This window comes from Acomys russatus, chromosome 8, assembly GCF_903995435.1.
Source record: "Acomys russatus chromosome 8, mAcoRus1.1, whole genome shotgun sequence".
Lineage (NCBI taxonomy): Eukaryota > Metazoa > Chordata > Mammalia > Rodentia > Muridae > Acomys > Acomys russatus.
In genome coordinates this window covers 31,322,540-31,610,897 of record NC_067144.1, presented here as the reverse complement: position 1 = coordinate 31,610,897, position 288,358 = coordinate 31,322,540, and the positions used below count along the sequence as shown (strand labels likewise).

General features: G+C 40.8%; 2 protein-coding genes and 1 pseudogene across 2 annotated transcripts; 1 reads left to right on the top strand and 2 right to left on the bottom strand.

Annotated features, from left to right (window-relative positions):
* The first annotated feature begins 12,477 nt into the window (after positions 1–12,477).
* On the top strand, positions 12,478–47,187 carry LOC127192725 (T-cell receptor-associated transmembrane adapter 1). Its single transcript, XM_051150014.1, has 6 exons — positions 12,478–12,801; positions 23,840–23,950; positions 31,011–31,047; positions 40,649–40,710; positions 42,648–42,736; positions 46,823–47,187. Exons 1-6 carry the CDS (start codon positions 12,795–12,797, stop codon positions 47,078–47,080), a joined length of 564 nt encoding a protein of 187 aa, XP_051005971.1. The 5' UTR covers positions 12,478–12,794; the 3' UTR covers positions 47,081–47,187.
* Positions 47,188–49,173: 1,986 nt separating this feature from the next.
* LOC127192973 (60S ribosomal protein L9-like) lies at positions 49,174–49,702 on the bottom strand (annotated as a pseudogene).
* Positions 49,703–129,524: 79,822 nt separating this feature from the next.
* Positions 129,525–284,607, bottom strand: Morc1 (MORC family CW-type zinc finger 1). Its single transcript, XM_051150013.1, has 27 exons — positions 284,546–284,607; positions 278,594–278,647; positions 273,488–273,522; positions 269,595–269,663; positions 265,371–265,461; positions 264,553–264,661; positions 261,093–261,252; positions 257,113–257,218; positions 242,831–242,956; positions 234,515–234,594; positions 233,163–233,233; positions 230,581–230,645; positions 222,137–222,280; positions 214,012–214,166; positions 189,403–189,531; positions 187,402–187,507; positions 183,829–183,967; positions 168,691–168,759; positions 164,634–164,879; positions 160,355–160,459; positions 144,467–144,536; positions 142,277–142,343; positions 139,197–139,346; positions 136,768–136,852; positions 134,336–134,389; positions 131,969–132,163; positions 129,525–129,742 (listed from the first exon to the last, which is right to left on the bottom strand). Exons 1-27 carry the CDS (start codon positions 284,605–284,607, stop codon positions 129,614–129,616), a joined length of 2,871 nt encoding a protein of 956 aa, XP_051005970.1. The 3' UTR covers positions 129,525–129,613.
* Positions 284,608–288,358: the final 3,751 nt, after the last annotated feature.

Genomic DNA, 288,358 nt, shown 5'->3' with positions numbered 1-288,358 from the left:
GAGGAAACCTCAATTGAGAAAATGGTTTCATAAGATCTGGCTGTAAGGCATTTTCTGAATTAGTGATTAATGAGGGAAGGTCCAGCACACTGTGGGTGGTGCCACCCTTGGGCTGGTGGTCCTGGATTCTATAGGAAAGCAGGCTGATCAAGACATCATGAGCAAGCCTGTAAGCAGCACCCCTCGGTGTTCTCTGCAACAGCTCCTGCCTCCCAGTTCCTGCCTTGTTTGACTTCCTGTCTCGATTTCCTTCAATAGTGAACAGTGATAAGGAAGTGCAAGCCAAATAAACCCTCCCCCAACCTTTGTTGCTTTGGTCCTGGTGTTTCCTCACAGCAACAGTAACCCTCATGAGGACGGTGTGTAAAAGTTGTGATACTGAAGATGGAATTATGAGGGAGAGATGTTAAGGGAGGTAGGAAACAGAGATTGATGGAATATGTAGAAAGCAGAAAGGGTGGATAAGCAGAGGAAGAAAGGAACACCACCTGGAGTAAGGGAACAAATGGAAAGAATGTATAACGGTGCCCGTGCATGAAGGAGTCGCAGCAAGACAAAATAAGTTTTGTATGCTAACTTAACAATATGAAGCAAAATAAAAAAAGTCCCCCAAATTTAAATGTAGCCAAATGCACGCCTGCAATCTCAGTAGCAGGAAAATAGGAATTCTCCATGCTAGGCTACATTGTGAGATTCTCTCCCCAACCCCCCAGCCCCAGCCCCCCTTCAATCTCTCTGTCTCTGTCTCTCTCTGTCTCTGTCTCTCTGTCTCTGTCTCTCTCTGTCTCTCTCTGTCTCTCTTTCTCTCTCTCTCTCTCTCTCTCTCTCTCTCTCTCTCTCTCTCTCTCTCTCTCTCACACACACACACACACACACACACACACACTCCAGAATGTACTTTATAAAATTATGCCTTGCCAGTGAAATTCTGTTATTTCAACATTGGCAGTGTAAAAAAAAAACATTTGCCATCTGCACCAACTGTTTTTGTCCTAAATTGAATAAACATTTGATTTTATTTATAAAGATTTATTTCTTCTGAAATAGTTTTTAATTCAAAGTTAATTACTATTCACAGTAAAAATTCAAACCAAGTAAAAGTTTAAATAAGAAAAATAAATCACATGTTCTCTAAATACATGCCTGTTAGCCTTTGAGTGATGTCTGTCCAGACTGAGAGTTAACATCTGTTTCTTTAGACTTTTGTTTAGCCTCAGAAGAGCCTAAGAATTGCACCATGTTCTATACGTAGTTTTTTGGAATTTAACAGTATAACACATATTGAAAGCGAATTAAAAGGAAGGGGATAGGACCAACCCCCATACCTCCTTGTGTAGACTCTTCATGAGTGAATAGCTACCATTAGTGATATGAAACTGGGCCTCCACACTACTGGACTGAGTCTACGCTCATGCTCCTGCAAGAAACAGTGGGGCTGAAAAGAATGGATGTGTCAGGAAGCCCAGAGCTGATGGTTTCCTGAGTTGAGACACTGGGGAGGTTTTTCAGCTTCATTTCTCAGCTTGAGTGTGGGTGGGATAAGATCACACCTATGGTGCTACTGTGCACAGTTGTTTCTTGCAAGCTTTCTTTTTTTTTTTTAATTAAGCATTTTTATTTTTTACATATACATTTATATTATTACACATATATACAATTGATTACCTATAGCAAGAAGAACCATGACACAATCAGGAATTATATAAATGTTACATTCTTAGTGTTTTGGCTATTTGTATTTGTCAGCTTAGAAGAAGACATCTTTCCTATCTTGGTGCGAATCTCCATCACATATTGTCATTATCAATTTAAAACACTTATCTAGACCTAAAAATATCTTAACCCCTAAACAGCTAAGCTTCATTGTAAAACTATGCTACCTGGTCTTCAACCCAATCAGAGACCTGAGAAGGAATAAAATTGATTGCCTGAGTATACCTTGAGTGCAGGTTAGTAACTTTTCAAATGAGAAGAAGACAGAGACAGTTTGCTACCTGAATAGTCACCCAAAACTCTCTATAATGTTGGAGTGTCATCTTCAGCCTTCTGGCCCAATATATCTGACAGACATATTTGTGAGGCAGGAACTCAAGCTTTCTTAAAATCAAGTGAGTGCAGTGGGTGAAGACGAGTGTGCCCCCTACACTCTTTTACTGAACTGAGAACTACAGACATTGTTGAATTTAAAACTATGTTTTTGTTACCACAAGTAATTCAGTACTGTATGTTGGTAGAAGCAGATTTAGATAATATGGAATTCTATACTATTCCCTAGAAGTCTCATTCTTCCTTATTCATGATTTTTACTTAATTTTCATACTTAAAAAAAATAAATCTAGCAAGATTTTCTCTTCTAATTAAGTTTTGGTAATTTGCACCATTTAAAATTTTTCATTTGTCTAAGTATTAGCACTGTATGTATCAGGTTGGTTTTGTCAATATTTATTTCCTATAAAATATGTATTTAATATCTATCAGTTTTGTTGATAATTACAAAGAAAGCACAGCTTTTTACTCCTTTGATTTTTCTTTCCTTTCCTCTTTCCTCTGTTTTCTTCCCTGGCCTTTAATTTGTCTAAGTATTTAGCATTGCATGCACCAGGCTGCTCATGTTTCCTTATCAATATTTATTCCCTATGTATTTAATTTCTATCAGTTTTGTTAATCATTCCAAAGGAAGCTAAGCTTTTCACGCCATTGATTTTTCTCTCTCTCTCTCTCTCTTTTTTTTTTTTTTTTCTGTTTTCTTCTCTGGCCTTTATTATCTACTCTTTTATTGTTAAGTTTTACTTCTTTTTTAATTGCATATGTATGTGTGTGTGTCGCCTGCATGTATGTATTTGCGCCATATACCTGCCTGATGCTCATGGAAGCCAAAACAGGGCACTGGATCTCCTAAGATTGGAATTAAAGATGATGGTGAGCCACTTTGTGGGTACTGGGAATCAAACCCCAGGTGCACTGAAAGAACAGCCAGTGCTTTCAACCTCTGGCTCATCTCTTCAGCACCATGAGTTTTGCTTTTTTCATTGCTGATCAGATAGAAGACAAGATTTAGACTTTTCTTCCTTTATTGTGTAAGTATTTTATACTATATAACTTAGTGTATTTACTTATCTAGAAGCAGAATCTTGCTACACTGTCTAGTCAGTCCTTACCTCCTGGAGTGTTGTACTTCTCCTCCTTCAGTCCCTCTAGAGGTGGAATGAACTATGGAAAGGCACCACCACATCCAGTTATTTTATTTCTCACTGAGCATTGGTAATAGGTGCCCTCCATAAATTTTGAAAGTTTTATTTTATTTTATTTTATTTTTTTCATTTATACTGTGCCTTGTAGTCTGGAAATCTCTGACACTTAATTGACTGCAATTTTCACAAGAATACCAGAAAAGGTACTTTTCTGTGCCTTACTTTAAGAGATAAATGATTCCGGCTTATTTCATTGTTTGTGATAGTGATTATTAGTTATCGCTGTGTTGGAGATATTGGATTCTTGGTTGTGGTTATATCCACCCATTCTCTCCACCATGTACCTAGCAGACTTTCCTTTCAATATTATATGTACTTTTGAGAAGGGACTTTGAGATTAAGTACCTCTGTGCACCCCTCGTTCTTCACTTACTACTCTAGTCTACTAACAGAATTCCTTTGCATCCGTTATTAGTGTATAGTTGTAATATGGTCAGCTTTCTAACGCCATAATTTCTTCCACAACTATTAGCTGACATTCTGCTCTTAAAAAAAATAGCATTTTCCTTTTCAATTATTCCTTCATTTATCAACATGAACTCATTGAGAAGAATCAGAAATATGAAAAGACAAAAAGAATCTGAAAATTTATATTGATAAATTAATGTATAATTTTCTTCCCTCCTTTCTTCCTACCTTTCCCCCTCCTTCTTCCTCTACCTTTCCTTCCTTCCTTTCTTCATTTTTTATTTCCCTAGTGCTAGGCAACGAAACTAGTGTTTTGTGCTTGATAAGCAAGTAACCCACGACTAAACTATCCCCTCATTTCTCATTTCTCTCTTAGAATTTTTAAGGTGAGATTTATTGATATACACTATAAAATCAGTTTTAAAATACTATATGCAGTGAAATATTATTCATCTGTTTAAAATGATGACATTCAGAGGTAAATGGGTGGACCTAAAAAAAAAATCATCTTGAGTGAGGTCACTCAGATTCCAAAAGAAAAATGTGATGTGTATTGACTTATATGTGGGTGTTAGCTTTTAAGGTTTCCATAGGCATGCTACAATCTGTATAGCCACAGAAGTTAGGTATAGAGTAAGGGCCTATGGGGATGAGAGGATATTCCAAGGATGGGGAAATAGAATACACCATTGTGGGGAGACTGGAATGGGAGGATTAATTGGGGAGGGAGAGGGAAGTGATAGATAAGGGAAGGAATACAGAAAGACACAAGTAACACCAAAGGCCATTTGAGGAGTCATATGGAAACCTACTACTGTAGAAGCTTCCTAACACACACACACACACACACACACACACACACACACACACACACACGTGAAAGAAATCTAACTGGAATCACCAAATAATGGAGGAGACTACACTCCAACTAGACATCTCTCAACACCAACTGACATTTTCTGTGCCAGGAATAGCTTACATCTAAATGAGTTGTTGGCCAAAGGATCCCATAAAGAACCCCAAACAGCTCTGGCTATTGCCAAGGCATTTGGTTGCTCTCCCAAGCAGGTGGTAAAGCCCTAGTGCTGAAGATGACATTTACACATCTATTGAACCTGGACAAGTCAAGTGGGTGCCTAAGTAGAGCCATCACCCTTACTGACTAGTGTACCACCATAAAGGTGAGCACAGGCTTTCAGTTTGTTCATCTAGCAAATTACAAATTCAAGTTGATTTTGAAATATTAAATTTTCTTTGCATTTTGGTAATAAACCTCATTTGTTCACAATTATCCTTTTAATATGCTTCATGCTTACCATTGCTAAAACTTTACTAAGAGTTTCTATTTGTCCAGATGAGGAACAATTTATGTATAGTTTTATTTTCTTACAATGTTCTTTAGAATTTATCAGGGTACTGCTAACAGCATCAATGTCTCATGCTAACCGTTTCATGGTTACCAGATGTTGTCCTAAGTAGTTTATGCATTGTGTTCAAACTTATATTTTGATATAATTTTGGACTTTAGAAAACTACTGTGAGAATAATATTAGATATTCTCATATACGTTTATCGATTCCATGCATTCTAACTATCTACAACATAGATATTATTTTCTCACTCATTCTCTGATGATTTCATTTTTATGACTCATATTTAAAACTGGGAAAATCCCTTGTATATTTTCCTTATGTCACTTTTTGTCATTTTTATAGGGGACTGGGTACTGTTCTTACTTTTTTTTGGTTTTCTATGCAGAACCAGGTTCATTATTTAAGACATCTCAGATATTATTTGAGAATCAATAAAACTGATCTGATGAATTTAGCTGAAAACCTCAGGATGAATTGGTGTTGTTTACTCTGCAGTGCTCTTGACGATAGTTCTATTTATAGCACTGTGAAGTCCATACCTGATAGGACGCATAACGTCCATCTAAAACTAACTTTCTCATCGAACTCCCATTTTTAATCTCTTTACAGCCATTGTCTCTTCCTTCTTGTCTCTCTTAGAGACATTGTAGGCTGAATTCTAAAGGGCTACAACCTCATGACTGCCATCTCCTGACCAGGAGTCTGTCTAATGAAGAAAGTGAGAGAAAGATTGAAAGCAAAGGCATGCAGCTCTCTTTTTACCTGGTCCTAGCATGGCATTGAGTGTTTGTTACTAAAACCCATACCTCTAGCTAGGCAGCTAGGAGTCTCACGGGGCTTTTTTCACAGACATTCCCCTGATACTTTCAAGCACAGAGACGGCATGTTCATTTGCTAACTCAGAAGTCTTTCACTCTCCCTTGTCCTTTTCTGTGTGATGATTAGTCTGGACCCCTTGACTGGATTGGACAACCCCTTGGGGATTGCTACGGCACCGCCTCTAGGTGTCCTTGTAACAATATTTCTATTGCCAAGTGTATCACAAGTGCTCTGATCTCATGAATGGATTATTCCACCAATATGTTTAAAGAAATAGGCTAGAATATTGGAAAACAATAGATTATGTGTAGTAGGCCTGGTTAGAGGAAGTAGGCTGCAGGGGGTTATGTCCTTGAGAGCTATAACAATCCTGTCCTTACTATTAGTGCTTTGTATGCCCCAGGAGAGGCAGGCTGTGAATTCCTCCATCACTTCCTTCTCTCCATGATGGACTGAAACTATGAGCAAAACATCTTTCCTTCCTTAAGTTGTCACCATCGCATAATGATAATAAAACTGACTAATGCACCCTACCTACACTTCAGTGTCCTATGTAGCTCTTTTGACTCTCCTTTGACTTAGCATCATTCCCAGCAGGTCTCTGGTGTGTGCATCAATTCTCTCCCTCCTGCTTTTATTCTCTTGTTCCTCTAGACCCAATCAAAATTTAATCTACTACATGTCTTATTTGGTGAAAGATCAACCAAAAGAAGATTTGCTGTGTCAGCCTCTCTGAAGTTGCTATCTGTAATGCAAATGTCCTAAGGCATTTGGAGTTTGGGGGCTTACTCCTTTAATCTCAAGAAAACCATTTTTTTAAATGAGGAAGCTTCATGTTCAGATGAACAAAACGAATATTATCATACTGTCTTTCAAGTAAGCCAAGTCCTGCATGTGCAAGCATTTCAGGGGAGAAAACATGTTAAATCTAGTATTTCCTAAAATACATTCTTCAGAACAATAGCCTTGCAAAATGGTTAAGAATAAAAGGCTCATTACTTTAATATTCCACGTTTTGTTCTATGGTTTTTAACTTGGTCTTGCTTTCCTGCCCGAATGAGTAAATTTGCCAGAGGATCTCAGTCTAAATCCAATGGTGTTCAATACAGATACATTTGTAGCTCTGTAATGAGTTTTGAATAATTTAACATTTTAAAGTGGTATGATTGCAGGTAGAGGGCACTCTCCTTTCCTGTCTCTCATAAAGCTGTGTGGGCACTTTGCACCAGCTTCAGTGGCTGAGTGATTTGCACTAAGAAAGAAAATTCCACAGTGCTATATTTTATTTCCATAAAAAAAGGTATGCTAAAGAGATTTTTTAAAAGTACATTACATGGTGCAGTTTATTTTGAACACTTTAAATGAGGAATACAACTCTACATATACTATAATGCCTGCTTTTAAATGTTTAGTCTCTTGGGGTAGATAGATAGATAGAGAGATAGATAGATAGACAGACAGACAGATAGATATGATAAATAGGCAATAGATAAATGATAGTTAAACAAATATAGAAATATGGAAATATGTGTATATGTTCAATATCGATATCAATATACTATACTAATAAGGGGTAGTTAACTATAGACCTTATAGATAACCATAAAAATAATCTAGAAAAACCTATTTTTTTTTTTACCTTGTGACCTATTTTTCTAATTTTCTCTGTATGGAACTTGAGTGGCACCTGTCAGTGCATGTTTTTCACTTTGGACAACAAAACTTCAATTTTCTTGGTCTTGAAATTCTCATTTCTTAACAGGTACTCATCGAAACCTTACTTCAAATATCCTACATTTATAGCAGGCTTGGAGTGCATCAGGACGTCAGGACATTTCTGCTTAGGCAAGCTATCTTTCAAACTTTTTAAACTTTGTTTTGATAACCCACCTCATTAAAATGTAGTGCAGCATCCTCGTGTTTGTTTATTATTTGAACAGAGCTCATGAAGCTGTTATTCACGTATGACTATACTCACCAACATATTTCATAACAGACATATATCCATGCATCTTTTAATTAAAACCTATTTATTTCCTACAATTTTTTTTCAAGTGGAGTTCTCTGCTGCACACTCGCATGCCTTTCCTGTGATTTTTGCCTGATTTTGTTATATTTTCCTAGTGCATAAACTTAAGGAATAGGGTGCATTGTAATACAGATCACATTTCAAAGACATTGCAGTCATTAGAAACCATGAAGCAGAAATTTTAGCCTAACTTTTTTCTATTTCTAAGCCCGCAGTCTTGTATTTAGGATATTTATTCTTTTACGCTATGACATGATTCTCTTACTGAGCTAGAGTACATCTACTTGGGTCTGGTGCTCCTGGTTTTCAGTCCCATTTAGACTTGCAAATGCAATGTCATAAGCGTGAGCCTGGGAAGCCTTGGGGCAGCCACAGTCATGGTGGGTTTGGTGGGAGTGTCCTCTAGTTGTTTTGTGTTTCTAGGGCCAGCAAGGGAATTCTTGCATTTTTTCCCACAATATTCATGCTGTTCGCCTGTGGACTCAAAGCCTGAACAATGCTGTTGTTTCTGGAATTGCGCTCTCTCTCTCTCTCTCTCTCTCTCTCTCTCTCTCTCTCTCTCTCTCTCTCTCTCTCCCTTTCTTTCTCCAGTTTTTTTTTTTGTTTGTTTGTTTTTTGTTTTTTGTTTTGTTTTGTTTTTTTTTGAATGTTCATTCTGGTAAAGAGATGTTTACACTCAAATTCCCAGCTCTGAGACCTTTTCCAACGTCACTTGTATGAATCACGTTGCAAATTCTTGTTTGGTTAACTTGTGTAGTTCTTACTTGAACCCATAGCTTCAATTCTTCTAGCCAGTGATGTTTCTTAAGGACCAGCTCCTCCATGCCATCCTGCAATGGCATCCTCTCCTTTTGAACTGAAGTTTCAAGATTCCATCTCTGTGTAGATGTCTGGGATCCAGCCCTTCAGCTGTCTCATCTACATCTCAATGTCCCCTCTAATCCTAGGATGAACCCTCTAATTCTCCATTGCTTTCTGGGCTCTACATGAACCAAATACTATTATTTTCCTGAAGTGTTGGTCTGTGGGCATCTAGGTCTGCTCCACAGAACCTGTCATCCTGTTAGTGGATGATGAAGAAATAGTTTTCTATCCAAATGCATTTGGAAGAGGCGCTGATGAAAAGATTAGTCAGTTTTCCTTTTTGCAGAACTTGTCTAATGTACAGCATACTAATATGCATCCATAAAGATTTTTGCAGATACATTTTTCAGGATTATTGTTTTCTGACTGTTGGCACCCCCCCACTCCCCACCCCTGCCCAAGCCCACCTTCAGTAACCCAGTGACATTGGCTACATCATCAGCCACCAAAATGTGACACATTTCACTGTTAACACAAGTAGCAGGTTCTCCCAATGTGAGTTTTCTATACCCCTTTATTAAGAGCTTAAGAGCCATTCCACATTCCCTGGGTAAATCTCTTGCATTGTGTGACCTCGTGTCATTCTTTGTCTCTAATCAGGCAAGGTACTCTTTCTTCTACCTTGAAACCCTAACACTGAGAGCTACTTAAAGCTGAGTGTTCTGTAAAACATTGTTTAAATTATTATTGTTATTGTTATTATTGTTATACGAGTGCATGGGCACACTGTGGCATGTGTGTGGGGGTCAGGTACAAATATTGAGAGTCACTTTTCCTTTGATTTTTGAGCTCTAAGTTCACAATTCAGATAAGAAGGCTTGTGAGACTAGCACTTTTACACACTGAGCCATCTTGTTGGCCCTGGAACATATTTTAAGGATTAGATGAGAATCTTTTAGTTTTGGTTTGTTTTGTTGTTTGTTTGTTTTTTATTTTTGTTTTCACTTTTACAGACTGGTTCAACATATTCCCAGTAAGTATTCTGGAGGAAAGGAAATAAAGTGGAGGAGAAAAGTTCCTAGTATTTATAACCTCCATCCAAAGAAGCAAGAGGCACAGCATGGTACCTTGGTTCCTATGGAGTTATGATCTATAGAGGAGCAAAGATGACTCAGAAGACTCCATACCTTTGTTTATGTTTTTCAATAGTGTGATACTATTTATTGAAACCAAAAATGGTAAAGCATAATTCTAGGTTGTGAAGTTGTAGTGATTAATTCGGTTAACTCTATCTCATATGTATGCATTTGTCAAGACATCATCTGGAGAACCTGGAAACAAATTATCAAGGATATGGGGTCCACCAATAAGTCCACAAACAAATGAGCACATATGGGAATTTGGTATATACTAAACTGAATGTTATCTCAGCAAGTAAGAAAGAATGAGCATGCGGTGTGTGGACAAAACAGTGTTACTTTATAAAAGTGTATGGAATATCATCTTTTATGGCAACACAAATAGGATTGGAAGATATCACACTAATTTAAATAATTCAACCACAGAAAGATAAATATACATATTTCTCCCTCATTCTTAGCAGATAGAAATAGAGTTGACAGAAGTAGAGGTCAGTGGTCACTGAGGCCAGGGTGGGGATGGGGAGGGGACAGAGCATGGCTAGGCAATAAGAGTAAGATGCAGTTAGACAGGAGACATTAATGTGTATTCTATGTCACAGCAGCATGATGACACTCTAACAATTTATGATGTATTTAAAAGTATCTGGACCAGTGAACATTCCAACATGTGGAAATAATAGATGTTGGGAGAGATGAAAGCTAATTCTCTTTCTGCTTCTGCATTGACTCACTCATTATGATCATTTCTAGTTCAGTCCATTTGTCCACAAATTTCAAGAATTCCTTGTTTTTAATAGCTGAGTAGTATTCCACAGTGTAAATGTACCACAGTTTCTTTATCCATTCTTCGACTGAGGGACACTTAGGCTGTTTCCCTGATCTGGCTATTATGAATAAAGATGCTATGAACATGGTTGAAAAATGTTATTGTAGTATGCTGGAGCATTTTCTGGGTATATTGCAAGGAGTGGAATAGCTGGGTCCTGAGGGAGCCTTATTCCCAATTTTCTGATACTCACTTATATCTACACACTAGTGCAAGGGGCATGCCCCATGAAAGTCTTCACTTACCAGGAAAGTGGGACAGAGGGGAGGACATCCAATTGGAACTCTAGGTGAGAGAAGCATGGGAGAATAGGGAAATAGAAGGATCCAGAGGGTCCTAGAAACCTACAAGAAGAACATTATAGTGGGCAGATCTGGGCCCAGGGTTCCTGCTCAAACTATGACACCAGCCAAGGATAATACATGCAGTACACTTCAAACCCCTACCCAGATCTAGCCAATGAACAGGACATTCTCCACAGTTAAGTGGAGAGTGGGGTCCGACTTTCACACGAACTCTGGTGCCCCATATTTGATAACGTGCCCTGGATAGGAAGGCCTGGTGGCACTCAGAGGAAGGATAGCAGGCTACCAAGAAGAGACTTGATACCCTATGAGCATATGGAGGGGGAGGAGGTCCCCCTCAGTCACAGTCATAGGGGAGGGGAGTAACGGGAAAATGGGAGGGAGAGAGGAATGGGAGGATACAAGGGATGGGATAACAATTGAGATGTAATATGAATAAATTAATAAAAAATATTTTTAAAAAAGAAAACTAATTCTCTGGATTTTATCATTACGCATTGCGTACATGTGCTGAATTACACCATATCCCATAAACATGTGAATCTACTATGACAATTCCATTGCTTTTTTGAAACTGAGGAAACCATGTTAGTAAATAAAAATATTAAGAAGGAAACACACAAATAATTTTTTTACACATAGACATCCAGTTAGACCAGCACCATTTGTTGAAGATGCTTTCCTTTTTCCATTGAATGGATTTGGCTTCTTTGTCAAAAATCAAGTGGCACTCAGAGGAAGGATAACAGGCTACCAAGAAGAGACTTGATACCCTATGAGCATATACAGGGGGAGGAAATCCCCCCTCAGGAGGGAGGGAGGAAAGAATGGGGGGGGATACAAGGGATGGGATAATCATTGAGATGTAACAAGACTAATTTAATAAAAAATTAAAAAATAAAATAAATAAATAGGTCAGCAAAAAAAAAAAAAAAAAAAAAAAAAAAAAAAAGAAACACACTTAAAACAAATCTTTCCATTTTTCTACCTACAATCTCATATAAAAAAGATAACACATTAGCTAGTGCTGGTCCACCCCCAACGTTCTGATTCCGTGGGGATCAGGATTACACAGTAGTGCATTAACTACTGCTGCACAGCACACTCACACACTGATGTGTAAAAAATTCTCATAGTGCGGTCAGGATGGCAGTAAAGTTTGTTTTTCTGGTGACTCTGGCTTACACAGAGTGAGTCATGCTGGCTAGGGTCGTGGCTGGTGGGACTAAGGCAGGCACCTGGTCTCCTGGTGTGACGGTACCCATTTCACAGGCATCTGTTACTCAGTAAACACTGAGAATTTGCTAATTCTTTTCTATTCTTCAGATCTCAAAGCACAGATTGGGCAGCAGAACACACATCACGACTTGCTCACTATTGGCTCGTCAGTTTGGTCGATTTCATTTCATTCTCATGTGAGCTCAGACAGGAGGAAACCCCTGAAGTTTCTCAAGAGGCATTCATTCACACCTCTGCTTTAATTCTTCCTTCTTAAATCAGACTTGGGTAGTGACAAAAAGTCACCTATTGGCATACAGAAGCACAGGGGATTTTTCTTCCCAAGTTTCAGAACTATTTAAAGTCTACTTGTTTCAGACCTAAACTCTAGAAGCCTCTATCACCACATTTCCTGTTTATAACTGAACAAAGTACACACAAAAGAGTCAAAGAAACAGAGGAGGAAAAAAAACCCTGAGTTCTGGTAAAGATATATGTTGGTGCTATGCTGTTTCTAACATAACAGAGCAACAGTGCTTAGCGGGGAAAGCTGGTGGGAGAACTCTTAGCCTGCGCATGTGCTTCATGGCTACACACGGGCTCTTCTGAAAATACAAGGATGTCAGGTGAGTGGTGTTCTCAATTTCTTTTCCATCCCTATGCCAAACAGTTCATCTAGTAATTTCTAAGTCTTAACACTGAGGTTTCTTTGCCCAAATTTACTGGTAGAAAATTAAATTGGTAAACATGGTAATTTTTAAATAGTATACAATGGTGTTTAGTATGATTAGAAAGTGATTCAAACTGCATTAATAGGTATATTGATTATTTGCTCTTGAAAGAAAGAAAAATAGGCAGTGTCTCTAAAAATAAACTATTACAGCTATTGATGACTGTTCTTCAGTCATTGTGCCATGTGGGGATTTGTTGTTTTTACAGAATTTTTTGTTGACCATGTGTATTTCTCATCACTTGGTTTAGACAGAAAATAAGATAGGAGTGATCAATTGCAGTTGTCCAGCAACTAGAATTATAGTCACCCCCCTCCCTGTCCCGCCAGGAATTGGTAGAATTGCCAATAGTCAGGGAAGTGAAAAGGGTTGAAAAAGCCAGTGGAAATCTCACTGTGATGGGAGCTACTATAAATCCAAGTCTGTCATCTGCTCTTCCTCTATTCTTGATGCATTCTTCATTTCTCTAACAAGCAGTTTTTTTTTTTAGCAACAGAAAAAAATGCATATTATATAAAGAAAAGGCACTGTGAAAATAAAAGTTATCTTACAACCAGACATTTAATTACTTTAAAATGCAAAATACTAAGTTGAATTTTCTTAGTTTTTTATGCATTCCACACAGTTTACCTTTTATAACTGGAATAAGAGCATGCATTAAATCATATATCCAGCTTTGTGGTCAGCTCTGCAACATAACCATTTCCTTCTTCATTATAGCATCTGCCTCGCCCATTAAACAGATGCACAGAATGACATTTATTGCACTAATTAGAATTTGCCCATTGATTCATTTATTGCTAGATACTTCTGTTGTAGGCAGTTTTTAAAAAATATTTTTAATAGCAGAAAAATGAATAACTCTAAGGCTTTTGTGTATTGAGGGCTATTTTCCAAAAATTATATCTAGAATTAAAATTACTGGGTAAGACATTATGGATATTTTGAGTCTTACTGTTGCTAAATTGCTCCTCCAAAGCTGATGTCAATCCCTTCCCTACTAGGGTGCTTCTTTTTAATGGATGCTCTCATTTAGCAATCTTCATGCGCTCAACATACTAGTTCACTGCTTAATACATATCACTTTGGTTTCAATTCACTTGAACATTGAACATTTTGCATAGGCACTTAAACTATTTCTAATTCGTTGGTTTGCACCTTGTTGGCCCATATCTTATGCCTAAATGTTAAGCTGTTGTCATGTTTAATAGCAATACATATTGGCCAAGAGTAGAGCAAGGGTATCACACACTGTAGTTTCTGAGGGTTTACTTTTCAGAATTTTGTCTGAAGGATTTTTTAAAAAAATCCTTTGTTTGAGGAAAGCACCAGAGAGGAAGCTAACACACGATGGTCACACATGCCTTCTCTTCTCCAGTTCATAGGAGAGCAAAAATGAAGAGAAGAGTTCGAATTTTGCTAAGATCATGTAAGAAATGGACACAGCAGAACTCCTCCCATGCTGCTGATGGGAGCTTGGGAAGGGGAGGTTCAAAGGTGATGAATGTGGTGTTTTAACTATCCCTGGAAGTTGCTAGCTCTAAATTAGAAGAGATGTGATACATCCATTTCACAGCTCAGCACTAGACACATGGCAGGAGTGTTCTCCTTGCCAATGAGGCCTTTCCCCACACAGAGATTACAGTGTTTGCCATGAAAGCCAAAATGATCTCCACCACACAAAATGTGATATAAACAAAGTGAATCCAGTGATAACATTTTCCATGTTTAAATAGATGAAATAAACACGTTGACATAATAACGATGCTTCCTCGTTCACATAAAATGAGTATTAACTGGATTAAATGGAGAAACATGTTCCTTTGGCCCTTTCTTTAATCAACACTCACCATTTCTTTAACACTTTGCTGTGTTTCATTATTTGTTTTATAGCGTTCTCATTGCCTTTGCCCACTGGAGCTTCAAGTACACTTCTGAGCAGAGTGTGACTCTTTTAGAAACTAGGGTTGGCTAGTTATGAATGGCCTCTTAAGCTCAGGCACGCTTTTAAAGATCTAGAATCCATTTTTAACCACACATTTAAGTCATGTCCACCAGTAAATTTAAGACAAGCTAATAAAACAAAACAAAACAAAACATCATCACTTAAAGGTAACAGTTATGAAAACCAGACACACGCAAATTAATTGTTAATAACATGTCATTGTTGCACAATTTCCTACACATTTTAAATTTTACTTAATAGTCACAGCACTCCTTAACTTAAAGAAAATAGAGCAGGCCTTTACAGACCTTTTAACTCTGGTGTTTTGTGGGTTAAGAGGTTCCACATGACCACCCTTGTCTCCACAGCCCTCTCAGGTTGCTTCTCTAGCAAGAGATACAGTGTGTGCACAAGGCGAAGTAACTAAGCAAGGGTGAGCAGCAGCTTGTTTGCAGCACTTCCACCCCGACAGCGTCTGTGGGGTTTCCCAGTCTCAAATTATGATGAACTGCAAAAGCAACCGGAGAATCCAAAAGCATTGGAGAACTCTGTAGCACGAGCTCTTAAAATCTGCCATCTACACCACAGGCCATTTTCTTCAGTTAACTTAAATATCAGCTAAGAGGAATCCAGATGCTTTAGAAAGAGGTGGGCCTGATGTAACAGGGATGAAGTTGGCCACTCCAGTTTGACAGCTGGCTTACTGAGGATCAGTGATTTGCACGGGGGTGGGGCAGGGGTTGCACAACTTCCGGGGGGCCTAGTCTTGTTCTCACTCGCATGCTGTGCAAAAGAGACTTATCAAAGGTTGCATCGCTATCCCGCATCACTCTGTGATCTATACAGTTCATATCTCAGATACCCTCTACATTTATTTTGAGATTGGTGAGTTTCAAATTTTGTCTTAAAAACAAGTTATTTACTTGGAAGGCTGGAACTAATGTGAGAGCTTCCCTGATGCTAATATCTATGATTATTGTGTCTTTTGTTGGAGATGCTGGGCCTAGGTGCTGGCAGTTTGAAATATGGACATGGTGATAGCGTGCTGTTACCCTCAAATAAAAATATGTTGTGTTCAACACAACTATTCGTACACTAAAAAAATAATTTCATGAGTAGTCACATGGAGATTATAATATCAATTCATTTTTCTTTCAAAACATTTGGATGCTTCAAATACATATGCACATTGTGGAATGCGAAAGGATGACATTGTTTTAATAGAGTTTATAAGCTAAAGGAAGGCACCGTGAGGTGATGGCTATGTATGGTAGATCCACACACTTGTCCTAGTTAAAGATAGGCTGAAGTCTGAACTATGTAAAGCATTTTGTTTGCTTCTTTCTATTGTTGATTGTTTAAGTAAGGGTTGCCACATTAATAAAGTCTGCTAATACAAAAGAGTTACATTTGTTTAGCAAGATCTTCTTCCAGAAGATGTGCAATTATGAACTCCAGATACAATGTATGTCAATACCTGCTGGCTTTAAGGGAGTCAGAGATCTTACAACTAAATACACCATTATTAACTCTTGGTGATTGAAAACTAAATAAAAATTCACATGATTTTCTATTTCTCATTGCTTCACATACGATTTTTCTTGAGCCCTTTGACATCTTAATGATGTAAGTAGCTAAATTTAGATTGTGTACAAGTTCTAAGTCAATAAAACCTATATAAATGAGAGTACAATTAATTAATAATGCCATTAAAATATGCTCTTGTTGAACAAATGTAGTTGGGTATGAGAGGGTACACCCTTTAAAAAAGATTTATGTATTTATTATATGTATATGAGCCCTTTACTTGCATGTACACCTACATTCCAGAAGAGGGCATCAGATCACATAATAGATGGCTGTGAGCCACCATGTAGTTGCCAGGAATTGAACTCATGACCTCTGGAAGAGCAGACAGTGCTCTTAACCTCTGAGCCATCTCTCCAGCTCCTACCCTCTTCACTCACAGAAACTCAAAGAGGTGAGATATTTGCACTGCACATATAATAAAGGAGAATTACTAGAGTTAGAAAAGGCTTAGTGTGTGTGTGTGTGTGTGTGTGTGTGTGTGTGTGTGTGTGTGTACATGTATGGATCTGTTGAAATGTTCTACTTAGTTACTCAATCTCTTCTCTTTTCATGTGTGTGTGTTTTATTTTTCAAAATGAGGGTAGTCAAGAAAATGCAAAAACTGTTAAGAATGCTGTGAAATACAAGCTTTCCAAAAGAAACATCTTTCTCTTTAATACTCAGATCATATTACTAAGGCGGAAAGTTTCTGGGAACTAGAAACAGAAAGTTCTGAAGTCAGGGGGAAACTGGAGCCCATGTTAAACATGCATAAGCCTCTCCCAGTATATTACAGTTTAGGCTGTGTTGTCAAAGTCTAGAATTGCTCATGTAGAACAAACTTACTGTTTTGTTAACAATGAAGCACAGCCCCAAGGGAATGTAAGTCAATACAGCTGATGTAGCTCATGAGCACTGTCGGGATTAGCCTTGAAGCTTTTAGTATGAAATGGTATTGGTGGTTTTGCTGCTTTTCTGTAACTGAGATCAAAATTATCTTCCTGCAGCAATAAATGGATTAATATAACTATTTCACTATTCCTTTTAGTTGAAAGGAGAAAGTGCAGTATCTTCAGTAGCCTGTTCTGCAATGTTTTATAATTAATAAATTTTGTGATAAGTTTTATAGGACTGTTTCTTTTTCTTTATACCTGTTTCCTTTTGTAACAAGGGCAGAGACTATGGAAAACAGACCAACATACAAAGAGCAATGGAGAATTCTATACTTTATTTACCGACTACAACGTAAACTCCAACTCTCTGTTTGCAGTTTAGGACGTGTTGTACCCTCTAATTCTTAGTCAGATGATGACACTTTCACATTCTCTTAAAAATTGGAACCTATTGTGGAGTGGAAAGCTATATGAACCCGTTTTTCTTTTTCTCTCTATGAACAAATACAGCTAGTCTCATCTAGGAAACATCAAATATGATTTCCAAGATCAGTTTTACATCCCTTGAGATGAACGCATGATCAAGATCCCAAATCCCCTTAGTGATCTGGCACGTGACTTCTAGGTTTTATTATTTCTAAAGCAAAGAACGAGTTCAGGTGTATCAAAGGTAAACTATCAACATTTCTATTAAGTGTTTACTTTTAGACAGTACAACATTTGGGCCAAGTTTACAGAAACTTAGTTGAAAAATGTGTGCTTAAGGGAATACATGGTAAATTATAGTATACTACAGAACAGTTGTTATTCTATGTAATTGTGAAACATAAAGTTTTTTAAATGGCAGGTATTTGTCGAAAGTAATTTGGATTGTAATGATTACTCCTTGTCTGTGTAGCTACTTGGTGGGGGTGCGTTAAGGAAGACCCTGAAAGAAGAATTATGTTGTGAACACATAAAGAAACATCCATTTTTATTCCATAGGATAGTGCGAACTTTAACAAAACAAACACTTTAGGTTTTTAGGTTCTTTACCTAAAAGAGATAGAAAATCCCATGACAGGGCTTCTGACTAGTACTGCCTTGTTCACCAGGAGGCCATTTCCACTCACAGTGAACTCTTTACGACTTTCCATCCTGCCCTTATGCAAGTAGACCTTTCCTCGCCTGCAGCTGGCCTCATAGCCTAGCTCCACTTGTCAGTTTTCAAATCCCCTTGTCCACACATTTTCTCACATCAATCAAATTTCTGAAAAGAAACAGATTTTATATTTACATTGGCCATGCCTATCAGTTTGATCAGACAGCTAGCTGTCAAAACTGTTTGTTTCAAGTTTTCTGAGAAACAAATGAATAACCAGCACCTTTCTTGGTAATTCTAGACTGAGAGCAGACAGATGTCCTTAGCTCTGTGTCCTTTTGATGAACACTTTTACCAAAGCTACAGAGGCCTGCTTCATCACACACAGGTCTGGTTCCCAGCTGCTGGGAGGATGGGCCTTATCCTCAGCAGAGTTAGAGACATGTGGAATAGAATTTGAGGCATCTCCTCCTGGGCTGTGGGTGTACCTAGACCTCATACTTGGTCAGAACCTTTCTTTTGGTTCTGGGCAATTATATTAGTTACCCTTTCACTTTCCAGTTACTGAGTGAGTTGAGGGTGCTTAGTGAGAAATGACATTCTGAATTTGTTGGAGAAATAATGGCAAAATTACCAGCAGCAAGATGATAATGTAACAAAGATAATATTGATATCAACAGCTAGCATTTATTGAACATTTTAATAGTAGCATTGTTCTGAGAACCTCCTCACATGTTTTAGCCCAAATCCCATAATAATAAATGTTATTATTACTTTTCTTTTACAAATGGGGTGATTGAGGAATGAAGACAAAGATGAATAAGGCAGTGTCTGGCCCTTAGAATGTTCAAAGTTTAGATGGGTAGTGAAATTATTACACAAATGATAACAGAATATTTGTTAAAGTGTAAAGAGATGAATGAAACCTTCAGAGTAAAGGATGTCTCTTTGGTATTCAGTTACGTCTAGGAGACAGGCATTTCAGGGAAAGGAAGTATACAGAGACATACGGACATAGCAAGGTATAGTATCCATTGAAAACTCTAAGTACTTCACACTGATTGGATCATGGTATATGAACGAGAGGTCACAGCAGCTAAGCTCCAGAAGGTAAGCAGGAAACCTGAAGTAGCGTTTTGTGCAAACTGTTTGTGTCCTCTGTGTTTGGGTGGAGATAGGGACAGATGTTACCCTGTGTCATAGGCTGTGGAGAGCATTCAAGAAGAAACGTCTGGCACTGGGAGAGTGTTCAGAAGGCAAAATGCTTGTTCCTCACAGGTAAGGATCTGAGTTAGGATTCCCCAGAACCCATGAAAAACCTGAGTGTGGTGGCGTATCCCTGTAACCCCAGTTCCATGGGGTGGAGAGAGGCAGACCCAAGTGTTTGCTGACCAACCAGTTTAGCTAAAACAGTGAAATCCAGGTTCACTGAGAGACTCTGTCTATAATAATAATAGTAATAGTAATAATAATAATAATAATAATAATAATAATAATAATAATAATAATAATGACAAGCAAGAGAAAGGTATCTAAAGTCAACCTCTGGCCATCACATCCTTCACATGGGCAAGTATACCAGCATATACATCTATGCACATATCTACAACATGCATACACACACATGAAAAGACAATCCTCAACAACTTTATCCAGAACTCAGCAGGGAGAAGGACATATGGGGCTAGATGGTAAGATGGTGTTTCTGCCAATAGTGTTGGGTAATGTGGTGGTATCCACTGAAACAATACAAAGCACTGTCAACTAAGCACACAGAAACATAGCCATGCTGCTCTGAGGAGATGATGCATTGAGGTTTTTTCCTTTTCTTTTTCTTTTTTCTTTTCTTTGCTTTTTTTTTTTTTTTTCCTGTATTGCTTCTATTTCCATTTTCAGGTCTTTTTAAAAAATTTTATTTTATTAACTTATTAATATTACATCTCAATGGTTATCCCATCCCTTGTATCCTCCCATTCCTCCCTCCCTCCCATTTTAAAACCTTGGAAATTAAGATATAAAAGCCCTTTTCATTATTTATACATATGTTAAAAACTTTTTTAAACTTATGTTTATTTATTTTTGTATGGAAGTCAGGAGACAACTTGGAGGATGCAGTTCCCTCCAGAGATTTGTCTCAAGGTAATGAGGCTTGGTAGCATGGACCTTTACCCACCGAGCCATCTCTATAATCTCAATATTCAATATACCTTCATCTGGCCATTCATCTTCATAATTTTAAAACTGAAAACACTAAAGTCATTTTAGCAGCCAGTACTTTGCCAATATCTCCAGACTCCTTGTGTTTTTATTTTTCAAACAGTCACCTATATAAAAACCAATAAACGCCAATCATGGTAGCATATTTATGTAATCCCAGCACCAACAAATTACTCTTTCAGACAAGCAAAAGCAAGTAGGTAATTAAATAAACAGTCTGATGCATATATACACGATGTCATGTGACATGCAGAATTTCTCAGTACATTGATATAGTTAGTCATTGGTATATTACACAATGTTTATAAATTCTTGGTGGAGTGTTGTTCTCTTAGTAAAAAAGTGTTTTTAATAAAATGGTTGCACAGGGAAAACATTATTAAGACTTCTAATGTTTTTACACACAAATACTCCTTTAAAGGAAAAAACCCACACATTTTACTATTATTACCAGCTATTTTTCTATTATTAATTGACCCTTGAAAATTATTCTGTAAAGAACACATTAGATGTTGTCACAAAGGGAAGTCATAAGTAGCCCTGTTCTCAATTGTTTATGGTGTCCTAAGATAAAGCAAGAATAACGGCATTAAATTAAATAACAAATAATAAATAACCAAATATTTCTGGCTTTAAATGAAGTTCAAACTAGCTTAAGTTAAAACAATATATGTGAATGAATGTGCAATAATCAGGGCTCGAGGTACAGCTCAATGGCTAAGAGTATAAACAGGAAGACCTGAGCTCTGATGCTAGCACCCACATTTAAGAAACAGGGACAACTGAGCCATTGAGTATGTCCTCGTGTGCATAAAGCAAGCATGGCTGAGACAGGAGGACCACTGGAGCTTGCTGGCTGCCAGTCTAGCTCAGAGTTGAATGAGAAACTCTTCCCAAAAGAAACAAGCCAGACAGAGTTGGCCATCAACTCCACCTGCATCCAAGCCTGCCCATTTCGGTGAGAATTCTGTCTGTGGCAGAAAACAAGGACATTTTTGCCCAGTGGTTGGTTTGCCACATCTGAAGCCATCTCCATAAGGAGGATCCTCGATGCTCATTATCTTCTTTGAGGCAGTCTGGGTGTTGCCTAGAGTCAACCTGTTTTATTTTCAAAGAATCCTCAAAACAATAAAAAAATTCTTTAAATTCCATATTCTGTAGGTCTCTGAGGTTTTTGAAGACCTTACCTAAATATTTTACCTTATCTATCTATTGAACCTAGAATGTATATTCTTGTGATAAAATTGAACAGTATAATGAATTAAAAATAAACTTATTTTACATCAATATATATATATATAAAGAAACAAACAGAGAGAGAAAGAGAGTGAGTGAGATACCCAGCATCCACTCTGGTCTCCATGTGCCCACCTACACACATTCGTGCACATACACCACACTCACACACATACACACAAATGACATTTAATTACATGTGCACATGAACGTGTACATCTATATCATAAAACCACATATGTAATACACCTAATTATTCATATACCTGAACACGTCTATTTAAAAATCAATGATGCCCACATGAACACGGGAACATCTAAAGGCAACTAAACAGCTCTTGAAGTGTCAATAAGAAGTCAAAGAAATAAGTACAATCTAAACGTCATGTCTGAGAAACAGAAAGCAGCAGAGAAGCAAATATGTTTTCAATGACACTCTAAATTCTCATTAAGTGCTTAAAGACAGACAAGGGAAACAAAACTTACTTCTCCTCTGGGTTAGCTAGGTGTTTTTGTTAAATTCTTATCAGGGGCAGTGGGGCTGTCTCTGATGCTTTATTCTGCTCCTGGGACCTTTTTCCTTCCATTGGGTTGCCTTGTCCAGCCTTATTCTGTCTTTTTATGCCATATTTGGTGGATGTCCCTGGGAGGCCTGCTCTTTTCTGAATAGAAACGTAGGAGTGGAGAGTGGTGAGAAGTGGAAGGAGGGGAGGTTAGGATGTACTGAAAACAATAAATAAATAAAATAAAAGATAGAGAATAAACTAATTTTAAAAAAGTTTTAACACTGTTTATTGTGTTTAGTTAAGTGGTATTTTAATTTCCTGGAAGGGTCTAAAATGATCTCTGACTTGGTCTCATGTGAGAGAGTAGGGACTCTGAAGGACTACGATCTCTCATTGCTACTTTCACTTGCAAGCTATTTACTACCTATTGTTCTAATTATATGCATAACATTTATATTCCCCACAAAAGAGTTTCTTGAAGCAATGCCTCTGTTGTGTGGTTTTGTTCTGTTTTAGACCTTTGATTCTTCTGTATCAGGTATAAACTCTGAAGTAGGGAAGATACCCAACTGTTACTGGTTATAATCAGAGACTTACAAGTTAATCTTTCGGGATCAGCATATGACATGGGTCATGTTGGCATGACTACCAAGATGTACCAAGATATATCAAAATATGTATGTTGTCTTCACGGTTCTCACAAATATGTGGAGGTAACTGTAAATCAGCTGGAGTAACTGACTGGCAGTAACCAACCTAACTCCTTTCATCATTTAGAAATAAAGTGAGTAGAGACTTTCAGAGCAGTGAGCCCTCCCCTGTCCGTTAACAGGACACCCAGTAGGATGAAGAAAGGTCCTTATGTCCCATTCTAATAAAGCTGCTACAGTGACTCCAGAATTTCTATTTCATCCCAATATCTAGTGTGTTACAGTCTCAGGGCTGATGAAAAGGACCAAGTACTTTTCTGCAAAGAAAAAAAAAAGCACAAAGAATTTTAGCCTGAAGTGTGAAATCTGGGGATAGTCTATAAAATGAAGATCTGTGATGATTATAAGAATCCTGATTTTAAACTGAGTTCTTATAACGAGTCACCACTTGTCACCTGTTAGTAGCTGAATATTAATACTAAAAATATGGAAAGCTTGCTATAACATCTCTGAATATAAAAACCTATCATCACTTTGAAATCTGCAAATATCCAGTTGTCAATGTTTAATAATCTCCTGGCAGGTTTGTCATTCATTACAAGTAAAGGAAATTAACTAATCAATATCTTTCTATATTTTGAGACAAAGCCTTACTATATAGCCCAGGCTTACCCAGGCTCCTAGCAATTCTAGTATCTTAGCCTCTCAAGTGCCTCACTCACTGGTGTGATCTGCCACACTCAGCTAAAGGCAATGGTTTGAATGATAACATTAGCTGAAGTAAAACAGATTTGTACCAAGGCGTGCTATCACAGACATATCTACTTTTATTTCCAGGAAACTCTGAATGCCCCTATTACCTCTGGGGACTTCTATTCTTCTTTGGCTTGGCTCTGGTAATATCATTGATCTTCAATATTTCCCACTATGTAGAGAAACAGCGACGAGGTAAGACTTTCTGGCAAATCATTGTATGGTACTTGCTTGAATGCAGACCCTGGCAAACCTCTGGTGTTGGAATGTTATGAAATGTAATTAACACATGCTGTAACCATGGGAAATTTGGTATTGTTTTCACCCCCGAGTGCTTTCTTGGTTTAATAAATAAATCACTTTAGAGATGTGAGGGAAAGGCTCTCAGTCTTAGCTTTATCTCTGCCTCAGGATTGACAGTTCGCTGGAATTATGCTGGTAAAGGGGCTTTTCTAAATGAGCAAATCAGGAAATGATGATCTTTTGAGATAGTGACAAAAATGAAGAGTTGCTCCTGAGAAGCTAGGAAGTGAGAAATTGCTCCTGCTGAAGTTATTCAGTCCTTCTGGGCTCTGGTCACGGGACTCAGCACTAACTGGAAAAGGCACAGACTGATCTTGGGCCTGTCCCTACACATCAGGTCTAGAACAGGTCAGAGTAGTCTGCCACTACCACTGTCAGTTTTGCCTTTTTTAAAAATCCAGGTGCCTTTGACCTACACATGCCATAATTAAATTGCTATAATGTGCACAACCTGTACACACTGGGCTTCTTGTATATGCATATTGAATAAGTGGATCAGCGCACAAAAAAATCTAATGCTCAACTTTTTCTGGGGGGTGCCTTAATATTCAAAGGACAGGGAAACTGCAGCCGAAGCTATAAGTAGTCAGGAAAGATTTTAAGAAATGATGAAAGTACTTTCACCAAACTGATGGAAAGACCTAAAATTCAGTTAGCACGCTAAGGTTAAACAGAACGCATAAGCCTAAGAAAATCTGCATGAAGCTAACATAAGTGCTGACCGGGTTGTAGAGAGTGTCCTTGATCCACTTCGGAGAAGCTTCCTAAGTGTTGATAATGCACATCAAGTTTAGGGAAGGAGTCATTGTCGTGCAGATTTAAAAAACTGGGAGACACTTGAGAATGAAAGGCATAGCTGAGGTCACATAACCGTTCGATATCAAAATCCTGCCTGAATACCCAGGTGGACATACACTAGCTGTCCATATCTCAATGTGAACAGGTTTTATGATTTTCACTTTTGGTGCTTTTGGGCATCAGATTTTATTTGTTTGTATGGAGATCGTTTTCCATCATTCAAAAAGAAACAGACTCTTTCCATTTAGTGTTGCATGAAAGATTTGATTTTTAAATTATCCATGCCATTATTGTCTAAGCCTTACCATAAGTGGCTCTATTGTTTAAAAGTAGTATGGTGGAGGAAAAAAATTGAAAATAGGAAGTAATCAATTGACCATATGACGTCTTTCTTTTGATTGATGCCAGCCATTCGATTTTTTTTTTTTAATAGCATAGCTTTAAAAGCAAAGCAAATCCAATGTGAGTGAAAATCCACTCTGACTTTGGGTTTCCACTGTCAGAGCTCATATGATCCCCGTGTTCGCAGAGTCTGTTTCCTTTTTACAGCAAATGGGGAACACCAAGCAGACCGTGAGGATCTTGTGAGAAAAAGGAATTGTCTATATGCCTTAGCACAGTGCTGAGTGCTGGGGGCTTAGCAGGTCGCTTGGGTACCTGGTACAGTCAAAATCACCATACCTCACGGACCTGGTGCTTCCTTCCTTCTCTCCACAGTAATTATTTCATCCCTTTTCCCCATAGTAACCACCAAGGGCCTTCTGTGGCCCCACATCACGCCACTTAACTTCAGTACGTTAGTTCTTCAGCCTCTTTGCTGTTCCGACCGTGTCCGTGCCCTGTGGATTCTCTGTAGCTCCTGGTTCACTCTTTCCCCATCTTTGTATTATTTAACAGGTTAACAACACGCAGGGCTTTTGCAGTCACTTCTGTGTCCCTGCTGATCACATTCAACTCCATTTCAGTAGGTTTTCTGAGGCTTCTGTGAGACAGGTTCCAAACATCAGCGGCTCATGGGTCATTTTACTTGATACACACTTGGTAGGTGGAGCACACGGTGTCGACTGCCGTGCAAACTCAAGGTGATTAGCCTTGGAGCAGCGTCACCAGTGCTCTATGAATGCCAGTTGCTCTCATACCACCTTCCCAACTGCCCAACCCCTCCTGACAGCTTTCTCCTACTGAATATCTACCCTGCTGCCTTTTCCCAACTCACAGGAGAGCAGGCTGTTTGAGTGTTCTCTGCAAATGCTCGGTTCCTTCCTAAGCTTGTCACGTCGGGCAGCTTTCTCCCACGTGGTCTGTATTTGTAGTGCTGCTGCAATTGGCCTCCTGTCACTTTTATGTTAGCATCCTTGTGCTACTTTCTGTGGCTAAGAAAATTTCAAGATATGACTCCTCCTTGGCCAACAGTCAGTGAAGGACCCTTGGGGGCGTGGTAAACAGCCTGCCAAAGGAACAGTCCTTCCAGGAACTGCACAATAGCTTCACATTTAATCAGAGACAAACTTTCTCTGGTTGTTTTCTGTAGCAGCTAGGTAGAAGCTTTGAAAATGAGTCCTCACTCTGATTTACAAACTAAGTATTTTTCTTAATTCAATGAGTTGTCTAAATCTGTTCTTTAGGAGGACTCTATTCATTTCTTTTCCTAGTTGGAATGTATTTACTTTTTTCTTCCACTAAATCCAAAGAACATTACTTGTTCAATTCTACCTCTTTGGTTTGAGAAGAATAAAGAAGTGTGTGATTTGTATGTGCATCTCTCTTATTAGTGAACCTTCTTTTCACTAGACAGCGGCATGTTTTTGACTGAGAATGGATCAGAAGGATTCAGCATTCGAGTTTCACCCATGTCCTGCTTGCTACTTCTTGCTGTAACAGATCATGCTGAGAGGGGTGGACATGCTACAGGGGAAACACAAACACAGCCGGCTTTGCATCGCACCCTCTTAGGCACACACCAACCACCAGCCTTGCATCTGCATCACAGGGGAGGATGGGGGAAGCTCACCCAGCTCTTCTGGCTCATGATCTTGCAGCCTTTGCTGCTCTGTGGCAGAGCACAGTTTTCAATTTGGCCGTGTAGCACGGAGATGACTAGGCAGCGTTTAAATCATGCCATTTATTTTTAAATAAAACTTCTGAGCCTTTGGGACAGAGAAGGTCTTCTCAGGAGCTGAGCTTGCTCACCTTCACGCTTAGCAAGAGATCATTGTCTATTAACCTGCTTAGGAAGGAGTGTAAAACTAAAATTACCCAAGCAGTGAAGGGATAGCAACCATCCAAATACACATTTAGTTTCTAAGGCTCATCTAGTAGGGGGTGTCCTTGGGTTTTCAAAGTCTTCTTTCACAATGTTTCTTTGCAGCTTCTCTGATGTATAGTGTCCCTTATTCATTTATTTTCCTTTTTTTTTTTTTTTGTATTGTTTTAGTCCCCTTCCATTTCATCTAAGAACCACCTGCTATTATATACGATCTTATTCATAGTTGCTTTTATTCAACTTTTCTCACAAGCTTTATGGTCTTCTTTCTTTTTTTATTCTGAGGATAAAACATTAGCTTTATTTCCCTGCCTTATAGGTTTTCTTTCAAACACTACATGAGTATGTTTCCTAGGCACCAACATTCATATACCAGTATTACACTTTTACTTAAAAAGTCCTTATAAAAATATTTGTCAGTTTGAAAAAAATATTTTATGGAACATCTAATTGTCTTTATTCTTATAACCAAATGCATTCTTTTTTGTTTTAGGTCAGTACTGAGATCAGTTTTCATGTACCTCAGGCTGGCCTCAACTCACTATATAGTAGAGGATGGCCTTGTACTTCTGTTTCTTTTATTTCAGCCTTCAAAATTGTGGAATTACAGGCATGCACCACTATGACCAGTTTATATGATGCGGAGCATTGAACTAAGGCCTTTGTGTGTACCAGGAGAGCACTCCACCAGTGGAGCTACATCCCAGGCCAAAATTTTGTATTTTTTATTCTCAAATTCTTTATCATAAGCAAAAATATTCTACTGGTAGCAGTCCCCTTTGTAAAAGTGAACTTTCATTGATTTCCTTTCAAGTCAAACTTTACTTATATTGTATATTTCACTTTGCTAACTGAATAATCTATAGTCTATTTCCAGCTAACTTGTTTATGAGGAAATTTCCTAGTCAATGAGCACAAACTGTGGCTTATATGACATGGATTTAGATCACATGACATTGATAAGTAGCTTTGTCATTTTATAAAATATTTTGACATTGTTTTATTTATTGTCCATAGCCACTCCTGAGGCTTGGGTTTGTTATTGTGTTCTGTAGATGAACTGATAAGCATAGCTTTAGGATAATTTTCATACTGTCACATAGATGGTACCAAGTCCAACAGCAACTGACTCCTAACCAGGAATATGTTCCATGATACATTATCCTAGAGCTCCCTTTCTTATACATGAACTTAAATTCCAAGTGCCCTAGTTACTTTTCTGCTGCTGCGTAAGACATCAGTACCAACACAACTTTTAAAAGAAAGAGTTAGGTTGGAGGAATTCAAGTCTGTCATGGTGGGGAGGCATGGCAGCAAGGGGATTCCATACCCAAGCAAGAAGCTCACATCTTTAAAGGCAACCACAAGCAGAGAGAGCTAGCAGGAACTAGGTGAGGGTTTTTTCTCTGAAAGCCTATCTCCAATGACGTATCCCTCTAGCGATGCTGCACCTGCCAGTCCTCTTCAAAGGGCATGGCAGCTGGAGACCGTGTTCAAATGCCCAAGGCTTTGGAGAATATTTCTCATTTAAACCATGACACCAAACAAATCTTAAAAGTACCTAATGATCTGAGTCTCAGTAGTTCCTTTTATCAGATACAGACATAAATGTGTTGCATCACACTTTGTTTTTCCAACTTTCAATTAGATGACCTTGTTTTCTTCTGTGTTTATTGATATTAGCTATGTTTCTGATTTTTTTTTTGTTTTGTTACACGTTCATTAATTTGTGACTACTGTGATGTGTCTTTTCTGACCTCTCCAGGCTCCCTCTAGCATTCATCAGCATCATGCTCAAAAGACTAATCAGAAAGTAACTCCATATTTTAGATGCAGTCATGGTAAAGCATTTCCTGAAGGCAAGGACAACTCTATTTCTGACATCCCACGTGGAGTATTTCCATCATCCTGAGTTCTGCCGCAGCAAGAACATCCTTCATTTAGTTATCCTCAGAATTCCTCCCCCAAAACTGACCCAGAACATGTCCATTCCTTTCACTGATGTGATCACTTTCATGAAGGCTTCAGCAAATGTTTCTGTAATAGTTACAAGCTTCTCTAGATACAAAGTCCACACCAGGACATACATCCACCTAAAAGTAACGTTTTCAGTTGTTTGGTGGTCGACTCAATTATTTTAAATGGTTCCTTCTGGTTCTTTCTCAAACCACAGTGTTTTCCATATATTAAAATTGTAAGACCATTTAGCTTCTGATGTCAGAGACTGCTATGGCACCAATATTTATTTTTATAGAATAACCTCAGCGAAAGTTCATTTTTATTCCATGACACATTAAATAATAAGAAATTCAAATATGAGAAATGTGATTTTACATATAGTCCCCAAGTTTAGTACATAAATCTTGATGAGCACACAATAAAATTTCCAAAATAAAGTTGATATTAAGCATCAAAATTGTATATTGAATATTTTAAATCCATTAACTTTAACAATTTATTATGAACCTATTACTTTCACAGAACAGTCCTCAAAGTCTCCACTTTCCCATCACTTTTAAATACACAGATGCATTTATCGAGTTACTGGCCTTTGAGATGCCACCTTCAAGGTTCATTGTGAGCTATTTCCTGAGAATCAGAACATCTTATTCTTATGGTTTTATCATCTTACGTTAATTACATCTCTGGTCAATCTAGACGCCAGTATATTATTTCAAATAAATTTGGGGACTAAGTTGCAAGTTTTTCTCAGTGTCTTCACTCTAGGATTGTTACCATATGGATAAAATGGAATTATCACAATGCTTCTGCATTACATCACCCCTATGTGGGATCAGATGCCAAGACATTTTAGAGCAGGGCAGATAGATACATGATAAACAGAAACCACACTCATAGACAGACAGAAAATGTAGACAGGTAGAATTTTTGTTGTTGGTTGGTTGGTTGTTGTTGTTATTATTGTTATAAAGGTCTATTAGAACCAACATAAGAAAAAAACAGAATAGAAAACCTCAGAAGTATTGGTAGAGCTCAAAGGCAGAAACATGTCCATGTTTCACAATAGTCAGGAGCAGGAGTGACAGGAACAGAAGTTCCAGACTTTTCTCATTGTTCTCTGTGCATAAAGTCCTCATGCACCTGGCTCGATCTTATGCCCATGGTGTCTTGTTTTCATCTCAAATTACCAAGACAGAGTTAGGCTCAGAAAGGAAGATGTCTTTATCCATTGTATTACTACAGCAAAATATCAAAGGTAGTTAACCTTAAAGAAAAGGGTTTTATTTAGTTTATTGTTCCAGAAGTTCAAACTCTGGACAGTTATAGCACATGCTCCTCCTGTCTTTTCTTGACTATGTTACCTCATAGCAGAGAGCAATGCAGAGGCACATGTTGGAGTAACTGATTGCCGCTCCAGCCAGGAGACAGAGGGGGCAGTCAGGTTTGTTCCTATTCATGACTATCTTCCAAGGACTACCCAGCAGTCACATGAGAAATTGCCTAATCCCTTCTGGCAGCAGCATTCTCAGGGAGTAAAGCATTTCCGTTAGATTCCACTCTAAAAGTTCCAGTGCACCCCCTGATATGGCCATCCTAAGGAGTAAACTTTCGCACAGGGATCCCTGGGATACTCTCAAATCATCTGCAAATCATATCTTCTGCAGTTCAGTTAGTAGTAGCCTTTGTGGCTTGATCAATTTTGTGAATTTATACCAAGGCTTAGCTCCTCTCAGAACACTTCATGAAATATTTTAAAATGTGTAAACATTTTTTTTTTTTATAATTGAAAGATTATTTTATTTTCTTTTTTTTTTTTTAAATTATTATTTTTTTATTATTTTATTCTTGTTACATCTCAATGTTTATCCCATCCCTTGTATCCTCCTGTGTAAACATTTTTAAAATTTGTATATTTTGAATATTTTTCAGATAAAATGTACAGATACTCTGAAGACTACATTCCAAGGTATGTTAAAATTGAATAATGTATTATGATTTCCAACTAATAAGGAAAGGAACAAATGCTATATGGTTATAGATTTGTCTTGCAGAAGTTACCACTTGGGCTAAAAGAAGATGAAAAATAAATCATGATTGCTTTTACTTGCATCTGAAGATTGAAAATGATAACATTATCATCCATCCAAGTTATTAATACACAAAGTCAATCAAAGAGCCGAGTGAACAATAAGAAGACTGTCTAACCTGACATTATAAAACTCTCATTGGCATCTAATATAGGGATCTATATTATAATGAAGGTGAAACATTAAGAGTACAGTCTAATTTTATATAGGATTATATGCATTTCAGAATATAGAGTAGACAGAAGTCTATAAAACCTCATAAGACTTAAGATAAGTTGGCAGACCTGATGGTTCACGCTAGTAATCCCAGCAGTGGAGAGGATGAGACAGACAAAAACGCAAGTTTATGGCAAGCCTGGGCTACATAGTTTTGGGGCCAACCTGGGTATATAGAGACATTGTTCAAAAAATAAACAAGTAAAAAACACACACACTGAGTGGCATGGTATTTGTAAGGATGATTTCAATCAACAGTGAAATGTGAAGAATTTATACTCTGAAATAATATTTAATTACAGAATGTCTTTAAAACTTCTTGGCTTAGTTATAGAGAAAGTGTAATATATTTTTTTCAGTTTTTTAGTTTTAATTTTGAGCCATAGCCCTGGCTGTCCTGGAGCTCATGATGTAGACCAGGCTAGCCTCAGATTTGCAGAAATTCACCTGCCTTTGCCTCTTGAGTTCTGAGATTAAAGACATGCACTACCATGTGCAGATTTTACACAATACTGTTAAAAGAAAATCTAGAGACATTTCATGTTTTCTGGATGATATATGTATGATATGATATGATATGATATGGTATGGTATGGTATGATATGATATGGTATGATATGATATGGTATGGTATGGTATGATATGATATGATATGATATGATATGATATGATATGGTATGGTATGATATGATATGGTATGGTATGGTATGATATGATATGATATGATATGATATGATATGGTATGATATGATATGATATGGTATGATATGATATGATATGGTATGGTATGATATGATATGGTATGATATGATATGATATGATATGGTATGATATGATATGATATGGTATGATATGATATGATATGATATGATATGATATGGTATGATATGATATGATATGGTATGGTATGATATGATATGGTATGATATGATATGATATGATATGGTATGATAGGATAGGATAGGATAGGATATGATATGATATGACCCAAAAGTTTCATTATATTAGACATTCCATTTAGGAATTAAAATTCAAAAGAGGATCTCCAGAATGGTGACCTTAGAAACCTTTGAACAAGCTATCTAACTGGACAGGACAGGACAGCACAGGACAAGACAGGGCAGGACAGGACAGGATTTAAAGCCCCTTTGACTCTAGGGGTATTTTTATCATAGTTTCTGCTCTGTGTAAAAATGTCTCTTACAGATCTAGGATATGTTTGCAGGTAGATTCTCTGCAAACAAATTTTTGCGACTATCCCTCCTGCTAGGATCTTTAACTGGTGATAATTTCAGGCTATCAAGGATGTTTTGCTGACAACAAACGAGAACGCTCATCTCTTTTCCGATAAACTTGATTCTTGACATTTGAAGAGCAATTAAGACACAACGTGCCAGGTGTGGTGGTGGTGGCCCTAATCTGTATTCCCAGCACTAGGGAGGCAAGGCAGGAAGGTCTATTCTGAGTTTCTGGCTAGCCTGGCTTGCATAAATCAAGCCTACCTCAAAATACAAAAGATAAGAAACAAAATAAAAAAGATACAGTGCCATAAAAGGTCTTGTGATTTGATCAGTTAGCTAAAGACTACATTGATATAGGCATGAGAAAAGATGGAAAGTAAAACTGGTACAATACATATTTCGATGTAAATAGGCTTTTAACTCTACTATAGATGTGGGAAATGAGGCTCATTTTTGTGTAATATTCATTCATTTAACAAATAATTACTTAAGAATAAGCACTATGTAGGAAATGGTAAACTAAGTTCACTGATTCCCAAAGTGTATGCTCCCCACTGCCCCACAAGGAAGAAAGCAAAGATCATCACCATGCCAACCATCAGGTACAGGAGTTTCAATGCTTCAAGCCACAGCATCTTGAGTTCCACTTTCCTACCTGCTGTGAGCAGTGAGGAAGGCAATGATACGCACAACATGTTGCATGAAATAGGGACAAAGAGAGCTCAAGTTCCTCCTGAGTGGTCCCCAGGGGCTAGAACAGAAGCCTGGGGCAAAGAATCTCATCAGCATGTGTAGATGAACAAAAATCAGAAACCAGCCAGCATTCGCTTTTACACTCCAGAGGCAAAATGACAGCTAAAGCTGTGAAGGTGCCTGTCTCTATAGAGACTGCAGCCAAGCCCAGACTTTTGTAGCCAATGCTTCTACATCCTCTTCATCCTATGGTGTTTCACCTTCTGTTGCATCCTCTGGTTATTCTTGAGAATTACAAATGAGACAGGTATGTTCCAAAGCCACCTGGAGAACAGTCTTCTAAAAATAAAACTGCAAAATGGAAAGAGATAGATGATTTCCTCAAAGACTTAATCATCTATTGCCAGGGGCCCTGACCCAATAGCTTCTGAGAATACATGGACAGAAGCTTCTATTCTTTTTTTCCTTTTATTGAAAATGGATTTTTCCCTCATAAAATATATCCTGATTATGGTTTCCAGCCTCTCTCTCTCTCTCTCTCTCTCTCTCTCTCTCTCTCTCTCTCTCTCTCTCTCTCTCTCCTCTCTCTCTCTCCCTCTCTCTCTCTCTTTTCCTCCCAGTTCCTCCATACCTTGCCTCCCATCCTGATCCACTCCCTTTCTGTCTCTCATTCTAAAAGACTCTTCTCTCAATAGGAGAAGGTGCACCTATCCCTACTGCATCTTGATATGTCATGGCAGGTTAATATACATGCAAGGCCTCCTCTTCTCTGAGGGAGGGAAGAGTGATGAAGGTAGGGCAGGTGAGAGAGAAGGACTGGGAGGAGGGGGAGGATAAGATGCGATCAGGATGTAAATCAATAAATAAATTAATTAATGAAAAAAGCATTTTTGATCTTAGCCATTCTGACAGGTATAAGATGGAATCTCAGAGTCGTTTTGATTTGCATTTCACTGATGACTAGGGACTTTGAGCATTTCTTTAAGTGTTTCTTGGCCATTCGATATTCCTCTGTTGAAAATTCTCTGTTTAGTTCGGTACGCCATTTGATTATTTGGAGTGGTCGTGTTTCATTTCTTGAGTTCTTTATGTATTTTGAATATTAGCCACATAATAGAGGACAACCATACTACAGTACAGAGACTGATGCACCAACCAAGGACTAAGCTTAATGTGAACCTAGACCTCTGCTCAGATGTAGTAGGGAGGCAGCACATTGACTCTGATTCCTCCACGTTGATCACTTGCCCCTGATGGGATGGCCTTGCCAGGACACAGAGAGGATACAGGCAATAAACATGAGATTTGATAGGCCGAGATCAGATGCTAGGAGAGGAGTTCTCCCCTTTCTGAGGACTAGAGGAAAAGGGAGAGTGGGAAGTGACAAAGGAGGTGGCTACAATCAGGATGTAAAGTGAACAAATTAATAAAAGAAAAAATTAAAAAAAAGAAAAATGACACATAGATGGTATTATGCTTTATTTATTAAAATGTGTCTACCATGGAGGAAATGATTATTTGAGAATTAAATTTTTCTTGCATTGATAAAATAAATAATAAATAGAACAAAAATTAACACATCACAATAGGACAAAAGAAACAGATGGAAAAGAGCCCAAAAGAAGGCACAAAAATCATATATAGATGAAGAGACACACTCAGGAATCCTATAAAAACATTTCAGAAAACCCATAATGGATTATGATGGAAACAGATGCAGAGACCCACAGCTAATCAATAGGCCAACCTGGGGAGTTTTGTGGAAGAGTAGAAGGAAGGTTAGAGGGATCCAGAGGGGTCAAGGACACTACAGGAAAGCCTACAGAGTCAACTAACCTGGAACCATGGTGCTCACAGAAACTGAACTTCTAACAGAAGAGCATACATGGGCTGGACCTAGGCCCCCTACACATATATGGTAGCTATGCAGCTTGGTCAACAATGGGAGTAGGAGCTGAGCTGTCTGGTCTGGCCTCAGTTGGAGAGGATGCATTTATTCCTGCTGTGACTTGAGGTGACAGGGTGAGTTGGGACCCCTTGGAGGCCTCCCTTTCTTTGAGAAGGAGAAGGGGGAATAAGGAGAGGGAGATATGAGAGCAGGACTGGGAGGGGAAGAGGGAGGGGACTGGGATCGTGTTGTAAAGTGATTAAATAAATGAGATAAAAACACTAAACTGGAAGCTATAATATATATGTAGAGGACTTGTAATAGAGGGAATATATATATATATATATATATATATATATATATTATATATATATATATATATATATATATATATATATATATATATATATAATTTTTTAAAAAGAAAAAAGAAAATGCCCTGACAAGGAACCTCCAATTGAAGCTTCAGAGTTCATTTCCTGTTGGCCACAGACTACTGGGCAAGCCTCCTACTCTCTCTCTCTCTCTCTCTCTCTCTCTCTCTCTCTCTCTCTCTCTCTCTCTCTCTTTTAAGCCTCCTACTCTTAAAAGGAGTTTCTTTTCCCAGTGAGATTCTCTTGTATAAAACTAAATTTTCACTTGTAAGTGGCTATTAATTGGAAATAGATTCTGGGTTGGGGTGGGGGCATGTGTCCACTAGTCTTTTCAGCTCTAGGACCCCATCTGGCACAGGCCCATACAGGACCTGTGCGTGCTGCCCCAGTCTCTGTGTGTTCGTCTGTGTGTTGATCATGTTGGTTTAGAGGTCCTTGTTTCCTTGTTGTTCTCCATCCTCTTTGGCTCTTACACTTTTCCTGCTTCCTCTTCCCCATGATTCCCTGATCCCTGAGGGAAGGGATTTGACTGGCGTATTCTCCTTTAAGGCTGAGTGGTGTAAAGACTCTCGCTCTCTGCCTATTGTTTGGCTGAGGGGCTCTGTGTTGGTTCCCGTCTGCTGCAGGAGGACGCTTCTCTCATGGCTGAACAAGGGATTGATCTGTGAGTTTAACAACATGTCACAAGGAATTATTTTTATTTCTATGCTATTTTAGTATAACAAAAGAATTTAGTTTTATTCTAGATCACTGTGCTATCTATTTTCAGGTTCTTGGTCACTCAAGCAGTGTAGGGTTTGGGTTCTGTCTTGCGGCGTAGGTCTTAAGTTGAATCAGATAGTGGTTGGTTACTCCCACAGCTTTGTGCCACCATTGGAGTAGCATATCTTGAAGGCAGGGCACCACTGTAGATCAAAGGGTTTGGAGCCGTGTTGGTGTTTATGTCTCTCCTTTGGTAGCATGCAGAATCCATTCCTGTACCAAAGACGCTAGCATGTGGGGGTGAAGGCTCTCTGTAGGCACAAGCTCAACTTCTCCACGTCCAATGAGTTGTCTGTGTGCCGTCTTCAGCAAAGAGGCCTTGATGCCAGTGTGTGGAGGGTGAGGACCGTCTATGCTCATGTCTCACAGAAACTCAGAAGCATCTCTGAAATGTACAACCTCCTGTTATAGCTGTGATACAAGGACTTGTCTCACGGTCCTTCATAAGGAAAGCAACAATTAAGCATATTCAAGAATAACCATGTAGCATCCTGCCCTTTCCCTCCTGCTTCAATATTCTTCCTGTTTCTCTTGTATCTTTACCTTAATACATAAGTAGACTGTATTGTTCGTGATTTTAAAAAAATAAGAAGTCAGAAAATATGAGCTTGATGGTACAGTACTACACAGCTGCCTGTCTACTATATACCTTCTACAGCCAAACATAATTATATAGCTACATTCTGGTCATATTTACTGGCTTCTTCTTTCTATTTTAACTCTTGAATCTATGTTGTGCAGTCTTTGGGCTTCCAATTCACTACCTCAACTCTTGCCAAGGTGACCCAAGAATTCCATAGGGTCAAATCTTAATTTTATTTTGCTGGCCCCATCTGTGTCACTGGAGACCCCGACACTTTCTACTTGAAATGCTCTCTTCTCTAGCTCTGAGCCACCAGCAGACCCCTCTAATTTTGTTCCCCTTTCTAGTTGCTTCTCCTTCCCCTGAACCTCAAGACACCAGAGTGCAATGCTCTTCTAGAAAACTACATTTCTACCAGTATTCATTCATTCATCCATTGTGGTTTTAGGTAACACGCATGCCAATAGAACCTGAACGTAAATCACTACGTAGCCAAAGAAACATCTTTTAAGTAAAGTAAGCTGACATTTGCTGACATCAACTTCTGACAGACCCCAAAGCCTGCGCTTATCCAGTCTGATAACTTCAGAACCCCATAAAAACTTTATTACTTTTGCAACAATATCTTACCTTTTTATTTGAATATTGAAACCCAATATGAAATCTGGAGGCTGAGAAGAATTAAGTTGTTTAATATCATTGATTTATACATAATACAGTTATAACTTATAGAATTGACATATGAGGGGATCCAGGTAGAAGTAATGTGTTTTTTGAAGAGTAATCTTTAAAAATATTCTTAGATAATAAAACATTTCAAGTAAATAAAATAAACACATTTTAAAGACGGCGACTAGATAAGGACTAATTGAAAGTTCAAATATTTGGACCATAGAAGAAGCCACAATAATATATTTTACAAATTCAAAGTGTCGATAAATACACCTAATAGCTAGAGTCCCTCTTCAGACATCTCAGAGTGAGTGTCTGACTTGACTCAAAACTCAGGGTAGATTATTCTCTAAGTTACATGCTAACTTACTAACTTTTTTCAAAAGGCAAGCACTGTACGAGCTGGGTATGTAACTCAGAGGAAGAACAGCTACTTAGCATGCACAAGATCAGACATTTGATTCTCAGCCTTGCAAAGGAAAAAAAAAAAACCTCCAGCAATTATTGTAATCTTCCACATAAAACATTACCAAACATTTGTTGTTGAAGTTTATTACATGTCTGCAGTAAGCTGCAGCTATTTGGCATTGCTAAGTAAAGACACGTTTTTTAATTTGTTCATTAAAGCAGATGCTCCTGAATAATAGTTTATTTGAAGTGATTAATCACTTGAGACCTGCCTGCAGACATGGGACACTGCATTATAAATCACATCTTATTTTCATTCATAGGGAATAGAGTGATATTCATTTTTTGGACATGATTTATCATTTGCAGGTTGTGGCTGCTATCTCTGTGGGCTGGGAAAATGGATGGCTTGTCTTATTAAAAAGTCTTCACCTTTTGCTACAATATTTTATGCATGCCCAGAGAAAAACCATACTCAAGACTTTGGTTCCAGCATTAAGTTGTACTGGATGGAAAGATGATTGCAAATGAGTTCGTTACCATCGCTAAGTGAAATGCGGGCCAGAATCTGGACTTTTCAAACCATTTGTGCAGGAACCTTCTGAACTGTTATTTGTTTAAGGAGACCTACCTAGCATTTATATATACTCTGTCTTCTTTAAAGTATGGGAAGCACTTTGGTGTCAGGCCTTTGAATGAGTTCCTTTTTCTTTAGATATAATTCCTTCCAGTTCTCTGTGACACGTAATCTCAAAGTGAAAGCAGTTGGTCCTGTTTCATAAAATGTCACTTACCAAGTACATGTTCCTCTGTCCCTATTATACCAATGTAAAATTTAGACATTAAGGCCATTGTCATAAGCATGATGCCAGCAGGAAAATCTGGAGACTATGGTAAGGTATTTACTTGTATAATAGCATTATTCACATAAAGCAAGAAGGAAATTTAACCAAAAGCAAGAACCAATGCTCCTGTATCCCTGTTAGTTATCTAGACTAAAAGGGAAGGAAATTATGTTCTTTATATGACTACCTAAACTATTTCCCTAAAGCCACTGGATTGTGTATCTTTCTGCATGACTTGCTTAGAATATAGGTAGAGCAGAGGACTTTCCAGTCAAATTAACATTGTGACCATAGCTCTCGTTTACAATTACTGCCTGTGTGTCTGGATGTTTAACTCCTATGCATTGGAGATTCCTACTGAATCTAGTGCAGGAATCAGACCCTTCTAAAGGACTGGCCCAAAGGTGGAGTGAGCCCTGGCAGAGTGGGAAATTCTCATAACTGGTAATTGTTTCTGATGTTGTTGATAAAACAACATTAATAACTTAATCTCTCTGTATCTCAGGCTTTTCAGATTGTAATGGCATAGGAAGTGTAGTAAGTTGCCAATCATTATATTTCATTTACCAGTCTGATTCTAAGGTATATATTTAACAAACGTAGTTTTAAAGGACCTTTCAGAGCTGTACTGGGAGCAAGCAGATAGGCAGTACAGCCAGGAGCACAGACAACTTGCATTCTATTCTCAACTTTGCTTTTTTCTACTCTTGTGATCTGGAGGAAGTCCTTGGGAAGACCTTGTGACCCTGAAGTTGAGAAGTCACATAATGTCTGTATATTTCATCTCTCTTGTCTATAAAATCAGGGTGATAGTGCTGGCTGTTGAAATTGCTTTGAGAATTAAACAACAACAAATATATATATAATGTGCTTCAAAAAGTCCCCCACACATAAGAGCTCTCAGTAAACATTTGCTATCCTTATTTATTCCTGAAAGAAGTTTCCAATCTCAACTTTTTAAAAATTTAATTTCTATTTATATATTCACTCCAATCTCAACTTTTAACTTGCACAGACATGTGGCGCCTGGGAGCAGTAGAGCCTGGGGAGCTGGGTTGAGGCGTGTTTAAAACCTAGAAATTTCATGCTGGGATTGGCAAGAGTAGAATCGATACCCATCATGCCCTGGGCCTGCATGTCCTTGTGCACGTAGCCTGGTGCCCCACCCCCACAGGCCCGAAGGTCACTTAGCTTAGTAACCAGGTTAAACTTCCTCTCCCTTCATAAGGTCATGCGGGTCCTTAAGCTAATGAGGCATCCTCGGCACACTGGCTTAGGCCAATGATGTACACTCACACCAAAAGTTCCTACTCATCCTAAGTAGCCTTTGTTTCCCCACCCCCCACCCCCAATTAAAGGAGCTGCCTCACTGAAGCTGCCTCCTGAGAGTCTGTTCTCATCGTGTTTACCATCCCCTGAGGTTTCCTCAGCTCCTGGCTCTCCACTTTGCTTCCTTCCTCAGGATCTGCAGGTTGCCAGTGATCGAAGGCCAGTTGTGCCGCTATGGGTAGGGAGGCAGAGCCTGAATGGCTTAAACACACACACACACACACACACACACACACACACACACACACACGCATGATTTCCACTTTCACTCATTCACATATGATCACTTCTACCAACGACATCTGAGGCTGAACAAGAACATATGACAATTTACTACATATTGAAGTGAGCTGAGATATTAGTTATTAATTTTTATGTATTAGTTAACCAGTTATTACTTAGTAGTTATATTTTACTAATCAAAAAGTGGATTTTTATCTAATGAAGAAAATAATTTCCCCTGTTATAGAACTGATGAATATTATGTTGAAGATACTCCAATATATGGTAACTTAGAAAATATAATCCCAGGTAAGTTTTATTTTTCTATAATTACATATGTCAAAAAACCTAATATATTCTACAAACAATTTGAGGTGTCTCTTTTTAGAAACCATCGCAGTTAGGTCTCTTAGAAGCTATAAGTTATATCTAATATGTTATAAAGGATATGTTTGCAAGGGCCACACTGTAAGTTGCACTGTGATATTCAGTGCAAGACAGCAGCTCCTATTTTTCTATGAGCTTTTTAATTTACTCTTGGAGTAGTAACAACACATTACTATCAGGATAGCAACAGGAGATTTAAATTTCCATGAGTTCTGACAGGCAGAGAGTTCTATGAAATAAATCTGTTTCTAGAACAGAATATGATCCACAGAAAGAGTATTTTGTGATCTGTATATATAAAAGCATGTCTATGGTTAATGGCCAAGCCAGTGAACACTTTCTCTAGTTTCCAGTGTTTTAACCTGTTCTATTTAACTGGAGAACCTGGGGCTGGATTGATAGCAGGTGTGGAGAAAGCAGAACCAAGTCGTCATTAAGTGGTTTGTGCTTTTATTTTTCTACAAGTGCTCTCCACTTGAGCCTTCTCTCAAAACAAAATGCTGTAAAGTTCTCAAAGTGAGCAGCTGGGATCCAACCCCATGGCTGATGAGAGAAGTTGCCGCCCTTTTAAGGGCCTTCACTCTGTTCATGAGCGGAGTCTCTGGGCTTATTCTACTTGTAGATCTCTCTCTCTCTCTCTCTCTCTCTCTCTCTCTCTCTCTCTCTAATGCGAAGGTTTTCTGTGATTTAAAAATACCATAATATTTATAATCCAAAAAATATGGAATTGATATAGTCAGAGATATGGGAACTTTACAAGATTAAAAGATTTATTAATCCAGCAACATAGCTGCTCTGGCAAAGGATCACATCCAAAGACCTTCTAGGTCTATGTGACCTGGCTGGAATGCAGCAGACACTCTCTGGATTACAGTATGATCTGGCTGGAATACAGACACACTCTTAGTACACACCTTTAATCACAAACAATGAAAGTCAGAGAGAATATGCCCAGCTCTCAAGAAAACAGCACAGGAAGGAGAGGCTGTTATAGAACAGTGTAGGGAGAGAAAAAGTGTGTTGGGGGGACAGTTTCAGGGGTACAGTTTTACAAAGACAGGTGGCAAAGAGAACAAGCTAAACACAGGTAAAGACAGAATGAGCCAGATAATGAGAAGGAGCCAGAAGATTATAGCATATTGCCAGTTAGTATGAGGCCAAGCAAAGCAATTCAGCCAGAAGGCAAGAGAAGCCAGATTGAATCAGTCAGCTTGGGAGGTTAGACTATACAGGAGCTAGAAGCCTGTAGGCCTAGGTCTAGGGATAGTTAGAACAGGGAAAGAAATGCTCTAGGCTCAGCCCAAGCCGTGTATGTGCACATCGTAGATAGAGCTCTCATCTCACCCCTCTATCTGAAAAAATAAAAGTGACATTTACAAGAATCTAAGCCATTTTATTCAAAATTAGAACGAGGTACCCTAAATACCTCTCAATCAAGCATCTCATTCATAGAATGAGTTACAAACTTGTCATCACTGATGGACTTTGCAAGCACCGTGCCTCATGTGAAGCACAGTGAAGCATGTGCTGGCACAGTGTGTACCCGATTACACAGGCAACCCTTTAACTCCATCATAGCTCTAGATCATCGCAAATAGTTGTTTCAATGAGACTTCCACACACTGCTGTGGAACGGAAAATCCCTATGGTGCAGTCTACATCTCGAGCATCTTTCTGTCCATCATGAATATTGTGGCAAAAGACCTCTCTGTCTGATCTGCAGGTAGCAGTTTGTGCACTGACAACCTCTTTGCATGGCCATCTAAAAAGTTGCTTAAATGTTGTTTGGATCGTGCATTTTCTTTATGCCAGCCCTCTTTAATTTTTCCATGGCAATCTCGATCACTTTTCCTCCCAAGAAGAAATGGATGAGGGCTGCTATGAGCAAATGAAAGCTCAACCACAAAGACCTGCAAGTGAGTTTCAAGAAGCCGCTGCATCTGCAACTGCACAGGTGAGTTTTCTGTGCATATATACATGTACATACATATAGATGCACACACATATATGTTCATAAAACACAGATCTTCAAAGTATACTTGTATTTTTCAAAGTAAAAAAAAAATACATGACTCTTTGATCTTAGCCAATTGGATAGGTGTAAGATGGAATCTCAGGGACTTTTTGGAAGAGAGATTTGGTGACTATGCAGGCATCAAACTGTCTCTGTCATTTTCTCACTGTGGAAGCTGCTTACCTGCACTTCCTGTCTACTCAGATAATTAATTATATTCCTTCTCAAGTCTCTGATGGGGTTGAAGACAAGGCAGTTTATTTTTACGATTAAGCTTAGTTGTTTTGGAGTTAAGATGTTTTTAGGTCTAGATAGATGTTTTCAGTTATAATGATGGGATATGATAGATATTGATTTACATTCAGAATTTTAGACTCACCAAGATAAGAAAGATGTTCTTTTCAAGGCTGCCAAATACAAATAGCCAAAACACTGTGAATGTAACATTTATATCATTCCTGATTGTTTCATGGTTCTTCTTGCTCTAAGTAGTTTATTATATATATGTGTGTAATAATATAAATGTGTATGTTAAAAAGTTTTTTTAATTTTAAAAAGAAAAAGCAGAAAAAACCATCATGATATAATATGTTCTGTTAAACACATGATAATGAGTTAATGAGATTAAGGTGTAATTGCACCATCTAGAAATGTACAGATCCATCCACACAGTTTTAGTTATAAATATACCGAGAATTCTGAATAGGAATTATGACTGAATACATGTAAAATGCACTGAGTAGCTTTGATCTGCATCTGATTTTTACTCAAGTGGGAATGATGCAAAACCATGTAACATTTTGAGCTTGATCTTCTATGAATTGTGTATTTAAAGATACTATTCAGAATAAACTGGTGCTTATTCTATTACATTCTTATAAGCTTAGTTTCACATATTAGAATCGTCTCTTCCTGATTGCTCGATTTCGCTTTGTCAGCATACTCATGACCAATTTGCTACTCTACTACGCTGTTGCACTGACTGGTCACAGAAGTGTAGGTAATCTACAATGGCATGCATAAGCTGAAGGGAAAAGGTGTTTCCTGGCAACCATGTGGGTCATTTCCCTGTCCCCTGAAAATGGTGTGTGTGTGCTTCAGAGACTAATTGGAATATTTTGGTCTATGTACACGTACTCCTAGGAGTTCACCAGAAAACCTAGGAATAAGTCCCAAAGTGTTCCCATATCCAATAAACTTGAAGTATATATGTATGTGATGTTCCTTTTATTTATTGATTGATCTTGGATCAATGCTCTGCCTCCTTACTCCATAGCAAGCATCATCTCCCTCCCCAAACCTATACTGACTGTGATCTTCACTGTTTCTCCTGAGTCTTTCAGGATCTTACAACTTTGATTAATTTTCCTCTATTTTCTTTTTCTTCCTAGAAACAAACCATTGTTATTTGCCTAGCATGTGTACAAATGATCTCGATATTAAAAAAAAATAAACTTCCTTTCATCTGTTTTTCGCTATAGGTTCTAAACTAGATGGAAATTAGATTTTTTTTTCATCAGTTGTAGCTTCTGTTTCTTTCTAGAGACTCACATTCCTCCAGGTCCTCCCACTCCCAATTCACTCAACGAAGCCAGCACAGAAGTACATCCATGATACTTTCTTGGAACTCTCAGTTTGTTTTTGTTTGTTTGTTTGTTTGTTTGTTTGTTTTACCCCGGCACTGTCTGATAAAATACAGTAGTTATTGGCCAGCCACATATTATTTGGGGTGATTTCTTATAAATGCTGAAACCAAATCCCAAACACTTTGGGATAAAAGGGAGATTATTGCCTCATAGGATAGACAGAGCTTCAAATGGTATATACTCACTTATATCTGCATACTAGCCCAAGGGGCATGTCCCACGAAAGCCTTCACTTACCAGGAAACTGGGACAGAGAGGAAGGCATCCTATTGGGACTCTAAATGAGAGATGCATGGGAGAATAGCAAAATAAAAGGATACAGAGGGTCCTAGAAATCTACAAGTAGAACAATATGATAGGCAGATTTGGGCCCAGGGGTCCTGCTCAAAGTAAGGCACCAGCCAAGGACAATACATGAGGTAAACTTTAAACCCCTTCCCAGATCTAGCCAATGGTCAGAATATTCTCCACAGTTGAGTGGAGAGTGTGATATGACTTTCTCACGTACTATGGTGCCTCACATTTGACCATGTCCCCTGGAGGGGGAGACCTGGTGGCACTCAGAGGAAGGGCAGCAGGTAGCCAAGGAGAGACTTGATACCCTATGAGAATATATAGGGGGAGGTAATCCCCCTCAGGAACAGTCATAGGGGAGGGGAATAATGGGAAAATGGGGGGGAGGGGAGAGGAATGGGAGGATACAAGGGATGAGATAAACATTGAGATGTAACAAGAATAAATTAATAAAAAAACGGAAAAAAAAGAATATATTTTGCTTTTGAGGCTGTTGAATGGAGAAGCTTTCCTCATTCTCCTCATGAGCTTAATATCTCTTTCTATTCTGTCATCAGCAGACTCCTCCAATGATTCTGGGCAAACCACTGAAAGCCTTTGTATTCTTCCTTTTGACTCAAGTGAAAAATATGTTTTCTAGCCTTAAGAATAAACATCAACTTTAGGATGCCATCAAATATGCTCATTCCTGGCCCGTTTTCTTGGGCCCTGTTGCCAGAGCAATGGGAGATGTTGAGAGAATATCTTACGTCTGTATGGAAACTTTACCTGTCAGTAATAAATCTGATGGCCTATAGCTCAGGTAGGAAATAGGAGATGGGACATCTGGCAAGTAGATAGGATCTGGAGCTAGAGCCAGGCACGAGAGAGCCACCCAGCAAGATATGAGGATGGATGGATGCATGGTACCTGAGCGGAGGTAACCAGCAACATGGCCGAATGTATATTAACATACATGGGTTCTTTTACGGTATAAACTACTCTAAGAAGAGCCTTGCTATATGGCCTAGGTATCTGTAAAATATATTTTGCTCCCGTGAGTTTTTATTTCAGGAGCTTGTGGCCAGGAGGAAACCCTAGGCAAGGAAGGCAATGGTGCTTGGTCCAGCATAGGTCAATTGCTTGTAGTACTTTCTCTGTTTGCCAATCATAGCAATACTATGAGATCAATATTACTGCTTCCATTTTAAAAACAAGAATACTGAGACTGACTGTGGCTTTAAAGAAGCTGCCCAAGGCCCTGTACATACTACAACTGAGACTTAATATGGAGCTTTCCCACAACACATTCAAGGTCTGGGTTTCAACCTGCCAACCTGCTGTTTCACCACGTTATCTTAGTCTGACCCAGCTCTAGCACAAAAAGGAAGGCTAACGTGTTCCATCGTCTCCTAGATGCCAGTTGTGTAAAGACATCTGTTGGCTTTAGCATTTGTTGTTTGGTTTTGGTTTTTATTGTTTTATGTTTTAGTTTTTTTGAGATAAAGTTTCTCTGTATAGTCCTGGCTGCCCTGGAACTTACTCTGCAGATCTATCGACCAGGATGGTCTCTAACCCAGAGATTTTCCTGCCTCTGCCTCCTGAGTGCGGGACTCTGTTTGCTTTATTCTTATGAATCTTTAAAAAATCATAAAATAAAAGCATACCTTAAGATTTATTAAGTTACTCCCTATTACTCTTTCCCTCTCATAAACAAATTAAGGTATAATTACTTGGTAGGAGTGATGTAACTCAGAGACTACTTGAGGTGAAGGTAAAGCTGGAAAACAGTAAAAAAGAGTCAAAAATGTTCATGTAGATTTTGACAATGGGAAACAAAATCCGTGAAGCTTCATCTAAATACTTGGCTTTTTTAGCTCAAAAGTCTTGAATTGACTATTGACTTGTTGCTGGTGATGTTGATCTTCATTGTCAACCTTGGCAAAATAAAGTAACTAAGGCCAGAAAACAAATTATTTGTTTTTCATAGGCCATGGAAATTTGTAGAACTCTTGGAAATTTAAAAAAAAAAAAAAAAAAAAAAAAAATAGACTAACAGTGGAAAGCTGACATACCTTTTTTTTTTTTTTTTTTTTTTCAGGTACTTGCTGAAGCTCAGCTGTGCTATGCCTCACTGGATCACAGCGTCAAGGGGAAACGCAGAAGGCCCAGGAAACAGAATGCTGATTTGTCAGACAGGGGAAAGGATGAACAAGTTAATACAATGAATGCCAATGTTTCTCAGGTCGATTTGGTAGAAAGTTTCCCACCAGATAACCAGGCAGTAGAGGAAAGTATTCATGATGATCCTGCTAGACTGTTTGGATTGATTCGTGCCAAAAAAGAGCCTGTAGTCTAGCTGGACCATGATCCGGCTCAATATTAATGCCCTATCAGGGATGGTTAGGACAAGATCCTCATGTGACACACTGTGACTGGCAAACAGTCTGCTCACTTGTTGTTGGAATGGTAGCCTCCTTTTTATTCAGATAGTGCATCCCCACACACTAAATCTAATGCCATTAAAATTAGCTATATGAATTCAGTTAAAAATATACAAAAAGGAAAAGTAAAATAATAGAATGCAGTTTGTAAATTAAGGTACATGGCAACAAAATCAAAATGTACAGTGATACCTAATAAGGACAATTTTTAAAATCTAAAGAACATAAGTGCTCTAGGACATGAATGAAATATAAAAGCCAATGTTTTAAAAAAATTAATCAATCATTTACTTTTTCATCAGTGTAAATAAATAATTAGAAGAAAGTTCTGATTGAAAGTACATTGCCAAGAAATGTAGAATAATCTTGAAGAGTATTTTTCCAAAATGTAAATAGCATCATTGGTTAAAATTACTATAGAAATAAATTCATGTTCTTTATAACAATTTAAAAAATAAGAAATTATATACTCTACTAGCCAGAGATAATATTCTTTCTGAGTTTGTGGATATTCTACTGGACATAACCACATACATATATCAGTTGTTCCTTTTTTTGTTTTAACTTAAAAGTAGATGATTATACATGTTATTTAAATTTTCTTCATGTATCAAGAGACTGCGGCTTTATTTCTACTATATTTAACTATATAAAAAGTTATCATAACTTGTCTTTGGTAATGCTGGGAAGCAAACACAGGGTCTTTCACATGAAAGACAAGTGCTCTACTGTTGAGCTTCATCCCAAATCTGTCTCATAATTTTAATGTTTGCATTGTATTTCATTTATGATTAAATCAGAATTCATTTCAATAATTTTGAAGACAGCTCAAATTAATTCATGCTTCTATTTATGTGTTCAAAAATGATATTTTAATGAGAGTGCTTCAAGACACTTCTGGAAACTTATCTAGTTTCTTCTAAAGATATGGGTTCATATTGTTAATCTCTATAGGACAGAGCTCTGAAAGGTCAGAAATTGGGCCAAAAAGTATGCATACAATTTAGATTTTAAAGGAGTGGCCCATAATGGCTCCTAAACAGTTAACTCAATAAACTTCAGAATGACAAGGAAGTAGATGACTGTAATCCCAGCATGTAGGAGGCTGAGGCAGGAAGAGAGAGCATTGTTAATTCCAGACCGTCTGGGCCAGCATAGTTAATCCCTAGTCACTTTGGGCTAAAAGTGAAATGTGTTTCAAAACAAACAATCAGAAACAAAATGACTTCTCTTCCTCTCCATGGAGAAAGGAGGCTTCATGGTAGTCTATAATAAACATCATTAACTTATCATAATCTACCTTTTAAAATGCTACTTTGGCAGAGAAGATTTGATACAACACACTTGTATTTCTTCCTGTCTGACTGTGTGCTATGGATTTCATGTACATCACACTTTTATAATATATTAAAATTTTTAAAGTTTTGATATAACTATATAGTTTCTCACTTCCCTTTCCTTCCTCCAGAACCTCCCCATGCCTTCTCTCTTGCATTCTGTCAATGACTTCTGTTTTCTTTAATTGTTACATATATGTAGGCATGCAATTGGAGAGCTCCACCCGGAGAAGACTGTTTCTTCAACTCTCAACCTTGGTGGGTTACCAAGGTCTTTGTCCAGAGCCGAAGTTCTGTAAGCTTTCTCCCCTCCATGTTGGCATGTCCATTGGCATCACCATTGTTCAGATCTTGTTTTGTCAGTCATGTTGATGAGACTTTAAATTAACAATTACTTTTGAAAATATTAAAATAATAAAAGTACTTTCCCAGTGTTTTCCATACAATTAGAATATCTTGACATCCTGAGTTCTTTGCGTCCATGCAGGATTCTATCTTGTGTCCCACATTTCAGCCTGAAGAATTTCTTTAACTATTTATACAGCTCAGGTCCATGAGTAATAGAACTCCCTAGGCATGCTGTGCATCTGAAAAAGCCATTGTTTTAATTTTTAGGGATATTGTCACTGGGTATAAAATCCCTAAGGTTGAGCTATGTTTCTTTGAATAATCTAAATTGTTCCAGTTTGGATGCCATCTGAAAACTTCCTGCTACCATCGCTTTCAACTGTTGTGGCTTGCTGAATCGGTGCTGCTGGATTTGAAACAAGTTGACTACCATTCCCTTCAAAGATTAAGTCATCCTTCTAGATTTGAGAAACAGAACGAGCAACCCCTGTCCCCATTGACTATTGCAGATGTATTTTGAATTTCAACCAGTGACTCATTCTCCTAAATAAGAATGTTGATGGGGAAGTGTGCATTCACCTCATCTATCATCGGAGCCCGTCGTCACAGCCCTGATCATGTTGTGAACAGGTATACAGACAGATTGGGCCATAGCCAGTTCCTTTCTGCTCCCCCACCATTTGTCAGCCTGCAGCCTCTTCTTCTATTAGAAGAAACTCAGCTCTACAGTGATGTGTCTAGAGTCCCTGCAGAGGACTTCTCCGAGGCCCTTCATGATACCTGTGTGCCCCTCAGAGTAATGCTGACATTTTCTGGAATACCAGCAGTCTGATTGGTGAGAATGGACTTCATTCTCACAGTAAGTGTGGCAAAAAAATGCTTTCTGCTTCTTTAAAAGATAATTTTTAAAATTTTTTTTTATTAATTTATTCTTGTTACATCTCAATGGTTCTCCCATCCCTTGTATCCTCCCATTCTTCCCTAATATTTTTTAATTTTATTTTTTTCTTTTATTGAATGTCTGTGTTTTATATTTCGTGCACTAAAATTCCTCTCCTCCCTCCAGTAAAATAAAACAGGCAAACAAAATTCTTGTCACAGAAGCTAATAGTGTATCACATATGTTTACTTTCAAATGTTCCTTGCTCCGAGTCATAGGTCTGGTTTGAGGCCTACACTGTCATTACCAGATCCTCACTGGGACTGCTGTTGGATATTCTGTTGTTGCCTTGTGTCAAGGAGCATCTTAATCTTTGAATCTACAAGTCCGGCCCCTTCATGTGTTCCAGCAGGTCATACATGGGATAGATGTTGGGGTGAGGTTCACTCAGAGTCCTGGATCAGGGCCTGCTCTCTTGTCCTCAGGGCATGGCCTGCTCTCCCACTCCTTGTCATCACGGCAGGGTTGGTTCACCCACTCCTTGTCCTCAGGCCAGGGACCACTCTCCTGCTCCAGCGTCATCAGGGCAGGGCCTACTCTCCCACTCCCATGTCATCAGGGCAGGGCCTGCTGTTATCATGGTAGGACCAGTTCTCCTGATCCCATATCCTCAGGGTAGGCCTGGCTCATCCGTTCCCAAGTCATCAGGGTCAGCTCTCCTGCTTCCATGTCCTCAGGGCCAGCTCTCCTGCTCCTGTTCAATTCGCCAGATTGTTGCTAGCCCTCAAGGCCTGTATGGCCTCCCGCTCCTATGGTTATTGGATCTTATGGGCCATCAAGCAGGTGGCAAGTGGAGGCCCCTCTAAGTCTTCATTGAGTAGCTTGCAGAAACTGTTGATGTTGGCCCAGCTCAGCTTCTTGTCCCAGCGAACTTATGGCTCTGTTGATTCGTGCCTTCTGAGTCTCTGGTTCCATCATGTGCTCCATCCACCATGAGCCCTCCCATGGTCCCCCCAACCTCTGCCTCGGTGCTGGCCCTAGTATCCACCTCTGCATGATCCAGCTCTCAGCACTGAGCAGGGCCCTGGCCCTTGAGAGGAGGTACTTGAGGCCTGTGGTGTGGGTAGTGCAGTCCCTGCTCAGGCTCAACTCAAACAATGCCCCTTCCTTGAACACCATCTCCTTGGCCTGCACTGCGCTGGGCCGCAACCCAAAAAGCAGCAGTGGCGGTAGTGGTGGCCGTGGCCTGGGGTCCCTGGGAGCTCACCTGAGCATTGTCCCATGGTCCTGTGGTGGGAGGGCATGGATGATCCAAATGACAGGATTTCCTTCTTTCTGGGAAACACCAGCACTGTGTTTTGGAGCTCTCAGTATGGTCCTTTGGTGGCTATGCAGCCACTGCTGTTCCTTGGAACAGACACAGTGTGTGATTGATGTCATCCTGCATGATCTCGGCTTGGGTATTTCTAATATATTGCACTAAGTGTTTCCTCCCAATCAGGCCGCACTTGGGGGGTGAAAATTTTTGTGTAGCTCTGGAACACAACCATCCTCCTAGGGATGTATTGAGGACCCCATCTTTCAAACTCAGCAGATCTGCACCCACCGCGAGCAAAAGATAATATTTTATTGGGTAAAAGATACTGTGCATTGTACCTTATTTAATGATGGATATTTTAGAACTATTTTGGACATGTTTTGTAAAGTGTCAAGCTATTTGGACTAAATTTGATACTTTGTATATTTATTTTTATATTAATTTTTTAGTTAGCATCCAAAATAGTGAGTTTTACTTGGCATGTGCATGTGTGCATGTATGCATGTGTGTGTGTGTGATTATACTTTGTGATTATTCATTTCCTCCCTTCACTACCTTACTCCATATCACCTACCCACTGTGGATTCTCTTCCTTGCCCCAAGGGTCACCTCTTCTGCTTACATACTGCATGTGTGCCATTGCTGTCTTTCCCCACCTTCCTTAGGACTCCTTCCTCTTCTCTCATGATTCCCTTTCTTAACCTTCACAATACACAAGAAGTGCATTCACACACACACACACATACACACACACACACACGTGAAAGGGAGTCACATTCATATATAATTATAAATCTAGATTCTGAGTGATACAGAAAACATGCAGAATTTTTCTGAGTCTAGCTTATCTTGTTTCATATAATGATTTCCAGTTACATCCATTTTCTTGTAAATGTCATTTTTATAAGAAATTCATGACACAAGGTTCCATTTGTATATGTACCACATTTTCTTTGCCCATCATTTTCATTTGTTGACGGACACGCAGGCTGGTTCCAGCATTAAACTTGGATATACAGGTATATTTGTGGTATGATGATGTAGCATTCTCTGGGTATATCCCTCAGAGGGGAAAATAGCTGTTTCTTATGGTAGTTCTAATTTTAAAACATCTGTACTGATTTCCATATGGCTACACAAGTTTTTAGGCCAACCAGCATGAATATCCTCTCTAGCATTTGATGTCATTTGTTTTCTTGATGATAGCTACTCTAATCAGAATGAAATGGATTCTTAAAGCAGTTCTCATTTGCCTTTTTCTCACAGGGAAGGTGAGTATTTATTGGCCATTTGTCCTTTTGAGGACTGTCTACTCAACTCACTACTCCGTTTCTTAACTGGGTTATCTCAGTTTTTTATTTAACTTTTTTGCAGCTCTTCATATAGCCTGAATATTAATCTTTTCTCTAATACATAGTTGGCAAAGTCCTTTTTTCACTGAGATGACTATTTCTTTACCATGCAGAAAGTTAACTCCATACACTGCCATCACCTCACTCTTGGCATTATTCCGTGGGCTGTTAAAATCCTTCCCAAAGTGCTCTTGCCTCTACCTGCATCTTCAGGTGTTTTGATTATTTCAAAGTTTCAGGTCTTAGATTAGGTTCTTTGAGCCATGTTGAATTTATTTTTGTTATTAAACATTTTTAATTTTATTTTATTAATTTATTCAGATTACAACTCAATTGTTAACCCATCACTTGTATCCTCCTGTTCTTCCCTCCCTCCTGCTTTCACTCTATTCCCCTACCCTAGGTCTGAGATCAAGAGGGACCTCCTCCCCCACTATATGGTCATAGGCTATCAAGTCTCATCTTGGTAGCCTGCTTATTCTTTCCTTGAGTGCCATCAGGCCTCCCCACCAAGGGGAGGTGGTCAAATATGGAGCACCAGAGCTCATGTCACAGTCAGTTCCCGCTCTCCACATAACTGTGGAGAATGTCCTGTCCATTGGGTAGATCAGAGTAGGGGTTCGATGTTTACTACTTGTATTGTCCTTGGTTAGTGCAATAGTTTAAGCAGAGCCCCCTGGTCCTTGATCCACCCATCACAATGTTCTTCTTGTAGGTTTCTAGGACCCTCTGGGTCGTTCTATTTCCCCATCTCCTATATTTCTCTTACCTAGAGTCTCAGTAGGATGTCCTCACATCTATCCCAATCTCCTCCTAAGTGAAGACTTTCGTGACACATGCCTTTTGGGCTAGTGCCCAATTATAAGTGAGTCTATACCACGTGAGTCTTTCTGCTTCTGGGTTAACTCATTCTGTGATTATTTCTAGTTCCATCCATTTGTCCACAGTTTTTGGGATTTCTTTGTTTTTAATAGCTGAGTAGTATTCCATAGTGTAAATGTACCACAGTTTCTTTATCCATTCTTCTACCGAGGGACATTTAGGCTGTTTAAAGGTTCTGGCTATTATGAATAAAGTTGCTATGAACATGGTTGAGCATATGTCCTTGTTGTGTGCTGGAGCATCTTCAGAGTATATTCCAAGGAGTGGAATAGTTGGGTCTTGAGGAAGCCCTATTCCCAGTTTTCTGAGAAAGTGCCAAATAGATTTCCAAAACGGTTGTACAAGTTTGCATTCCCACCAGCAATGAAGGAATGTTCCTCTTTCTCCACATCCTCGCCAGCATGTGGTGTCACTTGAATTTTTGATCTTAGCCATTCCGATGGGTGTAAGATGGAATCTCAGAGTTGTTTTCATTTGCATATCTCTGATGACTAAAGATGTTGAGCATTTCTTTAAGTGTTTTTCAGCCACTAGATATTCCTCTGTTGAGAATTCTCTATTTAGTTCAGAGCCCCATTTCTCAATTGGGTTATTTGGTTTGGTGGTGTTTAATTTCTGAGTTCTTTATATATTTTGAATGTATTTTTATATGGTGTGAGAGATATAGATCTGTTTGTGTAAACTCTGTTTTCCAAGTTAAAGAGTCCCACTTCAATGTTATACCTTTAACCTCTGCCCCAAATGATGCACCTATATCTGCGAGGGCTTAGTTCTGGGTCCTCTGTTCTGTCCTGTTATTTATATGTGAGCTTCTGTGCCAGGACCATACTGTTTGCCTACTTTGGCTCTGTAATACAGTCTGAGATCAGCTATTGTGATGTCGCTCATACACTCTTCCTGCTAAGGGTGTCTTTGCATATTTGGGTTTTATGCTTCCTCATTATATCAGGATTCTCTCTCTCTCTCTCTCTCTCTCTCTCTCTCTCTCTCTCTCTCTCTCTCTCTCTCTCTCTCTCTCTCTCATATGAAGAATGTCATTGGAGATTTTGTTTGATCTGTAAAACAGCTTTTGGTTATATAACCATTTTCACAATATTAATTCTATAAATTCATAATCAAGAGCAGTCTTTCCATCTCCTGCTGTCTTTTTCAATTTCTTTCTCTGATGTCTTAAAGTTTTTATTGTAGAGGTCTTTTACATGGTTACTACAGGTAATCAGAATGATAGCAGTAACCTGTATTGTTTTGGAGTCTTCTGGAACCTCCCTGATTCATAATTTGTAGGAAGACGCTTTTCTCATTTGCATTTTGTGGTCAGTTATTGAGTATTTGACGAGTATCCTTTACATATCTCTAGAACATACTCTATCACTCAAACAGTCTCTTCTGCAACATTTTTTTTTCTTCTTGACGTATTTCCTCAGTTGTACCTAAGCTTCTTCCACCTATGACAGTATCTAAAAACATCCTCTAGAGCAGTGATTTTCAACCTCTGGGTCATAACCCTTTTTGGGGGTTGACCTACCTTTCCACAGGGATTGCCTAAGACCACCAGAAAACACAGATATTTACTTTACAATTCATAACAGTAACAAAATTACAGTCATGAAGTAGCCATGAAAATAACTTTATGGTTGGGGGCCACTACCACATGAGGGGCTGCATTAAAGGGTCACAGTGAGAGCTGCTGCTCTAGACAATGGTACAGAGAAATAGAGAGTTCATTCAACTCCTTTGTTTTCCATACTCATGGACCATGGTCCTTCATTGCTTAGTGTTCAATGTCTTAAGTTCCACTGATTTATCTACTTTGTCTGGAGTTTGGCTCTTCAGCCAAAATGACATGGCAAGTCTATATGTTTTTCATCTGGACAGCATGCCAAGGCACTAACATCATGTTATTATAATTCTGCAATATACATATATCTTAGTCTAGTTCTTGGATGTGATAATAAGCTATGAGCCTTTAGCTATCAGGCAATAATTAGGGGACTACTTCACCTGTGGAACCTTGAAGAGTTTATGTTACAAAAGGAATATCATTATAAAATCTTCTAATTCTACTGAAATGCACAGAAAAAAAAAACAAAGAAAAAAAATCACCAGAAGAAAACATGAATTTTTAAGCACTTGAGTTCTTCACTGATGTTGCCGCAGAGGCTTTTCCTGGGAAGACTCAACACACATATCTATTCACTCCAAATCATGAACCAATAACAGACCAAAGTGACCATTCTATGAAAGTTCAAATTGCTGAGCCAGTGAGGTTTTGTTAGGTCACAGCTGAAGCTGAAATACTAAGCTCTGCATTACTTGGAGGCAGCTAGATGGCTTCAAGCTCCTCTCAGCCACTTAGCTGTTCTTTCCTGCTTCTCTAAGTCTGGGAGGTTCTCTCCTGGATCTTGCAAGTTTCAGCTTTCCTAGACTTATAAAATCAGTTTACTTCCTGAGTCTTAGGAGTATACTCCCTCCTACCTGGAGGGGATGTTTCAGTTCAGAGGAAACGGCTGTACAATAATTGATGCTACCTTAAAGTTAAAACAACAAAGAGTCCAACTCAAGTCTCAAGGAGAGAAATAATTGTATATTTCTTTTTGGTATTAAATAGCTTATTTCTAGTAGAATAAAGGCAAAGAGATTAGTGCAGGCACATAGTCTCTTTCTCTCTCTGAAGTTTTCTCTTCATTTGATTAATAAAATAGCCAATTTATATTAAGACATAAAATGGATAGAATATGAAAATTTAGAGACGGCATAGCTAGAATATAAATGCAGTTCGCCTACACTGTTTATCGTTGTTTTATTCTCTTCGGTGATTTAAATGGAAACTGTCCCCTGTGGACTCAGATATTTGAACACTTGGTTCCAGTTGGTGCCCCTGTTTGGGGTTGAGGAATAATGGAAACTTCAGGAGGCGGAGCCATCATGAGGGGGGGCCGGGGAGGATATTCCTGAGGACAATTTCACTTGCTGAATATTTAATTGCCGTGTTGCTATTGATCGTCCCTAATTCACTGAACTCTAGTAGGCAGTAGAAGACAAGATGTCAGCAGAAATGCTAATATGGGGGCTAACCTCTGGATGTAGGATGGAGAACATCAGGGGCTAGCTCACTCTGTAAACTGATTGGCTGGCAAGCTTGAGGACCTACCTGCGCTTACCTGAGCATGCTAGTGAGCACTTGTAATCTCAGTGACTGGGAGGTAGAGAGAGATGGGTCTGTGGAGCTGCTGGTCAGCCAGAATAGCCTAATCAGCCAGCCCTAGCCAGGTGAAGAAGTCCTGTCTCAAAAACAAAGCAAACAAAACAAAACAAAACAAAGAAAATGCTGGGTGTGGTGGAGGCAGAGGCAGGTGGATCGCTGTGAGTTCAAGGCCAGCCTGGTCTACAAAGTGGGTCTAGGACAGCCAAGGCTACACAGAGAAACCCTGTCTCGAAAAACCAAAAAAAAAAAAAAAAAACAAAAAAAACACCACCACCACCAACAACCAAACAAAAAAACAAGTTTGGAAACATAGAAGAACAGCAACAAAGGTTGAGCTCTTGTCTCCACACATGCATGTATGCATGTCAATGTACAAGCATGCATGTGTACACTACAAACCAAAAGCTGGGGGTGGGTACATAGGTTTTAGCTGGGAGGCAGGCGCTAAGGCCTCCTGTAGGGTTTGGAGGGGAGAAGCTTGCCACTTGATAGGTAAGAGCATCTTTCCTGCTAAGGTTCTGTCCACCAGTCAGTTTCCGAACTTTTTTTTTTTTTACCTTAGGAAAGAAATAATCTTACCTGTGCTTGTTGACAGCTCTCTCTTTTGGACAATTTTACCATTCTGTGATAATGACATATTCTTCATTGACATAATCAGAAGATTAATGCCACACAGGCCTCCTTTCACTATTAATAAGTAAAACCTTATCCACACTTTATTCTATTCCCTCAAAAATGAAGCTGTGGACCTGTTTTCTTCACCTTTTCATGCTTTGTAACAGAATCCCTGAGCCTTTTCTTATTTAAAAAAAAAAAAACAAAAAACAGAAAAGAAAAGAAAGCCTTCACAATTAACAAAAGGAGTCTAGGAAAATGAGAAGAGGTCCCCACTCTCCTTAACTTAGAAGATAAGGCTTTGTGCATCATAAAACAAATTCAGATAGCCCGATTTGCTAAGGTTTTAAATTGGGAAGGTTCACAAGCATATCAATCTTGTTTCCTGCGCAACAAGGAGATCTGTGTGAATATTCATAACCACTGCCAGCTCCTTCTTGTCTCCCTGCTAATATAAATGTGTCCTTGGAAGTATCATTGAGAGGGAAGACTTGCAAGACTGAAGATTGTTGCCATTTCCTCTGATAAAGCCCAGGGAAATGTGCCGTCCTCTGCTTATCTTACTAGACCTGAGGTTATTATTATAATTGACCCAACGGTGCTCTTAGAAAATATAAATACTTGCAGTATTACCAAGTTGTACCAGAAAAGACTCCCAAGCACTTTTTTTTTCTTCTTTTATAGCCATGAGGGGAAAAGTTAAAGTCTACAACTGCAGCTTCTCTTGTTTTAACAAGGAAATTGAGGGGCTAATTTACCCAGAAAAAAATACCTGTTTAAATCTAAGGCAATTAAGGAGGCCAGATGAGGCAGTAAATGAAGAAGTAAGCACTCTACAAAAGGCAGGATGCTGAGATCTGTGAAATGACCTCATAAGGTATTTTTTTCTAGCAAATGCTTCTAGAAGCCTACTCTGTGCTAATCGTTACTCTACTGTTCTTGCCAGCCCAAGACCCATTTTTATCCTTCTTACTTTCTCTCAATAATGCACCACCCCCATTTTGTTTATGCTTCTACACCGGCCCCACTTTTTATCTTTCAAGCTATGATCTCACTGGCTCTTTTTTCTTGACCCTCATCTTTTGGGCAACATAAAAGACAACCTAAGGTGTTGGAATGATCTCCTAAAATGCGCTCATAATTGCGTGTCATTCAAACTTGACGGGTGAGAGCATGAAACAGAACTAATTTGATTTGCACAAATAAAGCCGTGTAGAATTCCTTAGACCAAAGTGTCATAGAAAGACTCACGCCTGGTACCTTACAATAGTAAATTAACATTTTTAATAACTGCTTGTTTTACCCTCTTCTCATTTGAAGGCCAGCCTTACTTTGGACTGTACCTATTAGAAACCTGAGTGTAAGAGAGGTTAGCATCTGATTCCAGAACATGTATAATAACTGCTTCTCATTGCTTCCTGCAGAGGTTGGTACATAGACTATCTTATACGCATCCTGCTGAATAAGCAGGGTCTTCCGGCTGGGAAATGTGGTTTGGCAACCCTGCTTGGCTTTCCAGCCTCCTGTTTTATACAGAAGCACTTGTGTAAACCTTTATTGATGTAAGAAAGGTATCAGAAAGGCATACTGAGTAAATACACAGAGTGGAATAAGAAAGGTCATTTATTCCATATCCATGTGTTTAGGGAATTTACCCAAATGTAATTGTTTACCTATATATTGCCAAGCATGGTCCTAGACCCTGAGTTTTAGAGAAGGAAAGAGGCACAGCCGGTGCCCTGAGAGAACTCTGGATTCCTTACAGACTTTGAGTCACTTCATGATGTCAGTGAACCTCCTGGCCCCTCTTTAGCAGGTTTTAACAAAGCTCTGTTTCTGTGATGTGTCCACTGGGCAACTTGGCTATTTCATTTCTCAGGAATTTGGAGGCCTGAGGTGAATTAGAATTACAATTGGGAAGGAAGTCAAAGCTCCCATCAAGCCTTTGGACTAATACCTGTCCAGGGTGCTCATGTGGCTAGGGCAGTAAGTGTACTAAATATTAACAAAGCATGCTTCCAAACTGACTTTGTAGATGCTGACATTGTATTCTGATTGCTTTATTGGCTGCTGTTTGCTTATATTAGCTCCACTAAAATGATGCACATTTCTGTCTTGAAATTTTTATTGGCTCCATTTTCTAACTAGGATAATCAAACAAATAAAGATAATTGGGCAAATTAAGATTTTTTTTAAAAAGGCATGCTAATCACTTGTCATTGTGTTCTCATCAACAGATAAATTCATCTAGTCCTGATGCTACTATTTAATCTGCTTCCTTTCAATTTGGGTAATGTCCTACTCTAATCAGGGGAATTAAACGCCTACTCAATTATAAAGGAAGTTTCTGTAAGATAGAAGAACACGCGAACCTCAGCTATTTGTATCTGCATTTTGCTCAGCAGCACCTGCGCATGTGTAAGCACAAGGGCCCACTCTTCGACTCAACTTTCAAGGGGGCAATGAAAGCAAAGCAAACTTTGTGTAATGATCAATGCTCTATGTTCTGTACAGAAAGAGGACCTATGCTGAAAAAAAGTGCAAACAAAGGCTAGGCTAAAGTTCAAAATTCATTCCATTTCTCCAAAATTAAATGAGCTTCCAAGAAATCATTCCACTGGGTCTCTGGGCTTTATTAACTCAACCATGATTTACTTATTATAGCTTTTTTCCTTTCATCTGTAGATTTGGGGGTCAGGGAGGGAGCCCACCAAACAACATAATGACAAGCAGCTGTTGGATAAACCAGAACTTTCCTAAGGAGCAAAATACAAGTACTGTTATTTGTCTCATTATTTGTGTGTTTTGTTTTGAATGCTTCTTGTCACTGAACAGTCTTTTCATGATGTATTTGCCATGTTATATTTTAAAAAGCAAGATTACATAATGAGCTTAATCGTGTTCAGCATGTTGGAAATAGTTTTTCCTTGAGTATGACCGGGTAGAGAATTCCTATCAAAATCCCTGTCCTCATCCATCCTGAGTGCTGCTGTCCTTCGCTGGCATGCTGGACAGCGGCAGCTGCTCTGACATTTCCCCCTTGTTCTCTGACACTTCCAAAACAGCTCAGAAAAGCACCATGGTGAAGCTGGAGGAGCTGAGACACAAAGCCTGCCCCCCCAAGAATTCTCTAGAGCCTTGTGGGGTCCCTCCAGAATGGGCTTCAAAGCAAGGGGCTCTGTCACTTTTCTGACAAGACATCAAACCCTAGAGGAAAGCCCTTCCACTTGCTCTATATTAAAAATTCAGTTTCTTTTTAAAAATAAAAGTTGAGTTAAATCAAACTGTTTGCCTTTTACTTATATAAGATGCAAAATAATATCATATTGATTTGTGACCTTTCCAGGGAGCTACACCCTTCTCTGGTCAGAATGTTTAAAAGACCAGGGACACTTTTTGTTGTGTTGGACCCTGAGTCTATTTTCTAAGGTGCATGCTTATTAGCATCTACACAGATATAACAGTTAAAGGAAGGATTTGTTGATTTTATTTTTAATTTTATAAACCTTTTTCTCCGTCTATACACCTGTACAGCATATTAAAGGTGACTCCCATCCTATGTAACCCATCACACTGTCTATTTGCTTCTAAGAGTAGCCATGCTTGGTCTAAGGGAAGGATCCACCATGACTGCCTATGGGCTTGTGATGGAACCTGTCAAACCAAAGTTTGGTGATAATTTACTGGACACAGTTAGAGTCATTATTCAAAGTGTTTTTAAAAGTTCATTATTTATCTGTCTGGTTTGTGAAGCTATGTGAAGAAGGCTTTATAATGATTCTTATTTTGCAAATGAAGAAATTGGAATTAGATACTCTTAAAAGGTATTAGTTCATTAAGCTCCCCAAATCAGGAAACAAATACATGCTTTGCATCCATCCTCCTATAGGCACAATCACAACACATGTAGTCACCCATTATACAAAGAGATGGATGCATGCTTATACTTAGCGTGCTTTTTCCACTCTTACATAGCTCCTAATACCCTGCCTAGGGATGAGACCACCAATAGTGGATGTGTTTCCCCATTTTAATTAATGTAATCAAGATAACCCTATACACACACACACACTCCCAAACCAACGTAATCCAAGCAATCCAACATTAACACTTCCTTCCTACATGATTTTATATTGTGCCAAACTGACAACTAAAACTATCATAACCCTGATCCTTGTCCACTTATCGGATAAACATCACCTTTAAGCCATAAAATTATATGCTTTGTCCTCTAAGTCTCATGTTTATCTCATAATATAAAACACAGTCCAACTCTAAAAGTCCTCATAATCTTTAAAATTCTAAACCTTTAAAGGTCTAAAATTCCTTACCTGTGAGGGACTACACACTTTCAACATAGAACAGCACAGATTAAACATTCCCATGGCAACAATGGAAAGCTCAGTTATGAGTGATCAAACTAGGAAACCAAAACCCATCAGGGAAAATGGCAAATCTTGCAGTTCCATGGCCAGCCATACAAAAATATTTCTTATAATTAATAAACTCCAACAACCACCAGTTTCTATTACTATAGAGTTTAGGCTTTCCCCCAACCCAGTCTAGTGTCTCAGTTGGCTGAAGGCAGTAGCATCTGACTACTTGTATGATCCCTCCCTCTTTCACAGCCACCATGAGGTGAGTGTCCACAACTTGCTTCCATTACTATGACTCCCTGCCTCACAGTAGACTCCTTAGCATAACAGTCAGCCACCCAGTAATGAGTCACTGAAACCCTGAGACAAAATGAACATTGGTCCTTTTAAACTGCTTTCCTTCAGTGCTTTGCCACGGTAACAGAAAACCAATAGCAAAATCAACACTGAAAAGGAGAAACCTTGTTGTGACAAACCCTGACCATGTGGTTCTTAAATCTTTGGAGATGGTAGGCTGGGAGACTTTGAAAGTGTTTGGAGATGTAAGCTATGAAAGCCTTGGAATTCTGCGAGAAGCATTTGCTAGGAAACTTAGTAACACCAATGTGAAGAGTAAAAACTACTCATTAAATTTTAGAAGGGAGCGCATACCCTACTGACAATTGTACTTGAGGCCAGGTATGTTACTTCCTGGCAAAGAACTAAGCTGCCTTTTGTATCTTCTCTGGGAATTTGTGTAAGGCTGAGTTGAAAGGCTATGGACCAGTTGATAGGTGGTATTTCAAGGGGCTCAGCATTCAGTCTGAGTATTGCTGCCTGCCTTTAATACAATTTGCATTGAAAATTGTAAAAAAAGGAGCAAAAAGTCGAGGTCAAGGATTAGAAGAAGCTTAAAGATTGGCCAGAGATGGAGCAAGTTGAACATTCAGCACAAAAAGGGGCTTGCAAAAGAGATTAGTATCATTAAAAGGAAGCCAGGCACTTTGCCTTAGCATAATAGGAAAGATGCTTCCAGGGCATATGGAGTCATTAAGAGTCACAAAGCCAAGGGTATAAGGGTGTAAATTCACATTAAAAACTTTCCCTTGAGGAGAGAAGGCCACTAGGACACACTCTTCAGGAAGAGCTGCCTAAGGGGACATTTCCTGGGGTTCACCCATGTGGGCATGTAGAGGACACCACAGTTGTGATCCAAGGTAGCACAGCTATTTCTGGAGCCCTACAGACCTTGCTGCTATTCACTTGCTACTAGTTTCCTAGGCATAGTCAATGTGATAGTTACAGGCATCAAGGTTTTCATCAAGATTTCAGTGTCCTGGAGCATCTTCTGGGTATATTCCAAGGAGTGGAATAGCTGGGTCTTGAGGAAGCCCTATTCCCATTTTTCTGAGATAGCACCAGATAGATTTTCAAAGTGGCTGTACTAGTTTGCATTCCCACCAGCAATGAAGGAGTGTTCCTCTCTCTCCACATCCTCACCAGCATGTGGTGTCACTTGAGTTTTTGATCTTAGCCATTCTGATAGGTGTAAGATGGACTCTCAGAGTTGTTTTGATGTGCATTTCCCTGATGACTAAGGAGGTTGAGCATTTCTTTAAGTGTTTCTCAGCCATTTGATATTCCTCTGTTGAGAATTCTCTGTTTAGTTTCAAGCCCCATTTCTCAATTGGGTTATTTGGTTTGGTGGTGTTTAATTTCTTGAGTTCTTTATATATTTTGGATATTAGACCTTTGTCAGATGTAGGGTTGGTGAAGAGCTTTTCCTAGTCTGTAGGCTGTCGCTTTGTTCTCTTGACAGAGTCTCCAGCCTTACAGAAGCTTCTCAGCCTCATGAGGTCCCATTTATTAATTGTTGACATTAAGGCCTGGGCCGTTGGTGTTCTGTTCAGGAAGTTGTCTCCTGTGCCAATATGTTCCAGGCTCTTCCCCACTTTTTCTTCTAAGTGACATAGTGTCTCTGGTTTTATGTTGAGGTCTTTAATCCACTTGGATTTGAGTTTTGTGCAAGGTGACAAATATGGGTCCAGTTGCATTTTTTTACACATAGACCTCCAGTTAGACCAGCACCATTTGTTGAAGATGCTATCCTTTTTCCATTGAATGGATTTGGCTTCTTTGTCGAAAATCAAGTGACCATATGTATGTGGATTCATATCTGGGTCTTCGATTCGATTCCACTGATCAACCAGCCTATTGCTGTACCAGTACCAACCTGTTTTAATTACTATTGCTTTATAGTACAGTTTGAGATCAGGTATGGAGAAGATGCTCCAGCACACAACAAGAAAATTTGCTCAACCATGTTCATAGCAGCCTTATTCATAATAGCCAGATCATGGAAACAGCCTAAGTGTCCCTCAGTAGAAGAATGGATAAAGAAACTGTGGTACATATACACTATGGAATACTACTCAGCTATTAAAAACAAGGAATTCTCGAAATTTGTGGATAAATGGATTGAGCTAGAAATTACCATAATGAGTGAGTTAACCCAGAAGCAGAAAGACTCAAATGGTATATACTCACTTATATCTGCATACTAGCCCAAGGGGCATGTTCCACCAAGCCTTCACTTACCAGGAAACTGGGACAGAGGGGAGGACATCCTATTGGGACTCTAAATGAGAGAAGCAAGGGAGAATAGCAAAATAGAAGGATCCAGAGGGTCCTAGAAACCTACAAGTAGAACATTATGATAGGCAGATTTGGGCCCAGAATGATTAGTGAGCAAAGGGTTTAGACAGCTCCAGTTTTACTTAACATTCAAGATAAAATGGGCTTAAAGACATTGGGTCTGGATACTGCTGTACAGAAGAATTCTTGCATGCCTACTCAGTAGGCAACCTACAAATTTCTTGCATCTCTAGCCAGTAGACAACCTACAGAATTCTTGCATCACTTGTCATCAACCGCCAACCCTTTCTAGATCTGCTTCAGTTTCAAAGGGCTGCTTTGCATAGGCCACACAAGTGTAGAGGCCAGTGACCCTCATTTGATAACTGATCAATAGCCAAGTGCAAGACCCTAGACATTTTCCTTCGCAGGTATTAGTAAAGAACTCCTGTGATGAGAATCCTACACTGAAACTTCCGTCTCTGAATTTGTTTCCCACAAAACCTGGTTGATGACATTGATCCCTCTATTATAGTGATGCCACTTCTGAAAAGCTATTTGCTCTACAAAATTGCACAATAAAATCAACCATGCTGTGGTAAACAACACACACACATACACACACACACACACACACACACACACACACACACACACACACACACACACACACATACATGCTGTGCACGTGGTTAGGGCAAATTTTAAAACCCCATACAAGAGGGTAAGATACAGCCAACATAAAATTGTAGTAAATTTAACAACTAGATATGCATAGCCTTAAACCCTGACACCTACTTCCCCCTTCAAAACACAAATCTTCAGGGAAGATTTGGTGGTACCAAGAGGGACCAGCCTCATCATAATTAACAGGAACAAGTTGCTTTCTTCGTCAATCATTTTTGTTACACCCCACGGGTCAGTGTCAAGCATCTTCCTCTGTCTGTATCCTTTTCCTCCTTACCTTTTGAGACCAGTTCTTTTATTGAATCTGGAGTTCACTAGTTGGCTAGACTGGCTGGCCTGTGATTCCTTAGAATCTGACAGTGGACCCGAGTCCTTACAGAGGTGTGCCTGGTGTTTACCCGGGAGCTGGAAATCTGAGTTCGTGATCTTAGGCTCACGCGGCATGCTCGCGTGGCAAGCACTTCAACCGCTGGAGCCATCTCCTCAACCTCAAATTATTTCTTTCACAGTTTCTTGTTTTGGATTCCCAACTTCATCAGATGGCCTGAAACAGTGGAGGCTAAAGCAGTTCCCCCCCTTCTTGCCCTGAAGCACTCCTGCAGGATTTCCTTGTTTCCTCACTAAGCCCTTCCTATGTCACTGAGACGGTCTCTTTAATGTGGTAAAACATACCCTGACCACTTCAAAACACTAATAGGGTGGGGAAAGGCTCACATAGGAGCGAAAGCAGCATCAGTGCTGGAGGACATACATCCAGATCCTCATTATAAATGCAAACAGGAAAGAAAGGATCATGCCAGGCTTTCCTACAAGAGCCCTCCATGTGTTGTTGTTACCTCATCTAAGGTTTGAAATGCGTATGTTTGGGTGATGAATAAATTTTAAAGAAAGGAAAACCACATAAAAATGTTATTTTGGTACAAGCTTGGACTAACAGGCATAGCTCAATTTCAAGTTCTTGAGTGTCTTGGACACCAATCTCAGGTCAGAATTATCCTTATCTGTGCATTTATTCTTATTAGCAGGCTCATTGATCTGCCATAAATTAAATTAGTTTTCACTACTGCAATAGTTTGAATGGATGCCCTCCAAAATTCAGGTCTTGTTAATGTGACTTGGAACTAGGAGTTTTAAAGGGAGCTTAGTCCATAAAGACTGCTTTGTTGGGGATGAAGGAGTCCTATAGGCTTCTACTACCTTTTTCCTCTGCTTCCCACAAAAGAATGAGGTAAGAAGACTCTCACCAGGTTAAATGCCACTTCCCAGACCTTGGACTTCTTAGACTTCAGAACTGTGACAAACTAAACTTTTGTTGCCTAATCTATACAAACCTGTGACTGATGTGCCAAACAGACCAAGACTCCAACTCTTTTGTTGTTGTTGTTGTTGTTGTTTTGTTTTGTTTCTTTGTGGCTGCATTTCTCTGTATAGCCTTGGCTGCCCTGAACTGGCTTTGTAGACCAGGCTAGCCTTGAACTCACAGAGATCTGCCTTCTTCTGCTTCCCTGAGTGTTGGAATTACAGGCATGCGCTCCGTGCCCAGTGACACCAACTCTTGTATTTTCCATTTATTGTGAATAAATGCTTTTTTTTTTTTTTTTTTACTTTTAGCTTTTTTTCTTTTTTTTTCTTTTTTTTATTAATTTATTCTTGTTACATCTCAATGTTTATCCCATCCCTTGTATCCTCCCATTCCTCCCCCCCCCCATTTTCCCATTATTCCCCTCCCCTATGACTGTTCCTGAGGGGGATTATGTCCCCCTATATATTCTCATAGGGTATCAAGTCTCTTCTTGGCTACTTGCTGTCCTTCCTCTGAGTGCCACCAGGTGCATGAGGAAGAGGAAGGACTCCATTCTTTTGTGCTTTCCAAAATAGATCACTGCCTCCCGTATTTTAAAATACAGTTAAAAGCAATAATTTGGTACAGTAGAAAACCTTGAAGTCAACAGTCATTTCTTAGTTCTGCAGCCTTGTGGGTGAAAGTAAATAAAGAAATCAATAACTAGCAAGCTCAGTCGATGCCACTTTCTGTCACACGGTAATGGTCACCTTTCCATACTCCTGAAAATGCCCATGTCTCATCAAGCATTTGCATCTCTACAGGTTTTTCCCATCCTTCTTCCAAAAGTACTTAACTGCAAGACAACAAATATCACAAACTGGAAATATGCACAGGGGGCAACCAGATGCCGATGAAGACATGCATGTATCTGCTTTGCTGATGTGTTTAAGGTGAAGGAGTTCTGACAGCCAGGCTCAGAGGCAGGGGGCAGCTTGCCAATGTTCTCTGACTTGGAGTGACTGGAGTCACTTTCAAAGGGGAGCTCCTTTATGCTCTTCTCCTGTGATGAGCAGTTAGTTCATTAGATTTGAGATGCCTGGGAGAATTAGGCCATGACTTTGGTGGAAATTTTGTGTAAGATAAATAACATCCTCACCCCATCCTGATGCGCAGATGACACACACCAGGAGAATTCTTAAGTTGATTCGTCCCTGGGTTTTCACTTCTGGAAATTTATACTTTAAATTTATTGCTCTCAGATCAGTAATTTTTCCCATCCTTAAGGGAATATATCATTGTGTTTAGATGGCATGATGATTAATCTTGATTTTCAACTTGACAGGATTTAGAATTGCCTAGGAGACAGACCTCTGGGCATGTCAGTGACTGTATCTTTGCAAAGGTTTAGCTGAAATGGTAAGAGCCCTGGATGTTGGTGGCAGCATTCCATGAGCTGGGACCCCCAAAAAGAATAAAAAGGAAAAGGAAAAGTGAGCAACATCGCTCATCTTCCTCTACTCTCTGACTGTGCATACAGTGTGGCCAGCCCCACCCTGCTCCTGTATGCATCTCTCCCATGACAGAATGTGGCCCCTGGGACTGTAAACCAGCTAAGCCCTTCCTACTTTATGTTGTGTTTGTCAAGCATTTTGTCACAGGAAATGAAAAAAAAAATCGCTAATACAGATGGTAAAAACAAGTTCTGGGTTAACACCACTGCCCTTAAAAAGTTAATGAACATGAAAAGCTATCACAGAGATGTTGGTACTCAAGAGCCACAACTTTATCGTATTGTCCCAACCAAGGAACCAAAACTCCTTAGGCTTCTGTGCCTTACCCGGGCAATTCTCAGATGCATTGATCACATATGCATCCCCTGCCCCATTTCTGTCTATAGAAATGGTCTTCTACTCAACTGCCCCTGAGGACACAGACAAGGTCATAGCTCTCCCGTCTTCCTGGGTTCAACCCAAGAGGCTATGCTGGAGCCACTGGGGGCTGGGCTATTTATTGATTCTGAAATTGCCCATTTATATCAGGCATCCATTGGTTTTTAAAGCAAATTAGAGGGACTAGGGACAAGAACATGGTTAGAGTGCACATACTTTTCAGATATAGATCTGTTCATAGCTCATCTCCCCTTCTCCAGCCTAAAGAATCCCTTTAGCATGGGTGCTGTGACTTAGGTTTTACTATAGCTTCTCAGACCTGTAGTTTACTGGAAATGCTTTATGAACTGAATTGCTCGAGTCTTTCTGAATTTGGCTTTTGACAATCAAGAGCAACTTCCCAGTTGTTTTGTTGTTTGATACCTCCTGGGGCTGCAAAGCCTACTGACAGAACAAGAGAGAGTGTTTACTAGATAATAAATAATGCTAAGAATAAAATCTGTATTGATGACTGTGCCCTTCAGCATTCAAATGCTCTACCTGCTTGGGTACCCAAGCCCATCTGTCTGGGTTCTGCACACACAGCTCAAACACAAGAGCAAGCTTCCTCTTGGCAGCCCACCTATCTTTTGGGGTATTCCATTAGGAGCTAGTTTTAATGATTGGAAATGTGTCACTACAGAACTTCCCTGGGTGCAAACCAACTTCATAAGACTATTAAGCCAAAGAGAAAAGAAAGGATCCAGTAACTCTATAGTGTCACTATCCCCAGGTCTTGCTTAGATAGTTTGCTCTGCTCACCACACTAACTGCCCAAAGGCAGAGCTCTATACCATGGTGTCTAATGGAAACTTGTAACCACTGTGGTTTCCGTACCTCTGGTGCTATCCTGGGTAGGTAACCGACTTTTGGTCAGTAAGCCCCCATCTCTCTCTCTCTCTCAGTGAAGAGGCTTGAGCACTACAGCACACTGAAGGGCAGTACATTCGTCTGTGCAATTCAGAACCTTGCATGGGTTATTAGTGCTCAGTTCCACAGGTTCCATGTAGCTGCCTGACCTGTGTCCAGCCTCGACCTCCATACGTCTTTATCCTGGAAACTTTGCCCACCTTTCACTTCACCTTTGCTATGCTTCCGCTGGCTCTATTTCTCAGGCTTTGGTTTCTGTCTCTGCTTTCTCTACTGCTCCTACCCTTTAAATAACATGTCCCTAGGAAATTTCCCAAAGTTCCCTCGCAGGCTCCCATTTCTGTTTTTGTTGTTGTTGTTGTTGTTGTTTTTTTTTTTAAGCCATTGACTTATACTTTGTAAGATTTGTTTATGCTCCCTGAGGCAATCAGTTAGTACACAGAGACAGCTGCTAAGGGAATTAATAGGCATATCACGCCAGTTGTGAAGCAAGACCCAAGCCTGTTGTTTCACGGTGACCTTCTCCACCTTCGTTTCCATTTTATCTTCATGTTTCTTTTTCCGCTTTAATGGCAACGCCTGATTCCAGCAAACACTAGACTCCAATAATATACCTGTGTGTGTGTGTGTGTGTGTGTGTGTGTGTGTGTGTGTGTGTGTGTGTGTGTGTGTTTCTCCCTTGGGACCAATTACAGGTCATGGTGATGATTTTCCTGTAGGGTCACCCAGACATTGGTTAATGAGTGACATGAATTTGCCAGGCAAAACCGTGTCTCAGGATTGAGGTCAGAGCCTGCAAAATGAGCTGAAAAACAAAACAAACAGACAAAAAAAGTTCTGGCAAAACCCAGTGACAGTTTTTTTTTTTTTCTCCATCAAATGTCATGCATTCTGCTTTGTGATATTTGCAGTATATCTTGCTAACATAATACCATACCAATTAAGGGGGACATAGCAAATCATTTTCTTATGAAATAATAGAGTTTTCAAGTTGGCTGGATGTTCTCAAAAGTTTATAATCACAGACTCTGCTCTTGTTCTCGTTCTTCATCTAAAATGTAGGGTATCTGCAGCTCAGACACCATTCTAGATCCATTGCCCTGCAGCTTTTTCCAGTTTTATCTTTTGTGGTGTGATAGTTACTTTACACATTGTTGTCACAAAATACCTGATGGAAAATAATGTGTGGAAGGAAGGGTTTTCCTGGCTTGCATTTCTTGGTCAGTATTCCTTCACTATAGGGAAAATATGGTAGCAAGCAGGCAGGGTCTGGCAGCAGGAGCATAGGACCTGCTGGCTGCAATGCACCAGCAGTCAGAAAGTGCAGAGATGGGTGCTTGCGTTCCATAAGGTCTCTTTGAGACCTCAGTGCACAGATGGTGCTGCAGACATTGAGGATGGCTCTTGCCATCTCTGTTAACCTAATCTATGCAATCCTTTACACGCATGCTCAGAGGCTTGTGTTGCAGCCTGTCAAGTGATATCAGCTCCTGCCATGTTGACAGCCAATAGCAGCCACCACACTAGATACCATAAAATATTACTAAATCAGAACTTTAGAGTTCATGGACATGAGGCAATTATATCTAAGCCAGACTTAAAGTTTCCATGAAACGTTCATGACTGATGACTTTCAGTATAATATTTTCAACAACATATTTAGAAATCCCATCAAGACTAATATTTAGGGAATATTATTTGTTCTGCCCAGAACAAATACTATCAGAAAAAAACATCGTTAGACATTCTGGAAGCACAACTTTATATTATGAAATTATTATTTTGACCACAAAAGAAGTGAGATTAAGACATTTAGGATGTTAACAGTTAGGCCATGGAAAGTTTACTATTTAACCAGGATTTCTTACAGCTATAATCAAAGCTGATAACGCCAAGAAACAGCCTCCAGCTAAAATCATTGCAGTTTATCTGAAATTGAAAAAAACAAATAAATGAGGCAGATATTTTATTTATAGACATTTTATTTAGAACATAATCAGCATTACCAAGAATCCACAGACAAGTATGGATGCTGCACATTCCCCTGCAAATAGCTCAGTTACAGCTGAAAAGGCATAAAATCGACATTAAAGATTGGCCGCTTTATTCTTTTTCCAATACAGCATTCAGAAGAAAGTGCTCTCCTGGTGATTTATACTTGTTTAATAAGAAGCTATAGGACTTATTATAAGATATGACAATTTGTTCAGTAATAATTTTTAAAAGATACCATTGCAAACAAAATAATTTAACTCTAAAACCATTTAGATTTTTTTTTTAATGTTAGATTTTCTTCAAACCATGATTGTTGAGGGCCTGGATCTTGAATATTCTCTTGGAAACCTGTTCTTCAGTTTAACATGGGGCCAGCTGGAACACAAAGTAGGCCGGGGCCTCAGAGGGAAGTGAGCTGCTGGCAGTTGGGCAGAAAGGGAAGACTCGGAGGACATTTGAGAAAGCAGCTGCATACAAAGTAGAATTGTTGTGTGTGGGAACTCTACACTGCTCCTCCTTGCTGTTTGTTCCCAAATTCTTTCTTGAAAAAATTATGAAATTTGCACATTGTCAGTGACTTCCAACCACTGAAATTAGTGTCTATACACATGGGAACAGCTTTCTACACTGACCTCAGTGCTACTTGAAGCTAAGAAAATGATTTTCCCCCTCAGTAAGATGAGGCGGTCCATTAAAAACATTCTATTTAATTTTTGCTTTAAATAAAAAGTTAGAACATTTGTCTACGTTGTTTTAGAAACAAACGAGTCATTCCAGCTTATCCTCATTTGTATGTTGATGGAAGAGCAACTTCAAATGCTAATGTCATACCAAGTGAGAAGAATAAATGTACAATATATTTGATTTATGAAATGTACAAACACAGGTATGATCATCAGTGTTTCTCATGCTTCTTACATTGTCATTTTGACTATAGGGGTCATAAAGGACAGTTCTGTGACTAGAAGCATGTGTCACCATGTAACGGGCTCGTTGTTGTTGTTTCTGGTTTTGTAATCCTTATTCTTGTTTTCATTTTATTTTTTTAAAGAAACTACTCTTTTGGTCGTTCACAGTCCCACTGCATTGTAGCTACAAGGGACCCAGTTTCTCCACAGAGCTGGTGTGGTCCTTCTGTAACCTTTCAGCTGTTTCCACAGACGCTTAACTTCTTTGTGTGGTCTTGAATCTTTATTTCCTGCTCTCTGGTGATACTGACTGCCTTTGCCTGTGCCTATCCTGCTTAGTAATGTGGCTGGTTCATGTTCGTTCTTTTTATAAGGTTGCTCTTTGGAAATGTGCTGAGATTGAGTTTTAGTGTTTTTATGTTTTTAGTGTTTACAGAATATAATACTAAAGAAGCAAATTAAACTAGCCACAGAAAGACAAATATTGCGTGGCTTCATTAAGTATGAAATGCAAAAATGTCAAGATCATGAAAGAACAATTACATTCTGGTTGCTGGGAGCTTTATGGCAGGGGTGAGTTGGACAGATAGTGGTTAAAGGGTAGGAACTTTAAGTTATAAGGATGAGTGTAGTTAATAATACAGTATTATGTGCTGAAAATGGCTACGAGAAGATCTTATGACCATGCAAGATGGTGGATATGTGAATTAATTTGATTGTGATTATCACTTAATAATGCATACGTATATCAAATCATCATAATATATCTCAATATTTATAAATTTTATTTGTGTATGTACAAATATTAGGGTCAATACCTAATAACCTCTACAGTATTTTATGCCACATATTTGGAAATATTTTCAGATGTTTAACATGGACATAGATTCTACAAGGTTTTTCCTTCTGTGCTTAGTGAAAGGCACATTGCTTCCATCCATCATTGCCTTCGCTCTCTAGAGGGCAGACAGTGAACACTATCACAGGTGTGAAACAAGGCCTGGATGCTGTAACTTCAGTGATACACGCTATTCCTGTCTGACCGGCTCCCCCTGCCCTGTTCAGGAAAGAGAACACATCTCATCTGTAACGTTTCCATTGTTAGGACGTAAGCAAGGCCAATGCTGGTTCTCAGTGGCCTGCCCCCAACCTCAGAATACACACAAAATCAGGTAGGGCGTGTGGGTGAAGCTCACCACGGCCTCTGTTCTGCTGACCACGGTGCCCATGGCAGCCCAGGCCCAGCAGGACAAGCAGTTCTCACTCAGCTTCAGCACAGGTGAGCTGGAAAGCCGAGAGGGGAGTCTCTTCTTTTTCAATAGAAAATTGACTGTGTTAGATCCATTTGTACCTCAGGGAAGACTTGGAGGAAAAATATGGTCACTATACAGGGAGACAAATAGCGGCCAGAGACCCAGAGAGGAGCAAAATCAACATCACAAGTATGAGTGCTATGTCCAGCTTCCACACAGCTACCTAGTGAGCAGAGTGTTTTCATTTCTACTTAGAGCTGCTTTGAACTACATGCGGTCAAAGCACTCCACCGAGATGCGTTCCAGGCCTTGCGTTATGAGCGGTAGATGTTCAGCCACCACTGCATTACAAACCAGGACACACACGTCTGCTACAATGGGACTTAATCTAGAAGACAGTTTCTGAGTTTCATTGTTGCAGTAGGTTAACACATTATTGTAACTGCACGTGTGTCCGACTAGATTGTAAGTCTGGGGGATCCCAGCTGCGCTCACTCTGCACTCATTAGTGCTGATGAGGCAGGCAGTGCCTGCGCAGAGTTAACACTAGGCAGGGCACGCAGTGCTTTGTTGCCACAGTGGTACTCAGCTTTCATTGTCAGTTCTCTCATTCTCTCTCTCTCTCTCTCTCTCTCTCTCTCTCTCTCTCTCTCTCTCTCTCTCTCTCCCTCTCCCTCTCTCTCTCCCTCTCCCTCCCTCTCCTCTCCCTCCTCCTCCCTCCCTCCCTCCCTCCCTCTCTCTCTCTCTCTCTCTCTCTCTCTCTCTCTCTCTCTCTCTCTCTCTGTCTCTGATTTTTGAGACAGAGTCTCTCTGTGTTAGCCTTGGCTGTCCTGGACTTGCTTTGTAGACCAGGTTGGCCGGAACTCACAGCAATCCAGCTGCCTCTGCCTCCCGAGTGCTGGGATTAAAGGCATGCCAAGCCCACCTACAATCCAGTGTAGTTCTAGTAGAAAACCCAGGAAGTAATTTTGTGAAAATGGACAAGTTGATTTTACATTGTCTGCAGGAAGACTAAGGATCAAGACTAACTAAGACAGCCGTGATGTAGCTGCTAGTTGCCAAGACTAATGATGGCAACGTTAGTAATTATGTGCGCAGTGTTGACCTGGAGTGAGCTGAGCAGAGCAGAGCAGAGCAGAGCGGTGAAAACTCAGCAAAGCATTCGCTCTTCTAATTAACATTTAAAACTAATTTTAGACTTATAGTAGGTTGAACAACTGATATGAAGAATTTTTATATCTGCTTTCCCACTTCCTCTGATGTCACAGTCTTTTTGTTTTTATTTAGATGTTAAGTTTGACGTGTGAAATTATTTTTATGTTTTAGTTTGTATTTTTTTTCTAAAATATCCGTGGCTCTGAAGATGAATTTTTATTTTCTCCTTTGTAAATATTCTGCTCTTTTGATCTTTGAAGTCTTAGGATTTCTCTTAGAAATCTGCCTAAGCCTTTATATTTAACTGTTACTCTTCTTCATATTTGCAAAAGTTCAATTTAATTGTGCTATAACATTTTCCTCAAAACAAGTTTTATACGTGAATTTAGTTAAATAATTTATATAAAAGACATCCGCAAAATACTTAAATAAAATAGAGCAATTATATAGTACCTGACAGAGAAGTATTTAAGTTTGTGACAGATTAAAACACACACATACACACACACACACACACACACACACACACACACACACACACACCTGGGTGTGGTGGCACAGCAGTTGGGGAAGCAGAGGCAGGTGGATCTGGTCTACAAATTGAGTCCAGGACATCCAGTGCTATACAGAGAAACCTTGTCTTAAAACCAAACCAAAACGAAAGCCCACACACACTTATACAAGTCCATGATTCTCCTTTGTGTTAATGAGTGGGTTTCCTATTTTTATTATTCACTCAACAGTGGCATGCCACTCTATTTAAGTTTTATTTTTATATATTTATTTATGTGTATGTGTACACAGGTGCCCACAGAAGACTAAAGATGGAGTTGGATGATTTGGAAGTGGAATTAGAGGCAGTTGTAAGCCTCCTGGTGTGACTATGGATTCTGGGAACCAAATTCAGGTCTTCTGCGAGTTCAGCAAGCACTCTTAGCCCCTGTTTTTAAGAATAGATCGTGATTTTTTTTTAAGTAGCCATAGACCATTTGTAGTCAACGACAAGATAAACAAATTACATTTTGGTGAAATAATGCATAATCAAAACAAAAAAAGAACATCTTGGATGATATTATAACATTACGACTTTCTTATGTGATCAAGAAACTAGTTAAAAGCCAAGTTAGGAAGTATTTTAAATAGCAGCATTAGTTGGATTGTATAGGGCTCTCTGGAAATTAATTTGAAGGATAACAGAAAAAAAAAATATCTCCCTACTCTGACTTGTGTGACATAATGAGGGGACAGATGGCATGAAATTAGAATTCTGCAGAAGAGAAGCTTTGTTTGGCTTTGTCATTGTTTTTAAACTTGTAATAATCAGCAAGTTTTATTTTTTATTCATATATCTGGTCAACGCCAATTGCGTGGCAGGTGGGAAGTGCTGGGAGGTCCTTGATAAAGTGAAATGTAGGAGTCTATAGAGGTGGGTCCTACCTCAGCGAAGATGCATAGTAAGGAGCAAGCACGTGGAACTGTGTAAGGATGGCACACAAAGAGCCCAGAGTCAAGGCCGTGTTCTTATTTTACATGTTCTTTCTTAAGTTAAATTAAACTTATTGGGTACGTAAATATGGCACCATGTTGTGTTGAGATGTGTTTTAAGTCGTGTAATGCTTAAGTAGAATTAAATGTTATCTATATCTTCAAACATTTATCATTCTGTGTTGGGGGAACTTTAAAGTATTTTCTGGTAGCCTTTTGAAATACACAACACATCACTGTAATCTGTCACTGCCCTACTGTGCACTAGTGCACAGAGCTGCAGTTTAGCACACAGAGCTAACCTGGCCTCATCCCTGCCTCCCTTTCACTCTGCAGCCTCACCCAGCTCTGCACGTGTATGCAATCAGTATTTTATCTTATATAATCAATGCTTTATATGGGAACGGCATCATGAAATACTAGTTTCTCTGACTGTCAAATTTTGTGTGGGAATCTCCATGTTCATCCATTTCATAAGTAAGAGGATGGCACTAGTTTTAATGGGTGAAGAGTATTTGATTGTGTGTGTGCACCTGGTTGTCTTCATTCATTCACCTGTTAATGGACATTTAGATTTGTTTCCTTTTTTCAGCTATGATAAATAGGGTTGCAAGGAGCATAAGAATGCAGATTCTTCTTCAAAGAAGGAATTTTGTTTACATTGGTCATATACACTATAATGAAATTGCTGGCCTATATGGTCTTTGTATTTTAAATTTCTGAGGAACCTTCACATTGATTCCTTAATAGCCCTTCCTTCTGATAGTATTCAAGATTGCTTTTCTCCCGACAGCCTCACCAGCTGTAATCCGATGTCTTTTTAATGAGAGCTCTCTTTTCTCTGAGCCCTCAGTTTCCTACTATGCCCTTTGCTCCAGGATTCACCTTCCTACTTTGTTCTACTGTTGTCTCCACCTCATACTTTATCCGGTCTAATTTCCAGACCCATGGCTTCTTTCTAGCATTCTGAGTGTTATCCACAATTATGCCCACACTGGCACACATATTAACAGTTAGAAACTATGATCTGTGTTTGAGAGAGAGAGAGAACACATGGTGTTTGTCTTTCCAAGCTAGACTTGCCCTACTTAATAAAATATTTTCCAATTATATGAAGTTTCCTGAAGTTTGCACAATTTCATTTTTCTTTGTGTCTGAATAGAATTCCATTGTGTATATGTTTTGCATTTTCCTATTCTATTCACAAGTCGATGGATATTTAGGGTGATTCTGCTTCCTTACTGTTGTGAGACACAGCATTAACTATTCATGTGCAAGTACTTCTGTGACAGGATGCTGAGGCCTTTGGGTATACACTCATGAGTGGCATAGCTGGGGCATAGAGTAATACATACTTTTACCTCTTTAAATGAATGTATTAACTCTCATTTTTTGCACATTTAGTATAATATTGGTTATAAGTTTGCCCTGCCTAACCTTTGTTATGTTGAGGTACATTCCTTCTATTGCTAATTTCTTTGGGACTTTTCTCATGAACATGCCTTGAACTTTGCCAAATGTCTATTCTGCATCTATGGAGGTGACTAAGTGATTTTTTTTATTTAAGTCTATTCATCTGGTTTATTTCATTTCTTAATTTATGAGCATTGTATTAGCCTTGCATTCCAGGGATAAAAGCAACTTATTCAGGTGTATGAGCTTTTAAATTTGATTTTGAATTTGTCTTGCAAGTTTTTATTGGTGACTTATGTCCATGCAAGAGATGGTATGCTGTTTTCTTTTTTCATTGTGTCTTTATGCAGTTTGGATATCAAGTTTACATTGGGTTTGTAGAATGAGTTTGGTAGTGTTCCTTCTCTTTCCATTTGTTGATGTTAGATCTTCCTTTAAAGTTTGGTAGAATTCTGCAGTGTATCTATCAAGCCTGGGCTTTTTCTTCATGGAAGACTTAATTATTGCTTCAATCCCATTATAGCTCTGTTTTTACCACTTTTATTCTCTAGATTTCTATCTTCAGAAAGTCATATGCATTTAAGAATTTATCACTTTTTTTCCAGATCTTCTAACTTGTTGGTGTTATGAAATATAAATGATGCAGTGAGGGGGTACCATGGCTGACCCATACCAAGGTTACACCCTGAGAAATTATGCCACGCAACAGATAAGGAGGTTTATTGGGGGAAGGGAGAGGAAGGCATGGACAGGGGTAGAGGCAGTGGGTGAGTCATGAGGGTAGAGAGGGAGGGTAGAGAGGGAGAGAAAAGGGGCACTGAGAACAGAGAGAGAGAGATTGAGATTGAGGAAACAGAGAGGAGGGGGAGCTGGGGTGGAGAGGTGTCCTTTTATCTGGCAACTACCTGGTGGCAACAGTGTTGACCACCAGCCTGTGGCAGGTGATAACATAAGACATTGCTAGGTCCCTGAGGGCAGGCCAGCAAAGTGCCATGCACACTAATGGTTGGAATATAAAGTTTCAAAGTACTCCCTGCTAACCTTCTGAATGTCATTGGAATCTGATGTAACAGTCCCTTTTAATCTCTAATTTTATGTATTTGGGTATTCTGGTTTTTAAAAAAAATTTTATTATGTTTTTTTTAATCTTGTTACTTTTTACAATTAATACTCTCAGTACTTCATACCTATTTGCAGCATTCCCCCCTCCATCTCTCTTTTTTCCCCTTTTGTTTATTTTGGCTAGGGAGTTCAATTTTGTTAATCTTTTCAAAGAACCCAAGGTTATTATGTTTTAATGAGTATGGCTTTGTCATGCATTAATATTAGGCATAATTTTTTTAGTTTCTCTCTCTTCTTTCTTTCTGTTTTGAGACTGAGCATCAATCTCTATCCCAGGTTGGTTTAAAACTTAAGGAACCATTCAGCCTCAACCTCTCAGGTGCTTTAATTTTTAGTATGTGCCAATACCCTTATCACTCAGGTTTTGCTCTTTTGTGTTAAGATATCATTAGCTGTTTGTACCTTGTATGAGGGTGGAGGGGAAATGTCCAAGAAAACTTTAAGATTACTTTTCCTGGTTCTATAATGAATGTCTTTGGTACATTGAGAGAGATTGCATTGAATCTGTAAGTTTCTTTGAATAATGCTGACATTTTACCATTATCAAGTCTATGAACCTATTAACCTTTGTATTCCCTCTATCTTTTTTCTCTTTAGTTTCTTCCATCAGTGTTTTATAACATCTTACAATCTTTTACCTCTCTGGTTAAACTCTTCCTAGGTATTCTCTCTCTTTGTAGCTTTATAAGTGGGATGGCTTTCTTGCTTCCTATTCCCTACAACTCACTAGTTTACTATGGCAACACTACTGGTTTTGTGTGTTGGTTTTCTATCTGTCAATGTTGGTGCATTTATTAGTTCTACTAGGTGTTGCCTGAAATATTGAGGTTTTCTGAATAGAGATCACGTCACCTGCAGTGACAGTTTGACAACCACCTTTTCAACTTAAATGTGTTGTTGTTTTTTTTTTTTTTTTTCTCTTACTTGATTGTTCTAGCTCCAACTTCTGGAATTGTGTTGAGTGAAGTAGGAAAACCCAGCAACTTTGCTGTGTTCTATATCCTAGAGAACCTTCAGTTTTCCTCATTCATAATAGCTTATTACAGAGAGGCTCCGTCTGGAGGCATATTCCTTCTATACCAGAATTCTCAAGATTATAAAACATTTGTTTTCTTTTATTCATATTAGTGTGTATGAGAGACCAGATCTACACACATACCACATAGGCAAAGTTCAAAGAACAACTTCCAGGAGTCACTTTTCCCTCTTGCCTCTGTGGGTCCTGGGGCTCAAACTCAGATCATCAGCCTTACACAGCTGTTGTACATAGGCTGAACCATCCCACAGCCCAAGAATTGTAAACATTTTGTCATGAAGGATGTACACTCTACATACCCACAGAATGAAGAACAAAAACCACACAATCATCTGGAAAGATACACACAAACTAGTTGATTAAAAGCATACTTTTAAATGTGTGGCTAGGAAAAGCCTTAGTAACAACCTGACAGTTGACCAAAAGCTTGAAGAAGATGAGAGAAAAAAAGCCATGCTCCCATCTGGAGAAACACATCCTGTGGAGACATAAACAAAAGACAAATCTCTGGGCAGGGCTTTTGTCTCCAGTGTTGTAGCAAGAGAGAAGTAGACCATGTGGTTGTTATACAAGAGTCCCAGGATCTGCAGTGAATTTGTGAAGAAAGAAGAGAGGGGCAGGTTATAGAAATCCTTGTGTCCCATCCAAGAACTTTCAATGCTCTCTTGAGAGTGAATGGAGACTGGAGTGTTCCGAATGCTGAGATCTGCTTTGTGCTTTGAGTCACTGGCTGCTCACTGGAAACAGACAGTAGAGGGAACAAGGTTACAAACACTGTAATAACCCAGACAGAAGATAATGCATCTCAGAGCAGCTTTGGAATAGATGAGGTAGGCTCATAAAAAAACACAACTTCTGAGTACCTAACTTTTTCACATACACCAATTTAAGTAGCATATTAATGACAGACATAAATTTTCCATATACGCCAAACTTAATGAATAGCTACTAGCTTCAATATTATGTATTTTAAAACTCTCCTTTATAAAAGCACAAAATAGGTTCAGGGAAGATGACTAGCGAGGTGAAAGGCTTGCGGCCTGAGCATGAGCACCTGAGGTCTAATGTCTAGATTCCATGCAAAGGTCAGGCAGCCATGGCAGCCTGCCTGTAACTCTAGCACACAGAAAACTGAGACAGGGGACCCCCAGAACAAGTTGAGTAACCAAACTAACCAAGTCAGTAAAGTCTATATGTCAGTGAAAGATCCATCCTCAATACAATGTAGAGATCAGTTGAGGAAAACACTTGACATCAACCTTTGGGACACACACATACACACACACATAGAGGGGGGGCAAGGTGGGAAGGGTGCATGATATTAATAAGAATTATTCATGAAATCATGTGATAATGGTAAGAATTAATGATCTGGGCACCCATGTTGTAATAGAAGCCATTTAAAATATTTTTATTTCTGAAAGTGGGTGAGGGCTCATTACCATTTGAAGAGCTCAAAACACAACTTAAGCATGTGGACAAGTGATAATTCGGGAGCTGTTGACGTTTGTCTATAGGATAATAACAGTTATCGGACTGTTGTTTGCTCAGACCTCACTACAGGCCAGTTGAGAATAAACCGTCCAGGACATGTCTGCAAGTGGCCTCCTGCCCAGATGAGGAAATATTCCCAGGAAGCACTCATAACTTCATCTATCTGAGCTCTAAAAGATTCCCACATTTTTAGATATGATGTTCTCTAAGCACCCAGCAGTGATAGCCTGCTAAGCCCCTACTAATGGAGACATATGCTATCTCATGTCATCCTTACAGCAATTCCATAAGCATTTTAATTTGCTTTCATCAACATAGAAACTTTATTTTTTGGCAATAATAGCTTAGCCAGAGTTATACATGCAATGATAAGCAACAAATGTATCTGCTTTTTTTTTTTAATTTTACAAAAGAAATATTCAAGACTTCATGGTCTCAATGTACTTTAAAGGTCAATGCCATGAGATAGAATGTGCAAGTACTCTGGTCATTTCCATGGCAACCAATGGATGGTGCTCTCACGGAGAATGTATAGTGGCCAAGCATTAACATAGCACTGCATATTGGCATGATACATTTTCTTTTTATTTCCAGATGAATTCTGTATAGGCAGCCTGTTACACAGAGGTGGAGGAATTCCACGGACTGATCACATCACTTTAGAACCGAGAAGACCAAAACTCAGGATCAAAGGTCAGAAGCATCTAGAAACAGGGCTCAGGCTGGTTCTCTCTTCACAGCGCAGTTCTACCTGCCTGTGTGCTTTTCCCAGTGCTGTTGGCCATTGCACTCAGAAAGCTTTCTGTCTGCTGGTTTGATCTGAGCATCTAGTTTTGTCTAGTTACAGCTGTCCCCAGAAACCAGCTCTGAGTATTGAAAAAATCTATTCCCTGCCCACTGGGTTTTAATGATTTAGACTTCCCCAGCAAGCTTCAAACCTTAGCTTGGTTTTAAATGTCAAGACTTTCCTGTATTTCATTTTCACTTTTAAAGGTTATTCTAATATAAGTTCGGGGCAAGGAAAGCCACTTCTTCCAGCCCTCATGTTATTTCTCTGATGTGCTAGAGTGTAATTTTAAATTACCGCTTTTTTTTTTCATCCCTAAATTGTATTTTACGCAAAGCATATTTTTCTCATTTCCTCAATGACTTGTATGCCAATTCATTTTGGAAAGAAAAATGAAAGTAACATTGGCCCTATCTGAATCACCTTCAATCTACTCTTCTTCTTGCAGCAGATACCACTCTGGGTGTGGAATGCTCGTTATTGGTGCTAGGAAGAGCTAAGCCCTAACTGTGGGGCAGTTGGTTACCAGCCACTGGGGAAGAACAGAAATTGAATCATGGCTTGCCCTCATGCTAAGCCAGCTGACTCTTCATGTTTGCCATATCGCTTCCTTTATTTTTCCACCTGTTGGACCCATGTATCTTCAAATCTATAGAAACTTCATGGAAACAGTTATTGCTTCTCCTAAGAACGTCATTTTCATGAAACAAATATGATCAAACCTTGTCTGATGTATCATCACCTTCATTTTTCTCTTTCTCAAGGACTACCTTCCCTGCAGGCAACAATGAATTATAGAAACAGGACAGGAAACTACATCGAAGAATCTAGGTTCTTATCGAAGAGTGATGTGTTTCTGATCGGGCTAATGATCTTTGGTAAATGGAGGTCAGAGGGTAACTGAGGTCACTTGGGACTCTTCAGACACATGGAAGGAAGCTCTCAGAGATGCTGTGACTCTGGAACCATAAAGAAAGCAAGTGTGCAGAGTTCTGATTAAGCAACACAACACTGGATAAACATTAAGTCACTGGTCAGTAGGCTTTACTCAAAACATATAACCTGAGGAAAAAGTATTTTAAAACACACAGGCTGTATGCTTTGAATGTGAAAGGTCTTCTATGGGCTCATGTGCTCGAACACTTGGTCCAAAGTTAATGGCATTGTTTGGAAGGTTATGGAACCTTAACGAAGAAGAGCCTCTCCAGAGGAAATGAGTCACTGGGGGGAGGGCTTTGGGGTTTTATAGCCCAGCTCTACTTCCTGTCCGGTTTCCCTGTTGTGATCACAGCGTGACCAGCTACCGCCTGTTTCTGCTGATATGCCTTCTTGTCTTGATGGTCTGTACCAATCAAACTGTAAGCCTCTCCTTCCTTAGTTGCTTCCTGCAGAATCTGGTCACAAGAAATACTTCCAGGAACTGATCATTAAAGCAGCATGACCTCAGTGCAGATCGGGAGTGTTTCCTTAGCTTCAGTGTCCCAAAGCTAAATTGCAGACAGCATGAGGGAGTGTGGCCGGAGGTGGGGTGTGAAGGAGTGAGGTGGTGTCTGCGGGTGGAGGGCGTCATGGGTCGAGGTATGGGTCTGGAAGAGATGGAGAGTTGAGGGAGATGCAGTCTTGTGCTTCTCAGTCTCTCTCTCTCTGTCTGTCTGTCTCTCTCTCTCTCTCTCTCTCTCTCTCTCTCTCTCTCTCTCTCTCTCTCTTTTTCAAGCTCAGCTAATCATAAACTTAGTTTTTGTATGCATAAATCTATCTTCCTTTGCCTGGTCCCAGAGAAAGTTATGAAGTAGGTATAAACTTGTTGGAGTTTTTGTTTGTTTTTAGTTTTTTCTTCACTAATTAATTAATTTATTCATTTTACATCCAAACCAAAGCCCCCTCCCTCTTTTCCTCCCAGTCTACCCTCCTACTCTCTTCTTTCATTCCCCCCATCCCCTTCTTCTGAGAAAAGGGGAGTTCCCCCTAGCAATCCATCCTAGGGCATCAAGTCACATCAGGACTAAGAGCCTCCTCTTCAGCTGAGGCCAGACAAGGCAGCCCAATTAGGGGGAAATGATCTAAACTCAATCCCTGTCAGAGACTTCCCATGCTCCAATTGCTAGGGGACCCACATGAAGACCAAGCTGCCCATCAGCTACATATGTGTAGTAGGCCTAGGTCTAGTTCATGCAGGCTCTTTGGTTGGTGGTTCAATCTCTATGAGCCCCATGAACCTAGTTTAGTTTGACTCTGTTGGTCTTCTTGTGGAGTTCTTGTCCCTTCTGGGTCTCTCTATCCTTCCCACAACTGTTCCATAAGACTGCCTGAGCTCTGCCAAATGTTTGGGCTTGGTGTAGGTCTCAGAATCTGTTTCCATTCCTTGTTAGATAGAGCCTCTCAAAGGACAGTAAAGCTAGTTTCCTGTCTGCAAGCATAGCAGAGTATCATTAAGTGTCAGGAGTTGGCTCTCTTACATGAGTGGGTCTCAGGTCGGGCCAGTCCTTGGTTGGCCATTCCCTGAACCTCTGTTCCATCTTTATTCCTGAATATCTTGTAGGCAAGATACATTTTGGGTCAAAGGTTTTGTGGGTGGTTTGGTGTCCCTCTCCCTCTGCTGGAAATCCTTACCTGGCTATAGGAGGTGGCCAGTTCAGTCTCCATATCCCCTGATGCTAGGAGTCTCAGCTAGAGTCACCTTCAAACCTTCCTAGGTGCCTACCCACCCTGTTGAGGGTCTCCAGCTTGTCTCAGAGATCTCCCCCACCTCTGACACACATTGATTTTCTTTCTTTCTCCCAGCCTCTCACCTCCAATCCTCTCCTCACACCTGATCTCCACCCTTATTCCCTTCCCCCTCTCCCACCTAGTTTCCTCTCCATCCACTTTTGACATCTGTATTATTTCCCCTTATGAGTAAGATTCAATCATCCTCCTTTGAGATCTCCTTGTTACTTGGCTTCTTTGTGTCTGTGGATTGTAGGATGGTTATCCTGTACTATGTAGCTAATGTCTAACTATGAGTACATGCCATGTGTCTTTCTGGGTCTCGGTTACTTCATTCAGGATGGCATTTTCTAGCTCCATCCATCTGCCTAAAAATTTCATGATGTCCTAGTTTTTAATAGCTGAGTAGTATCCCATTGTGTAAATATATTACATTTTTAAATGGCTAATGGACATCTAGGTTGTTTCCAGTTTCTGGCTATTATTATAGACATAATTGAGCAAGTGTCCTTGTGGTATGGTGAACAAACTTTTAGGAACTTCTCTCTGTCTCTACTCACAAAGCAGTTTCCTAGGAAGCCGGTCCAGGAGTACTACACGGACTGTTTATGCCTTTCTTGCTGACAGCACAAAACTATTCTTTGTGATGGAACGTGAGAACCTCTTGGCCTCTCCTCCATAAGTATTGAAAATCAGTTTAGGAGATGAAGGCCTGGAGGAAGAAGCCTGCAATACTGCACAGACTTCAGAAACCCAACAGTGGCACCTAAGCAAAGCCCAAAAGGAATCTGAGTAAACTTCATGAGCCAGTCAGGATTCCAAAGGGAAAGGGTACTAGGGTGGACCCTGGAGCCTTGGAAGTGCCAGAGCTTCAAGCTTCAGCACACAAGGTGGACAGAGGCTGGGAGGGAAGCATGCTTAGACACTCCTAATCTGTCATGGACCATCTCAGACAGGTGTAGGTCCTTGGGGTCGGGAGTTCTCCAAGTGTCTGTGGGCAAAAGATAGGCAAGTGACAAACTATCTCTGGGTGGAGAGGATAGCCTTAGGACTTCACTGAATCCCCTGGACCAACCCTACCTGTGGTGCAAACTACAGGGCAAGCTCTCAGACATAGCCCTTCTTCCAGAGCTGGCTCTGTGATGATGACCTGGGCCTTCAGGTCCACATTTCTCCTTTGCCAGGCATTTCCTGTCCCACTCAGCCCATTGGGGGTGCTAGAGGGAAATTTCTCAGCAGCAGGCAGAGGGGTGTGACTTTCCTGCTTATGCCCACCTTGTTCCAGCAGCGGTCCTAGCCCAGCAGAAATAGTTGAATCCTTTTTTTTTTTTTTTTTTTTTTTTTTGGCCCCATTTGCTCTGAGTGTGCTGTCTCCCTAACAAATAAAATGATCTATCTTTAACATAACCTAACATCTTGCATTGGCAAATCTTCAGAATTCATAGAACTCTGAAAAATTTGAGAAACTCTGTCATCTGACAACACAGTTACTTTCTGAGTTTGTCTGTCTTGCTGATATTCTGGCTCTTACAAAAGTGTTTCCCTTTTAACATCCACAGCCAGGATATACAAAACACAATAAGTCACCTACATTTTACAAAGAAATAGAATGTCATCATATGAGTGCAGTGGTTTTTCTCACTTTATTTTACCTGTAATCATTTTATGTCGACATTCTAGATTATACAGTACATTTACTTTGAATCTTTGCAGAATATTTGAGGAAAGAAAAATCTCCAAGATATTTTTTCTCCTAAGTTCATTTTTATACTGTCATTTATCTCTCATTTAAACCTCCATCCTTATCTCTATCTACATTGATATTAATAAGTATGACAGACAGGCCAGTCCTGTCTCTTCAGTTTTCCCAAGTTGTGTGTTTTAACTCTCATTTGAATATGAAAGCATAATCAGGAAGCCTTTGACACAAAGATGGTTCCCACGTGCTCTTGGAAGCCTCTGAGGTGTTTCCATAAGAAAGCCATTCAGTGACAGACGTGCTAATGGGCCCATGATATAGGACGGAAAACTTAAAAGCTCTAACCTGCCAAGAACCCTCATTCATCATTTCATTTTGGAGGGAAAGGATATGAAAAATAAAATGTCAGTGCTATAATATCAGGACCATTTAAAATATCAAGTACTTGTTTTTTTTTTTTTCATAGCCTGCCTATCTGCTCTTCTGATCAACCCTCCAACTGGTATGACAATTACAGATAATACACAGGTTTCCATGTGCAACTGGACCCTGATTCATAAGCAGTCTGATGAGAACATTCTCGTTGCCCAGCCTGAAGTTCTCAGCTTTTCCTTTGAAGCACAACATTATTACAGACTCAAGACAATGTTCAGTGTAAGGAGAAAGTAATAGGGGAAGGAAAGCAAATCCTCAAATAGACTGGAATTCAGTCACGCGTAATGTACAGTCACATCTGGAGCCAGGACACAGCAGACACACTGGACAACAGTATGCTAATCCAAGAATGGTAAACAGTGGACACTCTGCCCAAGTAATGCAGTTGTATTTCAAGATACAGATTAAGTGTGCAAGAAAACATGCACAGAAGCCTTGTTGGGAACCTTTAGGTATGGAGATAAGCTTTCACCTTAATGATTATGTTGTCCTCTGCAGAGGATTGCAATTCTTTGTCTGCAAAGATATTGGTGGAAGGCACGGATGCTGCATTCAGAGGCCCATTTCAAGTATGAAAAAGGCTGAAACCAGCAGCCTGTCCTTGAGGAAGGCCTCATTTTTTCTCTACTGTATCTGTCCTGCTCACTAAGAGTTTGGGCAAGTGTCTCACAGCCACTTTGGTTCCATTGTCCACATCACCCCGCCTAGGATGATAGTACAGTCGGCCTCATCTGGCTGTCTGCCATTTTAGGAGGGGCCGAAGCTCTTGGAGATAGTCTTCAGGAGATCTTTTCTTTTCCCATGAAGTTGATAAACCTTCTAAACCAGTTATCCTGGAATGCAACAAAAGAGCTTTTGAAAAATGCCCACTCTAGCTAATATCTGCTTATAAGTAAATGTATACCATGTCCATCTTTCTGGGTCTGGGTTACCTCACTCAGGATGATAGCTTTTAGTCCCATCCATTTCTCTGCAAATTTCAAGATTTCTTTGTTTTTAATAGCTAAGTAGTATTCCAGTATGTAAATGTACCACATTTTCTTTCTTTCTTTCTTTCTTTCTTTCTTTCTTTCTTTCTTTCTTTCTTTCTTTCTTTCTTTCTTTTTTGGCTTTCAATTTTTTTTAAATTTTATTAATTTATTCATATTGCATCTCAATGGTTATCCCCTCCCTTGTATCCTCCCATTCCTCCCTCCCTCCTATTTTCCCCTTACTCCCCTCCCCTATGACTGAGGGGGACTTCCTCCCCCCGTATATGCTCATAGGGTATCAAGTCTCTTCTTGGTAGCACATTTTCTTTATCCATTCTTCTGTTGAGGTACCTCTAGGTTGTTTCCAGATTCTGGCTATTAGAAATAAAGCTGCTATGAACATAGTTGAGCAAATGTCCTTGTTGTATGGTGGAGCATTTTTCTGGTATATGCCCAGGAGTGGAGTGGTATGCCTGGGTCTTGAGGTAGAACTATTTCCAATTTTCTGAGAAAGCTCTTGATTTCCAAAGTGTTTGTACAAGTTTGCACTCCTTCCAGCAATGGAGGAGTGTTTCCCTTTCTCCACATCCTCACCAACATGTGGTGTCACTTGAGTTGTTTTTTTTTTTTTTAATCTCAGCCATTCATATAGGTGTAAGATGGAATCTCAGAGTTGTTTTGATTTGCATTTCCCTGATGACTAAGGACACTGAGCATTTCTTTAAGTGTTTCTTGGCCATATGATATTCCTCTGTTGAGAATTCTCTGTTTAGTCTGTGCTCCAATTTTGAATTGAATTATTTGGTTTGGTGCCACATAATACAGGAAAGCCACACCACACTACACATGTCTAAAGAATCTAAATAGCAAGGAGGACCCTAGGGAGAATAGGTAATTCCCATTCAGAAGGACAAATAGAATAGACACCAGAAGCAGTTGAAGAGAAGGAATAGTAAGGGAACCTAACATAGATGTCCTTTGAAAGACTCTACCCATCAGGGGATCCAAGCAGATGCTGAGACACACAACCAAACTTCAGGGTGGAGCTCAAGGAGTCTTGTGGAGTTGGGGAGCAGAAGGATCTGGAGGGGAAAAGAGCTCCTCAAGGAAACCAATAGAGCCAACAAATACAGGCAGAGGAGGGGAGTGCTGCAGAGACTGATGCACTAACCAAGGACCATGCATGATGAGGACCTAGAGCAGAGGGCAACACAGTCTCCTTGTGGGTCCCATAATATGGGGAGTAGGGACAACTTCTGACATGGATTCTGGCCCCCACCCATTGATCACTTCCCCCTAATGTGGCGGCCTTGCCAGGCCACAAAGGAAGAGGATACAGGCAGTCTAGATGAGACTTGATAGGCTGAGGTCAGATGTTAGGGGAGGAGGGCTCCCCTTTCTGAGGACTAGGGGAGGGAGGGAGGAGGTATGATGGAGGGAGGGTGGGTCCAGAAAGCCAGAAGGCAGGCTACAACTACAATAGGGATGTAAAGTGAACAAATTAAAAATTAAAAAAAGAAAAAATAGCCACTCTGCTCATTGATTGGTGCAGTATAGCCACTAGTAGCTCTGGTAGCTATCTCATTATTTAAATTTCTCACTTCCACTTTACTCTGAGATCTAGATATTTAACAATCTTCATATGAAAGGCCATTTAATGTGTGCCAGGAAAAGTAGACACAAAGAACACAGCATACTTTTATGTTTGGCTGGCTACAGTGGTTAATATGCCCAATGCAATAGGGTAAATATCCCTTTACATCTCTTCTTAATACTGGTTATGTGTCCTTCAGTTCTGAAGATATGACCAGGTCATGGACAGACGACATTGTAGATTTAAGATAAAATTGTTAAAGCATATGTGAAGTATGTAGACACGTGTGTTATGAAGCCTGTATAGTGAGTGTATCAGGGGTATCTTTGTGGGCTTGGTTCTCTCTAACTCTCTTTTATGTATGTGCTTTGGGAACTAAACTCACCTTTTCCTTTCCAATGCTGAGGAGCACAGGTCTAGGCCACCATGCCTGGCAGTTTTTGTTTGTTTGTTTGTGTTTGTGTGTGTGTGTGTGTGTGTGTGTGTGTGTGAGAGAGAGAGAGAGAGAGAGAGAGAGAGAGAGAGAGAGAGAGAGAGAGAGGAAGACAACACGCAGCTCTTTCTGTTGTACAGCAAGCATTTTGCCCACTGAGAAATCTCCCCCCTTGTGCATGTTATTATTTATCACTTCTCTTTTTCTGTTTTTGACCCCAACTTTTACCATCTTGGCTTATTCTGCATCTGGGCAAATTCTGCCATCAATCATCTTGCATCATATGGACTGTCCTCCACGTTTGCCCACAACCCTCATCCGCACCATATTGCTTTTACAGTTTGAGGGTGGAGGGAATTCCTTGTTGACCGGGGTCATTTGATTAGAGTTATGCCTGTGCTCTCATTAAGGGTTATAGGCACAGACCTCAATCTCCAGTCAACTGTACCCAACTGGTTTGTAACCAGGTATAAGATCAGCCCAAAACAAGTAAAGACATCCAGTTACTAGGGAATGGGTACAGAGCAGAAAACCACCAGAAAGTAAAGGCAAATGTTGCTCTGTAATTATCCACTACCCACAACAAATAATAGTCCAGGCAAAGCTACAGTTAGGCCCAGCAAGGAATGAAACCTTCAAATATCTGGCGGGAGGGAGGGGGGAGGCGGAAGTAGAGGGGAACACGGGGACTGGGATGGACAAACTATGGAATTACCCACAGTGGAGTTGGGAACACCGCGAATGAAAAGGTGTGGTAGGTGTGAGTTGTGGAGGACGATGCCGAGAGGAGAGAGGATCTTAAGTAACTAAAGCGTACCCCCACCACCACCACACACACACCTTGCACAGGGAAATCACAGCTGGAAAACTCCCAACCATAAGACTTTCAAATGTCTAGGGACTCAGCCTGGAAAAAAGAGAAGTGAGAGTAGAGATGGGGCTGTTAGGGTCTGCTGTGTCTACTGGATCGTGAACCTTCGTCAGCTTTGGTAAATGCTGCTACGGAAAGCGATGGGCTAGTCACCGCCTCAGCGCTGAGAAACAGCCCAGGCAAGGAAAGTGGAACAGAAGCAAATGGATGGAGTTTCTCCCTGCTGGTGTCTTTATTTCCTCAGTGCCCTTCAGATTTCTGAAATTAACATTTCTCATGTTACTAAATCATGAAAATAATTTTCATTAAAAAGTATTAAGCAGTCGCCAGCTTCTTTCTACAGCAACTTAATGTTTACTATTGCTAGGCTGTCTTTTGAAAGCCTCCTCACTGTTTCCCTCTGGCAGCACACAGCATCTTTTTTTTAAATTTCTTTATCAAACATGAATTAAGCCCTATGTGCAGCCATCATGTTCACCTCTTCCTGCTTACACTGCAGCCCACTGAAGGACTGTAACCACAGACACATAGAGAGCCATGGGAACTGCTTCTGTTGGTCTGTCCTTCATCTACCTCATGGCCCACTTTGCTTTCTGTGGCTGCCATAAACACCATGATCAAAAACAGCTTGGAGAAATGAGTCTTTATTTCATCTTCCTATGTCATAACCTGCTAAGGCAAATCGGGGCAGGAATTCACACAGCAACAGAGGCAGGAACTGGGAAGCAAGCTGCTTATTGGCTTGCTCCCTAGCTTCCCCTAAGCTAGTTTTCTTATATAACTCAGCACCATCCCCCTGCTCCCCCCACGCCCCAGCTAGGGGTAGTATTGCCCACAGTGGCACGCCCTTTTAACTCAATTAGCAGTTTCAAAAAAACGGCCCCCAAACATGCCAGCAGGTCAACCAGAGTGAAGCAATGCTTCAACTGAGACTATTGCAGAAAACTCTGGGCTCTGTCAAGTTGACAGCTGAACGAACAGGCAGACCTTGCTTCCTAATCCTTCTGTATATGGCTATGAATTGAGCCTCACACAAATAAATGGATGGTTTCCAGACTGACTGTTGTTGAGGATCAACTGTGCAGAGCCACAAGCATCCCTCCAAAGAGTCATGAACTGTGAAGAGTTGGGGATGCAGCTCAGCTATTAGCATCCTTCCCAAGAATGTGCAAAGACCTGGGCTCCATAGCAAGTACCGCATAAACCAGGCATGGTGGCACATTCCTTGGGGAGGTAGAGACAGAAGAATCACAAGTTCAAGGTTCACAGTTGAGCGGAGAGTGGGGACTGACTTTCACACCAACTCTGGTGCCCCATTTTTGACCACGTCCCCTGGATGAGGAGGCCTGGTGGCACTCAGAGGAAGGATAGCGGGCTACCAAGAAGAGACTTGATAACCTATGAGCATATACAGGAGGAGGAGGTCCCCCTCAGTCACAGTCATAGAGGAGGGGAGGGAGGGAGGAATGGGAGGATACAAGGGATGGGATAACAATTGAGTTGTAATGCGAATAAACTAATAAAATATATTTTAAAAAATAAAAATACAAAAAGAAGTTCATGGTCATTTTTGGTATGCAGTGAATTATGAAACCAGCCTCACAAAGTGAGACACTGACTCAAAAAGGAGGCAGAAAGGAAGAAAGAAATGAGAAAGAGAAAGAGGGGCAAGAGATAGTTGTGCTGGAGAGCACACCCATCAGGAGGACTCAGAGTGGCTGCCCAATGCTTTTCTCTTTTTTATATACATAAAAGCACATTTCACTATATAGCATAAGTTAAAAATAGTTTATTTTTATATGTTGAAATATGCTTGTGTAAACAATTGTTGCCTACCGTGTTGAATTTGAACTGTGTAATGGATCCTTCCTCATTTTGGCGCTGGACTGTCCAGTGAATTACAAATGACCTCTAGGTCTAGCTGCATGGTAGGTAATAGGAAAGCTACCCGTGACCGTTGATTTCTGTTCGGGTTTTGTAGATTGGGGTCCATGTTACTACCCCTGGATCATACAATTCCCTCATGAGCATCTTAACCTTTTATGACAAAGCAAAACACCCTCCTAGAAAAGCTCACGCACACATTAGCTCTTAAGAAGGCACTTTGCTTTACAAAGAAAGCTTTTGTGTTCAGTTACATTTTTTTTTCGTCAGAACTTTAAGAAAACAGGGGCTGGAACTGGGAAATTAGCAAAGAGGGGGTGGGGGATAGGCAGGAGATGATGAAAGCAGCCAGGTTTTCCACGAAGAGTGCTGGGAAGGTTTTAAGACTTTAGTTTTGTGTGTGTCAGCAAGGTGGCGCTCTAGGCACGGAGTAGCATCTTCCGTGCTCCGATCGCAGCAGCTGCTTCTCTGGAGACACTCATTCCTTCCCTCTCCTGTTTCACAGCCTCCCAGTTTGATTCGTTCCGACCTTGATGTTTTTTCCCGTTTTTTTTTTTTTTTTCCTGTCTGTAGTACTAGTCTTTCTTGTTAGTCATCCAAGGAAATGCTCTTCTTTATATTCTTGCTGTATTTTCTTGTACCTAATGTGTCTGTTCATTCAGGACTAGAGAAATGCTCAGAGTTTAAAATCATTTGTTGCTCTTCCAGGGGTGCCAGATTCAATTCTTAACATCCACATGGCAGCTTCCACCTGACTGTAACTCCAGGCACACCAGGCACATGAGTGGGAGTAGCGATACCTTCACATGCAAGCAGAGAAAACTCCCAGGCATGTGAAAAACAAAAGCAAAACAAACAAACAAGCAAACAAAAACCAATAAACTTAAAACTCTAGTAAAATACCTGCTTAGTAGCCATGCCCTCTTTCATTTCTTCCCTAGCTTCTTTTCATTGCCACAACTTATTATTATGAACCACTGAGGTCACCTTCTTTTCTGTGCTACTGGGCTCCTTCTTAAACAGGTGCAGAAACGTTCTGCATCTGGTGTTGTGGTCAACACGCACACCGCTTGCTTGCTGAATCATTCGTGCCAAACACAGCATGGAAGGATATGAGCTGTTTTCTTTTGGGTAGTAAAGCTTATAGAATCATTTGCTTAATTTCAATGTGTATGTGTGTGGGGGGGGGGGGGAAGCGTGCATCTATGCACACACATACACAAGTATTTGCACACGTACTTGTCTGTGAATGCTTCCGTGTGTGTGTGTGTGTGTGTGTGTGTGTGATTTCTAAAATAGACTTCTGGGTATTTTCTCACTATGTTTGTCATCTCACATATTTCTTTCTAAGTAGCTCACGGCTGTATGATTCTTTCTCATCACTTATTTATCTCTCAGTTATAGGGCAGCAAGTACTGTCCACTCAAGCCGTACATGAGCTGGGCATTGCCCTGCTTTTACAGAGCTGCTCTCTGTTCATCTGCTTTCCTACAATTACCCTATGCCTCACTTCTCTGTACTGTTTAACCTTGACATGCTCTCATGGCAATTAAATAATCATTGTTCGCTCTCCGTCACAAAACACATGTCTCCATCGCCTTTTTGCAATTTACAGTCAAGTTGAAATTTTTGCGTTTGTTCTTGAAGAGTTTGTGGTGGTAGATGGGGTAGGAGATTTTCTCTTTTCTGTAGTAGTGTTTATTTTTTCCAAAGTAGCTATATTATCATATACTGCTGGTCTGTGTAGTTATTACTTTGCCATTGTTGTGACAGAATACCTGCCTGCTGAGGGGAAAGCTCCCCTGCAATTGACAGGGCCTATGACAACAGAGAAGGCAACGTGACTCATTCCTGCATGGGGCAACAGGAGGCTGCTGTGGGCTCAGGTCTCTGCAGAGCAGGAAGCTGAAGCAGAGGTGGCAATGCTGTGCTCTGCAGGCTTTCTTCCTTTGTATTCAGTCAAGGACCAGAGCCCATGGATGGTGCTGCCTGCCTTAAAGGTCTATCTCCCCACTTCAGTTAGACCTTGTCTCTGAAAATGCCCTCATAAATACACACAATGTTTCAATCATGGCTTCCATGTTTCTGAATCTAGGCAAACAACATAGTTTTTTTATGTATATATGATTTTTACATATATATGTATAGCATTTTGGTACTGTAATTGAGCATCAATTTTTTAAACCAACATTGATGTTTTTATAGTAATGATAATAAATAATCATTAGAAACTGTATTCAGGGGCCTACAAGATGGCTTAGAAGGCAAAGGCGATTTTTGTCATCAAATCTGATGACCTCCATTTGATCTCTAGGACCCACATGGGAGAAAGAGAGAACAGATTCCCCAAGTGTTCTCTGACCACACATTCACCTAATAAAATCCTGACGAAAGATTCACAGTAACTAATACCAGGAGGGATGGGGAGGGAGGGAGGGAAGAAGGGAGGGAGAGAGAGAGAGAGAGAGAGAGAGAGAGAGAGAGAGAGAGAGAGAGAGAGAGACTTATAGGCTCCTGATGAAAGATACATAGTGCCCTTCTTTCTTTCCTACAGTTGACAGAGAATCAATTACAATCTTACCTGTTTTCCTTATCAGCATACTACCCTTCCTTTAATTCCTGCTCCACCACCCCATACCGCTCCCTTTGATTCCATAATCACAAGCAAGTTTCCATAAATGTGTTATATTTTCTTAGTGGCACCTTTACTCATCCTGCATTTTGATAAAGAAAAGTAATAGAGTTAGAACACAATGAAATGTATGCATCTAACCATTTGAAAAATGTCCAAGAGCCTCAGCAGAGGCCACATGAGTGCCACTCCCTGAAGCTGTTTCATTACAGACACGCAGGGAAGGGGATGAGTGAGGAGGAAGAGCAGCCACTGAGGACCAGTGCCTTCCTCACTAGAACCAAGACTTCCCGTGAAGGATGAAGGATGTCAAGTTATCCTCATGCCCAACCTCCACTTGACCAGGAGCCACCAAGTAAGAGCAATAGTGGTGGCAAGGTTGGGCCACCCTCTCAGCCTCTCAAGGTCACTGTGTCTTGGGGAGAGGGGGGTCCCAGTCACCTTGAGGATGCACTGTTTCGACAAACCTTTCTGTTCAGATACCCACACCGAGCCCATCTTTCAGGCCACTGTGAACACAGGATACCTAAATATGTTCCTATAGCACAGTGACCATTGGTAGAGTGGGAGGCCCAAAGTAAAGCTGAGTGTGACTTTACAGGCTAGAAGAATTCAGAGGTTGCTGGGAGGTGGTGGTACAGGCCTTTAATCCCAGCACTCGGGAAGCAGGGGCAGGTGGATCAGTGTGAGTTCAAGGCCAGCCTGGTCAACAGAGCAAGTTCCGGGAGAGCTGGGGCTACACAGAGAAACCCTTTCTCAGAAAGCGAAAACAACAACAACAAAAGAGGGGACAACCACAACTGCCCCCCCATATACACACATACCACTAAATAAGTAAATGTTTAAAAAGGGGGTAGCTGTGTTTTTAAAATGTACTTGAGATATATGTGCTTCCGGTTGTAGAAATGTGACCAGTTTCCTCTGTGGCGACTTCTCTTTTGCATGCTTCTCAGCTGTCACTCACTGGCCTGGCCAGTCCTCTTCTGCTTATGCAAATATTGCCTTCCTCTGCTTCCTATGCCTTTATTACTTTCTCACTTTGATCCTATGTCTCACTCGACCATCTCTGTACAACAGAAACCATTTTAGCGTCGTTTATTGACTTCTGTAATGCCTCCCTCCATTATAGGCTCGATGTGAAATGCCCCCTATAGGCTTGTATCTTTGAACACTTAGTCCCCAAGTTCTAGCACTGTATTGTAAGATACATATCCTTTGGGACATGGCGCCTCGGTGGTGAATCGGGCTGCTGTGGGGCAGGTTTTGAGGGTTGTAACATGGTCCTGCGTCTAGTCCCATTTTCTGCTTCCCAGATGACTAAGGTGGCGGGGAGCTGCCACCCTGAAACCTATGCCTTTCTCATGATGGATAGATGGCCTCTGGAACTGAGAACAAAAATAAAGCCTTCCTCCCTTAAGTCACTTATGGTGGAAATTTTGTTACAGCAGCAAGTAAAGTAAATAGACAATCATTTACCTTTCCATAAGGCAATGAAAAAAAACCCTAATAACTTCCCATTTAAAGCAAACTTTATCCCTTTTAATTCGGTTCATGCAGGATTTAGTGATTTATTCCTATTCCATACATACATTCATATGTATATGCATACTGACATAGTTTTATATGTGTACTGTTTTTTGCTTAAAATGTGATTTTTTTTTTAAACCGGAGGAAATAATAGTACACACAGTTCTATAGTGCTTTTTAGGAACTGCAATACCTTTGCTCTCATCATATTCTTCCAGTTCAGACATCCCATTTCTTACCCTCAACTCTAGTCTGAATATATATTTTTCTTCTGCAGTCACTTTAATTTTTTAATTTTTAGTTATGTGTCTGTATGTGGGTGGCTGTGCATGTGAGTTGTGTGTACCCACAGAGGCCAGGGGCATCAGATTCTCATGGTGCCAGTGTCTCAAGTGGTTTTGAGCTATTCAAAGTGGGGGCTGGGAAGTGACTATGGTTCTTCTGGAAAAGAAATATGTGTTTTAAACTGCTGAGCCATCTTCCTAGCCCTGAGACACTTCTCTTTTCAACCGAGACCTCTGTGTCTTGAGGGCCCTTCTAACCATGGTCTTCATTTCATTGGTTTCCTTGTATGTTGCCCCTTGGGAATTACCCTAGATAGCAAACAAACAGTCCTGCCTTAATTTCTTGCTTTCTGGTTTGTGTTATCTGTGCTCTCAAACCATAATTGTAGAAACTTTTCTACGAGGATAGTCTCCTCCCCACTAGGGACAACAGAATCCTCATACTTCTTCAAAGGATGTTACTTTTCTGTCATTTCTCCTTGCACTGGAAGCAGGAGCACTGATATCAAACAATTTGCCCTGATTTCTTGAAGTTCATTGTGTAGACTGTCTAAATACTCATATGCCCCATCTCCCCACAAAACACCAATCCTTTTACTTCCACACTCTGAGATGCTCCGTCCTCTCCACGTCAATCTCTGGTGCATTTAAGATCAGAGGAGGAGGAGGAAGCAGAGAAGACCTATGTAATGGCAGCATTTTCTGCTACTTATTTCAAATATGGTTTTCATGTGCAATGCCAGCTGTGCTATCACTGCCTATGAGTTGATGTTGGCCAAGGAGGCCATGGAGACTGCAAAATAATACAAGCCATTGTCATTGCACATGGTTGCCCACCAGCACTAGCTATGGACATCTTACACTTTGGATATAGAACAGAGGACATAGAAACATCAAGATGGACCTGAACTGCAAGCTTCATGTCTTCTGACTTGCATTCATGATGTTGGAACATGATATGCTAAACCAGAAAAGCCATCAATGGGGACACAGCTAGGGACACTGTGTGCTACAATACCAACCTGCCAGGCATCCTATGCTTACTGGTCATGCAGTGTCATACATGTTTTGGTGATAACCCGCTGGATTCTGGTTGGATTTAAGACCTATTCCATGGCAAGGAATTCAGACATGGTAAAAGCTTGTGGCTAGGGAGGTCACAGGCCGTAAAGGAGGTGCCCGGTAGTGTTGTTCTGCTAAACAGACATGTCCGACTACCTTCAGAGTACTTCAGAGTATTTGCGTTTATAATAGGAGAGGAATAAGAGGGGAGAATGGGAGTAAATATGATTACAACACACTATATGTATATGTATTTGTTTATGTATATGATACATATGTTATATATATTTCAAGTTGTCAAAAACGATCTTTTTTTAACTTCTTAAGGTTTATTCTATTTTAGGTGTATGAATGTTTTGCCTGTTTTATCTGGGTACCAGATGTGTGCCTCATGTTTCTGTGGTCAGAAGAAACAATTAGATCCCCTGGAACTGTACTTATGAATGGTTGTGAGCCACCATGTTGTGTTGGGAGTCAAACCTGGGTCCTCTGCAAGAAAAACAAATGCTCTTGACTGCTGAGCTATCTCTCTATGCCAACGTTAAAAGGCCCTGTCAGATTCTCTACCCTTTGAGTCCCCAGTCCTTTTCAATTTCTCTCAGCCTCCTCCACAAGTCTGTAGAGGCTCATCAGGCTTTTTGCAAGATCACACACACACACACACACACACACACACACACACAATTCTTTACCCTTGAGGTGTTAGTAGACTTACCTCAGACCTCAGACAGATGCATCTCTAAATTTTCATGTGGTTTGTCTTTTCTCAGTGGTGGCTTCATTAGCACTTCCGCTCATCCTTCTTACCACCCCATTCTGTCAAACAGAGTTGTTACCTTGAGTGGCACAAATTGCCACACTCTACATAGGAACACAGTCATCTACTGTCCTCTTGTGCCCATTTGAAGGAATGACCCGGGGTGGACAGGCTGGGTCAATGGAAGAAATAACTTTGGATTGGTAACAATCAGGACTAGAATTCCCCTGCTTCTTATCCTTTTTCTTTAACCTCTACCATTAGGTTCTATCTTTCATAATGACAAACTTTCCATTTCTTAAGCACCATATGTAGTTGTGGTTTCTTAGTCTGAACTCCAATGTCCACCTACCCTTCCACCAGTATCAGAACTACTTGGTGTACTTTCTCTCTCCATCCTATCTCTGTACAAAAAAAACACATGCCTGAGGGGAATGCGTGGTTTTACATAGAAAGAAAAGATACAAAACAAGCATAAAGGATAGAAATATAAGATGAAAAAGTAGCTATGAAGGCAGATATGAAGTACTTTCCAGGGATGTGTAACCAAAAGGGAAGAAGACAAGTCTGACATTAGAAGATAGCACAATGGGAGAAAATTGTTCTACAGTAGAGAAAATGAGTTCATTTGTAAGCGAATAAAAAATCTCAACTAGATAAGTAATGATTGACAGAGTGTGTCCCAGGGTATCCAGTGGAAGATACTTCATTTCATATTTTTCCCAAATCTCTTGGATTCTTATTCACTTTTATATATATGTGGAAGAGCCAACCAACACACATCAACTATAAATACATCCAATAAACACTTACTCAGTTGAACTCTATTTACTACAGAACACTGAACCAGTCAAGTTACAAAACCCAACAGTCACCCAGTGCTGCCCTGGAATATCCTTTTGAGCAAACGATTCTCCCTTACTATGTCAGCCTGAGAGTGGATCCTTTACCATTGTTGTTTATGTGGATCTTGTGAGGCACCACATTGACAAATGCCTCAGGATTTACTGTATGCTGGCTTCTGAGGACTTGAACAGCCAGCAGAGAGAAATCAGAGTTCACCTTTGCTGGATGCAAATGCTTTCTGCGGCATTTCTACCCCGATGTGATAGGATTTGGTGATGTGTTGGTGTAGGTTTTGCTACCCAAGCTATTCTAGCTGTTAAAAACAAGCAAGATGAAGACATTTCACATGGTTCTTAGTAATGAAGCTTAGAAATTCAATTACTTGTATAAAGTCTGAAGTTTGGTTTCATATAGTATCCAAGGATCCATTCAACATATTAGATAACGAAGGATACAAAGAGCCCCTTGAAAAGACACTGTCACTGTCATAACTATAAGAATCATGAAAAGAGACGTATTTCTCCATTTCAGGTGGTTCTCTGTGTGTCTTAGGAATGAGCATGAGAGTACAGAGGGGGAGAGGCAGAGAAACGGCTTGCGTCAAACCTGAGGACTTGCTGTTGATCTCCGAAACCCACATGATTGAAGGAGAGAACGAATTTCTGAAGGTATGGCCTGCACCAAACGAATGAATGAACAATGAGTGAACAGATAAATAAATAACTTGTAAAAAAGGAAAAGTATGATTAGAACTGAACACACAAATTTAAGGTTTCTTCTCTGGCTTCTGCCCTTGGCACCTCTGGTTCTCTGTGCCCTTCTCTGGGATACCCAACTGATGAGGCAGATACATGCCTTGGAAGGACATTACATTTATCTCACATTCTGCCAGCACCTTTTTGTCATGAACGCTGTCAGGAGACCTAGGGCAAGTGACATTTTAAGCCACTTTAGAAGGAAGATTTAGCTCCTCCCCTAAGGTGATTAGATCCAATGACCGGGATTTGAAATGGAAATTCGGAAATTGGGAGAGAATGAGAGAGGAGTGGTCATCCAGGAATGCAGATGTAACTATCTTGACTGAGCAGGAAAAAATCTTTAGAGAAATTGCTGATAATGTATTTAAGTTAGGGGGTCACAGGTTTAAATACGGCCTCTTCTCTGCTGCTTTGCAACCATTACTAACTTTGATTCTAAAGACAAATAATTATGAACAGGGCTAGCTTGCTTTGATTGTCCTTTACTCTTCTCGTAGTCCCTCACTTCTGAAGATGACCTTGCTGGAGAGCTATGACAACTGTCTTCCTGTATAGAGGTCAGTATTGGATACAAGGAAAGCACCCCAGCATCTTTGTCACAACCTTAGCTTTACTGTCATGAACGGTTTCCTTAGGCTTCTTGTGCACAAATAGCAAGAATAGTGTTCTCCAGAACCACAGACTGCATTATTCACTTTTCAATGTCTTCCTTAAATACCTCTTTCTTTAAAAAACTTAAAAAAATAAAATTAAAAAATAAAAACAACCCATTACTGACTTTGTACATCCTATCTCAAGTATTTACAAAAATCTATCTCAAAAGACAAAAACAAAACATTCTTTGAGCTGGGTATGATAGCACTTGCCTTTAAGCTGAGCACTTGAGAGGATGGTACAAATGAATTTGAGGGCAAAGTGAGATCCAGGTCAGCCAGAGCCACACAGTGAGACTGTCTGCAAAAACAAAACAAGGCAAACAAGCAAAACCCCCAAGCACACATTTTTCTATAGTTTGAATCTGGGATATCCACCAAAGGTCGGTGTGCCAAAGTCTTGGTGAAATTGAAGGTGGTCAAACCTTTCTGAGGCAGGATTTGGTTGAAGGGAATTAAGACATTAGAAGCATAGCCAGGTATAAGCATAAGGTTACTGTGTAATTCAAATGCTAATTTCTGTCCCGGACCACCACCCCAGCCCCCCTACCCATCCCCCACCCCCACTGCCATATCTGATTGCAAACCTTGTTCTGAGAATCACCTTTCTCAATGTTGTATAAACACTGCTCCTCAATTGTCCCCTGATATGCCAATAAAACAGCTTATAGCCAATCAGTGAACAAGAGAGAAAATAGGGCTGGACTTCCTGTCAGCTAGGGAGGAGGTAGAAGAGAAATTAGGGGATTCTGCCACAGGAAAGGTCCAGGGTACATCAGGAGATAGGAGCTAGAGCAGGAAAGCTACAAAGTACAAGTATGGCTGGGTTGTGTGCTGAAAGGAAGCCAAATTAGCTTAGAGGGCTAAGATTAGAGTAAGAACTGCTCAGTTCTTGTGCTGTGAAGAATATTATTAAACAAATGTAAAAGAGTTTCAATTATTTGTGTGATAGCCAGGTTAAGAGAGAAACAAAGAAACAAACACAGTTTTGTAAAAATTACATTAACTCCCAGGAGGGAGTTATTTGCATTCTGGGTGCAGTAAGTGACCAGCTTTTTCTACGACGTTTCTTACCATGATTATTCTGCTTTGCTCCACACCCAGACGCCTACAGCCATGGACTTACACCCTCTGAAATCATGAGCCATAATAAATCTTTCCTTCTGGAATTTGTTCTTCCTATATTCTGTCAGAATGATGAGAAGCTAGCCTGCCTTCTCTTGACAATTATGTGCCTTTGAATTTAGATGAAGGTGCAGGTACCTCCTTTGTAAAATCTGTCTACACTGTAATGTAGTTCTCCCTGCTAATCTCTTTATGTCTCAGCTAAATTCCATTTTCAACAACCTTACTAGCTGCAGAAAAAATTTGGACTATACCTCACCTATTTGTCTTTATTCTGCTGTAGTTTTTCCTTCACTTGCCATTGTATATAAAGTGTGTTCCTAGGTTAGGGCTGGAGGGATGGCTCAACAGTTAAAAGCACTTATTGCTCTTGCAGAGGACCTAGGTGAGGTTCCTGGAATCCATGTCATACCTCACAACTACCTTTAACTCCAGTTTCAATGGATCTGAACTCTCTTCTAGCCTCCGCAGGGACCAGGCATGCATGTGGTACATATACACACATGCAGGCCAAAAACTCATACACTTAATATAAATAAATCTGAAAAATACATTCTTAGGTCACTAACTTTTTAATAAGCAGACAATCCATTCATTGACTTAATTAACCATTTTTCTCCTTCAGCTCATAAGATTTGCTGTTGTTATTGTGGTTTTTGTTTTTTGAGACAGGGTTTCTCTGTGTAGCATTGACTATCCTGAACTCACTTTGTAGATCAGGTTGGCCTCAAACTCACAGAGATCTGCCTGCCTCTGCCTCCCAAGTGCTGAGATTAAAGACATTTTTACTATATAGACTGAGGAAGATATATTTAGCAATATATATGAATATACATACGCATATATGCATGCAATAACAATTAATGAAAAGGAGACATAAATTTGATAAAGAGTACGGGTGCTATGTGTGAGAGTTTGGAGGGAGAAAAGAAAATGAAGAAATGATGTAATTATATTACAGTCTCAAGAACAAAAGAAAAATGGTGAAATAGATACTTTTACTGTCTTAAGTGACTCTATGATGTAACTTCCTCACTCACATGGGCCCTTTTGCGATTTCTTACCCCCACACATAGGCTTCATTATCATCTAGATTCCACGTGTTAAAGAAATGTGATGTTTGTCTTTCTCAGACTGGCTAATTTCATGATGATTCTCACTTGTTCTTTTTTTTCTCCAAATAATTAGATTTCTTTCAGAAAAAGTGATTTTGTGTATGTGCAGCATTTTCTTTATCTATTCATCTGTTAGTGGGCATTTGAAATGGTTCCATATCTTGGCTTTTGTGAATAGAGCTGCAGTCAGCAATGATGTGCAGGTGTCTCTATGGTACGCTTACTTAGACTCCGTCTGTGCAGGTGCAGAGTGGCACAAAAGACTCTCATGGTAGTGAGATTTTACTTTTAGCTTTTTGAGCTGGTTCCATTTTTATTTCCATAGCGATTACCCCGGTTTACATGCAGGCTGCAATGTACAGGTTCTTCTTTCTCCACCTCCTTGCTGGCATTTGTTTGTTTTTTGGTTTTTGGTTTTTTTTTTGTTTTTGTTTTTGTTTTTTTAATGGCAGCCACTCTGACTGGAGTGTGATGGGAGCTCAAAATGTCTTTAATTTGTATTTCACGGATATTTAGGGATCATGAAAGTTCTATTTACAATAGAATTCCCTTTGTATCCTTATGAAAAATATGTTTTCTGTTCACTTGCCCATTTATTGGTTGGACCCCCTGTCGGATATATTATCTATTTGGCAGAGATTTCCCCCATCGTTCAAGCTGCCTCCTCACTCTGCTGAATGCCTGTCAGCTGTGCAGGATAGCTCACTGCTTTTTGACACTGAATAATATTCCACTGTCTGGATGCACCCATTCCTCCATTCACCCACTGAAGGATATCTTGGTTGCCTTCAAATTGGCAATTATGAATAAAGTTGCCATAAATATCCACAAGTAGAGTTTTGCCTTTTTGTGAGTTTTAAATCCTTTGAGCATTAAAAAAAAAAAAAAAGGTACTTGGAAAGTATAGGAAGGGTAAGTTGGTTCTAAAGATCTTACCAAATTCTTTTTTTATTATTTTTTTATTGAAAAATAAAATCATCTACATTACATTTCAATTGCTATCCCATTCCGTGAATCCTCCCATTCCTCCCTCCCTCCCACTTTCACCCTATTCCCCTTCCCTATGACTGTGACTGATGGGGACCTCCTCCCCTTTAATATGATGCTAGGGTATCAAGTTTCTTCTTGGTAGTCTGCTATCCTTCCTCTGAGTGCCATCGGTCCTCCCCATCAAGGGAACATGGCCAAACAAGGGACACCAGAGTTCGTGTGAAAGTCAGTCCCCAGTCTCCACTTAACTGTGGAGAATATTCTGTCCCTTGGCTAGGTCTGGGTAGGGGTTTGATGATGACTTCACATATTGTCCTTGGTTGGTGCCATAGATCGAGCAGAACTTCTGGGCCCAGATCTGCCCATCATAGTGTTCTTCTTGTAGGTTTCTAGGACCCTCTGGATCCATCTACTTCCCTATCTCTTATATTTCTCCCACCTTAGGATGTCCTCACCACTATCCCATTTTCCTGGTAAGTAAAGACTTTCATGAGACATACCCTTTGGCCTAGTGTTCAGATATAAGTGAGTATATACTATTTGAGTCTCTCTACTTCTGGGTTAGCTGACTCATTATGATCATTTCTAGTTCAATCCATTTGTCCACAATTTTCGGGAATTCCTTGTTTTTAATAGCTGAGTAGTATTCCATAGTATAATGTACCACAGCTTCTCTATCCATTCTTCTACTGAGGCTGTTTCCAGGTTCTGCCTATTATGAATAAGGCTGCTATGAACATGGTTGCACATATATCCCTGTTGCATGCTGGAGCATCTTCTGGGCATATTCCAAGGAGTGGAATAGCTGGGTCTTGAGGAAGCCCTATTCCCAGTTTCCTGAGATAGTGCCAGATAGCTTTCCAAAGTGGCTGCACTAGACTGCATTCCCACCAGCAATGAAGGAGTGTTCCTCTTTCTCCACATCCTCACCAGCATGTGGTGTCGCTTGAATTTTTGATCTTGGCCATTTTGATGGGAGTAAGATGGAATCTCAGAGTTGTTTTGATTTGCATTTCTCTGATGACTAAAGACATTGAGCATTTCTTTAAGGATCTCACCAAACTCTTAAAGGTGGCTCACCATTTTCACTGACCAGTTCATGTTGCTCCAAGTCCTTAACAGCACTGGACATTTATGGTGCTCTAGAGTGTGTGCGTTCTAAGGGATTGTGTAGTATGTCACCTTTGGCTTTGCTGTAACTATATATGATACTGAAAAACTCTTATATTTATTTGTCAGCTGCATATTTTTAGTGAAATATTTGGCTCATTTATGAGTCAGGATTCTTGTTTCTCCTTGAGTCTCATGTATTATTTGTGTATTTTGGACAACAGTTTTTTATCAGTGATGTCTTTTGCATCTTTCCCCCCTCACCAATAGCTGGTCTTTTCATTCTATTGAAAGTGCCCTTTATGGAAGACTCTTTTTTAATGTCTTTTAAAACTTTTATTTATTCACTTTACATCCCAATTGCAGAACCCTCCCTCCTCTCCTCCTGGTTCCACTTTCCTACCCTCTTTCCCCTTCCCCCCTCTGCTTCTCCTCAGAAAAGGAGAGCCTGGCCATACAAACCAACCCTGGCATATCAAATCACATCAGGACTAAGTACATCCTCTTCCATTAAGGCCAGACAAGGCAGCCCAGCTAGGGGAAAATGATCCAAAAAAACAGGCAACAGAGTTCATGTCAGAGACAGCCCCTGCTCCACTTGCTAGCAGACCCACATGAAGCCCAAGCTGCCCATCAGCTACATATGTGTAGGGGGCCTTAAACCAGTTTACGCTTGCTCTTTGGTTGGTGTTTCAGTGTCTGTAACCCCCAATGAGCCTAGATTTGTTGATTCTGTTGTTCTTCTTGTGGAGTTCTTGTCTCCTCCAGATCCCTCTGTCCTTCCTCCCACTCTTCCACAAGACTCCTTGAGCTCTGCCTAATGTTTGGCTGTGAGTCTCAGCATCTGTTTTGATCCACTGAAGGGTGGAGTCTCTCAGAGGATAGTTATGCTAGGCTTCTGTCTACAAGCATTGCAGAGCATCATTAATAATGTCAGAGGCTAGCTCTCTCCCATAGGGTGGGTCCCAAGTTGGGCTAGTTGTTGGTTGACCATTCCTGCAAACTCTGTTCAATATTTATCCATGTACATCTTGTAGGCAGGGTAAATTTTGGGTTGAAGGTTTTGTAGGTGGCTTGGTGTCCCCCACCCTCCACTGGAAGTCTTGCCTGGCCAGGAGGTGGCCACTTCAGTAGAAGACTGTAATTTTAATGAGATCTTTACCCTTGGTTTTTATTTTAAAGGTCATTTCCAAACTCAAGGGAATCTAGATTTTTCTCTAATATTATTTTGTAAATAAGTTTAGTTTTTCACTTTTTACTTAAACCTGTTATCCATTCTGAGATATCACTGTGATAGTTGTGGGATCTTTGCCTTGATTCATTTTATTTTGTTGTATATTGGTATCTTGTTGTTCCAGTATCACTTACTGAAAGGGAGTCATTCACCATTATACTGCCTGTGCTCCTTTGTCAAGTCATTGGAATACTTTTATAGAGACCTATTTCTGAGCTCTATACTATGTCATGCTTTATTTATCTCCTCCCAGTACCACACCGTGACGATTGGAGCAATGCCACTTAATACTTCCTGGGAAGCAGACTAAGTACCAAATGTTTATATATAGTAGGGTGCCATGTCAATGGTAGAGTTATTTCCCATTACTTTTGTTTGTTTTGAGAAGGCCAGGGGGGTGCCTCATGCTGAATAGTTACATTTTACCTTGAATATCTGATTCTCTTGCCTTTCCTGACTAAGTGATGGGATTACAGAGAAAGACCATCACTTTAGCAAACGTACATGAGATTGTATTCCTCTTACTGAACCTGGTCAATATTTTGGACCAATAGTTCTAAGTTTGGCATGTTTCCTTTAAGCATACAATTTAAAAATATGAGTTGAAGTGCATGGGACTCTATGTTTTTGGTTTTTTTTTTTTTTTTTTTTTTTTTTTTTTTTAGACAGGGTTTCTCTGTGTAGCCCTGGCTGTCCTGGTACTCATTCTGTAGACTGGGCTGGCCTTAAACTCACAGAGATCCACCTGCCTCTGCTTCTCCAGTGTTAGGATTAAGGGCATGTGCCACCATGGTGGTGGGGCTTTTTGTCTACAAAGATTTTTGTCATAGTACTCAATCTCAGAAAAGCTGTTTAACGGTCGAAAGCTTAGGCGGCTCCCCTTCACCTGAGTTAAGTGGATAAAACATTTCAGCTGGAACAGAAACAACCGTATCACTATTAGTCCCATACTTCAAACCGTGCACAAAAACTGTTCATCTAAGCAGAGCACGAGAGAGGCAGCTGGCTCGGGGAAACTCAGAACCGTGTCTTTGCTATTTTCCCACGTCGCTTCAGCACAAGAGAACGAGCTGCCAGCTGTGTTCTCTTTGAAACACTTGTGATGTCAACACCTGTTTACACAGCAGGTGAGACGTACTATACCCTTCCTCCTCGGAAACATGGGGCTTTAAACGTCTTGGTATGTGAAATGGCATGCCTTTGCTTTGAGTTTCGAGCTTTTGTGAACAACTTGACTAAGTGTGCAAGACACGGCGCTGGGAAATCCACAGTGGTTCCAAGAAGGAAAGCTTGGATGTTTGATACTTTATTTTTGCAGTCAGAAACCACATAAGAAGCCATTCAAAAGGCCATTTCACTATGATTGGTATTAGGTTGTTATACTTTATGACTTAGACATATTTATTCCATCTCTCCTTAATGTGAGAGATGATTTCTGCTTACAGAGGGGGAGTCTAGCCAAAAGGGTTTCCTAAAGGAATGGGTTCAAATGTATAGAACACAATAATTTCATTGTTAAGAAAACCTTTTCTTCATCTGCTTCTACTGCTAGCTGCCACTTCATCTGATTAGACCCCTCCCATAGTACCCCCCCCACCCCCGACACACACACAGAGCTATGTTTAAGATAAAGGAAATATGCTGTTAGAAAGCTGAAATCCACCTAACGTGAATAGAGATATCATATGTTCAGCCTTAGCACCCCATATCTGACCACCATCTTTCAGGAGTCAGCCTGCTGATTTGTGGAGAATGAGCTAGGTGGACAGTCTTCAAGGTGTACAGCTGCTGGTAGACACTTCTCCTAGTATCTCCTGTCAGACTGATAACCATCCCCTGGGCAGTATTTGAGTGGGTTTGCTAGAGGATCACAGTGGTTTCCCCCACCCCCTACAAACCTGGCTTATTGGTGTCAATATCTTCCAGAGTGTCTGTAAAAAACCTTTTATTGGGTGATGGTTTGCTTTGCTTTTTGAGTTCTGCGTTAGTGATCACATCTCTTGGTGCCCCCTGCATGATGACATGGTGACAGCCCTCTTAAGCAATAGAACATTTGGTATTTTATTGTTAAGCAGAGTAACTGGGTGGTATTAACACCTGCCAATCTAGGCTATAGACATTCTGAGTAAGTCCTACCAGGAGATGAGTGTAAATATTTTTCACAGAATGATTTCTAAATGACCAACCTGGTTGATTTTCACCCAAATCAAGCAAACCTTTCTGCTTCAAGCAGACTCCTCCCCAAGTCATGGGGAATGTAATTTGATAGCTCATGTTTGCACCATGGAAGGTTGTAGGTTAAAATTCAGTGGATGAAAGGAAAATATGTAACTGTTCTCACTTTCCAAGGAGAGAACAGGATTGTGTAGGAAGCAGTCCACAAAGACTTCAGCATCTTATTCTTGAATGCCATCTTTCAAGGTCACTTTTTTGCTTTTTACCTGAAAGGAAGGCCTTCTGCATCCAGCATCCTGCAACCTGAGTCCTCAGAGCTGTTCCTCATCCCCATCCCTGCTCTGACTTCATAACCCAGGCCTCCCACAATAACTTTGCTGCTAGCTCTTTTGTTTCCAACTCCACCAGGGGAGCTCCCTGTGGATCTCCAGCAGAACCCACACTTGTGTTTCCCAAACACTTTCAATCTAGCTATGAGGAACATTGTGGGGAAGTAACTCTGAGATAAATCAGAAGCAGTATTAAAATGTAAAAGCTATATGGCCTCAGCATTTTGAAATTCCTGTACTTATCAATGAATGGAAACTTGTTTACAGATTTTGTTTTTTCCATTATCATCTTCATTAGGAAATATTTGAGGTCATTTTTATGGTACTGGCATAGAAATAATCTTGTTGATCAATGTAATTGAATCAAAGACCCAGAAATAAATCCACATACCTATAGACACTTGATTTTTGACAAAGAACTCAAATCCATACAACAGAAAAAAAATAGCATCTTCAACAAATGGTGCTGGCCTAACTGGATGTCTACATGTAGAAAAGTGCAAGTAGATCCATATTTATGACCATGCACAAAACTAAAGTGCAAGTGGATTAAAGACCTCAATATAAAACCAGACACACTAAATCAGTTGGAAGAAAAAGTGGGAAAGAGCCTTGAAATGATTGTCACAGGAAACAACTTCCTAAACAAAATACCAATAGCTCAGGCTCTAAGATCAACAATTAATAAATGGGACATCATGAAACTAAAAAGCTTCTGTAAGGCAAAGGACATTGTCAACAGAACAAAACAACAGCCTACAGACTGGGAGAAGATCTTCACTAATCCTGTATTTGACAGAGGGCTAATATCCAAAATATATAAAGAACTCAAGAAATTAAACAAACCAAATAATCCAATTAATTCCAACAGAATTCTCAAAAGAAAACAATTGAATGACCGAGAAACACTTAAAGAACTGCTCAAAGTTCCTAGTCATCAGAGAAATGCAAATCAAAATGATTCCATCTTATACCTGTCAGAATGGCTAAGATCAAAAACTCAAGTGACAGCACATGCTGGTGAGGATGTGAAAAAAGGGCAACACTCCTCCATTGCTGGTGAGAGTACAAACTTGTACAACCACTTTGGAAATCAATCTGGTCCTTTCTCAGAAAAGTGGCAATAGTGCTACCTCAAGACCCAGCCATTCCACTCCACTCGTGGGCATATACCAAAAGATGCTCCACCATACAATAAGGACATTTGCTCAACTGTGTTCAAAGCAACTTTATTCCTAATATCCAGAATCTGGAAACAACCTAGATGTCCCTTATCTGAAGAATGGATAAAGAAACTGGGATACATTTACACAAAGGAATGAAAGCAAATGGATGGAACTAGAAGCAATCAACCTGAGTGAGGTAACCCAGACCCAGAAAGACACACATGGTATATAATCACTTATAAGTAGATATTAGGCCAGTGTAGATGTCCTCTGAGAGACTCCACCTAGCGGGGGATCAGGACAGATGATGGAACTTGCTGAAGGACTCTGGGTGGATTGATGAGAGTGGTATGGAAGAATGGGGGAATGAATGGACCCAGAGGGTTCAGGAACCCCACAAAGAGACCCTCAAGGCAGGTAGATCCGGACCCAGGGTAGTCTGTACAAACTGTTGCACCAACCAAGGACAATGCATGCAGCAAACGTAGATCCCCTGATTAGATCTAGCCAATGGACAGCTCATTCTCCATGGTCATGAGGAGAGCAGGGACTGCCTCTGACAGGAACTCTGGTGCCCCCGATTTGATTACTTACCCTTGGTGGGGAGGCCTGGTGGAGACACAGAGGAAGGGGAAACTGGCTGTCTGTGAGACCTGATAGGCTGTGGTCATATGGTGGAGGAGGAAGTCCCCTTCTGTCAGAAGTCTAGGGGAGGGACATAAGGCAGAAGAGGAAGGGAGAGTGGAAATGGGAAGATAGAGTGAGGGATAACAATCGGCATGTGACCTGAATAAGCTATAGTAAATTTTTTTAAAAATATAAATGAAAACTTAAAAAAAAAATACTTACTCTGAACTGGACCAGCAGTTTTTCCTGAGTTTATACTGGCACTTCAACAGGGAGGACCTGAGATAAGAAAAGAAAGTCAAAAGCTAGGGTCAGGAGGGCTGTGAGGGCTGATGCCACCAAGTTTATTAATATCACGGAATCGTCTATCTCCTCAAATGAGGAAAGAGAAAGCACAGCACTAGAGTTCATCAGACAGAAAGTTTATGAGGCTCTCAGAGCAGCTCTGGTTCCTTCTTAGCAAGGTGCCTACTGGTGCAGTAAGCAACGCATTTCACACCTCAGTACCTGCTTGCTCCAAGGCACACTGCCAAGTTCCAAGCCCTGGCCTCAAGCAAACCCCACTACACACCCAGAGCCCTGGCCAGTCCATTGCTGGCTTTGCCACACATAACCCTGGCAGGGAGCAAAAGCCCAATGCTCCTTATTCCATCCACAGGACCCTGAGGGGCCCTTGGCCTACCTAACATTCATACACATCAAGGGCAAAAGAAGAAAATAACTATCATTGGGAAGTTAGGTATATGTGCACATGGGACTATGAAGAATAAACTAAAGTAGCCAAAGGTTTTTCTGTGGGGTAATCCAAGAAAATATTAGTAAGCTTGTGCTTTCTTAGTTGAGTTCCAGGAGCTGCTGTGTTGTACAGAACTTTCTGGAGATGTCTGAGGTTTACGGCCTGAGCCTAAGTGAGGTTCACGAGCTCCCTGCATCAGAATCATGTAGAGGTAAACAAATTCCTACATGCTCACACCACCACCATCAAACAAACAAACAACAAAGCCCACAGCATCAAAGGTGTTTAAGACAGTGTCCAAGAGATGCCATTAACACTGGAGTGTTAACAGTAACTCCTGTCCTGAGCCATGTATAGCCTAAGATTTGGGAACTACCATCTTGGCTGTATCTTTCATTTCCATCTCTCTTTGTAGGCCATTTTGTCATCTTCCTATCTATTCAAGTGGTTTTTAAATTGTGATGTTTTCAGATGTGAATTTGCATAGATCTATTAATCCTAACTAGAAAAATTATAACTCGCAGTTCAGTCCAAAAATGTTGATATAGTCATAAGCAGCTAGGCTAATAAAAAATAATTTAAAAATAATAAATGGTCTTTCTTTCACTTCTGGAGCAAATGGGAATTGTTAGGAATCTATGCTTTGTATAAAGTGAGGATGTGATCACTCCAAGGTAAGGTTGAAGGGAAAGATTTTTTTGTAGATATGAGGGAAAGTATAGCCAAATGGCATTTGGAAGAGTTCAGAGCAGGGAGAGAGAGGAGTAGACTAAACATGGCTAATAGACTGAGTTGGGCCATGAGAGGATTTTGGGGAGCAAGGGGAAAAAAGGGAGAGGGGGTAAGAAGGGAGAGAGGAGGAGGAGGAGGAAGAGGAGAGAGAGGGAGAGAGAGAGAGAGAGAGAGAGAGAGAGAGAGAGAATGGTCAAGAAGGTAAAGAAATCCTATGACCTGGAGAAGTTTAGGGTAGGGATGGAGTGAAAAGACTGAGAGGAGCCACAGGAACTGAGTGAGCCTGGAGGCCAGCAGACACTCTGGTACGCTAACAGGCACCAGTTAGCCATCTGTCCTGAGTTTATTTTGGACCTGACAGGTTTTCACAGGACTGGTGATGCAGCTCTGCTGTAGAGCACATGAGAGTCTGGCTCAGTCTTCAGCGATCCAAGGATGTCTTTCCAACCCTCTCCTTCTTTTTCCATCTACTTCTCCACGCTGAGCCACTGTGTGTTTAGCGGTTTCCCCAGTTCCTTCACCACCAGATCTCACCAGACACCATTTCATTCTTTTATCCCATCGGAATTCTGCATCATAAAATTCTAAAGAAGTCACAGGTATGCCAAGACAGAGTGCATTCTAGGAAGCCCAAGGAAAGGAACGATTCAGAGCATGGACATTAAAAATAATTTTAATTCCAGCATATCTATAGATTTATTTATCATGGCTTTAGGATAACAGGTGTTCCAGGAGGAGTTAAACAAGAGACGAGCATGTGGAAACAGGAAAACTTCCCAGGCTACCAGGGAGCTAGGCTTCATTTTGTAGAAGGGTTGGAAAAAATATATATGCACATGAATTTGTTTTTAATGATCTCTAAAACATATGAGAGCTATAAGCACATGTTGTTTTATATCTATAAGGAAATGCGCATCTTTCCTTCTTCCATAAAGATAAGACTTTATAAATCTAATACACACACACACACACACACACATATGTATATATATATATATATTAATGAGAACAAGGTTCTAGAGATGTGCCCAATATAAAATCCATAGGTGAGTTGTATGATCTCCAGGTGATGTCTGTGACCTCCGTAGTCACAAATATTTCCAGAATATGACCAATTGAACTGTAAGCAGAAGGCAAATGGCAAAGCTTACATGTACAGGAAAATAAGTATTTCATCTATTCCTATAGTTAAGAGACACCATACTTTTTTTTTTAGAAAAAGAAATGAGGAAAAAGCCTATGCCTCCAGGACATGCTAGTCATCTCCATTTATTACCACAAATTCTTAAAGTGACCTTATTATGACAGATCATCTTATTTTTCTCACTTTATAGAGTACAGAAATTGGTTTCAGAGGAGTTAAATAAAGGAGCTAGGTAACAAAGTAGAATTCAGGTGACTCCACCATTTAAACCCAGTCAGCCTTGCCTGAAGGTCCTTGTTCTTCTTGGCGTCCAGCATTGCCCTCAGAACCTCTTGCTGTTAGAATCCTCTTCCTAGAAGGCTACAAATGTGACTTAATGGGACACATTTGATGGACTGTGCCATGCTAGGTTTCTGGTGTGAGCTACTTGTGAGGAGATAGGATTTTGTAAACAAAGGTATGTTGGGGGACTGGCTAGATGGTTCAATGGGTAAAGTCATTTACCACCAAGCCTGAGGACCTGAGTTCAGCCCAAGGACACACACAGTAGAGAAGAGAAGCAAAACCTAAAATTTTTCCTTCGACCTCTACCTGTTTACAATGGAATGTGAGTGTGTGCACGCGCGCGCACACACACACACACACACACACACACTTAATTAACATAAAAAGGGAAAAGTAGGTTAGAGTGTTTATAGAGTCTCACATCCTTGAGGGACAGCTTCAGGAAACTGGGCTCAGTACAATATGTTACTTAACTTCAGGGAGACATTGAGACCAAACATGGCAGTTCTAGAAAGCTCTCTTACATTCCACTCTGGTACCATCAGTCTCCTATACTCCACTCTGGGACCATCAGTCTCCTACACTCCACTCTGGGACCATCCATCTCCTACACTCCACTCTGGGTCCATTAGTCTCCTACACTCCACTCTGGTACCATCAGTCTTCTTGGGAAGTGTTCGTTCTCATCTTCTCCATCTGCTCCCTGTATTTCATGAGCACTTAGCTTGTTCTTCCTGTATCCCTCTGCTCATCAGCTTAGCCTCTAGCATCAACAGACTAAAGATCCTCAATCAAACATTCCCAGTTCCTCCTCTATGACTTGGTGTGTCTTTTCAGGCCCCAAGTCAGTTAGTTAGGTTCAGAGTCTTCACCCCAATTCTTGACTTGGATTCCATATTCACCTTTTGATACACAGTTTGGTTTTGCTTTTGGCCCACCATCTCCCTTCTCCCTCCAGGGCCTGCCACTTTTCTGTAAGACTGAAATAATCCTATTTTCCACCCTGTAAAGTTCTGCTGTAGATATCACCCAGTGTGCCCTCAAAATCACAGAGATTCACTTGCCTTTGCCTCGCCAAGTACTGGGATTACAGGTATGTGCCTCTGTCCCTGGCTAATATATTTTGATGCTGTAGCCATGCAAATTTTAAAGCATGTAACATTATTGAAGGAATGAAAATTCCTATTCTAAAAATATTTCTTCACCTTTAGATGGTAAACACTGTAAGCGAATATTGGTAATAACTGTACTCCAGCTGTTACAGTGACAGTGATAATACATGCTGTTATGGAGTACTTGGGGAACGCATGAGGCTAGGGGCCATGCATTGTACGTATAAGGTTATGGGATCTACTGACCAAGAAACACGGCATCGTGTCATTTAGTAAAGTTAAGCTCATGGATGCTGGGGTGGAGATGCATGATAGAACTTTTGCTTATTATTCACAAAGCCTTGGGTTCAATCTCCAGCCCTAAACACCACAAAAACAACAAACGCTGAAAAAAACCATTACAGCAACTAATGACAAATCCTGTTTATTTACTCTCTAGTTCGGGAAGCTAAAACATCCACTTCTAAAGCAAATTCACCAAACTGTCAATTTACTAAAAGCTGTTCCTCCACAATGCTAACTGTGGTAAAAATCTCAGAGCCTGTGCGAAGGCCTTGACATTTCCCTCTCACCTGAAAGTATTCAGACAACTTTCTTTTTCTTATCTAGAGCATCTCTCAGTGACACTTTCCCAGCTGTGATGGGTCAGTAGAAACCAGGTGAATTCAAACATCTGACAGAAAGTGGTTATTCTGATAATCAGAATTTAAAAAAAAAAAATCTCAAAGAGCAAGGAAAGCTAATGGGCAGAGTGAATCTAAGCCAAGTGCCACAATACACATGCACAGAGTGTCACAGTGAAGTGACTTCAAGTTACTTTAAAGTTTTTGAAAAAATAAAGACACCCAGATAACTTATTTATGCACATCCTATGGTTAAACAACAATTGCCAATGAAATGGAGTTTACCCTTAGAAATGTCAAAGGAAGAAAGAAAGAAGAGGGGGAAGAGATCAGGGGCACCCTGATCATGTCAGATATACACTCATCCCTTTTGTGAAGTTTAAAGTCCTGTAAGAGAGATGCTGTGTTCAGGGTTATGACCTAGCCTAGTTTCACCCAAGGATGCCAGTGTGAACAGCAAGTATCATCTCTAGCAGACACAAAAATGCTAGCATGCCCGAGGAGAGGGTCGTCCTGATAAGATGAGGATGCACTGCTGACTTGGGAGATTAATTTCACAATGTGATCTTTATGCAGATCAGACACAGCTGCTCTTGACTTGACCACAGCTGTACACAGTTAGGGGGTTTGGAGACAAAGGGCTTTCTGCGCCTCTCAGACAAGGGCTTCCTGATCAGTGGGTTTCCTTAGTATCAGGCAGCCCTGACCAGAACACATCCCGCTCAGGAGATGTCTGCTGCCAGTGTCTTGTGATCTTGGGAAAGGAGAGATAAGAGTTCCAGTCTGATCACTTCTGAATATGCCAAGTGCTAAAGACAATGGGTTTTGCAACAACAGCAGCTTTTTCACACTGAACTATCTCTGCTATCAAACCTGTTTACTATTCCAAACATCTGTCTCCTGAAATTCACAGCAGATAAAATAAAACCCAGATGTGCATTCATTCCATCAGCCTGTTTCTTTCAAACGTTCTCCTTCGCATAAAATGATCCTGGATCCACTAATGAGTAAAAAAGGTGAACTGAGGATGCAGAAAATGCAGAGTGAATGATGGGCTGGATTTGGCTATCCTTCTAGTTTTAAGGCTGTGTTTTTCCCTAGGTGTCAGTTTGACATGAACTAGAATCACCTCAGAGACAAGCCTCTGGGCATGCTTGTGAGGGATTATCCAGGCTTGGTTCACAGAAGTGGGAAGACCAACCTTAAATACGGGTGGCACCATTCCTGGATTGGGGGTCCCGAGCTGAATCAAAGGGGAAAGCGGACTGAGGGAGTAGAGCGTTCATCACTCTGCACCTCTTGACTGCAGATGTGATGTGACCAGTTACCTCAAGCTTCTGCCTCCACGACCCTCCCATTACAAGCCAAAATAAGCATTTCTTTCCTTAACTTGGCTTTGTCAGGGCAATAATGAAAGTAACTGAGACAATCTGAAAGTATAACTTTCTGTATTACAAGATTACTTATTTGTTATATCTATTTATCCATATATATATATTACCATCTGTCATGCATCTATATATCATCTACCCATCTCTCATACATCATCAATTCACACACACACACACACACACACACACACACACACACACACACACACCACCACCACCACCACCACCCCCAGAATTCCTTTTTACATGTCTGTCAGCTCTTTGGTGGTAGCAAATGTGCCTAGAATCAGCCCTTTGCCACTTAGCCTGGTATCTGTAAGATAATGGTGGTACCCATACCTGCCTGTTCATCCTAGCCACCCAGACGGTTAACAAACAAAATAAAGCTGTTTCTAGATCTAGTTGTTCTCAAATAGAGAGTGTGTCCTAGAACACGTGGTCAGGAGGAAGCGGCACAGCTTTAACAAATTTTGCAGCAACACATGGGTTATACCGGCTTACATTTTAGAGTCTACTGTCTAATAAAGCTGACATCCTTTATAGATAAAATTCTGTCGAAGTAGTGATAAAATGTTATCAGTTGATGTTTTATGGGAAAGTTTCTTTATAAATTATAATATTTTAAGCAAATATGGTGGTTTATTGGCGCAAATAGATATTTGAGTGTGCCTCTGCCGGGGATTCTGAAGGGAAGAAGAGCCTTGGTCTTCACCCTGACAAAGCTGTGGCTAAATAGTCTGTGATCCCATTAATGATCACGTGTTTCCAGGAGCTGCAGCTTATGAATAGTAACATTAATTGTTGTCGCCATATAGACCAAACAACCCCACACAACGCTGCAGGTGGCATGGTAGCCAGAGATTGATGAATATTAGCAGCCATGACACAGAACGAGAGCCAAATTGCCTGCTCCCATCTTTGCAGGGCTCCTTGCACCATGGGCACTAAGGAAGCAGACAATCAAAGGTCACTTCTGAATTTCAAGTACAGCTGAGACTCCCACACACGCGTGTCCAGGTTTAAACTGGAGTGACAGTCAAAACTCTAAGCTGACTCTCATTTCATTAGTTTCATTCCGTGGCTGGCAACCATCCCAAACTGGAAATGTCATCCACAATAACACAAATGAGCATGGGAACAAATGAAAGCTAAGAAAAGTAGGAATGTAAGTCCCCAGCCTAAAGGAGCATCCTTCCTCTGGGGAGCACAGTTCAAGCCTGACAGGAAGCTGGCTCATCAGCATGTCTGTCAGACCTGGGATGCTGAGGTCGGTCATCTGCATTCTCCAGACAAACATGCCATCCCTTTGCTGACTGTGCTACATACACTTTTTTATTCAAAGATCATTTGCCTACGTGAAGTCACATGCACTCAATGATAATGTAGTCGGCATAGGTCATGTTGTCCCAGTTTTGAAAATAAAGAATCTGAGATGCAGAGAAAGAAATGAACGGCCTTGTCCAAGATTACACTCAGCAAGTAAGGGTCAGAGCTGGGACAGGAGGCCAGAAATCTCATTCTTCTCAAGGTCTTTGCCCCTTATTGGGATGTGACTTCCATTAGGAGGAAATTAATCACAAGATTTATTCTTAACTGGGAAGTAGTCAGATGTGGGGTACATGGTAGTAATCCTAGTACCCTGGAGACGGAGGCTGGATGGTGGCTGAGCACTCATGCCACGTACCCACATGCCCCACTGCCTGCCACGCTGCCACTTCTACTTCTCTTTTGTGTGTCAGATTCCCTGGGTTTGTCCAGGGCTGCTAATATAAAACAACCCGAGAAACTGCTCTGACTTCTTGGTTATCTACCCTGTGAATGCTCCCCAGTGCAACTAACCTGGTTCAACTGTAGCTCTATTTCTGACCCCAATCCCAGACCCACACGTTCAGGAAAACCATTTGCCTACCACCTCAAATAGCCTTCTGAGGGTCAAGCTGAGCATGGTGGTCCATGCCTTTAATCCACGCACTCAGGAACTGAAGACAGACCATGTCATTCTAGGCTAACGAGTAAGTCCCAGGCCACTGGGGACTATAGAGAGACCTTGTCTCAAACACACATACACATGTACACATAAACTACCAACAAAACCAAATAAACCTCTGAAAGCCTATGGGAGGCAAGGTCTTTAAATTCTTATAGGTCCATTTCCTTGCCCAACCCCAATTCCTGAGTCCTAAGAATCAGACCACTGAACCCCATATTTGCCTGGGGGAAGTGGCCTTGCACCTGTCTTCCTGCAGCTGACATGATTTAGAGGACTCTAAACTGGTTGAAGAGCCAATGATGACACTGTGGGGAGGAGAGTACTATAAACCCGAGGGACCAAAGACTGAGCCTTTGTTCCAAGACTCTCCAAGCAGCCACTGCTGGCATCCTGAGAGTGTGACGCAAACTCAGTCTTGTGGTACCCAGTTGCCTGTGTGAAGCAAGAAACACAAGGAGGATGCTTGCAGTGATTGGTCTCAGTTACGCTCTAACAGCAACCTCTGCATATAAGTGCCCCTCATCCATGCTCTCTCATACTGCATATTCTGACCTGAGTTGCTACAGTAAAGACACAGTACTATACCAGTTCAGGGTGTGGCCCTGATAGCTGGCATGTTAACGTCCCAATTCTGCTATGGAATTTTAAGCATTATTTAGTCTTTCTGTGTTTCAGGTTCCTCATATGTAAAGGGAGAATCACAGAAATAGTATTTGTTCTATAATATGATCAATAAGATTCTATGAGATAATCAATGAATGTAAAATGCCTAATCCAGTTACTGGCATAGAATTATTGAGTGCTTAGCTTTTGTTAGTTATTCAATTCCTTAATGATCTGAAGATGCCATGCTTTCTCTGGAAAGCTCCACAACTTAGTTTATATAGATCCCAATGATATTTCTTGGACAGCACACTGCCACTGCTGTCTTATATCACAACTTCACCGTGTTGTTTGCTCTTTCAATTGGACATAACATTTTTCTCCACAAACACATTGGTCTTCCCACAGTTCCCTGCCTTGCCTGGGTAGAACTGAATTATCCACGCAGCCCGCCCGCCCACCTAGACAAGCCTATAGAGGAAGAGGCCAGACAATGAGCCATATTGACAGGCACGGTTTAAAACCGTGAAATTGGAGAAGTAGAAAAGCAGAAATCAAGAGTCCCACCTTACCTCTTGTCCTTGGTGGCTTATACAGTTTGGAACTCAGAAGATCAATATAGGGCCATATAAAAAGATATTTAGGACAATGCATACAGGCAAATTCCTGGTTTCTCCTGGCTACTCCCAAACCAGACCAGATAGCTTTAGCTGGGGAGGTGGACTATGATTGTGGCAATGCATTTTGATTTATGTGTGTGTGTGTGTGTGTGTGTGTGTGTGTATTAATTTCCCATGTAATCAACACTTATTACTTAAGCTAATGTATAGCTATAATCTTAAGTAACCTTCCATGCCCCTGCCCCAGAACAATGCATGTGTGTTCTGATAATCATTTTCTGGAAACAGCAGAGAAAACAGGGGTTGAAAACAATCTTATAAAATGATAACCACCGTAAATGTTGAACACAACATTTGGATATTGCTTAATAAGCAAGGATGTTTGAGTACTGTTTGCTGTCAGGATTAATTGGATTTAGTGACTTAATCCCTCAGAAAACTCTGTTACAGATTTCTGTAAAGGATTTTATTCCATCCTCACATGGTGCTTTCTGTGCTGCTCAATAAAGACCAAGCAAAGCCCTTTGTTAAGGACAGACATAGGCACAATGAGACAGATACACAGGGACAGGCATAGATTCACAAGGTTGCCTTCTGGCAAGCACAGATTCAGACACATGCAACAGACAGACAGTGAGGACAAAAGACACAGGGAATGTAAAGTAGAGAATTCAAATCAGGGTCACTTTTAATTAAATGACACTAAGGGAAAGTGCTTTGATTTTCTTTTTCTTAATGCTACATGGAGGTGTTATTGGTGACTGATTTAACCAGTAACGTTCATTAATATATGCATAACACAAGAAAAATAAAGTTCTCAAACATCAGCACACTGATGTCTTCCAAAGGAAAACATCTAGAGTACTGCTCAGTGATGCCCACTTTGGGACTCAAGTGTGGTTGTCATGGTAACTATGGTAAAAGAGGTCTCATAGTCCTTGTGATGATGTGATTTGTTAATTGTGTAATGTACACATGTCAGGCAGGCATACACCAAGTATGCCAGAAATAGTTGTTTGGAGTTTTATTAAGGTATAATTGACAAAGAATTGTATATATTTATAGGGCTAGGAGATGCCTCAGTAGCTAAGGGCACTTGCCACTAAACCTGTTGACTTGAGTTCAATAGACCCATAAGGTAAAGAGAGAAACAACTTCTGCAACTTGTCATCTGACTTCCTTATGCATGCTTTGGTATTAATATTCCCACATATAACACATAGAGATTGAACAAATATAATTCTAGAACTTTTTAAAAGAATTGCAATATTATAGTCTACAACACAAAGTCTTATATATGAATAAACATAAAATGATTAAATAAATACACACATGTATATATATACATATACATGTATATATGATCATAAACTTATTTTGTGGTAAGAAAATCTCTTGTAGCAATTTTCAAACATAAAACGTGTGATTAAGAAAGCTATAAATGTTTGACAACTGAAGACAGAGAAACAATAAGAAGCAAGCAGAGTGAGGAAAACACATGTTTTCAGGGTTTTTAACACTCAGAAACAGCCCCAATTTAAAAAGACATATGGGGATTGTGGTATTGCACAAGATGTCACAGCTAATGTTCATATTAGTGACTCTGACATACCAAAAAATAAGTCTTTCCAGCACTTTGAAGAGGCAGAAATCTGTCTACAGCCATACCCCCTGAGCACACCTGATCTGGTCTGATCTCGTAAGAGGCAGAAATCCACGGAATTCATGTTGAGTGATTCCTTTCCCAGACACTTAAGAACAGCAGAGTGGCTCCAGTAAAAGCCTAAGTCCCTAGGATGATACTGAATTGCGTAAGTAAACATATGCCTTGTTATTTCTCTGTGCCAGATCACATAGCACTTGTTGGTGTCACTGGATAATGAGCATTCCTTATACTTCTTGTTTTATACTGCCATCCCCATGGCGTTCACGACACATCTTGACTGTGTCCTGGCACTTCTTTCATAAGCAAATCTAAAATCACCATGGTTAAGTCATGAAGAGCAACAGAACTTATAAGCCTTACACTGGGCTCTTAAAATGGACCCCGCCATCCCTGTGCCAGACACTAAGTGAGCTTTCTCAGTAGCAGCACCCACGCCCAGACATCATCTACTCCTGCTTCCTTGAAAATAGGTTTCATTTTGACAGCAGATCCTTGCTTCTGCCCAGCCTGCATCTTCACCCATCATCCCTGACCTTTCACAGAAGCCACTGTCGTGCACAGTGCTTTCACACTCATTAAGCTGATAACAACATTGTTGGCACGAGCTGCGACATCGACCCCTCTGAGTCAACACTATAGAGCTTGACAATCTCTCATCGTCTAATCTCAGGGCATCTGTGAGAGTTGAGAACCTTGTCTAGAGCAACAGTCTCCTACACTGAAACTGTGTCACTCACAGCAGGGATAGTGGGATGGCAGCAGCTAGGGGTATCGAGAAGTGAGAACGAGATACATACCTATACCTAGACAGAGGCAAACAGACAAACCAGTAAGTTTATAGGTCTGGAAAGTACTTCAGAGCTAAGAATAAAAGCAGAATGTGCGCCTCCTCTCACACTGGCCCAGGCTTGCATTCATCTGAAGTCAATTTTGTGAGGAAGACCTCACCACGTTATGTGGTCACCACTTAGCTGATGTGTGATAAGAAAACACAGAAGGCAGGAATGTCCTCCAAGAAACACGCTAATTTCACACGAGTTTAACTTTCCCCAGTTGTTGGCTTTCTTAGCTCGCTTAAGGTCACTTGTTTCTTAGCTTTGGAAAATGATCCGAGATGTGTGTTAAACACCAGGCATCTTAATGCAGCCTATTGTTTCCAATTTTATTCAGTGACTTGTTTCTTCTTTAACCACAGGCATAGCCTTCAAAATTTACTCATTTTTCTGTTAGTGGTCTCTCTCTCTCTCTCTCTCTCTCTCTCTCTCTCTCTCTCTGCCCCTTTGACTCCATTTGTCATCCGTACATTTTAATTATATGCATCTCTGTAGGTAACACACAAGAAAAAACAGGAAGAACTTGGGCCTGTGACTTCACACTGCTAGTTTTTTTGCTTTGTATCATTATTTTTCTTCTTAGATTTACTTCTTTTTCATGAAATCCACGTAAGTATTTTGTCAGTTCTTCAGGAATGAGTAACTCAAAACACTAGCCAAGTAGCAATCTTTGCAAACTAAAATGTACATGAATTAAAACCAAATTGTTTTAATTTTTGCTAAATTAGATTGGCTAGATGTGAAAAGGGGCAATGCAAAGTATTCTGGCTTTTTAAGCATGGACAACACATTGGCTAATTTGTACTGATTTTTATCTGCCAATCTAAATATAATCACATATTTTAAAGCAAATTCCTGCCATTTGCCTTTTGATAAAATGTCACCAATGCATTACATACTTTGCAAATAGTCTTTGTAAATCAATTTGTACTTACTAGATTTATTTAAACGATAGCATTAGAATTCCATGCTGAGATTTAATTTGGTTTAAAATAACTCTCTACATGCAGAACATTTCCAAGGGTGGAGAGGCGACTTCCCAATTATTTTCATGTCACCAGAGCTAAATGTGTTTAAATAACTGACTCACCTGAGAGCTGAGCATTGTGTGAATGCAGGTCTGGTCGGTGGATGCATGTGTTTTACCCGAGGTTAATTAGTAGAAAGCAAATGAGGAAAAACGAAGAATTATAGCCAAATGAAAAGAAAAGGGTCATGGAGAAGGCCATTATAGACTTGATCTTGTTGACTGGCCTTTGCGTCAGACCTCACAGACCCAAAACGCTTTGAATTCACACAGTGTTCACAGCCTGGGCAGGTACTCCACCTTAAATGCTCTGTGCACTCATAGAACTCTTTGCAGTAGCTCCTGTCTGGTCATCAACTATGCCTTCGCTCACCACCCTCAACATGATTCTTAAAACACAGCCTTTTGTTCTGGTTGGTTTTTGAATAAATTATCTCTTGATTTAGTCCCCCACTCTTCACTACACGATGAGGCGAACACATTATGGTGGATTCATGAATTTGAATGTGTGGTCCCCTTTTGGTAAAGCTATTTGAGAAGGATTAGGAAGTGTGGTCCTGAGGAAGGAAGTGTGCAAACGTAGGGCTTTGAGATCTCAAAGACTCATTATTCCCAGTGTGATCTCCCTGCCTCTTGCTCATGGACTAAGATGTAAGCTCTCAAGTTGTTCCCACCACCATGGTTTTGCTCTACCATCATGGACTCTAATCTTCTGAAAGTGTAATCCTAATTAAACACTTGTTTTTGTAAGTTGCCTTGGTCATGGTGCTTTGTCATAACAACAGAAAAGTAATGATGACACTTGTGTTCTCAGAAAGTGACTCTAAACCTCTTATAGCTACAGGCTAAATAAGATCAGAAATGTAGTGAGATTAATTATAGTTTTAAGGATAAAGCTACTTTCCACTAACTGAAGACACTGTGTTACAGCTATCCAGAGGTAGTTTGCTCTAAAAGGCAGAGGCAATATTTTACTGAGTGTATTCCTTGTGGCTGTACATTATGCTTATATTTCTGAGTGAGTAGAAAAAGCTTCTACTAAGAAAAGGAAGATATTGGCCAGGTGTTGGCGGTGCATGCCTTTAATACCAGCACTGGAGAGACAGAGGCAGGTGGATCTCTAAGAGTTTGAGGCCAGTCTGGTCTACAGAGTGAGTCCAGAACAGCCAGCCTTACACAAAGAACCCCAGTCTAGAAAAATAAACAAACAGAAAAACAAACAAACAAAGAAAAAGAAAAAAGGAAATGCTATTTCCGTTTTACAAATGGGGAAACTGAGACTTGAGAATCTAAGTAACGTTTCAGTGAAGTTAGCAAGTGATAGGGTAGTTGCAACTGTGGACACATGGGTTCCAGATTTCTCTACCACTTGCAAACTTCACAGAAGCATCGCCTAATTGTCTCAGATCTCAGAGTGTTCATACCTGAATATTGTAAATACGTATTTACATGAGTAGTGGGGTTTTGTACATGGAAAGTTATACACAGAGGATTATTAAATCAAAAGTCTGTATGAGGAAGGAAAACCGCTAGATGTAAATGGATTATTATTAAGAAACACTATAGATGCTGTAGCTAACCCTTATCTGAAGATAAAAGATGAAGAACATATTGGGACATCTTCACACTATTTTTTTCTCTCTGTCCCCCACCCCTTTCTCAAGTTTGTATCTACGTATATATGTTCTTTGTCTGGTAACCTTAACTCATTTCAGTCCATAAATTAATCTTGTTCTAGCTAAGTCCTAATTGGACCTGGGACTGAATCTATGAATCTATGAATCTAAGATGCATGTCCACAGTTCAGTGATAGAATCAAACTGTCCCAAAGATTTTCCTGTAGACTACACTTAGAACTAGATTCTCCAGATGGAAATCTAAATGTTTTGATCATAGAATCTGGTTTCCCTTACCTACCTTCACTCCATTCATTTTCCCATCTCTATACTGGCTCAATTTATAGTTGGGGCTCAATATTAGTATAATATGTAAGGTTTCCCAAGACCAAGATCCACTAGAGCCTAAAAAACTGCCATGATAGAAAGAGAGGTAGTGAAAATAAGTACCATTTTAGGCTTCGATCTGGAGCTCTTAATCACACCAACATTCTATATAGTGGCCTTAGTTAAGTGACAAACTTTAGGAGATAATTTCTATTCTTGCAGGTAAATCACATTTTCTATGATATTTAGTATGTTAAAACATATCCAGTCTATCTAATGGACTTTTAAATTTAAATAAAAATCTAAAAAAAAAATGTACCATTAATTTTGTTTCAATTATAGTCAACGTAGACTTCCACTAAAACATTTGTTTCATAACTGAATTTAAATAGCATATGCACAACAAGGTAATAGAATTTTAAATTCATTCTTTTGGAGGTTTTGCTTGAAACCATTAGAGGGGATGGTGAGGTCCTGAGGACTCAGCACTGACAATGATTTAGTTAAGTAGGAGGTGTGTGCTGGGTAAGTCCCTCTTTAGCCTCTGAATGTCTGCCAGGGGCGGTTTAGAAGATGCACTTAGTATTATCCTTCACTTTTATTAATCACCAATTTTAACATTAAAGAAATAGGAGCAGTGATGATGATAGAGGAAGGCAGTTAGTTTTCATGGAATAAAGCTTTGGAGAGATTAAAATTACAAGGATCTGCAATACTAAAATTGTGTTTCTTCATATAAAATATGTGTATTTTGTTATTTGTAAATTATGCATATTAAAATGTGCATAATGATAACTTCCTGATGCAGAACAAATTTAACCATTTTTTTTCTGGGCACTATTACATTGGATACAGTATCAATAATACTCAAAAACCATGACTGTTTCTGTTCCAACATTTTCCAGTCTTATGAGAATCGGAAAATATCATCATGTATAATTAGCTAAAGGACAGAGCTAACTATAATAAATATAGGCAGAAATGCATAAAATACTTGAATGAAAATTGAAAATGGCACTATAGTATACCAAGGCGGAAACACACAGAAAGATGAATCTTGATCTTAACGTCAAGAACTGTCTATTTTTCTACAATATCCCTACAAACTCAAGAAAATACAAATAAAATTCAAGTGGATGGTAACTGGAAAAGCTTGTTTTAAGTTGAAATGGGGACTGATTAAATGAAGATATACACAAAACTAAATTGCTACGGCTCTGTGAATCTGACATGAGAAAAAAATAGTTTTTAAAAATAAAATTTCGGAAATAGTCCTAATGTAAGGTCTTTTATTAATGCTGTAAGTTTTTTATAACTTCATACATGTATATCGGGTGTGTGATCATGTTCACCCCATTAAATTGAGATAACAAGTATCTTATCCCCTCCCACCCCACTCCTAGTGATCCTCTTTCTCCCAACTAGTCCTCTTCCTCGTGTGTCTTTTTAAAGATTTAGACAAAAATTATTTAATATACAATAAATGTATAATTTCATATCAATGGGGAAATGATTGATTAATAGATAATAATGGGACCAGGCTCTAGCTATGTGGAAATATACTCACAAAGGATTTCCAACTTACATCTTATAACAAAATAAATTCTAGAAGAATCAAGCATATAATAATGTATTCATGGTTACCAAAAATAATAGAAGAAAATATTAAAAATTGTTATTGAAAGTACTTTTAGCATTGCAAAGTTCTCTCTAAACATAATTACAACATTTTGGAGGTTGGTCTGATGTATTTCGATGCTAATTACTGCTTCCAGTCTCTGTGCCCCACAAGTACCTTGCCTACCAGCCTAAACTGTTTGACCAATACCAGGCAATCACACCTGGGTAGGGCAAATGAGATAGGCATGGCCAAGTTTCCAGGGCTCGGGTAGACAGAGTCTTGGGAGGAGAGACGACTGGAGGAGAGGAGGAGAAAGAAGGCTGTGCAGTGAGTTAGGCAGAGAACAAGCACATGGCCAGCGTGGATGGAGATTTGGTCCAGATGATGACAGTTAACAAGTATTTGGGGTTATGGGTGGGAGGTAGCTTGACAGAAATTATTATAAGCAGATGGCATGGGATTGGGGCAGGTTATGGGATACCTGTCCCACTATGGGAAGTAGTTTAAGGGGTTAATATCTGCCCTGCCCCAAGTTAACTAAGGCTATTTTAAAATACAACAGGTGTCTGTGTCTTGATTGATTGGTAGCAGGTTAGAAAATACTGCTGTAATAATAATTATAGGCCTAATAATAAACATTATTAGGCCATAGTGATAAGTTAACCACCACAACAAAAGGCATTAACAAACGGATATGAGACAAAAAAATGAAATCTCATATGGATGCCTTGTAACACAATAAAACATTTGAAAACTGAAAAAATACGGGAATATTTTCAAATATACTATAAGAAAAATAACATCTTTCATATAAAACGTTCTTATAAATTAGAAATATACTTTTTGCCAAATAGAAAAATGTACGAAGGTCAAATTTTAAAATTTGAGTGTCAATAAAACATAAGAAGATGTCCAACTAGTAACACAGCAGATGGTCCTTAAATGTATAATATACACAGCTATTTTATTTGATCATTGAGACTCTAGTTGATAATTCAGAGCTCACATATAATATAGGAGTGAGGAATGTATATTAATACATTTTTAGAGTACTGTTAGATGATATACGTTAGTTACTTTAATCATTGCCCTGACAAAATATTGACAAAAGTGACGTAATGAATGAAGGGTTTGCTCTGGCTCACAGTTTTGAGGCACACAGTTCAACATGTTGGAGAAGACATAATTGGAAGAACATGCAGCCTGACACCACCGCATCTATTGTCAGGAAGCAGACACATGTGTGCTCTTGTTCAGCTGGCTTCCTTTTTCTGGCATAGTCAACCTGGGCCCCTGCTCTAGGATGGTGCTGCCACATCTCAACTGAAGGGTTTTCCTTCAGTTAAACCCTACTGGCAGCATCTACTTGGCCATACTCAGAGCTGTGTTTCCTAGGTGGTTTCAGACCTACTCAAGATTAAATGAAAATTAAACATCATATGCTCCTTTAACCAAGAAGTTCACTTTCTGTTATCTAACAGCTAAAACTACACATGAGAAAAATTAATGTGTTTTCCAGGATGTTGATTCATATGTATACATGAATGCAATGGGCAAAGCATCACTATACAAATAACAAACATGTCCAGCAATGGGGACCAGGTAAATACATTTAGGTACTTCTGTGGAATTGAATAATAAGATCGCATTAAAGAGGGAATATTATCATATTGTCTCACTACATAACATATGTATAAATATGCCTGTGTGATTCCTTACATCTTATATTAGAATACATTCTAGATAAATCAATTATTTTAAGGTATATTAATAGTTTCTAAAAGTATAAAAAAGTAATTTTACAATAAATTATTTAATAATATGTACAACATAAAATAATCTTGGAAGGTATTTTGGGTAGGAAAACAGCACTTTTGGGTACTATTATATCCATGTTTTTTAGCTGTTTAATGGTTGGTGTGGTTTCTGTACATTGAAATGGTAGTAGACTCAGTAATTGATAACACATATCAATGTAAAATTTTAGTATCAAAATTGGCAGGGGCATGTCTCTTGGGAAGACTTAACAAGCAGGCTAAGACACATGTCAGATGAAGGCTCTCACTATCCCAGTCACATGTTCCAAATGTTGTAGGAGGTAAACTCTATAAACACAACGCCATAAAACACAATTCCACAAACAAATGTTTAATGTGTTCTTGTGCTTTCCAAGGTTTCAGACTCTTCTAATCAAACAAACAAACCAGTGGGTCACATGTAGAGCAGTTCTTTACATAGATAGGAATGTGAAAATACAGTTCTTACACGTCTACAACATGTACATGTTCTCTTACAGTGGTTATTCTTGATTCCACCTAAATAATTAAATTGGCATGAAACCATATCAAAGTCCAACTAAAGCAGAACTTAAGCTTAAAAGACAGTTTCTTTTTGTCTGTAGTTCAGAGAGAAACCAGAGTTGTCTAGAAATTACTTCTGATAGAATGAGAAGGGTTAGGAAGTAACACAAGGGAATGCAGGAATGGCCAATCAGGCCATCTCAAGACGTAGAATTTTAAGAGTTAGGCCAACTGTTACAATAGCAATAAAAAGGAAATGTTTGTTAAAAAGAATTCTCCAATTTTTGTTTTGTTTTTTGAGACATGGTTTCTCTGTGTAGCCTTGGCTGTCCTGGACTCTCTTTGTAGACCAGGCTGACCTCAACATCACAGAGATCCACCTGCCTCGGCCTCCTGAGTGCTGGGATTAAAGGCATGTGCCAGCATGCCCGACTCCAATTTCTTTTATTAGCACTTTTAAGAAGAAAAACCTTTTCTGACTTTTGAGGCATTCTTTCACTGTTCTGTATCTTTCATTTTCCCTGACTCTAGGGTCCTTCGATTTACGCTGGTCGGGAGATGATCTTCTTTAAGCAAATCTTCTAGGTGAGTGTCGATCTGCTCGAGGTCTCCCACTGGAGCACCCTGGAAAAGAGAGGCTACAGTCACTCCTGGGGGGGCGAGGGGGGAGAAGCTCAGCTGTTATCCTTGTCACTCCTGCAGCCTCCTGCAGGCATTGTGGTGATTCCTGTGGCAACAACCCTCCATCATGTCTGATTAATGTTCTTAACCTTTGCAAATGTTTTCTCTCATTTAATCTCATTTTCCGCCTACAAGTGGTTGAGGATTTGAATAATGCTTTCTTCCCAGCAGAAGTTAGTGTTTTCCACTTTCAAGAATTGGCTGAAGTGGTGGTGCTGACAGAAGCACAAATACAATTACCACCATGTGAAATATTTAGCATTAATTATCTTTTTTGCTCTTAAATAATGTAGCTTTTTAATCACTTGCCAGATCACCAAAAATTAAGGGGGATTTCTCTTCTGGTAGTATGCTGAAAAATTAAGCAAAAATACTTCGGTGTCTTGTTTTTGTGCTTGACACAGAAGGCACTCCTGAGAAAGCTAAAGATGAATGTACCAGAGAAAAATGAGCTCCCACTTCAGATTAGTCACAACTTGGACAGGAACCCAGGCATGCCGGATTCAAATCCATGTTCCCCACACTCTGCAGTGATGTGCGGTGAACTTGCCCATCTCTTCTCTAGTCCCTTCGAGGACAAAGCCACCCTAGTCCTTGAGGGCTTCCACAGAGCCCCAGTTCCCGCCTTGTCACACAGACAAGCTCAGAAAGACTTATCTCAGACCTAAACCTAAGGCCAAAATGCCACAAGCTCCTTTCAACCCAGTTTGAACTCAGATTTCTCTATTATTTTTAGAATCCATAGAAACCCTTTACAACCTTGGCTGCTATATTTAAATTTTTGGTATAGCCAAGATTTCTATGTGCTACCTAGAAGCTGGACCACTTATAGGGCTGGAGGAATTTAGGAAAGGGACATGATATACTTGAAATAAAATGTTTTAATGAAACCCATCACTATGTTCAGCGAACGTATGCTAATAAAAGAAGATGGACCAGTACTTAGCACTTTAATTCATCACAGAAGCATACAAGCAAGCTGGCAATAATTCACATTTATGAAGTTTCCTGTTTTGTTTTGTTTTGTTTTGTTTTTGTTGTTGTTGTTGTTGAGTTCTTCCTCTGGGATTAAGAGAATTTATCTTCATTTAAATGAAAAGATAAAATTGCGCTGAAATATCTCACTTCCTGGAAAAATTGGAAACTTTTGCCTACTGGACAAATGGTATTGAGAAGTTGATTGGCTGAGTCTAAACTTACCTAGGAAACAGGCCTCTGGGCGTGCTTAGAGAAGATGGTTTTGACTGTGTTAAATGAGGTGGGTGCCCACTGGGGGTCTGGGCAATGTAAGAGGATAATGGGACCTCAGCAGCAACACGTATTCAGTGCTCTCTCCTCTTGACTGCAGATGTGATGTGACCAGCTTCAAGCTCCCAAGCCCTGACTTTCATGGTGGACCACATCCATGCACTGTAAACTAAAATACACTCTTCTCTCTTAAGCTCATTTTATCTAAGTATTTTATCACAGCAAAAGAAAAAGACAAGACACTAAGACAGTCATCAGCTAATGACACAAGTTAAGATTCTACTTTTTGCCTAAAGAAAGAAGTGCAGCGAAATTGCAATGTTCTAATCTAGGTCTTGAAGGTTAATTCACTTCTGATTGAGTATGGTCAGCCAGACCAGACCGTGGCTCAGGTCTTGGTGTCTGCAGCAGCCCTTCCCATCACAGATATGGACCGACACTCTACTGGGGATATTGTTTGAAACTAGCTAACAGACTGCCAGGTTCTTAGACTTCTTGCCTGGAGAAGCAAGTTTTTAATCAAAGGGGCCGTATATCCTGTCCCTATGCCCTTCCCTGCCTGGCTGAAGATTCCTGCTGTGGCGCATACCCCAGCTGCTCAGAGACATAGAAGAGACCCCAACGGTGTGATTTTCCTCTCTTCACAGCATTCACCAGTTGCCTCTGTGTAGTAGTGTTAGGGTCAGAACTCTCTTCAGAGCTCTATCGTTCTGCTCTCTGTCTATCCCCAACAATCTATCTCGGTATCGGTCATGAGCCCAAATCTGAGCCCTTTCAGAGTTTATGATCATTATTAGCAGCGAGGGCTGGGTTAGGTGCTTTACCTAAGGCAGGTAAGCAAAGCACACTGTTAGGAGAGATACCCAGATGCAGGGTCTTTCTACAAGGCCTGTTCCTACCCCTCACCCAGCTGACACTCACCAACTGAAGTGTCTGCAGCAGCAATGCCAGCTTGGCACGAAGGGCACTGAGTTTCTCCTCAGTCCTCTTCCTCTTCAGTTCACATTGTCCCAGAAAAACTTCATTAAGTACCCTTCTTCTGTTCGTCTCATAAATAATGGACTGCATTTTTCTCTTGAGTCTTTTCTCATATTGAATCATGTAGGTATTCTGGATCTGAGAATGTTTTAAAAAAACACAATATACATACATACACACACACACACATATATATGTTTTTAACACATTATTATTTTCCCTTAATATCACAAGGCAATTTCACACTCCAGCCCTGTACACACTGGCTAAGAACCAACTCTGATACTTGAACTTGCTCTCTGATAGAGAGGGAGGAGGAGGAAGACACAGCATGTGGAAGTAATTATTATAGAAGAGGTAGTGAGGTAAGCTTAAAGGTTTTGGCTTTGGAATCAAGAAGAAACTTGCTGAAGGTTGAGTCTGTTCTCTCATCAGTGGTATAAAGTCATCCTCGACATCAGTACCTCACAGGCACTGGCGGGTGTCCAGGCACATAGAGCGTCTTGACGATGCAGCGCTGTAACTCACATCTGTAATGTTCAGTGAGCACAGAGGCTGTGAAAGAAGGAATCCTTCTTTTTAGAAAAAAATCCTAATGAAATGAGTACTGAAAGGGCCCCAAGGCCCCTCAAGGATTTAGGGTCTGTGCTGTTTTCCAAGACAGCAAGCTGCTTCCACAGGCCCCTCTTCCATTTCAGAATGGTATTTCTTACCCATATCAACATTTTAAGAGGACTGCTGTGGGGCTGGGGATATTCTGAGAAAACAGATACAGGGCAAAACCCACTTTGATAAACATTTAAATGTTTCTATCTTAAGATTTCTGTGTGCTAATGTTGGCTGTTGTGACAAGGAGTGGTTAGGTAGCCTCATTCAATGTTTAGACTACACAGTCACTCTGCACCACACTCACTCACATGCATTAATGTGTGCATGGTTCCTCCACACCGTCTACAACATGAGAGCCATGCTGCTCTCATGTGTTTCTCTTCTATAAAAGCCAAATGTGCAAAACCTTACCTGCCCATAGCTCTGCGTGGTAAACATTTACAAACACCTTCCTAAGTCAGGGCACTGACCTTCTTAATTATTATACAAAGATGTATAAGGAAGGCTTTGCCCTCAAGCAGGGTTTAGTTGGCAGTGGGAGGTAGCCCAATTAAGCAAGAATTCTCTCTGCTGTGAGGAAGAGCTCTGCGCCACTAGCTGGGGCCTGTGTTTTAGTGGAGAGGGTGTGATCTCATTAAACTAAAGAACACTTCGTTTCACCACAGTGGGGAAATGAAATCAGCCTTGATGTTCATTAACAAATGAGTGGTTAAATATATGCCTACACACAACAGAACTGATATGGCTGGGCAGAAAATGAAATTTACAGGACAATGGGTGACAGCTAGTAAGTATTACATTGAGGTCACGTGAGCTTAGAAAGACCAACTTAACAGTTTCTCTCTCATTTCATGTCTATCCAGGTGGGAGCAAATATGGGTAAAGACAAGAACATGGAAAAGGGCTGCGGGGATGGAAACAGGGGGCATCTGGGTGGAAAGGGTAGAGCAGATAGTGGAAGGAAGTGGAAACAGAGGACTGGAGTGGAAGGATGTGTGTGCAGGGTGGGGATGTGAAGCAGAGCACGCGGACAACCAACCAAAATGAGGTATGTATGAAAATTCCAGATGAAACCTGCTATGCCATTGGCTACTTTCATCAACGAACAAATGAAAACTCTGACCTACAGCGCGTGACTCACAGCTTACGTTGGTTATGTTCTTTCTGATTAGCTCTTTTCTTTTTTTTTCCACAAACTCAACTGAGAAAAGGCTCTGACAGTGCTCCACAACAGCAGGCAGCGGCCATGTGTGTGTGCATGCAGCGTGATCAAAGGAAGACATACCATGAATTGTGTTGATGGTTATGTAAGCAAATCCTAGGCTTTTTTCAGAGTGGGGGCTTGTTTATTTTGCTGTGATTACTTGACAATACCTGTTTTAGTCTAGTGTTTTAAAGATTCAGAGAATATATTTCTTTAAAACTGAGAGTTTTCTATTTTTTATTCAAACTAAAGTCCCGTGTTGGTGCCTCATAAGCTCTAGTTGGGGGAACATATGCATTTTCAAATTCAAAATGATGCTGCTCCCTAACATCCGATATGTAATGCATTAATCTAAAGATGCTTTATCTAATTGATAAAGACGGGAAAATTTGATTTCCTTTCATACCTAACATTTTAAAACATATATTATTTCCTTTTTCGAGCGTGGGGTCGCTTAGATTTCAGGATATAAATAGCTTTGTGGAAAGGACACTTACCTGTTTGAAACATGTTTTTAGCTTTTGGTTTATGCTCTCTGGGCATCGCTCCACCTGTTTTCATAAGCAATAAAAGAAAAGAAAAGGATATTAAATTTGCAGAGTGATCTGTTTGAAATACAGTTAGAACATTGGTCTTTCTATTATATATGTGTGTGTGTCCCAGGGATCTTTTAAGCATAATTAAGTTACTTAACTGAATTAGACCTATCTGACTTTATTATTTTTTCTGTTGTTTTCTTTTTCATTATTATTACTATTTATTCAAATTTCATCCTGATTGTTATTCCTTCACTTGTACCTTCCCATTCTTACCCTTCCTCCCTCGTCTGCCCTCTTCCCCTCCCCTAGACCTCTGACAGAAGAGGACCTCCTCCCTCACCATAAGACCACAGCCTATCAGGTCTCATCCAGATAGCTTGCTTCCCTTTCCTCTGTGTGCCTGCAGGCCCTCCCCACCAAGGGGAAGTGATCAAATAGGTATTATTTTCTTTAGAGAACTATGGTAGACTACATAAATAATAAACACAGCACTGTTACATAATCTGCAGATAAAACAAATCACAGTGGAGGAAAATAAAATGAAAAGTATTCAAAAGGCAATGTGAAGAAGGCGTATTTTGGATGGAAATAGACTAGGAGTTGCTGGCATATTGGCCAGGATGAAAGTTAAGAGATCAGATGAAATGGCACTTAGCAGTGAAATCAACAGAGACTAAGAAGAAGCCCTCAGACATGGTAACATCCAGAATTCAAACAGAAAATAGTTCCTGTAATGATGATGGAGGAAGAGAGGAAAACAAGGAAGTGGGACATTTGTGGTTATGGAGGCTATACAAAGGAAGGACTTCAGCGAGGAAGGAGAAAACTGAGCTGAAGGCCTCTGGGAAGTCAGGTAAGAAAACAACTACTGCATCTGGCCCAGATGCAGATAGGAAGTACCTCAATTAAGTAATGCAGTATACGCCCACTGCATTACTGTGTTACATCTCAGCTAAGGTGAGAGAAGATGACGATACAGAAGCAATGAGTCCAAACTAGAGAGTTAGAGCTGTCCCTCAGTATCAACTGGGCACGCCTCACTTCTGTCTTATCAGTAGTATGTGCTCTTTTTATTCACAGCCTTTCCTTGTGCACCTGTCAACCCTACAGTTAATACTGACCGTGTTGGTAGAAAATGGCCTCTGAGTGCCCTGCCTGGGTTGTCTCTTCCCTACACTGACCTGGAACAAGCACCATCACCTCCACTTGCAGGGCACTAAGCCCCACTGGGGCTTTCCCCCTGGATCTGAACCAAGGCCTGTGTGAGACTCGCCCTGTGCATCTGAGTTAGCTGGCCAAAGGTTTCCTTCCCATCTTATGTGGCACTGTCACTAAGAAGATGCACTGTCTTTATTATTCTCCATGATGTTTAGAAAGAGTAGGACCCTAAGCACCTGATAGGGTTGATTTATGCAATCCTTAGCTCAGCATCTCAATACTGGAGGGTGAAGTCAGAAACTCTGTATTTAGTGGGAAAGCGGTGCTGTGGTTTGAATGAGAATGCCTTCATAGGCTCATGTGTGAATGCTTGTCCCTCAGTTGCTGGAACTGTTTGGGAAGAATGAGGAGGTGTGTCTTTGTGGGTGGAGATGTATCACTGGGCGGACTTTGAGGTTTCCAAAATCTCATGTCATTCCCAGTTAGCGCTCTCTGCCTGTGCTTGTGGGTCAGAAGGTAAGCTGTGAGTTACTGCTCTACCATCCTCACCTGCCACGTTTTCCACCATGATGATCATGGACTCGGCTTCTGAACTGTAAGCCCCAGATAAACTATCTTCTGTAAAGTTGCCTGGCCATGATATCTTATCACTGAACTAGGAAAGTAGCTAAGACAAGAGGAAAATCTTTGCGGGCAGCTATCTCAGTCTATAAGATCATCCCTGCCTTACTTTGCCTGTAATCACAGTGTTGTCTCACATACCCAGTATGGAATTTCTGGTTTTTTAAAATTTTATTATTATTTTTTACATAAACATTTATTATTACACATATATACAATAGATTACCTATAGCAAGAAGAACAATGACACAATCAGGAATTATATAAATGTTACATTTTTAGTGTTTTGGCTATTTGTATTTGGCAGCCTTGAAAAAACTCTTTCCTATCTTGGTGCTTCTAAAATTCTGAATGTAAATCAATCTCCATTATATACTGTCATTATCAACTTAGAACATCTATCTAGACCGAAAAACATCTTAACCCCTAAACAACTAAGCTTCATTGTAAAACTAAGCTACCTGATCTTCAACTCCAGTATGGAATTTCTATCTCCAGTCACTGAGAACCTTCCGAAGCCCTCTTCTGGGCAAGACTCTTTTCTTCATTGAAGATTAAATTCAGATTATTCTGCCATTCACTCAGGCGCAAGACAGAAGATAGCAGCTTACCTCAGCACTTAGGAATTCTTCCATAGATGTGCACTCAAATTCTGATGATATTTGAAACTCCGGAACAAAATACAGAAGGATCTCCCTGGGAAGACAATCATAACACAACAGAAGTGTACCCAGACCAGAGAGGCAGCACCAGCCCAGCAGAACAGGGTGTGTCTCTCAGGTGTTTAACTTCCTGGCAAGGATGAATGCTAGTTCCTATCAAATATTTTGTTTTCAATGCTGACAACAAAGTGCTCTCCTGCGAACAGCGACTAGTGTCCTATAATCCACAGGGACCCCTAAAAGAGGTGTGTCTGCAAACCTGCAGGGAAACACCTTAAGAATCAATGCTCATTATGATAATTCTGAGAACACATGAGTCTACACGTTCACTAGGGAGATGGTTTCTGGGAAGGTTTCACACTCCATTGGTACCTAGCAATAGAAGCAGATGCACTTTAAAGTGTTGGTACACTCAATCAAATTTTCCCTTTTGATCACATGTAACTCACTAATATTAATAGTTCCACTGTTACATTTACATGAAGAAAAAAGACCAAGTGAAAAGTAAGAAAGCTGATGAATTTGAAAAGAATGTTCATGTAGCTGGAAAAGAAAGTTAAGTAACAATATGACCAAACTCTGCTACAGCACACTCAGGCTAAGAAAGATATCCACCCACCTATCCATGGTTTTGATTCATAATAATTCTTGGATGGATATCTAAAATAATATAAAGGTACAAAATGATAACTATTATTGTCAGGAAAGTTTGGTTTACTTTTAGCCATGGCACAAGGCAGGATTAGATAATCCTTTCCACACATTTTAAATGATACTCACATATTAATTAAGATATATACAGGTGCACATACATACATCAATATGTGTGTGTAATTAATTGCATACTATAGAATAACCAGCTGATATGCCTTAATCGTCATGTCAGTAAATAAACTGGTCTTAATCCACAGCCACCAAACCATAAGGCAAAGGATAAGAAATAAATGATCCTCTAGAAATTGCTGGGGTGAAGGGGTGAAGAACTATAGAAAGAACCCGTTCTTCAGACATTCTGCTGACAAAACTGATATCCATCCATCCATCCTTCCTTCCTTCCATCCAAAGTCATTCATCTAACGGCCTTTACAATCTTATAACATCTGCCTTTACAATCTTATAACTTCTGTACACAGTTGAGTGTTCCTTATTTCTGTCTCCTCTCCAGACGACTGTAGGATTGCCAACTCAGGCACAGTGGGTACTTAGCATGAGGAGATAATGAGGAACTTGGTGATAGGGCTTTACTGCTCCATCAACTACTTGTCCCATTACAAAAAACCAAATGCTCTTCAAGCTCCTGTGGCCAGGCTACTGTTTAGGCATGACTCCCAAAGGACAGGTTGTACAGCCTTCACATGCAAGTAAACATAGCCCTTCAGGCCCTCGTGCTGCCGTAGGGGCTCTGTACGGCTGTGTGATGGAGTCTGTGTCTACAGTGGCTATCTGCTTCCTTCCACAGACAGGACCACACATGGGCATTAGCAGAGGCTATGACCGGCTTTTCTTCTACCCTCCTACTTTCCCTCTCCCATCTCCTCTTTGAGAACTTCCACCTTTAAGGGAGTTCATTCGATTACTAAGAAATCAAGGCATTAAGAGGACTATCACTGCAGGCAAGGTAGGGTTAGTGCTCTTCCTGGCTCAAAAAGCCCCTCACCTCACTCAACACATTGTTGAACCCAGCAAAATTAATGGTGCCCACTAAGTGAATGGGGCTCCTGCTCTGAGCCCTTCCCTTCCTATGATAGCTCTCTGAGAGTACACTTCTGAAAGCCTTCCACAGTATTGACAATAAAGCTCTCTCCTGTATTAGTCCCTGTTTGGAAAAGCAAACAAACAAACAACAACAAAAACCCAAAAACCAAAACCAAAACCAAACCCAGAATCCTCACCCCTTCCCAGTCTCTCCTTTAAGAGCTCAGATTATCCTTCTAGGAGCTATGTCTGCAAGAGCAACATTCAACTGACCAAAGAGGGAAACTTAGTTGCTGTAAGTTCCCTACCTAAAATCATAAAAATTGACTTTTCAAAGGCCATGGGAATGTCATGCATGTCTTTATGAGTAGAAAAATGTAAAATTCAATAAAACTTTATTATATCCAAGGAAAGAATACCATATGTATGTACATCCATCATCTGCTGGGCCACATAACAATAGGTAGCTAGCGACCACAAGTATCTTTCAAGAGACTAGTTAGTAACTTGTGGTGTATCTAAGTGAATATGGTTAGGGAAACAGGTCATAAAATCATCCCACTGAATGTAATAATAAAAAAAATCCCCAACTGGTAGAAAACCAAAATAAAACAAAACAGGGTTTGTCTCTGTTTACTTCAAACATTCAACAAAGCATGTGGAAAATCAGTAACTATTTTTACCTTAAATTAGACATCAGTTTTCTTGCTGTTTCCTGGATAGGTGAGCTTCGAGAAGGCATCAGCGAAGAAGACAGCTGGCAGCTGCTATCCACGGAGCTGACTTTGTGTCCAGAATGTGGCTTTAAGTCTTTCATTTGCACCTCAGGCAAGCTGGGGCTTATGACGTCAAGAAACACTACATTACATTCCACCCATTTCAGAGACATTCACATGAAAAGTTAATACACAACCAATGAAAGCAGAGACATCAGTGTAACAGTCAGAGTTTCCACTGTGTGGCCATACAAGTCTTACAGTGACAATAGCTTATTCTTATACATTGCTTCAAGGTTTGGGGGAAGCACTGATTAAGCAGAATTGATGATAATTCACTCATTAGTTAGGACTGTTTTAAGACAGTGTCTTATGTAGACTAGGTTGGCCTTGAACTATGTAGTTGAGACCACCTTGAACTCCTGGCTTTCTTGCCCACTTCTCAAGCACTGGGATTATAAGTGTGAGCTATCACACCTAGTCAGCCATAGTTTATTCTTAAAGATAATCATATACTGCTCAAGTCTTCTCTGCAGGAAGAGACTTTAGTTCTAATTTACGCTTGCAAAGATAAATAACAACAAAGAAGGGTCAAAGGCGGTGAGAGAAATTCCTAGTAAGGAGCTGAGGGAAGCGTGTTCTGAGGATGAAGCAAGGATCCCAGGGAATGAGTCATGGTGAGGGTGCATGACAGAGTGCAGGATGACACAGCGCCAAAACTGTGGGTATGGATGGACGCCAATAGTCATAGAAGCCAAAGGTGGGAGGCCAAGGCGGGAAAAGATGGCTAGAGGTCAGATGAGTAGATAGGGCAGACCAGTTTTATTTTCAAGTAGCAAGTAACATTTTTTAATCCTTGCACACTGACATCTATAAACCTAAGCTTTGAAGAGCTCTGTCTGGTTATATTGGGAAGGCCTTTAAAAACTGGGGAATAGCATTTATAATGAGGAATGTGCTTCTACAGTCAACTGGTCTTTGGTATTAACTATACTGTCTTACATCACCTGTGTATTTTAAGATGAAGAGTATCATATAAACTAATGCTTAATCATGTAAAGAATACATACACAATGTCTGAGTGCTCATTAATTAAAACCTCCTTTATATGAAAATCTTCTGTTAGCAGTGAGGATAAAATATTTTAGGCCAGAGTATGAGAGAGCATTTCTTTTGTCAAATGTTCACAGGGCTGGAGGCATTGCTCAGGGACACAGCACACACCTAGCATCCATAAGGACTACAGGAAACAGCTAATAACTGAGCCTTCCTCACATTAGTGTTCTGAGGATTAAATGCTAGTTTAGTTCAATACTGAGCATTATGTGCTCAGCACACAGTATGTAATAATTACTGCTATTATGATCATCTTTATCGTAGGTACCATCAGTTCTAGATTTGATCAGTTTCTTCCATTAAGGTTTCTTTAGTTGGATTGCAGTTCTACCATCCATTTTATACTAAGTCATCAGTGGGGTTTTTGGGTAGTTGGTTCATTTTGTTTGTTTGTTTGAGACAAGATTTGTCTATGTAGCTCTGACTGTCTTGAAACTGGCTCTGTAGGAACACGCTGGACTCTAACTCAAGAGATTAGCTTGCTTGTGCCTCCTGAGGGATTAAAGGTATGCTCCACCACTGCCCAGCCTGGGTAAAAGTCATACACTCACATAACAGAGAAAGAGAGGTGCGTGCGTGCGTGTGTGTGTGTGTGTGTGTGTGTGTGTGTGTGTGTGTGTGAGAGAGAGAGAGAGAGAGAGAGAGACAGACAGACAGACAGACAGACAGACAGATGGATAGATGGATGGACGGATGGACAATAGACAGACACATGTGCATTCTAGTATGTGGATCTATCTTAAGTTTTAACTCACATTTTAACAAGTAATTATATATATAAAGTCTTATTCATGAAAAGGCCTGGTAACAGCACTGATGGGAAACTATACAATTTATTCAAGAAAACATCGGGTGCCCATTCTAGATAGACATCTTTCTGGCTATTAGCGACATAGGGATGCAAAGACAGATCATGTTCTTATGGAGTTGGGTTTATTTCTCATGGAAAAGAAAGGAAACAATCAAAGGGCTCATATGAAATCGTGAAGTGTTTAGCAAATAACCTTGCAAGCTGAAGTTGTCCTGTCACCTTGTCAACTGCAGCAGGGGCTCTGTGGATATTCACATCTGCCTAGGAGAGCTAGGAAGCCCCAAGAAAGAGAACACTGACCTGTGACCCAACTATAGTGGTTGGGCAGGGCAGATGGGACCCTGGGAAACAACATGGAGGATAAAAGGGGGAATATAGCAAAGGTGATGTGTACCATGGGCAAATTTAAATGTCATGTTCAAAGAGACATGGAAGGGCTATGGAAGGCTTTTGAGTAGCCAGGCAGAGCTGGACATGCGCACTGAAGTGCCATCAGAAAAACAAAGCTCTACTGTCTCCCTTGCCTTTAATTCAATGCACCACTGTGCAAAGAAAACAGGATGTGGAATCAACAAGACAGCCTGAGTGACTCAAGGAAGCTGAAGTGAATGCAGGAAGCATAAGAGACTGTTTTCTCAAAAATAGCTCTCTAACCCCACCCACTATATATAATAACAATATCTAGCTGATTTCCAGAATGGCAGAATTCTCATGTCAAGGAAATTCCAGAATGCAAGGATTATAATAATTACAAGTATGTTTGACAATAAGTTAATGAGCTACCAGAAAAGCTTTACTTCTATGGTTTCACACTCTCACCTTGTCTGTGTGTGACTCTCAATGCTTTGATGACAGTATATTAGTTTGAGATGGTTATCTATTGTGAACAGGAAGTGAAGCTTGCTCCCTTTCATTGTTCCCAAATCCTCACAAAAGAAATGAAAAGGTTTTCGGAGAAGGAGAATTTCTATCCTTGCTGTTTTCTGTTGTAAAATTTGGTGTCATTCTTAATTGCCTTTGTTGCTATGATTTTCTCTCTTTTTCTAGTTACGCACTGATAATTACTTTTCAGCGGCATAATTACACTCGTTTGGAATTTGTATAATTATAGTATACACACCTTTTCCAGTTAAGTGCTGAAGACTTTCTTTTCATTACTGCAGTATCATCCCACAGCTCTTGTTTGTCTTCAAGAGAACACAGACAAAATAAAGACAAAATCATTCTGGTGATCATACTATAAACTGTACCAAGAAAAAAAGAAAGAAAGAAAGAAAAAGAAGCAGCTAGCTCATTAACTACCTGTATAGAATTTGAACATGTATTAAACATCCATTTGTAAATTATGCCAATTTCATGGCAACTTATAACATACTTTTAAGGTAATTTATAATTTTAATGAAGTATATATAAGTGTTATAATATTTTAAAAGCATCTGCAACCTCTTTTTTTTTTTTTTTTTTTAATTTTTAGCTACGATTCTTACAAGGTTCTGGATCCCTGATACAGTCCGTTCAAACTCCCTGCTCACTTCACCGTTCCCTAAAATGACCCACCTGGCTTTCCTCTCACATTCCACCCTCTCCTTGTGATTCAAAGAGTTCTGATGAGTGGGATGAAAACTGAGTCTCCAGCAGTGAGTTGAACTTTAAAGCAGGAAGAAGCCTGCAGTTCCTAGAAGATCTGTTCACTCACAAACCCTAAGGATTATCGTTTGAGGGAGGTTGGCATTTTCAGTCCATGGTTCCTGGGTGGAATTGCAGCTTGTAAAGCAGCTGAGTATGTTTCTTCTAGCTAGCGCTGTAATTTTTTGTTATGATTATCCTGATACTTTGGCCTTATAGAATTAACCACTGCCATTGTTTATTGCTATGTTAGTAATATGGCTATCACTAAAGGCCATATGGAGAAGAGAGCAACAGGGCAAAGCTTAGATGGTGAGTAAAAGCTGAGGACTAGCCAACTTCCCTTAAGGAAAACAAAAAAAGAAAATAATGGATGGACAGCTTCTCCAACTGCATGAATGGCACTGCAACTTTGCCTGCTGATCTCTACTCCAAAATAAAACAATTAAGCAACAGAAACTAGTCCATAATTACAACTACTGGAAATGTTTCACAATTTCATTCTTGCTAAACCAGGGATGAGTATTTGAAGTTAAATATAAATTTTAGGATCAAAATTATATTAACAATTTTTACATCACAAGTTGGAGCCATACTTCATGACAAAGTAATAGTTGGAATCATGTGAAAAACTGGCATCAAAGTTAAGTGGTTGGCTTTCAAATGTAAGATGTAGTAAGTAAGTAAAAGAGATCATTGCCCCAAAAATCCTGGTTGTAGAATTTAAAAAATCATCTTAATTAAGATGAAAAAGAAAAAATTGTGATTTCTTAGGGCCTCAACTGATGAGTTCAAAGGTAAACTTGTGAATAAATTGCTGATAAGGTTACTTAAGCAACAAAGAATGCAGGAAAGAAGTTACTGAACAAGATGACCACAAAATGATTGTGTGGCTGGCAAAAAAAAAAAAAAAAAGTGTGAGGAATGACAAAAGTCGAGCATGTAGGCTGAGGGTCACCAAGGACACTAAGAAAGACTTTGGAACTTAGAATAAAGACAATTGCTAGCATGGCAGCGCACACCTTGAATCCCAGCACTCAGGAAGCAGAGGCAAACAGACCTCCATAAATCTGAGGCTATTCTTGTTTCATAACTTGTTCCAGCCAGCAAGGACCCTGTCCTCAAACCAAAAACAAACAAAACAACAAAAGTTAAAAACAATGACCATGACAGTGAAAGTAATGTGTGTGTAGCCTGGACCCAATGTGTACTATTAAAAAAGAGAGTGTGTAACAATAGCTTTATAGTCAAACAGATTGTGAAAGTTATTTTCCAAAGAGAACTTACTGACTCAAGACTGTGAGAGCTGAAGGCAGTGCGGCAGTGTTGGGACATTGCTCCCAGCTGGGAAGCATCTCTCTGCTCTGGCAAAAGTGTATTCTCTTTCTAGCCTTTCTCTTTCTAGACTAGTGGTTCTCAACCTTTCTGAAGTTGCAACACATTAATACAGTTCCTCGTGTGGTGATCCCAAGAATAAAATTATTTTGTTGCTATGTAATAACTAATATCTGATATTCAGGGTATGTGACCCCCAAAGGGGTCTTGACCCATAGGGTGAGAATCACTATTCTAGAACAAGCTTATTTAAGTCCAAATTGCTGACAAGCTTGTGGGTGCTGCTGGGCAGTCAAGGGCAGCCACATGGCAGACACCATCAACTCTAGCGCCATCTTCTTCGTTTTACCTGTCTTTGGGAGGGGCACATCAGCTCGTTCTTGTTTCGGTAAGACCTTGGTGCTGCTTTTATCCCCAACCTGAAAAACAAGTTCTTCATTTAGAACTGTTCAAACCCATAGGATACAGGACAGGGTCACAAAAAGACTTAAAAATGCAGTGTCCACATCACAGGCAGGAGACCAGAAGGCTATCCGCACCAAACTGTGCATGGGTTTCTGAGGCAGAGACTGGTTCCTGGAGACTTCTACACTGGTGGGCTCCTCCAGGACGGCCACTTTTGCAACAGTACATTTTCTCCTAGTATTTCTATAGACCATTTTTAAAAGACATACTTCTTTCCAAATTGATCTTACAGGAACTGCAAAAATAAGTCAAGTATTTGACTCACTGGGAATCAATGAGTCGTTTACCTGAAGGTCATCCATCACACAGCTGAGACAGAGTGGGAGCTCAGCATCAGTGCAAGAAGAATTGTAGGAGGTTGCTCTGTGTGTGTGGTGGCGGGTGGGTGGGTGGGGAGCCTTTAATTCTAGTAATCCAGAGGCAGAGGCAGGCAGATCTCTAAGGACATATGTGAGGTGAGGGTGACAAATAACATTCCTTAAATTTGTGAACCTCACCTATCACGACACTGGGAATTCTCCAGGATCCCTTTGACACGGCTCAATGGAAACAAACTTATGTTTCCAGAAGACAGTTCCCCAGGTGGAATGAGGGGCAGGGGGAGGGGGGTGGGGGTGGAGGAGGAAGAAGGGGAAGACGAATATGACTGTGGCCTTCAAGGAACAAAAAAACTCAAAATGATGCCTTAAAGTATGTCGCAAATCTTACCAAGGTAGAAAAATAAGCAGTTAAAAAAAAAAGACTACTTAAAAAATGAGAAAACAGAAATAAGGCAAGGCCCCCTCCTCCCTGTCTTCTGTTCTGGAGACCCCACCCCTACCCCCCAATGCACGTTGAGACACCTGCTGTGAGGCAGGGACAAGAGGGCAGCTTGTTTTCTGAAGCTTCAGCATAGTGAGAGGTTCCTTAGCTTTTCCCACCCATACACACCTGCTAACCAAACATGCCGAGAAGAGCGTGTCAAACTGCCTTTTCCCCACTTCCAGGAAACAAAGGTGGACTTCTGCAGAACGCTTTGGAAACCACACTGTCTGAAAGCAGGTTAAGTATGTACACCTGTAGCCTAGCAACTGAGTAACTGTAGCCCTCCATCACTGCCCTTTGCTATTCCACTCAAACAGAAAGAAGAGCCTCCCAGGTAGGGAGACACGGTTGCTTTTCAGCTACTGTGGTTCATTTAAAATATCTTCACATTTATGCTGTAACTATCTGAATTCTCCAGGAAAAAAGTGAAAACACACATTTCTGAAGTTCATTTTGTGAAAATCTTGAAAGTGACCTTCAAATGTATGCCTTTCTGTATTTCTGACATCAAATGAAATTAATGGTTTTCTCTGCTGTGGAAAGAAAAGCTACATGATATTAAATGTCTCTATGTTTGGACTAAATCGCTTTTTAGCTGGTTAAAAGTAGCATAGACTATTTTCCACAGCAGTTAACAGTGCCTATAAGATGAGCTTAGGAGAACTTTGTATGCCCTTGGATATCAGCACTGTATTCTAATGTATGATGAATCTGTTCATGTGTATCAATTTTCTTTGGTGACTTTGCTTAGGATGAAATAAGACAAGACCTTGTCCAATGGAAGCATCCAATCTGAACAAAACTGGCACTATTCCCAGCAAACAACACTTCTTGTTAGTGCTCTTTTTCTCCAACATATTTTTGTTAATTATTTGGCAATTTCACATCATACAACCAATTACACTCATGTCCCAAGTCTGTCCCTATCCTTGTAATCTCCCCACTCGAGGAGGAGGAGGAGGAGGACAACGATAACCACATGGAGGAGAAGGAGAGAAGAGAAGGAAAAGAAAAACCCACAAGTCCAGTTTGTGTTGCTCATATACTCACTGGAGAATGGTCAAACTCCCAGTGGACAGCCCCTTAAAAATAACTGAGTGCTTCCCGACATCCACCCCTGCCAGAAGCCATCAATTGTGGAGAGCTACACTTCAGCATCCTTATCCTATCTAGGCTCTTACTTTGCCTGGGGGGAGGGGGGCAGAGAAGTGAGGATAGGGGTTGTCATAGAAGCCTTCTATGTCCCTCTTTCTCAACTGTGAGTCTGCAGTCATCGATACCATGGCAAAAGAAGCTTCCTCGCCCTTTATAGTAAGCGGTAGCACGGATCATGGATTGCCACGTGGTTTCTAGCATCAGCACATGCCACAGACCTCAGCACGGTCTCTGGAGGCAGTACAGACCACAGACATCAACGTGGCCTCTGCCACGGCATGGGTCATGGACATCACAGCCCTCGGTGGCTGCATAGGCTAAGGACATCAACACAGCCTTCTGGGCAAAAAGGGCCATAAACACCTATATGGCACCCTGGTGGCAACACGGCCCACGAACACCAACATAGCTTCAGATGGCAGCATGGACCAGGGACGTCCTCATAGTCTTCAGAAGTAACATAGGCCACAGACACCAACAGTGTCCCCAGCTGCAGCAGGACCCAGACATGGCCGTCAGGGGCAGTCTGGACCACGGACATCAACATGGCCTCAGGTGGCTGCACAGGCCACTCACATCAACATGGCCCCTAGCAGCAGCATGGCCCACAGATATCATCTTGTTAAGTGTTCTTAACACAGACTCATAAAATTCTTATTTTCTCATTGTTCATTCTACTGTGAGTGCAGCATGCCAGGGCTAGCTCCATTAGAAAGCCATATGACCTTAGACACCTATTTTATTTATTTGTTTCTTTGATCGATGCTTGTGTGGTTTGGTTTCTTGAGACAGAGTTTCACTGTGAAACTTGCTCTGTATAGATCAGGCTATCCTTGAACTCAGAAATCCATCTGCTTCTGCCTCCTTAGTCCTGGGACTAAAGGCATATGCCATCATGCCTGGCTTATTTTTCTTACTCTTTAGATTTGAAATATAGGGGAAAAACCTTAATAAACTTAAAGCTTTTCACTAAGTAGCACTCTGGACATTTGTTTTAGTAAGACATTATCTTCTCTCACAATCCACTTTTGTTTAGAGGGTCAGAATTTGCTCCGGGTGACAACAAGGAATTTGTCTTTTTAACAATGTTTCCCTATCTTCCTCAGTAGCCAGGCTGTGGTTGGCACTCTGAGGTTTGAGAATATATCTGCTAAAATTTTTACTTAAATAACAAGACAGACAACACTTCCCAAACTGTAAATGAGATTACAGTTCGGTCTTGGCATGAGCTTAAAGATGTCTCAGCTTCAATTAGGTCAGCAATGAGCAGCATGGGACTTAACAGCTCTCCAAGGAATGAAGGAATGAAGGAATGGATCAATGTAATTCTGTGGCCAGCCTGCCCAGCTGAAATAAATACATTCTGAAGAGGCATGTGTGTCCCCTCCACTGGAAAGACTGGACCCCAAGAAAGGAGAATCTCTGAGGGCCTGGAGAGATTGCTCAGTAGTTAAGAGCACTGCCTGCTCTTCCAGACATTCTGAGTTCAAATCCCGGCAACTACATGGTGGCTTACAACTATCTTTATTGGGTTCTGATCCCCATCTTCTGGCCTACACCATGTAAATGTACACAGAACACTCATACATTAATAAATTAAACATTTAAAAGGAAAATAGAATCTCTGGACAAAACCACACACAGAAGGTACAGCCCTTTTTCAAGTTGCAGAATACCAGACAAAAGGAAGAAGAGTGGAGGGATTAGGGCTTGCCCAGGGCACATTAATGGAGAAATCCTTCCCCTTTTCACAAGAATAGAATCTTAATTTTATGATTCAGGTCTGGGATAACAACTTAACACTTCAATCTACTCAGTAACCAGAACATTATCTATGGTTGTCCCTTCCCACAATGCACTTAGCTACAGTCTTATCTTTCCCTCGAGGTAGAGATTTTATTATTTTTTTCCTTTTTTATTTTTTATATATACATTTATATTATTACACATATATACAATAAACTACCTACAGCAAGAAGAACCACAAAACAATCAGGAATTATATAAATTTTACATTCATAGTGTTTTGGCTATTTGTATTTGGTAGCCTTGAAGAATCGGCCTAAAAATGGGCAAGCCTGGATGCAGGCAGAGTTGATGGCCAAACCCTGCTAAGACAGTGTAAGCAAGTCTTCAATAGTTCCTGCTTCACAAACATGTCTGTCAGATATATTGTGCCAGAAGGTAATATCTACAGTCTTTACTGGTAAGCTTGACTGTTGTCTTGAGTTCCAAGGAAAACCAAACCAAACCAAAGCAAATGACAACAAAATCCTAAGATGTTATTTTCCTTCTTTCTACTTCTTCTATGGGTGAAAATCCCATGCATGCTCTATCCTGACAGTGGGCATCTCTGTCCATACTTTAAAGACCTCTGTTCCTTCATGAACCTTTGTGCAAACTCCATTCATTCCCAAGCCTACTTATTTGCTTTCCCTCAAACTAAGTGTCCCTCGAGTTTTGTTCTGAGTCCTGTTTCCCAATTCCTACATCACCAAGACTAAGAGCTCCAAAAGGAACTGTAAATCCCCTGCAACACATTTAGATGTTAAAATACAGAACTGTATCGCATTGCATATAATACAGTGTATTACCTCTCAGCAACTATTCTGACACAAAATTAGACCATCTCACCACTGACACGTGCCTGTGCCTTTATCGTGGAATTACGCTTTCCTTGTGAAACCTCCAATAGCAAGAATGGCCAATCGTGGTTTCAATAATAAACCAGCCTGCCTCCATCTAAGGTTTGAAAGCCATCCTACAGTAAAGACCAACTAAGCCAATCTCTGTTTCTCAAGGATTGGACTATGCCCCACTCACCTGGAACCTTCAATACAAGTAGTTCTGGACCACTTGTTCCAGGAAACAGTAACCACGTCTTTGTTTCAAAATCATCTTGCAACTCTGTCTTTGTTTCAAAAGGTTGTTACGACCACCTTATTATGGCTACCTTGCAATCATGTTTTTGTTTCAGGACGTTGTTATGAATAACTTGTTTTGCTTATGTCCTGCTCCTGTAAGTCCACCTACTTGATCCACCAAATCCTCCATTTGGAAACCCCCTATCCCTGAGCTATAAAAACCTTGTCTTCCTCATACTCAGGGCTGATTTCTCAAAGCCCACCTTAGGGGGAGGCAACCTATGTTTAAGAGCTTGCCTTGATTAATTGTGTGCTTTAATTAATTTGGCCTAATGATTTGTGTTGGTAGTCTTTCTTCTTGAATCTTTGGAATTGGCATTTCAGTCACAGGTTCCCAATGCAACTGAGATTTGTGTTTCTTTATTTAACAATAGTAGCTCTCACAAAACAGAACCCCCCAAAACAAAGCCAGTCATTAAAAGGCAGCCACCAAAAATGGTTCAAAAGAACCTGAAATTCTTTAAAAGACCCCAAAGCAAACAGAAACGGCAAAGTCTGAGGTATACTGCTCAAAGAGAAACCTACCAAGGGCTAGACTTTCTTGAGATTCCCAAACAAAGGCCTAAAGTTTGTGTTTTGTTCTGCTTCAACAAAGAGAAGTAAAGGCAGAAGACAGGAAAGGATAGGACCAGATCCCTGAGTAAGAAGACTCTGGTTGCTGTTAGGAATGGTCATCTTTCCACAGCATTTGGTGTCAGCTTGTTGTAAGCAGTCAACACCCAGAAATGTTTATTTCTCCTAGGTTTTAGCCACCTGTCTTCTTCAATAATCCACCTTTTTAAAAAAGCCCTAACTAGGCTAAGAGTGCTGGGGCCTTCCTTTAAAGCCAGCACTCCAGGTGAGGCACTGGTAGGAGAGAGTAGATGACTTCAAGATAAGCCTGGTCTAAAGCTATGTAGGGAGAGCTTTCTAAAAGACAAACAAGAATATAAAAAACAAAACAACAACAACAAAAACAAAACAAAACAAAAACCAACAACTAAGAGAAAGCAGGGAGAAAGCAGGAAAGACTTAAAGAACAAAAAGCCAAATTAATACTAAAAAGTAGAAGACAGAAAAAGGGATATTTATTCAATGTGGCCAGATTATGAAGGGGAACAGAGAGATCTGGTGACACCCCAAGCCTACTGCTGGGCAGGCTTTAAAACAGAAAGCATGAAATCGTATCACTGAACAGTCCAGTACAGTAAAGTCCCCTGTCTACCACTGTCACAGCTCCAATCTTTCTTTGGATGTCATCTAACAAATTTTAAGTCCTTCTCCAAGAGTTCTTCCAGGAAATCCACGCAGAGCTTTAGCCATTTCCTCTCCACTGGAGATTTCTAGGGAAATTCAAATTTCCCAGAGTTCATTCTTTCGGATAGTCTAGAGGGAAGGCATGGGTCTTTTCAGAATGTATTTACTGCTGCCAGACAGGACCCTTAGAGTATCACCCACTCACTTTGTCAAGTATGCAAAAAGACCAGCACGTCAGGACTGTTAGGGAGAAACAAGGAGTACCAGCCGCTGTGCGATGCCTGATTTAAGCGTTGCTAGGAAACTCCAGAACTGGATGGCATCATTTTATCTGCTTTTTTTCTTCCTTCTCCACCTTTGTGCCTTTCCCCCCACAGGTTACACATTATTATTAAGGACTTTAAAAAGATAACAGATAAGTAAATGCCCTTCTGAAATTTCAACACGCTGTTTTTCTTCCTCAGGGCTAATGTTTTGTTATATAGCCCCTCTGCTTCACACAGTCATTTTTCTATTAAAGTGGAGTTAGTAGGGTCATCAAGCCCTGAGGTGGTGTTAAGTTCAAGGTCCTGCATTTTTCAGCCTGCTTTCTACTATGTAAGAAAGATCCTTAATAAATGAAAAGATACATACTCAGTATCAGGTGATAAAAGTTCTATGAAGGGTCCAAGGGAAACCTTAATTCCCCCAAAGCAGCAAATAATCAAAAAACTACAGCCTTGGCTCAGCGCCAGCCAGATTATAGAAGAGTTGCTTGCAAAAGCTCACCCACAGAATTACTCAAGGACCTGTGAAATTGGGCTTCTGTCTGTCAAAGCAGCTATCCCTTGCCTACAGACTTTATTCATGTGTATCTGTTATGCATGTCAAAGTCCATGCTAGCATACTGGCCTGTCTCATTGCCTCCTCTACCCTAAACACTCAGGCAGTTCCAGTTCACAGCTTACCTCCTCTCCAGATGCCCATTCTATTCTCTTTATGTTTTCGCTTGGTTCTGCCTCTACATGTGCATGTGCGTGCGCGTGCGCGCGCGCGTGCACACACACACCATAGTCTTGAAGTGTGGAATAAACTTCCTTTTCCACCCCTAGGACAGTCAGCTAAGCAGTTTCTTTATTGAGCTCTCCCTTATGTCACAGAATTTCACAAGAACAAGGAGTAAGCATTGACACAAAACTGTCTTCTCTGCCAGATCCCCAATATCCAGGTCAGTAACTAACAACATACAAATTTTTTTTAAAAAATGTGTGTGCTGTTTGGTAGTTGTAGTACGAACGGTGTGAAAAATGAAGTCCAGGAATTAGAAGCCACAAAGAAAAGCCTGGCTTAACACTATTGTTTTCTTACCTGTTTTTCTTTTTCACAGAATTTACATTACCTGATAGTATGCTCCATTTTTATATTTTTGTTGGAAGACAAGGAAAGAAGTGAGCAGAGGTGTTGAGAACTCCAAAGATGCTAGCTCATGTCATCTAGGGTTCAGGAGCCACAGCAAGGACATTGAATTTTGTCTAAGAACGGGGAACTATTAGAAAAGTTAGTGCAGGAGAATAGCTTAACATGACTTATATTTTGAATGGGACATTCATAGTTTTAGACTGTGGGTGCTAAGAAGAATATGGAGGTTGTTCATGAAGCTTCTGTGTTTTCTCCGGAAGAGATGGTTTTGCCCAGAGTGGTCACTGTGGAGGCAACAAATAGCAACGACACAAAAAGTCTGACTCTACAGGGCTGGCTGTGTGCTCAATGCAGGGTCTAAAGGACTAGACAGCGTCACTTATGAAGGCAACACACTCTCTTGGAATTCTTTCCTCTCTTCTCTCCTGTAGCCTTCTATGTTTCAACTGTCCCTGAACAGGTCATTCTCCTACTCTGCCCTCAATCTCCCAATATACCGATTGAACCTGCAGAATAAGCTACCTCGGTTTATGGAAACAGTAGCTTAGTCAGCAGCATCACTGTCCACTTTTCACATTTGCTCTAGATATTTCCAACTTGTCAGGTCCAAAGGACATTAATTCCTCAAACACCAAAAGAGAGTCCATATATCCAGAAATGAGCTCAAGCTAGACTGTTAGGATTTCTGGTCGTTAGATAAAACCGGCATTCCTCGGGACTCATCAAAGTGGTTCCCATTTGCCAAAAGGACTCATTTCCCTTGCTTCTGGCAGAAGGGACATTGGCATATGCTTTTGGCTGCACGTCAAAGCCCATGCTGGCCTATAGGCTCCCCCAGTCCCTATACACAAGTACTTGTGTTAACTTTCAAATCCATATGCTAGCCTCATGGCCCTTTTCTCCCCACAGCTACTCAACCTCCTTATAACCCGCCGTTCTCTCTATCCTGGCACTTGCTCTCTTTTATTCTCTTACTCTCTTGACATTCTCTCTGTTACTCTTTCCCACTTCCCTAGCCCTGGTCATGACCAGTCTACTTCTCTCTCTTTCTACTCTAAACTCTTCCAGATACCTCTGGCAGTTATCACTCTCATAGCTACAATAAAAAGTTTAGCCATGTCCTGGAGCAGCTATGTTGGGAGTTTCATTGGGCTGCCCTCACCTATATGACTAACCTTACATTTAAAAATATCTTGCTGACACCTCAAATACTCAATGTCATCATTGGCCCCCAAGCAAATTCCTCCGATCTTCTGTTCCTTTCTCATTTACAGCAGACATTTGTCTCAACACTTATTTTATTATTTAGTTGCTCATACTCTTTACACCACAATGTATAATTTTTCTCTCAAGCATTTGTTTACCTCATCTTTATTATGTTATGTTCAGGCAGTAGAATCCCACTTGTGTGTTTTAGTTTTTGTTTTGTTTTGTTTTGTTTAATTTTATTTAATTTCTTCTCCTTCTGATTCATTGACTTATGATAAGGTAAAAACAAAAGAATAAAAACAACAACAACAACAACAAAAACCCTTCATGATTAACAAAAACATAATGAAAACTTCCTGCAGACTTTGTCTACATACTATGTCAAGCATAAAGTGTCTAACTTCCCAACCCTTTCTCAATGTGACTCTGAGCTAACGGGTCACATTTCACTTCTCTGTAATAAGCATTTCTGTTGTAACCTAAGGTTCAGCCAGGAATTCCTTAGAAGAATCATAGAAGTCCTGCTTTGACAACTCTGTCCATATGTATGGGGGTTCCACCAGCAATGGCCCTCACCTTTCTCCTTTCTTAAAATTTGTACCCATCTTAAATGGCAAACATAGGTCTTTTTCATATCTCTAGCACAGCCATTCTTCCTTCTTCTCAACAATGACTATGAATATGTACTAATGCTACTGTCATTAGTAGCCAAGCAACTATGACTTGGAGGACACTAGACCGTGCAGTGGCCGTGATTCTTTATTATTGGAATTATTATTTATTATTAGTCATATACTTTCAATTCTTGCCATGATACTTCAAAGCAGAATTCACAGTTTAATTGAGTCCCACAAAACAAATCTAAGTCTACCAAAAAACAATACAAAACCAAGAACTGTATTAACAAATAAAGGACATATTTCCATTTAGCAAATACATAAATGAGCTTAAATTGTCATTAAACATCTACTTTATAGGTATAGAGTGCTGCAGCAGAAGTATGCTGTGCCCACCAACACATGTGTCATCATTGTCACATATTTTCCCCATTTAGCCTTTCGAGTTTGCAGTCCCAGGATTCATAGCCTCTGGTCCACTCCCTCTCCCACCTCATCCCATATTCTCCTCAGATAATTTTGCTTTCTCTGCTGCCTTTTTCTAGATTACACAATAAAGACTGAATATGGCTCCTTTCAAAGTACGGAATGTGGCTCTAAGAGACACTTTTCAGGCTATAGGTGGTGGTGACATGTGCCTTTAATCCCAGCACTCAAGAGGCAGGAGCAGGTAGATCATAGTCAGCCTGGTCTACAGAGTGAGTTCTAGGGCAACCAGGACTACACAGAGAAACCCGGTCTCAAAAAACAAAAACAAACAAACAAACAAACAAACAAAAATCAACCGAACAAGACAAAACAAAACCCCCAAACAACAAAACCAAACAAACAAAAAACCTTTTCATTTACACAGAATTATTTTTATTTCATCACAACCAACTATCCCATTCATTTCCGTGGCAACCATGACAGTAGGTGGTACTACTCCTACTTTATTTACAAAATACAAGCCATAGTAGGTCCAAATCAGATAAAGATGGCGCACAGCATATAGGTTTGAATTTGAAACAGCATCTTCTCTTAAGCTGCAGTCAGTCATCTTCCCATAATACAACACTTCTCCTGGGATATGCGTATGAGTGCCTTTTAATTTCCCCTTTCTCTTAGGGCTATGGTTATGTCTTTTATCTCTTTGCTGTTTCTCACAATCTCTGGCACAACACTGCTTGGAAAATTCACCATGATGGCTTGACTTATCCTTGCTGGTAGTCCACTCACAGGTCCCTAATATTTAGATTCAGTCTAAGTCACCCATGAGCTGCTCGTGCGCATGTTTCACACATTCATCTTCTGGCTGTCTGCACAGTCTGGTGGTGCTGATGGATGACTCAGGAGAGGCTGAGTACAGGTAATTTTCCTCAAAGCCCTTGGGGATCTCTGGATATATCTTAGGAATGGACTCCCCAGGAATGGCTTGGTAGTCTTAGAAATAGCCTGAGTACTTTCCTCATAAGAAGGCAACCAGGAAAGCTGATTAAGAAATGGTCTTCTGCATTCTCCACAGTTGAGTGGAGAGTGGGGACTGACTTTCACATGAACTCAGGTGCCCCATATTTGACCATGTCCCCTGGATGGGGAGACCTGGTGGCACTCAGAGGAAGGATAGCAGGCTACCAAGAAGAGACTTGATACCCTATGAGCATATACGGGGGGAGGAGTGCCCCTCAGTCACAGTCATAGGGGAGGGGAATAGGGTAAATGTGGGAGGGAAGGAGGAATGGGAGGATACAAGAGATGGGATAACAATTGAGATGTAATATGAATGAATTAATAAAAAAAACTGCCCAAAAAAGAAATAGTCTTCTGTTGGTATGAAGGCAAATTCAATATTCTGAAACCTTTTTCATTGAGGATTCAGTGTACGGTGCAACATACCTATGAAACTTTGTTAGGACTCAGAACAAGGGACAGGGTGAGTACAGCAGAGCTAGGGATTCATCTTGCTGGCTCTTTGTTATTTGTTTTTTTCTTGATCTGATTTTGGGTTACTCACCTTTTAAAGTTCCCTGTCCTATAACACGGATGCCCAAAATCAAGTTGCAGCTGTTCCAGGTTGCCCTCTGGATTGGATTTTGACCACCTTAAACAAAGTCTTGATTGACAACTCATTAGCAGGCCAAGCGTGCTTCAGTTTTTCTGCCACTGGTCCTATGAATTCAAACCACCCTGGTGCTTATGGGGACCTGCAAGTGGCCCCTCTGAGAAAACGACTGAAAATAAAGGCAAACCGGGTGCCACTGCGAGGCTGAGCTTGGCTCTGAAATGGAGAGTGCTGCCTCCATTCACTCATTCCTTTAGTCACAGATCCTTCTGGGGCCCCAAAATGTGTTGACCTCTGTTCTGAACACTGGTGGTTACATCTCCCCCAAATATCTAAGGTTCCACTGACGTTTAAAGTATTTCTGGAAGAATGACCCGGCCATCAAGCTTTTGAAGATGTGGACAGAATTCTGTTGACAGAACTACTAAGTTTGGAAATGCTTGAGACAGAAAACAGGTCAGAATATCAAGTATTCATCAACAGGGAGGGCAGCGCATGTGCTTTGAACTCAGATGATAAACCCACTCGCCAGCCTGTCCTCAAGACCTGCTCCACGGATGGAGAGGCACCTACAGCGGACGGCGAGTTAAAATCAGTCTGATCAAAAGGCTGAATGGGAGGCTGGAAGAGAGAGCTCAGCATCAAGGGCGTTTACTGACCCTGCAGAGGACAGGACTTCAGTGTACAGCAACCACGTGGCAACTTCCAACAACTTATGACTGCAGCTCTAAGGCACCTGGTGCTCCCTCTGACCTCCACTGACTCCTGTGTACATATATACATATATATGTACTACTGTGTACATATATAATGTGAAGGTGCACATGTGAGTACACACACAGCACAATACAACACATAAGTAAGTAAATCTAAAAAAACTAATCTTAACACAGTGGTTGTGAAGACTGTCGACATAGGGAAAATCCTTTTTTTTTTTTTTTTTTTTTAAGATTATATAATATCTTATTATTTTAAACCTAAACTACCCATGAATAACTATAGTATAGAGACATTTGTTCATGTTTTAGCAAACTCTATTTGCATCATACATTCAGACTAATAACTGACGGTTACTAGAGATGAAAACAAATACCAGAAAGGAATAAACGTTGATTCCTATTAGAGTCAGAAAACCTCTTCATAAACGTGGAGAATAACACAAGAAGCCTGCTGAAGTTCACATGAAGAGCCTGCACCAATCTGACTTGGAGGTTAACTAGCCCATTTGAAAGTGGATTATAATATCTTTTGAAAAAATCCTCATTATTGTCAGGGCAGTGTTTCAATGTCTAGAAAGAGCCTCAAGCTCACTAAGCCCCAGCCAGGAACTTCCACAGCTCTGACCAAAAGCATCATGTGAATGAACTCATCCCATGGGCTCTGAAAATGAACAGCCCACACTGGCTGAAAGGCCGAGCATAAATTAATATCAGAACTTTAAAAATGTGGTGGCAGTAACAACGGTCTACACAGCCAGAAGCAACTGCAGACAAGGTGCATGAGCCCAAGACTGAGAAGTACGGTGGGGTTGCATTACATGTGACACAGGGAGAAGAGGGAGGACAGTGAAACAAGCTCCTCAGGGCAGGGCTCGTGCCCGACAGCAGATGGCCAACACACACCAAGCTCAACAGCAACTCGACAAGTTCTTTGTCTCATAATGTGTCTTGGCATTTTTTTAAACCTTACATATTGTCTGCATATAAATTATGGTTTCCAGTTTTATGTTTTTAAGGGATTCTTCTGTGTGTAAATGTCTCTGCCCTTATATGTGTCCTCTTGTTTTTCTCCCTTTGGCTCTTTTTCTTCTGTTATTTTTTTTAGTCCTATTCCAATTTGGTTTTTTTTTTTTTTTTTTGTTTTATCTTATCTTATTTTATTATTATTCCTCAGATGCCTGTTTTGTTTTGTTTTGTTTTTTCCTGACTGGAGACAGAAAAGATAGAAGGGGAAGAAAAGAGGAACTGAGAGGAGTTGGGGGAGGGAAACTATAATCAGAATATGTTGTGTGGGGAAAAAAAATCTATTTTCAATAAAAAACAATAAGAAGAAAAGAAACAGATTTCAGGGAGAGGAAAAGGCAAAGTTTAGGATAATAGATGAAACTGTTAGAATCTTGAGCTCTAGCAGTGAGGTGATTTGGGAGAGCAAATGATGACGTGGCTGAAATAATAAGCAATAATGGAATGAAATGGGAATTGTGAGGGGCAATCGATGCTGCCGTCATTTCACTTGGAAAACTGTCAATACAAGAGCCAGTGAGGTACCCAAAGTCAGAAGGGAGGAAAAGCAAGTGCCCTACTGTGAAAATGCATCTTTTCTAAAGGCAAGCGGGCACAGTCAAGGAAAAATATGCTAATCAGAATGGAATTGTTCCCCAGACAACATGAAGCCAGTACAGTAGAGCGAAGCCAGGCAAGGCAAGGATTGCCTATGGTGGGCTGCACACACCATACATCTGGATCTATTAGACTTGGGAATAAGGCCCTAGGTTTCGCACTCAATTAAGCTCGCCAAAATAATAAATAGTAGCCTGGCAAGTGAAGGGAGGATGTCTTGTGTTGTAGCTAATTTTTCTTCCTTAAGTAACAACCTCTTGTACCACTGTTAGCACTGACTGATTTCCTCCTTAACATTCAACAAGCAAAGCACCGAAAAGAAACACATACAAACACACATGCTCACATGCGTGCGCGTGCGCGCGCCCACACACATACACACACACACACACCCCTACTATACCACAGGTACACACATACACAGTAGTAAAAAGATAACTTCAAAGGATCATAGAGCTTAAGAATCTTCCTTTTTCTTTTTTTACTTTAAGATAGTACAGGCAGATACGTGTTCATAGGTAATTCCTTCCTAGTTGAATTATTCCTACTACAGCTGAACAGAAATTAACGTTAATTCGTTGTATGAGTTTGAAAATGAATACCCTGCTAAGATCACAGAGTCACAAATAAACCAACTACCACACCCACACACACAAAAATCAGAACTTGAGAAATATATCATACAATGACAGCATAGCTTATTTCCAAAAAAGCACTTAGTGAAAGCTTGTGCAAGGTTTAGAAAAGGCGACGCTGCCACAGCTCCATGAAAAGCAGATGGAGAAGTTGATGCCTCAAAGCCTCTGTAAAACGAGTGTGACCCTAACAGTTGCATGTGCAGTTGTGTCAAAGGATTCTTAACAGAAGTCTTGTGGTTAAAACGCACGTGTAGTTCTCTCTTCCTTTTCAGCTTCAGTTAAATTCTGACCTCTTTTCTAACTTTGAAAACACTTTCAGGTTTAGATGCCAGATGTCCTAGATTTTGGTGTTCTTTATCATTGACTTTTGTAGTTGTTGTTTTCTTTTTCCTGCTCCCATACATAAATTATTCTTTTTTCAATGTCTTGTCTTCCTTCCTTCCTTTCTTTTCTAATGGCTTCTTAAAATTATTGCAATGTGCTTCATATACTATCTGGAAGTAGCAGGAACTAGGCACAAATCTCGAATAAACCATACTAGCCAAGAAAATAATAGCTAAAGGTGGAAAATATGCAATGGGACTGGACAGAGCTCTGTTTAAAATGTTCCGTATTTACTTATTTCTTTGAAATAAAACCCATCTACAGTCCTACTGTGCCTTCAATGTTCTGCTGAATGGAAGGTAAACCGGAAGAAATATGTTCCTTGGTGGGTCATGTACAATTTAAACAATTCCTAAATAAAAAGGGATGCTATGTAATATATGGACAATGTCTTTAACAGAACCCCACAAGTGAAAAAGTCAGTGACAATGGCCAGTCCTTGAATCAATCCTGAACACCAAGTGACTCCACAGTTGCCAAGATATACAGCTGTTTGATACCAACCATCATTAGAATGAAAATACATTTATCTAGTGGAGTGAGTGCAAAGTGTGCCCATGTCTGCTGAACAGATTTCTCCGAAGGGCTTTTGGTAGCCGTGTAATTTAAGTCAGTGCAAAATTATACTTCGGGGACTGATGCTGTAACTTAGTGGTCCCTAGCACCACAAAATAGACAGACAGGCAATAAATAAGTAAAAAAGAACAAGAACATCAGAAAAGAACACCTGCCAGGAGTTCATATTTAAAACTGCACAGGATCTGGATTGGGACATGGTGCTCTAATATACTCTTCAAATCTTATGCACAATTTTATACATCTACCAGCCTGAAGAAAAGAGTCAGAGTTTAGTTCTATCTCTGCTGGTTCATGCAGCCACTGTTAGCAGTTAGTGTCTCTGTGACACGCTCATTCACCCTCAAGTGATTGAACTATGTGTTTCACTTATTCAGCTCGAAAGGATCCTTTAATTTTTATGACTGTGAGGCTGCCTTAAGGTGGCATTCATCAGTGAAGTTTGTCTTACCGGGATTACAGCTGGATCTCTGCTGCCAGTTTCAACTTCAGTGGACACCTTGCATTCCTGTACAAGATTTTCATTCTGCCTCCTTTTTATTTCCCATGAAGAAACCTAAAATAATAACAACAACAACAACAAAAAAAAAAAACCCGAAGGATTAGACCTGATCAATGGTTAAGCCATTCTATAAACTGCAAAATAATATAGGGAAATTCAACTTCCAGTCTTTTTCTCCAGAAACATATGGTCAGCTGGGTATGGTAACACACACTTATACCTCCACAATTTAGAAGGATGAGACAGGAGGCTCACAAGCCAAGGTCAATCTACATAAAAAAGACCATGAAAAAAAGGCAACAAGAAATACATCAAAAGATCAACTAATAACACGTAACAATTTTACAAAAAGAATAACTGCATTCATTTTAAACAGTAATAAACATTAAATGATCCATTAATTTTGATTTATCTACTTTACTTTTTGATATCCATAAATATAATGTCTTCCAAAATCAAAATAACTTAGTTTTTAAGAGCTGAAGTACATCCTACCTCCATTTCCTGTGTCTCCATCTATGAATGAGCCACTATCTGGCTTCTACCCTCTCCACTTCACCACCACCACCACCACTAGCAGCAGCAGCAGCAGCTAAAGTCTCCCCTAGATCACCCCTACTGCCTCTACGCTTGGGTAAGTCAACAGACATTGTTCAGACTTAGGGAACTTAGTCCTCTTTCACAGCTCTTTTTGAATCTCCTTATTCCCCACTTGGCTTTAATGATAAAACACATCCTTAGTGTTTCTCCTCATAGGACTAGCAAGCCCTTTACAGCCTTACACAGGTACCTTCCTAGCCCTGTCTGCCTTCTTCTCACATTACCCATCACCCTCACTCGTGCTTAACTGTGTCAGCACTTCATAAACTCACGTGTCCCGTGTAGACCTCATCTCTAAATCTAGGGGCACCTATGCGAATCCGACTCCTCTCCTTGGAAATCTCATATTTTAAACTGAATCTATATTCCTTCCCATGGGCCAATTGTTCTCCAGAACCCCCACTTTCACTGTAGAGCCAGGTTAAAGAGTTCAAAACTCAGCTGCCATTCTTGCCCTATCTCTGCTCACTTGGTACCCCTAAATTATCACCAAGATGTGACCACCTCCACCACCACCACCATTCTAAATCACACTCCAACGGTTCCTCCCCTGGACGGGCCTCTGAACTGCATGGCTCACTCTGACTCCTGTTGAGCATAATCATTGAGCAGAATCCATGCATCAGTTATCAGTCACTAAGATGAACTTCTGCCCATTGCATCTTGGTATTGACATTGGTACACAATGTAGGCAACCACTGGATGGAATACTGCTTTCCTTACATAAAGAAGAGACAGAGCAGCCGGGTATGGTGGCACATGCCTGTAATCCCAGCACTCGGGGAGGCAAAGGCAGATGTGTCTTTGTGAGTTCAAGGCTGGCCTGGTCTACAAAGAAAGTCCAGGATAGCCAAGGCTACACAGAGAAACCCTGTCTCAAAAAAGAAATAGAAAGAAAGAAAGAAAGAGGAAAGGAAAGGAAAGGAAAAGAAAGGAGAAAAAAGAAGAGACAGAGGAAAACAAGCCTCAGGGCTGTGCATCCCTCCTCGTGGCAGTGTGTGCCTCCAGTAGGGAAATTGTCTACCTGCGCTGCTGTCATTTGGCAGAGGGATCTCTCATCTTCCCAGAAGAGGTCAGACTGAGCAGTGGAGTTAACCAGATGCTGTGTGACATGTGATAGGCATGTATAAGTGAAACATTGAGAGGTGAACCCAGAATCTGTCTATGGGTCTATGGGCTTTTTATCTCTTGATAAGGAAGTACCCCACGCCCATGGACCTAAAGAGACCACACCAACTCTCTCCTAACTGTTCCTCTATACTATGCCAGACTAATCCTTTTTGAAGGAAAATCTGGCCACACTACTCTTCCATGTAAAAAAATAAAACAAAACAAACAAATAAAGACCAACAACTCTAGTGGACCGTCAGTGCTTTAAGGATGAGTCAAGCCCCCCTCAAGGCCTCCAGGACTTAACATGGTTGTGGTTCCTATACAGGTCATTCCTGCTCCTTTCTGTCCCTCTGCATTAGCACTGCTCATCTCCCTAAAATACTTTGTGTTGATCTCTGTGTCAAATGTTCTGCCCCTCTAGTTAGCAATATAATTGAATGTAATCTTTAAAACGTGAGGACATTTTCCACCCTGGAAAGACATGTCTGTTTGGTTCTTAGTTAAATCCTCCCATTTTAAGTCCTTGTGCTCTTGTGTCACAGGCAGTTGCCATCGCAGGGCTGCAGAGAAGGCTGCGCCATTAGGAGCTCTCACTGCTCTTGTCCAGGACCAGAGTTAGTTAGGCTCCCAGCACCCATAGCCAGGAACTCACAACTGTCCATCACACCATTCCAGGGCATCAGACATCCTCCTCTAGCCTCTGTGGTGCCCACCCACACAGGGTGTACATCTATGTAAAAACACCCACATATGAATCGAAATAAAAGTAAATCTTAAAAACTGCTACAAATAGCATGCTAGGCAGAGCAGCATCTATCTCTCATTCCAGCTACTCTGAGGGCTGAAGAGGGAGAGAAACTTGGGGAGAACACTAAAACTCTCTCAAAACAACAGGGGGAGAAAACCCAGGTAGCCACCACAGTTTCAGTTTACATTTGTCTGTGAAAGTGTTAAACTGTTATATACTAAGCTTGATGAGGGAGGAGCCACATGTGTACATATACTGAAAGTTTCACAATAAGAGTGTACAGAATAGATGAAACACACACACACATAGGCACCATGTAAAGCCACAGAAGTGTTTGTGTACATATACAAACAGTAAGTAAACGCATTCACTTCATGCTAGCTTTGTATGTATGTATGTACATACCTATGTGTGCAGCTATGGAGCTGCATGCATGCTTATAGTAGTGTACTAAGGAAGTCTTAAATTTAAGAGCTGAAATATGTGGTTTTAACACTCGGGCACATGCTAAGTTTCTGGCCTATTCTCTTGCATTTTTAAAGCATGTAATTTATAAACATATACAAATAAACCAGCAAGTTCCCAATCTTGAAACTGTACAGCTAGTGAGTTTTTCTCAAATTTTGGAGTAAAGGAGATATGGCTATAACATTTTTATTTTGTGAACATGCAGTGCTTAAGAACAGCAAGGGTTAAATAAATACCTACTAAACACTTGGACTTATACATTCAAATGTGTCAGGTAACTCAAAGAAACTGAAGATTCTGTGGATGATGAACAGCTTGGTGGGGCTCACACAATCTCAAGAAGAGGTCGAGAGCAAAAATTCTCAAAATGAAGGGAAATGGGTTTCAGCTATTTTGAGAACACAGAGGGCCCCAAAATACAATGGGAAATGCTATTCAGGGTAAAGGATTTTCCCCATAGATGTTAAAGATGAGCCCATCTACTATTTGTCAATGGCACCCCAAAGGAAAGTGGGTGGGTGGGTGGGGCTTCTATGAAGCACCTGTTGAAAATGGTTCCTGTTGGGAGAACCACACCTGAGGTGTCTTATCTCCCAGCACATCCTGCGCAACAAGAGCTCAGTGTCTAAGAGTTTCCTTTTACCGCTCTAGAGGCCAGGGCACATCATGTGACTGCTCTCCTTGGTGGCCCATATCCACCCTTTAAGGGTGAACTTATTAGAAGAAACAGTCAAGAGGCATTTGATAAGATCACGTAAACCACAGTAACACTTACAGAAGATGCTAAAGGATGCGCAAAGCAATAACAAGGGTGAAAATGTCTCAAATGCGCACATGCAAAAGATATCATATAACAATGAAAATCAAAAAACAAATATATTAGTCTCAACACTTCAGTAGTGTATTTATAGTTAACAGCACGTCCCCCCAACTTTGACTACAGGGTAACAGGCATGGATGCTGTAAGTTAAAGGATACTCCTGTTCACACTCTTCCCTTAATACAGATGTAAGCTCTTTCTCCACGCAGCCATTCTTTGGAGGCCATCACTTGGCTGAGCTCTCCACAATGTGCTGATATTAGCAATCTAATTTTCTTCCAAAATAGAAAACCCAGGGGAAAAATAGAAATTGGGACCCTATCCAGCAAACACAGGTTGCAATGTACATCCCATAATTAGAGTGAGCTAAAAATGTGAAAACGAAGCAAAACCTTTCCCAGATGCTATTTCCAGAACAAAGAAATTATTATACATTTTGTGACTAAGAGAAAAGGAAGGAAAGGGAAAAAAAAACCTGCCTGTGTTGCCTCCACGAGCTTGAGGTTTTCCAACGGAGCTGGTGCATGGCTCGGCTGCTGCTGTCCCGCTGTCTTCCTTATAGGCCTCTTCAGAGTCTTCGTCATGCAGACAAACTCCACATCAGAGTCAGCATCCTCTGTGCTTCTCTTTTGGCCTCTTTGGCTGAACGAAAGCTCAACAGATGAAGGGGTGCCCTGAGTTGGGTCACCCACTATAGGCCTCATTCTCCCGAGTTTGGGTTTTTCCTTAATTCAAAATAATAAGACATAATTTTATGAGTAGTAGTTGGATAATTTATGATGAATTACCATTTTCTCTTATGATGCAGCATTATATTTTTATAGCATATAATATGGTTTGTTTATACTCATCCCCTATTTCTGTCCCCTAATTTCTCCCAGATGTCCTCAATACATGCTGTGATGATGGTTTGAATGAGAACGGTCTCCATAGGATCATATTGTTTCTAAAGCTCACTCTATTACTGGTTAACATGCTTTCTTATAGTCTCATACATGTGTTCTCTCTCTCTCTCCTTCTCTCTCTCTCTCTCTCTCCTTCTCCCCCTCTCCCCCTCCCCCTCCCTCTCTTTCCACTCTTCCCCCTTCCCCTCCCTCTCTTCCCTCTCCCTCTCTCCTCTCTCCCTCTTCCCACTCTTCCCGACCCCCCAACCCCTCTCTCCATCTCTTCCCGCCCCCTCCTTGTGAATCAGATGTAAGCTCAGCTCCTGTTCTAGTGCCATGCCTCCTTGCCTGCTGTAATGCTCCATGTAATGACGGTCACAGACTCACTCTATCCTCTGGAATCATGAACTCCCAAATTAAATGCTTTCTTTTCCAAGTTGCCTTGTTCGTGGGGCTTTGTCACAGCAGTAGAAAAATACCTACGACATGCCCCACCCCTTTCCAGTTTCATGTCTTAAATCCACTGAGTCCAAGTAATGCTGCATTTATTCACATGGGGGTGGCGCCACCCACTGGAGCACAGGCATGCCTCTGAAGAGAAATGTCTCTCCCTCATAGCCATCCCCAGCAAATAGTGCCTCAGCATGTGGCTGGGGCTCCTTTGCCCCTCTCCTGTCCATGGTAGAATGCTGACGGACTTGATCTTGGGCAGGTCTTATGCATGTAGCAACAGTTCCTGTGAGCTCATGCGTGTGATGGTCCTGCCATGTCCAGAAGATACTAGTTGACAGATCTCCCTGATCTCTGACACTTACAGTTCCATGACCTCCTCCGTGATGTGCTCTGAGCCTTGTGGCATAGAGGGTAATACAGATGTCCCTTGAGGGCTGAGCACTCCATAGAGGAGTGTTCTCTGCACTTGTACCAGTTGAGAGGCTCTGGATTGTCAACCATCCTTCTTACTACTAATAAAAGTTCACAAATCAAAAGTTCTGGACATCAGTTTTAGTGAATATGTTCTTCAGTAATAGTTCACTCACAGGTGGATTCAGAAAGAGCTGCAGAGGTGGGCTGAACACATAGGTCTGACTTTGAGAAGACAGTACAGCCCCACTTCCTTCCAGGAGATGTGCACTTGCCTTCCGTTCCCTAATACATGAGGTGAGGCCAATTCCCATTCATAGCCCATAATAAGAACTCACATCCTGCATCCTGACCCTGCTGGCGACCGATTCAACCTGTGGAGAATGTGTGTGCTGAGGGAACTAGATAGAGTGTGTGCACCTGTTAGATAGAGTCTGGACTCGGTGCTAGAAGCCAAAACAGACTAGACGATTTGGGGCTGGAATGTTGATGGCGTTCTAGAATTCCTAAGTTTTCTGCAAATGACCGATGGGTGCCATCCAGGAGAATTAATACAAAGAGAACATATTGCTCCTGTGCCTGGTTCTGCAATGCAGCTATGCAGCGAGTGAGGTAAATTTCCATGCAAGAAGGGGGCAGAGTTATGAGCTCATGTGCTTTCCAACTTATTACTGGGTTCACAAGTTTTTGATTCCTATAGGGAATACAGAAAATTCAAGGACAGCAACACAAACTAAAGGGGTATTCTGTAAGAAAATGCTTCAACATGTAAGGCAAATATGAAGAAGTTTCAAGACATAAAGTATGTACATCTGTGTCTATTGAGATGCTGGGGAGAAGGCACCAGGGGGACCTCAGTCTGGATCTCCAGCATCCACATAAAAAGGCAGATGCAGTACTGCACACCTGTAACCCCCAGGGAGGGGGGAACAGGTGGATCCTTAGGCCTCCTGGCCACAGATGGTCAGCCAAGCTGACAGATGACACATTCACTGAGACACCCTGTCTCAGATAATAAGATGGGGAGTGGTTGAGGAAGGCATGTGATGTCGACTTCTGACCCTATGTATGTCTATGTACACAGGCACATACACATGGACACTCATAAAAACATGTGCATGTGCACACACATACGTGTGTGTGTGTGTGTGTGTGTGTGTGTGTGTGTGAGAAATAGGAATGGCTGAGAAGCTCTGAAGCCTCACAACTCTTTCTTTTTAAAGATACTCAAATGATCCAAATGTCCTCAGCATTTGATTTTATGTTATTATAGAGTGTGTGTGTGTGTGTGTGTGTGTGTGTATGTGTGTGTGTGTGTGTGTAAGTAAAGGGGGCACCGTGTACTGCCTGGCAGACTACAAGCTAGTAGACTAGGCCAACCTTGAACTTGATCCTCCTGCCTCTGGACTCCTAATGTTGGTACTACAGTTTGGAGTTCTTAGGTAGGATCCTAAATTTTAAATCTGAAACGGTGAAAAATTGAGAAATATAACATCCTATGACATTTAGAAAATTAAAAAAAAAAAAACCAAGAAAGTACTTGTCATGCAAGCCCAAGAACATTAAAAAGCTGGGTACAGTGATACACACTTATAATCCCAGCCTTAGGGGGGTGGAGACCAGTAGGCCCCTTCATCTTGCTGACTTTGACTAGTTAGTCAGCAGGCTCAAGGCCAGGTGAAGGACAGTTTCACAAAAACAAAGAAACAAACAAGAAAGGTAGGTGATGCCTGAGAGACAAAATCTAGAGCTGTGCTCTGGTCTCTACAAGCATGCACACAATAATGCAAGGATGACTGCACACACACGTGTACACCTCACACAAACACACATGCATACATATGCAAGAATTATGTGTACAGAATATCTTTTGGTAAATTTATCTCCACAGACTAAATCATGTGTGGTGTGTGTGTGTGTGTGTGTTTGTGTGTGTGTGTGTGTGTGTGTGTGTGTGTGTGTGTGTGTACATGTTAGTTCTAGGGATGGATTATAGAGAGCCTGAGTCAGCCATCTCTAGTAACCAGGCAAAGCTTCCAGTGAAGGGACTGGGACAGCAGCCCAGGCACAAAAATCTTCAACCTACAATCTGTGCTGTCTCCAAGATGTGCTGAGGCAGTGGTGGTTGGAGTGGCCAACCAATGACTTAGTCTAATTTGAGGTCCACACCACAAAAGGAAGCTCATGGATGATCAGGAAGCAGATGGTAGACAGCCCAGAGACCTAGGGTAGAACTGAACATGACTGGAAAAAATCAATGAAATGATTTCTAATGATATTCTGCTATATTAATAGATCAGTGTGTAGTCCAATCATCATCAGAGAGGCAGTTCTGGCAGCCAATGGAAATAGATGCAGAGACCCACACCCAAACATTAGATGGAGAAAGAGAACCAAGGTTGCAGGTCTCCATCGGGTCCTTCGCCTGGAGCTTGGCCAATCCAGCAAAGAAAAGGATGAGGAACTGTGGGAGCCAGAGAGTCAAGGATACCAGGATAACAAGGCCTACAGAATCAACTAAGCAGGGCCCATTGGTCTCACAGAGACTGAAGAGGCAGAGAGCCTGCATGGGTTTGCACTAGGTCTTCTGCATATATATTATGACTGTTGGCCTGGTGTTTTGCTGGACTCCTGGCAGTGGGAGTGGGGGTATCTCTGACTCTTGCCTGCTCTTGGGACCCTTTTTCTCCTGCTGAGTTGTCTCACCCAAACTTGATGTGATGGTTTATACCTGGTCTTATTGTGGGGTGTTCACCTGAGGTCCCTGACTCCTACTTCAACTACTCACCTTGGGTGCTGATGAAAGGCAGGAGGACTTGAACTCAGGGTTTCTACTCACTGCTATAAGTTGAGATTTCTATGGGAAGAAAATATTAGAGCAAATTTAATACCCCCCAAAAAATACCTTTTGGTTGGCATATTACAGAAACTCAGTATTCTTATTTTCCTAAAGAAATGGCAAGCCACAGTCCTTACCCATAATCTTTCAGTTCTGATAGAAAGATGTCCCTGCAGGGGTGTCTGGGTGGTGTAAAAGCATCTGATGTTTTAGAAAGCACTGAAGATCGAATGTCTTAAGAGCAATGTGATCAAACCCTGTCTGAGTCCAGCCTCTGCATCCCATAATCTCTTGCCTCTCCTTTCTGGAGACCCCTTGCTCTCTGTCTGCAGAGCTCAGGGGCAATCTGACCTAAGGCACCATTCCTTCTTGCTCACCATTCACTGGGTTGAGCTTTAATGAACTCAACTGTTAATTGCCCTCTACTATGCCTCTCATCACTGAGATCAACCAGGAGCTTCCTGCATTCTCAGGCAGGCTAGGGAGAAGGAAAAATGGTGCTCTCTCTGAAAAGGGAGCTCCTTGGATGCTCATGTTTTTCTTGATGCTTTTTAGCTACTGTTTTTGTTGCTGCTGCTGTTTTGCTCTAAGAAGCGATCCCACTATGTAGGCCTGCCTGGCCTGGAACACACTGTCCTGGGATTCACATGGTTCTTGGTGACATGTTATAGCTACAGGTACCTTGAAGGCCACCCTTCCAAATCTGAACAGGTTATTTTCACAGTCCTTCCTCATGGAATCTCTGCTGATTGGTGGATCATTGGCACAGACACCCATGTTAGAGGCTCTGGACACTCCTGGCTCACAAACTCTCTCTTCTCTCAGTGCCTTTCAGTGATCAAGCTATGTGAATTTCCTTACTCGAATCCTCAGTAAATTCAAAATGCATTAGAACAAAGTCACCACCTGATTTAGAGGTCTTTTTCATTCAAATAAAGAAGAGATGAGGTGGCTCCGCAGGTGAAGGTGTGTTACCAAGACTTGTGCCTTGAGTTTCCCAGTAGTGGAATAGTAGAAGAAAACCTATCACAATCACACTGAGGCATTCTTCCTCCAACTAACCAACTAAATAATAAATACATGTAATAAAAAACAACATAGAAAACACTGGTGAAATGGATTGGTGTATAAAGGTGTTTGCTAAGAAAGCTTGGCAACTTGAATTAGGTTCCATGAACTATGTAAGGGTAGATGGAGACAATTGATTCCACAAAATTTCTCTGACAACCATAACATGCCATGGAATTCATATATGTGTGTGTATGTGTGTGTGTGTATGCATATATGTGTGTGTGCATGTCAAGTGTGTATACATATACACACAAACTAAATAAAACTAATCTGCAGACATAAAATCACAAACCTCAGAGGCTTATCTGAGAATTATGTCACATCCTTGCACATGGAATTCTACTCTCACTCTTAGGGGTAGGGCCTGGCAGCACGCATCTTTTAGTGTTCTGCGAATGGTTCTGATATGCAGTCAGGATGGAGAAATGCTACCCTGGAAGGTGGTACCATTGCTGAGCCTTGGGTGCCTGGCCTGGCACATGGACTTCTAATCCAGATAGAGTAAGTGCAAACTCACTACACCCAGGTGGCTTATGAGCTGTTTCCTAATGTCTCCCTTGATCTTGGCCACGTCTCTTCCCTCTGCCACCCTCCTGCCTTTGTGCATTCAGTGTTCCCCCCTGTTTACACGGCCCACTTTCATATTACTGTACCATTGGACAAGCCATGCCTTTGGCCTGGATGGTCCTGCCCAGCCTTTTCTTTCTGTTAAATGCCGTCATCCTTCAAGCCTCTGTTCCAAAAGCATCCATCCCAACTGCCGAGTCCAGGTCCTTAAGGAAGGACCATGCTGCTTTTCAGCTCACACAGCATTTAGGATAATGGATTTTTACTTTTTAATATGTTTTGTTTTCCAGCTACAAAATAAAAAGAGCTACATTGGTTGATTCTTTTAAAATACACTGTTATGAGTTAGGTTTTACAAGATTGCTCTTGGCCAGGGTGTCTCCATAGGAAAAGTAAAATAGAAGGTGAGATTCTAGCAAATTCTTCACTAGCAAAGCCTCTTACCTCCACAAACTGCTGCTCTGTCAACCATGGCTTCTTAAGGTCTGCCATAAGCACCCCATATGTTCTATTTCCATGAACTGGCCTCTGTCCAGGAGGGCCTCAGAAGCACACTCCCCCATAAACAGTGGCTTTTCTGCAGGTGCCTATGTGCTGATCCTTCTGACCTTCTCTTCCTGGGGTCTCCTCCACTGCTTTCGCCTTTTTCCTTTGAAGCTCCTGTTTCATCGTGACTTCCCTAAGCAAGCCTCAGAAATGTCTTTGGTAGATGTCTCCCAGCTTAATGGAGTTTATATCTTTGTCCTCTGTGTGCCTTGCTCTTAAAGGACTTTCAGAAAAGAGTGGAAATGATGTGTATTTGTAGCTACAGTCACACCCAAAGTCCCCCATGATACTATGTATCTATATGGTCCTATCACACTGTATCACAACAATGCACTGCAATAGACTGACGGTCAAAGTTGTTCCTCTTACATGGGGCACTGAGCTCAATGCTTAGGGCATTACAGGTGCTCAAAAAATGGTTGCCGATTATGGGATAAACAGAAGGTCCTAGAGTGTACTGCCTACCTTTCCACAGTTGAAATATTGATACGGCAAAGCAGACTGAGCCTAGCCCAGCTATAACATATGACTCAATTACATTATTTGAGTTTACAACATTTTAAATAATAACTCAGAGATAATTATTCTTTGCTACACAGTTTTATTGTAATGGAACTGGACCTGAATTACGAACCACATCACTAAACTGGAATTGTGAGTATGTGGACATTTTATAAGTCCCATAAATTTGGCTCTTTCATTTTAACTTCAGAGCTCTTTCTACAAAAAGACAAGAGACACGGAAAAGCACAGCAGAAACTCCAGTGGCATTTTTGAACGAAAAAGAATAATTATGGTCAAACAACATTTTGAAGCCATCAAGAATCCAATAGAGATACTGTGTTGGCTTCAAGAAATAGAATAAAAGTAGAATGACAGGAGCTAGGAGGAAGAGGAGGGGAGGAGCCACTGGAGGGAACACCTTTCTCCCTTGCTTCTGCACTCAGCCAACTTGAACACAGTTGATAGATGCTATTATTTCCTGTCTTTCAGTAAAGGTGCATGATACAGACTTGAGAATCTATAATTGCTTTTCCCTCATTCACCTGAGTTCTACTTACTTTCTGAATTTTTATATACATTTATTTATTATTTATTTATTTACTTACTTATTTTTACAGCCTGTCTGCAGTGTCCTCTCCATCCTCTCCTCCCAGTCCCTCCTCTCCCCACATCCCCTTTGCCTACCCCCGTCACTCCTCCTCCTTTCTCTTCAGTAAAGGGCCACCGTCCTTGACAGATGTCAACCAAACATGACATATCAAGTGGCAGTACTACATACCTCCCTGCACAATAAATCTGGGCAAGGCAACCCAGTATGAGGAAAAGGTGCTAAAAGCAAGCAAGAGATTCAGAGACGGCCCCTATGACCACTGTTAAGAGTCCCACAAGAAGACCAAGCTACACAACTCTAACATGCATGCAGAGGACCTAGGTCAGAACCACGCAGGCTCCCTGGTTGTCAGTTCAGTCTCTGCGAGCCCCTGTGATACCAGAATAGTTAATTTCATGGGTTTTCTTGTGGTGTCCTTGACCCCTCTGCCTCCTGAAATGTTTCCTCCTCCTATTCTGCAGGATTCCCTGAGCTCTGCTAACGTTTAGCTTCAAGACTCTGCATGTGTTTCCAAAGGCTGCTAGATGAAGCCTCTATAATGATAACTGAGCTAGGCGCTGATCTATGTGCATAGCAGAGTATCATTAGGAATCATTTCATTGACTTTTTCTGTTTGGTTCTATCCTAGTTTTCTGGGCTACCCCACATCTGAGTCCTGGCCTCCAGGCAGTGAGTTCCCTCTCATGGGATGGGTTACTTTCTAATTCCAGGGATGGCTTAGCTTGAAATTTTTGCAAAAGTATTTTCATTCCTTTAAAAAAATGCAGCTGTGAAATTCTTTATTCTCCCTTACAAGTTCTGGCTTTAATTGTGTCAGGAGTCAGGTATCTCTAGTGTTATGGCTATCACTTAAAACTTCTTTCTCCCTCATCCCGCCCTTCCTCTCTCATACTCCTCTTGACTTTCCTTCCTTCCGTAATTCTACTGGGATAAAAATCTGTCCCCTGGACTATGATCTGCAACACCCCTCCTGTTGGCTCTTAGCCTGGGGTCCTTAGGACACTCATGAGTCTCCTTGGGTCATTATTACTTTGGAATCTCTTGATTTCTCCCACTCAAATGAGGCTTTCTTCCCTCTACTGAAAATGGGGAGCAGAATAGTCCCAACACTCAGAAGCTTTAAACCTCTAACACTGTTGGTTCCACACTGCAAGGGCATACGTGATTCTCGTAGTCTGACCATCTCTCCCCCAGGCCCCCTAACTGATTCCTGGCCCTAAACACACAAGGCTGTTATTACACAGTGTTTGCCCTTCACTGTCATCAGACTGTCTGGATTCCTCTTCAGAGAAGACAAAAGTCAGGTGATTAGTGTACGTGAAGGCCCTTAGGTGCTCTCCCCATGGGTCTCAGGAAAACAAGCTTCCCCCCAGGCCCCACCGTCTTCCTTCTGCCTCCTGGACTCCTCCATCAGCCAGACCTCACACCTCTCTCATGTGTTAAGATTCTTCACGTTCACTGACTGCCTTTCGATAGTTCAAAAACATTTGTCAATTCTCTCTCAGCCACAGATGTACCACAGTCCTGGTGTGATCATGTAGGTATAAGCCCACCTTTATCAGTTTTATATGCATTTATTTGCTTTCTTTACATTCAACTGACAACTTCTTCTCAACTTACCTGACCCCCCCATCTAGAGTTTTTCTAGTAAAACCCAATGCAACAGAATTAAAGGGACAAGGCCAAAGCAAAATAATGAAAGAGGATGGAAGGTGCTGAAGAATTAAGGCAGACTAGGGTGTATCAGCTTTCTTCCTAAAGCGCTTGCTATATGCACAGATACAAACATTTGGTGCACTAAAAACATCTCCACATGCTAAACGTACTAAGTGAAGCTCGTCCTTTGGTTCTAATTAGAAATGGCATTTTCCACTAGCTGACACACACTCTCAGCATCAGTTTGCAGGTTGCCCTATTATTTTTAAGTATCTTCTAAAATCACATATATTCATTTTTAATTTGAAGAACACATTTTCCCATCTTTGATTGCACTTTTATAAAACTGAACTTTGTTGGCGCAGTTAATCCATTTCCAATTCTGTCTGTTACCCAATGAATAGCTCTCTCCTAATGACAGAATTTTTATTATCCCCATCATCTTTTCAGATTTATAAAAAGGATAATTAGGATAGAATCTTACAAATATGGGTATTTATTTTTAAATGGCACTCATAACCTCTGCCGGCAAGATGAATGCATTTTTCCTAACAAGTTCAGAGTCTTGCAAACCACAACGGAATTAGCAAAAGATGCCTCAAGTGGGTTATCAGTGGAAGTAGAAAACAGAGGAGCCCCCGAGGCAGAAAGAAAGGGATGAACATTTGTGTTGGACACAGCCTGAGGCTCCAATGACAGAAACTTTTGTTTTTGTGGGCCTGGTGTACATCCAGAAATGTACATTTCCACATCTGTGAGGTTTTCTCACAGAGGTGACGCTGAGTCACCTCAGACTCAAAGCCTTGAAACCAACCCCTGCTTCCCCCCCTTTCCTCCCCCCGCCTCTGTGTGTGTGCTGATGGTGTGTAGAACTGTAGAGGAAAATGCTTTCATGTTTCTGCAGCAACTTTCTGACTAAATTTACTTAATTAAATATCTGGAAGAAAATAATGCAACTTGGAGTTTAATCTGTGATGGATTACTAGTGAGCATTTGAAGAAATTTCCCTCTTGAAACTGTGGTGTCTCTGGAGAATGTGTTTAACTTTGAAGGGATGCTTTTGTAGCAAAATAATAATAATAATAATAATAATCATTGAAAAAAATGTTAATATTTCTAATGTTCTCTCCTAAGGCCTTAGCTTCCCCTCAGAAACACTTACTTGTACTCCCAACAGGCAAAATTTCACCACCACTTGCCACTTCTCTTTCCTACTTAAGAAACTGTTAAGCAGGTCCTGTGCTGTCTGAGTCTCCCTGCGTTAATACGTGATCATCCTGTTGTGTCTGTTGACACTGTTGTCTTGGAGTCACCCATCCTTCACCTCTGGCTCCTCTTCCACAGCATTGAGCCTGGAGAGGAGGGGTTTGCTGAAGACATTCCATTTAGGGCCAAGTGCTCCACAGCCTCTCCATCCCTAAGCACTGAATAGTTGTGGCCCTGTCTCTGTGTTAATCAGCATCTACTGCAAGAAGCCCCTTCTCTGGTGAGGGGTGAGCAAGGCACTGGTCATGGGTAGAGCGGTCTGTCATCAGGAGCCAGTTTTCTTCAATGGAGTGTCACCAGGTGCATTAACCATGGACTCCAGGACAGGCCCCCTGCCCCTGGAGTAGTTAGCCAAGACAAAACAGACTCCATGTTTTTTTGGTTTTTGAGGTTGCTGTTCTGTTTTGGTTTGGTTTGTTTCTTTTAGCATACTTTTTGTTTGTTTGTTTCTTTGTTTGTTTTGATGCTTGTTTCTTAATTTTTTGTTTTACAAGGTTTTTTTCCCTTTTTAAAGAGGGAAAGAACATGAAGTTAGGTGGATATGAAGATGGAAGGATCTGGGAAGAGTTAGGAGAGGGAAAACATGATCAATGTATATTGTATGTAGAATTTTTTTATAATTAAAAAAGCCCAAGTGATCACCTTAGCCTCCAACTCTGCCTAAAACTGAGAGTCCTCAAACAGAAATCACTACTTAGCTCTGGATTTCCCAGCTTCTCCTATGTACACGAGGGGGGTACATCCCTGCAGTACTCGGCCCTGGGGTGTCAGCAGCCCTTCTCCACATGGCATGTAGGAGGCTGGGAATGGTCAGGGAAGATGGGCTAAAGGGTTAAATGCACCTGCTGGTAAAGTCCAGGATAGAAACAAGAAGCCAGAGCAATCTAGTCTGAATTTTACCTGCGCCTATACAGCTGGGGTAGATGATAAATCAGACAAAATGAGAGAGTCGAACAGGGCCAACAAGGATTAACAAGCAAGTGGTACTACATGTAAGAATTAAGTTCAAAGTCAAAACAGTAATAAATTCCAGGGTCTTGAACTGAATTCAAGATGTGAATTCAGGTTCTGAATAAGAAGAGAGATTAAAACCAAACAAGATGATTAACAGGGTTCCACATCCCAGGGAAGGATGCAGGCACACTTTGCCCAGAGCTGCAGGCTCAGGGGCCTCATGTCCCTTAGAGGAACAAGGAGGAACATCCTTTGGAAGGAAGCCAAATACCTTGGTCTTACTCAGTCAAGTCAGGGAAGAGGTTCCAAAAGTACATCCAGGATGCTGGGGAGCCTCTGCTGGCGCTTGGTTAGCCAGTACACTAATTGAGAACTGCTGGTACATACAGTTCAGGTGCTTAAGGAGGGCTTACAGGGCAGAGATCAAACAGATACAATTGCATTAAAATCTAAATTAGTGTTGCCACCCTTTGAATTGTTTCAGGCCACACATCCAAACCTCTCCTCATGTCCTTGCTGCAAAGGATAAAAATGACTGACTGGCACACACAGAGGAGTGTAACGCAGCATGCCTGCATGCAACTGTCAAAGCTATTTCTGTTCTCCATAAAGAGACATGGTACCCTCTGGATTCAAAGTCATCTTGACCTTCAATATCAGTATTTGGTCACTTCTTAAAAGCCCAGTAGTGGATGACAATAGGTAATGTGTTTTAGTCCCAACCTCCTGGGAAAAAAAAGTTGGGTAATTTATGAAGTCAGATGTTGGGCACCAGGCTGCTGACTTCTCCCTAGGGCATGATCCTACCTGGGTATGCTTAGCAAACACAAACTGCTCTTCTGACAGATTTAATACCATGGGGAGAGTGGGAACTACCTCTGACATGAGCTCTGGTGCCTCCAATTTGATCACTTGCCCTTGATGGAGAGGCCAGGTGGCACACAGAGGAAGGGGAAGCAGGCTATCCAGATGAGACCTGATAGGCTGTGGCCATATGGTGTGGGGAGGAGGTCCCCTTCTGTCAGAGGTCTAGGAGAGGGGAATAGGGCAGAAGAGGGAGGACAGTTGGGAATGGGAAGGTACAACTGAGGGGATAACAATCAGGATGTAATTGAATAAACTATAATAACTTTAAATTTGAGAAAATAAAAAGAAGATCCTTTGACCAGACAGTTCAAGTTGAGGACAGAGGACCAACTCTTCGATGTCAATCTAATATGCACAACCTTGATCCAGGCATGGTGGTGAAAAATACACCAAAAATAAAGCTAGCCCACTGTACTTGCTTTCAGGGGGCTTCTGGATGAGGTAACATAAGCACTTCTTCCAACCTCTCATTAGTATTCATGAACTCAGGGGCTACAAGTGTGAACACATCATGCATTTTTCCATCTTGGAAAAGTTATGCAACACCATGGAGAAATGAGATCTTTGTAGCCAGGGTAATAAAGTGAAATACCTCAACTACAATGAGCATAATAGCCTCCTGCAAGACAAGAGGTCTTTAGGCGTCATAAATTTCAGAACACGGATGTTTATGTAAGGGGGTTGGAAAGCACTACTGATAAATCAATTCGCTTTCTAAGGCATCTGTCACCATATCGACGCATTTTTGAAATCAGCATCCTACATAATAACAGCACATTAAAAAGATAAAACTCTTGATGGGAAAATGTGTTCGAATTCTCCAATACAAAGTTCTACTCATATATTTCATTTTAACTTCAAAACTACAGCTAAAAATTCGGCAAGCCGCCTTTGCTCAACATTTACAGCAACAATGACCAACTCGGGAACTGCCAGATTATTGAAGTTCAACTTTTTGTGTGTGTCTCCATCTGAGCTCTACAGAACAATAGAAAGCTATTGCTGCCTTTCCTATTTAAGAGGCATGGAATTCCATCGGAATTGTTGTGGGAAGGCTATAAACAAGAAAAATGAAATCCAGATGTGGACTCTTTTTGCTTCAGTTTACATCACTGTACTTCGACCAAGTGTTACGAAAAAAAAAAAAAAAAACTGGTCTCCAGTAATATATGATGCAGAAGTTGGAAAGTCTCACCTATGTAGGACCAGTTCAGTCTTACTAAATGAAAATCCCAAAGTATTCATTCCACCCTCCACATCACTTGCTAAACACCTGTCATTCGAAAAACCCAGTCCTGTGAGTAAATGAAATGAGTCTTTTCTTTCAAAAAGCATGTAGCCATGAAGGAGATGCATCTGATATGTATCTGTAAAGCCAGGGAGAAGGGGTAAGAGTGCTGGAACATGTCAAGGACAGGCGGCGGGGAGGTGGGAGAGGAGCAGAGGAAAGGTACTTTTACAGGCCGGAAGTAGACACAAAATTCACACAGGGTTTGGCATTAGTTTGAGATCACAAGGGACTAGAGAATTGACAGAGGCCACCATGGGGGAGAACAGCAAGAACAAAGGCTCTCAGGGCAGCATGGACATAAGGGACACAGGGAAGAGAGCAGAGGAGAATCAGGCTAAACAGGGGGGAAATGGGGAGGGGAGATAAGAGGGGAGGACGGGGGGAGCGTATTAGAAAAGAAGTTGTCTCAGACTATAGAGCCCTGCCTGTGGGCTAACACGTTACTTTCAGCCGCAAAGTCTAGAGGACACAGAAGCAATGTAATATGCACTGCACAAACGTGCAAATCCCCACATGGCAGCTCACAAGCATCTGCAATTCCAGGTCCACAGAATCCAATGTCCTCTTCTGGCCTCCGTGAGCACTGAATGCACATGTGCAGACAGACATGCAGGCAAAACTCTCAAGCACATAAATAAAAATAAATTACACTTTTTATGTAAAAGATAAGCATACGGTACAGTGCTTTAGAGCGTAAAACAACTGCTCATCTTTTCCTGACTGGACGCATTAAGGGTATTTTAATGTGGTCCCCAAAAGGCCTGAATCAAATGGAACAAAAAGGTAAATTCTATGTGTAGAATCATCCTTGTTGTAGCATGGAATCTAGAAATTTAAGCTGTGAGTTAAAACTAAAGTAAGGGAGACTGGAAATTTAGAAACTCTTAAATTGCACAGAATTTGATTTCATAGGTCAATGGTATTAAAAGTATTGCCTCAGTATTTTAGAAAACAGAAAAGCAATTATCCAGTGGATTTGTCAAGCAGCAAGATAAGGCACTCAAGCGACATATGAACATTAAAATGCTTCTCTTGGCCAGCAGGTGGCGCCTGTCAGTCAGAATAGAAAGCAGGCAATGGGAGAATGAAGCCTACACTGGAGTTGGGTACATATTTCTCATTCATCTCTTCAGAAGAAGAAAGACTGCAAAGGATTGCCCCAGCCACACAACTTATAACCAGGGTTTTGGCTGATTGGCACAGAGTATCGATTACATGATTTCTTTATTCCAGAAAAATGTACCACCCTGGGTGACAGATCTTGAGGTGGCCTTTCTTTTCAGCTTTACTGAAATTAGGGGTTTCTTTTACCAAATACAATTCATCACATAACACTCTGTTGCTCTGTAAATGTTTGAGTGTCCTTTTATCCCTCAGGTTTTTGTTTTGTTTTGTTTTTTACCCTGTGAACAAAACTGGTGGAAAATTAGACAGAAAAGTCCTAATGTCACCATTTAAAAAAGCATGACTTGCCTCGCTGTTTGACTCTCTTCCTTTGTTATAATGACTATAAGCAGCGGGAATGCTGTGGGGAGGGGTTGTATAGACATGTGGGGATGCAGCTGCATTACAAGCTATGCCTTTCACACTAGAGGACAAGGCATCCCTGCATTAGGATGCCTCTTCAACCACACAGTTCTCTGATCGGCTTTGGTACTCTCACAATGAGGGCGACCTGTGCGAGCGCTCCTAGATGTAAGAGACTGTCCTTCTATGCACAGGCGAGGTGTGTACAGGACGGGAAACAAAGCAACGCTGCCGGGTTTTGAGAGGAGCAGAAGCATCAGCATTCTCCTCTCCTGGCTGTAGAACTTGAGATCCACAATGGAACTTGGATCTCGTGTGGTGCTTCACGTTGACTGACAGTTTGACAGGACCAGAATCACCTATGAAACAAGCCTCCTATGATGGATTATTTACAGAGCCCATCTGGCTTGGATGAATGGAGCTGGATCTAACCTGAAAGATTCCTTCCTGCTGTCTGGTTTCCTTCCAGAAGGTACTTTACCAGCTGCCAAGGGAGGGAAGCACTGAACAGTCCTGCCGTGATGCAGCACCTAAGAACCAGTGCAGTGGCCAGTATGGCCACTGTGCACTTAGATGTGTCCGGGTGAGCAGTAAGTGGAGTGCACATGTTGGCGGTGACGAACAGCTGTCTAATCGTACTTGAGGCCCATGCAACAGGAAGGAAATCATGCCTGGTACTGGAAACCTGCCAGCTTATCATGGCTGGTGAGGTCAGAAACCTTAGGAAAGAATCTACTACTGTCAGTTTGCTAGACCAGTACAATTCCTTGCTATGTTCTAAATCTTACCCTTGCACCCACAGGTAAGTGTAGCTACTAGCCCTCAAAGAAGCTTCTCTTTATAGCAACTACAGGTCACCATGAAAACCCACAATGGACACAACGCAGAGATCAACAGTTTGTGAGGAGCCTTGACTCCCCTCATTTGATGGACCATATCTTTGAACTGTGAGCCAACATATGCATTTCTTCCTTAAATTGCTTTTGGCAATGGTATTTTATTACAGCAACCGAGAATTAGCTAAGATACCTACTTACCCTCTTCATTTTCCAGATCGGACTGCCAGCTGCCACAGATGTGAAACACAAAGATTAAGAGCTCAATGCACAGGGTAAACCATAGCTACATTTGCTCCCTGGGTCTGTTCAGTGACCCACTGCTAGTGGGAGACTAGAGGGAAAAGCAAGGAGATGGGCAAGCATAATTTTACAGTTCATACTTTATGACAGCCTGGCTTCGATTGGATAGACAAATGAGTGTGCTAGCTAAGAAACATGCTGAATCATGGGAGTAGATTCGCCTATTCTTGATTTTCTAGCAGCATTCAGCATGCACCCAAGTGTAGTTTATTTTGATGCTGAATGGAACCAATGCTGCTGGTCTGACCTCCTCAGTCCCACATTATGAAACGTCCTTATGGAAAAAGGCATTCTAAAGGTAACCTAGAAGACAACTCCATTGTCTGCAGCACGGCTATCAGTCTTGCTCCTGGCACTAGGTAGATCTCACCGATAAGACAGTTATCCAACACTCATGTTATTCTCGTGGATTATTTTTATAAAAGAGAAATTTAGATGGTCTTTCAAAATTCTTCTATTTAGTAATTACCATATTTTATAAGGAATGTCATAGTTTTGAAAAAGATAACTACATCAAGCAAATATTGGGTTTGCTTTTTAAAATATCTAAATACCTCATGTGGGACAAGAAGAGCAGTGCTCTTTGCCGAGTCCTTGTTCATGCTGTATTGTATTGAGTGTTCTCTCTGACTCCTTCCATTTACTCTAACTAGACTTTAAGACAAAAGTCAAGGCCACGGACTATGACTTGTACTTACACTAACGTGTCCTTCACAGTCTCCTTAGAATAAATTTCCACACCATTTCAGCTACTACTGAACTAATAATGTCTTATTGTGGTTGGTAATTTGTAAATTATCATTAGATTTGGTCTACAAAGAGACAGCTTATTGGCTGAGGATGTGATATATTTACTGTTTTAACAACGGCCTGTTGAGTGCCCAGTACCTACCAGGCACTGATTTAGGTAATACTGAGTCATGGTAGGAAAAATTGAAATTCTCCAGAAACCTTACATTCTAATATTCCAGTTACTATGAACATCCCACGTGGGGCATCCCCAAATGCAAATCTTCATAGTCAATGACCACACTCAAAACTAACCAGGTGCCTGGAGTTGCGTCACTGACAAGCACTGACACTTGGAAATATGTTAAGACTCTAGGACTGTTTTCCCACACAGATTTTTTGTGGAAATTTTCCTTTCAGGAAAGAAAAAGGAAAGTGGAGATTCTTGTATCCTTTGAGCAAGATTTCTGCATAAGTGGTCCTAAATTGCTGTTAGAAGAGAAATGAGCCGCATCTATACCCTTGACATAAATTAGTGTGGGGGCAAATTCTGCAGAGAAAGAGAGGATGAGTAGAATGGATGGCTCCATCTGTTGACTTCATCAGCGGCCATTAAAATCTCCACCTTAATCATTAATAACATAAACCAACCTTAAACAAACCATAAGCTAATTAAGGCTTTGTGAATGACACTATCAATATCCAATGGTCAATAGTGACCTCTAAGGAAGGCAAACAATATATTCAGGGACAGCCAAAAGATAAAAATCAATTCCAATGTGCTGACTGTGACTGTCTTCCCAAAGCTTCAAGGAGTAGAAACCAAATTAAGAAACGCCTTTTTAAAATGAGATATTTCTGAACAGAAGCGTCTGTTTCTGTATTTGCCTGTTGTAAAATTATCACAGGTTCTCATACCTTAATTTCTGGTTCATGACTAAATGCTTTATAAATTAATTAGAGAGGTGGGATGTGTTTTAGCAGTAGGAAATGCTTGGGAGATGTGTTTCCCAGATAACCCTCAGTGCCATTCCAAGACTGACCAAGACATTAGGCTAAAAGGGGAGGGTCAGTCCCGTGACCACCTCAGGCAGTGTCTGATTTGCACAGCAGATGCCTAGCAAAGTGGGACGGTAAGAAGAAAACATGTTTACATTTATAAGAGACAAAAACTTACATGATGCTGGATTGAATCCTACCCCATCCCTAGATTTTCCATTCTAGTGAGTCTTCTCTGCTTTGTTTTCTGGCATCAGCAGAGGAGCCAATAACTCTGCATATTTACTGCTGACTCTCTTCTCAAGTGCTACTTGAGCAAACTAACTATAGAAAGCTTCGAATTCTGGATTTGGGCAGGTGGGGTCTGTAAGCAGGGATTATAACTCCTGGTTAAGAAAATAGGGTTGGGGACATGGCTCAGTGGGTCAAGCACATGCTAGTGTGAAGACCTGAGGCGAAAGCCTAGAACCCATGCAGACCATGCTCGGTGGACACATCTACAGTCCTAATGCGAGATAAGAAGGGAGAATTGGAAATCTCCAGAGATTCACAGGCAGCTGGCCTGGCAAATGCAGCTTTGAACAACAGAGAGACCCTGCCTCAAACAAGATAGAAGAAGGTGAAGACCAACCGACACCTAAGATTGTCCTCTCACCTCCACATGTGCACACATGCACACAGGGGAGAGGGAAGAAAGAGGCAGGAATGAAAGTTAAGAGGAAAGAGTAAGACGTGAAAATAATCAAAGTACATCATATTTATTACAGAAATGTCATGAGGAATTCTCTTACTTTGGACAGTTGATACATGCTACTAAATATGAAGGTCACAGAATTTTTCTGCACGTCACATTTCTTTGGCTAGAATTGTCATAATTACCTATTCATCCATGGTAATGTTTATTCTTGTTGAGTTTTCTCAACAATAAAAAAAGTGCCTTTGACATTCTGTATTAATAGCCAGAGTTATCTAAAAACTACTTTTTACTCAAAACATCCACTTCCAGGGAAGGAGCCTGGCGGTGCAGGGGACAGAGGAGGAGTGTAGCCTAATCTTTGTAGTCACACAAACCTAGCTCCCTGCCTTGAACACATGACCTTAAACAAGTACACAACTGCAAAGTAGAATCAAGGCTCTGTGTGTAGACAGATGGCCTTAGGCAACACATATGCAGATATTCTTAAAGAATTCCCCCTTACTTTTAGAATAATTCTCAGCTGCAAAACTGAAAGGAAATGGTGAAATGGAAATAAAAACGGTGCTGTACATTTTACTTGAGAAAACGATATTGGTTGATTTGCATGTACGAAATCAACAGCTCAAGAGCAATTGCTAGTTTGGAAGGATGAGTACCAGCTCACCTGTGGCTGTGCTGCCACCAGTCTGTCCCGATATCTTTGCACTGACTCTTGAAGTTGCTTCTCTTTCTCATCTTTTGATGGCGGTCTTCTGTTCATGGTGCCCAGTGGGATAGAAGGCAGGTGCTCTGCCTGACTGCAGCTTCATAACCAACAAGAAACAGATTAGCTTCAGAAAGAAGTATTTGCCAACTAGAAAAGATTATTTGCTTCTCTGAAATATTAGTTTCTCTCATATATATTCAAATTTTGAATACAAAACAGGGTTATATGACTTTGGGACAAAATGGAATCTTAAAGGTTCAGTTGGCAGGAGGGAAGGGCTACATAGAAAATGTGGCCGCACGTGTCTTTACAAGGATGGGAGGACACAAATTATTTTGCTAATGATAATGCCATCATAAATCAAGTCTTTTAAAACAACTTTTTTGATTATCTCAATACTGAGAAACATTTTCCCACCCCAAATTTGGTGCAGAAATCTATACCTCACTCCAAAATATAACAATGCTGGCTCTGAGACACATAGGTCTCCCGTTTGGAATGAGAAAGTAATGGCCACCATGTCGTGCAGTGTTCAGGGACAGCCTTAGGATCACGGGGGCTTGCCTATAGTTCGCTCTGGGCAACCCTGACTGCCACATCTTTCTCAAATGACCTGTGGTCCTCAGTGGTCTTGTATTTAGAAACCGTCCTGTCTCCCAGCCTTGTGTATATTACAACCATGAACAAGTCTCATCATGGTTACAAAAACAAAAAGAAAAACAAAAACTAAACCTTCATTGTGGAAAACTTGAGACATCTTGCTTTTTAAATTTTTTGTTTTAATGCTTTAGCTATGTTCCCAGGAGTGGAATCAGTCTAATTGCTTTTTTGAAAAAGTGAAATCGTTTCTTTAGTTTGCATTGGTATTAAGACTTGATGCAGAAAAGGAACTGAACTCTCTTGTTGGAGTCCAGCTCTGCTCCTGGCCATGTGCGGTAGTAGACTGAAAGGTAGACGTCAATCCTTTGGGTCTCTTCTAGGTTAAGAGATTTTCTAGTATTGTGAGATGCAAGGAAAGGAGAACTGCATCTAGTCACTAAAAGACGACGAGGAGGAGGAGGTCAGAAAATGTGTGTGTGTGTGTGTGTGTGTGTGTGTGTGTGTGTGTGTGTGTGTGTGTGTGTGTTGGGCTCAGAGAGGGCAGAGCCCAGGAGTGAGGACGGCCTCTTCTCGCCACTGAAATCACAGAAGGAAACTTGTAGCAGACGGAAACCACCAGCTCTGTGTTCTGTGTTTCAGAGCTGCGAGCATGCAGTTTTCTTGCCCTCTACCAACACAGAGAGTGAGGAGCTACCATCAAATCCAAGCACTGCTGTGAAGAAACACATAACCCTACCTTCATGTGGTATTTGCCGTTTCCAAAGAAAGGTGCTGTATAGACAAATCCCAAGGACGGCTGCTGTATATACAGCCACCGACTGCATGAATCCGTGGGATGCTACCCACACAGCGCTCTGTTTCATTTGAGAATAGCACCGCACGGCCGCGTTAAGTTTTTATTCAGAACAGAGAAACCTAAGTATTTTATTAAAATGAAGCACATTCAACTGTCTTCCTCCACGGGCTTTTGGACATAAATTTTAATATGCAGTGCAACATCTAGTTCGCATCCTTTTTAAAAATTCAGGGGGTTCTGGCTCAGCCAAATAACGGGCATCATTTTTATACTGCTGGTGCTCCCTGCATTCAACACAGACGAGCGCTGATCATGAATATAATGGGTGCGTGCTGATGGCTGTTTCTCAGAGACTGACAAAAATGCACTTTCCCTCTGTGCTCAAACTGGAAAACAAACAAGACTGGCTCCATTCACTTTGTCCAAGCTGCTGGCCCTGAACACTACCATGCTTAAGATGGCCTCAGTCATTAAATGCATGTAATGCATGTGGAACTGGGTTCCTTAGGAAGTCATAAGATGCTTTGTATCAGACTCTCAGTTTCAAGTTCAGCTTGCAGGGGGGAATCCTCAACAAGTCACTGAAGTCTTCTGTGTATCTGTGCTTTTTTCTCTCAGAAATGGAATGAGTTCACAGAGCTTTTGTAAAGATGGAAGAGAAAGCCCTGGTGTTCCTGTCTCAAGTTCTGTTTACACAGACCATTGTTCATTCAAATACAAGCCATCGGCGCTGACTTTCGTGGCCACTAGGAAGCAACTATGAACTACCAACTGTGCTTCCCTGTAAGCGCAGACCATAGCCTGTCTCATCTCATGCCTTGCTCTTGTACTCATAGGACACGCCCTCATACACAACCACATCGTTTTGTTTCTATGAACTTATTTCATATGATTCTATCTAAACTTAACAGTGCCTATGTCACGGGGCCTATTCAAGCCCCGTTCCTCAGGTAGGCAGGCCCAGGCTGTGAAGCTGAAGCAGGGGACTAAGTGAGATCACAGAACGGGGTTCCTAGTCTCCCCCAGGAGTCATCTTAGCTACACCGCTGACTGTGAGTTCCCCATGCAGGAAAAGTCCGCTCTCCGTTAGATGCGTTTACGTCTTGCTAAGCCTACTGCTGCTGTTTTATGCATATTTTAATATATGCAGTGGAAACGAAATACAAACGGTCAAAATTGTGTCACTGTGTTTAAAGTTTTGGGGGCTTCAGTAAACTATAAATAGAAGGACTTGGTGGAGTTTAGATTTTTCAAGGTCCATCAGTTTTCTGACAACACAACGACATTTGCTCTGCCTCCCCTTGCAAGTGGTATTATTTCGATGTGTAAAAGGGGCAAAATTAATGTAGTCCTGAAGATGACTCTGCAATGCTCTGTGAGGCATCACTAGTTGCTAAGAGAAGAAGTCAAGAGCGTGCCAGTTCAGGGTCGGTGGAAAATTGAAAGTAGAGAAAGCTGTGAAGGACAGCTTCCCAAGCCTGTGTGATTTGTTTTCAGGGCTGGATTAAAAATACTTCAAGAGGACTTATTACCCCAGTGTCCATATTAGCAATAGCAAGCCACTTACCCATTAGCCCTAAGGACTTAGAGGAGGCTGTACAGAAAAGCCCTGCTGGGGCAAGGGTGCCTCTATTAAAAAGGAATCCTAACTCCTTTTCCCTGGGGAAAAGGTATTAGTCTAAAAGGGCTTGTAAGAACACTGACAGCCGTCAATATTGAATTAGGTCCTTTTCCGGTTTAGTCTGAACTTCTTCCTCCAGCGTATAAAGCAATGAAATCAATATAGGTCTTAACTTGAGGGGGGACGCCCACAGTCTAACCGTTTAGTGCCCCTGCATGGACCCTCTCAGAAACACCCCTGCAAGATCAAGTGTACGCCGTGAGAACGCGGTTGGAAAGGTGCCCTGCAGACACCTCGGGACCTGAGCTTTGCTTTAGAAGATCTATTTTAATCGGCTGAGAAATATACTAACAAAATAATATTCTCCTATACAGCAAGCAGCTGAAAAGGGCTTTAAAGAGAAACTGACTTCCAAGCTAAAAAAAACTCTCCACAACTAACAGCTTCAAGGTACGCTTAGGAATTTTAAATTGATTAAAAAAAAAAAAGTTTTCAGAAAACTGATCAAAACTACCTGTTTTCCAGGTTGTTGGGATTATTAGCACAAATCCATATGTCCAGAAATTCTTTTTCCTGGTAATTAGAAGAGGAAGGCAGGACTCTCCATTTAAGGCAAAGATCTGACCATCAAGACAAAAACATAAAAGAAGTGAATCCATCTTTTTTTTTTTTTAAAGTGTCAGTTCGGACACACCCAAAGCAGTGAGCCTTCACCCCACACCCAACACATCTATTCCAGGCCTCCATGGGAGAAGCTCGCCAGGAAACGTGCGACCACCATCACTGCTGTTGCAGCTCCCTCCAGCTCAGCTGCATCACGATGCTCTCCCTCTCCCTAAGACTCTCATTGTTTCCAGCCCATTCTCGTCCGCTCCACCCTCCACGCTGAACCACACAATTGACAGGAAAGGGAAAGCCAAGGTCTGTAAGTCATTCACACACTGCCCTGCTCCATCTGTTCTTCCCCTTGATTGCATTCCACAGCCCTAACTCTGACTTCCTGGTACATTCCCCCTTACAATTCCTCCTTCCTTGCCTTTAGGCCCAAGGCACTTAGCTGCCTTTAGGCTAAGCCTAAATTTAATCCTGGATTCCCTCTTGACACAGAAGTAAACAGTTGGTGCACTCCTGGGCAGAAACAGTTTGCCCAGCCGATAAGCACTGAACCACCTCCTACAGCTTGTGGATCTTGGGAAAATGACTTAATTTCTGTTTCAGTACAGTCATCTGTAAAAAATGAGATTTTTGCTAATATTTATATAAAGAAGAGCTGAGGATAAAATGGCTTTGCAGTATTAATGACGATAAAAATCAACACCGCTGAACGCTTTCTTGATCACTTAGCAAACTTGACACTTATTAGATCATATGTTCACAACTTTATAAGCACTAGTCCCATTTCCTAAATAAGTGATTAATCCTCAGAGATATCTGATGACAGATCCCACACAGCCCTTAGCCACTGGAGACTGTATTTATTTGGGAGACACCAAAGATCCAGTCATTATTGGCCATTATCGCTGTCACCTTGCAGGCTGTCACATACTGTCATTAATTATCTCATTCACACTTCTAAACAAGCCATATATGTTCCTTTTATTAAATCTCACTGCCACATATTAGCTCAGGCAATTACATCTCTCACCTAGGTCTTCTATTACAACAGTCTCCACTCTCACAAGTTTGACCTTTCCTGGCCCTGCACAAAACCATCCTTATTTCAAGTTACATGTGACTCTTCAATTCCCCATGGGATGCTTCCAGAAGAAAAAGGTGCATGGGGAGTCGCTCTCTTGGCACTTGTCTGTCTTATATACTGGATTGTGGGTGATAGTACATTGTCCTCAACTCCATGCCCTTTGTGCAGTGGCTGGGAGGAATAGCAAATGTTGGGTGACAGGCTGTTGCTGTCCTCCTACTGAGACCTCCCAATTCCTCCCACTGTTTGTTTATCAAAGTGAAAACTTGCCCTGGAATTCAAGACCTCAGAAAGGCATTTACCCAAGGAAATACTTCCAGCTTTCATCATTTACACATCCTTATTCCGCTACTAAATCATCATTATTTTGTATTCCTATTTGAATTCCTATTAGTTTCAGACACGGTGTTACCTATTAACAGTAGGAAAGTGTTTTATATTAACAGTAGGAAAGTGTCTTTTTCTAGTCCTCCAATTCAACTAAGGTGCACAGCTGGTATCAGCTATCTTTCCCTTTGCCTTGTCCTTGTTCTCAAACCCCTGTCATAGTGGCTGCCTCGTACACTGCCGGTGCCATGAAACCATGCCTCCGTTTTCTCACCCCACTCTTTTTTACTGCATGTTCAAAGACCTCTTTACCCTTAATCCTTTACTTACCCCATATCCCCTCTGTTGCACTTACTTTAAACTCTTGCCTGGGCAGTAGTAACTCCTTAGAAGCAAACTCCATGTTTTACACTGTTTTATCTCCTTATCACTATGACTTGAACATTTCAGAAACCATGAATATCTGTGAGTTTGACAGTCAGCACTTACCGCATTGTAGGATGAATGGGATAGCCATGGTTTGTCTTCTTTGGCATTGGAGAGACTCTAAAGATCTGTCTGGGTCTTTGCTATACTGGTATTTGAATTCATCCCAAAAAAGAGCTAGATTTCTATTACCTGAGGGAGCAACAACAGACCATATAAACACAAAGTAAGTAAGTTAACACGTCAAGGTGATTAACACATACAGTATTATTTCAACTGTGTAGGAGCCATAGCACAAACAAAATAATTGATGTATTGGTTATATCTAAGTCAGGTCTTCGCAGATAAAATATGTTTACTGGTTTTTATTCTCCTGCATTTACAGATCACATACAGTAAATGCGCACTATCTTTACAATGAAACCACAGACAACAGCGGTTATGAAAAGTTACACTTTTATTGTTGCAATAAAGCACAGTGACATTTAAAATATTATTCTAAAAAATCCTCAGGAAGAGCTGTGCTAATTGAACTGTAAAGGCGCCTTGAAATTATTGCCACAAATATTTAACATTCCAATCACACAGCCAGAGTTTTCCTGAGGCTTTATATCATCCCTGGTTCTGGTTTCTTCCTGGGCTGTTTTATATTGTACCCTAACTCCAAGTTCTATACTCCTTATTGCTTGGAAGTAGCACTCACCTTAGAAGACCATCGGAATTTCTTTCTTTATTTATTTTTTATTTTTATTTTTTTTTCTTTTTTTACATATACATTTATATTATACACATACATAATAAACTACATACTGCGAGAAGGACCATGAAACAACCAGGAATTATGTAAATGTTATATTCATAGTGCTCTGGCTATTTGTATTTGGCAGCCTTGAAGAGAAGATAATGCTCCAATATCAGAATTTCTTAAGAAAACTGTGTTCTTGTCCTTTGATCTAGAAATTGCACAGCTGTGAATACATTAGAGCATTATTAGAATAGTAAAACATTGGAAATAATGTAAAAGCTTATGGGGTTCTGATAAGCTTCATTTTCAAATAGTGGAAGAACCCTAAGCCTCTTGAAGAGGAGGGAGAAACAGCTAACTGTAGAGTCTTACCAGGTTCTACAAGACACAGCTTTTATTTTTTAAAAGATATAAGACAATCCTAGAGTACAATGTTTTTGTAACTTACAAAATGTGTACATATATATGTCAGGTTGGACATACTTTTCTCAAAGTTTTTTATTTTAAAAAACTTTAAAGATGTATTTTTATGTGTATGGGTGCTTTGTTTGCACGTATGCTTGTGTACCATGTGTACCATGTGTGCCCACAGAGGCCAGAAGATGTCAAATCCTCCGGAACTAGAATTAGTTATGTGGGTCCTGGGAAGAAAATCCTAGTGTTCTATAGGAGCAACAAGTATCTTTAACCATTGATCTATCTCTCCAACCCTCAACAAAGTTTTAATGGTAGGTATCTTTATTTATTATTATTATTGTTGTTGTTATTGTTATTTTAATTTTTAGATTTTTTTCCTGAGACAGAGTTTCTCTGTGTACCAGGCCTGGCTGACCTAGACACACTTTGTAGCCCAGGTTGCCCTCGAACTCACAGAGGATCCATCCATCTGCTTCTGCCTCTCAAGTGCTGGGATTAAAGGCATGCGCCACCATGCCCAGTGGTAGATATCTTTAGAGAAGAAAAAGGGTTATGAGGGAAGATATTTTTACTTCTTATGTTTTGTGAACATTTTAAATATTTTTTGCATGGCCATGTACTATTTTTTAAAGGGGTCTTTAATTAAAATAAATAAATAAAAACATGTTTTATTATTTTGTCTAGTGTGAGAACCACTAAATGCCTGGCCATATGGCTATAAAATTTCTGAAATCAATGCATAGAAGGCATTGTTGCCAATGTTCTCATTTCTAAAGTGTGTTCTGTAGTATAAGCCTTAGAGACACTGGATACATGGCCATTCTTCCAGCAACTTTTACATATGACCATGTAATTACACAGAACGCAAATAAATGATTCTTTATACCTTACTGTCCCCAGTAAAGCTCAGGTTCTGAATACTACATGCTTAATTTTAAGACCTGAGTGCCTAAAAAGTCAGTCTTCAAAAGAGATGTTCTCCATGAGCTAGGCTTCTTAAAAGACGTTACAGATCCCTAAATTCCTGTATTGTCTCCTCACTAAATCCTCAGGTCCACCTTAGGCATGCCTGGTGAGCTCTCAATGAAGACACACTTTCTGCCCTTCATTATTACTTGGCCTTGAAATTCCCACGTAGCTGAGGATGACTGTGCTGGTCTGAATGAGAATGGCCCCCATAGCTCATTTATCTGACTGCTTGATCACCAGGGAGTGACGCTATCTGAAAGCATTAGGAGGTGTGGCTTTGTCGAAGGAAGTGTGTCACACAGGGTGGGCTCTGAGGTTTCAAAAGCTCAAGCCAGGCTCAATGTCTGCAGATCCAGATGGAGAACTCCAGCTGTTCCTCTTGCGTCATGTCTGCTTGTGTGCCTCCCTGCTTCCCACCATGACGATAACGGACTGCACCTCTGAAAATGTAGGCCAGCCCCCAGTAAATGCTTTCTTTTATAAAAGTTGCATTGGTCATGGTGTCTCTTCAGCAAGAGAATACTGATGAAGACAACGACCTTGAACTTCTTTTTTTATTTTATTAATTTATTTATATTACATCACAATAGTTATCCCATCCCTTGTATCCTCCCATTCCTCCCTCTCTCCCATTTTCCCCTTACTCCCTGGCCCTATGACTGTGACTGAGGGGGACCTCCTCCTCCTGTATATGCTCATAGGGTATCAAGTCTCTTCTTGGTAGCCTGCTATCCTTACTCTGAGTGCCACCAGGCCTCCCCATCCAGGGGACGTGGTCAAATATGGGGCACCAGAGTTTGTGTGAAAGTCAGACCCCACTCTCCACTCAACTGTGGAGAATGTTCTGCCCATTGGCTAGATCTGGGTAGGGGTTTAAAGTTTACCACCTGTATTGTCCTTGGCTGGTGCCTTAGTTTGAGCGGGACCCCTGGGCCCAAATCTGCCTATCATAATGTTCTTCTTGTAGGTTTCTAGGACCCTCTGGATCCTTCTACTTTGCCATTCTCCCATGTTTCTCTCATCTAGAATCTCAAGACAACAACCTTGAACTTCTGATCTCTGCCTCCACCTCTGAATACATGCATCAACAAGCTAAATTTATGTGGTGCTGGGAGGAATCAAACTCACCAAAGCCATGTGATGTGAGACACTACTACCAACTGAGCTATATTCCCCCACAGGCCTGTTACTTGTTCTTAGTCTACCTCGCCCTCCACTTCTCTAGATCGTGAAGGACCACTCTCCTGAATTGGAAGTGGCTCACAAGAGTTTGCATCTCTAATCTTCATGTTATCTATTTTGTCTTTCCTATCTCAAGGGTATCCTTTAGCTTTAAAAGACACGGAATAATGCTAACTCTGATATGTATTATTTGCATAATTTTGGGCAACCCACTATGTTTTCTTATACATCAAGTGGGTTTTGGACAGGAAAAATCGTTCAGTAGGCAAAGGTGCTTGGCGCCAAGTCGGACAACATGAGTTTGATGCCTGGGATTCACAAGGTGGAAAAGAGAACCACATCTTACAGTTTCTCCTCTAGCCTCTATCTGTGTCACCAGACATAAACAAAATAAATACATGTAATGAAAATAATAAATTACAATTATAAAAAGTGAATGATTACAGTAACTTGCCTTATAGGATTAATATAAAGATGAAATGTGAGACACATTAAAACAAAGAATGAAAGGATTGAAGGGCAAAAGAGAGACCCATTTTACCATCTAGACAGAGACATCCCTGGCAGAATCTGTTGAGTGTAACTATCTTGGAACTTTCGAGACTATTAAAGGACCCTACAGCCAGTTCGGCTCCTACATGGTAGCCCCTACCCATGCTGTACACCTTAACCCCGTGACAGCAAGATATGCTTGAGTCCCTGGAGGAGCTGGTGCACACTTTGAGAACTCAGAGTAAGCAAAAGTTTCCCAATACCAGGGACCTCTGCCCTAAGTGGTGCTTATGGTCTACAGGTGCAAAGGATAAGAGACGGCCACTGACATTGTGCGTCTCCATCAGTGCCAAAAGCTCTGCCTCCACTGGTTAGAATGATTCCAGGAGATCTGGGGAAATGCTACCTTTTTCTTCTAAACCTTTCATTTTTTCCATGCTCCTTCTTTTGGAAGTAATGCTTGTCAAGCTAGACTCAAAAGTAACAATGTGTACAAAAGAAATTTTAGTGACCAGAAGGTAGCAGAAGATCAAAAATGCCCGAGAAGACTTAAGTTTATACCTCAAGCTGATCCTCTGCCCAGAGATCCCCCACAACAGTAAAACACAAGAGGCGGCAAAGATGAGAATCTGTGTCCAGGGTCACAATGCTACCAGACTTCAACACATTTTTTTCAAGAACAATATCATAAAGTGTGCAAAGCAAAAGGAAAATTAAGCCAACAGAGCTTTCCTTGAAAAACATCTACAAAATATTCAGAACAATTCTAAAAGAGAAAAAAAAATCAAGAAAATGGTATAAAATAAAATGAAAGTACCAGAGAAACACAAGTATTAATAAGAGGCAGAAAAGAATTCTGGAGCAAAGCCATCTATGAAGTCAAATGGACAGTTACCAGAAGTGTTCAAGTGCAAATTATAGCAGGAACAAGAGAGAGCCAGTGAAGCTGAAGACACAATAATGAAAGGTATATGCATATAAGGAACAGAACGGAAAATGACCAAAAGAAATGAACAAAGTCTAAGAGGCCAGGACACAACCACCAAGTGGACCAACATTCATGCTGTCGAAAGTCTAGAAGGGGGAGTTAAGAAGATGCTCAGTTGATAAAATGCTTGCTGTGCCAGCCTGAGGACCTGAGTTCAGGCCCTCCACATTCACTTACAAAGCATAATGTGACAGTGCACGCCTGTGGTCGCCACTGGGGAGGCAGAGACAAGAAGATCCCTGGGACTCGCTGAGTGGCAACCTGGCCCAGTTGGTAAGCTTGGGTTCAGTGAGAGACTTCATTACAAAAAGTAAACTGAAGAGTGATGAAGAAGAGACTGGATGTCAACATCAGGCCTCTGGTTGGATGCTCACACACATGCTCACAAACCCACTCATACTACACACACACACACACACACACACACACACACACACACACACACACACGCTCCCAGAAAGAGGAGAAATATAAACTAAGATCGTTTAAATAAATAATGACAGAATTTTCCCCGTATTTGATAAAAGGCATTAATAAAAATATCATATCCACGAACCTTAAGAACTTCTAGGTTGGACAAAATCAAACATATATCAATACCCTTCATAATAAAGATAAGTAAAGATAAAGACAGGAGTAGAAACAATAGCTGAGTGGTAGAGGATGCTGATTATGGTGTATGCACATAAATATATATTTGCTGAAAATAAATTTGTTTTCATACAATATAGTCTGATCATTAATTTTCCCTCCCACAACTCCTCTAAGATCTTCCCCATCCCCCATCTCGCCATCCATCTAATTCCATGCCCTTTCTTTTTCTCTATAGCAAACAAACATACAAAGCAAGCCAGAATTTTATAAAAGAAAAAGTTCAAGAAATACACATACAGAGTAAGGTGACTATAAAGCTACTATATGTTCAAATTAGAATGTTATAACTTTAGGTGTTAACTATGATACACACAAAGAAAATGACAGTACAAAACAGAAAGTGGGAAAAGAAGTCAGGAATGGTGGTGCATGTCTATAGTCCCAGGACTCTGAAGGCATCACAAGGTTGGAGCCAGCCTGGGCTGCATAATGAGACCTTGTCTGAAAACAAGTGAGAAAGGAATTTAAGGTTTCAGTATAATAATCAAGCAGACACAATGGGAGAAAGTAAAACAAGAAATGAACAAATAAAAAGCTGTAAGGCATCCAGAAAACAGTTAGCACAATGACCAAAGCCCCTCTTTATCAGCACTTACTGTAGTGTAAATAGAATGTTGTCTTCATTCAAAGGACACATATTAGAAAGAATTAAAAATATGATTTCCATATGTGCTGTCTAGATGCAAATTAGCTGCAAATGAGACAATGAAGAAAGACATTTCTTTTGAGTCAAAGATGGAAACTGGTTACAAATAAAAATATAAAAAAGGATATTTCTTGCAAAAAGCAACCTTTTAAAACAGAGCAAGCATGACCCTGAAGACATTAAACAAAACAGATTTCAAAACAAAATAGGTCACAAGAGGCAATAAAGAATCTTATATATTAATAAAGAGTTCAAAAGAGCAAGAAGATAAAACAATTACAACAAATGCACCTAACAATAAGCTTAAGAAATAGAGGAAGCAAACTGGCAAAATTATAATAAAAACAGTTTTACAAAAGAGACTGAATACTTCACTCATAACACAGTTTTTATGCTATTTATGTTATTCAATTTTAGAAAGAAATAGGTATATAAAATGTATTCATTTCATGTAGATTTTCCAATTTGTTGATGTATAGTTGTTTATAATAGTCTTTAATGGTGCCTTGTGTTTTTGTAGTACTTGTTGTGATGTTTCACTCTTTTGGGGGCCTTCTCCCTTTTTCCTTATTCTAACTAAAAGCTTGCCTGAATTTCACTTATTAGCGCCCCCACCCATTCAAAGGGCAGGTAGGAAACGAGTAAAACAAAACAGTAAAATATGTTATAATAAATGAACAGATCTAAAAATGAAGTCCCACGAGCTTTAAGAAGCTAGAGCAATACACAGCCATGTTCACGGCACTGCTGTGTACAAGCAGTAGGAACCAGTTGCCATGATCTCTTTGTCTGAACTAAAGCAACAAACTTAAATAGAAATACCAGACAAGAGACACTGCAAGACTTCAGTGCTGAAAAATATCCTCAGAGAAAGCCCCAAGAAGAGACAGCAGAGAGTCTGTCTTCTCTACCTGTGTGACTTCACGGCAGAGGTCACTGAGCTTAACTGCTAGATGGCAGCAATCTAGAAGCCAGAAGAAGCCTCCAGGTGAAAGGCATCTCGGTGTAATTTGCCAGTGGACTTTGCAGCCTCTGACACCACTGGGAAATAACTTTCTATTGGAGCTACCTATGGTATGTTTTTATGGGAGCCACAGCTAATAGCTGTGTCGTTCCCTGTGACTCCAGACATGCAGCTGCCCTTGGCTCCCTCACTTGCATAGAATTTAAGATAGCACAGTGTATTCTCTGCTTTCTCTTTTTGCCTCTACAACCAGTAGTCTCACACAGACCACAGGAATATGGTTTAAGTAATATGGCTTAGAGCTGGGTGTGGGGCCTCACACTTATAATTTTAGTGCTCATCCTGTTGAGGCAGGAGGATGGCTATTTGTTAGAAGACAACCTAGATTACACAGTGACTTTCATGACAGCCTAGATTAAAGTGTGTGACCCTACCTCAAAAAAAAAAACCTAATCTATAAACAATATAAATAACTAAACAATTAAAAATAAAATGAGCAAGGGATAAAGTTCAGTGGTAAAACAACTATTAGCATGAACAGTGCTCTGGGTCCAATCCTCAGTACTCAGCACCAATAATAAAATAAAAACTACCTAGTAAAAACTTTTAGAGTTTCTTTTATCTTTCATCTTTGATTCTAAATTCATCCCATTCCTCCTCCCTGACTCACTACACTACACTTTAGCTATAGAAACTTTCTGAATCCTAAACACAGTGAATCTTTCCAAATTCAGAAAAGAGAGAAAATATGTGTGGCATACATAGGATTTTCTCTAACCATAATAAAATGAAACTAGATATCATGTTAAAAACAAATGAAACAAACCCCTACTGTGTCAGGCATGGCAGTGTGGCTGGTAGGCCTTGAGCTCAGAAGTCTAAGGGAAAGGATCTCTGAGCTTAGGAATGTGAAAAAAAAAAAAAAAAGCCTGGATGAGAGCATGTACTTTTCCAGGAATTAGAGAAAGAGATTTGGGGGAGGAGGAGGTATGTGTGATGGATTTAAGGAAGAAATGGAAAGGGGGAAATGCTGTGATCATATTATAATATCAAAAATAAATGTGGGAGGGAGAGAGAGTGAGGGGGGGAGGGGAGAGAGAGAGAGAGAGAGAGAGAGAGAGAGAGAGAGAGAGAGAGAGAGAGAGATATTGATTTCATTTTTTACAGGGAAAAATATGAAAGGGTAAAAGTGAAAGGAAAGAATAATACAAGAAACAGAAAGCAAAAGCTGGGAAATCCACGAACGTGTGGAAATTAAGCTTAAGTACTATTAAGCATTGTTCTGGTTTGTTCTGTTGCTGTGATGAAACACTGACCAAATGCAACTAGAGGAGGAAGGTGTTTATTTGGGTTTACATCTAGAAGGGGAGTCAGGGCAGGAGCTCAGACAGGAACCTGGAGGCAGGAACTGAAGCAGAGCCTCTGAGGAACGCTGCTTACTGGCTTGCTCCTTGTGGCTTGCTCAGTTTGCTTTCTTACACAATCCAGAACCACCTGTCTAGGGTGGCACTGCCCACAGTCAGCTGATACCTCTCAAGTCAATTGTTAATCAAGAAAATGCCTCACAGACTTGCCTGTGGGCCAGACTGATAGAGGCAGTTCCTCAAGTGGGCTTCCTTTTCCCAGATGATTGTAACTTGTATGAAGCTGACAAAAAGAACTAACAGAATTATTTCCCAATGAATCAAATAAGAAATCATAAATAAATTAGGAAATACTTATCAACAAATTAAAAACAAAACATCAGCAAAACCTGCAATATACTACAGACAACACAATGTTATGGAGTAAATTACAACTGTGAGTGTTCATAAGAAAAGATGATCTCTAGTAAAAAACCAAACTTTACAACTTAAAAATGAGAGGATGGGAAAAGGAGCCAACAAAGCCTAAAGCTGGCAGAAAGAAGTAAATAAAAGGCAGATAAAAGATGCACTTAATAAATAATAAATAAAAAAGAACATCAATCAAATAAAAATTTGGTTCTCAAAAGAATTTAAGTGACAAACATTTGCTTGATGGGCTAAGGAAAAAAGAAGAGATTCAAGCCATTAAAATAGTGAATGACAAGAGGGACATGACTGCCAGTTCTACAAGAATGATACAGCAGTAAATCAAGAATATACATGTAGTGGCCAAATTAAATAGAAGAAGAAAAGAAAACAAATCCTGTCACTTGAAACCAAAAGGAAACAGAAAATATGGATAGACTCATACCAGTAAGTAATTTCAATCTGTAATCAAGAGCACACTGTGGAACGGAGCTTACTTTTCAGTTTCTTTTCTGGTTGCTGTAGTAAAGTCTCTGACTAATGCAAGCTTAGGGAGGAGGGGTTTATTTTAGCTCATAGTTTAAGGTACTCCATCATGGCAGAGAAGTCGAGGAATCAGGGGAAGTAGCCAGTCACATCCCATGCACAGTGAAGATGCTATAGCAACGAATACACGCTTTGCTGCAACTTTCTGCTTCTTCGTGGGGAGCCTAGATTACCACGCCCAGAGAAGGGTCCCATGCCCAATTAACACATGCCTTCCCACATCAATTAAAGCAATCACGGTAATGTCTCATTGGCACGCCCAGCAGCGCATCTCCCAGCTGGATCCAGAGTCTCTCAACTTGAAAATAAACATTGGCCATCAGACTTACTCAAAGAAAAGCTAACATTAAACTTTCTCAAATGTTTATTTTAAAAAACAGTGAAGCAGAAGACACACTCCTTTGTAACTCATTCTATAAAGGAGGCATTACCTGGATGCCAACTTCATTAACAAAATCCTACAAAAAAGAAAATTACAAGTCAACATTCTTCTGACATAGATGCAAAGATCCTCATTAAAATAACCAGCAAACTGAATTCAACAACACATTAAAAAGAATATATGCTACAACCAAGCAGTATGAATCCCGAATTCAATGTGCAAAATCATTCAATAGGATGGACCACAGTAAAATAATAAGGGGGATATGAGCTGCACAATCATTTCAAACAATGTAGCAATCTGTGAAAGACCCAGCATGTATTTATAGTAATGAATATTTTTTAAAAACTCTAGGCTGGCATTACTCCAATGTAAAATCTGCATATGAGAAATGCATTAGAAGCATAATAATGGCAAAAAAAAACCCTCCAAGGTTTTCTCTAGGAACAAGAACACAACGATACCAGCTTTTACATTTCTACTAAACCAAATACTGGATGTCTTAGCTAGACCAGTTACACAAGAAAAAGAATAAAGGCATGCAACTTGAAAAGACATAGTAAAATTGTCTCTACATCGGACACAACCTTAAATATCTACGATACATTACACATGCTTAAAACCTATTAGGACAGGTAAACAAGTTGAACAAGATATAATAGAAGAAAAAAATCATTGTCCACAAATTGTTTAAATTTTTTTCTTTTTAAAATTTTTTATTTTTTATTAATTTATTCAGATTACATCTCAATTGTTATCCCTTCACTTGTATCCTCCCATTCCTCCCTCCATCCTTCTTTCACCCTATTTACCTCCCCTAGGTCTGTGACAGGCATGGTGATTAAATTTTTATAGACAAAGGACAATCCAAAGGGAGTTAATAAAATTATTTAATTTACAAATACAGTATGAAAAAGAATAAAGTATTTAGGAACTAACACTGAAACTCATAAATGAAAGCTATAAAATATAAAGATTTTGACAATACATGAGTAAAGCAACATATAATATTTACATACTGTGAGATGTAGGATTGAGTCCAATATCCTGCCAAAAATATATATATTATTTAACCTAGTCCCTATGGAAATCCCAAGATCCTCTTTTCTTAAACAGAAAAGTCTTCTTAAAACTTTCATAAAAGCTTAAAAGAACCAGAACAGTCAAAATCATCCTTAAGAAGAACAAAATGGGAGAACTCGCACTTCCTGACATCAAGTCTTTATAACACTGCACTACTCCAAACAATGTAACATGGCTGTAAAGACGGACCTGTAAAGACAGCAGGGTCCACACACTCACAGACACAGCCAAATTATTTCTGACAAAAGTTCTAGATCCTCCGACAGGGAGAAGACAATTTTTGAATAAATGGTGCCAAGTAAACTGAATGTGTACATATAACAGAATGACCCTGGGCTCTGAACATCACACACGTGAGAATAAACTCAAAATGGATTTACTGTCTGAATGTAAGGTGTAAAATGATGCCATTTTATGATAAAAAATGCAAGACAAAAACATCACAGCATTGCACTTGGCTACATCTTAGATATAACAAAAATTACTGACAACAAAATAAAATAATAGACAAAATGGAGCTCATGAAAAAGCTTTCTCAGAAACACTATCAACAGGTTAAAAAGTCAACAGAACACAAGAAGATATTTGTGAACCGTGTGTCTAATGATGGACTAATGTTCATATTATATAGAAAACTCAAAGTTCAACAAAAACACAACCCAACTCAAAAAAAAAAAAAAAAAAGGAGCAGGGTGTGGTGGGTCTCTTCTGTAATTTTGACACTTAAGAGGCAGAAGCAAGAGTGTCTCTGTGAGTTCTAGGCCAGCCTGGGTGAGTTCCATGCCAATGTGAACTACACTGTGAGACTCATCTCAAACAGTAAATGGGAAAGGTATGCTCACACATTCAAAGGAGGCATACAAATGGCCAATAAACACACTAATGAATATGCAATACCTTGATCATTATGAAAATGCTAATCAAAATCAGAGACACCTATGACTTCACCTCACCCATTAGGGTAGCTACCTAGCAGAACAAAACAAGTCCAAAAATAAAACAAAACAAAACAAAACAAAACAACAAAAACACAACAAAAAACAAAAGCTCAGCAAGTGTAAAAGGATGTAGAGTGTTTGGAATCCCTATGCACTGGGGGAAGAATGGAAAATGGAAAATGCCACAAGCCACCATTATCAAATGGCCCTGAAACAGTACCTTTGGATATACAGGAAAATGTAGGCCATTTATCCTCACATTTACTAGGATAAATATTATGAAGAAAGTGAAAGCTAGCCAGTGTATGCTTTTAAGTCCAGGAGGCAGAGGCAGGTAGGTCAGAGTTAGATGAAGGCCAGCCTAGTCTACACAGTAAGCTTCAGGCTAGCCATGGCTAGATACTGAGACTATATTCTTTTAAGTGAAAGAGACCAAGTGTTTTTGAAAAAGTGTAGAAAGGAGGAAACCTTGTACACTATTGGTAGGAATGAAAGTTTGTTCAGCCAAAACAGAAAATAAGAAAGGTGGCTCAAAATATTAGAATTAGAACTATTATATGATCTTAAAATCTCACTTCAAAGTGTGTATCTATCCAAAGGAAGTGAATTGAGTATGTTCATGACTCAATCTAATTCCCACATTCATTATATCATTATTAATAAATAGGTATCACTTGGTAAATATATACATTTGGCACTGAAAAACATCCTGTCATTTGCAAGAGCATCAGTGTACATGGAGGGTATTAAGTTAAGACAAAAACAAGACTTCAAAACACAGACATCACATGGTATCACTCACATATAGATCTAAAAGTTGAGTTCATGTGCTTGGGTGGGTTGGTGGCGAGCAAGATTGGGAGGAGAGAAAGGAAGGGGCTATGCTTGGGATTTAAAGTGAATAAATAAATAAATTAAGAAAAAAGAGTTGAATTCATGGGAACAAAAGGTAGAACAAAAGTTTGTAAGAGGCTTGTAGGGAAGTTGGGGAAGATACATCATGAGGAGTGTATTTAAAAGGTCTACTGCACACCATGGTGAACTCGCGTTAATAACAGCAACTGCTAAGACAAAGAACTTGTACAACTGTCCACAGCAGCACCATTCACAGTAGATCAGGTGTGTCTACAAAAAGACAGATGACTATTACACTACATACAGAATGTGGATTAGCAGTCAACCGTCTCTTTAAAAAGAAAAAAAAGGAAGACTATTCTGACACATACCTCAGCATACATAAACTTTGAGGATATAACTAAGGAAAATAAGTGGGTCACAAAAGACAAATGCTGTAGAACTGCCCTTTTGTTAGACACTGAGTCAACACACAGAAAGAGCAGTACATAGAAGACAGGGGCGGGTGAGTTGTTGTTTCATGAATGTTGACTTCCTCCAGTTTTAAAAGATCAAGAGAGTTCCAGAAATGGGAACAGATGGAGCTGACAGCTATGCAGTATTATGTACCTTATGACATTGACCTGCACGAAAATGGTAAAGATGGTCACTATTGTTATATATATTTCACCACAGAAAAGGGGGAGGGGAAATATGAGAGAGACACACACGCACACACACACACGTTGCAGTTGTATTGGATCTGTCATTTCTTTAAATGTCACTTTCCCGCAGCCATGACCCTCACAGGAAAGCGATGCTTTTTAGCTCAGCATGGCTTTGGCAGGGAGCTTAGCATTAGGCAGCAATGTTACTTACCACTACTCCTGACAAGACACCTCATTAACCTGTTTGAGATAAAGCGGAGGTGAAGTAAAGTCTCTGCCAGAAAACATTAGCAAAGACAGTTAACGCAATGCAGCTAACTGGCAAGATGAATATCCTTGGTGATCTCTAGCACACACACTGTAAGAGTGGGAAACCCAGGAGGTTGCTAGCTGCACAGCACACAGGCTCCGGGCTGCCTGATGTTATCCTCCCTACTCTGTGATCACACCACCCTTCACCATTTAACACCTCGTGTCTTTTCACTTTATGCCTCTGTTCCCTGCTGGATGATGCAATCTTAGAAGACATTGGCTTTGCACAGTATCATGGCCACGGTACCTGGCATGAATCTTTTAAGTATCTGCTTGCTTTATTTGGATTGTTTAATATACAGTTATACAACTGAAGTCCATCTGCCTTAGATGTCTTCTTAGGGGTTACAGGATGCCAAAGAATTAGCACTTAAAGGCTGAAATGAAAATTGCACTAGCCCAGACATGTGGAAGACCAGACCAAATAAATGACACAGAAATAAACAGGGCTGGCATCAGGCCAGTGAGGTGGCTCAGCAGTGAAGGAGCGTGCGTTTGATCCCTGGAACCCACATTGTGGAAGAAGCAAATACACTCCAGAAATTTGTCTCTGACCTTCACCCAGATGTCATGTCCTGGTCTATTATTCTATGCAAACACAAAGAACAAGGCAAAGAAATCAAGGGGATTTTTGAGGAGTTAGAAACAGTTTTCTAACTATTTCCATTACACACAGTCACTCCAAGATGAACCACTTGCATCTGCCCACCATGGTATCACAGCAAACTTGCTGTGAACTGGATTCTAGAGTTGGGGAAAATGAGCCCTTAAGCAAGGCCAGAAAGACAGCAGAGAATGCAAACAGAGCATCTCAGCTTCTATTTTCTTTAATGTCTCACACACTCCATGAGGATTTATGCAGCTATGGCAAATTTTTTTCCTCTTCAAAATCAACATATTTTGATGACTGATGCTAAAGGCTGCCCATGTACTGACATTTTCAAACTGTAATGCAGGGAGCAGGTTCAGAGTCTGCACTTATAAAATCCTTGTCTAAAGTAGTCTGGCAAGAAATAAAATCAGTAACAATGATAACTGAATGTTTTAGGCTGGCCTTCACAAATAAAGTCGTGTACAATAATGGATATTTAAGTATATGGCTTACTAACTGATACTTATGTTTTTGCATCTTAATGGAAGTATTAAATTTTCCCTTTTGCATGTAACTCAGAGGCCAAAAGTGAAGTTTTAGGACTTAAAAAGTAATTCATTTTTCAAAATAAATTTAAAGTATTTCTAGTCACCAATGAAATAAGTCATGCAGATAAACCACAATTAATTCACTAAAAAATGTTAATTTAGCATTTATAGAGGAGACTGATTTAAACATTCCGTTACTGCTGTGAAGAGTAAAACGCTCAAAGCTCACAGCTAACACTTAGAATTATGACAGAGTATGTAACTAGAGACTTGAAAGTTCATTACATTACTAGGATAATCTAGGGTTAGTTCATATGGAATAAAAGTCTCACTTTCTACAACAGAGATCTGTGAGAAAAACTCTGAATAGTAAATTTACTGTTAGATTTATATAGAATGTTTTATTCAGAACTATTTCAAATGACAAAAATGTAATGCTTACATCATTGTAATTTTCAGGAGTTTTTTAAAACCTGCAATAATTTATTTTAAAATTTGTCAAAAATCCAGTAACTAAAAGACCAGTTCACACAGATTTTGTTTCTAAAAGTAAGAGAAATAAGGGAGAGAGACAAGAAAACATAACTTGAACATATATGACTGAAACACAGTTTACACATACATGAAAACATCAGAATGAAACCTGTTATTAGATGTAGCTAATATATACTATTAAAAACATCAAAATATGGGAAACAATAAAGCTGAAGAGGGTGTGAAAAAAAAAAACTGTCATTGGACAAAGTGATGAAAATTAGTGCGGAGAGGATGTGGAGAAAGGAGAACACCCCTCCATTGCTAGTGGAAATGCAAACTTGTACAACCACTTTGCAAATCAATCTGGCTCTTTCTCAGAAAATTGGGAATAGTGCTACCTCAAGACCCAGCTATACTCCTCTTGGGTATGTACCTGAAAGATGGTCCACCATACAACAAGGGCATTTGCTCAACTATGTTCATAGCAGCTTTATTCCTAATAGCCAAAATCTGGAAACAACCTAATTGTCCCCCAATGGAAGAATGGACAAAGAAACTGTGGTACATTTACACAATGGAATACTACTCAGCTGCCAAAAACGAGGAAATCATGAAATTTGCAGGCAAATGATGGAACTAGAAAAGATCATCCTGAGTGAGGTGACCCAGATGCAAAAAGACACGAATGGTATATACTCATACGTGGATATTAGGCCAACACAGACAGCCTCTGAAAGACACGAATGGTATATACTCATACGTGGATATTAGGCCAACACAGACAGCCTCTGAGAGACTCCACCTAGTGGAGGACCAAGACAGATGCTAAGACTCACAACTAAACTCTGAGAAGAGCACTGAGAGTCCTTTGGAAGAATAGGGAGATAGAAGGACCCAGAAAACACAGGAGCTCCACAAGGAGACCATCAAACCCAAAAAATCCAGACTCAAGGGAGCCTGCACAAACTGATACACCAACCAAGGACAAGGCATGCGTAGAACCTAGACACCTGTTCAGATGTAGGTGATGGACAGCTCCTTCTCCTCCTGGGGGCGGGGAGCAGGAACTACCTCTGGCATGGATTCTGGTGCCTATGATTTGATCAATTTCCCTTGGCAGTGCGGCCTTTAGGGCCAATGGAGAAAGAAGATGCAGGCTATCCTGATGAGACCTGGTAGGCTGGGGTCAGATGTGTCAGAGGACTAGGGGAGGGGAAGAGGGGGAAGGGGAGGAAGGGTGGGAAGGGGAGGCTAAGAACAAGGGGTAACAATAGGGATGTAATGTGAGTAAATTATTTTTAAAAATTAAAGAATCTAATTTGATTTTCTTATTGATAATGCCGACTTTTATTTTTTTGCCTGATTAGAAAAATGAACATTTTTAAAAGTAAAGATTTTGTGCTGTGTATTTAAGGCACAGAACAACGCTTCTCAACCACACTAATGCTGTGACCCTTTAATACAGTTCCTCATGTTGTGGTGACCCCCACCCATACAATTATTTTGTTGTTACTTCATAACTGTAATTTTGCTACTGTTATTAATGATGATGTAAATATACAGTGATGTGCAACCCCCAAAGTTGAGGGTCATGTTAAGAATCACTGGTATAGAACATGGTGTGGTATCTTATATGTAAATAGCATACAGGTTACTTTTGTGAAACAGATGAAAATAGCCAGTATTGCACTTAGACACCCTGGCATTGTTTTGTAGCAAAAGTAGCTAAAATCTACTCATTCAACTTGACAAAAAACAAAAACAAAAACAGTAATTTCGATGCCTACAGTCCTTATGATGAGCATTAGATCTGTGATTGTATTAACTCCAAAGTTCTTACCTAAAACTTGATCTTCTTTAATAAGGGGAACATTAATTAACAGGCTGATAAGCACAGTTTTGAGATCTTTTTTAAAAATTTTTTATTAATTTATTCTTGTTACATCTCAATGGTTATCCCATCCCTTGTGTCCTCCCATTCTTCCCTCCCTCCCATTTTCCCCTTATTCCCCTCCCCTATGACTGTTCCTGAGGGGGATTACCTCCCCCTGTATATGCTCATAGGGTATCAAGTCTCTTCTTGGTAACCTGCTGTCCTTCCTCTGAGTGCATACTAGCCCAAGGGGCATGTCCCACGAAAGCCTTCACTTACCAGGAAACAGGGACAGAGGGGAGGACGTCCTATTGGGACTCTAGATGAGAGAAGTATGGGAGAATAGCAAAGTAGAAGAATCCAGAGGGTCCTAGAAACCTCTAAGTAGAACATTATGATAGGCAGATTTGGGCCCAGGGGTCCCGCTCAAACTAAGGCACCAGCCAAGGACAATACAGGCGGTAAACTTTAAACCTCTACCCAGTTTTGAGATCTTAACCCAGACATGACAGTGAAATTTTTGACTTAAAAATCCAACCGTATTAAATTCTAGGTAAAACAAGGAACTAAGATCTTAGTTCTTTAGTTTCAAATAAGTGATGTTCTCAAAGGTAGTTTGTGAGACACTCCAGTGAAGAAATAAAAATAAACAAAAACAACTCATTTATGATACTATAAAGCTGTGCAGGGGATGAGGGCTAAAACTGAGGGTTTTTTGTTTGTTTGCTCAGTTGGCTGGCTGGGTTTGTTTGCTTGTTTGTTTTTGTTTCCAGCAGCAGCCACTCTGGTGAACTCCTGAGCTGCTCTGTTATTCACCAGGAGCTACAATGAAGTAACAATTCTAAACAGCGTATGCTCTTCATTTAGCCTATTAGATAGACTATTCCCTCTTAGTATTTTAATTACCTGCAACTTCTCATTGTGTTTTCATTCACAGTAATCTTTAGCAGGAGAATGTTCTGTTGCTTCTCTGTTACATGGTAAAACCACCGACTGAAGGGTACCTGACAGGAACCTATTTCTTTTTTATTGACTTTACAAAATTGTATGCAATATATTTTGCTCACATTCTTTCCTTGTGCCCAAAATCCTCCTAGACCCCTGACTCTCTTACTACCTGCCTAACTTCATGTTCTTTTTTCCATCTCTCTTAAAACAAATAAACAAACAATAATAAATAAAACACCCAAGCCAACCAAACAAAAAGCATACAAAAGACATTGAGTCTATTTTGTGTTAGACAACTGCTCCTGAGCACAGGGCCTGCCCTGTAGGGTGACTTATGCCCAGACTACACTGGAGAAAACTGGTTTCCCCTTTCCCTGCAGGTATCAATTACAAATAGCTTCTTGCTAAGGTGGGATCTTATGTCCACTGTCCCTTCTTGCTGGAATTTTGTCTGCGTTAAACCTGTGCAGGTCTTGTGCAAGTTGCTACAGTTTCTGTGAGTTCACACATGCAGCAGCCCTGTTCTGTCTAGAAGATACTGTTTCCTCAGATTCATGGACATCTAGGTCTTACAAGCTTTTTGCCTCCTCTTCTGCATAGATTCCATGAACCACAAGGAGAGGGGTTTGATGAAGACATCTTAATTGGAGCTGAGTGTCCCAAGGTCTCTCACTGTCTGCACATTGTCTGCTTGTGGGTCTCTATGTTAGCCACCTACAGCAAGCAGAAGCTTCTCTGTTGAGGGCTGAGCAAGACACTGATCTATGAATGTAGTACTATGTCATTAGGAGTCATTTTGTTGCTATAGTCATTTAGCAAGTTTCCCCATAAGTTTTTAGTCCACAGACTACCTTTTTACAAAAACAAAGCAAAACCAGAATATAAGAATAGATCAAACAGAAACACAGTGAGCAAATTCTATACTCTGTAAAAAACACATAACAACAAGAGCAGTTCTACTTAAAAAAAAAAAAAACAAACAAATTTCAAGGATAAATAAAATAATAGACAACTGTTAAACAATTTATCATACTAAAAAAGTAATGACAAATTTTGGGTGTGGTATTCACAGTGAGCTAAAATGGCTCTTACTTTCAGAAGTACACACCAAAGCATTCACAGATATAATTACAGATTTTCCAGAACTATGCTTTTCACAATCCATGTGGTGGACTAGAGATGAAAGAGTTTAAATCAACTTCCCCACCAGTTGATCATTGTCAAGGCTAAATGAGAGGTTTATGGAGCTTCTGGGTAAGTGCCATTCTTCTAGTTTTGAAATTCCCCTTGTTTTCCTTGGCCTCCCGTAGCAGCTGGGGCTCACAGACTGACTGGCTAAACAGCATGCTCTCACTCCCTTCTAAGACTTGCAGAAGGCCACTTTCTTGATGCATTGTCCCTTCTGTGGCTTTTTCTTTGTGTGCAACTGTCCCTGGGGTCTCTGTCTTTCTTGCAGATGACCACCTTACGGTAAATTCCTCCAAAGTCTTTTCTTTGACTGTATCTGTCTCTGGAGTCTCGTTGTGTGGCTAAATTTCTTCTTACAAAGACTGTGGGCTTGTGCAATTAGAGTCCATGGTAACAATTCCATTTTAACCTATGATTTCTTTAAAGGCTATATCTCCAAAAACAGTCACACCTCAGGTACTGGGAGTGAGGCCTCAAAATAGAAATTTCAGAAGGACACTATTCAACCCACAAGAATATAGTAAAACTTTCAAGATAAAGCATAAGATACAATATTTGTGAGTTTTGTGATCTTTCCTCTTTGTTTGGCCTCCAATCTACCTCAAGCCTTTAATTTTGTGGCTGGCTCTGGAGGTGTATAGAAGACTCTATATTTCATTATCACATTTTATTTTCTCTCATGATTTTCAAAAATCTCTTTATTGTTGGACAAATATTAGGTTGATTTCTTAAAAATAATTTCCCTATCACTTTCCAGTCTTAATACACCAATCTCCAATTCATTGCCTCTGGTACTGTTTAAAATAACATTTTAAAAATTGTTTAGAGTCTTTCCTATTTTTCAGTTAATTTTCACATCCAGAATGTATATAGATAACAAACTCCTTTTGAATCTTTATGAGAATATAGCACAGACATGTTTTAAAATGTTTTTCTATTTGTCTCTTGCTTTAGATAAATTTTAAAGGATCGCTGCTCTCTGTAACAGCAAATAAAACTTGGGTGGACAAAGGTTTGGGGACTTCCGACTTTTAAGCTATTTTCTAACAAGTAACATAAGCTCTTATAAGTAAAGGATTTACCAAATGTGAAGTTTAAAAAAAAGATACAATATTTGTAATATATTTAAAGTCAAGATGAATAGATAAATCTCATAATTTCATAAAATAAAATTCAAAAGGTATGGACTGTTTCTTATCCTCAAGCTTAAACTTGTCTCATGCTTTCACTTTTTTTTTTTTTTTAACAGGGGCCTCCTCACTCCACCTGTCCCTAGAAGGGTGTAACAGTGCGTTTTTCCTGTAGTGAAGTTTTGACATCTTAAGAGACTGAAATGTGTCAATAGGGAAATGAAATCTAGTTATACAGACAGCTATGCCCAGGTAGGAGAGTATTATCACCCTAAAAGCATTAAACTCCACTTTCAAAATTAAGCACAAACTTGGAAATTGATATGATTTAGGTAACGACCTAATTAGGGAAATTTGTAATTGAATCAGTTTGGTCCAGTCAGTGCTCCATATAGCCATTTCTACCTTGGTGGAGTCAAGGCCGTACTGCTGCTTGTCTTTCTTCATTTTATACAACAGGATTTACATGAAATCATAGAGGACATTTACTTTACACAAATCTTATAAGATAATACTCCAGCTGTAAGTCAGCAATAGATAAAACCCTGACAACTGGAATGAACAAATAAAACTTAAAGAGGGTAATTGTACAAATGACTAAAAATGCTTACTTTCGGAAAGATAAAAGTACAGATAAGTCTGCCTTTCCATGAACTCACATTAAATTTTTGGCTGAAATTTTGAGTTAGCAAAAGTGCACTGAGGGTCAAAAATGTGCTAACAAGGAGGTAATGTGTCATTGAGCTACACTGAAAATACCTCAACCATTCCAATGAAAGATGATCCAATTTCAGTCAAGGCTATCTATGCTTTCTGAAGACACTTGAATGTATAGATGTCAGAATGGAAAAATATTGAATCCTATTCTTTAATTTGGAGCTGTTTGTCAAGGTAAAACATAGCAGAAGAGAGATATGACTTACCTTCAAAGACCTTAAGGGCTGACGAGTGGCTGACGAGGGTTATCGCCCATGGCCCTTGTGGAAAGAGGCAATGTGGCCTGTCCACTCCCTCTGTCCTTTAGAAATAGCCACTTCCTCAGGGAAGCATCCTTCTCTAGCCCAAAAACGGGAGCTTGCCAGACACTGGCTGTGGCTTCCCCTTTCCTTCCTCTCCATTAGGCAACCACTGCTTCTGCTTGTCCGAGGAAGTTGCCTCTTTGGTCCAATTGGGTTGTATAAATTGGGTGACTTATAAGCAGTGAAATTTTTTTCCTCACATGGCTTCACATCCAAGAAAAATGTACTGGCAGACTTGTAGCTGTGGGCTCACTACCTAGATCAGCGATGGCATCTTCTCTCTATATTCTTACTGCTCCTTATCTTGGGTCCTCTGCGCTCATGACCTAACCATTTCCCAAAGAGCCCTCCTCCTGATACCATCGTATTGGGGAGTTAGGGTTTCAACTTACTAATGTGGGGTGGACACAACCTTCAAGCCACAGCAATCTATAGGATTAAACGTTGCTACACAGGGTGGATCACATTTGGTTGGTCAGCTCTCGAACACTCACCCCCCTACCATAGCTGGTTGAATCAGAGTAATCATGAGAAAGATATATATATATATACATATCACATATATATGTATATGTATATATAATCTTGATGTATATATGAAGACCTTTTTTGCTACTGAGATTCAGAGGCGTCCTGAAGAAGGTAGCATCTTTGCTTCTGTGGAGGCCATGTCTCCGGGCTAAGCAACACTGAGCTGGAGGGGATGAGTGCGAATGCGACTGAACCGTGTTTTTCGGGTTCTTTGTTAACTAAGAACTTACTGAATTTTGTTGGGAAATATTATGTTTATTACACCCTACATTGTATTTTAGCAATCACTTCAATTATGGCCCACTTCAGACAGCTAGTAACACACTTCTCCATAAGAGATTGCGCTCAACCTCAAATGCCATTTGATGTTTCACACCATGAATTCTACTTCGTCCCTCTGTATTCCTCACTGCTGATGACTAGCAATAGCATTGCTAGGCTACAGAAAACTTCGGGAAGCAATGGCTGATAGTGAGGTGAGGTCAGCCTCAGAGAAAACTGTTTCTGAGACCCTTACGAGCCACTGCGCCAAAAGCAAATGCAGATTTGGTAAATGACAGAGAGTCCTTCCTTTTGCATTTCTCTTTCTGCTGATTCAATTTTTTTACAAGGGTCCAATTTTCCATAGGAACAGATCAGATTTACAGCAAATACAAAGATTGCATCTTTTATTTATAAGGCAAAAAAGCCCTCTCAAATACTTTTCATTAAAACTATGTGCCCTGGTGTACTGGCTTTAAGAGTTATTAGTCAACTATTACGTAACTTTTGCTATTCTGGTGAAGGTCAATGGTCGCATAAGTTACTAAAACCGTCATCGGGCCAGACCTCGATGACTGAATTCCAGTTGGCAGTGAAATTTAGAGAACTGTGTAATATATGAACCACTATCTATGTTTTGCTACACTGCTCTTATTCTGTCATCCTTCCAGGGGTAAGATTTTTTAAATAAAAGTACCCTCATCCCAAAATCAATTCATAGCCAGTCATAAAATTTTTTAAAAAGTTACTAATGTTAACTTAAACAGAAACAGATAAATTATTTATTTTGAAATATATTATATCACTTGAGAGGATTTCGAAAGACAGTGAGGGGGTGCAGACGACAGGCATGAGGAATAATAGAGCTGATGGGAGAAGGTGGTAAGTAATATTGAGACAGGAGGCCAGGACTGCTGAGTGTACCCACACACCAGGCCAAAATGTTAAGGGAGCTCAACATCAACAGAAAGAGGGCACCCCGAGTATGTTGGAGATATCTCTAAAACCTTTAAATGTATGCTAGCTCTTTCTGGGAACTTCATTCCTTACTACAAGGCTAGGAGGTGAAGGTCTGCATTACTGAGAGGCTACAAAGACAACAAAAGCCCCACAGTTTCAAGTGCTCACTGCTCCCATTTCATATGGGCCTAGTACTTAAAGTCAAGGAGCAGATGCTTGGCTTCTGCTTCACTGTTTATGGCTATGTTGATATGTATATCCTTCTATGTGTTCTACAGCTTAAGTAGATCCTGCCAACGAGTATAGTAATTCCTGGGCCTCCTTCAAATATGTCTCTGAGGGGGAAAGATAGATAGATAGATAGATAGATAGATAGATAGATAGATAGATAGATAGATAGATAGGCAGGCCACAACATAGACTATGAGACTAAGCACACCCTTGGCAGAGCACTTGTCTGTTCTTTTGTCCTGTGGATTCCTGCATCCCTCCCTCTGTGTCACTGGTGAGGAATTTTCAGGTGCAACTACAGTGAGTACACAAAAAAACACTCTAAAATTGCTACTTCAAGTTGAGCAATACAAACTGTCCCAAGGGTAGAAGACTATTTTTGATATGCCTGAATTATCCATACTTCAACCCAATCACTGAACAGATTCAAAGTAGCTTGTATGTTTCTTTTTCCTAAATGAAGTGCTATGTCTGCCTAATTTAAAAAGCATTTGTGTAATTAACACACAGGACAGTAAGTCATTGTTCAAATATCTCCAGGAGGTGAGGTGGCACAGGTCACATTTTCCAGATAATTGCTGTTTACCTTTTATGTTTAGAAACATTTATTTTTAATTGAAATGCTTCCAATGTTAGTATTGTCAACAACGTTGGATCTACAGGTTGATACGTATTATTTCTTGTTATGAGATGGCAAGGGAGTCTCAGGTCCATGTGGGATTATGTGCTCCAGACAATGGAGTTTCAGGGACCCTCTGAGGGTTTCTCGCTCTCTTGGAAGCAAACTTCTGGCTCCCTCTGCCACAACCATCTACGACAGCACACTGCTCTGTGACTGCCCCTTCTAGAGATTTCTCTCTGATGGTGTCTGTGTGTGTGTGTGTGTGTGTGTGTGTGTGTGTGTGTGTGTGTGTTGGTGGGAGGTCTCACTATGTAGCTCTGGGTGGTCAGCAACTCCTATGTAGGCTACGTTGCACTAGAGTTCAAAGAAATCCACCTGCCTGTGCCTCTTAAGGTGTGTGTCATGATGATCACCTGATGCTTTGCTTTTCATACGATATTCTTGGGAGGATTCTGAAACTGGCTCCCTTGTCATGTCTGCTTGCTTTGCTTTTTGTACCACTGAGGATGAAATCCACAGCTAGCCAAGGGTTCTATCACTGAGCCCCACTCTCCCCCATCCTCCTCTTATGTTTTCAAAGCAGAAGCCCTTCTTCATAGCTCTGGGTTACTGGTTACTTGAATCAATATAATCTTTTCAGCTTAAATGAAATCACACGTTTGAGCCCTCTTAACTCTTACTATGACTGCAGAATACTCACTGATCCCGGTGTCCTTACAGTACTGGACCAAGTACTGTCCCATGACTTTTAGTAGATGATTGTATTCTTGGACATTGAGGAATTCTTGCTTATTATGGGATGGTTCCATGATCTCCAAGGGTACGTTCACAATTCCAATCACACCTGCACCAAGTCTGAGGGGGTAAGCACATGTATGAACTTTGTAAAATCTGGCTAAAGAAAAGGAAACGGTAAAGATGCACTGGTCACTTGCAATCAAATCTTCCACAAATTAATTAAGCTAACTTAAGGACATTTCGTTATCGACAATGATTTCTAGAGAGTTTCAGTATGTCATTTAGTTGTTAACAATACTCTTTCCAAACATGTTATTTGGGGGGGGGGGGTCCAGGTTGATAGAAAGGAACAAACATTTAGAAAAAAAGAAAAAAAAACAACCACAACACCAGTATCTTCATGGAACAACCTAGCCTGATCCTTTAAGTCTGACACTGAACAAAAAGAACCACTTTCTTTGTCCCTGTTTCATCTGTCAGGCTACATGACTCACCATTGCAATGGTTCGTGGGGAGATCACTCAGTTCTACTACGAGAATATAACAGGCCCATACGGTGACAACAGGTGTCTTTCTGACTGTTACCCTGATGTGCAATGGGTTTTTCATTGGTGGTTGGTTGTTTGGTTGGTTTTATCACCATGCTTTTCTAGGGGCACAGGATATACATCCAACTGGGATATTCTGATTCTTGGAATTACCAGATTTGAGGGAGAAAGCCTCCTGCATTGGTTTCCCACTGCTCCTGCCATAGCACGTATCACACTTTCCCAAACTGAGGCGTCTGCTGGCTTAGTATTTCACAATTTTCTTCTTCTACTCTTTCCTCCTTCATTGCACCATTACTCATTCTCTGAGTCTAAAACTGTGTCTCAAGCAGAGGGCCTGATGTGCGTTCCTTGTTTAGTTCACCGCCCTTCTCACAGGACACTGCTGTATTCATTTATCCATGTATCCTTTCCCACAGTCAGTCAGCCACTGTTAGTCCCTGGACCGGATCCAGGAGCTGGAAACTTAGACAAGAATGAGAAAGACAAGGTCCCTTGTTCTTATTCACGGGAGAATGACACACATGGCATTAGTGAGCAGATAAATGTACAAGATCATTTCACGTGGTGATAAGTGGCTTTAGGAAAATGAAGTTGATGCTAAATCATGTGACAAGTGACAGGTAGGTATGACAGCAACTCTAATTAGGTAATTGAGGAAGGGGCTTCAGCACTCATTCCTGAACAGCATGCCAAGGCCGATAGTTTGAAGGTCTAACGACAGGAGGTTCAATACCAGTTGCTATAAGACTTTCAGCAAAAAAAAAAAAAAAAAAAAAAAAAAAAAAAAAGCTAACTAATTTGAGTTTTTAAAAAATACTACTATAGCCTGGTGGTCATGGCATGTGCCCTTAATCCCCGCACTTGGGGGAAAGAGGCAAGTAGATCTCTACAAGTTTGAGGCCAGCCTGATCTACAGAGTGAGTTCTGGGACAGCCAAGGCTACACAGAGAAACTCTATATCAAAAAACAAAACAAAAAAATTACTCTACAAATAATAAAGGGAAAACGTAGCTATCTCTACTTGTAGATCCTGTGCTCCAGAGACCCTAAAGATTCCATGAGAAAACTCTTAGTCCTTGTAACTCCTTTCAGCAATATACCAAAATTCAAATTCACTGTACAAAAAGACAACAGCTATTTTTGTATCTTTTTATCTTTTAATATTTATTGGCACATATTAATTATATATGATAATGGCTTATAGCTTTTTTTAATACCAATAACAGAAGTGATCCCATTTACAGTATCAAAAAACACACAAAAAACTAGTATAAACTGAACCCAGGAAATAAAAGATTTCTACAATGAAGTCTTCGTGACAGTAAAGAAAGACACTTGGGGAAAATCTCCCATGGCTGTAGATAAAGATAAATAATATTGTAAAGACAGATATATTACCAAGTATGCAAATTCAATGCAATCCCCATCAAAGTTCCTATAACATATCCCCAAACTAGAAAAAAAATCATAAAATTCATATGGAAGCACAAATACCCCACATCCAATAACTAAAACAATCCTTAGCAGGAAAAACAGTGTAAGAGGATCACAACACTGGAGGTATTATAGAGTCATACTTTAAAACAGCTGAAACCAGCTCACACAATCACAGCCATCTAACCTATTACAGAGCTGTGAAAGCTGGGTTTGGTGGCTCAGGCCTGTAATCCTAGCACTCAGGAAGCAGAGGCAGGCAGATCTCTGTGAATTCAAGACAAGTCTGGTCTACAAAGTTCAGGACAGCCAGGACTACACAGAGAAACTCTGTCTTAAGAAACAAACAAAACAAAACAAAAAATAAAATAAAATAAAATAAACAAATAAAACAAAAAACGAAAGATGTTAAGAATCTATATTGCAGAAAAAACTAGTGCTCAGAAAAATTGAGATTTCACACTGAAAAGAGTGAAACTAGATCCATATCTCCCACAGTGACCCTAAAATTAATTAAAAATGTATCAGACGCCATAATGTAACACCTGAAATGTTGCAATGCTGGAGGGAAACATGATTTTCTGTTTGGGACTTCTATAGCATGGGAAATAACCCCAAGAACTGACAAATGGGATTATGGAATTAAAAAGCTCCTACACAGCAAAGGCAACACACCAGAGTATAAAGAGAGAGCCCACACAGTGGAAGCAGTATTTGCCACTTATGCATCAGACAGGGAATTCATATCCAGTATGTGTAACTGCCAAAAAATAAACACCAAAAAAACCCAAATCATATCACCAAGAGTTGTGTGAATGAACTGAAAAGACTGCTCCCAAGAGAATAAAGTCAAATCGCCAAGGCATACTTGAAAAAGTGTTCACCATCATTAGCCCTCAGGGAAACACAAATTAAAGCTGCTTTGGGATTTTTGTCTCACCCCAGTAAGAATCAAGAAAAGGACAGACAACAAATGTTGATGAGGATGTGGACGAAGAAGAACCCTTATTCACTGCCAGTGGAAATACAAACTCACATTGGAAACCAGTATAGAGGATCCTCACTAGACTGAAAACAGAAGCACCACGTGAGCTAGCTCTCCTCATTCCTGGGCATCTACCAAAACGTCTCTGTTACCACATCCCAGAGATACTTACCCATCTATGTTTACTCCTATAGGAGTCAATATGCCAGGAAATGGGATCAGCCTAGCTGTCCATCAGTAGATGAATGGGTAAAGAAAATGTGGTCCATATATGAATTGAGATTTTATTTAGCCATAAAGAAAAATGAAAATATGACATTTGGGGCTGGAGAGATGGCTTAGAGGTTAAGAGCACCATCTGCTCTTCCAAAGGTCCTGAGTTCAATTCCCAGCAACCACATGGTGGCTCACAACCATCTATAATGAGATCTGGTGCCCTCTTCTGGTGTGTAGGTGTACATGCAAACGGAACACTGTATAAAAAATAATAAAGAAATAAATCATTTAAAAAAAAAAAAGAAAATATGACAATTGAAGAAGGAAAAGTCATGTAACCAAAAATCATATGCTAAGAGAAGTCAGGCTCAGAAAGACAAACAGAGCCTATTTTCTCTATTTTTTATTTAAATTTTTAGATATGAGTGTGTACTAAGAATGCATAAGAACTAGTACACGGATCTCAGGAGGAAAGGAAGAGATTCTAAGAGCATGAAATAGAGCAGGTACCAGACTACATCTCATAGGGATGCAGAATGGCAGACTCGCTGTGCAGGAGGAGGAGAGAGGGGATGAGCTGGAAGGGCAAGAAAGCATGGTGAGGGGCATGGAGCAAAGGAATGAATGAAAACAGAATATAACGACACATGAGTGAAGATGCCAAGGTTTAACTGGTTGCTTTCTATGCTAATCTTAAAATTGATAGTAAAGAAATAGTGTTCTCACTGTTGATACACAGTACTAAGTGCACTCATGCTCCTTAGAAAAAGATAGGTGCCCGCTTGCCAGATCCAAGATGTTGGCACCCAGTAAGCACTATATCTGAACAGTGGGACAGCAGTGAGAGCAGAGCAACTGACAGGCCTGCAATGGGCCACAACACCCTAAATGATGTCTGTCTTTCCCAGGTGAGATGAGAGCCCACAGTGTGAGAAACTATCGGGTCCAATCCCAGATCACCCAGCTGAGCCCTGGAAAAACTCCCGGGCACCTGGCAGGGTGGGCTCAGCTTCAGGTTTTCTAGCCAGGCCACTCTCACTGAGCACAGATTTCCCAAATACCACAGCTTGCGATCCCAACCTCATACCCTCCCTGAAGTGGTTACCTTCTGGGACAGGGACAATACTCACTGCCAGGCTTTCAGGCTACTGTGGCCTGTGGCCAAAAGCTCAGCCTTTCCCCTGGGGGAGTGGATACCTTTTGATACCCGGGTAGTCAGATCCAACCGTAGGCTCTAGACTCAGTGAGTACAGTGGCTCCGCAGTGGGACCTCATTAACCTTGGAGCAAGTAAGCCAGTAGTGGGGCAGCCAACTCCAGTCCTTCCCTTTGCCAAAGGAGAGTCCCCAGAATCCTGAGGAGCCCACTAGGCCCCCCAGGATCATACAGCTGAAGAGAGCCTCTGGAAAGTCCCTGAAAACAACCCACCATTCCTAGATCATTCCCAACAATCTGAGGAAGCAACCTTCAGGAACATTTAGCTTCCTGCCCAGGACTCCTTTTGCACCCCACTCCCCAGCCCCCACCAGAACTCCAGCAGGCAGCAGTATCCACCAGCCAAAACCATAGACCACCAGATAGCTAAAGGCCAGTGTAAAAATACAATGAACAAAAAACAGAACAATATGGCATCTTCAGAACCCAGTTATCCTACAGCAAACAGTCCTAGATCCCCTAACACAACTGAAAGACAAGAAAATGACATTAAATCTATACTTATGAAAATGATAATGGAGGAAACAAAGAAAATATGTAAAGAAATACAAGAAGGCACAAGCAAATGATTTGAGGTCTTTAGAGGGGAAATGAATAAAGCATTGACAGAATTTCAGGAAAATACAAACAAACAGAAGAAGGAAATCAATAACATGGTTCAAGATCTGAAAATGGAAATGGGAAGAATAAAGAAAGCACAAGCCAAAGAAATCCTGGAGAGGGAGAACTTAAGGAAAAAAACAGGAAATTCAGAGGTGAGCATCAACCAGAATTAATCAAAAGAGAAGACGAAGGAGGCTTCATACTCACCAAAGGAAAACTCAACCATGATGATATCACAATTCTGAACATCTATGCCCCAAATACAAGGACACCCACATTCTTAAAAGAAACATAACTAAAGCTTAAATCACACATTGAACCCCACGCATTAATTGTGGGAGACTTCAACACCCCACTCTCACCAATGGACAGATCATTGAGACAGAAACTAAACAGAGAAATAATGAAACTAACATATATCATAAATCAAATGGCCCTAACAAACATCTACAGAACTTTTCACCCAAACACAAAAGATTATACTTTCTTCTCAGTACCTCATAGAATCTTCTCCAAAATTTATATATATGTGTACATAGTCAGTCACAAAGCAAGCCTCAACAAATACAGAAAAAAGAAAAAAGAAAAGAAAAAAAGAAAAAGAAAGAACCCCTTGTTTCTTATCAGATCACCATGGACTAAAGTTGAACTTCAACAACAGTAGACATTTTTTAAAGCCTACATACACATGGAAACTGAACAATATGCAAGGACAACTGGGTCAGGGATGAAACAAAGAAAGAAAATAAAGTCTTCCTAGAATTCAATGAAAATGAAGGCACAACACACCCAAACCTGTGGAACACAATGAAAGCAGTGCTAACACTAAATGCCTTCATAAAGAAATTGGAGACATCTCATGCAAGCAACTTAATGGAACACAGGAAAGCCCTAGGAAAAAAAAGAAGCAGACACCCACAAGAAGAGTAGATGGCTGGAAATAGTCAAACTCAGGGCTGAAATCAATAAATTAGAAACAAAAAAAAAAAACAATTCAAATAATCAATGAAACCTAGAACTGGTTCTTTGAGAATATCAGAAAGATAGACAAACCCTTAGCCAAACTAACTAAAAGGCAAAGGGAGAGTATCCAAATCAACAAAATCAGGAATGAAAAGGGAAACATAACAACACATAGCAAGGAAACCCAAAGAATCATTAGGTCTTACTTCAAAAGCCTATATGCCACAAAATTTGAAAATCTAAATGATATGGACAATTTTCTTGATAGATTCCCCTTACCAAAGTTGAATCAAGATGAGGTGAACAAACTAAATAGTTCTATTGCCCCTAAGGAAATAGAAGCAGTCATCAAAAGTCTCCCAACCAAAAAAAAAAAAAAAAAAAAAAAAAAAAAAAAAAAAAAGCCCAGGGCCAGATAGATTCAGCACAGAATTCTACCAGACTTTCAAAGAAGATACTCCTCAAATTATTCCACAAATTGAAAAAGAAGAAACATTACAAAACTCATTCTATGAAGCAACAGTCACCTTGATACCTAAACCACACAAAGAAAGGATTTCAAACAATTTCCCTTATGAACATTAATGCAAAAATACTCAATAAAATACTCACAAACTGAATCTTCTAAGAAACCATCAAAAATATCATTCACCATGACCAAGTAAGCTTCATCCCAGGCGTGCAGGAATACTACAATCTACAGAACTAAAGAAGCTATATAACAAGGATGACCCCAAGGAGGATGCTTAATGCCCATTCAGAAAGGCAACCAGAATATACACTGGAAATGGCTGAAGAGAGAGAGGATACAGGACAAGAGCCTACCACAGAGGTCTTATGAAAGGCTCCACCCAGAAAGGAATTGAAGCAGATACTGAGACTGACAGCCAAAGTTTGGTGAGAGCACAGGGTGACTTGGGGACAAGTTGGGGGTTAGAAAGATCTGAAGGGGACATGAGCTCCACACGCAGAACAACAGAGATAAGAAATCTGGGCCAGTGGGGACCCACAGAGACTGATACACCAAGCAAGGACCATGCAAGAAGAAGACCGAGACGCTTTGCTCAGATGTAGTCAATAGGCAACATAGTCCCCAGGTGACCCCTATAATATGGGGAGCAGGGGCTGCCTCTGGCATGGACCCTGTTGCCCATTCATTGATCACTTCCCCCTGGTGGGGCAACCATGCCAGTTCAAAAAGGAAGAGGATGCAGGCAGTCCTGATGAGACTTAATAGGCTGAGGTCAGACGATATGGGAGGAGGGCTCCCTCTTTCTGAGGACTAGGAGAAGAGGGACGGAATGTGGGATCAGGAGGATATGAGAGAGGGGGCTACAATTGGGATGCAATATGAAAAAAAAAGAAAGATAGGTGCCCCTGACTTTTCTGTACATAGAGATTAGCACATGATACTGCAACACGCCTGCTTTTTGGCTGAGCAATGAGTGGTAAGCTGATTCTCTGAGCACAAGGCAGCAATAAAACCAAAGCCCTCCTGACTCATTCCAACACTCTCAGACATTTTATCTGAATTTGTCCTTTTTTACGATGTCTCTCTGCCTTTTGTCTTTTTGGTTGTAAGAATAGTCTTTAATAGCTGGACCATCTCCCCATTCCTCTAAGATGTCTTTGTAAGATTTCATATAGCTGTCAAAGCAATTTGTGGAACTTTGGCACCAGAATACATTTTTTTTCTAGATTCTAAACAGTCTGGAAATGTTAACTAATATATATCCATGCAAGTTAAGAGCTTAGAAATCCATAACATGTTTCCTTACAAGATAGGAGTTTGGATTTTCTTTTCTCTGCTAATACTTCTTTAATTTGTATTTTTTTAATTGGTAAAATATTAGAAACCTAAAAAGATGGCATAAGGGATGGAAAGACATAAGAAAATGCATTGGAAACAATATTATGCCAAATGTGATTTTCTTCTGAGAATCAGCACACAGTTTCAAGGTATTATAAATTAAGCAGATTAATTCCTGCATGGTGAGAGGAAGGTGAGTGGAGACTGGGGCACCTACTGGCATCATGATGAATCACTCATCTAGCTCTGCACACAGAGATGGACTTTGGCCTCCCCACCCTGCATTTGAATCGAGGAACAAGCTTACTTACAAGGACTTCATTTTCAGCTGGGGTCCAACCTTCTCATACATTTTGATCAACCGGTTATTACTATAAATGAACACTCCAGCTTGGCTTTGGTCTTCTACGTGCACTCCGAAGATAAGGAAGAGTGTTTTTGCCTTCCTTAGTGCCCTAAAATTGTATTTAGAAAGGCTGTTTAAAAGTGCTCAATTAAGGAAAATATAACATTTATAATATTTTTAATAAATAAATTCAGAAGATAAATATCAAAAGGATGACCCATAACATACCAGATATTTTGCAAAGCCTGTTGTATATAGCTGACACCTGTGTATAGGCAAGTATTTTGTATATGCAAATTACGACACAGGTCATGCACAAGCATTCACTCAAACACAAATCTGCTCACTTAAATCTAAAAGGACCAGAAAAATCTCTGTATACACTGGTCTAACAACTGTGTGACAGCTGTAGAGTAGTCAGGATTCTCTGGAGTAACAGAACTGACAGAATGATTAGAATGACTTCCAGGTGGTGGTCCAGCTAATCTAGCAATGGCTGTCTACCAAAGGAAGGTCCAAAAATCCAGTAGTTGTTCAGTTCATAAAGCTGGAAGACTCAGCTGGTCTTCAGTATACATCAGAATCCACACCCCAAAAAAGTGGGCTGTAATTTAAATGAAAGAATGGACTTGCCAGCAAGAATGAGAGGAAGGGGGCAAAGAGTGAAAGATTTCTTCTTCCACATTTTTTTATATAGGCCACCAGCAGAAGGTGTGGCCCAGAATAAAAGTGGATCTTCCCATCCCAGAAGATCTGGATTAAAAGTGGATCTTCTAATTCAAATGATTTAATTAAGAAAAATTCCTTCAAGGTTTACCCAGGTGCTTGAGTTTTACTTAACTTTAGGTATAATCAAGTTGACAACCAAGAACAGCCATCACAAGTCTACCCCTTGTCAACTTGACACACAATCGTTATCTCCTTATATCATGCTTAATAACCAGGTCATAATTATACCTATTGTGATATAAATATCCCATTTACATTCACAAATGCATTGTATATTTAGCTAGGTCATAATTATGCCTAACATGGTATATCTATCCCATACACAACCACAAATTTTAGAATAGGTGGCAATATCTCTTAAGGGACATTCTTTCAGTATCTAAACTTTGCAATGATAACAACTAATATTTTCTTAATTGAAGTTACATGATAAAGAAATTGAGAAAAGAACATTGAAGAAGAAACATCTGCACAAACACATTCTTAACAAGATACGACAGAAACACTCAGGTCTGGCATTGGTTGTGTGGCCTTAGCTGCTATTTATAACTACCTTTCTCTAGTAGCCATTCTGTATTTCCTCAGTGGCCAGGGGGAAGTCTGAGCTTTGAGTTCAATGGAATATTTGCTGTGTCCCCTGGCAGGAGTGTTTCCTCCTCTGGAACCAAAAGGTCTAGGCCAGCAGAACATAAGGTCATGGGAACAGGAAGCAAAAATTTTTCTCAGTGGATCACTAGGGGTGCTAGTGAGTAGAATGATTCTCTTTTCCATCCCTTGACTCCTAGACCTGTGGCTCCTGGCTATGGGAGAAACTATACCATATATTGGATGCTGACATATATGCTTTCTGGAGAACTCTGGTCCAGCCTTCCAGGCTGTTCCACCTAATTGGCACTGAAACTGTGTCTCCAATAAGTCCATTTCATCTTTCTACAGCTGTTTCAGGATGATGGGGAACATGGTAAGAACAGATGTATTCCAAGATGGTAAGCTCCCTGTTGCACCTCTCTGTGAAGTGAGTTCTTTGGTCATAATAACATGGTGTGGAATACCATGCCTATGGATAAGGCATTCTGTAAGTCCATGGATGGTGGTTTTGGCAGAAGCAAAATGCTCTGGAAAGGCAAAGCCATAATAAGAATAAGTATCTACTTTATAAATACAAAGTATCACTCTTTGGAGGAAGTGATTCAGTGTCAACCTGCCACCATCTCACTGTCTGGTCGCCCTGGGAATGGTGACATATCTGACGCTCAGTGCTTATCTCTGCTGTTGGCAGATCTGTGACTCAGCAGCAGCTGGAGTCCATGTTGTTGTGCTCATGAATAACCCCCATCTGTGCCACCAGGGCCACCATCTTCATGGGCCCATTGGTTAATGACAGCGATGGCTGGGAACAGATGCTGACTGTCCACAGAACGAGTTATTGTATCTATGTAACTGTTGCACTTCTCCTCTGCTGGCATCACCTTTGGATGAGCATTTACATGAGACGCAGTATCTTCACATCCTTCACTTATTTGCAGAGATCTATCCACATACTTCTTCCCCAGATGTCTCTCTCATCAATTTTCCAATCGTGTTCTGTTCCAGTCCCTGACCATCCAACCAATCCACTGACATGAATTAGTGAAGAATTGCACATCTGGCCATTTATCCTTCCAAACAAAATGTAAGAGTAGGTGCACTGCCCAAAGTTCTGCCCACTGGGACGACTTCCCCTCACCAGTGTCTTTCAGAGCTGTCCCAGAAAAGGGGTGTGATGCTGCAGCTATCCACTTCTGGGTGGTGCCTGCATAACACACAGAAACAGCAGTAATACAAGCCTTAGTCTTCTCTTCCTCAATAAACAGATCATAGGGCATGCCCCATGAGGCTATAGGTTCATGCTTGGCAGTAGACAGCACTGTAACAGGAGTAGGAACCATAGGCATTTGGAAAACTTCTTCATGTAACCTGTTTGTGCCTTCAGGGACCTTCTCTGTCTGGATCACATATACACCATTTCCATTTGATAATGGATTACTGATGAGAGAGTCCTATTTCATGACATGGTGGGTCAGGCCCAGTTTGTGATGGGCTGCTCAGGGCACATGGTAACTTGGTGACCCAGTGTCAAACTTTCAATTTCTGCTAAGGCCCAATAGCAGGTCAAGAGCTGTCTCTCAAAAATCAAAGTGTCTACAGTTGATGGTAGAGCCTTACTCCAAAATCCCAAAGGTTTTCTCTGGGATTCACCTATGGGGGCCTGTCAAATGCTCCAAACAGCATAACGATATCAGTGACAGCTCATGTACTATGATGTCTGCTGGATCATATGGTCATAGGGCACCTGCACAGCAGCCTAGGCCAGTTGAAGAGCCTTCTCCTTCTCCAGGGACCCTCAAAGCTAGCAGGTTTCCACATCACTTGGTGTATGGGCCAGAGTAACACACACAAGTGAGAAATGGGCTGTCTCCAGGACCAAACAGGCCCACTAAACAGTGTGCTTCTTTCTTGGTAGTGGGAGGGGTCCATGAAATAGAAGGGATATCTCCACATTCTCCACAACGCTAGACTCCTAAGAATTTCATTAAGGTAGAAGGCCCCTTGAATTTTGGTTGAATTCATTTTCCACCTGCTGATTCGAGTATGTATTGCTACCATATGCAAAGTGGCTGCTACCACTTTGGTAACACGTGGTCCAGTCAGCGTAATGTCATCAATGTGTCCAGACCCAACGTGGTCTTTCGTGGAAGAGAAAAATGATCATGATCCCTTCCAGCTAAGTTGTGATTCAAGAGTGGAGAGTTAATAAACCTTGAGGTAAAACTGTAAGGCACACTGCTGGCCTCGCCAACTGCTTCAGGTGGTCCTTACGGACAGGTACCAGGAAAAAAGGCATTTGCTGGAGCAACAGCTGCATACCAGGTACCAGGAGATGTGTTAATCTGCTCAGGTAAGGACACCACATCTAGTACAGGAGCTGCAATCAGAGTTTCTAATTGACTGAGTTTTCAACAGTCAACTGTCATTCTCCAAAATCCATCTGTCTTACGCACTGGCCAGATAGGAGAGTAAATGAGATGCTTTTAAATATTTAATGGTGACACTAATTTCTGTAGTCCATCCAGGAATGTGACAGCATTTGATTCAAGTATTTTCCTTGGCAGAGGTAACTCTAAAGGCTTCCTTTAACCTTTCCAAGCGTAACGGCCCTCACTCATGGAAATAACATTGGAATCTTTCTATCCCAATTATCACAGTCTGTGAATGGGGAAATAACCACAGGGTGAATTCAGAAACTCACTGGACCCACTGTGAGTCAGCTTCAGCCAAAAACGCCAGTAAACACCTGACAGCTATAAGCCTCGCATTTAACTGGAGGGCCGCAATGTTTCTTGGGATCTCCCAGAATCAGAGTTAATTCAGAACCAATATTTAACAGATCCAGAAAAATCTGATCATTTCCTTTCCCCCAGTGCATTATTATCCTCATAAAAGGTGGTAGGTCCCTCTGGGGAAGGGCTAGAGAAAGGCTAACAGTACAACTCTTAGGTACTTCAGGAAGGCCCTTCCTCAAGCGAACCAAAGTGTACCAGGTCTGCAAACTGGCTCAAGTCTGGAGACTGGATCACATGCCAAGATTCCCTTTTGCCACAATCTACTGGAGCCTTTCTTTCATTTGAGAATTTTCCTGCTTATACAGACGAAACAGAACTGCAGTAGGCTTTTTATCTATCTCATGCATGGAAACGCCATGACTGATTAGCCCGAATCAAAGGTCCATACAAGTCAGACCACCATAAAACTGACTCTCCCTGTGCTGACCATTATGGAACAGGCCATTATGGACATTCCTTTGCCCAGGTTGCCCATTACGACCACTGTGATCACCTTGCCTCTGGTGATTCGGTGCTGCCACCTGACCCCTGCTACTTCAGGGCCCAATCAAGACCACTATTTCAACCCACCAGCTGAGCAGCGGCATCTCCAACCCTAAGGTCTCTGGCACAAGCAAAGGGCAACAACACAGCTCTTCAACCATGCTGGGGCTGCTCTCACCATCTTGCATCTTATAGGATTAGTGATGGGATTGGCTCTGGGCTTTCCCATAGTGGAGGGTTGGGTTTTATACAGTGTATGCATTGTAGCATTGAAATTTTCCCAAGCCTTAAAATCCCTTCATCAACACCAAGCCAAGGGACATCAGGCATCTCCAGCTCCTTTTCAGTAAGCCATCTTGTGACAAATGCCCCATCCAACCATTGAAACTTTTGATACCTTTTTTTTTTTAACTGTGCAAGCTTCCATATTAAACCCAGACACTCCATTCAGTCTTCCGATATCTCCTACCATTATTCCCCTCCCCCTTAACGTTCCATTCCCGCTCATATTCCCCAGACTTCTACTTGAATGAATCAGTAAACTCATTAAGCTCTTGAGGAGAGTAGCACACCTCCTCGTGGACCACACACTTTCTATCTCCCCCTCGGGAGCCTGACCATCCTGCACAGGTCTATAGGTAACTATTAATGGGCTCCAGAGGACATCAGTATTGTCTTGACTGACATCTCCCTTAAAGAAAGTCATTGCTAAAATTAGAAGACAACGAAGAATTAATTTCCATTGTCAAAGGTATAAAAGGCAATGTTTCGAGGGCTGGGGAGGTACATCTTCTGCTGAGGGTAGAGAGACAACTTCCTCAGGTGAAATAAACCCTTGAATATCTTGAGGATTGAAGTTCTCTGCCTCAGCACCAACACCCCCCCTACATCCCATCCTAAGTTACAGTTACCAACAACTGCTCTTGTTTTAACCGGTGACACTCTCTGAGGCCGGGGTTTGAATTTTCACTGTAATTTGGTTAACCTTATAATGAAGGTTTCTCATTGATTTTCCACAACTCAAGCTCCATAGCTACTGGAGAGATTCTCTTCCAGGGCACACTTAGAAGCCCTCAGACTGTTTCTGCACACCTAGAGGGGGTCTGTTTTACCACGGAGTTCACGCTCATCCTTCACCATGTTCTAAGATGGGAGAAGTTGCTTGACTTGTCACAGAACTCATTCTTTTCTTTTGTCAGTCTATCCAGAGAAGGTAGAAACAACCGAACAGTAGCACTGTTTTCCTTTTGTTTCCAAAAACTGTCAAAAGCTTTCTATATGGGCTCACCAAATCCACTGCCTCTCACAGTTGGTAAACCAGGATAATGAAATTCATTTGGCTCCTTAAGTTTGTAAGTTAGTCCACATCATGGGATTTTAGTATTCTCCAGGGCTTCAGTAACTGTAGGTGCTAACAATTTGGAAAGCTGTAACTGTAGGTGCTAACAATTTGGAAAGCTTATCCCAGATACGTGTGTGTGTGTGTGTGTGTGTGTGTGTGTGTGTGTGTGTGTGTGTGTGTGTGTGTATCTCCTTGTATTTCTGTTGTTCTAGAACTGATTCTGGCAAGAATTCAGTAGTTGTTCAGTCCACAAGGCTGGATGTCTCAGCTGGTCTTCTGTATACATCAGAACCCCAAAGAAGTGGACTCTGACGTCAGTGAAGGAATGGCTTAGCCAGCAAGCATGTGAGCAAGTACTTCATATAGCCTGCCAGCTGAAGCTGTGGCCCAGATTAAAGGTAGACCTTTCTACCACAAACAAAATCTACACTAAAAGTGGTCTTCCCACTTTAAATGACGTACTTAAGAAAAATTCCCTTACAGGTGGACCCAGCTGCTTGGGTTTTAGTTAATTCTAGATATAATCAAGTTGACAACCAAGAATAGCCATCAAAACGGTATTACTGAAAAAGGTAACTTGTCTCTCAAAAAAAAAAGTTTCTGGCACTGTATGTATTTCCCACTTACAGTGTGTGCTCAAGTTCCCAAATAACCTATGTACATTAAACTGTGCCAAAAATGTGTCCTCTAGCTTTCTCTCACATGTGCCAAAACCTAGAAGATAAATAAAAGCTAATAAAGTGAATTTACATGAACAACAAATAGGCTAAGTGCTACTGATATTTTGTTGTTGCTTTTCCTCTATCCCTCTACATAATTTTCTAAAACATTCCTATTAAGTGTTAAAACAAAGAAGAGAGAGAGAGAAAGAGAGAAAGAGAGAGAGAGAAAGAGAGAGAGAGAGAGAGAGAGAGAGAGAGAGAGAGAATGAGAGAGATAGAAACAGCAGAATGTGATACAGACAGCCACATAGCAAAAGGAAGCTCCAGGAACTGTAGACAGCACCTGGATGTGAGACGCGGACCTGGCTCACATTCACAGTCACTGGGCAACCACGAGCTGCTTGAATACTTGGTCACATCTGCAACATGGGGACAATGTCAACTAAGGCACAGGATATGGGGAGAACTAGGAAGTGATTTTAGGAATTAATTTGAAATGAGAAAAGGGATACAAGTCTTGCTTTCTCTGCCCCAGATGGCCACAAATAGAATCTTTCCCCCACTCTCACGGGCTGACCTGATAACGTGGGCATTATATAACACTAAAGCATATACACATAATATAGATCAAAGCTTTTCTTAAAAATCTTTACTTAACCATAAGATCCTAATTCTGCAACAAACTATGGTACTGACAACGCAGGGGGAACACAAACAGACCCTTAAAAGCTATTACATCACCATTCTGTGGTAAGGGATATTCTGACTGTCTAGAGAGTTAAAAGCACAGGTGTGGTGGTGCACATCTTTAATTCTAGCACTCAGGAAGCAGAGACTAGTGGATCCCTGTGAGTCAGAGGCCAGCACAGTCCACATAGCAAGTTCTAAGCCATGGCTACATAGTGAGACCCTCTCTAAAACAAAATGAGAAAACACAGAATTTTCATAATATAATGCCATTATTTTGTATGCTAACTTTAAAAACTAAATAAAAAATTAGCAGTCTCCCGTAAAACCAGTCAAGGCAATTGCCATTATTGCCAGTACAGGTTAATTTTAGCACATTACACTATGGTTGAAAAAAGGTTATCAAGAAAGTTTTTCTTCCTAAAGACTAGAAATCTTAAGTTTTCAGTAGAAATTCCTATAAAATTTAAATAATTTTGGTAAATGCATTAAATGCATTAGTAATATTCTAAATTTACTTTTGATGTCTGCATAATAATGAACATTTTAAGCTTGTGTTTAAAGTAATATGGATATGACCAAAATGATGCTGAGAATCAATCGCTGTGCCCTAAAAAGAAGTTTCTCAGAGATGTAATTTTTTTCAATTTACCTTTCTCAGCATCTGAGTTGGCAAGCAAATCAAACTTACAAGCATATTTTTTATAAGATAAGCTTGTCATTTTCATTTTAAATACATATAAGTGACGCATTCCTTCAAATGTTATTTCTTATTTTAAATTTTAAGCTCTAGAATAAAGTACAGATGACAAAGGGACAGTGACGCTGTCATATGATCTCCTGCTTGGGTCTCTTTATGTTGACATCTTTATAAAATGTAAACCATCAAGTTCTGAGAAGGTTTCCTGGCTTGTCTTCAACATTATATAGACACAAATGAATGTCAATAAAAAAACTTCATCAGTGTTTTACAATGTGTGTCTTGGTTGGAGAAGCCTCATCACACTAAGATTTACTATCACATTACACCACGTGTTAATAAAGAGAAATTGTCAGAATAACTACCAAATCTGCCCACTTAGGAGTAAGAACTTGACCCAGCACTGGGGCCCTTAGGCCTTACCGCTGTTTCTGGCGAAGGTTCTTATGCTTTGTCTCCAGGTCTTCCAGAGCTTTCTGTAATACATCCTGGAGAAGAATATTTGGTTGAGAGAAAAGAGAGACATTGAATGGATGCCAACTGAGCTGATACCCTGCTATCAGAAGGTTCTGAAACAGCAATGACAGCTCAGCTTGTCATGCAGTTCACATGGTAGAAACCCAAGAGGCACACAGTGATGAGTTACATTCCGGTGTTTCCAGAATATACCCTAAGCCCAAATTTAAACTTCCGTTCTTGCACATTCTAAGATGTCTCTGCCTTCATTTTATTCCCTATATGGTAGAAGGGACTTGACAAAAACTACATGAAAACTTGAGTGAGTTATTCGATGCATATCGGCACCGACTTTTGTCTGAGGGAACAGGAATCCCGAGTTTTGCCGTCACTGAAGCATATTTCAGGCAGAAAATGAAATAATAACTTTTGTTAGTATCTCTCTCAGTGTGTCTCCTTCTTATCAAATTCTAGACTAATACTTCCCAGATGTTCCATTTATAGGTTGCTCGGACTTTTTCTTCTCAGAGTGTTCTACAGCCCCCAGCCTGTCTTTCTTTTAATCTGATACATTAGCTCAGTCCCTCCTTTATCTCTACTATGTTCCCATCCCCTCTAATTAGGCTGAAAAGAAAGAGTTCGTTATTATTGTAGTCACAGATAAGAACAGACTTTGGTAGGGACTACTCGGGAAGAGAAAGACATCAGTGGGAGTCAGAGGGGGACAAGAGAGGGTAATAGAGGTGAATGCGGTCTAAATGCATTCTATATGTGTGTACAAATGTTATAATGAGACTCACTGTATGTAACATACACTAATAAGAAACTCTGTAAAAAGACATTTAAAGAGCTTTGCCGATGGCATCTCTTGATGGCTGCATCACCAGTGGAACAAAACTTTCACTATCTTTCAAGTGAAAAATGGGGGGAGGGGAAGAGTGCAAAACCCTTTTATATTATGCTTCCTAAAAGCATGTAAGAGGGCAGAAGTTCAGGTCATTCCACTTTGCTGTCTTCTCTGCATTAAAGCAGCCAGGGCACTTCAGAGCGACAAAGCAAGCTGGCCAAAGACAGCCCACCCTTCCTGACGGCGCACTCAGCCCAGAGCAAAAGCAGAGAGATGAGAAGGAAAACCCTGACTTGACCCAGGAGAGTCTTTTCCTCTTGGCTCTCATCTACAGAAGGCAAAGGGCACTGACAATCTTAGAAACAAAATAAAGAAACTTAAATTACAAAAAAACAATAAAAATGAGATAGATTTACTCTTTCCTTTAAAAATGGCAGCAACAACATAAGCCTCTTGAGAAAGCCATGACTTTGCTTTGCCTGGGGCATTGACACACACCACTCTCTGCCCACATGCCTCTTGTGTGACCTGTAGACCATAGACTTTATTAGACTAGTCCCTGGCTCTCAGAGTTAAGGCCAGATCGCTGCAAAGATTTACTTATTTAACCCTCAGCAGAGGCGGAAGAGAAGGTGAAAGGCAGAGACTCCTCTCCGATTCCTGATCGTCTGTCTCTTTGCGCACAGGCAAACAGATGCTTGCTTAATGAATCACACGGTGGATGTGTTATACCATGGTTTGGGTAAAAGCAGATTTACAGTGCATATCTTGCAGTTATATTCTTTTTCTGTTAGCTGCAGTACACTATAATTAATAATTGTATTTCCTTATAACGTGCCTTACTCGTGGGCATATTACAAGGATTGCAGAGATTGTTTATGAACTGTGCGAACCGACTCACAAGAAAACAGCTATGTAAGCTGGAAGCACTGTGATTAGTATTCATAATTACGGCCTACGATTCCTAGCACTGGGGAGAAGAATTGCTTAGTAACCCACTTCTTGCTTTCCTTGTTTATCTGGGTCCATAAAGAGCCATAATTTGAATAGATATTTTTGAGGATGCTTCATTGGCTAGATATTTCCCTGCTATCTTTTTCATTATTTTTTCTTTTTCCTGTTGTGCTTTCCTTTTCTTTTTAAAGAAATTGGCTGTAATGCTGTATCACCCTGCTCCAAATTCACCCCAGATTCCACTCACCTTTGCTCCACCTCAGCCTTCCCCCTTCTTGCTGGGTTTACCCTCCTCTCTCTGCACCCACCTCATCTGTTTACCTGGGCTACAATCACCTTTATCTCTTGTGCTTCTGTTTTTAAGATCTTAGAAAGTCCCTGCTCTCTGACATGGACTCTGGGGCCCACTATTTGACCACTTCTCCTTGGTGCGGAGGACTGGTGGCACACAGAGGAAGAGAAAGCAGGCTGCCAGGCTGACACCTGCCAGGCTGTGATCATATGGTGGGGGAGGAGGTCCCCTTCTGTCTCAGGTCTAGAGGAGGGGAATAGGGTGAAAGAGGAAGGGAGGGGAACTGGAAGATACCAGTGAGGAGATAACAATCAAGATGTAATGGGAATAAATTATTTAAAAAATAAAAATGAAAAAAAAAGAGTTTAGAAAGTACATAATCAGAGACAACTGTGCACAGGAATAAAAGCTAGTCGTGTCACTCGCCACTGAAGATGATGTTTTTGCACGTCGTACCTTTGCAGAAGACAAAGAAGTTCTGTCAGGTTCTTTCACCTTGACTTGCACTTCCTTAAACACAAGTTCAGCTGGGAAGAGAAACACAGCAGTTACAATGCAGAGAGATTCTTCCGAGCCATTCTAAAACTGTATTTTCCACACTTGTAGCCATGACCGCTGGGGATGGCACAGAGGCCACAATTTACAAATCCTCTGTTACCCTCAAAGATCTCACTCATTTTAACTCTTCTATCTGAGGCAGATGGAAGATGTTGCTGTGGCAAGAGCGCCCTCTTTGCAAGCTTGAGGAGATGAGCTTGAATCTCAACCATCAACATAAAAAGCGGGGCAAAGCCCTGCATGTGTATGCAACCCCAACATTGCAGGGTGGAGACAAGCTGATCTAGAAAGCTCGCTGGCCAACCACGCAAGTTGGAAAGAAGAATGTACTTCCCCAGATAGAGGAAATGTTCACCTTCACACTGAGCTACCTACCACAGCACCATGGCACACAGGGTTTCTAGAACATCAATTAATTTTTAATATGTTGAGGACTGTGCTGGCTAGCTTTATGTCAACAGGACACAGCTATAGTTATCTAAGAGGGGGGAACCACGATTGAGAAAATGCCTCCAGAAAACCAGGCTGCAGAAAAGCCTGTAGGGCATTTTCTAAATTAGTGGTTGATGTGAGAGGGCCCATTCCATTGTGCGTGATGCCATCCCTGCTCATTGCCCTGGGCTATCTAAGAAAGCAAGCTGAGCAAGCCACGAGGAGCAAGCCAGTAAATGGTACCCCTCCATGGCCTCTGCATCAGCTCTTGCCTCCAGTTTCTGTCCTGCTTGAGTTCCTGACCTCAGTGCTTTTGATGATGACCTGTTGTATGGAAAATAAATAAAACAAACTCTTTCCTCCCCCAGTTGATTTTGGTGTTTCATCACAACAGTAACTTTATCTAATACAAGGGTCATACTTAAGATATTATAGGTCAGTGAGATGGCTTAGCAGGTAAAGGTGCGTGCTATCAAGCTATATGACCTGAGTTTGGAGCCCCAGAACCTACCTGCATCAGAGAAGGAAAGAACTGACTCCTGCAAGTTGTTCTCTGATCTACACACACACACACACACACACACACACACACACACACACACACACAAAGTGGAGGGTAAATGTGAAAAAGATACTAAATTATATCACAATTTAAACCAGAGATATATAGTGCACTTTAAGTTCCAGAGATAGGAGCTACTTTGACTGAGAGTGACAGTACCCACAATTCCTAGAGCAGTGTTTCCTTAGAATAAGTGCTCAATTAGCATTCGCTAAGTGGACGAACCATAATGATTTGGCTATAGAAACCCACATACCCATCTTCACTGCCTCTTCGGCCTTTTTAACTTCAGTTTTCAACTTCCCTTTGAAAGAATATGTAGTATATTGGTACTTCCTGGAAAGAAGAAAAGAACATACTCAGGTCAGATTATCATTTTTAAGAGCATTAATAAGAGAACATTCTTCAGTAAGACTATATACTCCAGAGATATGCAATCATTAAGAAAGAAAGACTCACTGAGGAAGTTCTGTCTGGCTGGTGCATTAGCAGACTGTGTACCTATGAAAAAACCACTTGCCTTTTAATACATGGTAATTTAATTTCAGGAAAGTTCATAGTCAGGAAACAATAAGTCAAGAATGAGATAAAATCTCTTCCTACATGTGTTCACGTACATGTGTAAAATAGGAGCACTCTCAAAAAGCGAATACAGGATCACCCACCCGCTCCATTGCCAAAGTTTCCGGCTAATATACATAATCCTCTCACTCACTTGGATCATCGCTGACACTGGATAAATGGCTTCTCCCAGTCCCCAAGCAATTATCTCTGCTTGAAATCCTCAAATAAATAAATAAATAAAAAGTCTTTTTACCCTACTAAAAGGCCCTACTTTCTCCTGTATTGGTTAAGAATCCTGCTTTTACAGTCCATGGTTTTAGTGACAGCAAACTCTAGAATGGTCAAGGAAAAAGAAATATATGTATATACCTATGAACTAAAGGAAAAACAAAGCAGGAGAAAGATGAGGAGGGCACCTTTCCAGGAGTTGTTGATCAAGGAGTCGACAGAGGCAACTGCTCCTGCCATTGGTTTGCTACAAGAACAAACTGCTAAGACCCTATTGCTAAAGATGACACATGCTTTAGTCACAGGACATTGAAAAGGCAAGCTGGAACAGGGCTGGAAGCTTCCTCCCTGCTGGCTAGCCTTCACTGAGCTAGAAGGTGCTACAGCAGGCTTCTGGGGAAAATTATCATTGATAGTTTCATATCTGTGGACTCCTGCCATGCAAGATGAGCCAACTTGTGCAACAGTGGCAGGTCTGTTATGGGAGTAACTAAGTGGACTTAATGACTGCTTCATGGAAGGAGAGTCACATCTGGAGCCAGAAACCTGGGAAAAGCCTACAGCCTGGGGGTAGCCATAGGCCCTAGTGGGGAAGCTGCTGCAGTCATTTTGCTAAATGGACATGATGTGCCTGTCAAACTGCCTTCTAAATAGCTATGTTTATGCTCGCAGAATAGTGCTATTGTCTTCTTTGGCCAGAGAAGCTTTTCTGCAGTGGTCAGCAGAGACAGCAGAAACTCATAACTTGTCAAAGCACAGAGAATAAATAACTTTGAATGACAAGACGTAAGTGGCTCATGTATAACACTACCTCCAAGACTTGGGGAACACTGCAGAAAAAGTGTAAGAAAAGTAGAAATTGGCCAGAGGAAAACAGCATGCATGCTAACTTCTGCGCACGACACAGCAGCTGCACTCTTGAATGCACAGCAGTTGTGGTTAAATGATAAGATCTTCACAAGATCAGACCCATCTAGAGTCACCCCCATAGCCCAGGAGCATACCCTGTCATGGGTCTCCAGCTTGTCTCAGAGGTTTCCCTACTCTCTCCCAGCCCTCTCACCTCTGATCCCCACCCTGTTTGCTCTCCCCACATCCTCTTCCATTTGCCTGCAAATTTCATGATTTCTCTAGCTGAGACCCCTAGCAGCAGGAGACACTGAGACAGAAGTAGCCTCTCTGTAGCCTGGCAGGACTTCCAGTGGCAGGAGGGGAACACCAATGCACCCACAAAAACTTCGTCCCAAAATTGACCATGCCTACAAGACGTGCAGTGATAAAGATACATCAGAGACTGAGGAAATAGCCAAACGATGCCTGGCCCAACCTGAGACCCACAGCAAGGGGTCTTTGACACTATTAGTGACACTCTGCTATGCTTGCAGATGGGAGCCTAGCATGGCTGTCCTCTGAGAGGCTCCACCCAGCAATGGATCTAAGCAGATGCTAAGACCCACAACCAAACATTGGGTGGAGCACAAGGAACCGTCTGGAAGAGTGAGGTGGGGAAGAAAAGAAGTACTTGAAGGGGGCAAGAACTCCACAAAAAGACCAATAGAGCCAACTAACTTGGGCCCAGGGGGGGCTTGTGGAGACTGAAGCACAAACCAAGGACCATGTATGGACTGGACCTATGCCCCTAGCACATATGTACCTGATGGGTATCTCAGGCTTCATGTGGGTCCCCTAGTAAGGGGAGTAGAGACTAACTCTGACAAGGACTCTGTAGCACGCTTTTGATCACTTTCTTCTGGCATGGCTGCCTTGCCTGGCCTCAGTGGAATAGAATGTGCTCAGTCCTGATGTGCTGGGTGGTTTAGTGGGGGGGGGTGCTCCCCTTTTCTGAGAGGTAGGGGAGGAGGCATAGGGGGAAGAAGGAGAGAGGGTGGGACCGGGAGGAGAGGAAGGAAGGGTCCACAATTGGAATGTAAAGCGAATGAATTAGTTAATTAATTTAAAAATAGGTCTATGCATTGCACTAAGTGTGCATCAGCACAGGCAAACTACAGCCCGTGGACCAAACTGAGCCACTGATGTCTTCTGAGACAGACTCACATCTATTTTATCATTATTGAGAGTTTTTGAACTAAAAGAAAAAAAAGATATGCAAGTGTGTCTATGTACTTACTAACGTGCTTCCTCCAGAAGCCTGACAGCCCAGGCTTTAATTATAGCAGCCTTTAAATTGTGGCCTGATCTAGGGATGCCTTTATACGCTTATTTAAATTTAAAACATTTCTTAAAGATTTGTTTTTGTTTCTATTTATTGGTGTGTGTCTATGTATATGTCATGTGTCACAAGGGAGGCGGGTCCCTGCAGATCCCCTGAAGTTAGAGGTAGCAGGCAGCTGTGAGCCTCAAAACATGGGAGGTCGGAGCTGAGCTCAGGTCCTGTGGAATAGCAGCAAGAGCTCTTCAGCCCTATATCCTAATTGTAAACAATATGAGCACTAATGCAAATTCTTCAGTGAGTGCTATTACAAAGAGGTCACACATCACTTAGATGGTTGGCAGCTGGAGTCTGTTTACAGTTTTATTGATGATTCTTTTTCATTTTCTTAACAGATGCAGTACTGCACAAGGCACAACAGCTCCATGAACAAAGGAACATGAACTGGACTTCCCAGAGTCGTTCTGCCTGGGTACATTACTCCTCATAGTAATGGAAAGTTTGAGGCAATCACGTTGGCAGCAATTCCCATTTCATCATCTGTAGCTGCGTGATAGCAATGCTTCTGACCTCATAGGGTTGTTAGAAGAAGTAAAATTTTAACACATTAAAGAACTTAAAATATTGTTGGTGTCTAGTATACGGTGTGACTGTCTAATCCCTCCAGTGTATATTTTAGAGAAGAAATACATTGTGGGTTGAAAATGAATTGTTTTTCTTCTCATAATGTGAAAAATCATGTAAAATAGGATGGGCGGCTACATGGAAAAGTAAATACTTTTAAAGTAACTAAATGTTTAGACTGTGTGCTTGCTCATTTTTTGACACCTTGACACAAGGTAGTCACCTGAAAGGGGGTAACTTCAGTGAGAAAATGCTTCCCAAAGATTGGAAAGCAGGCTGGCCTAGAGATATTTTCTTTTTTTTTAAACTTTATTTATTCACTTTATATCTAAGTCATAGCCCCCTCCTTCCTCTCCTCCAAGTCCCACCTCCTTCCTTCTTCCCCCTCCCCATTTCCTATTGCTCAGGCCCCCCTTACCCATCCACCCCAGCTCATCAAGTCAAATCCGGGCTGAGCTTGTCCTCTTCCCCTGTGGCCTGGTAAGGCAGTCCCTCCAGGGGGAAGTAGTCAAAAGCAGGCAACAGAGTCCATGTCAGGAACAACTCTTGCTCCCCTTACTAGAGGACCCACATAAAGCCTAAGCTGCCCATTTGCTACATGTATGTAGAGGGTCTAGGTCCAGCCCATGCATGGTCCTTGTTTGGAGCTTCAGTCTCCACAAGATCCTCTAGGCCCTGGTTAGTTGGCTTAGTTGGTCTTCTTGTCACTGTAGGTCCCTTCCCCCAACTTTTACACATGACTCCCTATGCCTCACCCAATATTTGGCTGTGAGTCTCAGCCATCTGTTTCAAACTACTGCTGAGTGAAGCTGGTCAGAGGATAGCTTTGCTAGGCTCCCGTCTGCAAGCATAGCAAAGTATCATTAATACTGTCAGGGGCTGGCTCTCTTCCATGATGTGGGTCCTGGGCTGGGCCAGGCATTGGTTGGAGATTCCCTCAATCTCCGCTCTATCTTTATCCCTGCATATCTTGGGCGATGTGGGAGGGCTCAGCTCATGATAGGCAGTGCTACTTCTGGGCTAGTAACCCTGAGTGCTGCAAGAAAGCAGGGTGAGCAAGCCATGAAGAGCAATCCAGTAACAGCTCCATGGCTTCTGCATCAGTTCCTGCCTCCAGATTCCTGTTCTGTTTGAGTTCTTGCCCTGATTTCCCTCAGTGATGTATGACTACCTGGATGGATAAATGAAACAATTTGCTGTTGGTCATGGTGATTTATCATAGCAATCGGAACACTACCTAAGATGGAATGGGCTGTGCAACTCAGTAGGAGAATGTTCACTTTGAATACCCAAGGACCTGAGATTTCTTCTCAAATACAATACACAAGCAATCCACAACAACAACAAAGCCAAACGGCATCCTGCATTCTTGCATCACAATAATTTAATGGGCATTTTATTCTCAGATCCAACTTTGTAGCTCTCATTACTAACTTCAATGTCCATTTTGAGAGAAGATAAGACTGACTACAGAGAAGAAACACCTCTAAAACCTAAAAGGAAGTTATAATAAGTCTTTTTTCTTGATTTTTCTTTTACAGTGAATATTGCTTATTCAAATCATAACCTTGGTGTAGTCCAAATTAGTCTCTACTATTCTCAGAGAACAGGACACCTGAGCTTGAAGGCATATAATTATTGGTGACCATATACTGAAATTATCATTTGCTTTAAGAAAAATTCAAGTTCCAATCATATACTTTGTCCGGTTTGAATCATTCATTTTAGGTCAAATCATATTTTTAAATCAAAATGAAATTAAGGTGATATTGTTTAAATAATGAAGTTGTTTTTCAAAAGAATGTGAATTAAACTATTCAAGGTTTTTTTTTTTTTTTTTTTAAGTAAAGGGGGCACTAGAGGTGCCAAGCCTGCATTAGTGCTTAACTTAAAACGGTAGACCGGCAACGAGTGAGACAGCCTGAGCCCAGGCGATCTGCATCCTGATCTATCACTTTGCCTTTAGAACTATTTGTGACAATTTAAGCAAACTTTGTGCCCGCATTTTTTAAAAGTTTAATGTAGCAAATCTGTCCATTCTCAGAGACTGAAAGAATGGTTCAAATCCTCATTCCTGAAATGGAAGCCTCCACCACCCTGATACTTTTTTTATATTGACATGCTGTGCCCCCCCCACCCCCTGCTGCCCCAACTCCCTGCTAATGAAACCTTAAAGGAAAACAGTTGGAGTAACATATGCACTGGATGAGAAGGAAGAGAGCCCTCTTAGTTTGTCAGCCCTGCTTCTGACGCCAAAGGATGTGTGTGGGCCCTGGGCCAGGCCTCTTAACCCAGTGGCTAGGGTTTCTCTAAGTTCTACTGACCTCTGCCCACACCTCAGAGGTGAGGTGAAGGCAAAGCAACTGGGAGGGCTCCCTCGACCTGATTCTCTGAATATCCTCGTACAAAGCAGCAATGGGGAAAGATCACGTGTGTGCCTCTTTGTTGTGAAGGCAGCCTAACCATGCCCTGCTGGGCTAGCGCCGCCTTCTGTTCAGCCATCCAAGGCCTGCCTCCCAGAATTCTACCAATCACATGGCTGCTATTCATGTTTTCACTGCCTTGCTCTACAACTAGGTTTCATAGCCATATTTAGCACCTGTGTCCCCGTGTCACACTAAGAGATAAAACCAACATTCTGGGTCAGTTAAGAGATCTATACACTTTTTTTCATGTAAATCACCATCGTGCCTGTTTTCATAATAGAATTTTTTAAATCTAAAGGCTGGGGCTGAAGAGATGGCTCAGAGATTAAGAGTACTATCTAAGATTAAGATTAAGAGTTCTTCCAAAGGACCTGGGTTCAATTCCCAGCATCCACATGGCAGCTCACAACTGTCTGTAACTCCAGTTCCAGAGGACTCGGCACCCTCATGCAGCTATGCACACAGGCAAAACACCGAAGTACTTAAGATAACAGATTATTTTTTTAAATCTAAAGGCCGATCTGTCATTTATCTGTATCATATTTGTTTAATGGACTTCAACTCTTTCCATACCTTGCTTCTGGCACTACTTATATGATATAGCTCCACTAGGCCACGGTCAACTATGAAATGAAGAAGCATTCACATTTGGCTTTTTTATCCAAGTAATTACTGAAAATACTGAAGAGAGTATCATGAAGGAAAGAAGTTGGTGACACCGACACACATACACACACACATACGTACGCACATGTACACACACAGGTGTGCACATACACAGACACACATGTACACACACACACACACACACACACACACACACATACACACACACACACATATTTACATAACGCCTGCTTCTGGCAGTATCCAGCTAAGAATGTAACTCCGGAAGGTGACTACAAACATAATAGGATGGGAAGAGCAACTGTTTGACAAACGTAATTTAGGTTATAAAACCCAGCTTACTCAAATTTCTCCAGAACACAGAAACAAATCCATTCTCCAATGGTTTGAAGATTTTTCTTAACCAAACTCATTAAGAAAAGAAAAACTTGACAGGACTAGTTGGTTGATCCAGGAGACCCTGGGAACCTCCCACAAGAATCAGACTGCTGGAAAGGAAACGGTGTTTGATATTTACTAGGGAATGAACAGCCTGACATGGCCTCAGCCTACACATGCTTTACTTTCAAATGATGATCTCCAGTATAAACAGAAATCAAAATTAAAGCTTGTGAGAAATCCACTGTTGTTTGGTGAGGGCACAGAATCAAAGTGATCAGTATTTTTAATATGACATCTCTGTAAGGAATTTCCAAGCCCCAGGCCAGCAATTGATTTTTCATGACACCCTGGTAACATAACAGATACTGAAGGTGTTTTATCAAAAGTTAATGTGATATAGGGGAACGGACACTAAATTTGGATTGGAAAAAAAATAGAGCTAGAAGATTTGAGATTTTAAAGCAAATCTAACATCATGATGGTTTAAACAAAACCACAAAGAATCACTGTAGAAAATAATATAAGAAGTGCCTAGTTAGCCTTCATAAAGAAGTGCTTCTCTCGGTACCTTGTATGTTCCTTAAGTGGACATCGTTCTTTCTTCTTTGTACCAACACAATCCAACTCACAACTTATGCTAATCTCATGTACAAATTAATGACCATCGAGGAAACACAGCAAACATAAGAAAAGGCCATTGGAAGTACATGAAAAGTTTGCCAAGTCCAACTCTATTATATGAAAAGTTTAAGCTTAATTTTCATATTAAAATATATAAAATAAGGGGCTGGAGAAATGGCTCAGCAGTTAAGCGCACTTGCTGCTCTTCCAGAGGTCTCAGGTTCAATTTCCAGCACCCACATGGCAGCTTATAACTGTCTCTAATCTCCAGTACTAAGAACCCAAAGCCCTCTTCTGACTTCCGCATGCAAGTGGTAGACAGACATACATGCAGGCAAAATACCCATAGACATAAAATAATAAAAATAACTAAAAATTTTTAATATATACATAAAATATAAATAGATCTGGCATTTTATACATCTGCTCAATATATGTGCATATATATATCATGTATGTATCATGCATAAATGTAAGTAAGGCATGCATTACTTAATGATAGGGATACTATCTCGTAGTCTGAGAAATGTGTCATCAGCCATAGAGTGTACTTATAACACTAAGACACTTGTGTCACCATTAAGTGGTAAGTATCCTATGAGTCACTTACTTTCTCATAAGCTTTTCCTGACCTCACTATACATAACAAGACCCCATGGAGCTTAATAGTTCAAGCATACTATGTAAACAGAAAACATACCCAATTGCATCCTCTGCATAGAAACAATCACAAGTAAAGTATTAAAGTGAACAACCAACTCCTACTAGGGGTCTTTATCAGACTTAGCATGTTCCCTGAAGTGCTCATTCTCTCCTAAGAGCAAAGTGAAACTCTTACCATCAGGCAATGCCTTCCCCTTGACGATTTAAGGAGTTATATCAATTTTATATGTAGAACTACCAAGGAAAGAATCAAAAGGAAGCATGGTACCTGGGTTTGTAGAGGGAATAGCATAGGTGCTTTGTTTGAACTCTTTTGGCTTGAATAAATATTCTCATCCGAGGGTCAAAATATAGAACAGCTGTGTAGGCTCTGAATGACCGTCTCTCTGGAAATCTGAAATAGAGAATGCCAAAGGCCACAGTGTAGAGGGTACAAATCTCTCCGAGAAGAAAAAGATAATCAAATCTTCTACTACTAAGCTCTGTCTCGTTAGTCTTCTCTTGCTGTGATAAAACACTATGATCAAGGCAACTAATCCAAGGAAGGGGTTGCAGAGGGTCAGGGTTCATCGTGGCAGGGCAGAAAGCAGCAGGCATGTCGGCTGGAGCAGCAGCTAAGAGCCTACGTATCAAACCACAGACAGGAAGCAGAGAGAGCCACCTGGGCATGAATGGCCTGGGGTCTTGAAAGCCTCAAGTGACACACCTCCTCCAACAAGAACACACCTCCTCCTTCTCCTTCGCAAACAGGTCTACCAACTGGGCACTATATATCCATACGAGGCTATAAGGTTCGTTCTCAATTATATCACTGTGTGCTCTTAGGAGCTTTGTTAATTAGAATACTGCCAAACATGAGCAAATCTTACAATATCCTTTGCATTAAGTCTCCAAACAGAAGGCAAACATAGATAACGTGTGCTTTGATTAGAACTAAAATTTATTGGCAAGTAACCAATTCTAGGAAATTGTATCAGTTACAGAAAATATAGTTTACATTAACTGACCCCCACAAGTGATGAAGAAGAGCAAAATCAAGCAAATAAACAATGTAATCTTCCTGTTCAAACATAACTCAGAGATTGTAGGCTCACATGAGCAAAAGGAATTTCTTTTTTTTTATTTTATTTTATTAATTTATTCTTATTACATCTCAATGGTTATCCCATCCCTTGTATCCTCCCATTTCTCCCTCCCTCCCATGCAAAAGGAATTTCTACTAGTCTGTTGTGATCAGAGAAATGACATGTAAAAAGTCTCCTTTGCTTTCAGAACTTTGAAGGGCACACATAAAACTTAACTCCATACATACAACAAGTATTAAAATAAGCACTTATGGTCAGCTGAGAGGAGACGCACATGATGGGTGAAACAACAGAAAGAGAAAAACAAAGAATAGAAGACAATAAAGCAGGAGTAAAAACAGTGTCAGCAGCCTGAGGGAAACTACTGCGGTAAAGGGCACACTGCTGGGAGGTTTCAGAATGCTGTGCCTATTAGTGGACCTTGCCTGTTAAATCCCACTTGTGAGCTGTAAATATTCTCCAATTAGACAAGAAAGGTGGGACACGGTCAAACGGAGCCAGGCTTTAGAGGTGGCATTTTGTGCTTCTAAAGTGCAGAAGAGGCTCCAAGGTTAAAGAGAGAGTAGGGAGCCATTGTCCCTGGTCCAGAAGGAGAAAGAGATGAAGAAGTGGAGTTACTAGGTGCATCTGAGAGATCTGCTCCGTAGGCATTCAGTCCAAAGGCAGAATTCCATGGGACACTGACAACTGAAAGTGAAGCCCTCAGTAATCCAAGGGCTTTCTGATGACATATAATTTCCTTCGGGCATCATCTGAAGCTCAAGAAAAGATACGGAATTTCTTTCAATTGTTCAATTTTTCTGACATAAATTATGTCAAAGAACCTAGAACATGGTTGTTATGCCATAAATATCAGTGCACTTTTGAATGTATTTTTAAGTTGGCATACCAAGTAATGTGTTTCTTTATTACAGCATTTCCATGCATATATGTTATTACTAATGCATTTTTAATGTAACAAGAGAAGCTATCTGCATTATGGTACTGCACTATGATAGTGCAGTTTCATTTAGCACCCCAGGGGTTAGACAACTATCTCTTCATTTAGTCAAGAAAAGAACAACAGTAATTCTTGTGATGCTATAAACAGTCCAAGAAATTCTGCCACTGTTAAAATCATGTTTTATTGTGTGATTTGGAATTGCCCTGAGCCTTGTAACTCCTTATGTATACGCTTATTAAAATGGATACACCATTGTCATTTGAAGGTTAAAATCAAGAGTAATTCAAAAAGATTGGGGATTTCGACCAGTGGTAGAGTGTTTGTCAAACATGCACACAGTCCTTGGTTCAATTTTCAGTATAGCAAAAACAACAGCATAATTTAGAACAGAGGTTATAAACTGGAGAAACACAGTGAGAATTCAAAGTGATTAACAAGTTCTTATATACAAAGGTTACCCCCCCCTTATACACACACACACACACACACACACACACACACACACACACACACACACACACACACACTCTCTCTCTGCAGGAATGATAACATATGAAGAGTAAAATTTCTTTTTGTTCTGAAGCCCAGTGTAACTTTTTTTTAAAGACAGAATTTCTCTGTGTGGTTGGCCAGGCTGCCCTCCATTTCACCAAGATCCTCCTGTCTCTGTTTCTCAAGTGCTAGGATTAAAGATGTGCACCACCATGCCACTCCTCAGGTTGACTTTGGTCCTGCAAGCCTCTTGACTCAGCATCCTTAATACTGGGGCTACAGATATATCACTGTACCCAAATGATACCTCTACCTGTTGAGGCTGCATTTACTAATACAAAAATATTTATAAGTAAATAAACACACCATACCTGTAAAGGGTCATCAAGACCTTCATTCTGTGGGACAGCCATGAGAGGATTCATGGCTCAGATTATCACAGACCTCTAATGAGGATACACAAAGGTGCAGAGGGGAGTCTGGAGGAACCTATCTGCCATTGTTAGGATCAGATATCTGATAGAAATAACTTAAAGAAGGAAGGATGTACCTGGGTTGCTGACGCCAGAGACTTCACTCCATGAACACTTGACCCCATACACTTAGGAAGAAGGTCGTGATTGCAGGAGTGTGGCTTTTCCCATCATGGCTGGTAGCAGAGAGGTAAACAGGACAGGGCCTAGATAACACACCTCCAACAACCCCTTCACAATGACCTACCTCCTACCTCCTACCTCCTACCTCCTCCAGCTGGGCTTCACTTCCTAAGGTCCCACAACCTCACTTAATATTGCCTCGTGTTGAAAACCAATGATTGAATATATGAGCCTTTGGGGGAAGACAATGTCCAGAGCTTAACATCTCCCGTTCACGAAGGTCCACACAGCACCATCATCCCCAGCTATGAAAATGCAGCAACATATGCAGTGGGTCCAACCTGAGGGCCATTCCTGAAAGAGTCAGCATGCAAGATCTGGGTTTGTGGTGGGGATCTGGAAGCATAAGCGCCTGCTACCTATGGTGTGTCCAAGTTCCAGAGTGCCAGAGGGAAAGGAGGTGTGTTTGTATAAGTCATTATCCCAGTTTCGTTTCTTTTGCTATGAAAAAGGTTCTGGTGAAAGCAACTTACTGAAGATAGGGATTTGGAGGTTTTATATTCCAGGATAGTTTATTATTTCAGAGAAGTCAAGGCAGGGACTAAAAGCTTCGCACCCACTGCGTGAGTCCTCACCTACTTCCTCTCAGCCAGCTTCTTCCCCTCTCACATACTCCAGGACTCTCTGCCTAGGGAATAGTGCTGCCCACAGTGGGCTGGACCTTCCAATATCAACTCACAAGACAGTCCTCCATAGACATGTACATAGGCCAACAAGATATTGATAATTTCAAATTAAGATTCTCTTCCCAGGTGATTCTGGTGTGTGACAAGTTGGCAGTTACCACTGACGAGCGTGGTCCAGTTCTTTGCATAGTCTAGCAGTAGCAGCAAGGCTACTTTATCAGTGAAATCAAAGGTTTCTAACCAGTGTTGGGAACTTAAGTTACCAGAAGCCAGCCACAGGCCAACCTTACAAGTCACCTTTTCTGAGGATTGATGCAGCCTTACCTCTTTACTACTCTTATGTTTTCTCCAGTTCCTGTCTAAAACAAACAGAATGGCAATACTTCTAGTTTGCAAAGTCTCCCGTCACAGCAATTGTCGCTACCTGTGCATTTATCTTTCCATCAGGCTGTAAATTCCATGCAGTTAGTGACCTCGCCCATTAAATAAATGCCTGATGTATGAATGAATGGCCATTCGTGGCTTCTCTTCCTTAGTTTAGAATGAGCAGCAGAGTATTCCCCTTATGATGAGGTCTTTTCATGGAAGATCATCTTCAGTGGTGATACAAATAAAGCCATGCACTTGAGGGGCTGACAAATAAATGCCCCGGAGTCGGGATATCTTTAGAAGACAAAGGACTGTCCTGCGGCTCTGCATTCGAAAGGGCCTGCTTTGCATATGTTCTTCAACGGCTCTCCTTGTCTCATTTCTGCACAAACATCCTTCCTTTCTGACTCCTCTTGCTCTGCCAGGGGAGGCCATATCTTTATTGCTGTGTGGTTTTCTTTTTCACTTTCCATTTAATTGACTCTGATAAGAAAATGAAGCAAGCCACTCTCTTCCATCTCCAGCCCCCGCCGCACAGTTACGTGATAACAGGAGGAAGAAGAAGGCTATTTTAAGGCTGAACCTGCTGCTGAGTCTGAGGAGAACATGGGGGGCCCCTCGCCGGGGGGGTGGGGAGGAGAAGCAGATTAGAATCAATGTTCTTTTCTCTACTCAGATTTGAGAATTCTTAGAAGTCATTCTGCAAATTGGCTTCTAGGGTCTGCTGTGCCATCTGTGCAGCTTTCTTTTCCTGACCTGTCCACATTCTTCTGCTATTTCCAGGATTGCTCCACGTGTGCCTTAGAATGCATGTGGGCTAGCATAGTCTAAACAGTAATAAGAACAGCGGGAGGGCTGGAATGTGAAGGGAGGAGGCGCGGCAACCAGGTCTCGCCTTTATCCACTCATTCAGGTCCTTTGGGGCTGGATTTTGAGAACTTGTGGTCTTTCAGGATGCCCCCAATTTCTTCCCTTTATGAATTTTGGAAGTAACTACCTGGTAGACCTAGGTAATATGTAAGGCAGAGGACCACTAGAGAGGAAAACAGACTCACAGGTGTTTAGAAATAGAACATTCGCTGAGAAAGCTAATCCCTACAGACAGCCACAAAACAACACAGACAACAACCTTCCATCCGGGCTATCAACTGAGCTACACTTGTGCTACAGTATGAATGTCCCCATCAGAATTCATGTTAATATTTAAAGTTCCTTGGGTGACATTAAAAAGTGAGACCCTATGAGACCTATAGGAGACAGCTGGGCATTATAAATCCATTCATATGTCTGTACATCAATGGCTTCATAGGCTAATAGCTACCCTCAGAGCAGATCTGTTATAAAAGTCCTTTGGCTCTGTCTCTCTCACTGTGTGGTACCCTCAGGTCTGTCTCTGTGCTTTAAGACAGAATAGATCCCAAAAGAAAGACCTTTACCAGATATGGGCTCACAACCTTACAGTTCCCAGCTTCCAAAACCAAGAGTTAAGCAAACCCGTTCTGAATCAATAGCCATCCTTACACATTCGAGTACAGCAACAGAAACTAGACTACTAAGATGTCCCATGGCTGGGACATGGGCTCTGAATTCCAGACATTCTACTAAGCTAAGAACTTTTATAGTACCTCAGGGGTGTCATGTGTTATGTGTAAAATAGTTTTATATGACAACCACAATTGTATTCCCATAAAACAGATGAGTTGTTACACTTGACATTAATGAAGTCATTATCATCATGAACACAAAAGGCTCCAAGAAGATTTTTAACTAGTGTAAATTCTGAACAGACTTACTGAATGTACTGTTGGGGTAGCAGATTATATCTAAGGGAAGGTCAACTGCCAGAGGTAGAGAAAAGCCCTACACCCTAAGAGAGGCCTTCTCTTGATATTACCACAGACTGGCCAGCAGCATGCTAAAAACAGGCTGGAGCTGGCTTGGTGATGGTTCTAGCCACCTCGGTTAAGCTGTCAACTACAGTCGTTATGGAAAGCTGCATGATGGCTGTCAGTTTAAAAACTGCTGGCAATGTGCCACCTAATTTCAAAATGTGACATAGGACAAAATCATCACTCTATTTCTGTGCATTAGGTAATCAGTCTGGAAGCTGCTGTTTGGATGGAGTTCTCCAGTTGTCTGAAAGCCTCAGCCATGGTGGGTTCGAAGGATGTGGCAGGCCTTCATAAGGACAGCCAATTCCACAAGCTTTATTTTCTTCTCTAGGGTCAATGCTTTTACTCGGTGCTCTACATATTCAGGACATTTAATTTATAATGTCTACGAGAAACTAAGTCATTGACGGTAATATGGGCACAAGAAATCCATGTGTGAAACAGAACAGCTGCAATGGATCATGTAATTTTTTTTTCTAAAAAAGCATTAAGAAAAGACGTCTTAGAGTTGATCCGACCTCAGAGTTTGAAAGAGACTGCAGTGGTGACCAAGTCCCTCTCACATTCTGATATGGATCTCCACCAAGGCTCCCATGTCCTCCTACCATAGACGCTACCATATCTCTAGGGACCCATACAGACAATTGTGTTCCCATTAATCACTTGAATCTAATTCATTTGTTGCCTGCTGTGTACCAGACACTGGCTTAGATTTCTTATTGGAGAAACTAACCATTTTACAACAAACGCCAAGAAGAAGTGTTGTGGGAAGAAGGGGAATGCAAGAGTGGAAGTAAGAAGCACTGAGGTTTTCCATACATCAGAGACGGTGACTATTTTATCTGCACAGCATTGATATAAATTAGATGCTGTGTGGGCTTGGGTTTACTACATGAGAGCACAGAAGTTTAGGACTATAGGCTACTGGTCACCAAAACCACCTATGGACACATAACTTGTTCATACAGAACTGGACTTAACAATCTGCTGGCCCCGATTCCTGATCCTATCACCATACATAGAACAAATTACACTGCATTAGGCAGCTAACAGCTCCTAGACATCCAATTAACCCTAATGTCTCTACTGGCAGGCCAAGCCATTAAACAGAGGAATAGTTTTGTGAAAAATAAAAACAAAATCAGGCTGACAAAAGTGAACATACACATTAGTCGCCTGGATGTGACAGAAGACAGTGAGTGAGGCCTGAGAGCCTAGGGGTTGAGGCTGGATTGATGCAGGGAGTTTAAGTTACGCAGCCAGCCACAGAACAATGTAGCTTTCTCTCAGAGTATTGTGGGATACGAGAAAGACTTTTTTGTTTTGTTTCAAAGGGTAAAAAGGTTGGTCAGGTGCCTATTTAAGCATCATGGGATAGGTTTAGAAGACCCAGAGTAGATGTAGAGAGACCCAGATGGCAATGGGAGGTGTGTTACAATAATGCAAGCTAGACACGATGAGGAGGTATGCACCAGGACATTATTAACTGGGTGCATGTGAAGCTTTCTCACAAGTGGAACCACTATGAGTTAACCAAGTATCAAGAATAAGACACCTGAACCACAGGTGATTTATAATGGAAAGTATAAAAGGTCCAGAGAAATGGTTTAAAGCTACCTAAGGTAAGGAGGAAATGGAGATTATAAAAAGCCTAATAATCACTGACGAAGGTGGTGTATTTCTTCAATACCAGCATTCATGAAGCAAATAAAGCTGATTCTCTAAGTTGAAGGCCAGCCTGGTCTATATAGCAAGATCCAAGCCAGCCAGGGCTACACAGTAAGACCTTGCCAGAAAGGGAAGGGGAGGGGAGGGGAGGGGAGGGTGAGGAGGGGAGGGGAGAGGAGAGGAGAGAAGGGGAAGGGAGGGGAGGGGAGGGTGAGGAGGGGAGGGGAGAGGAGAGGAGAGAAGGGAAGGGGAGGGAAGGGAAGGGAAGGAAAGGGAAGGGGGAGGGAAGGGAAGAGGAAGAAGGGAAGGAAGGGAGGGAAGGGAAAAGGGAAGGAAGGGAAGGGAAGGGAAGGGAAGGGAAGGAAGGGAAAGGGGAAGGAAGGGGGGGAAGGGGGAAGGGAAGGGAAGGGAAGGGAAGGGGAAGGGAAGGGAAGGGAGACAGGCAGACAAGCAAGCTAGCTCAATAATTGCATCTGCATGAGATTTCTCAGAGATCCAGAAATGTAAAAGAAAGCCAACTTTTAGGGCATACTATTTTTGAGGTGATGTTTTAATTTAAATATATTTTGTAGTGAGAAAAAAGGAAAGGACACTTCCTAAAGTTTACTTCTAACAAATTATGAAATAATCATTTGAAGATATAGCCCAGAAAAAAAACAATAAATCCAAGAAGGGAGAAAATTATGTGGAAGATGTAGAAGAATACAGAATAAGTTGTATAATTAAGCCTAAATAATTGTTTGTGCATGGTTTGATAAATACTGTAGTAAAAGTGTGCAACTATAATCTTAGACAATTCCAAACGACTAGGACGTAAGAGCATTCTATGCCTTTGAAATGACATCAGTGAAAATGAACTCTACAGTTAGATAATAGAATTTCAAGTTTTGGCATGTTTATTAAATGCAAATGCAAACCACTGAAATAATACAACAGAACAGCTCATTTGCAAACCTTTCGGACAGGATAAGAGGGTTCTCCCTTGAAGAAACAAAACCACAACTATGTTTTTACAAAGGGGAAGGCAGGAAAATAAGGCAGAGCAAAAATAACAAACAAATAATAAATGAAGAAAGCAAAAATAACAAAATGGACATAGTACCTGGGAAACATAAGCCCAAGCACAGCCAGAGCACAGTAAGTGCAAATCATATAGAATCCCAGAACCACCAGAAACAGTAAAAAGGTCTAGTTACTGGTTGTTGTTAGAGATAAGCCAAACAAACAGATGCAAAGACTGGTGAGAAAAGCCTGTGGTACGATAGTCAGAAAGGAGCCAATATTGAAGGGCTGGTTTCCCACAAAACTGACAAAAAGTAGAAATAGACACTGGTGGGCAGTAATATTGAATTTTAATAAAGGTTTCACTTAAGAAGTTGTATATGTCAGAAACACATTATTACTTACTACTCAGAAACATATATAGCAAAGTCTTGTGGAAGTCATAAAACCTAAACTTGGCCATACACATTGTAGAGAATTCCAGTGGCTCTCAGAAACTACTAGTAGGAACAAGACAAGACAGATTTGTGTAACCAAGAGATATCTCAAAATAAAAAAAAAATTAAAGAGAAAAAAAATAACAAATTAGATCTAATCCAAACTGACATATGCTGAAAAATAGGAGATATACATCAAGATTCAGGTTGTGAAGGTGGGCGTGGGCATGTATGCCTATCATCTCAGAACTGGTCTGTGCTGGCTAATGTCTTTCCAACTTGACACACGCTAAAGTCATCTGAGAGGAGGGAACCTCAGCTGAGAGAATACCTCCATAAAACTGGCCTGTAGGAAAACCTGTGAGGCAGTTTCTTAATTAATAATAGTTGTGATAGGCCATTATGGGTAGTGTTAGTCCCAAGTAGATCTTTCTTAGGTAGATAAGAAGGCAGGAAGAGCAAGGCGTGAGGAGCAAGCCAGAGTCCACCTGTCTCCTGTCCTCCAGTCCTATGGTTATAGACATGTGCTACAAGCACCAGCTTTTTACACAGGTGCTGGGAATTCAAGCCTAGCTTTCACACATGCGCAGCAGACACTTGGCCAAGTCAATCATCTCCCAAATTTCTATGAAGTTAGTTTTCATGGGTCCTTTTTTCAAAGAACATCATCGTCTGAGTTTAATCTGATCACACTCTAACACAACTCTCACCCTGCGAGTACAGCCCACTTCCTGCTCACCACAGTTATGAAGCCTAAGTTAATGCATGGTACCTAAAACGCAAACCTGTGCATCACTGACATTATGAAACTCTGCATATTGTTTATCTACAATGTCACTTCAAGTTTTAAATGAAGACTTGAGTGTGGTGGTGCACGCCTTTAACTGCAGCACTTAGGAGGCAGAAAGAGGTCGATCTCTGTGAGTCTTTGGCTAGCCTGGTCTACAAAGTGAGTCCAGAACAGCCAGGGCAGTTACCCAGAGAAACCCTGTCTTGAAAAAAATTTTAATGAAGAATGCAGCGCACAGAAAGCAGAAGCAGGCAGATCTCTGTGAGTTTGAGGCCAGCCTGGTTAATATAATAAGTTCTAGGATATCTGGGTATTTGTAGGGAGTCCCTGTCTCAAAAAACAAAAAGTACCCCAAACATTTTGAAGTGATTGGAGTGTGGTGATGGATGTGTTAATCCCAGCATCTGGGAGGCAGAGGCTGGAAGATCTCTAAGGCCAATCAGGACCACACAGTGGGACATTGTCTGAGAAACAAACCAAACAAAATAGGGCTAGACAGATGACTCTGTAGTTAAAAGCACCGGCTACCCTTCCAGAGGACCTGAGTTCAATTCCCAGCACTCACATGATAGCTAATAATGTCTGTAACTGCAGTTTCTTGGGACCTGACATCCTCTTTTGGATGCTGGGAACATGCATGCACATGTTCCACAAACACACAGACAGGCATGTAGACGTAACCTCCAACACATAAAATAATTTTTAAAAATTAGAAGCTAAAAAAATATGTAAACATATATACGTAACATTGTATGCATTGAGCAGGCTGTATTTATATGTTCATAAATACAAACATGCACGCGCGCGCACGCGCACACACACACATACACACACACCAAGGCCATGAATTTGAGAGAGAGCAAAAGGAGGTCCATGGAGGGTCTGGAAAGAAGAAAGGGAAGGGGGAGAATGTGTATTTATATTATACTATCAAAAAATAAAAGTTAAAATTAAAAATTTAAGTGAAAATTAACCATCTTCAGAATAATATCACCAAACCACTGGACAGCACAGGCGACACTCCAGCCTCATTACGAACGGCATCCTGTGAAGCTTCTGACACACCGTTATCCTGGAACAAGTTCTGCCTCACTGTTGCTGCAGACCCAGCCCACAGCAAAGTGATGAAGATTCCTGGTTCCTACACTTAAAATCAGTGTGAAATAGTGACAAAAACAACACAAACACTCAGAGTTTTTGACCAAGTAACTGTCTATCTGGGTAAGACAATTTAAGAAAATAAATCAAAAGAAAGAGAGGCAAGAGAATGTAAATAGAAGACGCTCAAGGAGGATGGATGGATAGATAGATAGATAGATAGATAGATAGATAGATAGATAGGAAAAGCATTCAAAAAGTAAAAAACTATCTGCATGAATGTGCTTATTTTGGCCTTATCTGTAAACAACATACCACACTGGTCCCAACACTGTCATCCATAGGTTCATGTTCAGCTATGTACAGTCTGGCAACTCAAATCAATACAGAGGCTTACAAACTACTTTATGAGTGGAGAAGCCATTATGAAATCTATCTTACTGGTGGCACATAATGGTTTCCCAATGCAGCCTATTATCAGGGTGTCAATTTAATAATGAAAAATAACACTATAAAACGTCAGAATCAAATGCTGAAAATTGGTGCTCAATTAGTATATGTATGTTTGTCTGTTTTCTTAAAATGTTTTAAGAACATTGTTTCACAACAGATTTTATAATGAATAAAAAATCTGTCTTTTTTTTTTTTTTTTTTTTTTTTTTTACAAGCAACTGTGCATGCTTGAAATCCTAGCATCTGGGAGGAGGAAGGGGGAGGATTTTGAGTTCAATATCACTGTCTGCTACATAGTGAGGTCAAAACCGGCCTGGGCTACATGAGATTCTGTCTCAAACAAACAAACGTACAAAAATGAAGAAAAGTAAATGGGGGGGGGAGCTATTCTCTAAATCCAGTATAAGCTAAATAGTTCAAATTTTCACAACTCTACATAAAAAAATCAACTTATTTGAAAAATCAGCTAAATTTCCAAAACAGAGAGGTACATAGTTCCAAATTGGACACTTGATTTGGACAAATGTAGAAAGCTGCCCAGCAGCTAGAATGGGATGTAATAAGCCCAGAGAAATAAATGTAAATGACTAGTTATATCGCAGACCACTTGTTCTCAAATGCAGGATGGAAAGCACATTTAGTGGGACGTTTTTCAGAAGCCATAAGTGACAGCTCAGGAGGAGACCTTCATGGGCTGGTCTTCTGGCCTTGTTAACTGTTTTCTAGCCTGTTGAAGGTGGTTTGGATTACCTATCAGAGCCCATGGAGCACCCACTATCTCTAAAGCCTTGTGACAAATACTTCTAACAAATTAAAAATATCCTCTAAGTTTAAAAGGACAGTAGGCCAAAGCCAGGATAAAGCCCAACTACATCTTAGAGGAGGGTACAGCTGTAGAGCCAGTGCTCCTGTCTCTTGCTGGTGCCACCAGGGCCCCACCCTCCAAGGCTATGGAGCATTACTTCCTGGGCACAGAAATCATTATGTCCTTTTTGTGACAGCCTTTCTTCATAAAATTCCATCCTTATCTCAAAAAGCCTTCTCATGATTGAACTATGACAAAAAAATTTGCTCAAAATAAATAAATAAATAAATAAAAACTCAGTCAATTCCCTCCACGAAACCATATGCTGTCCTAGGCCTGATTCATCTTCTTTATTTTGTAATTAACTGCATAAATGTCTTGAGAAGCTCCAGGCATCATTAAACAATCTGGAAACAGCAAGAACTCTCTCCCTCAACTTAGGCTGACAAATTATTCCCCTAATAATGTATTGTTTTCTGACATTAATGTTGAAATGCCAAGGCCCTCTGACAGATAACTATTTGAAAATTTGTACTCAAAGCTTTTAAATAGCATGAAATATCAGTTTTGGAGCCAACTGTTAAACAGAAGGGCAGGGGCAGCGGGAAGTGTGGAGAGTGTAATGGAGGTGCCGGTAACAACTCTGGCCTCCGTCCTGATATTGGCATATTAATGCTGGCAATGGGGTTCCCAGCATTGCAGCAATTAGGAGGATGCATTCTTTGACTAAATGAACAAAATCCTCCCTATCTGTGTTTATTCCAAATTCCACGTGTTGGAAAATGAGGGAAAAAAAACATGTAATGGAAAAATTATAAAAGATGATCAAACATGAAACTAAACAAGACTTTCTAAGTTCTACCTCAAAGGCAAGGGAAAAGATGCCAAACTGGTGTGTTTGCATGAGTCACAAAGCCGCAGACTAACACCATCCTACTGAGTATAGTAACTACTGGCTACTACTGCCACCAGCCACCACTCTGAATTCCTGTGTAGAACACACTCTGGAGCCAAAAACTTTGTAAGGAAGAAGAAACAGGAAACGCCTCAGGGGTATTTTTCATACTGAGAATGAAATTGTATTATTTTGGGTATATCAGATTAAATTAAACACTACTAAAAGTGTTTTCATGTGTTTCTTTTGACTTAACATAGCTAGCAAGAAATTTAAGATTAGATTAGGTAACAATACATAAAACAAATTGAGCTGTATTACTTTATTTTTTAATTACTTTGTTTTTAAGACTTATTTTTATTTATGTGCTATGCCTGTGAGTGTGTGTGTGTGCGCATACGCGCGTGCATGTGCACACACATCTGGAGAAGTCAGAAAAAAAGCATCGAATTCCCTGGAGCAAGAGCTATAGACAGCTGTGAGCTGCCCACCTGGGGTACTAGGAATCAAACTCAGACCCTCTAGGCAGCCAGCAACCCTCTGCACTGCTGAGCCAACTCTCCAGCCCCTGAAGTTGCATTTGAAGTCCCTCCAGTCCCAGTCTGCCGCCGAGAAGCTGCACGACCCAGTAGGCAAGCCTTATGAAGTTACTGCAAAGCAGCCTCACTCTCAGAGAGATTTTTCTTTCCTCATATACCTTCCCTCAGTACCTTCTTGTTCTGTTTACCCTGGGTCCCTAATAGACAAGAACGGTTATGCTAGTTTATTTGTTTATGAAAAGTGCAGCTCATACAGTGCCATCCTGGGAAGACAAGCTCTAACTACCTTATCATCATATTCTTTTGTTTTCAATCATATTTATTTTGGTCCCATCCTTATTTGCAGACCCACTATTACCTACCCATCTGGATTGATTTGTGCTAACAGTGAACTGTGATGCCATTTGTTTTAATATATGTGAAATAAGAGTACACTATTAAGAAAATTCATCAGTCCTATTATCCAATGGTCCCCAAATGTTCTGGCACTCTGTGTCACCTGAAAAACATCTGGAATATATTATTTTCCTGCCTTGATATCCAGAGAGTCTGAATATGAAGCCTTGATGAGGTCTAAGCTCACGTATTTAGGAAGCTGCCCAGGTCATTGGAGGTGTGAATACATTTTCAAGTTCACCTGTACTGCCTAATTTCCTTCTGTATCTGGTATAAAATGCATTGTCACAGTGGTGAGACGGGGGGGGGGGGGGGGCCCTCAGACCTACAGCTGGAATGTAAAGCTCCCAGCTCCAGCCCACTGCCGTCTGGGAAGGATGCTCTTCAAACACACTGTTACTCACTCCTCCAGAGCCTCGGCCATCAGTATATCTTCTTTGTCAGTTTTAACATCCAACTCTGGCTTGCCACTAAGCAGTAGCTTCAAGTTATAAATAACCAGCAAAGTTCCTGTAAAAAAAAAAAAAAAAAAAAAAAAGAGGAAATATTGACTTGTCAGTACTGCAAGTGCACTAAATTCTAGACACTTCTAAACACTTTGTCTGTAGAATTCAGCGTGCTCTAGAGCAGGGCTTCCTAATACTGAGGCCCTTTAATGCAGTTCCTCATGTTGTGGTGACCTCCAAACATAAAATTATTTTTGTTTCTACTTCATAACTGTAATTTTTCTGTGGTTGTGAATTGTAATGTGAATATCTGATAGGCAGGAAATCTGGTATGTGACAACTGTGAAAAGGTCATTTGACTGAACAGTCCAAAGGGGTCACAGCCAACAGGTTGAAACTGCTACTCTAGAGTGAATTTCTTTCTTTCTTTGCTTCAGCAAAGTACATTCGGATAGAGTGCAAGTTGTGCCTAATGGAAAATTATATTATCTGTCTGAGACCTCTGCACTTCCACAATACTCTGCTCTTAGCATTATTCAATCCACTGTCCATCTTTCCCACTTTGGCAGACTTTTCATAATCTGCATTATGACAATTGCTAGGAGCCTGAGCCAAGTTTGTACTGTAGGTGATGCTCTCATTGGTGAGACTGAAACCAATGCATATGAGAACAAGCAGTTTAAAATGCTGTACCGAGTCTTGCTTTTTGATTCTAGAACTGGCACTGACAAACTATTCTGTAAAGGCCAATCAGGAAATATTCTAGGCCTTGTAGTCCGTATCGGCAGTGTCATAGCTACACACAACTCAACTCAATGATCCCTGCTGGACCATGGAAACAGCTAGAGAGAAGACGTAGCGGAATGGATGCACGTGTCAATAATGTAGGTGAGAGCGCATGCTAGCAAGGGAGCATTGGGAACCTTCCTCCCTTGGTGGTAGGTGTGAAAATTTGTATAGCCACTATGGAAATCAGTACAGTAGTTTCTCAGAAAGATAGGAATCCATCTACCTCAGGATTCAACTACACCACCCTTGGGATATACCCAAAGGACATTTCATCCTACCTCAGGGTCAGTTGCTAAACATGTTCATTCCTGCTCTATTCATATTAGCCAGACAACCTAGATTACCGTCAACAGATTAGTAGATAAAGAAAATGTGGTACATTTACACAATGGAATATCACTCACCTCTTTGAAAAAATTGTATCATGAAATTTGCAGACAAATGGATGGAAATAGAAAATAAAAATCATCCTGAGTGACACAACCCAGACTCAGAAAGATAAATACAGGAAATATTTGCTTATATTTGGACATCAGCCATTAAAAAATGAAAGCCATGCTACAATCTGTAGACCCAGAAAGGTTAGACATAGAGGAATTGACTAAGGGGGACACAGAGGTGTCCCTGGGACGGGGAAATAGAATAGATGTTCTGAGTGGACTGGAGGCAATGGGGACAAGAACAGTCAGCTGAGGTGGGAATGGTGAGAGGGAGGAGAGGTGGAGTAAGGGAAGGAGTGAGGGGAGAGACGGCTAGCGTTGAAGAGCATTTGAGGAACACTTGAGAGGCAGAATGGAAACAATGTGCAGTGGAAACTTCCTATAATATACAAAGGGGATCTGATGAAGTCTCCAAACATGGGAAACACATCTTCTACTGGCCATCTCTTGTCACCAAATAAAGCTTCCAGTGCTGGGACTAGGTTTTTCCAATCGAGTTGTTAGCCAAAGGAATCCCACGGAAATCTCCTAACAACCCAGGCTGTTGCCAAGACAGTAAGCTGCTTTCCACAAACTGACTCCTACTCCAAAGGCATCATTAACCAAAAATGTCCAAACTATTCACAAAACTGTTTACAATATGTAGACAAATGTGAATTTCAATGAAAGTAAAAAGGGAAACTAATTATACTTCTTTTGTTAGGGAGAACAAAATAACAAAACTCTGTAGTCAAAATGAGAAATTTGTAGTCAAAATGCCTGTATCTAAATCCTGGATCAACCACGGAACCATGGCGTGCCCACAGATAAATCTTTCTTTGTTTTTCTTTTCTTTCTTTTTTTATATGTGCCCAAGACCTGCACTCACACATAAAGACATAAAAGGAAGAGGGGACTAGTTGGAAAGAAGGGAGCCCACAGGGGTAGGAGGGGGATAAGAGATGGTAATAGGAGAGTCAAAATGATCACAAAGCTGTGTATATACGTATGAAACTAACAAAACCCCTATTTTTCTAATCTATCCAATGGAACTCATAGGCATAATAAAATAAGCAAAAATAAAAACTACTAATATTTATATGAGCACTTCATAATTAGAAGTCCTCTGAAAGACTAAATGATCATTAAGACATTGCAAAATATTTGAAACCTGAGTCTGTGAACTATAAAAACCTGTTTCTAATTGTGGTATGGCTCAGTCTTTGATTCTAGAGGTAGCTCTCTTTTTACTATAAACAAATACTTGTGGTGAGGCTCATCCCTAGCAGACACCCTTCATCCAAAAAATTTCTGTAAATGGGATTAAATAAAGTTAACCCTAGGTCAAGAGGCAGAGCAAGCAACCAGTTGACAGGGGTTAAACAGAAAGAAGAGATATCGAGTTGAAGGTATTTAAGACAGCAGGGAGAAGAGAAGAGCCTTATCCTCCTAGAAAGCAAGCTGAACGAGAAGGGCCTTTTCCTTCTAGGATGTCATCTGAGTAGGAAGGTCAGTTGACTGCTTTCTCTGCCTCTCTGAGCTAGCAAGTTTTCACCCCAGCGTCTGGCTCCTGAGTCTTCATTAGTAAAAGTGAATGATTGGGATTTTGTAGTTATAACAACATTAAGATATATAAATAATATTGCCTGTTTTCCTTCATATGTAGAACCTACACTTAACATTGTTAATTGTGTGTATATAAATGTATTGATGTATGTGAAGGAGTCACAAGATTAAAAAGGAAATTATGACGGGGAGGAAGAGATCTTAAGGGAAGGGAGAAAGCAGAGAGTGTAATGGAGTATAATACTACAAAAGCGGAAGTGAGGTTTAACTCAGGGAAGGAAAGGGACCAGCAAGCAGGGAAAAGGCCACGGAAGAGGGGAACGGTGAGAAGAAAATATAAGGACACATCTGAAGATACCGTGAAGACCATTCAGTGTAACCTAAAACAATAAGGTTATAATATTTATGCTAATATAAATACTAATTTAATTACCATCTTTGTTTCTCAGTTAAAAAGGAAAGAAGTTAACATTTAAAAAGTTCAGTGCCACAGGTTATAGAAGGTATCTCAGAGATAAACTAGGCCGAGTTGGAAATGAAAGTATCAAAATCTTACTACAAATATTCTATTAATCAAAACACTGCTAAGGGCAAGCAGGACACATACAGCTTTCTCTAAAGCAGACTTCTTTTTTTGTTGTTGTTTTGTTTTGTTTTGTTTTGTTTCCGGAGATGAAAATAGAGTCTGTCTAGGGAAAGACTGACACAATGAAATTCCAGTAACTGGTGCAGTCTAGACAGGAGAGCGGAAGCTGAAAGAAATGGAGGGAGGAGAGCTCCGTCAGTCTGGGAGAGGACTGTTGATGGAGGTTTGCTTACTCCCCCGCAGGCAGGAGTACATTACTGCATCCGGTGCTAACTCTCAGCAATGCAGCGTCACCCAAACCCAGAAGCCGCACTTGACAGCTCCCTCTGCTATGAAGCTTGGGACTGAGAAACCCTGTGGGCACTGCCTTTGTCACCCTCTGCTCATTCAGAAGCTCAAGCCTGCACCTTTCTCCTTGAGTCAAGAATTTACTGTACCTCATATCTGAATTCTTTTGAGATAAAACTGAGATGGATAAAATGAATGGTTGCCCTCCTGTGAGACTGCACCTGAGATCACTGATACAAAAAAAATATGAAAATGCATGCTTCCATCAAAAACTGTTTCTGATGACCTACCACATCTCCCGTAGATCATATCAAACTGCTGCATCAATTCAGCTTCGGTTTTGAATGGGGAGTATTTATAAATGATGGACACTTCTGTGAAGAACTTCTGGGGGTCATCTGTGACGCTCTCTCTTGTTCTCGTTAGCCACGAAGGTATTGGAACTACAACCTAGTTTTTAAAACACATCAATTTATTATGAAATACACACAAGCATTCCTTTCTTTCATTCTAATTCATTCCATTCCCTCCAAATTACAAAACACAAAGTAAAAAGTTATTATCCTCCTGAAGATTCATGAGAAAGAGACAGACAAAAAATATGTATACTCAGGGTTTTGTTTTTAAAATTTCCAGTGTCATAGCTTCAGAGATAGCTTACTGGGGAAAAGCTTTTGCCACCAAGCCTTGAGTTCAACTCTTGGAATGGCACACATAGTAGAAGAAAAAAAAACAATGTCCACAAATTGTCCTCTGACCTCCACACACATGCCTTGGTAGAACAGGCACACACACATACACACACAAACGTACATGCACACAAATGAAAATAAGTAGAGTTACCCCAATAAGCCTGCTAGTTACATTACTGCGCTACTGCTGTCAGTCCCTACCCACAATCCCTGAGCTTTCATTAGGTTAACCTTTGAAGTATTCAGGATTAATAGGCATAAAACCCCTCTGATATGAGAGAGAGCATGAAGGTGGGTGAGCAGGGAGTTGGGAGAGAATCTGAGAAGAGTTGAGGTCAGAGGAATAAATATGATCAAAATATATCTTGGGAAATTCTCAAAGAATTAATTTTTTAAAATTTAAGCTTCTGCTATGATAAATAGAAGCAAGGTTAAAAAAATTCTGTGGAAACAGAAGCCATCAGAGGAAGACAGAAATTTCAAGAAGAGAAACAAAAATTGTTAAAGCCTTCAGAGTAAGCTGGCTTTGTTGGCATGCACCTGTAAACCCTCTACTCAGGAGATAGAGGTAGAAGGGTCAGAAGTTTAGGGCTAACCTTGGCAATTTAATGAGGTCCTTTGTCAAAATAATCTTCTTAAATTAAGGTGAGGATATGTCTCAGTGATGGAGAATTTACCTAAAATGTCTGAGGCCCCAGGTTCATTCTCTAGGATAGATAAAAACAAAACCTAACAAATGATTCAAACAGCCTAAGTAAAATTTTCAGTTATAAGAGAAAATACTATGTCCTCGAAATAAAAACTGGATTGTCTTTGAAAATGAAACAATGAGCAAGTAAGAAACACTTCTTGGAAGTTAAGAATATAATTACAGGGGCTGGAGAGATGGCTTAGTGGTTAAGAGCACTGTCTGCTCTTCCAGAGTTCCTGAGTTCAATTCCCAAAAACCACAGGGTGGCTCACAAGCATCTAAAATGGGATCTAAGGCCCTCTTCTGGGATACATGTGTACATGCAGATAGGGTGTGTGTGTGTGTGTGTGTGTGTGTGTGTGTGTGTGTGTGTGTGTGTGTGTGTAAATTAAGAAAAGAATATAATTACAGGAGGAAAATGTCATAAAGGAAATAGAAGATGGATATGGAGAACCAAGCAAAAATACAAAGACAGATTTTTTTTTTTTTTAATTCACAAGTCTAAGTGTTGAACATAAGAGCTGGAAAAAGAGACAAAAGAGAATCCAGATGGAAAAAATCACCAGTTGGATGGGAACCACCCCAGGGCTGAAGCATATCAGTTTCTAGAATGGAAAGATCCTACTGTGCGCAGCACAAAGGCTGCAGATACAGCGCAGTGGGGAAATGCTGAACTAAAAATAGGCAATAAAGAAGGCTCTCTCAGAGGGAGGAAAAAAAGAGATAAAAGAATCCCACATAAGACCACAGAATAAAGTTAAATGGCTTCAGGTTTCTCAATCACAAGACCAGAAACTTGATGACAGAGCACTGCCTTCCAAATTTCAAAGGAAAATGAAGCCTAGCTTAGAAATAATACCAAGGAAAACTATTACCAAGTGTAACAGTAAGATTACATGACGTTTGCACATAGAGTCTCACTTACTCTCCAGCGCAGGACCAAGTCCAAGTATAGAGTGCAAGAGGGAGCAAGCTACAAGCACATGCACACGTGCGCTCTGCACACACACACTCACACACATGCACATGCATGCACACACACACTCACACACATGTGCATGCATGCACACTCTCGAGATTTGCGATATGAGAGCTGACATAGGAGATGGTTGGAGAGGGTTGGCACACAGAATGAAGGCAAGGCAGATCCTGCATGACAGCTGAATGCCAACCGTGGGAAGTGAGGGGAGGGCTCCAGAGCAGAGTTTACTGGGGAAGATGGCGCTGGCTGCAGTGTGAGGCTGGGGCTAACCTAGCGGTACAACCAGGGAAAGCACACACAACACTATGTAATGGCTCATTCTAGATAAATCAAAAGGGGCACGAAAGAAAATAATCATGGAATAGTGGATGGCATACTCTAAGGTAGGAATATAAAGCCTTGACATGTGTGCCTGTGTGTGTGCATTTATGCATGTATGTATGTGTGTGTGTGAGTGTGTGCGCGTTGTGTACTCTTCTTTAACTAAAGGCTATTGCTTTGGTCCGAACCCAAGCCTGCAGCAGGCTGTCACTGCCACACTGCTCAAACCCCGTTCCCATCCTCACAGGCCAGCCTGCCCAGATGCAAGTCATATCGTATCCGTAAAACCCTCACTAGCCACTCAGGGGTCTTTAATCTCTCCCTCCGCACTGCCACTTTTTGATATTTTGGTAATAACAGCTTTCCATGCTCACTGAGACATGGTTGTCTCTGTTGTTTTACAACAGTCCAGTTTTGTTATTTAGCCTATTTCTGTGTGTCTGACTTATCTTATCGTGAGGCTGAGAATGTTTTAATAGTAACAGGGTCTTCGGCTGTTTTTTTTTTTTCCGTCCACAGAATCTAACCATTGCTAAGCAGACAGTATTTATAATACGCATACGGTATCCTGACTTACAGTTGTCATCGTTCATAACACAGCTCAAACACTGTAAACTAATGGAGCTGTCTGAAGTTCAGCAAAGGGAGTTGAAGATGTGGTTACCAAAATTAGCAATTTAAGTCTATTTTTGCATTCAGTTTCTTTATAGAACGTGTTCTAAGTCTTTGACCTCAACAGTTTATTTATTTAAGAAGTGATAAAATGTGTGTAACACAAATGGTGGAAAGGTCTCTAGAAGCTTCTGCAAAAATAAAATATTACTGTGCCAAAGACAGCTTCTTCTTGTTCTGGGAAATTTGAGCACAAGGAAAAGAAAATTAAGTTCTGCACAAAGGCCTCCAGTGACCCCAGAGTGTAAAGACACCTTCTGTCCATTCCTCAGACATATGGGCAAATTCCTAAGTCATAATCAGCCAGGAGTTATAGCAGACTTCATCTCCTGAGAGGGTAAATGAAACTTGCACTGTTGCCATGGAAACAGAAAGAAAGCCCCATGTCTTACCTCCGTGAGACCTTCTTTTTCACAGAAAGTCTGAGAAAAGAACAGACAGGTCATGGTCTCTTCCTTCTTTGTGAAAAGAATAAAGTCTTTGCCAATTCTCATGGACCCGCTATATAAAAACAGAAGAGCACAGTGATTTACATACAGACACCAAAAGGAAGAAACAAGAGGCATGATTTTATTTACTGTAACAGGTTGTTCTCTTCGATAAGCTTTCTGCCTGACTCATCCCCAGGGATGCGCAAGTGTTTTTTTTGTTTTGTTTTGTTTGGTTTGGTTTTTTGAGATAGGGTCTCTCTGTGTTAGCCTTGGCTGTCCTGGACTTGCTTTTTAGACCAGGATGGCCTCGAACTCACAGAGATCTGCCTGCCTTGGCCTCCCAAGTGCTGGGATTAAAGGTGTGCGCCACCACACCTGGTCTGCACAAGTGTTTTTTGACTTCTTGAAGTAGACCAGATGAACCCGAGCAGATCAAGCCTGGCACTTTGGATTGAGATGCAATTGCTGAGGCTCAAAAGAGTAAACACTGGGCCCTGGGAGGAGGCATGCACGTCTCTTACATTGAAAGCAAACTAAAGGAAGCAGCAGATGCCACCCCAATGCTCAAATATGCTTTGAGAAACAACAGAACATAAAGATGCAATGACACCAGCTGCTTTTGTTGTAAATAGCTGAGTCAGCTGTGGGTATAAATATTCCAAAGTGAGTTCATAAGATTCCTAGGACTTCTGCCATGTGTGTCTGCTTGTAAAAAATTGCTTCCTTGTCGCTTTCAGTATCCAAAAGTAATATATTCCTTAAGGTGAAACCATTCTCACCTCTTAAGCCCATTGCCATATTGCCCGATGAACTTCAAGGTTGACAAGCGTTTCTTGGATGTTCCGAAGTAAATGATGTCTGAAGCTTCATCTGTAATCGACAGAGATTTCTTAATGTTGTCAGGGTGATGTCAGCATGGGGTCACGCTGTCAGGATTACACCTGTGCCTCAGGATGTTAGGACAAGTCTATAGCTTTTGAGACAGCCCAGACAAGGGCTGGTGTCATGACCCAGAATAACAAACATCCTCATGGTGATGCACTAAAGGTCAGACAGGCCTAGCCACGTGACCTTGGGCACAGTTTAAAACTGTGGACCTCAGTTTCCTTGTATCTAAAAGGGAAAGGCTAATAGCACAGCTGTGACAAAGGTAAAGAAAACAAAGTAAATGAGATATCTATGAAATGCTTCACACACCACCTTGAGCATAAGAAGTATTACTGTAAATGTCTACTATCTAGTAACTTTCTCCTGGGGTTGGTTCTGGTTTGGGTCCATGTGACCCTGAGGACAGAGAGATTCCTCTGCTGCTGCCTGGAGATTGTTTCCAGACTTGTTCTTATCTCTCCAAAACATTCAGGCTCCCAGGAAGAAATACTCTGGACTTCAAATACCTGATCTTCTGACTATGAATGCTCTTCGTATTAGCCTGCTAAGTACATGCTTAGGGTGACATAGAGGCCCTGTGGCCCTTTGGGTACAGGCAATGCTATAGCTCAGCACCATACGGTGTGAGATATTGAAAGACCACTGACATCCTGTTAGTCTGAAGCTGAATACATTTAACCACATGTTCTCATAAGGAGGTAAGCCAAGCCATAGGCAGAATGTCCATGAGAATACTAGCCAGCAGTTATTGACAGGTTCATATGTCTTGGGAACATTATATACCTCACATGCATTTCCTACTGTTCATTTACAGTAACCTTACAGGACGATATTAAAATCTGTATTAGTGTGGTCGTAGAAAAAAGAAAAAGAAATACAAGATTATGTCCTAGAAGATTAAGTGAGGGAAGCGAGTGATGTGACAGAAAAGGAAAGAAGCATGTTCTTCAGGTAGAATGATTAGGAAATGGCATTGAAGTAGGTCAGCCCCTGAGAGCAAGATTCAGATGATGAGAGTCCCAGCGGGTCTGGCTGGAGTGCTATAAGTAAGAAAGTGAATACTCCATGAGAGATCCCAGGAGGTAGATGGGGCTGTGAGACATTGTCTGTGAAGGGACGGTGTCTGAGCCTGACTCTGAAGCAATGAGTGCTCATTGGGGGGTTGGGGGGAGGTTTACAGGGAATAATGTTTTCTCTGTACCTGAGCATCTGTTCTGAGTTGGTTTGTGCTAACGTTAAAGATATAAAGCCTGGTCTAAACAGTGAGCTCCCGCCAAGTCATGACTTTATGACGAAAGTGTCTCAAAGGGAAAAGCAAGAAAAAGAAACCAAAGATAAAGTAATGCAACATAGCGCAGATGCATTTGTTATGAAAGACTGCGGAAGAACGAAGAGAAAAAAACATCCTGGAAATCATAACAGCAGTCTTCTATGGGTCAAGCAGGATCTAGCTCAATTTAGACCACAGATGTTTGCATTTTCAGTCACCTAAGATAAATTATTTGTAATGTATGTCTTGATTTCCAGTTGTCCATGCTTATGGCTCCTATTGCTGTGATAAAACGACATGACCCAGAGCAACTTGGGATAAGGGTGGAGGGGGAGGCTATTTGCTTACAATTCCACACCCATCCATCCATCATCAAAGAGAATAAGGACATATACTCCAGGCAGGAACCTGGAGACAGGAGTTGGAGCAGAGGCCTTGGGGGACGGCTCTTCACTGGCTTGCTTACCCTGCTTTCTTCTACCATCCAGAGCCACCTGCCTATGGGTGGCACCACTCCCAACAGTCTGGGTACTCCTACTTCAATCATTAGTCAAGAAAACGCCCTACAGGCATAGCTACAGGCAATGTTATAGAGGCATTCTCGCAGCTGAGAGTCTCTCTTCCCTGACAGGTCTAAGTTTGTATCAAGTTAACAAAAAGTAACTGGCACATTAAAGATGTACAGATAGCTGTCACTGCTCTCTCTTATATGCAGAACCCAGATTTAAGCGCACACATGCTCATATATTACATGCATATATGTGAATATGAATATGTATATATATATATTACATGAAAGCAGGGAGAAGAAGGGCCACTTGGATGGAGAAGGGGATAACCAAGGATGGTGGGGAAGTAAACGTGCAAATGCACAATGCTATACATGCATGAAAGCATCACTAAGAAGCACACTATCTTACACATTTACTAAATAAATTGGTAACAAAATAAATAATAATATAAAAAACAAATGCTTTTTTTTTTTTTTTGGTTTCTTGAGACAGGGTTTCTTTGGGTAGCCTTGGCTGCCCTGAACTCACTTTGTAGACTAGGCTAGCCTCAAACTCTCAAGTGCTAGGATTAAAGGCATGCGCCACCATGCGCAGCTAACAAATGCTTTTTTAAAAACATCTGTTCTTTCAACAATACTGTTTTTTTTTCTCCTATGTACAGATGTTCCTTGAATCCTGCTACAGAGTTATACATATCCCAATAACCCCAGGACAAACTGGTAAATATCGAAAGGAGAATGTGTGTTTAAGATGCCTGGTCACTGATAAATATAGCTCAGCTACACAGACCACAGAGGAGCACTGTGATCCATGGTGGACTAGGAGTTGGGGCCTGCTGGCAATGCCCAACATCCCAAGAGGATAGCCTGCACACATTGCCAGCCCAAGAAAAGATCACAACAACTTCCATTGAATACATACTACTATACCACAATATTTAAAAATTCTCTCAGAGACAGGCAGTATCTGTAACAACTAGTGCAGTTTCCTCCTGAAAATTAATTCTTAACGGTTTACCCTTCTTGTAAATGACCTACCAGGAAAGAGAAGCATCCTCTTGTAGGAGATCAGACTGTATCACACACATTCTTCTACTTATGGCTGGGCAGTGATGGTGCACACTTTTAATCCCAGCCCCGTGAGGCAGCAGTAGGTGTATCTCTGTGAGTTCAAGGCCAGCCTGGTCTAGAGAGCGAGTTCCGGGACAGCCAGAGCTACACAGAGAAATCCTGTCTGGAAACTAATGAACGAACAAACTCAGGAGACATATGAATAGACTTTCTTTGCTGGTTCCCTAGAGCCTCCTTATCAGGGAAAGTTGTCCAAAGAAAGTAAGAACAAGCTGCTGAGAGGGACAGCGGGACATTTTCTAAACTTGCCCAGTGGCCCTTGGGAACAAGAGGAGATATTAATGCTAAAGGAGAGTTAGCTGCTTTGCTTATGTTCTCGGTGTTCTCCATGTGACGGTCACCCTTTCCACGCATGTATAACTTGCCAGTCTGCTGGGTTTCCCTAGCCATTTTCTAAGTGAAGTGGTCAGAACCCTAGCTTAGGAAACAAAGCATTATAAGAAGTCCAGATTAGATCCACAACAGCACACGGCCAGGATCAGAGAGAACATTGTTCCAGCTGCCCAGAGTCTACACTGTGCTCCCGTGATGCACTGGCTAGGGGCTACCCTTAAATATACAAAGATAAATGCATAAGTATATCGTGGATGTATGTGCTATGATGGGAAAATTCAGTCAAAGCAACTAAACCTTTGAACAATAGGAAAGAAATAAGGAAAAACAATCTCTGTCTCTGTCTGTGTGTGTGTGTCTGTCTGTCTGTCTGTCTGTCTGTCTGTCTCTCTCTCTCTCTCTCTCTGTCTCTCTCTCTCTCTCTGTCTCTACCCCACCTCTCTCTGTTATGCAGAAAATTAATAACAGCCTAAAGGCATTGGAAATTGCCTCAGGGCTCCTGCAACTAATAGGTAAAAGAAGAGCAAGTAAAAGACCTCAGAGTCTGTTCAGTTACTTTTTGTAATCTGCTCATTCCAGGTGCTTTTGTCTTACAATCCAGTATGATTTGTCTTTCATGTGCTCTGACTATAGCATGTATAGTCATTTTGTGTCTTGATTTAGATGGTTAAAATGAATTTATTTTGTGAGCTAGAATATTTAAACCTAAAAAATAAAATTAAAAAAAAAGTTGTCTGCGATGTCTTTGCCCTAATCGCTGTATATCTCTGGTTGGAATACATATGTGGTTCAATTTATTTTTATTTATTTTTCTGGGTTTGCAGACTGCTTCCTTCCACAGCCAGTTAGGTGTGTACAAAATTAACTTACCAGGGCTCATGCCACATCCATCATCCAGCAAACACAACATGAATCCTCCCTGTAGTGTTTCATTATCCACTGTAAGACAAAGCAGTTATTCCTAATAAATATTGGGCTTAATTTGTTCATCAGAAAGTCATGCTGCTCCTATAATTATCCGTCCTGCTCCATGGCAGGCTTGGAGCCCCAGGTATGGAATAGAGATGGGCTCGGGATGGAACCTTGCCTATAGCTTCCTAAGAAACTGCAGGGGAAAAACAATCACACAGCCAAAAGAATTTAAATTAACACACAATATCTGCAGGGAGATAAATTATGCATACAGCAGGACAGGACCTGCTCAGGACCTGGATTGGTCCTTTTAAACTTCAGGTAATTGTCCCCTGGGAGAAGGGAAGACGGTGACGGTGAGAGGGGACCCCCAGCATCTGTCTATCTACTTGATCATCCCCATGCCCTGCCAACAATGTAGCAATTCTAACATAAATCTGGGCCATTCTTATTAAATTCATCAGGCTTCCTTCTAAGTAGTTAATTCCTCTGAGAGCCTTTGGTGAGTGTTACTTTGTAGCAGCAAATATTTGCTTCTTGATGATGCTTTTGATTTCTGGAAAGGGGAGAGTCATTTGAAGCCAATTTTGGTGATGAAGAGATGCCATTAAATTACATAATCTTGTCTCCGGTTTAAAATGTTAAAGGTGTAACTAAAACTAATGAAATGAATTTTAGTGCAGTCTGCAAACCGGCTCTGAAAATCATTTCAGCAGCTGCATATGAGTACTAACACATTTCCTTTTTAAATAATAATGCTGCTGAGGAATAACATATGCACAGTAAATAACATACACTTAAAGTATATAATTTAATTAATTTTGACATATGGGTAAAAGCATCACAATCCAAGCAGAGAGAATATCCAATACCCCCAGTATTTCCTTTTTCCATACCCAATCACCATGACCTAGTCCTCAGACCATCATCAACATGCTTTATGTTGCCATGAGTTGAGTTTTATTTAGCATATCTAAATCAACCTATGTATTCACAGTCCAGTTAGAATTCAAATTTATAACTGAGGCAGTGTTCAAGATGGCCAACAAATAAATATCTAAAAGACACACACAGTTGTGTTAACCCAATTTTGTTACTAGAACGAAATATCTGAGGCCAGATAATTTGTGAGAAGAAAACTATTTATCTCATGACTCTGTAGGTCTAAGAGATTGGTGGCACTTTCTGCTCAGTTCTGTAAGGACTTCTTCATGCACACCTTTAATCCCAGCACTCAGGAAGCAGAGGCAGGAGAATCGATGTGAGTTTGAGGACAGCTTGGTCTACAAAGGGAGACCAGGACAGCGAAGGCTACACAGAGAAACTGTCCCGCAAAAAAAAAAAAAAAAAAAAAAAAAAAAAAAAAAAGGACTTTGTGGTATCGTGGTATACCAAATGCCAGTGGGAAGACCAAATACAAGGACATGTGGCAGACTGACCACGTGGCGAGTCAAGAAGCCAGGAGAGCCCAGAGTCAAACTTCATGACAACCTACTTAGAACAACAGTAATCTCATTTGAGGATGAGATTCCCCAATACTTGTATCACCCCCCAACTAGGCTTGACCTTCAACATGCCATTATCCCTTACTGCCACCCACTGAGGACTAAGTGTCTAAGATGGGAAGCCACAGAGGACAAACCACATTCAAACCATAAAACTAATTTGTGGGGACTCATATAAGTTGACTTTGTACTCATGCTAAGAGCTGCCCCTCATTATTCCTTGTCATCCAGGACTGAGAAGCACCTGGCCCAGGACATTGCTTAGCCTTAGCTGCGCTATAGAGAGTAACCACAGCCAAATTTGAAGATTTTAAAATATAACAACTTATGGAAGAAGCCAGCAGACACAAAAATACATTTCTTCCAAAAACAGCTGAGAAAGACAAAGATTCCCAAGACAGACACACCAAAGACATATATTCATATGAACATTGGGGGCTTAGGGACAAATAGATGTGACCTCAAAGATGTAGGCATCTCTACTATCTACACGGAGACAGCCTCGAAGCAATCAGTTTGGGGCTAGAGAGACGCCCCAGTGGCTTAGACCACATGCTGCTCTTACAGGGGACCCGCATCTGGTTCCCAGCACCTACCTCAGATAGCTCAAGATTGCCTGTAACTCCAGCTCTAGGGGAATCCAACATTTGTTTCTGGATTCTGCAGGCACACTCGTTCACATGCACAAATCTCACACACACACAGAGGAATACATACACAAGTAATTTTTACAAAGCAATAAAAATAAATCTTCCTTTAAAAGGTATGGGGTTCGGATTTCTATCGCCTGCTAGTCACATATTTCCCTGAGGAAACATCACATCCACGAGACTTAGTCCTTTCTCTAATGTTTCCCGTTTGCACTAGGCTTTGGCCAAGTCAAAACTTCAGCGCTATCAAGTTCTCCGCCCCCTCACTACCGGGACATGCGTCCTCGGTGTCCTGGGTCTCTACTTCTCACTCCCTCTGGGATTAGACTACTCTGTTCGGCTGTGTTGATTTCACTCAGAAAATGTGGATATTCTGAATGACAGCAACAGCTCCCAACTTCTTTATTCCCCTATTCACAATGTGCAGCCTGGTTTGGGTCACCACTCCTGTTTAAATCCTGTCCTGACTTCCCACTGCCCTCAAGGAAAAAGAAAATCCAAGCCATATATCAGATATACTTCTCCGTCAAGCCCGCCTTCACTACCTCTCCAACTCTAAGCTTTGCCATCCCTCACTTGACTACAGTGCCACACAAAAATACTTTCCCCGAACTAATCTTAAGTATCTCCTCAGACTGAGTGCATAGCACATACCCTCCACATGCCTGATGCACCATCCGATGTCCATTTTCCTTTCAGATGAGTTAGTATTAAGATTTCTTCTAGAAGCCTTCTTAATACTCCCACATCAGTGGGTATCTGAATGCTTTCTATTATTTCTCCAATTGTGATCGTCTAATCCTAACATTGGACCTGTGAGTACATTTACTTTCTTTAAAAAAACAAAAACAAAAACAAAACAAAACAAAACCTACACACCCTCTCCTAGTATTATGTCTCAGCGACAGAAACTCATTTGTTCATTTATTTCTCAAACTTTTCCTAATTTGAACAGGAACATGAAGAGAGAATCATTTATTGTGTCCCCTGTCTTGGGATTTCAATGTCTACATATCTTATGAGGCCTAAACACTCATTTTAGCCTGTTCAGAAAAGAGAAGTGATGTGAGACAGGCTTTGCACAGAGATGGAATCACATCACAGACAACATCCTCTCACGTGCAATCAAAACTAACAGAATGATGGTTGTGTTGGTGTAGGAAGGCCGCATCAGCTGCATCACAGAAACTAATGTCATTAGCATCATTATCCACGAAGACCAACTAATAAGAGCACAAAACACCGAGGGACCACAAATGGCATCAATAAAGAAAATACACTTGGTTTGTGCTTTGTAACAGGTAGACAATTATCTGTGCCACATTCTCACGCGTTTTTTAAACTGTGGCAAGCCAGACATCATGTATGCTTAATTATGAATAACTATTACGTTAATGTGATTTTTAAAATAAGGCTATTTCTCGTGGCAAACAAATTCATGGCTCCAAATCACTCAGAGGTTCTTGCAGAACTCTGGAAGAAATCATTCTGTAAACAGGCCCTCCAGTAACTGAGCAATTTAACGCTCTGAGTATACATTTCTCAGGCTGGCTTCCCACAGGGTCACTGTGTTCACAAAGCACTGAGATTACATGAAAAATCTACAGAATGTGGTGTGATTTGGTGAAATAAAATAGAAGCAAAGTAGCTACAGGCATTTTCTTAGAAGGAAAAAAAAAGTGAAATGCATGCTCACCTGAAAACACGTCAAGTCTTACAGCCCCGGCATCTCTGGAAACAATACAAAAATAACACTGATTCACAGAAAAATTGTACCTTAAAAATAGCATTAGTCTCCCTAGCTTATGTGAGGTGTAGCCTATTGTCAGATATAAAACAATACAGAAGTCATAAATCACTTAAGATCAATTTCTAAGATGGTTCACTGTGCATTTATATACAAAGAGCTGTTGTCACCCATAATTTGGGAATATTACAAAAGCTAAAACTCAGTAACTTAAAAGACTGGAGATGGAATTTAGTGGTACTTATAAAGAGGTTAAAATGAATATAAATATAGTATTTATATTTTTTAAATGTCCTGGAGAATAATAAAAAGCCATAGGATGACTTTCAGTTGAAAGACTGAAAAGAAAAGGGAAAATACATGACCATATTTTTAAAGGCATATATTACATACATGTTCAAATAAAATGAGTTTTTTTGCAATGGTGGGGGTGGGGCCCCAGGCCTCACACATGCTGAGAAAACACTTTACCCAACCCTCAAAATGTTAATAAAAGTTTTCTCTGTAAAGGTGAACTATGACATCTAGACGCAGTCTGGCTCACCAACTGTTTTTTAAATAAAGTTTTATTAGAACACAACCATACCTGTTCATTTAAGTACTGACTATGGTTTTCTTGGCCCTACATTGGCAGAAGTGACTCATTTCAGAAACAAAGATACTTATTTTCTAGTCTTTCACAGAAAAAAAAAAAAATCTGATTCCTGCTCTATGAGATTACCAATGATTTTCTGGGCTTTTCTTTTTTTCCTTCTTATCTTCTCAGTGTTGTAAATTCATAGCCATTTCTTGTATTTCAGGGTTTGTAAAAGTAAAAAAGGAGGACGCAAAAGAGGGTGTCCCAGCTGATGAGGAGGAACCTGTGCTAAGGGAAGGGAGTCTAAGGAGAAGGGTGGGGCTGCATCAGCTTGGTGCAGATGCTCTGTCTAGACCCATGAGACAACGAGATACTGAGGGTCTGTAGTGGGTATAAGTAGTGATGGGGAACCCAAGTCTCCCCAGAAATACCCGCCAGTCTCACACCATAAGGCAAGAGGAGGCACGCTGCAGTCACTTTGCCAGCCAGGGAATGAGCCGCTTTTGCTTTTTTTCCTATAGCTAAAAGTACTTTCAGGTTCTTGTTATATAGAAAATATGCAAGAATCCCTGCCATTTCTTGAGTATTTGCTACAATGGAAAGCAAGCACTGGGCGAGCTATGGACTTCGTTCTCCTCCAGTCTAGTCCTTACTGCAATCCCGTGTGGCTATGAATACTTCCACCTTACAGCTGTGCCTTTACCAGGACCCATGGACACACCTGTGCTCAGTAAGTGCCATTGTACTGAACTCAGAAGTTTGATGGGTTTGTTTGTTAGGTTGTTTTTGGTTTCTTGTGTGTTAGATATCTAATAATGGGCCAGACACATAAGAACAAACATTCTACCACCGAGCCATACTCTCAGCAGAAACCAAGGCTTCTGAGGCAACGGTGGTCTGTTTATAGAGAATGTTCACTAGATGCTTTATGTAGTGTTTAGATGTTCTGTGCATCGTTTCTGCCTCAGCACAGGAAATGTTCTCTTTGGGTCATCACTGTACTAGCCACACTTCTGTCCATCCCTTCCTATGCTACCACCCTCCCTTTCTCTTCTCTATATGTCTTTTACGACATATAAGTTCTTAGCTTTACACTCACAGGAAATCACTGAGGTCTTGAATATGATGCAAAATAATTTATTAGAGTAACAGGAAAGTTTACAAAATCCTCCAGGAGGCCAGCTGAGCATCTTAAATAAAATATCAAAAGTGCATTTTCTTTTGATGTTTAATGTCCACTTCTAAGCAAGGGTGGAAAATATCAGTGTCCATTAAAGAAAGAAAGAAAGAAAGAAAGAAAGAAAGAAAGAAAGAAAGAAAGAAGAAAAGAAGAAAGAAGAAGAAAGAAAGAAAAGAAAAGAAAGAGAAAAGAAGAAGGAAAAGAAAGATAAGAAAGAAAGAAAGAGAAAAGAAAGAAAGAAAGAAAGAAAGAAAGAAAGAAAGAAAGAAAAGAAAAGAAAAGAGAAAAAAGACTAGCGTGGGATGTCCAGGTAGCATGGGACTAGAGCAAGGCTGAGGAGGAGCCCTATCCTAGGAAGACACCTGCTGTTGCCTCCTCCAGCGCCTGATCCACAGAGGGACGTAGTCTAAAGGAAACTACTTCTCCCGTTGCTTCAAGAAAAGCAGGAGAGTCAAAGCTCATTTTTAATCTGATCTCCCTTCATCCAGCTAAGAGAGAAAGAGAGAGAGACAGACAGACAGACAGACACACACACACACAGAGATGGATGGACATTGTGTGTGGTCATGTGGTCGTGCTAATACATGTTCACAAGTGTTCCAGCATGAGGAGAACACCTCACGCCATCTTCAACAACACTAGTCACCTCTTTCAAAGAAAAAAAAAAGAAACTTCTCATCACTAATTAGAATAGGCTGACTGGCCAGTGAGCTCGGGAATCCTGGTGTCCCCATTTCCCCCAGCACTGTATTTATGACTGCACCATGAAACCAGGCATTTCTATGTGGACTCTAGGATCCTTGTGCTGACAAAGTAAGTCCTGTACTACACAAGCCCCCCCCCCCCCCAGGTCCCTCGGGCTCCTTAAACCTTTCTTCCTTTTCTTTCTAAGCTCCGTGCGAACTTTTCACTGGCAACAAACAAGAGATCAGCCAGAGTTGGCCAAGGTACTGGAGGTTCACAAAGGCACCCCTGAAAGCTGCTTTCTCCATCATCCCTCTCTGTCCAGAACCCAAGCCTGTGTTTCATTCCCCAGTTGGCCCGACCATCCTCTGCTGTGTGAACTGATCTCGCTATTTTCCTCTGCTTTTACCAACCCTTCTTGGTCAAATGAATATGTGAAACACAGAAGAAAGAGCCGGGAAAGCACACTAATGTGTTCTTCCGGAGTTAAGAGATAAGGAAGGTCCTGAAAAATGGAACTCTCTGCAGCGATTAGAATCTAAGAGTATAGGATAATCTTGCCAGAGCAGCAGGCACCCCAAACCCCCAAAGTACACAGTTACCCTGGGTCCTAGTCCCATCCCCTCTTGAATTCTGTGCTCCATGACTGAACAATTTATTTTCTTCTTTTGTTTTCTACCTTACAGAGAGAATTTGAAAGAGTGCTGGCAGGTTTTTGCCTCCTTAGTGCTGGGAGGAATTCCTGGGTAGGCAGCTAATTACTACACTCTACGTGTGCTTTTTGAAAGGCCATCTTGTTGCTAAGGTTCGAACTGAGAGGCAAACTCAAGTCGCTGATCTGTTATCAACTAGGGATGGGCAACTAGCTCCCCACCCCCCATGCGCCCCCATTAAGAGTCTTCAGCTGACAACGGCAGGCTGTTTCTTAGGTGGACTTCTGTTGCTGCAGAGAAGGTAAAAGCAGTTTTATCCGACAGAGAAATCTAAACAAGTCAGTATCCATTTGAGCTGAGAAATGGAGGTCTGAGCTAGGTGTGGTGGTGTGTTCCCACAATCCCAACATGTAGGAGGCTGAGACAAGCAAGACCATCATGAATTTGAAGCCAAGCTGGACTACACAGGAAGCTTGGGGCAGGCTGTGCTGCCTAATGGGACCATGTCTCAATGCTATGGAGCCTGAGTCTTCCCCAAGTCTCCCCAGACACATTACAGGATGGACCTGAAATTGATAAAGAGGTTACTTCCGCCTCAATACTTCGTAAAATGTGGCTCTGGGTTCTGTAAGCCACATAGCTATTGAATAACTTTTAGCACACACAGCAACTGAATAGCTTTTTAGCAATTGTGCCAAATAGCAGGGCACAACTATTAATAAACCACCCCGTCACCCTGTATAGCATGCTTAAGTGTGTAGAACTAGTATAAGGGTCCCCACCTTAGAGTGACACTAGAGAGATGGATCAGTTATGTGATGGCAAGTGTTGGTTGTCAACTAGACACACTCAAGAAGAGGGAGCCTCAAGTGAGAAAATTCTATCAGAGGGCCCTGTGGGCATGTCTTTGGGTGACATTTCTTGATGGCTGACTGGCTAATGTAGGAGGTGCCAGCCCCACTGTGGGCTGCACAGCCCTGAGCAGAGGAGTCTCAGAGGAACGAAAACGGCCAGCGGCCAGGGAGCAGGCCAGTAAGGAAGCAGCACTTCTGCACGGTCCCTGCTTCACTTCCTGCCTCCAGATTCCTGCCTACACTTCCTGCAGTGATGGACTGTGACTTGGAAGTGGAAGTCAAGGAAGCTTCCTTCCCATCAAGTTGCTTTCGGTGTCTGCGTTGTCACAGCAACAGGAAACCAGCTAGGACATGCTCATATACATATATAAAGCATGTAAAAATCACATGACATACAGGAAGACTTAAGCAGCAGCTACTCGTGGGTACAACTACCTTCATAGCCAATTTGAGTAAACGTAAAGACACAGCATACACTGATCTATAACTCAAGAAACAGCCAAGTGAGTATCTGTTTTTACACAACTGCTACTAGAAAAAAACAGACATGTAGGTTCCCAGAGCTCCAGGTAGGACAACACAAATTAAGTAAAGGTGAGTAGCTCTCTCATTTGGGGCAAATGCCTAACTGAGGTGCCTATTAACTTACCTAGGCCGACTCTGGCCACCCCGCCTCCCTCCCTGTTACAAGGTCCTCCTGGATGGCATGCTCTGGCCCCTATCATCAACTCTCCAGCCCAGTGGGGCTGGGCTGTCTTTCCCCCAGCTGCTCTTCCCTATATAACCCAGCCATTTTTGGCAATGCCAGTCCCTTGATGGCCTGGTCTCCGGGCTCCCTCCTGGACACTTTGGCTCCTGGCTACCCCTCTCCCCACATGGCTCAGTTATATTCACTCTGAACTGTCTCAGATGGTTCTGCCTATGTCTGTGCTCTACCTTGTATCAACAAGCAAACAAAAAAAACCTTCAGCCCCATAGGAACAGACATGTCCTTTTAACCTTTTTTTTTTTTTTCTGATTTAATGGCTTTATAGTTTTATTTCAAATATAGGCTGTATTTGTGTCTTGAAACTCCCTCCATGATTATTGCACATTGATGTATCTTACCTTGCGTTGTCCAGCAATTCGGCCAGAGCTCCAAAGAGGAAACTGTGAGTTGTACTGTTGGGGACAGGAAGGGAGAACAAAAAAGGTGAAGCAGGGTGAGGCTTAAGACACAGTCAAAGTTTCAGATGAACTCTCCTGCCCCATATTTGACCACGTCCCCTTGATGGGGAGGCCCGATGGCACTCGGAGGAAGGAGAGCAGACTACCAAGAAGAAACTTGATACCCTAGCATCATACTCAGGGGGAGGAGGTCCCCCTCAGTCACAGTCATAGGGGAGGGGAATGGGGTGAAAGCAGGAGGGAGGGAGGAATGGGAGGATGCACGGAATGGGATAGAAAATGAGATGTAATATGAATGATTTTATTTTTCAATTTAAAAAAATATACAGTCAAAGGTTCTCCAGCTCTAGACAGCTCCCCAACTAAGAGGGGATGGGGATTTAAACATGGACAGGGGGAGGGAGAACTATACAGGAGGAGAGGGAGGGAGGGAGGGAGGAGGGGGAAATGGCATTAAGGATGCTTGAAAAAGACACAGGGGGTAATTACATTTACCTAAAAATACATATAATGCATATGAGTGTGTACCACATACATGCTGAATTCTATTTTAATTAAAGTTAGTTAAAACTATCTCAAAGACAACTTACTCAGCACAGCCAAGACTCTGAAAGAGAATCTGTGTTTTGCAAGGCTGGGGTAAGAACACTTTTTTTTTTTTTTTTTTTTTTTTTTTTTTTTTTGGTTAATTTTACTTTTTTTTTTCCTGGGCTTTTTTGAGACAGGGTTTTTCTGGCTCTCCAGAAACTCACTCACTCTGTAGACCAGGCTAGCCTTGAACTCAAGAGATCCACTTGCCTCTGCCTCCTGAGTGTTGGGATTGTAGGTATGTTCCACCACTGCCCAGATTATTTTCTTAAGATTTATTCTGGCTATATTTTATATGTATGCATGTTTTGTTAACATGTAAATGTGTGTACCATGTGAATGTCTGGTTCCTGCAGAGACCAGGAGAGGGTGTGGGATCTCCCCTTGTACTGGAGTTCCAGATGGCTGTGAGCCACCATGTGGGTGTTAGGAATTGAACTTAACTCCTCAGAGCCATCTCTCAGTCCTTAGTTTGTTTCACTGTTAATATTTTGTTAGTATACGAAGAAAAAGGCTTCATTGGAAAGGTTCATAGATTCATATCATATTTTGTTCTATAGACATAGTCTACAAAAATATCCTACTAAAAGGAATGTATTATTGCTACAAAACACTTTGACCTTTTAAATTTTCTTTGTAAATACATATCCAAGTGGTTTTTTTCCTAATTGTTTTATTAAATAATAGTATTTAAGAACAAATTCTTTTTTGCTAATATTTATTAAAAACCTGTGGATACAGAAGTTAGCAGGTGCCCTGTTCACCCCACTGTCTATAGCTCTGTGTGGAGCCTTCCAATGTGGTATGACATACCTTCCATGCACTCTTAGGGAGCTCTCCTGGGCCCTAACGCCAGCTTCCCTCCAGAACATGGTGGACTTTCACCAATTCTCTATTTCCAACACTTTCAGAGCGGAAAGGCTCCTGCAGGGTCACATGCTTTCCATTGCTTGGTGTGGCCACTCCAGCCATCATCAACCTTAGAACACCATTAGGAAAAATCTAGCTTGCAGTTTTCCCTTTATGTGGAGTAAACATGGAGCCGAAGCCAAAGAGACATTTACATAAACACACACACACACACACACACACACACACACACACACACACTTGTACAAGGGAAACAAAGCACGATTGTAATGCTTAAAAACGTGGGGCCTTCTGCAGCATCTTAGTTTTAAATGTTTTTAAGAATATTTATAGGCCAGGTGGTGGTGGCACATGCCTTAATCCCAGCACTTGGGAGGTAGAAGCAGACTGTCGTTGAGTTCAAGGCTAGCCTGCTAGAGAGTGAGTTCCAGGACAGCCAAAGATACACAGAGAAACCCTGTCTCAAAAACCAAACAAACAAACAAACAAAACACCAAAAAAAAAGGAACTACACAGCATAACCCTGTTTTTTTGTTTGTTTGAAATTTAAAGTTCAAACACAGATGCTAAGAGACGCACATCTGAATCAATTCATTTTTAAATTAGTAATTTATTTAAAAATAAGTACACAGGGCAGGGGGCAGGGGTTGGAGAGATGGCTCAGTGGTTAAGAGCACTGGCTGCTCTTCCAGAGGTCCTGAGTTCAATTCCCAGCAACCATATGTGGCTCACAACCATCTCTAATGAAATCTGATGTCCTCTTCTGGCATGTAGGTGTATGTACATGCAAATAAGGTGCTCATATACATAAAAATAAATAAATAAATCTTTAAAAAAAATAGGTACTGGGAAAGGAAGAATGGGAGAGTGACAGGGGACTGAAGATGAGAGAAATTTTATGTGGTTTTTCTCTCATATTTACAATCTAGAAGGGGGAGGAGGGAGACTGACAGGGGGAGGAAGGAAGACTAGAGAGTGTAATGAGGGGAGATAAATAGACAAAGCACAGTGACATATATGTGTAAAACACCTTATTAGACTCAGTATCCTGTAGGCTATTTTTAAATTGGTTTTTTTTTAACACCAAAATTCTCTTGTTAATTGACAGCCATCCTTCACTGAAAGAAATGAGTATAAAAATATGAAACATTATTTTAAATGAAAGATGTGCTCTATAAAACCATCACTTGAAAGCACAAGCCCTCCCAGTGAATTTAAAATTAAAATGCAGAGGCTGGAGATAATGGCCCAGTGGTTCAAGGCAACTTGCTGTTCTTTTTGACTAAAGAATCTGAGTTTGAATTCGGTTGCCAGCATCCAAATGGGGTGCTATAACTGCCAGTAATTCTAGTTCCGAGGGATCTGACACCCTCTTCTTATCTCTATGGACACCTGTACACACACACACTATACTTATTTATTCATTTATAATTTTTTGAATTAAAATTAAATACATGACCAACTCAGAGGAACTCTTGGCAAGCCTTTTAATACTAAGGTATGTCCCCGGCTCTTCAAAATGTAAAAATTCTGACTCAAACTGCCATGTGATTTCCTGTGCTAACTCATTCAAGAGATTTTTTTTTAAGATTTCTTTATTGATTATGTATATAGTGTTCTTGCCTGCATGAACACTTGCACACCAGAAGAGGGCACCAGATCTCATTATAGATGGTTGTGAGCCACCATGTGCTTGCTAGGAATTGAACTCAGGACCTTCGGAAGAGCAGCCAGTGCTCTTCACCTCTGAGCCATCTCTCCAGCCCCCATTCAAGAGATTTTTGTAAGCATTTGCCATGCCCCCCGCCCCCGGTTTACTTCTTGGAATTCAAGTCATGATCTAGGAAGAGGTCATGGAGTACAAAGAAAACACACAAGTGAACACGTGAAGATGAGTTCCCAGAGCTTGGCCAGGGCTACCTTCACTGGGGTAACAGGGAAAAGTGAGCACCTGCAAAGGAGGCATAGGAGGGCACAGCAGCCTATCCTGACAGTGATACCTCATCTGACCCCGGAGGACGAGAACTCCATCCTTTGGAGGCCAGGGTAGAAACTCTCCAGACAGGCAAAGACCCCAAAGCAGAAAAGAGTGATGGAGACCACACCAATCCTTTGATGGACACAGAAAACAGGCAAAAGTGAAGGCGTGTCTACATCATACAGGAAGTGGAGACGGGTTTGTACGGGCCTGTGTGCAAGTGGAAAACACTAGTATTTTCTGATGAATGGCCTTTCTGTCTAGTTCGTTTCTCAAAAGCTTACCCTGGAAGCTTTAGAAAACTCAGGCTGGGCGGAGATGGGGTGGAAAGCATAGCAACCAGTTAAGAGAGGGTGGTTCAGAAAAGACAAAATGGGGATTGGGTTGAAGTCGGTGGCAACAAGAACGGAAAGAATTATTCCTTAGAGAAACTGTGCCTCAAGAAAGCATGAGCTGAAACATAGGGTATGGTTCTAGGGTGTGGAGACTGCATGTTGAATATAGAAACCCCAAAACTGGATCACCCTGGCTAACACAAGAAAACCCTATTTTAAATGCCAAGCAAAAAGGTTTACTCCTGCTTTTACGGATGAAAGGGGAGTGGAAGAGGTATCACTCTATTTTGGGTGACATCATGCTGTCCTCTTTGTTATCGTGCCTCTTTGTTATGCTGCAAACTGGGCTGCAGAAGTTGGCATCACAGGGCAGGATGTGGGAAAGTGGGGACACGGGACTCAACAGCAACAAGAGCTATATGCAACAAAGGCAACAAAGGCGGGGTGCTTCTCCACCATAAAATCCACAGTCCTCCCAGTGCTAGCTCACGCTTTTTCTTAAACTCACTCAAAGCTGTTTCCATTCGTCTTCTGTCTAGTGGACCCGTCTTTCCTGCTTGAGAGCATCCTCCAGGGCAGGCAAATTTCTGCTTGACATCGCCTATTCTCAGCTACCTAAGAATCTCCAGACAACACAACACAGGCCACCCCTTCCCTGGTTTTCCTTACACCTCCGTTGCTGTGGTTCAGACTTGTCCCAGTCATCATAACAGCCAGTACTTTGAGTGAATACAAATTACTAGGTAATTCCTAAACACCAACACACCCTAGGAAGGGCACATCACTCACCGCTGTACTGTGCTGAACTCAAAGTGACAAATAACACTAACACACACACACACACACACACACACACACACACACACATACACACACACATTTACCTCTGCAATCTGACTGCAGCAGCCTTCTCTTATCCATGGCTTCACTTCCTGTGAATTTTCCTCACCCTTTGTCAGTATCGCTCCAAAAACATTAGTTGGAAAGTTCCAGAGGAAAAAAAAAAGCTGTTTATAATGTAAGTGGTGTACCCATCTAAGTAGCGTCATGACCTTGCGTTGCTCCACTCTGTGTCATCGCTCATGGTCGTCACTGATCTCTGTTATTGTTCTTGTTCATCTCTGACTCTAATTCCTTCATCAACTTTATATGACAGTCATATATGCATAGGAAGAATTAAAGACATACCAACACATACAGATTTGTATCTTCATTTGTAGTTCTGTATTGCCTCAAATCTTAAAGACACACTATTTTCTTTCTTTCTTTCTTTCTTCTTCTTCTTCTTCTCCTCTTCCTCCTCCTCCTTCTTCTTCTTCTGTGTGTGTGTTGTTTTGTTTTAGAGATAGGGTTTCTGTGTGTGTAGACCTGGCTGTCCTGAATCTCACTTTGTAGACCAAGCTGGCCTGAAACTCACAGTGATCCTCCTGCCTCTGCCTCCCAAGTGCTAGCACTAAAGGCATGCTCCACTATACTCAACTATTTTATATTTTCAATTTTGAGTGTAAGAATGTTTTGGTGCATACCTACTGGCCAGGAAGGTCAGAAGATGGTGTTAGGAGTTAAAGAGGGTTGCGAGCCACCCTGCGGATACTTCAAATTGAATCTTGGTCCTCTGGAAGAGAAGCCAGTGTTCTTAACTGCTGCTGAGTCATCTCTCCAGCCTGACTGCACCCTAAGAGCTAGTAAGAAGGTGTACTACTCAGTCACAGAAAAGGAAAAAAAAAAAAAAAAAAAAAACTACTAGATGACTGTCCACAGCTACTGATATCTACACACTCGAATTACTCTGTAAAGCAACATGACTTTTTACAGTGTCTTCCTGAGCATAGGAATAAAGATAGAGAGGGTGAGAAGAGTTCTAATCTGTTGGCCAACATTTAAGTTTGTTTAAGTGATGGATATGGGACCATCTTTTCACTTGGTTTTAACTAAAGAGCATTACAATGATTCGGTCTGTCCCCCCAAAAGCAAAGTTATTACTTCTCCCATGAAGTACTCACATGCGGCATAAATACATTCTTAATCAGTCCTACCACGTTCATTAAGCTTTTTTCCTGCTGAATATGGTGGTGGCACGTAGACAAAAACTACCCCTTTCCGATCTCTTTGGAAACTTACGAGTTTGCGTGGATAAAATCCAGACGCAGTTTAGCCCTCTGCAGCAAGGCATATTTGTCCATGTCCTCAGGCACGAACTGCAAGCAACTGGAGACACTGGTGTCCGTGTCTGGTCCGAAACTGTACGCCCACGCCCGCCCACACACGCCCGCGCCCACGCACGCGCACGTACGCGCATGCGCAGAGCATTAGCCGGACAGAGACGTGTGCCCCCTGGTGTCCTCAGTGCAAAGCTCACCCTGCAGTTAGTTCTTCTCCAGGAGGTTGCTGTGCTTCTTTTCAGGCTGGGTCTCTCTTCGTAGTCCAGGCTGACCTCGAGCTCACCGAGATCTGCTTGCCTCTGTCCTGCAAGTGCTGGAATTAAAGGCCCATGACACTATAGTAGGCCCTTCTGGGAGGTTCTTGATCACTTCATCAGCATTTGGGCTTGGCTTCTTTTCAGAAGTGAGGTTTCTGTAACCTCAAGCTTTCCTCGCCCTGACAGTTTTCATCTCCGTTCATCTGGAAAAGAGGGGCTCGCAACTGCATCAGAAGGGAGAGCCCTTCCCCTCCCCCCACGCCTCTCTACCCACTCCCTAGATTCTAGTTGAGTGCATGGCATGAAATCAAGAAAGGTAAAGTCGTTTGTCCTCTCTTGAGCGGTTCACTTGCCCTCTGGGATCTTTAGGGTATTTATGTTTTCTGCACTTGGAAGGGAAAAGAGAAAATGGCAAACAAAAGGAAGAACAGATGACAGAGAGCAGAATTTAGACTGGCTGCAATGTGCAGGCATTTCCCTCCATGTTAACAGCCATCGCCACCTGGAGGAGTCACAAGCGTTCTCTCTTTGGAACACCTGCATTCAGCTATTTGATGTGCTGGCCTGTGTCCAGATTCCGTCAGCATTCTCGCCAGATCACTGACTTCTGAGTCACCGAAACCCAAGGGGAAGGAGCGTTCGTCAAGGATGCTAGAGGGACAGGATTGATAGGCTAGGAGGTGACTTGACCTCTTGACCCCTGAGATACAGTCAGACTGACTCAAAGGCTAAGGTTACTTTGTGTGGAGGCTAACTTGGTCCAGTTCTACTCGGTAAATACTTCACGCGCTGTTCTCAAAGTTGGAAAGGTGATTGTATTGAGTGGAGTCTGAGGTAGATGTTTTGTGATTTCGAAGTGTCATCCAGGCAATAAAGCCCGCAGAAAATAGAAACAAAACTGTTAAATGTGGAGTAATCATTCTGTTTCAAAGAGAGAAATTCTTTTTCAGCGGCTGCATTTATAGGAATCCAGGGAGGAAGTGAGAATTTGAATTGCAACCCAAAGGAATGCGACGCTCTGCTTTAATTTGAAGGCTGGAAGTGAACGTAAACATTCCAAGTAATTTCTCCTGATTGCATTTTTGTTTTAATGGTGGCTGGCGTGGCTGGGGCTGTTTCGATAGCCACATCACATTCTCTTTACTAAGAAACCTAAATTATCTTTCCCAAGCTTTTCTTCAATAGATTTTCACAAATGATATTTTATTTTCATTTTCTATAGGAAAGAAAAGCTTCTGGATTTATTTTACCATTCTGATTTCCAACTGCTGTCTCAAAGCAACTTACTTCGAGGGTTGGGGGCCACTGGAGCCACTAGGCTGCTATTAGTGCAGGCTGTAATATCTACCAGAGGAAAGGATCCAATTATCACAGAAGCAGTCCTTCTAATAATCTGATCAGAGCCTTCCTGCCATCAGTGGCCAGCCCAAAAGCACTCGGCAGTAATAGTTGGTGTGATGACAGCGGGGGTAGGGGTGGGGGCATGGATCTGTTAGGTTATGCTAAATAAGAAGGCTGGAGTCACAGTGCAGCACCCCCAAAAGCCCTCCTTCTCCCTCATTTCAGCTCTGTTTGTTGGTCACCCCTGGACCATAAAAGCTAAATATAGTCTTCTTCCGGGCATATTCAGGGGAGTCCTTGTTTCCCTCAGCCAAGCTTCAGGGTTCATTTGAACATCATTTCATGATAGAAAACTGACGTGATCACAGAGAGGAGACCAAGTGGGAGTCAGCCTGTCATTGATCCTCTTACAGTTGATCCTGGTTTTAAAGAGAATCATGTCAGTTCTCTCTAACTAATATTTCGGGGTTTGTAAATATATGTGCTACACAAAACATCACTCTCTTTCGTTTAAAATAAGCACAGACGAACTGGCATTTCATTACTTTTGAAGAACATATTTAAACTCAGAATAAAGTTGATCAACTTGGAAGTTGGAGTGGGAGCTGGCATCAGAACAGGCTGCCATATCAAAAGAAGGACTGATAGCATTATTAGCATATTCTAATAAGCGCAGACCATGCCTGCTGTGGAAGCTGACCCCATTTGAAACAGTCAACGACCCTCAACTGAGACAAGTCTGATTCTGAAATCTCTGTATAGCGTTCTTGATAAGTCTTATATTCTTTCAAGTCTGAGTCTCCTGACTGAGCCTTCATCTCCCCCAGTTTACCCTACCTCATTCCATGGTGAGCGCCATCCCAGTTCTTAGTTACCTTCGTAACCAGCAATCACAGTTGTAGCACAGTGACAAACACCTCTGGGCAATGTGGGAAAATAAGAGGCCTGGAGCTTTCCCAAGCATAGCAAGGGTGTTAGAAATGAAACTACGGGGCTAGAGAGATGCCTCAGTAGTTAAGAGCCCTCACCATCTGCTCCCCCAGAGGTCCTGAGTTCAGTTCCCAGCAACCACATGGTTGCTCACAACTATTTATAGTGTAATCTGATGCCCTCTTCTGGCCTGTGGGTGTATATGCAGGCATAGCACTGTATATATAATAATAAATAATTTTTTTTAAAGAAGTGAAACTACAGTGATTGCTATGAGTAAGCCAAGCCAAGAGTGATTCTCAACTTTTCTTTCCATCACAAAGCTGAAAACTTGCTCCCTAGGTCTATCTTGTCGATCTGTCTTGTCACTGGGGATGCTCACCGAGGCAAGCAACCAGGCATTGTGGATGAGACAGAAGTGGAAAGGGAGGGCACTAAATGGCATCTGAGATGGCTTGTGCTCTCCTGATAAAAGCTGGCTCTAATTCTTTGAGGAAATCAAACACAGCACCTGGATCTTTGGGTATCCTTGCATCCATGATTGAAAAGTCCGGAGATGGATGTGAAACTGCCCCAAACACAGGACACTTCCCAGCAGTCACATATCTCCAGGGTTCTGTTGTGAAACTGAACTTGCTGTCCATCCTTAGTCAGCTCCCTGGATTTTTTATAGTGTGTGTGTGTGTGTGTGTGTGTGTGTGTGTGTGTGTGTGTGTATGCACGACATGTGTGAAGGTGCCAGTGGAACTCAGAAAAAGGCTTCAGATTCCCTGAACCTGGAGTTACAGATGGTAGTGAGCCACCCAGCATATGCTCTTAATCATATTTCTATCTCCAATAGCTGGATTTTCCTGGACATGTATCCAAGAGTACTCCCAAGTGACTTTCAGAAAGTATCGGAGTCACACTTCCTTATGTCACTGCATGGCAGTGTCAGAGTGTGTACTACTGAAGGGATACTCCCAGCTTTCTTTTCTACCTGCCCTGAATGTGTGTGAGGGGTCAGCAATTGTGATAGGGATAAGCAACCATCAGCAGAAAAAGAGCAGAGACAAGATGCCAGGAGCCAGAACTTAGCAAGTCCAGTCATCAGAATGAAGGGCAAACAAGACAGATCAAGCCACTCGGGAAGGGCAGGGCATAAGGAGAGTGGTGTGTGCAGCCGGGTGAGGCTCCTGTGGGTTGTGGTGGGCTCATTATGCAAATAAGACATTTATTTCAGGAGAGTTTGTTCTTCATCACAA

What these genes read in the sequence shown, in the direction of transcription:
- LOC127192725 (XM_051150014.1), top strand. An exon ending in TGTAGAGAAACAGCGACGAG is followed by an intron (nt 23,951 to 31,010) that starts GTAAGACTTTCT and finishes AATATTTTTCAG; the next exon opens with ATAAAATGTACAGATACTCT. An exon ending in TCTGAAGACTACATTCCAAG is followed by an intron (nt 31,048 to 40,648) that starts GTATGTTAAAAT and finishes CCCCTGTTATAG; the next exon opens with AACTGATGAATATTATGTTG.
- Morc1 (XM_051150013.1), bottom strand. Translation starts at nt 284,607, where the DNA reads ATGGACAAATATGCCTTGCTGCAGAGGGCTAAACTGCGTCTGGATTTT. An exon ending in TCAGCACTTAACTGGAAAAG is followed by an intron (nt 139,347 to 142,276) that starts GTGTGTATACTA and finishes CATAAGCCCCAG; the next exon opens with CTTGCCTGAGGTGCAAATGA. An exon ending in AAGAATTCCTAAGTGCTGAG is followed by an intron (nt 134,390 to 136,767) that starts GTAAGCTGCTAT and finishes TTATGAAAACAG; the next exon opens with GTGGAGCGATGCCCAGAGAG.